This window comes from Girardinichthys multiradiatus, chromosome 17 (assembly GCF_021462225.1).
Source record: "Girardinichthys multiradiatus isolate DD_20200921_A chromosome 17, DD_fGirMul_XY1, whole genome shotgun sequence".
In the NCBI taxonomy this organism is placed as follows: Eukaryota; Metazoa; Chordata; class Actinopteri; order Cyprinodontiformes; family Goodeidae; genus Girardinichthys; species Girardinichthys multiradiatus.
In genome coordinates, this window is record NC_061809.1 from 18,862,838 (window position 1) to 19,130,551 (window position 267,714).

Genomic DNA, 267,714 nt, shown 5'->3' on the forward strand with positions numbered 1-267,714 from the left:
ACCAGAATTGAACACCTGTTTGGCATAAACTAAATCCAGGACTTTAGGAAAATAATCTTTTACCAAGGGTGATGCACAGAGATAGAGGTGTAATGGTTTTGCATATGCATTGCTGCAGCAGAACCTGGACAGTTTACATTCATAGGATCCATGACGGATTCTACCATCCGTAAAAAAAGAGCTGGATCCTGCAACATGACAGTGAGCCAAAACATACTAGTAAATCCACCAAGGGCTGACTGAAATTTAGAAATGGAGGGTCTCAGGATAAGTCAAAACTCAGATCTTTCTCATTTTTAGATTCTAAGCAGTAAGTTGAAAGAAGCTGTACATGCAAGAAACCCCTCAGACATCCCACAACTGAAAGTGAGGAGGAGGGGAAACTTTCCTTGCAGCTATGTATGTATCAGAGACTTGCAGGTGGCTACAAAAAGTATGCCACTGGACTAAGGTAGGTAACACTGCTTGTTGGGGGTGTCCAAACTATTACACAGCACACGCATTTTAGTAGATTTTGTGAGTAAAATAAGTTAATATTTTGTTGTTTACACGCAATTTAATTCACTTTATTTAACGGGATGTCCTAATTTTTTTCACAGAACCATGGATGTACAGCAACTTGCAAATGTACATATTGTACGTTTTCACAATCTTCCCACAGTTCATACAATATGAAAAAGCACTGGAACTCTCTCCCTGTCTTTCTTCTTGGTGTCATTCTGTAACTGGTTTTCATTTATCTCTGTGCGTAAAGCAGATACAATCTACCCATAATAGATGATCAAAAAATGCTTTCAGTGCATGAATGGTTTAAAGTTATAATGATACTTAAAGTTCAGATATGTTGTGTGTTAGGGTTTTTATGACTTTTTATATTGTTTATCACTTTGGGGTATTTTGGAGGAGCGAGTCAGGAAACGTTTTCCTCCACCAGTATCACGTAGTGACCTGACCACTATCCTGCAAGAAGAATGGCTTAAAATCCCTCTGACCACTGTGCAGGACTTGTATATGTCATTCCCAAGATGAATTGACGCTGTATTGGCCGCAAAAGGAGGCCCTACACCATACTAATAAATTATTGTGGTCTAAAACCAGGTGTTTCAGTTTCATTGTCCAACCCCTGTAACTCTGCAAAGATGTGGTCCACTAAACCCTAGCACATTAATTCCAACAGCAGAAGATGGGAAACCACATTCTTGTAAAACAAAGGTTGAGGAAGACACAAAACCTAGGCAAGATATCTCTCAGATTCCTTTGGAAAACTCACAAATAATCTTTGTAGATGGATCAGCATCAAAAGATGAATATGGAAAAAACAGAGTTGGTTATACAGTAACCACTGAAACTAAAATTATAGAGTCACAGGCCCTGCCGCATACATGCTCAGCACAGACTGCAGAGCTGTATGCTGTTATCAGAGCGTGTGAACTATATGAAGGAAAAATCCTAACCATTTATACAGACAGCCAATATGTATTCGGTTCTGTTCACCATTTTGCCAAAATATGGGAAAATAGAGGGTTTAAAACATCAGCTGGAACAGAATTGACACATTTTAATCTGTTAAAACAACTGCTGTTAGCTATCCAGCTACCTGCAAGGATAGCACTTTGTAAATGTAAAGCGCATCAATCTGATGAAGCCATGGAAACGAAGGGGAACACCTTTGCCGATATTTCTGCTAAAATAGCTTCGAGGCTTCCCCTCACTTTGAAAATGTCAGATCTCTTATTTATAGATACAGATGTGCTGAAAGATTCACAACAATCTGCACCAGCTGCAGAAGTAAAATCTTGGCTGAATAGAGGGGCCATAAAGAAAGATGACATTTATCATTTGGGAAATAAGCCAATATTACCAAAGAATTTATACAAGACGGTGGCTCATGTGACACACGGGGTTTCCCATGTGACACACGGGGTTTCCCATGTGACACACGGGGTTTCCCATGTGACACACGGGGTTTCCCATGTGTCGAGAGGGGGAATGATAAACTTAGTAAATCTACATTTCCATACCATACGTTTTTCTGACTACGCAAAAAACTTTTGTAGATCATGTATTATCTGCTGCAAACATAATCCACAGGGGAACATGAGACCCAAAAGAGGCCAGTTCCCAGCAGCAATTCATCCCTTTCACACGATACACATGGATTTCATAGAGTTATCATGGTCAGAGGGAAATAAATATTGTTTAGTGGTCATAGATGCATTTTCAAAGTGGGTTGAGATGTACCCGGCCAAACACTGTGATGCACTCACAGTGGCGAAGAGTTTAGTGACACATTTCTTCCCTACATATGGTATCCCACAAATCATAAGATCAGATAATGGGACTCATTTTGTAAATAATGTAATAGAACTGTGCTCTAAAGCATTAGGGTTTCAATTAAAAAACCATTGTTCTTACGACCCACAATCTGCTGGGCTGGTTGAACGAACAAATGGAACAATAAAAAATAGATTAAGGAAAACAATGGAAGAAACAGGGAGGCCATGGCCTGAATGTCTATCTCTGGTTAAATTATGGATGAGAATAACGCCAAATCAAACTGGTCTCACTCCATTTGAAATAGTACATGGCAAACCTTTTCCATTGCCATCAGAAATGGATGATATAGCAGGAAACATCATTAGCTGAATGGATGAATAAGATGTTCGATTTCACAGAACAACCTGTGGACCTGGGGACCTGGTCCTGATTAAGACACTTCACAGAAAGGACTGGAGCACCCCCTGCTGTAGAGGGCCATACCGTGTTCTCCTGACCACACCGACAGCTCTGAAAATCGCAGAGAGACCATCCTGGATCCACAAGAGCCACTGTAAGCTAATATCACCGTTACAGGAGCCAAACCAACCGACGGGGTAACAGGGGAATGACCAGGTACAAAGGGGTTGGACCCATATGGTCCAACATCTCAAACCGGCGAAGATAACAACTGACCTGTGCCCAATTTAGCATGGCTTTCTGTGACGTGTGGACAGGACTGATAAGCCTGAGCTTAAACCTGATAGCAGGGCTCTTTCTCTGTTTAAGACAGGATCCACAGGATGCAACATCACACAAGAGGAGATGGACAAGATGGACACTGGACCCAAAAAGCAGATGATTATGATGACATGTTGTAAATGAATATATCTTCAATGCCTGAGTGTATTCATAATTGTACTTCATAAAATGACCTTATAACAGAAAATCGAAAGAAGTTGCTGTTTAAGTGAAATGAGAAAAAGTGCAATGATGATATGAACAAGACTTGTTTTAATTCTTTTATTTTTTTATTATTACATTTTGTTTCTTTGTTTTATTATATTGTTTTACTCTGCCATGATTGGTGGTCGCCTGGGCGGAGGGACCGTGTAAGTGTTTCCCACAAAATAATCTGTTTTCCGTCCTGCGGGTTTGTGCTTACACAGAGTGTTTCATTTTACATGTATTTACTCATGACTTATTCGTGATAAAACAGGGGGGAACTGTTAGGGTTTTTATGACTTTTTATATTGTTTATCACTTGTGTCTGTTCTAAGTGCTTTCTTCCCCCACATGCCATAGACAAAGAGATAAGAGAGAAGGGTGAGTTATGTTATCAGCAACATCTAGGGACTGGCACCAATCCTCACTCCTTTCTCTAAAATCAAGACACATGAACCCTAACCTTTCACACACACACACACACACCTTGAATGTTGTTTGAACTGTGTGTGACCAAGCATGTATAAATAAAGAGGGAGGAGTGTTAATACTTCGTAGTTTTGCACTGCAGAGTGTGACCTACCCTTGCCGCAAGTATAACTGACTCTGTGTCGTTCCTTACCTCTGAGTTGACTAAATAATACCTATCATTGTGATAAAAAGTTATGAGGATGATGATTAAATTCAAACTTTTTGTGTCCAGATACATTAGGGATGGGCTTGCTCTAAGCTTCCTTGGTCTTGCTGAGTTGCTATAAAATCAAATAATTTTTGTTGTTAATTTTATTATTTTTAAAGTAGCAAAATAAAAGGCACATTTATACATTGAGATTATTTAATCGCCTGTGAAATTATATTATCAAAGGGCAGTTATTCACTCTGGGATTAATAAATATTTCTCAATTGGTAAACGTTTGTGCCTTTTCTTTTTTCAACTTAGAATGCTGTACACTGATTACTGAATTAAGATGATATGGCTGGACGTACTTTATAGGTAGAGTTTATCATCAGCCTTCTGATTACCAAAGCTCTTATCTTTTACACGAGTGGCAGATAACATTAAAAGCTTACTTAGATTGAATCAATAGAAGATAGAGTTCCATTGGTCAGGAAGGAGCAAGACAGCTCAGTTGGTCCACAAGAGATTTAGCTGCAGCCACTTTACTGTTCCCCTTCTCTGCATTCTACTTCTGTCCCAGAATGACTTTGTTCCCCTTCTCTGCATTCTACTTCTGTCCCAGAATGACTCTGTTCCCCTGCCAAGGACAGTGTCTGCTCATTTTGAACTATGCTGCTACAGGAAAAGATACAGAATGTTGTCAGAAACACATTCAGACAGAAAATGGAAACAAAACTAAAAGTAAAAGTGACAGTGAAATCTTTTTAAAAAAAAAAGGTTTTCTGGAAACTTATGAACAGCAAACATATAGGTACATTGATATTGATCTTGTCAACAGTGGACTCATTTGGTTTATTTAAAATATTATAAAATAATTAAACAGCTTTTTGTTTATCTAAACTTAAATAACGTTGGCCTCGTATCATAATTGCCTAAGTCAAAGTATGACTTAGACAACTATGCTATGAGGCTGACAATATGGGCAAGTGTGTTATCTCCTATTTATCAGCATATATTCAGCATTATAAGTCTGTGAAATTGATGAATTCCTTTGTTTTAACTTGCATTATATTACTCATGTTGAAGTGTGAAAATAATTTTTTACCTTCAATCATTGTCATATTAGAACCACACATTTCAAAGCACTTTATTGGGATTGCATGTTATACACCATCACAATGCAGCATATACAGGTCCTTCTCAAAATATTAGCATATTGTGATAAAGTTAATTATTTTCCATAATGTCATGATGAAAATTTAACATTCATATATTTTAGATTCATTGCACACTAACTGAAATATTTCAGGTCTTTTATTGTCTTAATACGGATGATTGTGGCATACAGCTCATGAAAACCCAAAATTCCTATCTCACAAAATTAGCATATTTCATCCGACCAATAAAAGAAAAGTGTTTTTAATACAAAAAACGTCAACCTTCAAATAATCATGTACAGTTATGCACTCAATACTTGGTCGGGAATCCTTTGGCAGAAATGACTGCTTCAATGCGGCGTGGCATGGAGGCAATCAGCCTGTGGCACTGCTGAGGTCTTATGGAGTCCCAGGATGCTTCGATAGCGGCCTTTAGCTCATCCAGAGTGTTGGGTCTTGAGTCTCTCAACGTTCTCTTCACAATATCCCACAGATTCTCTATGGGGTTCAGGTCAGGAGAGTTGGCAGGCCAATTGAGCACAGTGATACCATGGTCAGTAAACCATTTACCAGTGGTTTTGGCACTGTGAGCAGGTGCCAGGTCGTGCTGAAAAATGAAATCTTCATCTCCATAAAGCTTTTCAGCAGATGGAAGCATGAAGTGCTCCAAAATCTCCTGATAGCTAGCTGCATTGACCCTGACGTTGATAAAACACAGTGGACCAACACCAGCAGCTGACACGGCACCCCAGACCATCACTGACTGTGGGTACTTGACACTGGACTTCTGGCATTTTGGCATTTCCTTCTCCCCAGTCTTTCTCCAGACTCTGGCACCTTGATTTCCGAATGACATGCAGAATTTGCTTTCATCCGAAAAATTACTTTGGACCACTGAGCAACAGTCCAGTGCTGCTTCTTTGTAGCCCAGGTCAGGCGCTTCTCCTGCTGTTTCTGGTTCAAAAGTGGCTTGACCCGGGGAATGCGGCACCTGTAGCCCATTTCCTGCACACGCCTGTGCACGGTGGCTCTGGATGTTTCTACTCCAGACTCAGTCCACTGCTTCCGCAGGTCCCCCAAGGTCTGGAATCGGCCCTTCTCCACAATCTTCCTCAGGGTCCGATCACCTCTTCTCGTTGTGCAGCGATTTCTGCCACACTTTTTCCTTCCCACAGACTTCCCACTGAAGTGCCTTGATACAGCACTCTGGGAACAGCCTATTCGTTCAGAAATTTCTTTCTGTGTCTTACCCTTTTGCTTGAGGGTGTCAATAGTGGCCTTCTGGACAGCAGTCAGGTCGGCAGTCTTACCCATGATTGTGGTTTTGAGTGATGAACCAGGCTGGGAGTTTTAAAGGCCTCAGGAATCTTTTGCAGGTGTTTAGAGTTAACTCGTTGATTCAGATGATTAGGTTCATAGCTCGTTTAGAGACCCTTTTAATGATATGCTAATTTTGTGAGATAGGAATTTTGGGTTTTCATGAGCTGTATGCCAAAATCATCCGTATTAAGACAATAAAAGACCTGAAATATTTTAGTTAGTGTGCAATGAATCTAAAATATATGAATGTTAAAATTTCATCATGACATTATGGAAAATAATGAACTATATCACAATATGCTAATATTTTGAGAAGGACCTGTACATGTAATTGTGAAGTGGAAAAAAATTATAGATGGTTTTCAAAACGTTTTAGAAATAGTAGAAGAAAAATAAGCAACAGCCAAGAGGCCCATGGTAACTTTGGAGAAGCTGCAGAGATCCATAGCTTAGACAGGTTAATCAGTTGACAGGTTAGTTGTGCAGACCTGTGGCTGAACCTGTAGCAAATGGTGGCTATGCAAAGTATTGACCCAGAAGGAATCATTAAAAATGCACACTTTCCAATTTGCAAATATTGATATCTTAGATATGCCATCCTCATAAAATTTCCATTAAATCGTACTCGTACTCGTCGTCTTCCGCTTCATCCAGGACCGGGTCGCGGGGGCAGCAGACTCAGCAGAGACACCCAGACGTCCCTCTCCCCAGACACCTCCTCCAGCTCCTCCGGGGGGAGCCCAAGGCGTTCCCAGGCCAGCCGAGAGACATGGTCCCTCAAGCGTGTCCTGGGCCGTCCCCTGGACATCTTCCTGGTGGGACGTGCCTGGAACACCTCCCAAGGAAGGCGTCCAGGAGGCATACGGTACAGATGCCCAAGCCACCTCAACTGGCTCCTCTCGATGTGGAGGATCAGCGGTTATCTCTAAGGGAGTGCCCGGCCACCCTACAGAGGAAGCTCATTTCAGCCGCTTGTATCCGGGATCTCGTTCTTTCGGTCATGACCCAAAGTTCATGGCCATAGGTGAGGGTAGGAACATAGACTAACCGGTAAATCGAGAGCTTCGCTTTTTGGCTCAGCTCTTTCTTCACCACAACAGACCGGCACAGCGTCCCCATTACTGCAGCAGCCGCACCGATCCGTCTGTCAATCTCCCGCTCCATTCTCCCCTCACTCATGAACAAGACCCCAAGATACTTGAACTCCTCCACTTGAGGCAGGAACTCCCCTCCAACCTGAAGAGGACAAGCCACCCTTTTCCGGTCGAGAACCATGGCCTCGGATTTGGAGGAGCTGCTCTTCATCCCAGCCACTTCACACTTGGCTGCGAACCGCCCCAGCTCATGCTGTAGGTCTTGGCAAGAGAGGGCCAGTAGGACCACGTCCTCTGCAAAAAGAAGAGACGAAATCCACTGGTCCCCAAACCAGATCCCCTCCGGCCCTTGGCTGCGCCTAGAAATCCTGTCCATAAAAGTTATGAACAGGACCGGTGACAAAGGGCAGCCCTGCCAGAGTCCAACATGCACCGGGAAGAGGTCCGACTTAGTGCCGGCATGCGGACCAAACTCCTGCTCCACTTGTACAGAGACTGGATGGCCCCTAATAAAGGGCCCCCACGACTCCGTACTCCTGGAGCACCCCCTACAGGACACCATGAGGGACACAGTCGAATGCCTTCTCCAGGTCCACAAAATCCATATCCATTTAATGGATATCCATACCCATTAAATATTTTCTTTAAATGACTTTTATTTATTTTATGTGTGCACACCTCTGCATATTAAGACCAACTTGGTTTCCTTAGTCAGTGAAGTTCCAAATTGGCTCAAGTTATGCCACAGCCTGTAAATCTCACCTACTTCTGCTCCATTCAGATGCGCCACATGGGCCATCTCCAAATTACCCTTCATCTGTTGGAAAACATCCCTGAGGCTTTTTGTCCTCCCCTTCCCCCTTCCCTCCCCCTTGTTGGCTTGGTTGTGCATTACATTATTGATCGAAGGAGGGTAAAAAATTGCATGCCAGCGGGGAGAAAGCTAGAACACAGGAAAACATAGATGATAGCTCCACTACGTTTTTCTGCTTTTATTTTGTGATTTTATGTAGAGAAAAAATGTAAACCCTTCAGCTGTCTTTAGGGTTAGGTGTATTTCATCACACTCCAAAAAGAACAAGCTTACCCTTGTCCTGATGTGAATCTGTAGTTATGTGGAATAGAAGCATTATTTAACTGGTCCATTTGCTTAATGATCTAACACTGTTATAATACCCATTTTATCCAGTCTCAATCATCGAAGGCAGCTCTATAAAAGACGGGTTTATTATTTAATCAACAGCTGCTGCACCAAACTCTGTCCATTAAGAATTTGATTCCATTAAGAATTGTTGATTACAACATATGAATAGGTTTAAATATATTTTGTTATAAACTCATGTAAAAAAATGTAAACAGATAACAATTTGGATAATTGAAAAGCTCGGACTGGCTTCAATCTCTGAAACTGTTGACAGCTCCCCTCCTTCCACTCATCTTCATCATTTGTGCATAATATCTGCATGGGGAAGTGATGGGCAAATCACTTGTTTTAGGACTGCAGCCCCATGTCCTAATTGGCCATGGGAGCCTGCTGTGGGATAATAATGAGAACTGACATTAGAGGCCCATGGGGAAGTATGTTTTAATTTACATATCCCAAGGCCTCTGTTTGCGGATGCGTCTTCTTCCCTTGAGCTTTTAGAATAAGAACATAGGACCCAGGCAAGGCCGATGTGCCCACGAAGGGCATGAGAACACGGTTCTGCTCTGCTGCTGAAAAGTTTATATACGGGCATGAATATCATATTAATTTTGGTTTTTAAACATGAAGATGGCTCGTGTACAAGGAGCAATGACTGAATGATTTTTTGTAAAACTAAATTAGAGGCATCGGTTTATTGTTTTTAATACTTTCAAAAGGATAAATAAACAGGCTCAGAGAAACCATACACATTTTCAAGCCATCGCAAAGGTCGTTGCATGATTCTGACTGGATATTTGAAAGCTCTTCTTATTCAAATGGGAGAGGTTATAACATTTCTCCTGAAGGCATTCGTCTCGTCAATGTGGGCAGTTGCATGTTTCAATAAGCTTAAAGATGTCAATTTCTTTACTTCATTGTGATATAAAACTAGCTTCCCTGTGGACGGTGACACTGGTGTACCAGAAGTTTCCAGTTTATGGCAGGTTAGAGCCTTGGCTGTTCTTGGGTTGTTCTAACCAATATCTTTTCATTTGGGCAGGGCAACTTTGGTCAGACGGTGGACACAACTTGTAAATTCAAATAGTCAAGACCCAATCTTTCATTTATGTTTAGCAAGCTGAGGAAGGAGAGAAACAGGAAGACATGTAACTTAGTGCTACATGCCAACCTCAAACCCCAGAGATTTTAGCTTCGTACTCCTGGCTTCTACTTAGGAACATAAACTCGTGGGAGAAGTCCTGAGGTTCAATACAAAGCTCTTCTGTATTCCGTGGTCTGCATGAGGGATGGTGCTGGCTGAAAACAGAAATAAAGGAAGATGTGTAGTCGTGTGTGTATGGGAAAGTCCCATAAAAGAACAACATCCTGAAATCCAACAGATTCATAAAGCGGCAATAACCTTTCACTCAGTCACACAGGCGTCCTTTAGATTAGCTTCAGTCAATTGGAGGAGTTAATCACTAACGGTGCCACACCCAGCACTGAAAGACTTCATCAATATTCCCAGATATACTACTTCAGTAATTGGGATTCACAAATAGAACAATTAACTGGACGTTATTTACTATGAGATTAATTAAGACGAACTTTTATATAACATTTCTTTAGGGACATACAGGGACTTAAAAAGTCTATACACCCCTTGACTGTTTTTGTTTTGTCATTGTATAACCACAAATGGTTTTATACAATGAGAGAGAGAGAGAAAGAGAGGGAGAGAGCTTTTTGGCGTAGATGGAAAATGCTCACAAAACTATCACTGCACATCATTCTGAAGACACCATGCCCACTATGGGGGTTGCAGCTTAATGGTGTGGGGATGCTTTTCTTCAGCAGGCTAGGAAACTGGTTGGAGCTGATGGGAATTTGGATAGATTTCAGAGGAAACATTGGGAGAAAACCTGGCTGTACAAGACTTCAAACTGGGGCGGAAATTGACCTTCGAGCAGAATGAGCCTTAACATGGAACCAAAGCTACAATGTAAAGATTTAGATAATTTTGCAAGGCTTCAACTCAAATACCTCAGACACTCTCCATCTGATCTGACAGAGCTTCAACTATTATGCAAAGACGAATGGGCAAAGATTGCAGTCTCTAGATGATTCAGGGGGCTGAATAAAAATCATCACCCCTTTCAGATTTCTGTTTGGACAAACAATTTTAAACCATAAATCTTTTTCCTTCCCATTCACAGTTATGCAATACGTTGTTTTGTCCAATTAGGAATATCCAACTAAAGTATACTGAAGGTCCTGGTTGTTAGGTTCAAGATTAAGTACTACATTAAATACTTCACCACCAACATCCTAACATTAATACCAGTGAAAGGTTTGAGTAGTTCAGGCCTGTTTTTAAGGTTCTGAATTTTGCTTGCATCCAATGGCATCCCAGGCAGAGTAATGTCATTGGACTTTAACTGAATGAAGTTGGGCAAATTTTGTTCCCAATAGAGCAAAAGACTGAGAAGATTATCGGCCTTGGTAAAAATAAACACATAAAATCTAGATTCTTCCAAACTACCACTCAGTACTGTTCAGCCTTTCATTAGAGACTTCAGGGAGGTGATCTGACCATCCAAAATATTGTTTACAGTGAGTTTCTGCTCCCAGCAGGGTATGACTCTGATTCAAAATCAGGGCTGGACGCTGGGAACAGTATTTAGAAATTCAGAGTAACTTAAATCTAGCTTTGAAACATTAATATGGATGCCATAGATTAAATGTTTTCCAACATGCTGAGTGACTTCCGAATAACAATGAAAGTTAAATCTGCGTCTAGAAGCTGCAATTAGAATATCAAATATTTAAACTATATGTAGTTCATAGAACTTTCTTCACAGTGAGGTTTTTGACATTTTTGGTTTAGAGATTATCATAAAAACCTGGTAAAATACCAGGGGTGTGTAAAAACTGTGTTTCGGTGACTTCACACATTCATCATGTAATTAAAGTTTAAGTTCTATGTCATGCTAATATGACTAAGACATATAGTATGACTTTCTAAAGGTGGACGTTTTGCTTTAAAAGTCATGTGAGATCTAAAGTATGCAAACAAGCTAAAGGAAGTTCCAATTCAATTCAGTTTTATTTATTTAGCGCCAATTCACAACACATGTCTCAAGGCACTTTACAAAGTCATTTCAGTCAAATCATTCAGATTCCAAGTACACAATTCCAATTGATCCTATCGTACAGTGTAGTCAAATTCAGTTTATCATTTAAATTGGTTAAATAGTTGTCTATCTAAGGAAACCCAGCAGATTGCATCAAGTCAGTGACTTGCAGCATTCACTCCTCCTGGATGTGCATGTAGCAACAGTGGGCATTGACTTTGCAGCAAACCCTCATACTGAGTATGCATGTAGCGAGAGTGGAAAGAAAAACACCCCTTTAACAGGAAGAAACTTCCAGCAGAACCAGGCTCAGTGTGAGCAGCCATCTGCCACAACCGACTGAGGGTTCAAATTAAAAATCCCTTTTCTTTAATTATCAATACATTCTGTTATCTCACACAGATAGCCAGTTTAGGGTCTTTCATCATAACTGAAGCACATGCAGAGAAAGTTAAGCAGTGAACAGAGGAGGCATAAGCCAAAGCTGTGCAGCTTTTGCTGATATGTCTTTAAAATTTAATGACCCATACAAACTGACCATGCTGACAGGGCTGTGGCATGCAGAGTGGATTTCCCTGATTGCTTTACAATGTCCACAAGCTGAATTGTTCATACCAAAAAAAACAATGTGGGCAGCTGAAAACCTGTGCACCCACACTTAAGAAAGAACATCTCTACAGTAGATGTGGTTTCATTTGACATTTCTCCTTTCAAAATGAGCAGAATTCCAAGAATATCTGAGAAAATAAATATTTGGCACAAAAGAATAAACAGAAACCAAATCTTTTAAAATTTCTTTTAATTGGATTCCAGTGTTGAAATTGTAGTTTCCATTTTTCTTGGATTTGTTTTCAGTCATTTCCTTCTCACAGATAAATAAAGTAGCACATACAGTTGATACAGTCAATTTTTAACAAAACCACTAGTTTTCTTTGTACATGCTCAGGTTGGGGTTTTCACATCAAACTGAACAAAGTGGGTGAAAGTCAAAGTGATAAAAACGTTATTTGAAAAGTTAATTTCCTTCATCATTTTGTATCAAATGCAGCAAGTCAAGTCAAATAAAGAACATTTCCATATTTAAAATTCTAAAAAAAAAAACATATCGCTGAAATATTAGTAATGTGGAGAAGCTGAACCCTGCAAAATGACAGATTATACTTGGGTTTAACTGCATTTAAAAGTGACTAGTCAAGTTTGTTTTAACATAATTTACCATAGCACCATGACTTATAACGTGTTAGTTATTAGTATACCAATCATACAGCAGTTTAGGTTATGTACGTTAATTTACAATAAACCTGGTTATACAATTTATTTCAAGAGTAAGCCACTATTAAGCCACTTTGTGAACTATAAGCTACCGGGTATGCTAACATATGGAGCTAAATTGGAGCACTAAAGTTTGTTCAAAAGAAAAATAATTGAACCTGAAAAATAAAAGTTTGTTCAAAACAAAAAAATGTAACCTGGAAAATTATTTTGAACCTCCCCCCCAAAAAAATTTGAAAACTGGAAAAAAGTGTTGCAACTGCAAGAATAAAAAAGGTGTGAAACTGGAAAAAAAAGTTCAAAACTACTTTTCAGATTAAAAATTTTTTTTTTCGCACTTGCAGATTTTATTTTATTGGCTTCAAACCTCTGGCCCTGTTTTGGCGTGGGGGATGGGGCCTCAGATCACGGAGGTGTGGAATCATGACTGACAGCTCAACACAGCGGCTGTGTTTTGTGTAACAGCCCACTGGTGTAGCTTCAAACACCAAAATGTCATGTCATGACACATATCATTCTATTAAGCAACTATGACCCCATTTGGTATACATGAAATCAACAATTACTTGATTCAAATGCATCTGTAAATATTTCAATGGGCGTTGGACCATCTAAAACATGAAGTTAAATTTAAACGCCCGTCGTTTTTATTCAGAAAATCCAAAGTATCGCAGTGACATGGTCCATGTGATGCTCTTTTTATATATATGATTCCCTGTGGAATAAAACGCCAACCAGCCTTTTTATTGTTACTTGATCACTGCTACCACCCGCAGAGGCCATGAGGCCCTAGAGCTCTGGTCGAATACTACCGCCACTCAGTCTGGCCGTTCTTCTGCTTTACTTTGAGAGCATGAGAAATCTCCAACACGGACTTAAAATGATGTGCAAATCTGTCAAGATCATATTTTTTCCTCTGAGATTTGCATCGTGTATTCACGTAAGCTGCTTCCATCGGTGAAGCATGTTATCTTTCAAAACCAATTACATACATATAGAATATCAATGATGTGTTACAGATAATTCCAGTTCCCACGGTCCCTGAATGCAACAGCTGAGAATATGTTGTTCAGCCGAGGGGTCAGTCATGATTCCACACCCCCGTGATCTGACGCCCCCCACTCCAAAACAGGGCCAGAAGTTTGAAGCCGAAAAAATAAAATCTGAAAGTGCGAAAAAAACAAAAAAAACTTGAATCTGAAAAGTAGTTTTGAACTTTTTTTTTCCAGTTTCACATCAATGTTAGGCTTGTGATATTATGTCATGATCAGCCTCAACACAATGGCATTGAAAACGTTAAATGTACGTAGTTTGCGTCCCTACAAAAATAAACCTGCACTGATGTTAGCTTGAAAATTCTAGTGTTTTCTTACCACAATTTCCCGCCAAAATACCTAAGCAGACATTTTCTGCATTAGTGTCTAAACATTTGAATAGAAATCTGTATTGTTTCTTGTTCTAATTTTACAATTTTATAATAGAGCAGTTTAGAAGGATTGGTTGGATTAAATTACATACACAAAACATCTCTTAAGACTTAATACAAGGCTAGAGCCTTTAGCTAAAAACAGAGCTAGCATGGATCTGTCAAGGCCTATGTAAAAGACTTTTATTTAAAAACCACTGTGTAACTCATGTTCTATAGCAATATGAGTGTTGCTGCTACATAGTCTTATGTAAATTTATATTAATCCATCTTCTGTGTCCTCATAATCCTGTTCAGGGACAGGAGGCAACTGGAGCTGGCGAGAGGCTGGGGTTACAAAATTCTCCTTTGGTGGATGTAAGCCAGTCTCATTATGGTTTGGATGACTTCTAAAAAATATGCTTACTAAAACAAAAACTAAAAATATCACTTGCGGACGATCACAGTGTGATGTAATGTCCAGTTGTCAAACAGGAATAGGTGCCATGATCAACATCAGTTCTTAATTCTTAAATTCTGTTAATTATTGTTTTCTTACAAACTTTACTCTAAAAACAGGCGTCTTTGTGGTTGGGAAACTCCACCTGCTGGTGTTGCAATTAATACAAGAAACTTGTTTTTAAAATACTAACCCTAATCCATGACTTGCCAACTAGCTACATATGAAAATGTTCAAAACAACTCTGTAAAATAGCATTAGTCCTCAAGAACTATATGCTAATATAATGAAGTGGTTATGAGCAAGAGCCATTTTATAATTTAACAGTCAACCACCACAGCAATAAATTCTCTAAAGCGTCAAAGTTTTTTATTTTATGTTTGAGCATTTGTTCTCACCTGGGCAAACGGCAACTAAATGTTGTAAATAATAAAGCGCTGCAACCTTTTTAAATTAGTAAAAGTATGTTGTTCATGTGTTTCTCAGCACATCAGAGCGAGCTAAAAATTATTAGTTTCTTGAGTTTGATTGCTGCTTTAAATACATACTAACAAGCTAAACGTGCTATGTGAGTTACACAGTGCAAATATTAGCAGGAGAAATATACTTGTAACTTATTTTGACTGAAGCTCATTAAATTATGTCATTTCTATGTATTTTGAGCACAGATCTAAAACTAGTTTGTCATTTTTCCACCAGACCAAAATAACATCACATTTTTCACTTCACATTTCACAAAAAGATTTAGCTTGCAGGCTTTTATTTTCTCTTCTTTTGGCTGACTTTCACTGTAGAAAATAAGCTAAATATGTATGGACCAAAAGCACATAGACATTTAAAAGTCATTGTGTTTACTTAGTGATAACACTATCACAGATCATTTGTTTACAATACTTGGCAGAAAACAAACAAATAAAGTTGCAAATAAGAAACATAATCGTCAAAGTTGAATGAACAGCAGTAAAAACTATTTATGATTTTTTATTGTTTAGAAAGTTTACAATTTTACTCAACGTTGTATAATTCACAATAAAGTAAAATTCACATAACACATGGGATTATAAACCTTAGACAAAAGAAAATTAAACACACATGCTCCGCCTTAGATATGGACTATCGTCTATTTAAATAACGGTTTTCAGTTGAAAGAGAATTCAGTTTTACTTGTCATTATTGCAACTATATGTGGTTTATCCGTCGTCAGGACGTAGCATTTCAGGCTAACGAAAAGTTAGAGAAAACAGCACATAAATCTATCAGTGTAATTAGCCTGAGCAACATTCAGTTAAATAATAATAAAAAAAAGATTCTTAGATAAAACCTAGCCCATGGCAGCTATATGGTATCCTGCAGGAAAATGTTTAAATGGTAATTATTAAGATATTTAAGTGACAGAAAACCTGTATATTTATAAAGTTTCCTCCAATGCTTCTGCTTTGGACTAAAAGCAGTTGCGATCACACCAATGCCAATTTCTGTGTTAAATACAATTTTGTGGTGCGGCCAATGACGTAGCATTTGATTGTACACCCCATATAACTAGGGTATTAGTCCTTGATGCAGCTGTTTGGTGTTTTACTCCCGACCATCAAACCTTTGCTCTGCCTGTTTCTCCTGTCATTGCTTTAAATATATATAGCAACAGCACAAAGTGGAAGGACAAGAACACAATGTAGTTCATGGCACCCATACAACAAACAGCTCTATGGGAGTCAGCAGCCAGACCATTAAGCTGACCATGGGTGTTGTTTATAAGGATAAAGGTTTACAGGTGAGAAAATGTGTTGCTTCACTGTGGTTTTTGCTTTTACATGTTCTCAATCAGTACAAAAACGTCTGCTGGTGTCCACGGGTCTTTTTATTAACTTCAGCAGGAAAAATTGTAAGTATGATGATATATGTATTTTATGCAGATAGCAACATTTTTGTTACCAGTAACTAATTTCTCTTCGCAAAGCTACAAGGGGCTCATGCCAGCTGCCTTTATGAATGTGGTCAACATGCTTTTTTCTACAGCGCTGAATACTGAAAAGTAAGCATCACCGACTGAATCACATCAGCCACATAAGTGAATAATTTTCAAGAACTTCTCCTTTAATTCCTCTAAAAAGGCACTGTACCTTATTCAGCCTTACAGTAGAGCAGATAAGAACATAAAGCACTAACGTACAAACATGTTTGGTACCTCCAGTAGAAAGAACGGTGGTCAACATCCTGCTTTACTCATGCAGAGTTCTCCATTATTGCAAAACAACCAGTATGGCACAATAACAAATATGAGAGTGAAGACATCTTCAGATAAATAATGTCTCCCATCTGCAAGACTTTGCAAGTACAAAAAATATGCCGGTTGTGTTGACTTCAAAATGTAATCTTTCTGTTGTTAAAACAAGAAGGCAAAAAAAAACACACAATATCATAAGAGAAGTATAAGACAAAGGCTCAGGTTTGCCTGAGACAAAATGATCAATAAATTAAGAGGTTCACTGTTTACTCATTAAGGTATCTTACATCTAATGGGAAATAGCAACACTGAATAAAAGCCCACTTTCTGTCACCGAGTCCTCCTCATCTGTCAGTGACCCTCTTTATATCAGTGTCTCCTCATTTCAAAGCACAAGTAGCACAAGGACTGAGCAGGAAGCGTAACAAAGAGTCCACTGTTGCCCTGGTTTGGCACTTGACAAGTATAGTCCAGATACTAAGAGATGACTTCCACCAGACTCTGAAGAAGTGAGTTAGACTGTGATCTTAAACTAGACAGCCTGCTTCTGTTTGAGTGTACCAAAAAGTTAAACATTATGAGTCAAGTGAGAGTTGAGGTACCTATGTGTACACATTGGTTTTGGTGGAACAGTATTTTTTTTGCCTTGATAAACCAGGAACAGAATTCACATGAAACCTAAGAAAAATAATATCACATTTGGCAAACAAAAACAAGATATACAACAACAGATTTTCCCTTTTAGATTAAAGGTTTAAAATGCAGCTTGGCTAAATATTCTAGGGGATTTAGTTCATAGGATTCAGTTTTTAATGGCTCCCGCATTGTACTAAAACTCTGCTTGGGACCAAAGACAACGCCAATCATGCGCATGGTTGAAAAAAACTGAGATTCCACCCCGACAAACCTCTTTTTTCCGCTTGCTCAATTACCACTTCTTTTCAAGCTGCTAGCTACAAGACACCATTATTTTTCTATTGTTCCCTGTATTTCAGCGGCCTTTTCAGTGCATTTATTTTTCCTGCTTGGTCTTTCGCTTCCTCTGTCTACTTACAGAGACCCAGATGAGGGTTTGGTCCAGCTGCCACATGTATCCGTCAACAGGAAAATCCATCCCCCATCTCCCTTTCACAGCTGAGGCTTCCCGTGCAAACACACAAACATGCGCACACTGTCCACACACAAGGACAAACGTATGGCAAGTTTTGGGAATGTATACAAACTTTACGTGGATGTATGTGTGTGTGCGTGTATGTGTGTCAGGGAATATACATTCTTATGATGATTGGGGATAAAACAGGAGAAAAGCAGGGAAATAGTGTCAACATGGGTGCAGTGCGAGTAATTCCCTGAAGAAATATTAGCTCATATAATCTTCCTTCTGTGTTATTTTGCAATCTAAATCTCTCTTTTTGCTTACCATAAACCCACTGACATTAGTGAATGCATTAGCTGCTTTAACTCCCTTCATTCTGAGATGGACAGTGTCCCACCCTCATGCGTAGAGTGCCGCTTTTGTGTAGGTGCCAAAGCTGGATGAACTCTTCTGGCATGGCGTGGAACCACTTATAGGGCAGGATGTTGTCATAGTAATGGTGGCTGATGGGCTGCTTATCCAGGTCAACGGAGAATGGCCAGAAGCCATAAGCTGTCACCTCGTCGCACAGCCCCAGGGCCAGGCTGACAAGAAAGAGCCCTGTAGAGAGGCGTTTGGCATGAATGCCACGGGCTTTCCAGAATTTACCCACGCTGCGCAGGAACTCGGGGTTCGCAAAGAGCATCGTGAGATTGGAGGAAGAGTCTGCGAGGGCATAGTACGCCCGGAGTGAGGGGTCGGTACCAGGTTTCATGGAAAACGCTGGCATGTAGATGAAGCTGGAGCCGTATACCTTCATTTTATCTACAAAATCTTTTCTGGACCACAGAAGATTCTGGAATCTGAGGAAGAACAGGAAGATTTGCTCTAAATAAATCAGAGCAATAAGTAAGATGACGCCTTAAAGTACAGCTCTGCATACCAGAAGGAACATTGTGAAGCAGGCTGCCTACATATCTCAGAGATTTTTATTTAATCTAAATGTTTATTGAACATAAATAACGAGATGGTCTGAGGTTGTTTTGCCGCTTCAGGACCTGAATAACTTGCTGTTATTAATGGAACCATGAAGTCGGGTCCCTAGTAAAAAAAATCCTAAAGAAGAATGTCTGGCCATCAGTTTATGACTGTGAGCACAAGCACATGAGGGTTTTGCAGCAGAAAAACGTTCTGAAGCACACCAGCACGTTCTTCTCTGGATCACTCAAAAAATAAACAACAAACTGAAGATTTTGGAGTGGCCTAGTCAAAGTCTAGACTTCAATATAATTAAGATATTGAGGCATAATCTTAAATACCTCCAATGTGGCTGAAATAAAAATAATTACAGTAAGAAGAGTGGGTCTAAGTTCCTTCACAAAGATGTAAAAACTGACTGCAAGTTATTGCAAATAGTTGACTGCAGTTGTTGCCGCTGAAGGTAGAACTCATAGTGGATGGTTAGTTTGGATAGCTTTTTACCTCAGTAAATACGTTTCCTTAAAGTACTCTCTTCTAGGGTGGAATTTTGTTTTTGTGTTTTAATTAGAATTGTTTCATTAAAAAACAAAAGGATTTTTTTCATGGTTGAGTTTTTTTAGCACTTTGACTCTTCATGTTTAGTAGCCCTAGTCTAGCCTTATGCAGCTTTAATTTTCCATCTAGCTCTGAGTAAACCCAGAGACCTAATTTCATAAAAAACAAAAAGCAAAAAAAGAAACAAAATTTTCATCATTTATTTACAAATCAAGGACCCCTAATTAAATTTTGGACCCTTGCACATCTGGACACTTAGAATTTAAGCGAGTTACTGATGAGAATTTTGATTTGACTTATTTGAAATTGTTTTACCTTTTCTCAATGATGCTTGGGTTGGCAGTGACCAGGTGGGTTCTGGTTCCCACGTCCTTCACATATTCCTTTCTGAGTGGTGGAAGGTTGCATCTAGACGGATAAAAAGCCCATAATGAGTATTATATGCATATAATTTAATATGAAGACATAAACTTACAAAACTGATCGCTACAAAATGTAATGGGGACCAGAGTTTGGAAGATGTGTTTGCCTGAGGGCATGAAGTTGTGCCCCAACCACACAAATTTGTTTTAAGCATCGAAATTACAGCCGACTGAAAGGTGCAAATCAGCTTTAAGGTTTGTAGGTCTTGTCCTCATGAAAATAAACATATTTTACACTAACACTCCTTTTTTAAAATTTGTCCTAAAAATGTCCCCTCTGCAAAAATAGCACAATTTCTAGAAATGTCTTCTTCCACACCCACACAAAAATAACCTGAAATGTTACAGCAATTATTCCAGGGTTATATGTGGCAATGTAGCAGTTACCGCGATACGGCTAAAGGAAGAGGTGTGGCACATGCACAAGCACAACATTTTCTTTTGTGCTTGGGGCCGAGGGTGAGGTAAGTGTTAATGCCCTTCTCGTTTTCAGATAGTTGCGGGATGGTTATCAAATCAAAGATCCAGTCAATTAAAACCCTCTTTGAGATAATGGGACTATGATTTTTGGAGGGAAACTTATAGAATATCAGTTCATTCCAAAAATATTAATACATATGATGTGGGGGGGGGGGGGGGGGGGGGGGTGCTAAAGCCACAAGGCCCTTGGCTACTACCCTTGTAAGTCTTGGGTACAGTCTGGCTCAGAATGTAACTAAATAACTAAAGAGACTGGATTACATAATGCAGTGATTGTGGTTTCGCTTTCTGACACTGCTATGGATTCATGCAATACTTGCATGCATCCCCAGTAGCAAACTGGGAATGCAACAACAATCTGTTTAGGTCAGATCAAAAGTTTACCAAGTTGGTCAGAGTTGATATTGAACTCTGACCAACTATTATATTAACCCTTGTTCCATGCTTTAAGCTTGGTATCATTCCTCAAGCAGCACATGATTGAATAGATCTCTTACTGATTTTTCATAATTCCCAAAAATTAAACTCTTCAAAATTTGGGTTGCAAAATTCCAGGAATTTTATGTTGGAAAATTGTCATGGCAATTAGCAAAGATTTTTCTGAATTAACACAAATTTATGAGAATAAACTGGAATTTAAAATACTGAAGGTTGTCTATTAACAGCCATTTTAAATATAGCTGGGGTAAAATATATATATATTAGCATAATCTTTTAAGACAACAAGATTTTATGCAAGTACACTTGAGTATATGCATGTGATTCCTCAATCACATGCATGTAGCACACTGCTTGCTGCATGGGCATTGGGGCCACGCCCCCTACATGCACCGTCCATTCCTCCATTATATAGAAGAATAATTTCCTGGACTATTGCGGCTACGCTTTTGATCCCAGAGTAAAGACTTCTGAAGTTGCACATTTGAAGGCTCTAAATAAAATTAGTATAATGATATTATGAGATAAAATATATGTAAGATAATTTGAATGCACTGTGATGAAACAAAAATGATTATGTTTATGTTTGCATAAAATAGTCTGGTACAAATTCTCTTAGTTTTTAGCTTATTACTGTGAAAAGTTTTCAAATAGAAATATTTAGAAAATGTCCAAGCTTAACTTCTATTCAATGTTTTTGGAAAGGTTTGACAAATTTCCCAGACATCTTATGCCTCTCTGCAACCCTATTCAGAATCCATGAACTACTACTAAAAATGTTTTTTTTTCCAATTGTGTCTTTCTGGTATTTCTGACAATGACTGAGAGGAAATACACTGATCTGCCATAACATTATAACCACTAACATGTAAGTAGCACCTTACAACCCAATGGATTCTTTGGAAAACCATAAACCTGGGAATTAGTTATATTTGGTGCCAGTGTAAATGTTGTTGCAGACACAGAAAATTACAGCATACAAATGTCAACAACCATCTTTGGAAGAAACAGTAGCAAGATAGGAAAGGACAGGATAGGATTCTCGAGAGAAACTACAAATTCTCCAGAAACATAGGTGTTAGGAAATGCTGCAAACTGTGGAAAAACGCTCAATCCACAAAGAATTCACCCAACCATTCAACTTTCAAATGTTTACCAAACTGTTTCCTTAATTAATCTCAAAAGCAGAAACCAGACAGCGACACAGCATTCAGCCTCAAGCAGTTAAAATGCTGAACTGCAGTATGCACTTACCATTACTGCACTTATTTATGATTTGATTAGTTTATTTCTGCTGTTCAAAGTTTTAACTGTGTTAACAATAACTGTTGAAGGTGACAATGAATTGCACTGATTGGATCTGAATGTAATAAATAAAGAATATGCCAATATTGGGGTACTGGTTTTGGCAGGTGCTGGAATTATTAAATGCATGGTTATCATGTGCTTTCTGGCTCACAATGATTTGTTCAAAATAAAACTATTCAGCTTCTTTTTTGTACGCTGTTTTATGTGTGCATGCTTAATGTTCATTTGTCCATTTGGAAACTTGTATCTTATTCAATTAGAATATCATTAAATAGTACATTTATTTCAGTAATTCACTTCAAAAGGTGAATTTCCTACATTGCATAGATTCACTACATACAGAATAACAGGTTTCAAATGTTTGTTTCTGTTAATTATAATCATTACAGCTAAACATAAATTAGTTACTCAGAAGTATGTCCATGTAGTGCACAGTGTATGGAGTCAATCCTTGGTGGGGCTTCTTTTACATGAATTAGTTGCATCAATGAGGTTTTATGATCCTCTCAAGACTGTCATTTCCCCATTGCGTGTGCAAGAATCTACCCATTGTTTTCCTTCCAGTTAAACTTTCCAATCAAATTAGATCCTACTGGAATGCATGTCGTTGCAGTTGAATAACATAAAACGTATGAGAAACCAAACAAATAAAAAAAAAAAAAGAAAAAGAAAAGGTTTAGGCTAAAGCTAAAGCTTACATGAAACCTGCCCCATTAATATTTTAAATCAAATATTTCAGTTGAAAAGATAATAAAATATACAACCCACCCATGTTTAATACGACTTACACATCATGTTATGTTAACATTTACATAGTGGATGTTTTTAATGTTTCCATATATATTTTTAAATATATTACATACACATTAATTATTTCTCAATATAACTTGGCCCTGTCTGTCTTGTAAAGTGTGTTGAGATAATAATGTAAATTGTTGCTTCATAAATAAACAGTGTCAACCTGAATTGAATTTTCATTAGCATTACCCTTAGAGGCTTATGCTTCTTGTGAAGGGCATCAGTGACTGCTGGACAACTATTAGGTTAGCACTCTCCCCATGATTATTTAACCCATTATATGGCCATAACATAAACATAAAACTCTTTTTTTTTATGTTCTTACTGTATGTCATATTCTAATTTCCTGATTAACAAAATTGTGGGTTTTCATTAGTTGCATAGAACAATTATCAAAATCAACAGAAATAAATACTGGAGTAAAATAAATTTATATAATGCATGGATTTCAGTTTTTGAACTGAAAAACTGAAATAAATAAAGTTTTAATGATATTTTAATATATTAAGATGCAAAAAGTTAAGATTACAGAAAATAAATTCATAATGACCTGGAGGTCTGTAATAATTTTGGGTCCAAATGAACCTGTTCTTAGATAGACAAGACAAGTGAGATGTGCCAACCCTGCCCTTACAGGACACCTGGAAATATAAGGAAGCTAAATACTCTCCAGCTATTTTACCATTACATGAAAACAACTGTGAACATTTAGTCATTGCAACTGTGGGTTGGGAGAAAACTCAAGCAAGTGAAAAAATAGCTATGTGAATACCAGCAATTTACAAAGCACGCTATGTAAGACACTTTAAATAGCTTCTATTATCACATCTTGCAGACGATATTTAACTGCTAAGGTCGGTTTGACGAGGCAGTTGGGTTTAACTGATCTTTTTTAGCAAAAGCAAGTGCAGTATTAGTGTTATAATGTGGAGCTGTTAGCTTTAAATTGACCTTGTATGTAATTCAACATTCATACTTTATTCCATACTGACATAGTCTGATTACAACAAAGATACGACTCTACCAAGATCCCAAAATCTCACTCAGTTTTTAACATACTTCTCCTTGAAAATGTATTTGGCCTCTTATAGATTCTAGTTTATTACATCTAAATGTATCAAATCATCATGCAACTTTTAATATCAGATCAAGATAACCTAAATAGAAAATTCAAGGATCAAGAATCAAGTTTTCAAATGATTATTTCATTTATTTGGGAAACTAAAGCTATCCAAGCCAACCCAGCCCTTGTTAAGTCATGAAGTTTCTATGATTAACTCAATTATATAAAAAGTTTACTTTAACTTTATGAGCCTATATTTACTGCCAGACATGTAGAATCAGGAAATCACTTAAGCAGAACCCGAGTAAAATTAAGTGTTATTAATCTCCAACCATACCGGCTTTGTTTATTACAATTCTTTTTCCCTCGTTTGGTGTTTAGCTCACAGTTTTTCTCTGAGCTTGCTTCCGTTGCTGATCTCATTGTGCCCCATTTTGCCGTCTCTCTGTCTCTTGGATACAATCATCACCTGCCCTCATTAGGAAAGTTGCTATAAAACCGCTCTCTTGAGCACAGCCAAATCAAATTTGGGCAAGCAGTGTTGCAGTTCCACTCATGCATGATCCCACTGACCCCAGAAGTCTCTTCATCCCCTGTGGGGAGGTTCTTGTTGGGGTTCACTGGGGGTGGGAGACTCATGGGGTTGGGATCGGGGCTCGGGACTGCTCCGTCCTGGGGCGGCTCCGGTTGGCGGGTTGCTTTGGGCCATGTGGACCCCTCTTTTGTACATAGCCCCCTCACCGGAGGTGGATGGGGGTTGTTGGGGACTGGATTCGGGGCGGGGGGGCGGGAGCCGGGCCGGGCCGGGGTCACCCGGGTCTGGGCAGTACCGGCGCTGTCTGACTGCCTCTGCCCCAGGAGGGAAGGGGACCACCTCCTGGGTCCGGGGCTAGTTGCCCCTAGGGGGTACCGGCGCCTGGACCTGGGAGTATAGAGTATGCATGGGGAATGTGAGTGAGTGTATGACGTCCATTGTTGTTTATTCTTACGTTGGGTGTGAGTGATTTTATGTGTATTCATGAGGGTGGGAGTGGGTGATTGTGACTGTGTGTGCCTGTTTTTTTTTTGTTTTTTTGCGACAGGTTGGGTCTTGGACTGCTCCCTCTCCTGGATCAGCTTCCTCCCAGCCACACCGCCTGCCGGTGGTTGGAGTCTCTGCCCGCTGGTGTACTTGTGGTTCTCGGTGTCCAGAGCCGGGTGCTTTTGTGTGCTGGCTCACTCCCGGTGGCTGCTTGCCGGGGCCTGGCCCCCTGGGCTCTGTCTGGCCTTTGCTTGGGGGGTGGTGTGTCCCGGGGTCTTGGGCCTCTGGGTCCATGGCTGGATCTGCTCGGGCGGGGACGGCTGCCGTCGGGGCCTGTGGGCTCGTCGCTGCGGCTCCCTGGGGCTTCTGCACTGTCGCTGCTGGGTGGTTCCCCTGGGACTCTCCACTGCTCTTCTCTGGGGGGGGTTGTGGTAGTCCCGGCGGTGGTTTTCCTGGGGTTCCTGTGCTGTGGGGGGCCTTTAGATGTCTGTAGCTCGGATCTCCTCAGTGTCCGTCCAGGGACCATGGGGCAGGTCTGTGGGTCCTCACACTCGCTATTGCATATTTTTGTGGAGAAACCTTGTACACAAAAGCGCGTCCACACCCATACTCACAGGTGTTAAGCTTCAGGTGTTGACAGATATTGGGCTGTACCTCTCACTAAGTACATTTTATATTCAGAATTACCGTGTACTATTTTGTAAAAAAAAAAAAAAACAGCTACAGGTGTATAAGCAGTCAGTCAGTCAGTCATTTTCTACCGCTTATTCCATAGTGGGTCGCGGGGGAGCTGGTGCCTATCTCCAGCAGTCTATGGGCGAGAGGCGGGGTACACCCTGGACAGGTCGCCAGTCCATCGCAGGGCAACACACAAACAACCATGCACACACTCATTCATACACCTAAGGGCAATTTAGAGTTACCAATTAACCTAACAGGCATGTCTTTGGACTGTGGGAGGAAGCCGGAGTACCCGGTGAGAACTCACGCATGCACGGGGAGAACATGCAAACTCCATGCAGAAAGACCCCCGGCTGGGAATCGAACCCAGGACCTTCTTGCTGCAAGGCAACAGTGCTACCAACTGCGCCAACGTGCAGCCCCGGTGTATAAGCAAGCAGGGTGTAATCTTGTATTCTCTTCATCCTTCTTTCTCTCCTCCACTTTTTCCTCCTCTTTCCCCCCCCCATCTCTCTCTTTTTTGAGCTTCTTTTTTCCTTTTCATTAAAAAAAGAATAGGATCCTGTGGCGAGCACGAAAAACAGAGTTTAAATACAAAGACAGGGTGAAAATATAGCTAATGAACTGGAAAATATGGCTTGAGGAAATGGAGATGGATACGTTTGGTGGCTTTTCACACAAGGAAACACACACTGTTTCCTTGTGTGAAATAGGAAATCAAATAAAACAGGATATCAGGAAGTGAACTGTGGATCTCCACAGTTTCATCCTTCGATACAATTTCCTGATGACTGATGGTGCCGCATTCATCTGTTGAAACACTGTATGTATAAACACCACGGGAATGTTTTGCCATTCTCTTCAGAAACAAAACCCAGTTTTTTGTCCCAGTGATGAACATGTTTTTGTATGAAATGCGCATATCAACTCTAGAACAAAAAGACTTTGTGAAGATGCCGACTGAAGCTGGTAAGAAGGTGTTATTATCTACAATGAAACGAGTCCTTTACAGATTTAGGCTGAAAGGCCATTCAGTCGGAAAGCAGTCATTACAAAAACAACATAAAAAGCCAGATTTCAGTTTGCAAATTTGCTCATCTACTGTTCCTACAAAACATTTAGGGACTCAGCAGCCGTTACAGCAGTAAAAGCACACATTAGAAACAGCAAATGTAATATGTATAAAAAAGTGGGGGAAGCTTGCAAGCCTGAGAACAGCAATCCAGCTTGGAAGTGAAGGGGTGGGAACATCACGTTGGATGAGTGTTTTGCTGTAGGATGGCCAGATGCCCTTTATAAAACACATGTGAGCAGAACATTATGAGTACATATTGAAGCAACATCTCTAGACATCAGCAAGAAAGTTTAGACACAAATAAGTCTTCAAAATGGACAATGACACTAAGCATACAGTCCATACCAAATCAGTTACAAAGTAGTTTAAGGACAACAGCATATATCCTATGGAGTGTCTTCCAGAAATCCTTGGTCTCGGTTGCAAATTAAATTTACTGTGAATATAAAAATGTGGTGTCAACAGAACAAATGATGTAAACATTGACTTTTTTTATTAGGATATATTTTATCAAATTAAAAGATTATTTACAATGAAATGACCAAATGGCTTTATCCACAAAAACTTTTATTTATGGAGGGCAATCTGTATATTGCGCTAGTTTTTTTTAAATTTTAAACAGAATTTTGGCTATAATTTTAAATAAGAGTATAAACTTAAGTTGAAACCAAAATGAAGTTCCAAATGTTCAAAATCTCATTTTAAATCCAATCTCAGACTGGATGAAACTAATTTTAAATTATGACTTTGTGTTGAAAAAGTTTTGTAAAAAAAAAACAAAAAAAAAAACATAAGTCTCTTCATCTCACCGCATGATAAAGTCAGCCTGGTCAATGTCCCGTCCACATTTGCTGTGCCTGAGGATGCCGCCATTGCCCACCACAGCACACTTTTTCAGGGGCAGCTTCAAAGGGTTGCTCTGGAAAAACAAGAAACCGTTTTGTTAGCAGGCAACTTGTGCAGATCCTGAAACAAGCCTTGTATTTTCTCTTAGAAGTAGACACTAACATAGAGGCCATGATACAGTTTAGCCCCACTGCCTTGTGCTCATTTCCTCCCAAGGCCCTGGGGTGCTGAAAGAGAAATCACGAAGAAAACAAGCCAGGATCATTCAACTTACGAATCTGACTCTGTTTCTGATATACGCTCCCAAAACAAAGTCAGTACTATGTGCATGGATATAGAGAAATCATTTAATTATCAGGCACAAATAGGCGGTACATTTGATGACCTGCCTTTAAATTAATGTACAGTTACAATAGTTAATAAATAAATGTACATTTTAAATATAATGGTCATTTTTGCCTTTCTTAAATTTCTTAAATGTTCCACTACTCTATTTGTCACGGGGGGGTTTAGGGTCGGACCAAAGTGCAGACAAGAGCTTGGCAGAAGCATATTGAATAATCTTCAGATTTGTTCAAAGGTCACTGCAGGAATTAACCAGAGTCAAAGTCCGAAAACTTACATCTGCAAGCTCTGCAGGAACATGGATCACATGGCAGTCAAGGGTAGAGACCCGAGTTGAGAAACGTGGAACCAGCAAAGGACAATGAAACAAAACAAACTAATATACTGAGGGAGAACAAAGGCAGGTAATCGAAGGAACTCAGAACAGGTGAGACAAGGAGACAGGAGGGCAGAGGGAGCAGGTGAACCTAATAAAACTAAAGCATGAGGAAAGGGACTATTGACAAGACAGTGAGCAGGCCTAAAGAGAAACTATAAACCAAGATAAAATAAAACATAGAATCAAGAATAAACATGAACTAAAGGGAACTGATTGGTTGGGGGTAACACAACAACCTAAGAACTACGAACTTAGCAAAAAGAAACCATAAAGAAACCCTGATTACAAAAGTAAACAAACCTAAACCAATACTGATGGAACAAACTGAGAAAGAGGCAGAGGAAGCGAGGACAAGAATAAAAGTAAACAATAACAAAAGCTAACCTATTAAGGAGGGACTGGAGAATAAGGACAAACTAGAGAAAACAAAGCTAAGAGGGACAAGAAATGTAAAGGGGACTAAAACTGAGTAATAAATAACTAAAAGAGGAAAACTAATGACGAGAGGAGTAACAGAAAATAAACTAATAATTAGGAGAGTGCAAAGGAATCAATAAAAAACACGAACATAAAACGAGATTAAAGCTAAGGACCCAGAGGACTATAATAATAATAAATAAACCATACTAAGTACACAAATAGGAAAGAAACACCAAGGGAACTAGGGGCGAGAGGAGAACACACTGGGAGGCTAAAGGAAACCAGAACAGTCAGAAAACAGAAAGCCATAAACATGAATACAAAACCACAAAGTCCAAAATGTCACTTCCTGACACTATTAATATAATCAGAAATCCGTTGGCTCAATATTTTCTGACAGGCTGGTCCTCATTGAATCACAGTGTTTAATAAACACACCCAGAAGCCTGGCATTGTCAAATGCACGCAAAAGGGTGAAATGTCAAGCATCTCTCTTTTATTTTCTTCTAAGAATAATAAAGCACATCCAAAATATCTCAGGAGAAACCCCAAAACTTGTCCATCTCTTCTAAACCACCTTAAAATTACTCAAACATCTATTATAAAAGGCATAAAAATGAACATTGGTGTTTCCAAAAACTTTAGTGGAAAAGCATAGCATGGGTTTAAATCTGGCATTACCTATTTATACCTTATGGTAGATTCCTGACTTTGATCTAAAAGGGAAACTCTGGAGGCAGCTAAACATTATGGTGATGGCAAGAAGCTGCTCACCTGAATATCACCAAAATACCAGTGGAAACATAAAGAAAGCTGATCATCAATTGTGAGAGGGTTTGATTGCTGTAGCGCCAGTAAAGATTTTTCCATTTAATTTGAGAAGGGTACAAATACTTTTTGACAGGCCATTTTTCAATAAGTTAAAGGGGAAATATCATACAAAATCCACTTTTGTAGCCTTCAAACATATTTTGTTGTGTACCCGGAGTCACAACAAACACAACAAAATGTATTGTATCCTGTCAAGGATCTCAAGCATGTGTATTTTAGAAGATGCACCCATCTTATATATGTGTGTATTATATTGAACAGTGTAAAATTCAGACACAGTAAGTTATAGGTTCGCTGCGGTGCCAGCATCCCATTATCTTTCTTCTTTCACAAATAATGGAGATTAGGCATTCAGGTCATTTCTAAAACACTGACGCTGTAGGTTATGGTGTCTTTAAATTGTTTCCAAGTTGTGATTAACATATACAGGGGTTGGACAATGAAACTGAAACACCTGTCATTTTAGTGTGGGAGGTTTCATGGCTAAATTGGACCAGCCTGGTAGCCAGTCTTCATTGATTGCACATTGCACCAGTAAGAGCAGAGTGTGAAGGTTCAATTAGCAGGGTAAGAGCACAGTTTTGCTCAAAATATCGAAATGCACACAACATTATGGGTGACATACCAGAGTTCAAAAGAGGACAAATTGTTGGTGCACGTCTTGCTGGCGCATCTGTGACCAAGACAGCAAGTCTTTGTGATGTATCAAGAGCCACGGTATCCAGGGTAATGTCAGCATACCACCAAGAAGGATGAACCACATCCAACAGGATTATCTGAGGATGCAAGAAGAAGCTGTCTGAAAGGGATGTTCGGGTGCTAACCCGGATTGTATCCAAAAAACATAAAACCACGGCTGCCCAAATCACGGCAGAATTAAATGTGCACCTCAACTCTCCTGTTTCCACCAGAACTGTCCGTCGGGAGCTCCACAGGGTCAATATACATGGCCGGACTGCTATAGCCAAACCTTTGGTCACTCATGCCAATGCCAAACGTCGGTTTCAATGGTGCAAGGAGCGCAGCAAATCTTGGGCTGTGGACAATGGGAAACATGTATTGTTCTCTGATGAGTCCACCTTTACTGTTTTCCCCACATGCAGGAGAGTTACAGTGTGGAGAACCCCCAAAGAAGCGTACCACCCAGACTGTTGCAGGCCCAGAGTGAAGCATGGGGGTGGATCAGTGATGGTTTGGGCTGCTATATCATGGCATTCCCTTGGCCAAATACTTGTGCTAGATGGGCACGTCACTGCAGAGGGCTACCGAACCATTCTTGAGGACCATGTGCATCCAATGGTTCAAACATTGTATCCTGAAGGCGGTGCCGTGTATCAGGATGACAATGCACCAATACACACAGCAAGACTGGTGAAAGATTGGTTTGATGAACATGAAAGTGAAGTTGAACATCTCCCATGGCCTGCACAGTCACCAGATCTAAATATTATTGAGCCACTTTGGGGTGTTTTGGAGGAGCGAGTCAGGAAACGATTTCCTCCACCAGTTTCACGTAGTGACCTGACCACTATCCTGCAAGAAGAATGGCTTAAAATCCCTCTGACCACTGTGCAGGACTTGTATATGTCATTCCCAAGACAAATTGACGATGTATTGGCCGCAAAAGGAGGCCCTTACACCATGCTAATAAATTATTGTGGTCAAAAACCAAGTGTTTCAGTTTCATTGTCCAACCCCTGTAGTTTATTGGTCATCCCTGATTAGTTTTTACTGACTCCTATGTAAAATAGGTTATTTTTCTTTCTTTCTGCTCTCGGTGGAGGAGGACGCTTTTTCTCTGTCTCCCGCACCCCTCCCATATCTGCCCTGCTTCAATTCTGTGTCTTGTCTTCTTTTTGGAGCATCTTTTTGCGTATCTTCCAAACTCTTAGTTATGGATTGGTCAGCTGGTCTCTCAATGCAATTGATCAAATTTTCTCGACGAGAAGACAGGGTGAAGGAGAACCCAACTTGTCCGGACTGGACGTTTTTCTCTGGATTTGGAGTCAGCGGTTATCTGGCATATCGAGAAATTCGGAGAGTGTCAGCAGCTGTTCTGGCCATTGTTAGGCTGCCTGGCATGTGTGATGGGATCGTCAAGGCGATCAGCACTCAGACTGAGATGTTACGTGAGCTGAATCGCAGACTGGATGTGATCCTTAGGATCGCAGGCAGGTTGCGGTTCCTGGACTCAGGGGTGAAATGGGATAAATCTTGGAGAAAGTTGTTCGCTTGGATCTGGCTGTTTGGATTCGCCATTGAGAAGCACCAGTGAGACTCTCAAGGCTGACGGAAAATTAAGAGTCAGCCTAACCCAAATAATTATTGTTTTTCTGAATCTGGCTCCCCTGCACGGCCTTGATGGCTGGCTATCTTCAACTTCTCCTGGAAGTAATGTAAACATGACGCTTCCCTGAGGACATCTGAGGACATCTGTGGACCTGCTCAGAACTTTGTGGCCGGTTGATGAACATTCCAACGTACCATCAAGGACAATGGTCTCTGGGACAGTGCTTCATGGACTTACTTGCACACACTCACTTGCACACACACACATGCTCAAGATAAACATATGCACCCCCTCACACCACCTTCACCGTTCCCGGCATGATGTTGTTTTGTAAACTTGTTGCTTCTTTGTGCTGAGGTTTTTTGCAATCTCAAATTGTATCCTGCTAAGGATAAAGTGTGAAATATGATTTTTTTCCTCTACTTACCTAATGTGGCCTCTTTTCTCATCTAGCAAGGGCAGCGCCTGTGAGTGGGCAGCAAAGCCTCGGTGACCCGTCCCCCCCTTGTCTTGTGTCATGATGTATGTTTGGATGGGTTGTACTGAAATTCTAATTTGCCCTCGGGGATCAATAAAGTATCTTTGAATTGAATTGAATTATTGACATGCTCTTTAGTTTTAACCAGTTTAAAACAGTACATGTTGAGAATTATTGAAAATAATTTTGGTCTAGTTTGCAGAGCCACAGTTTACCTCTCACAAAGTGATTTGTGGGTTCTTTAAATATAATCCATCTTTGAGCATTTATCTATAAACTAGTACAAACAATTATATGTGCATACTACTACTTGCTCAGAGTTTAAAAACTTGACAAACTCTAAGGCTGATTTCATGCCATTTATGGTTTTGTATTTATCTTGAATCTTCCTCCTGTGGTAGATTAATTAAATCTCTGAAGTTCCTCCTAACACTATTTATTGAGTCACTATGAAGAGCCTTGGCTGTAAATTATTACCTTATCATCATGTACTTTACCTAGTTAAGAACAGCAGCAAAGCTGTAGTAGAGGACACTAGAAGCACATGGTACAGGAAAGGCGATGCTTCTGCAGCATTGAAGTTTGATGCAAGGATTACGAGACATGGTGGAAAGAAGTGCTCATTATTCTTCTTAGAGTAAACATGCATGATAACACATACACCCCCCCCACTCACACACAGTTTTGTTAGAGACATTCCAGCAAACCCAACGCATTTGAAGTTGAGCCTTGCAGATAAATGAGGGTCTGAGGTTCACAATCATATCAATTAATACTAAAGAGAAAGATCATAGGAATCTACTTTTCAGTCCACTGAGCCATATGTATACAAGCTCTGTTTGAACCATTCTACTAACCAGTAATTACCTGTCAAAGCCCTATTAGGCAGATTCCCTGGAAGATGCCCATATTAGCTAGCTACTGCCAGCTTGGTGTAGCGTGGCTGGTCGTCTGTGTTAAGACCTGCAATCACACCAGTGGTAGTTTAATGTATTTAGAGGAGTGTGTGACTCAGAGCATCATCTGCCCTATATAACTAACACTTCCTTTCAAGCTGTATTCAGCACATTACGCTAAAATTGGAGTTGCAGTAACCTCGGGTTAACTGCAACTTGGCCATGGTGAGTTGCTTCCTGAGACTTTTTTTAACCTGTTGTCAGAGAAGTGCTATTTTGTCTGATATTAAAATGTGTTTAATGATCTCAAAAGTGCCATAAAAAGAAAATAAAACAGAATATGTGAAGGCGTATATGTGGTGCTCTGCACAAAATGGTAATGCCCGGGTGATGCAGCTGCTTTTCCTGGAGCCATTAAAAAGTTTTTGTAAAAAAATTCTAAAAGATTTTCAAAAATGTACTCCAACATCTCAAAGTCAATAAAGTGATCCACTGTATGACAATTATATGGTTATAGGCACATAATGTAAGTATGAATTGGCAAAGGTATGATCTGAATGGATGTTCTAATGCGCTAGCTTAGCTAAAACAATGATATAGTGCTAGCTAAAGCTAGATGTAGGTAGCTAAACTAAAAAAAAAAAAACAAACGACTAAAACATAACTATGTTGTCACAAGTCATTAACAAAAAAACAACATATTAAAAATATCATTTCTTTGGGCATAGCTACAAGAAAAGAAAAACTGCAGGGGCAGCAACTTGAATTTGCTAAATATTGTGCTTAAAACTAAACTGAACATACAGTGGATGTTAGAAGTTTACACTCCCATGTTAAATTGATGTAAAAATAATGAGAACAAAATACTTTTCAGTTTTTCATTTTTTATGAAACATATAAATACGTATGACTGAGGTGTCCACAAAGATAAAACTGAGGAGGAAAAAAGCAGGCATAATCAACATGAGGGAAATATTTACTGAGGAGAAGTGATCAATGGAACAAGACACAGGTGGGAGAATGATTAACAGAGTGAGAGAAGCTGAGTGCGGAAACTGAAGATAGACAAAGGGCATCTAATGGAAATCATGGATAAACATAAACCAAAACACATAGAGACCTGAAAATAAGAAACAGAAAACAGTGCAACAAAAGAAGGACTAAACTATAGAAAAAAACGGAAACAAAACAACAGAAAACAAGAACCAATTAAGTATAATGAGAAGGACCAGACTACCAAGAATGGGATGTTGCAACTGTTTTGTTTTTTTTTGTCTCAGATTTGTTTGTTTTTCAACTGAACTGCACAGGGTATATGCACCATTACAGATGGGAAAAAAAAGCTCTGAAAGAATTCATCAGGGTTCAGAAACCTGACATTACAACAGTGGTGGTGCGGACACTTTGTATCCATAGTATTCAAACAACATGTTACTCAAAAACACAAGGTCATACAGGAACTGCTTCTAGTCATCGCTACTAAAACATGTTCAGCATATTGAATTGTGGAGTTCACTTATTCTGTACACACTGCTTTTGCATTCAGATTTTTTATCTTTATTAAATTATGACAGTGGTGAATATTATATCTTGTTTGATTTTGTAACAGCCTAATGTCAAAACATTAGTTAGTTTGTCCTTTGACCTTTGTCACCGGTCCTGTTCAAAACTTTTATGGACAGGATTTCTAGACGCAGCCAAGGGCCGGAGGGGGTCTGGTGTGGGGACCAGTGGATTTCGTCTCTTCTTTTTGCAGATGATGTGGTCCTGCTGGCCCCCTCTAGCCAAGACCTACAGCATTCGCAGCCGAGTGTGAAGCGGCTGGGATGAAGACCAGCTCCTCCAAGTTAGAAGTCATGGTACTTGACCGGAAAAGGGTGGCTTGTCCTCTTCAGGTTGGAGGGGAGTTCCTGCCTCAAGTGGAGGAGTTCAAGTATCTTAGGGTCTTGTTCACGAGTGAGGGAAGAATGGAGCGGGAGATTGACAGACGGATCGGTGCCGCTGCTGCAGTAATGGGGGCACTGTGCCGGTCCGTTGTGGTGAAGAGAGAGCTGAGCCGAAAAGCGAAGCTCTCGATTTACCCTCACATATGGGCATGAACTTTGGGTCTTGACCAAAAGTACGAGATCCCGGATTCAAGCGGCTGAAATGAGCTTCCTCCGTAGGGTGGCCGGGCACTCCCTTAGAGATAGGGTGAGGAGCTCAACCATCCGGGAGGGGCTCGGAGTAGAGCCGCTGCTCCTCCACATCGAGAGGAGCCAGTTGAGGTGGCTCGGGCATCTATACCGGATGCCTCCTGGACGCCTTCCTCGGGAGGTGTTCCAGGCACGTCCCACTGGGAGGAGGCCCAGGGGACGGCCCAGGACACGCTGGAGGGACTATGTCTCTGAGCTGGCCTGGGAACGCCTTGGGCTCCCCCGGGTTAGCTGGAGGAGGTGTCTGGGGAGAGGGACGTCTGGGTGTCTCTGCTGAGTCTGCTGCCCCCGCAACCCGGTCCCGGATAATCGGAAGATGACGAGTATGAGTACAAGAAATAAGTCTCATGAGTTAATAATAATTAACTCATGAGACTTAATGAGTTAATTATTAAATACAATGCTGTCTATTGTATTTAATACAATAGACAGCATCTATTGTATTAAATAGATGCTGTCCTAGAAACTACATTGTTAATTTAAAACCATATCATGATAATCATCAAAATCCTGCTATGCAGAAAAACACTTAATTTAGATTTTGTTTTTTTTTGTCCGCATCTCCCAGGTCTAAAGTCATCTAATTAGAAAAAAAGGTCCCCATTGGATGATTACATCTCAGTATAAATCCAGATGTTCTCTGAGGGCATCTGAGCTTCACAAAAAAAAAATAAGAGAACAAACACCATCATGAAGACCAAGAAACACAGCAGGGATACAGTTGGGGAGAGGTTTTAAGTAGCTTTAGGGTATGAAATAATATTCCAAGATCTCACAGAGTACTGTTCAATTCACCTGATAATTGAAATAGATTGGCACAACTAAAATTCTACCAAGACATGGCCATCTTCCTAACCTAAAATGATAGGCAAGCAAGCATTAAACAGAGAAGCAGCCAAGAGGCCCAAGAGGTCCTCCAGAGGTAACTCTGGAGGACCTGCTGAGATCCATAGCTCAGGTGGGAGAATCTTATGCAGGACAAATATTATTTATGCACTCCAGAGATCTGTCCCTTATGAGAGAGTCACAACAACAAAAAAACATCGTATATAAAAATCACAAGTAGTCTCAGGTAACATCTGTCAAAAGCCATGAACAGGGCACAGCAAACGTGAAAGAAAATGTTGAAGTTAGGTAAGACTGACATGTTTTTCGCTACATATGCAAGATGCTAACCAACACTGCACATCACCCAGAGCACATCACTCCCACCAAGATAAATAGCGGTGGCAGCATCATGCATCATCCAAGCATATAAAGGCAGCGGAACTAAATTTTTCACACAAACTTTGAACATCGCTCAGAAAGTCTGGAAGATAATTGCTCAAGCTATTAAACATAAAACAAAAGCAGCAACTAAATAGAATAAAATATAAACTATTCATGGTAAACTTCTTTTTTTTCTTACAAGATCTTTAAATTAACAGAAGTGAAGGTAAAGCCTGTAGAATTACTCATTTTGTCCAAAAATCAAATAAAATGTACAGATGCTTTTAGGATATAACATTAAAATCATAGGTAAAAAGAAAAACGACATTTAAAAAAAATTCCCATAAGCTGCATTGCCACTTCCTCACTGCATTCACATTTTTTTTTTATTCACCCACATCCTCCCTCGCTTGCATGACTGAACATGCATGGCTAACGACTTCAAATTAGGGTCAGATATTCATTGCGGTCCTCAGCCAGGATGTTGGACTGCAGATATGCAGCCTGAAAGACTTAACCATGTCTCACATCTTTACCCAGTTCAGCTTGCTGTGCTCACACATAAAGACAAAACAAAACGTGGTGATCTCAACAATCAGTTTCTCATTTAGTCATATCCTCCCTACAGATCTAAACCTACACCTACACATGTAGCTCTGCACCGACATTTTGGGTGCCAACACAAATGCATGCAAGTGAATTTTCAAGCTCTGCTTTAGTATGTCATAAAAACCCTAATTGTTTAATGCTTAAGTTTTCTCTCTGCAAAAGCAGAGAAGAAATTTAGAATTTCAATAAATTCTTATTTGTTGTTGATTTTCAGTTATGTTAAAGAGTTTTTAGGATGATGCTTTGGCTGCTTGTCTACCTACTCCTCCTCAGCTTTATATCGACTCCCCCTCACACCGAGACAATGTGCGAGTAATCCTCTCCCCCTCAGAGGATGACTGTCTGCTCCACTGACCCCTCCCTTCCTCCATTATGGATCACCAGTATCACTGAGAAAACCCACCCACCTTGTGGCAGGAGCAAGAGGGGGAAGAAATCACTTCGCATGAATCTACTCCCAATTACTTATATGTCAGTAATGAATGCCGTGGCAAAGGATTCCAGCAGGAATAATGGTAGTAACAGACATATTTCCACATGTGATCTAAGCATGTATCCCTGGAAAAACAAAAGGCCCTCATCAACATTCTGATTTACCTGCACAAAAAGTGAGTAGGTCTTGTTGCTGACAGAGTGTGAGTGGTAAAACTCTCCATCGTACCACAGGACCTTGCCAATAGGAGAGTTCTCCTTCGTCACTGCAAACATCCACCTTGGATTGCAGCATTCTGTCAGCAGGTTCCTGTGCAGAAAAGGATGAAGGGTTAGTCTGACCTGTTGTCCCTCCGTCACACATGCTGCTAACATCTAATTGGTTAACAGGCACAGCAAATCTACTTTTAGCGAGTGGCTCCACCCACTGACTATGATGGATAAGGCCAACATTAAAAAGTACATTTAGGATGCCTTGCAGAACAAGAGCAGGAAATAATACAAATTTATATGAATGATAAACGTTTTCTAATCACCCAAAGATTAACTGATGACTTATTGAATTGTGGAGCCTTTGGACCGCCATATAGTCACACTAACACAGAATATCTATTTAAAGCTCCTCAGAAGAGCAAAGAGGCTCAGCTCATGGTGAGCATCCTCCTTCTTGGCCTGGCTGCTGCTCTGGCATTTTCTCAGATCGTCCTAACTGGCTTTGGCTCTGTGAATAACCACAACTGAATGGTTCAAATAAGTTCGCTTAATAGTTTAAATTTAAACTGAGGTTTAAATAAGAAACATGTGTGTGTTTCTTATGAAATTATCTAAAATTATAGTTTGAGCTGGGCCTTCTTTGCTCTTCTGTATAGCTTTAAATAGCTTTTCTGTGTATGTGGAAAATTATGCAGATCTAAAAGGGCAACAATTAAACAAATCATGATTATTTTTGGTAATTGATATATATTTAGTTAAGCCCAAGATTATAAATAAACAACTTATTAATTTAGATTACTGTAATCGTTCAATTTGACCAACTTGTGTTTTCTGACTGGAAGGAATATTAACATTTTGGAGTGCTGACTTGATTCTGATAAATCCAATCCAATCCAGCTTTATTTATAAAGCACTTTACATTACAAGATGGACCAAAGTGCTGTACAGAATGCATAAGAACATTAAAATTACAAATGCCATTACAAAGGCACAAAAACATAGAATACTAAAATCTAAATAAAACTTTAAAAACACACAAACAGTTATACAATAAAAACTAGCCTAACCCACAGACCAAAATCAAGAGCCTTAAAAACAATTAAAGCAACTTTAAAATGAATCCTAAAATGTTTTGGCCAACTGCCTTAAATGATAAAAACATGATTTCATGACTGCCCTACTCTGGCTGTCAAATTTAAGATCAGCATCCATTTTAACTCCAAGGTTTGTATTGGCCAGCTTCTATTACTGGGCCAAATAACCTAACTCAATATGAGGAGTCTCAGCTGTGCCACTAAAAACTATTACTTCAGTTTTACTCTCGTTGAACTTTAAAATGTTTAACCATTCAGGCCTTTAGATCTTCAAGAGATTTTAGGAGTGAATTGACACAGTTTCCATCTTCCTTTTTAAGTGGGATATAAATCTGATTATCATCAGCATAACAGTGGAAGAGCACACCGTGCTTCCTCAATATGGAGCCAAGTGGAGGCAGATACAGGGCAAAAAGAAGGGGTCCTAAAACAACGCCCCGTGGCATTGCACATGATAAAATAGCAGAGGATGATACAAAAGGTTTGATCACAAAGTCTGATCTGAACCAGTCCACTGTTGTATCCCTAATGTCCACCCACTGAGTCAAACGAGAGAGGAAAATTTTGTGTTTCTCCATTTCAAACACAACTTTTAAATCCAAAAGGACAAAAACAACAGTCACAAAAATCTGTAGCTAAAATTATATACTTAAAAAGTTTTAAAAGAGATGATTCTTTGCTGTGTAAAGTTTTAAAGCCAGATTGGAAACCTCTAAAATATCAGGCACCTCCAAAAAGGCCATCAATAAATCACAAACCACCTTCTCAATGATGTTTGAAATGAAGGGTAGCTTAGAAATTGGCCTATAATTAGGAGGATCCGTAGGATCTAGCGCAGGTTTTTTAAGTAATGGTTGAAGAACAGGCTCAAACTGGTTAAACACAACAGAACAGGTAACGAGCTGATGGGTCACAACCAGCATTTGAAATAGAGACCCTAGATGTGATCTTATCAGTTAAGAAATTAAGACAATTTTCACAACCTACTGGAGATGACTCAATAACAACTGTCTAGTGAGTACTCATAAAGGGTCTATAAAGGGAGCTAAAGATTAGGGTAATGGCAAAGAGGCTTTTCAACCTCACATACTTGGTGCACCAAATAGTCAAAACACATTTCTATTGAATATTGAGCACAATATAAAAACATTTTGACATGCATTTATTCTAAAAATTGCAAATACAAACTTTTCTATTTTGAAAATTGAAACCCCTTTTACTTTGTTTTATTATCTTTTAAGAGATACCTGTTTCATCTCCTATCAGAAACAAACTTCTAGGTTAAATCTCCCAGGGGTATGAATAATTTCGGGCTTAAATGTATATATACATTCAGTGGATGCTCGTTATCTTTTAGCTCCACTTCAGTCTTCCTACCCAAATCTCATGTAAGAGCATTTGGATCTAACGAGAGAAATGTGAGCCTGGAGTCGAACCTGTACAAATCGATGCCCGTCTGGTTCTTCTGCCACACTTCCCCCAGCCCCAGCACCTCCTCCACAATCTCTTTGTCGCTGGGGAGTCTGTAGACGGGGAACACGTAGAACCAGCCAAGCACCAGCACGCACAGAGCGGCCCACACCGACAGCTTGCACCGGTAGCATCGCGCCAACATCTTCCCCTCCGTCTTGTGTCAAAGCAGCAGCGGCGCGTCACAAACCTTTAAAACGCAGGATCAGAGCTGCTCCCTGCGTCGCATCCCGAGATGGAGCATGAACTAGAGTACACGGTGCTCGGTTATCCGGTTGTTTGGTCTATGCATCGGTCTGGAAATCCAGTTTTAACTTAAACACGCTCTGATTTATGAGAGAAGCTGAGGCGTCTTCCCCTGGCGCTGTTCACGCTCGGCTGTGGGGCTGTTGTGGAGTGTGTCGGCTTCTGCGGGAATCCGTCGCTCTGCTGGGGATGCATCACCACCATCATTCCAGACCCGCTTGTTATGAGGAATCAGACGGGCCCCCTTCCAAGCCCGGTTTTCTGTTGCATCCCGGTCTGTCCTTGTTACCCCAACTCGACCTCCAGCACTGAAAAGCCACTGTTCTTACGGGGCCCTTCTCGGGGTCCTTGCTAGCCTTAATGAAGGCAGGTTTGCGGCACAGATGGACTGGGCCAGTCCTTCCTCTTTCTCCTATCAACACCCCACTTCCGATGAGACAAAGTACTTCTTGTGTGGATGGAGGTGCGTAAAGGCGGATGAAATTGGGGAGGAGGAGAAAAAAATGTGGCTTTCAAAGTAAAAGCAAGCGCAGAAACCCCTTGTATTTAGCTATCATCTGCTCCCAACAACCAGAACCCAAAAGCAAAGGCGGTGCTTGAATGAGTGGCACACTGGGCAAGCTCCTCCTTCTTCCATATCAGGTACAACCATACACACTTTTCTAACCAAGCCCGTTTAACTGACGCAACTTCTCAGAAGCATTAAGGACTGAAACATATGGATCCAGATAGATAAATATAAACGGATATATTGTTCAGTGAAACAGGTTTTTAAACAGGAACGGCCTGGTTTAGGTCATCGTACAGTCTCACAATTGGGTTTAGGTCCAAAATTTGACCTGGCCGTTCTAAAAGCTTCTTTCAAGATATTTAGATAGGAACTTGCTGTTGTGCCCAAGCTGGTTAGACGTCCCAAAGCATAACACTACCACCACCATGTTTTACTAAAATCTTCACATTCTCTATTGAGAACATCTCCAGTTACTATTAAATAAATCAGTCCAGTTTTAAGCAGTCTATTGTATTTTTCTTGCACTTCCAAATTAAAGGTGGAGCAACACAATAAAGTGTTAAAATTGCTCTTTGTTAAGTTTTTACAAATAGAATAAAGTTTAGTTTAATCAAGTTCTGTTTTTCAAAACCTCTGTTCAGTGTACAGTTGAGGTCTAAACTGTTAAATATTTTGCATTTTGAACAAACTCTTAGAAAAAAAAACACCAAAACAGCCATGGTGCACAGCAGCATTTTCTCACGATACCTGCAATGTGCACATAATAAGGGACACAATTGCCATGACTGTAAAAAGAAAGTTTTGGGTGCAACTAATGGATTACGTTTTCCCCTCACGATGTGCTGCCCTACCAATCAGATGTTAAAATCAATTTCATCGACTATAGTAATGGTTTAAATTATTTTAAAGCACAGGAACTATGAAATAATTGTATTATTATTACCATACAGGTTTAACTGGTGGAGTGTTTTTGCTATGGTTGATATCCTGGAAGGATCTATCTCCGCAGGGGAACGCTGGAGTTCATTTTAGTGATCAGTGGGTTCTTGTTCATCTCTCGGACCAAGTCCCTTCTTCCCAGATTTATTGGGCTGGGTTGCCAGATCAAGGGATAGTTCTAGTGGATCTTCTTTCATTTGCAAATAATGGAGGCCCAAAGTGCTGTTTTTCACGCTGTGTTCAATGTTTCTGACATTTTTGGTATTCTTCCCCAGGTCAGACAGATAATTCCCTTGACTCCATTGCTTTGTTTCTGCTCTAATATGTAGTGTGCAGTTCTGGTGGCACTGTTTATGGTCCATGTTTGATTCTTGTTCTTCTACATTTTACAACAAGGTCCAAGTTTGATGTTGCATTTACATCAAATGTGTAAAAACAGCAAAAAACTCTTTTATCTATTTACAAACATTTAAAATGTCCGAATAACATCTTCCCTCAAATTACTAAAATCGCTGGTCCTGCTCAGAAGGTTCTGGTCTTTCAAGAATAAACAGTGCACTACAAAAAGTAGTGACCACTGCATTTCTTTGGATCATATTTATTTTGTGCCACCTAATCTCTAACAGGTGAATAAAACCAAGGCCATCTAGATGCCTGCAACTTATTAGCATATTTTTATGACATAAGAACAAACATAGAACCATGGCAGACAGTCTTTCAAGAACTAACAAAAAAAAAATGTGCAACTAAAAAGATTATAAATCCAATTCTGTTGTTGGACCATTTGTTTACTGAATATTGGACAATTTGCACGTTACTGGACGCCACTGTGCTGTTCAGCGTCATCAGCCATTGTGTACCCCAGGATAGTCCGCTACTACAAATCCCAGCGGGTACCGCGGTTGATAGGACGGGGGCGTCGCAGCTCTGATGTCACAGTGGACTATGTAAGGGCACCGGAGACGCCCAACATGGCTTTTCACGCTGGAAACCAAGACGCGTTTACCACGCAACTGGAGCATCACTCTGGAGAAGAAATCCCACGTGGACTTTCATTCATTCCCCGTTGGCCAATGAGAGGCTCCGGGAATAGAAAGGCCCGGAGTTTTCAACTTTACCGGTCGAGGACATGGATTTAACACGTAACCAAAAAAAACACGGAGTTTTCAAGGAGATGCAATTTTTCCTCCTTGTTTTTTTTTGTTCTAGTTGACTTGTGACGGTCCGTCATATTTTTCACCTTTCTGCCAAGGAGGCCGAAAAGGACGAAGACAGACCGATCTCCTGAGTTACCCCCGGACGCGTGGAAACTCTTTCCCCGCCTCCTTCTCTCTCCCTCTGCTCAGAGGAGACAACATCAAGTAAAATCCGTTCTTTTATTTTTATTTCTTTATTAGAAATAGCTTGGACAGCATAGAGTAGGATTTTAGGGCGACTTAGAATTGTCACTTGTAGTCTAATGTGTTCGAAGTGTATTTGCATGCCAAGTGTTATTGAACGTTGATTATCACTGGACTTTGAAGCCGCCGAGCTTCTCATGTTGTGCTTTTACTGTGTGACACCTGGCGCAGGTGCGCTGTAACACTGAACTGCTATAATAACCTCATGTTGAAATTTACCATTTTATGATCCTTTGTCCACTGAGTTTACAACTTTGGTGGAGGGTTTATGACCCTGTGTTTGTGTTATATTGAGCTACATTCTGGTGGGCTGCTCCCAAAGCTTCATTCAACACCAGAACTTTGCATGTTTGATTAGGTGAAGATTGTTGAATTGGGAGAGCGAGTTGTATCAGGGCTGTTGATTTAATAAATATTCATGTAGATAAAGAGAAGGCGTTTGTGTTTATTTTGTGCAAGAGTGATTTGTCAGTCAAAATAAGGTTAAAGTTCCCCACGTTTCGGCAGAAACGGTTGATTAAACAGTGATATCTAGTAATAGTTATCAACTATTACTGAGAATTTAATAATTGTAAATGTCGAGGACTTTGAGCCACAATTACAACACCAGACGACATCTCTGATTTCGATTCATAAATGAGGATTTTGGATAACAAATTAATTTTCTCAAATTCTGATTTTTAATTATAATTCTTGATAAATATTAATTAATCAATAATCATAATCCCAACACTGTCTTTTCTTGGTTTAGACCATGCATGCTTTCAAAAGAAGCTAAATGATTTAGTCACTGGATGTGGCTGCGCTTACTTTGGTTTTCCATAACAGAAACAATAATTCTCCTGATAGCTTATAAAGCAGTGTTATAAATATTCAGCGTTGTTTTTCCAGCTGGAGCAGTAAATGACAAGTACAGATCATTTAACAACATCTACATGTTTATAGCTTAAATATTAGGTTGCATGGGGGGGGGGAATCTTTTAAATCCAGTGCATTAGCCTGACGATATTTATGCTTTTTAAAAAAACATAGATAGAACTGAAAATGTTTAGAAATTCAATCCTGCATTTTTAAGCTTTGGGGTTGAAGCTAAACTGACTTCTTCAAAACAAAAAAGTCTTTTTTTTACCTTTACCTGTTTTAAATGTCCGTAACGGCAACAACAGATCTCTTTATGACAGGTAAAGCAGTGTTTAAAATGTTCAGTATTCTACTCCAGCATGGACAGGTTCTTTTCACAAATTCCAGTTTAAACAAAACATTGATTCATTACATCCACATTGTTTGTGTTTTCTTAACTACAATAATTTAACATCTCTTAGTCTTTTCTCACAGATTATTACAAGTATTTGACTGAAGTTTTTAATGATGCCCAAAATTTCAGTTGGGTTCAGGTCACTAACTTTAAGGAAGTAAAGTAAGTAAGTAAAAGTTTATTTATATAGCGCCTTTCACAGATATTAAATGTCACAAGGTGCTTTACAGAAGTGCACAATTATACATTAAGATAAAACAATAAAGGCACAAAAAATTTAATAAAAACCATCACTATGAGGGTAGTGGTAAATATAATAGTCACAAGCCTATAGTAGCATAACTACATCCAACGCACTGGAACTGTTAAAAAGATTTGCAAAAGAGATAGGTTTTAAGTTTGCTCTTAAAAACTTCCACAGAATCAAGAGAACGTAACGAGAGCAGGAGATTGTTCCAAAGCTTTGGCGCAACGGCCTGGAAGGAACGATCTCTAGTCTTAAAACGGGTGTAAGGGACCTCAAGAAGATTCTGATCCAAGCCTTCGAGAAGGGATATACGGACAAAACAGGCCTCTAATGTATCAGGGAGCCTGACCATGGAGAGCTCTAAAAGTCAGAACCAGGATTTTGAAATTAAAGCGAAAAACCACTGGAAGTCAATGGAGAGATTTTAAAATTGGGGTAATATGAGCCCTTCTGTTGGTGCGAGTCAGCTCCCTAGCCGCCGCATTTTGGACCTGCTGCAGACGAGACATCTCCTTTTTGTTAAGACAATAAAAAAGGCTATTACAATAGTCTAAACGAGAAGACACAAAAGCATGAATGATCAGCTCAAGATTATCTTTGGAAACAAATCTTCTTAGTTTCGAAATATTCCTGAGCTGGAAAAAACAGTTTCTAGTGAGCTGCTTTGAATGATGCTCAAGTGACAACTCTCTATCAAAAATCACGCCCAGATTTCTTAGGCTTGGTTTAGCAGACAAGCTCAAGTCATCCAAATACTGGTTGATTCCAGGAACGACATCGTCTGGAGCAATCACCAGCACCTCAGTCTTATCGGAGTTTAACTGCAGAGAGTTATCGCCAAGCCACTGTTTAATTTTCACAAGGCAGTTCTTTAAAGAGTCCAGTTTATGAATCTCAGTGGGCTTAAAGGGGCAATATAGCTGGATATCATCTGCATAAAAATGATAGGAGACATCAGCAAACTCTTGGAAAATATTACCCAGGGGAAGAACATATAACAAAAATAGAATAGGTCCCAACACAGAACCCTGGGGCATTCCACACACCAAATCTGCAGAGTCAGAAATAAACTGATTAGCCGAGACACTAAAGCTCCTACCGGACAAATAAGACGAGAACCATGCTAGTACAGATCCTGTTAGACCAACCAGATCACGCAATCTTCTCAACAGGATTTCATGAACTACAGTGTCAAATGCTGAAGAGAGGTCCAGCAAGACCAAAACAGTGCATTTCCCGGCATCCACAGCCATCATTATATCACTTGAAACTTTGATCAGGGCAGTTTCCGTAGAATGGTGCTTACGGAAACCAGATTGAAAATGGTGAAAAATCTCAAAGTTTTCTAAGAACACAATAAATTGTTCAGAGACCACCTTCTCCAAAAGTTTGGACAAAAACGGAAGTTTTGAAATAGGCCGGAAATTACCTAACACAGTGGGGTCCAAATTGGGTTTTTTAAGAAGAGGTTCCACAAAGGCATGCTTAAAAAAGCTGGGAAATATGCCAGAAGATAATGACAAATTTATTAACTTGGTAACCCAAGGGCCGATAACATCAAATAATTTTAAGAATAGTCCAAAAGGAAGAGCATCTGAAAGACAAGAAGAAGGCTTCATCTTGGCTACCAGGGCTAAGATATCAGCCTGAGATACAGGCTTAAAAGAGGACCATTTATGACAAGCAGGCTCAACAGCAGCAGTGCTAAGCATGGACTGAGTTGGAGGTGAAAATGTAATATCCTGGCTTTTGGAGACAAAAAACCTTAAAAGTCCATTACTGTCTGCTTTGCAAAAAATGGGGGTAACAGGAACAGTAGGACACACAATAGAGCTGATGGTATCAAACAAAACCTGTGGTCTCCTCTTATTCAAAATTATCAGCTGGCGAAAATAATCAGATCTAAGTTTTTAATGGTTTCATTTAAAGAAGACATAAGTTCCTTAAGGTGCAATCTGTGGACCTCAAGTTTATAGGACTTCCACAAACGCTCAGTTCTAAGACATAAACGCTTTAGCTCCCGAATGGTGTCATTGATCCAAGGGCGTATGGTCTTCCTAGTCACCAAATTAGATCTAACAGGAGCAACTTGATCCAAAATGGCCTCACAATGACTGTTAAAGGTAAGAAGGAAACTGTCCACATCATGACATTCCACAAACAATTTTGGATCAAATATAGAAGAAAACCTAGTAGCTGAATTGTCAGAGATAATACGCCTCTGCAACCTAATTAAAGTTTTAAGAATTAAGAATCCATTGCAGGTTAATATCTTTGGTTTTTGAGATACATTCATTCAAATCCAAGACCAGCAGAGCCATATCAGATTTTGTAATTCCATTTGGCTTACACATGGCTGATCTACCCGGTACTCATTTATTTTGTATTTATTTCAAGTATTACCAACTACCATTGCTGGGTTTCAGACCTCTGTGTGACTGATACTCTGCAGACATTGACATATTAGTAAATAATTAAGCTCAGCATTCATCATGATAAAGTCAAAAATCTTACATTGAGTCCAAACTAACAATACAATGGCTTCATCAGAAAAAAAGCTTTTAAATGGAATAACTACCAGAAGTGGACTGAAGACAAAGAATGTCCTCTTTGGCAGTCTGGAATGTATTGCTCTGGCGCCCTCTGCAGGCTTTTATCATCAATGGCAAAAATGATGCTATATGAAACTGCTGCTGCAGTAAACGTTACTAACTCCTCTCTGAAGGCAATTTATCAACTCTCTGTCATCCAGGAATTTTCAACCAGTTGTCTGCATCTAATTATCAATTGGCTTAATGCAATAAAATGTTCTCATTTTCACCATCTGCTCACCAACTCAGAAACTTCAGAGAACATTACATTGTTTTGTAGAATAACATTAAGTCGTCCTTCACTTCCTTTGGACCAGGCCTGTGTTCAGACGTAAATAAATGCTTAATTTCTAGTAATACAAATCAGTGTGGGCGATGAACAACTGTAATCTGAACCTTGTAACAGCCAGCCGTGCTCTCGCTTCAAATGTGTGTCTTTGACATTGATAGATTCTCATACCTTCAGTGTTGTCTTTGGCCTCCATCTCAGGGCAACCCTACAGACAATAAATAAAAATAAAAAAAAACACAGCATTCTCAATCAGGTTAAATGCAACACAGGCTTGTGCAAGTGAGCTGCTGAGAAATGTGGGGCAGTTAGGACTCCTGCTGGGATTAATGGAGGGCCAGAGTCAAGGCTGGGAAGGGGCGGTGAAAGAGATGGCATGGCAGGCCACTTCGCTGAAGTCATGTCTCAGCTGTTCTCTGTGCTCTGCAAACAGAGGTGTTACTTTGGAGGTCTGTGCAAAATCTAAGCTGAAAAATGTTGGTAGTAGCAAACTATATGACAAAAAGAGAAAGTACTGAATTTCTGTCACTGGTTTTACAAATAAATGAATAAAATTGCCACTTAAATTTAAGGTGTGCTAGATCCAAAGGACTCAGCATATAAGGAGCAAGCAAAACTTCAAACAGAAAAAAAGTGACTGAACTGAGCAGGGGAGGCTTGGCAATTTATATTAGGAGTGAGGTGAAGCTAAATCCAAGACAGGTGTACTGATTTACAAACTAAGATAAAGTATGTGGAGAGAGCAGAGGACAAAACAAACTAAATAATTTTACAGGAGGAGAAACTAACATTAAACCCGTAGAGCATGACTAAACCAGTAATCTTCTTTAACACATCTTTTGGTGTTATTTAAATGTAAAATTTAACAATAACCCATAAGCATTATTGATTCTATACTCATTCATTCATACTCATTCATACAGTGGGCTTGCAGGTAGGGAATAACAGTGTTTTCAATATTTCTGCAACATTTCATTTGTTTAATCACATCAGAAGAACTATAATAAGCTGAGAATAAAAATAGAAAAAAGGTAATCTTGAAGCACCTTGTTTAAACAGCTCTAAAACACATGACATTTCCAAGACAATTCAATAGTAACACTTTTGGTCAATAAAGAGCACCATGGAGCAGGTCCAAACAAAATTTCTCAAACAGAACTCTGAAATCAAGGAAGAAAAGACATACAGGTCCTTCTCAAAATATTAGCATATTGTGATAAAGTTCATTATTTTCCATAATGTCATGATGAAAATTTCACATTAATATATTTTAGATTCATTGCACACTAACTGAAATATTTCAGGTCTTTTATTGTCTTAATACGGATGATTTTGGCATACAGCTCATGAAAACGCAAAATTCCTATCTCACCAAATTAGCATATCATTAAAAGGGTCTCTAAACGAGCTATGAACCTAATCATCTGAATCAACGAGTTAACTCTAAACACCTGCAAAAGATTCCTGAGGCCTTTAAAACTCCCAGCCTGGTTCATCACTCAAAACCCCAATCATGGGTAAGACTGCCGACCTGACTGCTGTCCAGAAGGCCACTATTGACACCCTCAAGCAAGAGGGTAAGACACAGAAAGAAATTTCTGAATGAATAGGCTGTTCCCAGAGTGCTGTATCAAGGCACCTCAGTGGGAAGTCTGTGGGAAGGAAAAAGTGTGGCAGAAAAGGCTGCACAACGAGAAGAGGTGACCGGACCCTGAGGAAGATTGTGGAGAAGGGCCGATTCCAGACCTTGGGGGACCTGCGGAAGCAGTGGACTGAGTCTGGAGTAGAAACATCCAGAGCCACCGTGCACAGGCGTGTGCAGGAAATGGGCTACAGGTGCCGCATTCCCCAGGTCAAGCCACTTTTGAACCAGAAACAGCGGCAGAAGCGCCTGACCTGGGCTACAGAGAAGCAGCACTGGACTGTTGCTCAGTGGTCCAAAGTACTTTTTTCGGATGAAAGCAAATTCTGCATGTCATTCGGAAATCAAGGTGCCAGAGTCTGGAGGAAGACTGGGGAGAAGGAAATGCCAAAATGCCAGAAGTCCAGTGTCAAGTACCCACAGTCAGTGATGGTCTGGGGTGCCGTGTCAGCTGCTGGTGTTGGTCCACTGTGTTTTATCAAGGGCAGGGTCAATGCAGCTAGCTATCAGGAGATTTTGGAGCACTTCATGCTTCCATCTGCTGAAAAGCTTTATAGAGATGAAGATTTCTTTTTTCAGCACGACCTGGCACCTGCTCACAGTGCCAAAACCACTGGTAAATGGTTTACTGACCATGGTATCACTGTGCTCAATTGGCCTGCCAACTCTCCTGACCTGAACCCCATAGAGAATCTGTGGGATATTGTGAAGAGAACGTTGAGAGACTCAAGACCCAACACTCTGGATGAGCTAAAGGCCGCTATCGAACCATCCTGGGCCTCCATAAGACCTCAGCAGTGCCACAGGCTGATTGCCTCCATGCCACGCCGCATTGAAGCAGTCATTTCTGCAAAAGGATTCCCGACCAAGTATTGAGTGCATAACTGTACATGATTATTTGAAGGTTGACGTTTTTTGCATTAAAAACACTTTTCTTTTATTGGTCAGATGAAATATGCTAATTTTGTGAGATAGAATTTTGGGTTTTCATGAGCTGTATGCCAAAATCATCTGTATTAAGACAATAAAAGACCTAAAATATTTCAGTTAGTTTGCAATGAATCTAAAATATATGAATGTTAAATTTTCATCATTACATTGTGGAAAATAATGAACTTTATCACAATATGCTAATATTTTGAGAAGGACCTGTAGAGGAAGTGTGAGTGGGATCAATACAAAACCTGACCGAGACAACAATGTACTGTTGAAAACTTTGTGTGTCTGATAAAAGAAGAACTTAAAAGATATGCCAAGCACTAAATGTCACTGGAATAACAAGGTACTGAAAAGGTTTAACTAAAATGGGTAAAGACAGTAAAGAACTGTTTTCAGCAGAAAACAAGACAAGCTAAGAAAACAAACAGGAGAACAGAATAATATTCAGAAAACAGAAGAAGAGAAAAATCACAAATCCTTCATATAAAAACAAAGGCAGAGATGCATAAATTGTACTGATTCATTAGAATAAATGTTACAGGCCACCGCTAAATGTGGTCTGAGACAAAATCCGCAATGCGGACACGACCAGATTGCTCAGGTCGCATGTTAGTGGTACGTAGGAACTGGGCCTTAGCTAGGAAGTATTAGAAGTGATAAAAACCCAATCAATGCACAGGATGAAGATTGGATTCAGTGATTCATGTGACGTAACCTGGCCTATCAGTGGGATTGTTCTGGCTACAAGTTGTACCCTAATACTCCCAAATCATGATTACAACTGAGAAGGGGAAACATCTCCAAGAAACAAGTAAAGAGCTCCTGCTCTTCTGAATTTAAACACTTTGGATTGTTGTTTTCTGGATAACTTAACATCTTCATACAAAATAATTGAAAAACATAATGTTTTTGCAATGCAGAGAAACCTCACTGTTGGACCTGTTGGATCATAAATAGGAAGAAGTATACATGAGTCACCTTTCATATTATATTATGACTGTTCTTTTTTCTTGCTCTTCAAATATTACCCACCAGTTTACAGCAGCAACAGTTGAAAGTGCATTACAAACAAGCTACCAATACTAAAGCCTCCTCACTTTTTATTTTGGGATGTAGCGACAGTAGCAGAGTTAGGTTGCATCAGAAATAGCTCTCCCACCTGCTGAGGTTCACTGAATAACAGAGCATTTGTTGTTCCACACAGCTTTTCTCCTTTTATTGGCCTCAGTTGCATCTCTGGCTCTCATCATATTTGTGATTAAAGAGGCTGACACTATATAACTTAAAAAATCTGTAGCTCCAAAATAAAAGAACTCTAGTGATCTATGCTTAACACTGCTCATCTGTTAGTGTGCCAAGCAAATAAACTTAGGAGAGCCACCTTACCTCAAATACGTTTTAAACAATCCATGATAAAAACGTTATTAATGTGCTTTCTTTCAACAATCATTTGGAAATCATAAATAAAGACAAAAAAAAAAAAAAAAATCTCACCTAATGAACCTGATGAACCATTTCTAATCTCTGAGAAGCCCTAGCAATTCTGTTGACCGAAGGTTTATCACAGCAACTCATGTTCTTCTAACAAAGCTAATGCTCAGTTTACCAAAAACACCTTAGCACTCACATCAGCTTTATTCTAGTGTAAGCTTCTGGAATGATTAGAAACTTGATGCTCCGGGGTTAAGTGATTTATAAGAAGTGTTGCAGCTCGGGTCAAGTTTAGCGCTCGTGTTCTGAAAACTTCACAATGCCCTGCCAAGGAACTGATGAAAGTAGATACAAATAGAAAAACACCTATTATAGACAAAGGTGTTTACTATGTTGAGGAGGTGAACGACAGCATCGTTGTTTTAGCTATGAGAGCACAGCTGACATATCTGGAGACTGACAGTGAATGCTGAAAATATATTCTTATTAACACAAAACCCATCTTAATTATTAACTTAATATTGAGGTTGTAGGTCATCTTGGCCTGTCAGATCAGTTATTAGTACCTCGTTTATTAGTTGATAAAAATTTATTGATCAACAAAGCAACATAAAAAGCAGACCTGCCTATTCACACTGAGAAATTTGCATTGGTGTAAGGAAGTTGAAAATGCATGTGTTAATGAAAGATGTGTTTAGAGAGACAATAAATCAGACTTTCATTCTGCACTTTTAACTTTCTCCTTACATTTTGCAGTTAAAGTCAAGCTTTGGTTGGATCTGGTTTTGAGCACCTTTTATTGCCTTGTGCAATACCAATGGGTCTTTTTGTTGATGCTTGCATGAATCTCTTCTTTGTTAAATGCACTGATGTTTTACAAGAATATGATTAAAACCTCAGCTAAAGTCAAAGTGATGAGGACATTTATAACAGAGACACATTTGTCTCAACCATGGAAGTATTGACCGTAAAACTTTACTTCATGGAGAGAACATTACACATCATGTAAAGCTAAATTCACCTTAATAAAATTACTGTTAGATGTAAAGCTGTGTTTCACATCAGCTTCCATGGTGACTGAATAACCAGCATTCTGTAAGCTGTGAGATAAATGGAGCTGTGCGGTTTCATACATCCTTAATTGTTGTATGTGTCATAAATTTGATTTCATCAGTTTTTTTTTTGTTACTATCAGTTCCACTTGTTGTATTAACTACAAATGTTGCCTCACTCTTTGAAATAAAATGAAAATTAGATTTTACTGCTCCTTCACTCGATCTTATGATATCCTAAAATATGCAAACATTTTGATAACAAAAACAACCAAAGGATTTTAATACCTAGGCTATCCCTTCCAAATAGCACTTCGCCTACTGAAATTAACACTCCAAGTCCAGGAAGCTCCTGCGACACAAATATTGGTTGAAAGCACACTGATCCAATATTGCATATCCTTGCAAGCGAAATTCAAAGTAAATAGTTTAAAGGGTAAATCACAGTCAGATGTTACGAGTGAGCAGGACAAGGATCTCCTCACAGCCTGCAAAACTCTGTTAATGTGAATGCTTTATCATAGCTCAAAGACAAAAATTTCCAAACCTGTCACCATATCTTATTTGGTCGACTCATATATTGGTATAAAATGAATCAATTTATGTTTGGAAATGTTGCTTTCTAATGCAACAAAGAAAATGGGACACTAGTAAAAGAAAATATTTTGAGAAAACCTACAAATATTTGTTATTTTTGATGGAAAGTATAAAAAAATAATAAAAGCAGGTACAACATTTTTTTCTTTCCAAAGAAGGTACACCTGGCCTGTTGAAGGTGTGTTTGGCTGTGTTTTGTTTTCCAGGAAAGGGCAATTAATTGAGTAATTGCTATCATAAACTTTCTATGTTTTTCTTTCATAGAAAGGACTCCTGGTGCAGTGTTTCTGTGTTTAGCTGTATGTCTTTCCTGGATGGAGCCATTGATGGTGCCTTGCTTCCTACTATGTGTACTCTCTTCTTTCTTCCCTGGAAAGACTATATGCTTACTCAGGTCCATTGGTGACAAGATAATGACTCAATGCATTCGTCTGGAGTTGCTTAGATAGATATACTTTTACCAATTGGCATTTAGTGATAAATAAAATCTTACTGTATTGTACTATAAATTCAGTTGAGTTGGACTGTATGTGACTATCTGAATGTGACTTGATTAGTTTGCATTGAAATAAATTTACTTTATACTTCATTTTATTTAGACATAACTGGATTCTAAACAGCTGGGCAAGAATTGGACTTGCTCACCTTAAGATGACATTTGTTGTGAACTGATTCTATATAAATAAGCTGAAATTATTTGGAAAAGAAATGTGCTAATGTGGTTATTCACTTTCAGAGAGAATACTTAAAACATTATACACCACAGGAAAGAGACAGTACCATTACGGTCGTGCTTATGATAGATTATTCACCCCTATGTGGAGTTATTACAGTGTTAGGGAGGTGATATTCTCTTCTTGGTCTTGTGCCAGCACATTCTTCAGAACAGACGTTATATTTACTGTCCACTCGCCACCCCACTTGTATAAAAAGCTTTCCATTGTCTGGAGCAGCTGCTGTTTGACTCAACAGATCAGCAGACATACGTTCAAAGGTAAACTTGCTTTGGAGTTTGTTTAAAGTATTCGGTACTCTCAATGAATCTCTAGTTTTTGGTGTTTTTATTAAGGTAAACTGTCTTTGGACTACTTTGGATAGTAAATCTAGAGCTCTGTATTATTAATTACTTGCCTTGTGAGGTGACAGTTCAGCAGGCTTGCTGTTGTCACACTTTTGTTTGCATACATTTCTCATTTTCAATCTGCTGAGAAGACTGTACATCGAAAATCAATTTTGTTTTAGCTTAGATGGTGTGGGTAATCTGTTATGCTGGATTCAAAACTTTGATGAAGCTAAACAAAGTAGACAACTATTTTTCTTGTTCACTTGCTTCAATCCTTCTGACAATGTAGTGGAAACACACAATCTGCTATTGGTTTAAATAATGTTTTTAATTGATGACATGCTCCAGATTACTCTGAAATTTAATTAATTTGCACATTTTACCCTTGCAGGTGTTTGATTTTGTAATTATAGGTTAACTGAGGTAATACAATCTTTACTTCTGCTCAAATTTTTATCATGCTCATACAAACCAAACTGCTTACCTTTAAATGAGTGGTCTGATATGTTCCTGTTTCAGGATCTTCACAGAGACGCAGCAATGAATCCCAAAGGGGATAAGGTGAGCCAGCTATGTTCCACTGTGTTAATCCTCCCTGCATGGACAGAGGACACATTGTCCTTAGAAACATGGCAAAGATGTGGCAGCGGTTATCTGTCAGAATTGCTATCGACATCCTTGAGAGCTTTCCGCTTGACTTCATCCTAATAATAAAGTGTTATCTTTACACATGTGGCTGCAGGGAGTGGTGCTGAGCTTCCATACGTATTGCTGTACTTGGAGCAGTAGACAAGTTTCTTGGTCACATAAACACAAAGATTAGGAGTGATAAGTGTAGTAAAAATGCAATTAAAATTGTTTTTTATTTGAAAAATGTTGAAAGTTAAAGATTTAGCAGAAACATGAAAATTGTATTTGCTCAATATTTGTTGTACAACTACATTAACAAATTTCATTCCCCACAGCCGAAGTCGAAGATTTCGGCTTCCCGCAAGCTCTCCCTTAAAGTGAGTTTCAATTATGACATGTTTTATAGTTCCCTGAGTCCTACAGCCCATCAGCCCAAACATTTGTTTAGCACATTTAGATATAGCTTTCCTGCTCTTTTGATGAACCAATAACACTATTCAGTACATTGGAAAAGTATTCGATTTAAAAATGTTGTTTGATTTTTCTGTTACAACCACACTGTTCAATGTATTTTATGTACATTTCATTTGATAGATAGTTACTACAAACTCTTAAAGTGGAAGGAAAAACATACAGATTTTGCAGACGTTTTTGCAAATAAAAGCCTGAGCATGTGGTGTATTTTTATTATTCACCCCTCTAAGTCAATACTTTATAGGACCAACTTTCACTGCAATTAGTCTATAGCTGTGCACATCTTTAGACAGCACATTTTATGCCCCATTCTTTTTTGTAAGTCAAAGTCAGTCAAACAGCTATTTTTAAGGCCTGCTGCAGATTTTAGATTTAGATTTGAACTTTGACTGGTCCATATCAACAATGAATATGCTTTAATTAAAATCATTCCATTCTAACCTTTGCTGTATGTTTAATGTCCCATTCCTGCTGGAAGGCGGACCTCTGTCCAAGTCAATGAGTGCTCCAAATGAGCAGTGCTCCAGTTGGAAAGCTTGGGATATGGTTTTACACCCTAACACTGCATTTAATTCCACAAATCCTCATCCCTGAGCTGTCTGCTGTGTGCATTGCTCTATATGATGCTTTGTTCAGTGATGTTCTCTAACAAACCTCTGAGGCCTTCACAGAACAAATGGATTCAGGCTGAGATTAAATTACATATTGCTTGACTCTGTTTACTAATTAGGCCACTTTTGGAGGTTATTATTTGTGCTTTGGGGGGTACCAGAGTGAAGGGGGATGACTGCATATGCCAGACTTTCAGATTCATTTTTTTAAAAAACTGTTGAAAATCATGTACCCTTCCACTTCAAACCTAGACACTACTTTGTGTTTGTCTTTCACATAAAATCCAACGAAATCCCACTGAATTTTATGGTTATAAAAAGACAAAATATAAGAAAAGTTCAAGGGGAAGGAATGTTATTGCAGTCCACTGTATCAGGTGTGGACTTTCCATGACCGGACCTTCTGCTGATTGTCAACTCTTGTTTCCGATCAGATGCTGCTCCTCCAAAGAGCGTGTGAGGATCTGGAGAAGGAGACACAGGATCGGGAAGAAGAGAAAGGACGCTACCTGAAGGAAAAGGTACCTGCTCTGCAGCTGTCTGGTTTGTCACTAGATGAGCTCCAGGTAAGAAGCATTTATGACACATTAACTATATTTTTAAATGCACAAAAATGATTTACTTATTTAACCCTTTATGTTAAATCATCCCTTTTAGAAACTGTGCAAACAGCTTCATGAAAAAATTGACATTGTGGATGAAGAGAGGTATGACTGTGAACATAAAGTCAGCAAACACAACAAAGATGTAAGTTACTTATACTTATACTTATATATACATATACTTGCAAAATCTGAGACTAAACACCATATTTCTATTAGGTTTTCTTTAACTTTCCAGTAATCTAAAACAGGGGTTTGCAACCCTGTGGGTCATTGGGTGCTTTCACACTAGTCCTTAAAACCTTTTGCCAAAAATCCCACAGAATATTTCCCCAACAAAATGACAAAAATAATGCAATATTTTTTATGTAATTTGGCGGGAAATGATATGGAGTTATTTATTTATTTTTTATCTTATTTGTATTAAAAGATTCATTTAAGGTTTTTAATGTTTTCTCCATTTTTCATAAATATGGAAAGGACTTGGCCTTGTTCTACTTAAGAAATAGTGTTTTTTTCCCTTCCGTATTTATTCTAATACTGGAAAATGGTACAAATGATCTTTCTTCCAAGATTCATATAGGTTTTGAGCTCTAGACGTTATATTGTTTTTAGAAATAGAGCGAAAATGTTTCTCTAGATTTTAAAAGAAATAAATCTCTGCAAATACTTTACTAAAGATATTGGTAAAATCCCATCTGGAATTAATATGTGTTAAAATTGCAGAATAGTCACATATTTTGTCACACCTTGCTGTAGATCCACGAACTGAAGCTGAAAGTCCAAGATCTTGGAGGCAAGTTTAAAAAACCTGCCCTTAGGAAGGTGAGGGTCTCAGCAGATGAGATGATGAGAGCACTGCTGGGCTCCAAACATAAGGGCTCAATGGATCTCAGAGCCAATCTTAAATCTGTGAAAAAGGAGGATGTCAAGCAGGACAAGGTACAAAAATGAACTGATTATTTAGTGTTTGCATCTCTATTTCCTTTAGACCAGGAAATTGTGCCTCAATGTTTCTCAAAAAAGTCTCAATATTTCCTCCTTTTTAAAGTGTTTATGCTCTTTCTCAGGTGCTTACCACCGAAGTGGGTGACTGGCGTAAGAATGTGGAAGCCATGTCGGGCATGGAGGGCCGCAAGAAGATGTTCGATACCGGCGGTGGAGTGCAGTGAGATGCTTCAGCCAATCAGGACAGTCACCTAAAAGCAGAAACAATATGTTGTACTTCCCTAAAGACTAACCGGCATTTTCAGTTTTTTTTCAATACAATCCCTCAAAGCATGAGTATTCTAACATGGGTAGAGATCCAGTATTTCTTTTTATTTTTGTTATGATACTTGGCAAGCAATGGGAAACAAAGGAGAGATGATGAAATAAAACAAGAAATAAATAAGGAGGGCTAAAGACAGGTGTTCCTTAGATGCATCAAGCTTAAATAGACTTCAGAGACATGGCATCTATGTTTGTCATAGTTAACTTCGCAAACAAAATAACGTTTAAAAATCCTTTCAGGGTTCATGAATTTTGGTTTGGGAGGGATAAGAGAAATTTTGACTTGATGTGAAAAAAAATGTATCATTGTTACCTTAAGCTTTGCTGGCATTCCTGTGCTTCCTGTGTTATGGGATTAAGTGACATTTATACCCAGGAGTGTCATTTGAAGTATGACAGTAACACCAACAATAGCCTCATGTTCCTGGCAAAGGTAACCTCAAATGTTGTGCTGCATGCTTTTGTGGGTGAGATGTGAAGCAGTCTGTGTTTAAGCAGCTGAAAATGTTTTATCTGGCATAAAGTCACTAGCAAAATTATTAATACTCCTTGAACATTTGCACATTGTGTCACGTAGTAAATACAAACCTTGATATATTTAATTGGGATTTTTTTTTATGATAGACCAACAACAACAAGAGCATAATTGTGAAGTGGAAAAAAAAGTAACATGGTTATCAAAGGTTTTTGCAAATAAAAATCTAAAAAAAAGTGTGGTGTGCATATATTTTCAGTCCCTTTATCGCCCCACATATTCGGCAGTGCAAACAATACCTGTTTGTCTTTAGGTGGCAGTCCTGGTGGATACATATCTCCAATGACTTGCAAGAATATTAAGGTCTACAATTTGACATTGATGTTGTCCAATAATTGTGGGTTGCAGTACAGTAATATTTTTGTAAATACAGTAAGTACAGCAAAGCAAATGTTTTACGATTAGAAATGATACATTTATATTTGAATCAAATATAAACAAGCCATACCCTTCTCAATAATCAACAGGAAATCCTTTACCAAATAATACTGCATAATACATAATTGCTTTTTGCATATCTCCACTGGCATCCTTGACCATTCATCTTTTTTAATGTGCTCAACGTTTTTGAGGATGGAAATCCCTCCACAGATTCAAGTCTGGAATCTGGTCTGGCCTCTCCAAAAATGTTTACAATTTTGTCGGCAAACCAGTTTTTCAGCACTAAATGTAAATGTTTGAACTCATTCTCATGTTAAAATGTCCATCGTTGTCCAACATCCACTTTTTCTGCAGACTGCCTGATGTTGTCATTGGCTGTCTTGATGTAGTCCCCTTTTTTCATGATCCCATTTAGTTTTGTTAGGTTTGCTGTCCCTCTGGCTGAAAAGCAACCTTAAGCATTATGCAGTACAACCATGCTAGACTGTTGGGATAGTGTTCTTGGGGTTGACTGCGTCTCCTTTTTTAAAAATGAAGACTAAATTATTGTGGTCAAACAATGTATTTCTTGTTTTATCTGCCCACTGAAGAGAAAATCAGACGTATTCTTGTTTGATAGAGGAAATTTAGAAACTTGAGTGTGGATGGACAGTTCAGACTTCCAAGAGACAATTATCAATACTTATTTTTGGTTATGAAGCATTAAACAAACTAAAATGAAAGATTATTTCTGGGTAGTTTGTGTCTTTGGGTTCACATTGCCTTTGAATTAGTTTCATGGCTGTTTCATCACCTTTAGCAATGCCTCACAGCAGGTGAGGCTTAATCTTCCCCACCTAACATGTGATATTGATAAGCCTTTAAATAGCCTTGAGTTGTTCAGCATTAGTTGTTTAGAGAAGATAAAAGTTAATTGCTTTTCAAATCAGTATGAGTTTCAATTAGTTTATGGCTTCACATTGAATATATCCCATAGTGTTCATAGTAATTACTTATGTGTTTAGTACTTTAGATCTCATAAAAAATACAATAATTCATAATTTTGTTTTCACCCTACATTGTCCATACTTTTCATCCTGTCACCAGTAATAATTTAAGATTATTCACATGGTTTCCTGTCCTGTCATGTATGCTATTGCATTTAAAAAAGCTTTTATGCAGGTCTGAAAGTGGGTAAAGAAACAGTTTGTTTTAAGTCCCAGTTTTAGCAGTATGTGCATAGTTGAATCAAGAATGTGTTTTTGCATTGTTCACTTGCATCAGGACGAGGTACGTTGCAGTCTTCTGATGTCACCTTTTCAAAGTATATTTAGGTGTACACTGACCATCTGGGAGTTAAATTTTTATGTTCTATGAGTGCCTCCAAGTGGTCAGATAATTTTTTTTCTGAATCAGCCAGAAAGAAGGTTATGCCATCAGTTTCACTTTCAATTTCAAGCATGTCCAAGTTGAGTTGAGTAGATTGAGGGATGTGATTTGGTCAATGCTGGAATATCTGAGCAGCAGCTTTGTAAAAACAGTGGTAGTGGCACTCATCTGTGGTATATATGGTGTATGAGAGCTGCAGTAGTCATGCAGTGGAGTTTTACAACATGTCCAAAATGCTCTGTGTCATCCTGGGTTAACAGATGATCAAATTATTTATGCTATGGTGAAAGCAAACGCAAGGTAGATATGGAATAGTGTGACGGGGGGGTTAATTTAATCTACCATGGTTGTCCATTACATTTTCTCTCCTCATTATTGATCTCCCTCGGGGAAGAAGAGGCTGATGGGTATTGGTTTTGAAACCTGAAGCTGGCCAGGGGTGAACAAGATGCAGCAGTTATAAGAGCCTTCTTTGTTTAGCTCACATACTTTTTGCTTTAGTTTTATTCTATTACATGTGGACTTACTTTGACACCGGTATATCTGGGGAAAGATGCTAATATTTGTGAGTGGAATCATACGCTTTGTGGTTTTTAAAATAAGCTGCTGAACCTTCCACAAACCTCAGTCTATGCCGGCACTGAGAGAAACTGCTGACAAAAGAGAATGTGCAAAATATGAACTTTAAAAACCATCTCCTTTGTCAGTACGAAAGTTAGACTTGTAAAAATGCCTCTGTAACCTATCCTCTTTTATCTTTGTCGTCTCCTAGGCTTTGCGACATTAGTAGAAATTAATGAGGACAAATTTATCTTACCCATAGTTCCTTTGTTGTGCAGTCTATAATACAGTCTGTAGTTATTTCCAACTCACAGTTTGCTTCTGCACAGTGAAAATCTAGGATGTTGATCTGTCTCTTTAAACAAAACTAAAATACTGAATTTAACTAGTCGGAATTTTATAAAGATTGTGCAAATGTCGCGTTCTGAGGTTTAGATTGACCAAAGCGCAGACAAGAGCTTGGCAGCTGCATGTTTAAAGAAGTCTTCTTCTTTATTCAAAGAATAATCCAAAAGATAGCAAAAACAGTGCAGGTACAAACACAAGACGAAAATCCAAACTCTGCAGGAACATAGTAGACACCGTACTTAGGCGAGGGTAGTGAACGGAAGGCACCAGCGAGGAACTAAGAACACAGACCAACTATTATACCGAGGGAGAGAAAGGCAGATAATCAAAGGAACTAAGAACCGGTGTGACAAGGAGGCTGGAGGAACAGGTGGAACTAATACATAGACTAAAACATGGCGAAGGGACTAATGAACAATAAAGAGACACAGACCTAAAAACCTATAGACAAAGATAAATAACCAAATGAAGCATAAGAAAACTAGAATAATCATGAACTAAAGGAAACTGGGAAACCGGAGGGAAACAGAAGAACAACAACCCAAGACCTGGCAACCTACAAAAAAACAAAGGACCCATAAAGAGACCCTGATTACAAAAGTAAACAAACCGAAATCCACACTGACCGAATTAACTCGAAAGTAGACAGAGAACTTGAATAAAAGTAAACTATAACTAAAGCTAACCCATCCGGAGGGAGAACCAGAACTATAGAAACTAAACATATGGAACTATGCTAGAAAGAATAAAGGGAAGTAACCCAGAATAGAATAAACCACGGAAGGGGAACCAAGACGAGGAGGAACAGAGAAAATAAACTAGTAAACTAGAAGAGTGCAAAATACCGAACCATAAATAAACACAGAGATACTAAATGAGAAAACTAAACTAGAGAATACAGGGAAGACAAGGGAACTAGAACAACAACAACTATAATAATAATCATAATCATAAGAAAACTATAACAAGTAATAGGAAAGCAACCACTAAAGGAACTAGACAAAAACCCAAACTAAATGAAAAATCGAAAATACAAGACCACAACAAAGTCCAGAATGTCGTACCACAACAGCAAATGTCTTTGCACATACAGAAAGAATTTCCATATTTCTCAGTTGATTTTTAGGGACTATCTATGACATACAAAAGGTGTTTTGCTACATTGTAACTTTCCATTTTGCATCATAAAGATGTAATGAAATGAATACAAATACAGGTACTGGCTGCATTTTGTTGCATGCACAGAAGTATCTCAAGCAAGAATTGCAAATTACAGTAATCAAACCATGGGTGATGTACTCACTGCATAAAAGGCAGTTATGTTTTGCAAGATCTCTCACAAAATTGTGTGGACAGTGCTTAAGAGTAAATACCATCGAAATTATAGAAAACATAATTTAAAAGGTTTCCTAACAATCTAAAAGTTGCATGTAAAGTGGCTTGTAAATGTGTTGATGCTCACATCCGATACGGTGTTAGAATGATTTCAGAAATGCTAACAAGGAGACACTTGCGGAAAAATAAAAAAAAGCTGCAAACTTTAAAAAAGATACTGTGTAGTTGACAGAATTTTCTGGTGATGCCTATTAGAGGGATTGTGGACCTGCTTTCCTCAGCTTTTTGTCATTGATTGAAGTTACTGAGAGCCATGGTCATTTTCCATTAGTTGCAACACTGCAAGCTAATAGTTAAAAAGCAACCTGGGTCTCAATATACAGTCGCTGCCTGAAAATAGACACAAATGTGGGCACGTTTACCAAGCCCAAGTGTTCCAGATATGATATCCAAAGTGCATTTATGTCGACACCTCATGATGGAGGCTGTGCTGTGTAAAGGTCTTGACACTAAATCCATTAATAGAACATTTAGAAGTTGCAAGCTCATTCATTATTGATTAATTTGCCAAACCTGGCATCAGGCAGAGATCATGTGACGCTACAAACTGATCACAATGAAATTTGGTTAAACTGCCACTTGGTGGGAGCAGACAGCCGCAAGAATACATTAAAGCATGCAACTACAGTTTATCATTGGAATACAGCTGCCTCCGTAGTAAACTTGTCCAAACAGCCTTAAATTAAGTTATTCTTTCAAACCACAGGCTCACATTACAAATTTTTAAGAAAATTTGAATAAACTTATTTTGGTCAGGGTAAAACACTGTTTTTAACACATTCACAGGCGCACAATCATTGATGCTAAGAACAATATCTTTACTATTGCATGAAACTGACAAGTTTTCTTTTTATTTATAGGCTACTTTATTTTTTAAAGCTGATTAGAGTTTCCACAAACTTCTAGTTGGTAATCAATGACTTTCTTTTTTCATGGGGTGTAAATATGACCTGCACAGATTCCCATTTTCTTTAGACATGGTAGCACTTACCCAAACCTGGCCATGTCTACAATCAAGGCAACAAAAATGTTTACCAGAACTTACAAGTCCTCATGTTTATCCTGTTACTACACACAGCAGGAAGGAAAAAAAGAAGGAGGCAAAGGAACTTACATAATCATAAATGTGTTAAGTGTGCTAAATGCTACTCTGATTTATTCAAACCATGTAATCTTATCAGATGAGAATAAGACATAATGTTTTGATTGCCAATACTTGCAGTTGTTTAAAATTCACTTCAATTCAAAAAGACGTTTTTAATATCAAAGTGAAAATGTTGTTGTAGCTCACATTATACAGGTTTCTTCTAAAAGCTTTTGACAGTAAACAAAGAATAAATCCGTGGAAAACAACCTCATGGCCACTGTTAAGTTTTTCCTATGGGGCTATGAGCCCTTTTTCTTATCCAAAAGCCCTGTGACATTTGTGAGAGTACATGGCATTATGAGCTTGGTATTTTAAATAACTTTGTCAAAAAGGGGTTTTCATTAGGTCTTTTAGTATAATGAATCAAATCACATAGTTAAATCGCCATATAAATGATTCCCTGGAAACAACAACAACAATAAAAACAATGCTCCACCAGCATCTCAGCCCTCAGACCTAAATCTTAAAAATCTGTAGAGTAAACTTAAGAAAAGAAAGCATAAAAAAGGACCCTGGACTGTGGACGTTTAAGACAGTGTGAACAGAGAGATGGTCAAACATCTCTCTTTCTTTCTCTCTCTCTGTATGCTCAAACCTAAATAAGGTCAATAGAAACTTTTTTTTGGTCATGTTTCATAACAGGAAAACCTAAACAACTTTCACCAACTTGTCAGGCTTATTATGACCTTACATAGAATAATTACTGCTGTGCCTGTTGGAAGTGCCAGATTAGTTTGCTGTGACCAACCTGATGGAGAAGAAAAATAATATTTTGTCTGCTGAGACAGCATTGAAGAGGATTACAGTATTTACAGCCTGTATGTGTGGGACCTGATGAGGGAGTCTGATTGATGTCATTAATCTTCCAACACGCAGCATGATTGGTGTATTTATTAGCTGAGAGACCTGGTAACACAGAAGGTGGTCCGCTGGTTATATAAACAGCCAACTGACTGTGAGATCCATGTTTTTTTGTGTTTCATTAAGCCTTCACATTCAGTCATGCCAATGAAATTGGGGTCATTTTGTGTCTTTGCAATATCAGTCAGTCAGTCAGTCAGTCAGTCATTTTCCACCGCTTCTTCTACAGTGGGTCGCGGGAAAGCTGTTGCCTATCTCCAGCAGTCTGTGAGTGGGAGGTGGGGTACACCCTGGACAGGTCGCCAGTCCATTGTAGGGTCTTTGCAATGTAATAAACTGTAATTTCTGGTAAGTTCATCCACGTCTAGACTGCTTTGATTTATGGTGATCTGTTGCTAATACGAGCTAAACTACAGCTCAGTTATGTATTGTTAGCTGGTACTAATTAGTCAGTTTCTCATTACTAATTTCAAAACATCAACGTCAATGTGGAGGCTGAATCCAAAAAGCTAGTATAAGCTTGAGTTAAGCATCTAGGCACTGACCTCATCACTCCTTGTCCATGGTGCTAAAATGTTATGGAGTGATGAGCTCATTTCTACGCCGTGAGCATGTCTTCCACTTGTCAGAGGGGAGGAGAGGGTCTCTGAGCCCAAGGTGGGTGGTGGGGCTTGGGAGCAGCAGGATGCTACTCAGCTGAAACAGACCACCTAACAGAAAATCCATCGCAAAGTTGGATATGTACATTTGATATTATATATGACCCATAGACTCCTGCTGCTCCCTCTCACAACACTGCGTTTACATCCTGTAGCTGTTGTGTGACAAGTAAGAAGCTTCTGGCACATCCTATTCCTCTTCTAAGTGATAGTCTACATTTGCGGGTAATGACACAGAAAAGATGCTTTAAAACTTTATTAATAGCATTAGAACATTGGATTTAATGGCTTTAACAGACAAAAAAAAACAAAAAAAAAACACAATCTCTGATACACTCAATGCAAAATTCTCTCCCCAGTCGAGAAGTGTTAATTGGATTTTGCTCCAGGAATAATTTCTGTAAACATAAAAAGGCAGCGGAGAGAAATGATGAAAAATCAGATGAAAAAGATATATATAATTTGTGTGAATCAGTAAAATTTGTTAGTAAATGTGACTAATTTGTAGTAAAGGTGCAGGTTCCCTACTGGGCCAGACACATTTAACTAATTAGACTCTCTCTATAGCTAACTCTTGATCAGACTCTGAAACTAGCATTAATCATTGTCAAATTGCCCTATGATATGTGTAAACTTAGTGCCTCCCCTAAGAGATATGACCTTGGAAGCTAAAGTTACATGCTCTTACATTTGAACTGCATTTCCTGGCAGTATGTACAAACCATACAAAGATTACCCCCTCTTTCAGTTTTTTCCCTGTAAGAATGCTTTGTTTTTGTTCTGCCCAATCATCTAATTGAAACAACATATGGTGCACGAATATTATAAGATAAGTTATATTAGTATTTATCCCTTACTGATTTCTTTTGTTTTTGTTATACCTAAAATTTTCAGGTCATTTAACAAATTCTATCAGTTCTATTTTATATTTACTCAGATAACCCAGATAAATATAAAATTCAGTTTTCAAATGATGATTTCATTCACTGACGAAAAACAAAAGCTACGCCACCAACCTTCCCCTCACTTGCCTGGGTAAATGTTCATGATTCAACAAAACACTGGGCAAAATGGCATCTTTGGGAATGTTTTGAGGCTAAAACCACTGCTGATCAAAAAAATTAATAAAATAAACACAAAGCCCCTCTCATATTTCCCAGACAACATCTTAATGAAGACTTTTGATAAATATATTTAGTAGATTGATAAGGCAAATGTGGGACTTTTTGGAAGATGGGTCACATTACTCCTGGCATAAAACTACACTTCCAATGAACATCATACGGTGAAAGATGATGGATCTGCTTTCTTGCTTTAGGATTTGGTGTAATTGATAAAATAATTTATTATTCTCTCTACCACAAAATCCTAAACGATAATGTCCAGTCATCAGTTTGTGACCTTAGGCACAGGAACATATGAGTTATACAGCAGAACAATGATGCAAAGCAGACCAGCAAGATTCCCACTGGAAAGGTTTTGAAGTAGGTTAGTCATTGTCTGGACTTAAATATAATTGCGATGCTGTGAGATGAGCTTAAACAAGCTGTTCATGCTGGAAAACCCTCCAACGTGGCTGAAATAAAACTATTCTTCAAACAAGAGCAGAACACAATTCCTCCACAGGGAAGAAAAAAATCATTGCCAGTTATTGCAAATTTAAAAGCAGTTCTTGCTGCCAAGGGTGGAATAATTAGTTATTAGGATAAGGGATAATTACTCTTTTTACATAGTGCCAGATTGTGTTTTCCCTTAATAAATGAGTTGTCGTTTAAAAACTGAATTTGTTGTCATGTAGTCATCTTTAAAATTCATGTGGCTTTAAGAAAGTACAACACCTAAAAGTATGTCATAAATGCACATCAACCAAGGTGTAATTAATTCATTGTTTTTTTTTTTTTTAAGAGAGAACTTGAATGTAACTAGAAAACTCAGACTTCAAATGGATAGGTGTCAATGCAACAAATAATTTAGGTAATGTGGCATTATTGCTACATAAAAACTGCAATCATAAACCAATAAACAGACAGAAATCATATTCCTTTAGAGTACTTTGAGCTTGCATCTCCTTTAAAGCTATTTCATTGCTGTTTCATCACGTTCAGCAGTGGTTCACAGCAGGCAAGGCCTCATCTTCCTCACCTGTGATGTGTTTCTGCCTTGTTCTTTCTGAATCATAAAAAGTACTGCAAAAACATTTTTACCTGTAGCATGTGGCATACATAAACATTTAAAAGTTTTTTGTGTTTTTCTGCCTTGCTTTCATAAACAAATATAGGTTCGTTTGTTAATGATGTTAAAGATATTTTATTTAAGAACTTTGGGTATAGTACATTTTATCTCATTGCAAAAATCAATAATTGTATTCATCCCTGCATAGTCCACACTTTTGTTACTGTCTGCCCTAATAAGTTAACTTAATCCACCATAGCGCCCATTGCCTTTCTCTCTTCTCATAATGGATCTCCCTCAGGGAGAAGGAGGTGGATGGCTATTGGTTTTGGATATTGAAGCTGGCCAGGGGTCAACCAGCCAGGAGCCATTATGAGGACCCTCCTTTGTTTACTCAAACAGAAGATTTAATAGGAGAACAAAAATAAATCTAATTTTACTTCAGTTTTATTTTATAAAATGTAGTCTTTTACACAGTCTTAAACCAATGATTTAAGAGGAACGACACTAACATTTGCAAGTGGAATCCTAACCCTGGAGACAAGACAGAGGGGAAATCTATTGTTGCCTCGGGTCTCCCTGGAGCAACTGTGAGCTGTCTGTTTCAAATTATTAATAGTTCTGGTACTATATAGGATGTTTGAAAATTGCCTCCATGGAGGAACAAGTTTGTCTAGCTTTTAGTTGCTTTTGCCTGAACAGAAAAACATCCTGAGAGCTTCTTTTGTACTCCTCAAAGGTTCATCTTGTTTTTTTTATAATAATCCATTCAACATTTCATCGACTTCAGTCTACGCTGACACTGACAGAAACTGCTGATTACAGAATGTGCAAAATATGGACTTTAAAGCCAGCTCCTTTTTTAGTGCTCAAGTCTCTCTGCCTCTGTGACCCATCTTCTTCTCTTTTATCTTCATCTTCTCCTTGGCTTTGAGATATTATAGAGAATCAATAAAGAATAATGAATCTTACCTGAATTGTCTCTGCTGTGCACTTTATAGAAACAGTCCGCAGGACTTTCCAGCTTTATTTAGCCCTTGACCAGTGAAGCTCTGAGATGTGGATCTGTCTCTTTATCCTAAACCCAAATACTGTGATTAGGGCACCTTGCAGAAATATTTGTACCCTTGAACATTTTGTCACATTACAACAAAAGACTACAATCTATTTTATTAGATTGTTATGCGATTGAGCAGGAGAGAGAAGTACATTACTGCAAAGTGGAAAGAAAGAAACAAATAGTTATAACATTTTCTATATTTTATTTTATTTTGTGCACATGGAAATTTGAGATTGTGTATTGTGTATTTGAGTAAAGACTTTATATAACCACTCTTTGTTGCACTCACACTTGCAAGTAAGTCTACCAACTTTGCACATCTAGAAATAGAGGTTTCTGCCAATTCCTCCATACAAGATAGCTCAAACTTTGAACAATTGGATGGTTAGCGTCTTTAAACACCAACTTTGAAATTATGTCACAGGTTCTGGACATAACAGACGATTCTAACACATGAATCCTCAAGTGATTTGGAGCCCCTATTAGGGTTTTCTGTGAGGATTGCCCTTGCCTTTAGCTCTATAAATCAGCTCTGACCAGTTCGCCTGGCCCTCCTAAAAAGAAGGATCCCCACAGCATGATGCCGATGGCACCATGTTTCATGGTGGGAATGGTGTATTTAGGGTGACATGCTTTTCTGCTTCACACAGTTTGTTTTGAATGTGGGAACAGTTACAACAAGTTCAGTTTAGGCCTCATCTGACCAGAACACCTTCTTATTGGTTTGCTCTAAAAAAGATCAGGGGCTTGACAGAACAGATGTCAAACTAGATCAAACTAGACACATGTACTTTGCTATTCACTAAATAAGTGCCTTCTAAAGGTACTGTTTTTGTTTGTAGTGTTATTTAAGGAAATCTGAGTAAAGAAGACTGGAAAGCACAAGTCCAATGACTATTTTAGTAAAATGTTGTGCAGGGACACAAGTGGACTAGAACAAGGCAATCTCCAAAGCAATATTCATGAGGGGCTTTTATTGAATCACTTTTCATGTATAAACACTGTCTGAATACTGCTCTGGGGAGAGTAACAAGTTAAAAATAACTGCAAACAAATAGGTTGTGCGCAAATATTTTAAACTCTAAGTTATCAATGATGTGAGCAAATTTTCCTAACACTTTTGAAAACAGAAACATGAAAGGCATATCAGACAAAGTTAAATATTATAAGGTTATCTATTTGTCAAATTAAAATTCACACCTCAAACAAAAATATAGTAAATATATAAAAACACATTTATTGGCATAAATAGGAATGATGATCTGACCTCACACGGCATCTAAAATATTCAGAAATCAACTAAAAGAATTCCAAAGGTTTTATAAAAGGCGTGAAAGATTCTCTGAAGTGCTCATATTAGGAATGGTCGATAAAAAGATGCTGAAACACAAAAATACTCAAATATTTTCTAAAACATACTTTGAGAAAGAAATTTACTTTTGTGAACAACAACCTGTCACAGAACAACTGAGGAGCATATTTAAGGGTCACTGATTAAGGTAAAAACCCTTTTAAAAATGTATCTAGAAATAAAATGATGCTGTGATCCTGAGGTGGTAGGTTTTTGATATTCTGTTTATCTTTCCTTCTCTTTCCTCCTCCCTTCCAGTGTTGTTCTCCTCTGAAGGCAATTAAAATAAAATAAAGTTAATAGTTTGTTTATTGCAGATAAACTGGCTGCACAAAACCAACTAATAACTTTGAGTTTCAAATGACCAAACTATAACAGTGTGGTACATTTCACTTCCACGTAATGTGTTATAAAATGCAAATCTGCCAAACAGCTATTGCTTTTCTTGCAAAGACACCTTCTAAACACCACCATACAAAGATGTTCCGCCTGTAAGAACTTAAAAGGCCTTTTACACGTTGTACTGAGACAGCTAGCTACTGGTTGCCATGTGAATACTAAATAACCTTGCTCCGGTGTGCCTAAATCATCTAAAGTGTTTTCAAATCATTCCTATAGTATCAATGACTCACTGGCTTACTTCTTTTAAATGCAAATGCTAAAAACTAAACTCTCTTAAATAACAATCAGCATTGCAAATAATTACTCTCTAACTGATGTTAAACATTCTATCAAAATGTTTATTATTCTCTCACATTCTTTAATTTAGGATTTACCTTTTCTCCCCATGTTCTAAGGAGTTTGCAACATTACAGGGCAAAAAATAAAAATGACATACAATATTTTATCTATGTTTGCAGGCAACATGATGATGGATAACAACTATTCACGCTGAATTATCCTAAAACTCATCCTCTGTCATATCTTAACTGAAGTCATGTGTATGTAATAAACTATAGATCAATTTTGATGAGAAATGCTCCAAAAACAGACATGAAATTAACACTGACAGGATTCATATCTCTATTTTTGTCATGTTAACCAAATACCTAGGTGTATTTTATTTCATTTTTTCTGTTTAGGGTCATTCTTCAGCTGGACGCTAAACCTCTCCCACAACCTCTGCTAGGGTTTCTTCCAGAATTGTCTCCAACCATCATTTCATAAACTCTAAGTATCCTCCCTTTTCCTGAAGAAAATCATTCCAAAAGCATTACACCACCACCACCATGCTTCCCAGTGGGGATAGTGTGTTTAGGGTGATGTCCAGTGTTAGTTTTCCAATGCACATAGTGTTTGCATGTGGGACAAAAGGCCACACCTTCATCTCATCTTAGTGTTTTCTTTAAACAATAGCCTTCTACTTAAGGGCCATCCTCCATAAGGGCCAGATTTGAGAAGTGCAAGTGCTATTGACAAGTTCTCCCACCTGAGCTTTGGATCTCTGCAGGTCCTCCAGAGTTACCAGGGGCTCTTAACTGCTACTCATTAATGCTTTTCTTGCTTTTCCTGTTAGTTTAGGTGGAAGGCCATGTATTGGTAGGTTGACGGCTCTGCCATACTATTTCCATTTTTGGATAATAGATTAAACAAAGCTCTGTGAGATATTCAAAGCTTGGGGTATTGTTTATAACTTAACCCTGATTTTTTTCCTTCTCTACAACATTTCCCCTGACCTGTCTGCTCTGTTCCTTTGTCTCCATGATGCTGTTTTAACAATAGTGTTTTGAACTTTGACTGTGGCTTATTGGGTAGAACATTTGTGTTTCAATTCAAGTTGTGGGTTTGATATCAGCTTCTCCCTGCCACATGTCAATGTGCCCCATGGGCAAGGAACTAGACCCCCAGTTGCCTACTAATCTGTGTACCAGTGTAGGAATATGTGCATGTTTGTAGGTGTGTGGGTTATTGTGGCTTCAGTGTAAAGCAATTTGAGTGCTTTCTAAATTCAATCCATTTACCATAACTGTGGCAGGTGGAACAAACACAGGGGTTGTGGGTATTCTGTGTTTTTGCATTCTGTTTCTATGTTTGAAAGATACATTTCTGTTTCTCCAAATTTCATAACACAGTGCAGTCTTTGTTTCTGTTAGACAGTGCATCAGTTGCTTCTGAATAATGAGAAGAGATTCAGCAGGTGTGCTTTCAACCTGAGTAGCAATGGTACCCTGGGGAGTAAGCCTATAACTGTTAAAAGAGGTGTGGATGATGGTGTCAAACTCCAATGTTGCCTGTAAACTTTTCCACTTTTGTTTTTCAGGCAACATTTGTTTTAAACTGGAAGAAAAAAATCAGTTATCCTGTCAAAGAAGGAAATATTTTGCCTATGATAAAAAGTGTTTCGAATAACTTTTTCATCCACCGATGCAGGGATAACTTGATCATTCTTGTCACATGTTGAAACAGTGTCTGCTCCGATGAAGGATGTGCAATCACCTCACGGCCCGCTCACCTCTGGGATAATTGGTGTTAGGGGTGACCTGCACCTTCTCCAGCAGGCTCCATAAAAAGTAAGGTCGTATCTTGCAGATATCAGCCATGCACCAAAGTCACCCTTTGGACTATTTTCATTTCTACAATCCTACTTGAGGAAACTCATTTCTTGGCTCTGAGCAGTGTGCATCCCATTTATCACTTTATGGAGCGTGTAAAGAAGCCATATGGAAGGAGAGACCAGGCTGCACCCACACTGGCACACCCTCACCCTTGTGGTTTTAATATTTCATAATATTTCACAGAGTGTTGGACCTTAAGAATCTCTCCTAGCTGTTTCAAGAAAGTCTGGTAAAACTTTAAGCAATGTCAGGAGAAAATAGAAGTAAAAACCTCTAATCTAAACAGGAACAACTCAAACAGTATAAATCATATTTTGCTAGAGGCAAACCTGGTATGACTGACTTTGTCAGAACTGCAAACAAACATTAGCTCTTAGTAAAAGCATTGCTTTTCCAAGGCATGGTACATTTAAAGATAATCAGGTTCATAAAATATAAAAGCTGATTAGACACTTGTTAGGTTTGAAGGGCAGACATGCAGAGATATCCTAGACCTTTGCTCATCTAATTGTGCTTATAAAAAAGTAGAAAGTTGAATAAGACAACAACGTGGTAGAGTTGCTGTCTGGACTAGTCTGGAAAACTCACAGGTGAGTCTGTGTTTAGTGCTTTATTATACAAAGCGACTTGACAGACATCACTAAAAACAGGTTTCTTCCTTTGTGAAATTTTATCTGTCTTCTACTATGGTCATGCTCAGTTGTTGGCATTTCTTAATCTTTCTGCAAATGTCATAGAATCACGCTATTATTCAGTGAAGGGTACACTAAGTGAAAAGTCGTAAACTGAAAACTCAACATGCAAACTATATCAAGACGAGCCTTGGGAATGGGAACTTTGTCCAACAAGATGGACCATACAAACTTCTAAATTTACTGCAGCACAAACAGCACCAAACAAACAGTTTCACTCATCACAGAAGTTCAGTTGAAACCGAATAAATTTTGTCCATTTGGATGAATCTGATAACAACCTTTCCATATGGCCCCAAAAGTCTCATTGTGATCTTTAGCTTAAGATGGCCTCTTGCATTTTAGTGTTGCCACAACTTTACTAAACAAGTCAGAGGCTCAAAGTGTTTTTATCGCCACACAGCCACCTTGGTCAACATATTTCTTCCAGCACCAGAACCTCCTGAATTTAACTGTACCTAGCCAGGTTTACCCTTTCCAGCTGGCATCCCAAAAATGTTATGAAATTTAGGACTGAAAAACAGCATTTAACTATGTTATGCTTTTTAAACAACACATGTCTTTATTGTTTAATCATCTTGAAAAAGAGAAAAGTAATAATCCACAGAAAAGTAATATTCTCCTGATAGCAATTTCAGAGTTCCAGAACTTCCATCACCAGAGATCTGTGTCTCCAACAATAGTTTTCATTATGCAAACTAGAATACCTTGGATTGGTGAGGAAAACACCCTCTGGCTGCACATCAAAATATTATTGGCTGATCAATCCGTCAATTAGAACTTACAAGCCATTCATACAGCTATGCAGAATACCACTAAATAGACAAACATTTCTGATTTCCGCATTTTTCCCTGACACAAAATCATTATGAGGTGCAGATATCAGACAGAAAACTCAATCTCAAGCTCTTCTTACATTCCAATAGTACAGTAAAGCTTTCCTATGATCGCTTTAATAATGATAATAAAAAGTGGTCATAAAATTGTTATTATTTTATTTATTGTGGTCTGAATACCCTAAACCTCCCGGACACCACCTCACAGAACAGCTGAAATACAAGTACACACAGATGTCCTTTTACAAATTAGGTGACTTCTGAACTCAGGGTCAAAAGAGGTTAAAATACATAGAGGTTTAAAGCTGTATTGTGACGTTTGCAAGCACTGTAGCTGCAAAGATCCTTTTGGATTAATTCACTACTGACAAATCTGCAATCATATGATGAGATCTAATTAGTTTTATCTCATCTAAAAGTGGTAAAGCCATATAAAAAGAAATAGCTCACTTCACGAATGTAATAAATACAAATATATTGCCTATATATTTTTAGAAAATAGATTAGCAAATGTTTAGAACAGTAAAAACATGCAAAACAATTTCTGCTGCTTCCCTGTCGGCGCTGCGTGTTGACATCACCGCTTCACTACGGCCCCGCCTCCGCACTCTGCTGATGCTCATCCTCCACTTGCATCGGCACCATTTCTGGCATCCTCATTAGGCACAGACGCAGAAAGAGACTACCCACCTCTCAGGAGCGGAGAGGCGTGAGACTGCTCGTTATAGCATCCCTCGTTACAGACTGGAACTCACAGTCCAGAGGCCCCACAATCGACGCATCACTACTCCAGAACCAGCTGAAGAGGAAGCCGTCAGAAAGCACAGCTAGCCTACTCTTAGGAATGGAGAGCCTGCTGGATAATCCAATGAAAGCCGTTCTGTACCTAAAGGAACTCACCACCATCGTCCAGAACCAGCAGAGCCTGATCCAGACGCAGCGCCAGCGCATCGACGAACTCGAGCGGAAGGTGGAGGACCTGATCGGAGAGAACCGACAGCTGCGTGACCCCCATCTCTACGTCCAGCAGCCCTCTCAGCATCATCACCACCACCAACACCACCACCATCACCCGGCTCACCGGAGCGCCGGCCCCCAAGCGTCGGCCCACCTCCACCAGCACACGGTGAGCGCCACCAAGGCGGCGGCTCAACTCTGCCAGCAGCTGCCGCTGCCTCTGCAGCTGCCGCCGCCTCAGCAGCAGCAGCAGCCGCTGCCGCCGCCGCCTCCTCAGCAACAGCAAATTGCCCATCAGACAGCCCAGCCTCAGCAGCAGCACCCGACTCCTCCAGCGCCGTCTTCCCACCACCCACAGCAGCTGCAGCTCGTCCCCACCTCGCCGCAGTCACCCAAAGTGAGCAAAGCCGGCTCCGAGTCAGTCGAGGAGGACAACAGGAGCGCCTGCTGCAAGTCTCTGGTTCCACAGACTCCAAGCACTCTCTGCCGCTTGGTTGGATTGGGCAGAAAAGCAGAGTAAGTTTCTCGCATGTTTTCGGCAAAGAACAAATCTAATGAAAATTAGTCAGTTTTCTGCTTTTGCTTTTTAGTAGAAAACCCCCCTAAACTGAGTAAAACAAGTGGCATTACATCAGTGCAGTGCAATAATTAATTTCCTGTTTTAATACAAATGATAGGTTTGATGACCCAGATAAGGTTTACTCTTTTTTGTCCATAAAGGTATCAATTTTGCAAACATGTAAAGAAATCTGCTCATGTGTGGAACATAATGAATAAAATGCATTGCAGCTTTGCCATGAATTTATTTTTACACCTCCTGTCTAACAAAGCCACAATTTCCTCCTATTTCACAAATTTATATTTTTACAACGTTCCTCTGTTAAACAAGCACCATGCCTACAATGTTTGGGCAGACTCGAGCTCAGTATGTTAATACACGTGAAAGTATGCTAGAAATTCAGAAAAAACCTTGGAGAAAAAAGTACTTTGTACCGCTTCAATTAAGCTGCTCCTTAAGTGATTTTGCAAAACGTCCTGCAAGTCAGTACTGTTTCCTTCTGCCATCTTTTGCTCTGAATACTGACACTGAACTAGAAATTATTTTAAAACCAGTTTGGTTCTCAGGCAGCTGCTTTGCAGATGTTCAGAAAAAGAGATGACATTGCAAACAGACATCTCCTTTAGGCATTTTATAAACCTGTACTGTACAGACTATAGAAACATACACCTCATTAGGATACAGACATAGAAATGGTCCAGAGAAAATTAAAGTGCTTGGATGGAATGAAAGCTAAGGCAGAAACACATTAGCAGCTGTTTATGAACCCTGTCCGAACTACTACCAAGATGCAGTGAGTTTTTATTAATAGTCTCTCACCATTATGCATTTTTTTTACACAAAGCAAAATGCCAAACATCCCGTTTCAATTTATTTATTGCAAGGAAGAAATACAAATGAACCAATTAATTATAGAGAAAGTAGAAAAGAAGCACTACTGGAAAAATTAGGAAATGCTTGGATATTATTATATTATGTATTCAGATCCATATACTCTAATAACCCTAAATAAAATCTGGTGGCTACAGATTGCCCATTTAGATTGTATAATAAAATGAAACTACATTGCTTTTGTACAGTGATTTAGATTAAACATGTTTATTGCTGCTTATCAAAATGAAAAGATACGTATACATGCTTTATTATCTGGTCAGATTTGTGTATTTCTAAACATGCTCTTGATTGCTCGTGTGTGTACTTCAGAACTCTCCATGGTGCTGAAGGTTCTTTGCCTCCATCAAGGTCACATAAATCGCCTCAGGCTCAAACACACATTCACTCACATTACGCAGTGCTTCAAGCCACATCTGTTTCACTCAGCTGCATTGCCATTGTTTCCGTTAATCCACATCGATTTATTAAGGTATTGAATCGTAATTCCTACAGAGCAAGGGTGAGAAATAGGGCACATAAGCAGGGACAGCTAGATGGTGAAAAAAATGTGCCACCAAGTGGTACAAAATTATTGTCAGAGAGGGGATTCTCTGGATTCTTTTCTAAAAAATGCAACTTGACAGCTCTGAGGAATGACGAACAATGAGACAGAGAGACGAAGAGTGTGAAAAAGCTCTGAAAGCATACCCTAATGTAAAAGCAGTGATACATGAAACACAGGAGATGCAGTGAAGCTTTATCATTTCCACATAGAGCACTGGTCCCGTTATGACAAGATAGTATGTGGCTGCAGACAAGAAGTGATGCTTTTCTTTTCAAGGTGGGGCGGCGGGGACACTATGTAAACTCACTAATCAGGCACTTGTGTTCATTTGACTTTGCCATGGCAACACAGTTGTTGGATTCTCCCTACACTGGAGAGTCACTGCAGTGACCATCTCATTTAAAATGTATCTGAGCTGGTAAGGATCACACACTTTCTGCATTCTTCCCCGCTTTATGTTTTATTTAACTCGTTTTTTTTTTGCTGAATAAAAAGAGCAAAGAAACAACTCAGTCATCAAGAATGTGGCCAATGGGACTAAAAAGGTGTGGGTAAAAAACACAGCAAGTTTTATTTGTTGATTTAAGTGATTCAGGTATTAACACTGATTTTGTACTTCAAGGTATTTGTATTAAGAACAAAGTTGTTAATAGTAGTATGTTAGTTTACCTTGTCAAAAGTGGATGATTGTTTTACATATGTTTCCCTAAACATGTAGACAGTAAGTTATATGTGAACCTACAAGTTTTTAATACAACTTGCATAATAAACTTATGTTCACAATGTTCAGAATTTTTGCTGCTGACATCTTTTGTCATGATTTTATGAGGTTTTCTACACAATTTGTGATCAGTAGGAACCCTTAAAATGTAACCATCAATGAACTATTTCAACATTTCTACATTTTTGATAATGAATTATACTTAAGCATGTTTCATTACTAAAGACAGTAAATTAAATTATTAATTTACTCACATCCATTAATCCTTTCTTTAATTCTCCTCTCACTGTGTCCAAAAGCTGATCAAAACTTGTTCCTGACCAAAGACTTTTTGTGTCATGAGCAAAATTTCACTACTTTGATATATTGTAAATATCACTGAGGTACAAAATAAACATCTTGGACCCCAGTATGTAACGTTGTGGAACTCCTCAAGTATTTCAACTAGATCTATGATCTACAGGTCCTTCTCAAAATATTAGCATATTGTGATAAAGTTCATTATTTTCCATAATGTAATAATGAAAATTTAACATTCATATATTTTAGATTCATTGCACACTAACTGAAATATTTCAGGTCTTTTATTGTCTTAATACGGATGATTGTGGCATACAGCTCATGAAAACCCAAAATTCCTATCTCACAAAATTAGCATATTTCATCCGACCAATAAAAGAAAAGTGTTTTTAATACAAAAAACGTCAACCTTCAAATAATCATGTACAGTTATGCACTCAATACTTGGTCAGGAATCCTTTGGCAGAAATGACTGCTTCAATGCGGCGTGGCATGGAGGCAATCAGCCTGTGGCACTGCTGAGGTCTTATGGAGGCCCAGGATGCTTCGATAGCGGCCTTTAGCTCATCCAGAGTGTTGGGTCTTGAGTCTCTCAACGTTCTCTTCACAATATCCCACAGATTCTCTATGGGGTTCAGGTCAGGAGAGTTGGCAGGCCAATTGAGCACAGTGATACCATGGTCACTGTGCTCAATTACCAGTGGTTTTGGCACTGTGAGCAGGTGCCAGGTCGTGCTGAAAAATGAAACCTTCATCTCCATAAAGCTTTTCAGCAGATGGAAGCATGAAGTGCTCCAAAATCTCCTGATAGCTAGCTGCATTGACCCTGCCCTTGATAAAACACAGTGGACCAACACCAGCAGCTGACACGGCACCCCAGACCATCACTGACTGTGGGTACTTGACACTGGACTTCTGGCATTTTGGCATTTCCTTCTCCCCAGTCTTCCTCCAGACTCTGGCACCTTGATTTCCGAATGACATGCAGAATTTGCTTTCATCCGAAAAAAGTACTTTGGACCACTGAGCAACAGTCCAGTGCTGCTTCTCTGTAGCCCAGGTCAGGCTCTTCTGCCGCTGTTTCTGGTTCAAAAGTGGCTTGACCTGGGGAAAGCGGCACCTGTAGCCCATTTCCTGCACACGCCTGTGCACGGTGGCTCTGGATGTTTCTACTCCAGACTCAGTCCACTGCTTCCGCAGGTCCCCCAAGGTCTGGAATCGGCCCTTCTCCACAGTCTTCCTCAGGGTCCGGTCACCTCTTCTCGTTGTGCAGCGTTTTCTGCCACACTTTTTCCTTCCCACAGACTTCCCACAGAGGTGACTTGATACAGCACTCTGGGAACAGCCTATTCGTTCAGAAATTTCTTTCTGTGTCTTACCCTCTTGCTTGAGGGTGTCAATAGTGGCCTTCTGGACAGCAGTCAGGTCGGCAGTCGTACCCATGATTGGGGTTTTGAGTGATGAACCAGGCTGGGAGTTTTAAAGGCCTCAGGAATCTTTTGCAGGTGTTTAGAGTTAACTCGTTGATTCAGATGATTAGGTTCATAGCTCGTTTAGAGACCCTTTTAATGATATGCTAATTTTGTGAGATAGGAATTTTGGGTTTTCATGAGCTGTATGCCAAAATCATCCGTATTAAGACAATAAAAGACCTGAAATATTTCAGTTAGTGTGCAATGAATCTAAAATATATGAATGTGAAATTTTCATCATGACATTATGGAAAATAATGAACTTTATCACAATATGCTAATATTTTGAGAAGGACCTGTATTGTGTGAAAAGTCTTTTAAATTTAACATTCTTATTATATCCTCCATACTTTCAATTATGTAGAAATGTATTAAATCAGTTTAATTAATGCCATTGCTGTGGATCTTTTTGTTTTGAAGCCATACTGACCTTAATTCATCGTGCTGTAAAAAGGTATTTGCCCCACTACAGATTTCTTCTGCTTTTGCCTTTTTCGGTGGCAGGATAAGAAATCTATCTTAGCCAACCTTGTATGATGTACAAAAGTAACCGTCCACTTGTTAAATCATGAATTAACTGTGATTTAACACTTTTTTTTTTAAGTGTTCAATTTCTCTAGGCATGCGCAGACCTGACAACTTCCAGACATTTACAAAATCCAGACGTTTACAAAAAAACTTAAATAAAACTTGTGTAACAACATGAAGTAGGCAAAACATCTTAAAGGAGCAACACATCATACTCATATCTAAAGAATAAAAAACGATGACAAATAAATTGACATTTTTTCAGGCAAGAAAGTTTACAATGCTATTTCTTAAACTTTAGGCTCAAGAGAGCTACAGTATCATTATCCACAAATGGGAAAAAATAGAAGTGATAAACCTTCCAAGATCAGCACACCAAAATTACTCAAGAGTGCCTCTACAACTCATGTAGGAGGTCACAATTAAACCTAGAACAACATCTAAAGTGCTGCAGGCATCGGTTGCCTTAGTTAAGCTCAGTGTTCATGATGCAACAATACCAAAAAGACTGAGTAAAAATGGCATCCATGAGAGAGTATAAAGATACAAAGCCATGCTCACCAACAAGAACGCTAAGGCCCAGCTCAAATTTTTCAAAAAAACATTGATAATCCCCAAGATTTCTTGGATAATATTCTGCAGATTGACTAGACAAAAGTGGAACTTTTTAGAAGATCTTTCTCGTGTTACGTCTGGTGTAAAACTAACAGCATTTCAGAAAAAGAACATCATACAAACTGTCAAACATATTGGTGCTAGTACAATGGGCTGTGGCTGCTTCGTTGCTTCTGGGAACTGGATGACTTAAACAAAGAATTCTCCTCTCTTGCAGGAAATCAAAAAGGAGAGTGTTCAGCCATCAGTTTGTGACATATAGCTTTAGTGCTATTGAGTAATGCAATAGGACGATTATCCAAAGCACACCAGCAAGTCCACCTCAGATTGACTAAACCAACCAACAAAAAGCTGAGGAAAACAAAATGAAGGTTTCTAATAGGCAGAGATTCAATTCAATTCAGTCTTATTTATATAGCGCCAATTCACAACACATGTTGTCTCAAGGCACTTCACAACAGTCAGGTACATACATTCCTATTAATCCTAACCATTGAACAGTGCAGTCAAAGTTAGTTATTTATTCAAATTGGATAACGTTTTTCTGTCTGAGGAAACCCAGCAGATTGCATCCAGTCAGTGACTTGCAGCATTCACTCCTCCTGGATGAGCATGTAGAGACAGTGGACAGTCCCTGGTGTTGACTTTGCAGCAATCCCTCATACTGAGCATGCATGTAGCGACAGCGGAGAGGAAAAACTCCCTTTTAACAGGAAGAAACCTCCAGCAGAACCAGGCTCAGTGTGAGCGGCCATCTGCCACGACCGACTGGGGGTTTGAGAGAACAGAGCAGAGACACAAAGAGAACAAAGAAGCACTGATCCAGGAGTAGGTTCTATGGGAAGGAAAAGTAAATGTTAATGGATGTAGCTACTTTAGTCGTTTCACCTAGAAAGAAAGAACAAATAAACTCTGAGCCAGTTTTCAGGGTTAGAGTCTGAAAGAGAGCACATACAGTTAGTTACAGTTAAGCTCAGTCAATCGCCATGTCTAGGAAAGAGAAAGGGTTAAACACTAAAAGACAGGACCATGTGGATCATTGGTAGAGGGTGAGCATTAAGTTGTTGCCAGCAGAAGCTCGGACGATTCCCCTCTCCAGAAAGGTGTAACAGGTAGACACAGAGCCAGGCCAGGTGTAGCTTCTAGGAAGAGAAAAGAGAGAGAACATAAAGTTAAAAACTGAAATAACAGCAAATAATGCAAAATTGGAGAGTAGTGTGAGAATGTAGCGAAGAGGGTGAAAGTGGTCATTATGTCAGTTCAGATTATTTAGTTAAACGGCGCTTATTTACAACAATGTCGTCTCAAGGCACCCCACAAAGGGTCCCACTGATGGTCATTGCTATACTAAAAACCACAAGGATTGGGATACCTCTCTCTGTCAGACTAATTATTATAACCATTGGAAAAGAGAAAGGGTCATACAGGTATAGAAATGGAGGGTGTGTTTGCACCTCAACCATAACTGAGCCGGTTTAGGCTAAACCTGACTCCCCCTTACTCCATCCAACAGGGTGGGAAGAGGACGGAGGTAAAAAATAAGGAAGATAGCTCAGGATAACCTAAGCCACTCTAACTATAAGCTTTATCAAAATATCAAAAAGGAAAGTTTTAAGCCTAGCCTTAAAAGTAGACAGGGTGTCTTCCTCACGGACCAAAACCGGGAGCTGGTTCCACAGGAGAGGAGCCTGATAACTAAAGGATCTGCCTCCCATTCTACTTCTACAGATTCTAGGAACCACCAGTAAACCTGCAGTCTGAGAACGAAGTGCTCTGTAAGGAACGTATGGAACAATCAGATCTCTGATGTATGATGGAGCTAGATCATTAAGGGCTTTATATGTGAGGAGGAGAAATTTAAATTCTATTCTGGATTTAACAGGGAGCCAATGAAGGGACGCTAAAATAGGAGAAATATGATCTCTCTTTTTAATTTTCATCAGAACTCTTGCTGCAGCATTTTGAATCAGCTGAAGGCTTTTAACTGCATTTTGTGGACATCCTGATAGTAGAGAATTACAATAGTACAGCCTTGAAGTAACAAATGCATGGACTAGTTTTTCAGCGTCACTCCCAGAAAGGATATTTCTAATTTTGGCAATGTTCCGGAGGTGAAAGAAGGAAATCCTAGAAACCTGTTTAATATGGGATTTAAATGACATGTCCTGGTCAAAAGTAACACCAAGGTTTTTTACATTATTACCGGAGGTCAATTTATTGCCATCCAGGTTAAGTGATTGACTAAACAGTTTCTTTTTTAAAGACTCCGGTCCAAAGACTACAACGTCTGTCTTGTCTGAATTTTGAAGCAAAAAATTTAAAGTCATCCAAGTTTTTATATCTTCAAGACATGCTTGTAGTCTATCTAACTGGTTGGGTTCATCAGGATTTATGGATAAGTAAAGCTGAGTATCATCAGTGTAACAGTGAAAATTTATCCTATGCTGCCTGATAATTTGACCTATTGGAAGCATATATATAGTAAAGAGAATTGTCCCAAGTACTGAGCCCTGTGGTACTCCACAATGAACCCTGGAGTTTAAAGATGATTTATCATTTACATGAACAAACTGGAATCTGTCAGACAGATAAGAATTAAACCAGCCTAACGCTGTTCCCCTGATCCCTACAGCATATTCCAGCCTTTTTAAGAGAGTATTACGGTCGACTGTATCAAATGCAGCACTGAGATCTAACAGAACCAGTACAGACACAAGTCCATTATCTGAGGCCATAAGAATATCATTAGGGATTTTCAGCAGAGCTGTTTCAGTGCTATGATGAGCTCTGAAGCCTGACTGGAACTCTTCAAACAGGTCATTGCTGTGTAAATGCTCACACATTTGATTAGCAACTATTTTCTCAAGAATTCTAGATAAGAATGGAAGATTGGATATAGGTCTGTAATTTTACAAGTCATCTCGATCAAGCGAAGGTTTCTTAAGTAAAGGTTTGATTACAGGTACCTTAAAAGCCTGTGGTACATATCCATTTACTAAAGATAGATTAATCATATCTAAAATGGGGCTGGTAATCAGCAGGAACACTTCCTTAAATAATTTGGTTGGGATTGGGTCTAACATACAAGTTGAAGGTTCTGATGAAGCTAATATTTCTGATAACTCAGGAAGTTTCACTGGATCAAAACAGTCCAAACACAAATCAGGCTCTGCAGTTATTTCCAATGTTGTCTCACTTGCTGTGGATGAAGTAATCATATTCGGGAGTATGTCAAAGATTTTCCTTTTAATAGAATCAATTTTATTTAAGAAGAATCCCATGAAGTCATGACTGCTAAGAGCTAAGGGAATGGATGGCTCAACAGAGCTATGACAACTGTACTAAAGATAACCCTAGGATTATTCTTGTTCTCTTCTATTAATGATGAGAAATAAGCTGTTCTTGCTTGGCGAAGTGTCTTTTTATACAACAGTAGGCTATTTTTCCAGATTAAGTAGGAATCCTCTAGGTGTGTAGAGCGCCATTTTATCTCCAATTTTCTAACATTGTGCTTTAAAGTATGCAGCTCTGAATTAAACCAAGGAGCCTGCCTCCTATGAATTATCACCTTCTTTTTCAAGGGGGCTGCATTGTCTAATCTATCACACAATGATGAAGAAACACTATGAACAATTTGTGAAGGGGATGAAACAGAATTATTGCCCTCAACTGTGCTTTTCAGTGATAATGAGGAGATTAAAAGTGGAACAGATTCTTTAAAGGTTGTTACAGCATCGTCTGATAATGATCTACTATAATGAAATTTTCTTTCAGGTGTGGAGTACTCGGTTAAATTAAACGCAAAGGTTATTAAGAAATGGTCAGACAGGACGGGGTTATGAGAAAATATTGTTATATCTTTACACTCAATGCCATATGTCAGCACAAGGTCCAGAGAATGAAGACAAAGGTGGGTAGGTTTGTTAATGTTTTGAGCAAAGCCAGTTGAGTCTAAGATAGCATTAAACACTATATTTAGGCTATCACTTTCAGTGTCAACATGAATATTAAAATCCCACACTATAATAACTTTATCTGTATTTAACACTAAATCAGATAAAAGGTCTGAAAACTGATCTAAAAATTGAGAGTAAGGGCCTGGTGGACGGTACAAAACAACCAACAGAAGTGGTTTTTGTGCTTTGCAATTTGGATGAGGAAAACTAAGGATTAAATATTCAAAAGAGTTGTAACTATTGATTGGTCTGGGACTAATCAATAAATTGGACTGAAAGATGGTTGCTACTCCTCCTCGCCCAGTATTTCGAGGAATGTGAAAATTTAAATAATTAGTAGGAGTTGACTCATTTATAGTAACATAATCCTCTTGCTGCAGCCAGGTTTCTGTGAGGCAAAATAAATCAATCTGATTGTCACAAATCAGGTCACTAACTAGCAAATTCTTTGAAGAGAGATCTTATGTTCAGTAAGCCTCGTTTAATTGTTTTCTTTTTATTTTTAGTCTGAGTTGTGTTAATTTTTATGAGATTTTCCTGATTTCCTCCTTTTAGATAATTTTTTTATCTATTCAATTTTGGCCGTGGGCGAGACACTGTCCTAATAGGGTAATGGGTGGGTAGCAGTACAGAAGCTGCAGAGAGGAGTATTAAACTACGACCCTGCTTCCTGGTCTGAACCCTGGGTTGTCAGTTTTGGAGAACTAATAAATTCGGCCAGATTCCTAGAAAGAAGAGCTGCTCCATCCAAAGTGGGTTGAATGCCGTCTCTCCGGATCAGACCAGGTTTTCCCCAAAATGTTCGCCAGTTATCAATGTAACCCACATTGTTTGGCCTGACCTGAAACACAATGTCTCTGCTCAAAAACCTTCCAGCGTGGGTGAATAAAAACTATTCTCTAAAGAAGAAGGCACCTAAACTCCACCACAGTGATGTAAAATACTTAATGCCAGTTATAACATTTGATGGGAGCAAGGGTGCCACAAGCAGTTATTAGGTTTAGGGGCCAATTGCTGTTCTAGATTGTGATAGCCTTACTAAATAAAATATTCATTTTAAAACTGAATTTTATATTTAGTCTGGTTATGGTTGTGTGATTTTAAAGTTTTTTTGATGTTCTGAAGCATTGAAGTGTGACAAGAAAGCAAAAACAAAAGAAATCTGTATGGGGAAAATACTTTTTAACAGTATTTTATGTTTTACTACAAAACTATCAAGCAAGCAAAAACACAATGTGACATTTGAACATTGGAACTGCAGAGCAATTGGCCCATAAATGCCCATCTCCACTTTTGCTAAAATAAAAAACTGTTGCTATTTTCTTTTTATATGCAAAATACTATGGCAATGTCAGATTACACATATAGGTCAAAGTTAGAGAATATAGGTGTAAAACATGAAAAAATCTTGATTTTGAAGATTTAGATTTAGGCACTATTTTTCTGTGTCAACTACAGATTTTTTATTTAATTAAAGACCATAGCATTAATTTGCAAAGCTCTAAATGAAAAATCAATGCTTGCTCATGCCAATCATACATGCATAATCTCCTGCTGTGGTGTAATTTGAAGAATGCAAATCAAGGCTGCCTCCAGCTCTAAGTAATGGATGCATTTGAATGTTGTTTACAGGAATGAGCCAAAACTCACTGCGAAAAAAATAAGGAAAAAGGAGAAACGTCTAATGTGTTGCAATTGCATTATTCAGTCTGATAAGGATTCTTATAAGCTCTGTTTGATCTAAAGGAAGTTGCCACCAATCCTGTCTAGTCTTATTTATTCCTACCTCATTTTATCTATAATTCCATAATTGTCACTTTAATTTTCCCAATTTTGACCTCTGATTGTTTTCCTACACATTACAGCAATAGATGTGTTTTCTTTGTTGCTTCTCTGTCCTTATTTTATTTTTACTGTCCATCTCAGTTTTGTCCTCTCCATCTCCATTTTCTCTTTTTCTTTATCAGCTAACTTTTAGTGCCAGCTCGGCAGTCTGAGTCAGTATTTTTTATCTCTTTTAGCAATTAAACAATCTTCTGAATGGACTGGAGCCCTTAGACCTGTTCTGTGTACAGTTTTGTGCTGCAAAGTGTAAAACTCAGTGTGTAAAAGCCGAGCCATGTGTTTAAAAGAGTGACAGTAATTGTACAAGCGGTGGAGGCACGCGAGCGTCTGATATGCAGCAATCCCGTTGCCTGAGGTGGAAATCCCAGCATTCCTTTACAGCTCCGGGTGTCTCTCTGCTGCTGCCAACTCACACACACTCTCGTTGATATGTTAAGCTGTTTCTCTCACAAAAATGCACACAAACTGTAACATGGTACATGCCACCTGGCAGCCAGGCTGTTTTTACCTGCATTACTTGTTGCTCCCTCTGCACCCTTGTGTCCTCTTTTTTCCCCTTTTTCCTAGTCTTGGAAAGCAGAATGTTTGCCATCTCAGCTGCTATTTCCTGCACCTGTTTTCTTCAAATGATGTGCAGTAGTAGCAGGTAGATGGGGAAGTAAAAAAAAAAAAGGATTTTAACACCTACTGTGGAGAAGCCATGCAAACTGACTTTGAAATGGTGCAGTGGCAATTTGATTTGATTCTCTCAGATCAATGAGACAGTCTCGGTCATGATCTACAATGAAGCATAAAAATAAATTCTCATTTTGTTTTACTACCAGTGGGCATTGAAAGCTATGATCACTTTTAGCAATATGGAGATCAGCAGCAGATAGAATGCCTTGAAAAGTATTTACATCTGCTCAACTTTCGCATTTTGTTTTGTTACAAACACAAAGGTCAATAGATTTTGTTTGAATTTCATGTCATGCATCAATTCAAAGTAGTGTACAATTGTAAAGTGGAAAGAAAGGAGAATGTTTTTAAATGTTTAACACATACAAATTTCGAAAGTCTGGCATGCTTATGTCTTCAAACCCTTTACATTTGATACCCCTAAATAACTGTCCAATCAGTTCCTGTCAGGAGTCACCTAATTAAAGTCCACCTGTTTGTTACTAATAAAATATTAGTTGTGCACTCCTCAAATCAAGTTTTTTTTGCAAGAGTGGCAAGAAGAAAAGACCATAAAAGACAACCACAATAAATGCAAAGGACACAGCAAGCATGTACTGAGCAGATAAGACCGAAACTAACAGCATATAACTCTGACAGTGTCCTCACTGTAAAACATGGTGGTGACAGCACCATGCTGTGAAGATTATATTCTTGACCTAGAACAGGGGAAAAGACTTGAGACAGGGGGCAAGGTTCACCTTCCAGCAGATCTAATCCAACTGAAAATCTGTGGCAAGACTTGTTCAGATACTTTTCATCCAGTCTGACTGAACCTGAGCTGTTTGCGTCTTGTCTCTGAATATGCAAACGTAGTAGAGACCTTCCCCAAAATAGAAATGTACGAGAAAGTGTTGAAACGGGAGCTAAATACAAACAAATAATTTTTCTAGATTTCTATTTGTAAAGATTTTTCTTAAACTATAATTTTTCTTTTGTTGTGACTATGAATCTGAAAATAGTACTTAATATTTAATATTAATAATTTAATATTTTATCAAATAATATTTCAGTATGTTAAGTGTTTTCCTGTGAATACCAGCCCAGTAAGGCGGTGGTATCAGGACAAAATTGAAAGGTTGAGCCAAGCTCTGACATTATTGAACAGCAAAGCTCTGCACACACATGGAATTAATTCACACAATTTCTTAAAATACAAGAATTTATTAACAAAAATAAGTCAACTCAAAGTCAAACATATTTCAATCAACAAACTCTTTACTATGCTAAAACAATCCAACTAACTACCAAGCAGAATTAAAGAATAAGGAAGACTAATGGGCTATGTACAATATAAACAAGTTGATTAAAGATGATTGAAAACCATGACCAAAAGAGTGACGCAACATTACCATGCAATGTTTATGTTTGGGAACCAAGGATTATCTTGAAGAATCTGGAAATGGAGTTAAGTTAGTCTTGGAACCAACTTAGGCAATAATCAGCATACCTTTAGAAAACCATTCACAATACAAGATCAGATAAAATATTATTTTAATAAAATAATGTTTTAAAGAATGATGTGCTGAATAAAACCAACCTTCTGGATGACTAATTCTCAACGGTGTCTCATTAGCTGCCTTTATTTATGAAAATAATATTTAAAGAAATATTATTAAGAGAATATTTTGGAAAAGAGCGAAATCTTTCTGGAGAAATGGGGCTTAATGGTGTTTCATTAGCTGTTAGCAGTTAAAGCTAACAAAAGAAGCTGATAGCTTAGCACCAGAATCCAACAAACACCCTTGAAATACCATTAATAAAAAGGGCTAAAATGCATAAGCGCGGACAGCGCGTTATGATCAATCTTCTGTGTTTAAAATCACCCTTCAAGTAAAGTTTGTCTTAACTTTAAAAACATACAAACACAGAACACAAAACTGAGCACGTGTGCTGCAGATAGCCTGCTAGCACCAAGATAGCTGAGTTCAACACAAACAAAACCAAACTTCATAAAATGAAAAAAACGTTTAGATCATTTCATCCTAAATATCTCTGTTACTCTGCCCAAACCCTAACCTTGTATGAACCGTGCTGAGGAATTGTCCGGGCGACGACAAAGTTTGAAGAAAGCTCTGTGAACAAAAGGTTAACTTCCAGCTAACCTCCGGAGCAGTGGCTGGGCGGCCCGTTCTGTCCGCTGACCACACTGCACGTTAACTGCCGTAACCACGGTGATGTGGTGCCGTTGTCCTCCTTTTAGACTGAAAACCGCTCCACTCGGCGTCGTAGAAACAGCGTCTCTCCAGGGAATTCTCTGGAAACAGTTTGTTGTCAAGCAACGCTTGTACTTAATCACCCCGTTCCTGAATGAATCTACCGGGTACACAGACAGTAATTCAGTCGTACTTAACTTAACTCAGTGCGTATGATCGATGATCGTATGACACCCTTGGATCCAGTTGAAGAGTTATGTCTTTTTGCCAGCAAAGAGACATTAGCGCGCTGTCTCCCCGGTCAGCCTCGCAGCGGAGTCCGGGTGGAAGAGATTGGACCATTGGGAAGGTGGGGGTTTTATACGGGCAGTGGCATAATGGGAAGTCTGTTGTTACCCCCCTTGCCCCTTCTGAAGTTGTGCTGGAACTGCTAGCAATGCAATTTATTTTGAAAATTCCAGAAAAGTCTGTACCGGAGTTTTCATGTTGCTATCCATGGCTGTGGGTCCCAACACTTTTATTGAAATTATGTATTGCTTCATGTTAGTCTTTTAAATAAAATCCCATTTAAATACCTGGCAGTACATAAACACATTATGTTATGAGTTGTCTCATCAGACACCCTCTATTTGGATTATAGATATCTATTCCTATAGCATACTTCCACTTTATCCATCCCCTAGGCAAGACTTTTCAGATTTAAGAAGGACAAACACTTGCACGGGTTAAGGTCTTAGCAAAACCTTCACAGTTCATGGTCTGCATACAAGGACCTGACTCATAAGTAGGTAGTAGACGTTGAAGAGCTTGGTGAGCTTCCACTACTAGCTGCTGGAGGACTGGATAATAAATATTGATAAAAATTGCAGCAGAGGTGTCCAAAAGCATGACATGGGACATTAAATTACCTAGGCAGAATATATATAAGGAGATAAAATGAAAAATAAATGGGAGGAATGACAATCACCAAAGGTGTGACAAAAGCAGTGGGAAAAGCAATGGAAGTGAACAAAAAACTGGCAAAATAGTAACAGTAAGTAACTGGAATACAGAATAAAGAAAAAAAAGTGAATTGAGTTACAGTAACAGTAAAAGTAAGGCTAGATTAATTGAAGCTTTGGAGAATTATCCTTAAAACTTCACAGTGCGAGAGAAGAGTCATGGGTGTGGCAGCATCATTCTGTTGGGATGCTGGGGTTGCATATCTTTCAGGGAAATCTCTGACACAAGAGACCTTTTGTCATGATGGGTGTTGAAGCAGGCCCAAAGTGCAGTCAGGAGCACTCAATAGCAGCATTGTGATAAGGAGGATTCAATGATAAAGAAAAGGAAAACTCACAGGTTTGGCACAAAGAGAACAGAACACGGAACCAGGGTGAGTGCAAAGGAAGAATCCATCAAGGAACAATGGTAACTAGGAAGCTTAAATACTGATGAGTTGAGAGTGTTATTGAAACCAGGTAAATCTAATCAGAGGAATGCTGAACAGCCGAGTGAATGTGCTGAACAGGGAGCAGAGGAATGATGACTAATAAAGACCATAGAGAAAGCTATTTTAAAACAAAATTGGGGGGGGGGGGGCAACAGTAAAATAAGAGTCAAAACCAAAATGCATAGAGAACGGAACATAAGAAATAACTAAGACTTTAAGTATGGTGGTGGATCCATGATGCTGTGGGCCTGTTTTACTTCTAAATTACGTTGGAACAATGTTAGAGATCATGCAATTTGAAGTCTTGGAAATACCAGGTCATTTTAAGTAAAAAATCTAATATTTTGGCATTTCAAAACTAAAACAATCAAAGATGATCCAATAATTAGCTATCTTAATCTATACAAAGGTTTCAAACAAATTATGTTCTCAAATTATTTGAAAAAAAAAATACTTTTAAAAGGAAAAAGATTGACGGTAATATTTGTTTTCCTTGACAATAAGGAGCACAAATTGAATCCAGTTTTTTCCACTTATGATATTAGATCTTTTAGAGACTTGTATCTTAGAAATGGAACCCATAAAAAAAGTATGAAATAAACTCTGTGGTGCAATGTCACTTTTTACAAAGGGAGAAAACATATATTGTATCAGTAGTTTGTGTCTCTGGAGCCTAATAGTAATGCTGCATTCATCCCGACAGCAGTGGCAGGGATTCAGTGAGACATAAATGGGTGGAGACGGATTCATGGAGCCTAAATGGTCTCCTAGACATACTTGTCCTGCAAGGCCATGCTCTTTCCTCAGTTTCCCCTCCCCTCTGTTCGCCTGGGAACCACACGTGCTCAGAGAGGACTGGGCTGCTGCCGCTAGAACCCAAATTATGAATATCACATTTGGTAGATGGTGCTTTTAAATTGCTTCATTTCTCTGAGTAGGTAGCTGCGGGGTGATTCCTAACTCTCTGCTACAATATTACAATATTAGCTGTCTTCGTGCACCGGGAGAGTAGAGATGGGGGGGGGGGGGGGTTGGGGGGGGGTCCCAGGTGTCTGTTATACAACTATGTGTTTTCAAGCGTATTTATTTGTTGCACATCGTGTTTATTTCTGTGTTGGGATGCTAAATAGACAAGGAAATTCCTCTCATTGGAAGATACTGTATATGAAATAGTTGAAGCCGGTTTGGGTGATGGGATGTGTTTTATTTATTGTCAGAGACAATGGTCTGGATCTAATTTAGCTGGGCCTACAATGGCATTGTAAGGGAATAAAACTACTACCAAATAAAAAACAAACAACATAATATCAGAACCAGCATGCTGGATTGTTGCTTTAACAGTGCTTTTATAAGTATAACTATAAGTAATTATAAGTATAAGTAACTATGCACTTTATTAAATTACATTTAAAGCAATGTTATCAGGTTATACTGTACAGTATCTCAGCATTTTACTTACATTTTTTAACATTATTTGCATTTTTTACATTATTATTATTTACATTATTTAATTACATTAAACAGAGTGAGCCTTTTTTTATAGTGTGTTGGAAATAGTTTGCTTTCCATTACGCAACCTCTAGATTATCTTGGTGCTTGGAGTTTGAAGGGATTTATAGCATACAGTAGATTTCGGTGAGAGCTTTGAAAACTCATTAAGATTATTGTTTTTTCAGCAGGTTAATGTTGCACCTACACAGAGAGCAGCATGACAGACAGGCCAAATAATTGGACAGATTACAGAAAGAGTAACAGCACAGCGAAGCCCCACGGGACTGAGGGACCCAAATGTTGCCCTGCTTACCTCACAGCTAAACTGCAAACAGCTTTTTCCCAGAATCTCTTGCCTCTATAACTTTCAGTCAGTCAAAATGCCAAATTAGGTTTTAACATCCACTTTTTTCTAACCAGGCCACCAATACTGTTGTTACAGAACCAGGCAGACGCATATCTTGTTGTAAACACTGCATTTACTGGGTATTTACGTTTCTGTTGCTAGTCATTTTACACTATCTGCACACTGAGGGACTTTCTTCATGGCTGTAGGTTCTTTTATTTCATTCCTTCCCGTATGCCATTTCATCTGCATGCAACTTAGCAGCAGGCCTAACAAGCAATCAGAACAGTGTGTCATTTATATGTAATCTGCATATTTCACGATGGAGGTTGCAAATGAGAATGCCATCGTTGACTCATGTGGCGTGATGCAACTGGATTACATTTTGTGATGCCTGTTGTAAACAGAATGTCATAAAAATAATATTTCCCTCCACATCAGTTTGATTTGAGCTGTGCACATTCATGTGGTTTTCTGTGTGCAGCAAAAGACCTGCAACAGTCCTGGTGAGAGATTTAAATTCAGTCATCATGGATGTCATTAATTATTTGCATTTTGATGATGCATTTGAACCATCAATAAGAACCGGATACACCAGATTACATTTTTTGTGGATTTCTTCGAATCCGCACAGAGCCATGATTATACATAAAGTATACATGTACCCCCACTAAGTTTTGGATCATTTTTCCATAGCAAGTTGCACATGAACCATATGCATTTTTCACTGATATTACAGGGAGTTGACATCAACTGCTCCAAAACTGACTGTGATGCTTGTGCATTGCACAAAGTGGGTGGAATTAAGAAGAACCAGTACTACCTCCAAATGCTTTAGCCTCCCCTCAAACTGCTTAATTGAAGCTTAAACACAGTTTAATGTTCCAAAAGGATAATGATCACAAAACTCAGATCAAATCTGGCTTTTAATAGATAACAGTGTAGTTTTAGGAGTGACTTATCTGAAAACCTATTGAAAATCAATGGACTATTGCTGATATTGATGTCTTGCAAATTTAATATCTCAATATCACTGCATTCATCAACATCCCAAAGAACTGTTTAGACTACAACGAATATTAGCGAATTATACAAGGTAATCCAGGTGCTCTATAAAAGTAATACAATGGTGATGCTGGTGATTTAATGCTTCAGAAAATTATTTAGGACTACAAGTTGTTTCATTGCCATAACAACATAACTTAGGATGGAACTTATTAGGATGCAAATAATGAGTTTGTGTTTTTTTGCAGTAACTGAACAGACTGCTTACTATCTGGGGTAAATGTTTGCAGGAAGCCAACCCAGAAATAAACTAACACTGTTAAGTATTTGCTAATTTAGCTCAAGTCATATCGTCAGTGCAACATCCCGATTTTGACATATCACATCCTTTCCTAATATTGCGCAGTCCTTGATTAAAGTAGATCTGGGACAAATTTCCAACCAGAATTATGGATGAGCTTTTTTTAAAGTACCTAGTGGCAATTCCAGCAACATTTTCTGGTGTTACTGGAAATCTTTGGAAACTAGTAAAAGCATGTATTGTTCTTACTCTTGTCAACAAGCAGGAGGTGCTACAATGAGCCCCTCCCTGACCTCAAATAGCAGTCCTCTTCCATTCAAAGCCAGACCATTACAGTCTAGGCAGGACATATATAAAGTAATCTTTGTGTAAAATAATTTACTGGTTTTTTTTTTATCATCTATTTTGGTCAATTCAGATTGTGAATATTAATTGTATACAAAAAAATATATATTTTATTGTAATTTCTTGAAAATTCCCAAGTGTCCAATAGGAAAAACCAAACTGAGATGTGCACTTGTTGCAGCGATAGAGTGGGAACCCCATATACAGGGACCATTACGCCTCGACGTAGCCATCTACTGTTCAGTTCCCAACATTGAGACCCTTGCTGCATGTCTTTCCCCCTTCTCTCTATGCCTATTTCCTGTGTGGTTATTGTCAATGAATGCCTCCAGCACCAAACTTATGAAAAGTGACCAAAAAACAATCAGGATTATAATTTTTAATAATTGATTTTTCTTTCTAGAATTGAGCTGCCCTGGGCCTCTGTAAATATTTAAGCCTGGATGTGTAATTTTGATCCTGTATGGATTAGAAAAAATTTACAATAAATTAAAACTCTTGCACCAATTATACCGTTACTTTTTAACAATTATACCGATGTTGTGTGTATGTAAACTTCAGACCTGAACTGTATGCCGTAGAGACCTAGTGTCACTACCACCTATATCTTGTTTTGTATTACTTTCTGATGAACCTGATTTGTTTGCTTAAAATATAATTGCCCTTACAAGCAGATGCATGCAGTGCAATGACCACAAATTAAAGGTTAAAAATCTAACAATCAAACTCAAATTTCATGTGTGAGTTTCTCCACTGTTAGCCCTTTTCCTCACAGTGCTGGAATTGTTGGGGGATGAACTATGCTGCTGGGTGCCTGTCAGTAATCAGTAAGCTTCTATACTGAAGGTTCTTGTAAACAGGGAGCAGTGTGCTGTTATGGAAAAACAGCTTCCCATCTGTCACAGGGATTTCACCTCCTGGGGGCTTAGCGGTGAAAATCCCTCAACAGTCATTTGTCTTTGTTTTACAAAATGTGCGCCATTGTGCATCTTTGCATATGTGCATATATGTGCATGAGCATGTCTGTGTGTGTCCAAATAGGGTTAGGCTCTTTGAGTTCAATATGAACTTGTGTATGTGCTGTTTCTAATTTCACTTCTCTCTTTTTGTAAGAATTGAACTTTTATATAGTCCTAAAAAAGATCAATGTGATTCAAGATTACAGCTGATTCAAACCCAACAATGCATTCAATTGATGATTTACAACCTCAAACCTGTGTTTCTGCTGCTCAAGCTTACTGTCGACCTAAACCATCTTTACAGGCCTGAATCTTGGTGATTCCACTGTTTTTAAGATGAAAATATTTAAACTTGATCAGCTTGCAACTTTGAGGAGTCAGGCCTTTATTATTATTAGCATTGTCAGTAAAATTATGTTGACAGCTCCTAATGTTTAAAGCTTGCTTTTGTTTCAACAAACAACCTTTCAGGGTTGATTTTGATCTTTATGTTTGTATGCGTCGCCATAATGTTTTAGAGTTTTTGAGGGAAAGTACTGACACTGTGGCTGCCTGAGGTTCAATTGCAGCCGTTAGCTGTTGTTGTCCGTAATAAAATGTTCCACCCAAATTATAAATCTTTTATGTTGGAACAAACTGCTCCAAGTGGACATGGCTCACTGTTTATATTTATTTATCTTTATTTTATTTTCAATTTTTTGGACTGAGCTCAGCTTTGTTTTAATGAACAGTGTTGCAGCTCTTCGCTCCTGTTCTTTGTAGCCCTCTTTTTGCTCTGTCACCCATCCCAGCAGGTCATGATTATGCACCTATCTGCCCACTTGACTTTTATTTAGAGATAACCTACATTAGCATATTCTGTATGAGTCTTGGTTTCAGATCCTTTGCTTTTTCAATTTGCCAGCCCCTTTTTCTATTAACATGTTTGAAAACTGAACCCTCCTGCCAGCATTTATATCCTTGTTTCAACACTTAATGATAATTTCTTGCTTAATATGTGGCTTAACTGACTGAGCTGATAGTAAATGACCAAAACAGTTAAAACTTAACCATTTTTTTAAGGAAATCATAATGCTTTCCTACAATACATTTTCAAACACAGACAATATTTTTAAATGTTTATCGAGATCAATATTGGAGCATTATTAGGATTGAAATAAAGATAATTAGTATTAGCAAGTCTAAACAAGATCAACTACTAGTGTACAATACTTATAGTTAATAGGTATCTTTTTAGCAGATTCTTCCACCTGAGCTGTGGATCTCTGCAGCTCCTACTGAGTTACAATGGACCTTTTGGCTGCTTCTGTGATTAATATTCCCCTTACCAAGCTGTCTGTTTAGGTGGACAGCCTTGTCATGAAAGGTATGCAGTTGTGCCAAACTCTTCCCAGTCGGATGGGATTTACTAATTAGGTTACTTTTGAAGGTAATTGCTCACACTATAAACGATCTTGAACAATGTGTAATTTCCCTTCCACTTCACAGTTATGTGCTTTGTTTTGATCTATCACATAAAATCCAAATAAAATACATTGAAGTTTGAGGTTGTAATGTGACAAAATGTAAAATTTTGTATGGAGTGTAAGTACTTAGTAAGATACTGTATATACACAAAATATATGAGTTTTCATAATCTCAATACTCAATATAAGGTATCTGTAATGTCATTGTAACCTACTAGACAAGAATACTATGGCATAGTGGGGCGAAAATCTTTTCCCCCAAACACACGCACACACACACACACACACACACACACACTGCAACTGTTATGGACAGGCATGCACTTACCTGAGGAAATGTCAGGTGTGATTAACTTCAAGGTCCTGAGTAATGTTCAAAGACCTGAACCTAAGGCTGGAAGGCTCTGCAGAGCAGATCAGAGCAGGCACTGCATGTCTGATTGGCTTTTCTTGGGGTTCTCAGCAGATCACATGCAGTCTCAGCAAAGCTTCAGTTATGCTTCAGTGCATTTTGGCTTAGAAGAAAAGAACATACTCACACACATGCATAATCTATGAATTTAAATATTCATACATGTGAGCACAGCTTTATTCCTTTTAATTCATCCTTTTTAAATGTTACTTTTTAGGAATTGTTTTTATAGTGTGTTCATTGCAGCATTTGTTGCATTTACTTTCTTGGGCCTTTTGACATTTTATAATGTTTGACATTTTTTTGTATAACTTTGGCTGTTTATGCAAATTGCATTAAATTTGACCTGGTTGTATAGTTTTCTTCTTTATTATTTTGCAAGCCTCTCATTTTCCATTCAAGCTAGGGCAGTCTGTGCCCTTTTGCATTTTTTGTGCCAATGACACCAACTGAAAAAGCATTTTTTGAATACACAACCTTAGGAATGTTATTTCTGTTAATTTATGACTTTACACAAAAAATAAAGATTAATCAAAGTCATTGTTGCTACCAATTTGTATCACTCCCAGACTTGGATAATAACCCCCGTTCCCTACAAAATTACTTTCCTTTGTGCATATGGGATTGGACATAAATCAGCTTTATACTTTTTTTCAAAAGAAGAAAAGAGAAACTTAAATAAAAATAAAAAAAAACTTGCAAATATTTTATGTGTGGTGATGACTGTAGTTGATATTGGAAATACTTTAGTTAATAGATTTTTTTGCATCCAATGGGCAGAGATGGAAAATAAATATTTACAAACTACTTGCACAAAAACGTTAATCATAAACAATATTTTTACCAAATTGTGACAATCCCAGGCTTGGATAAGACACCTTAAGATGTCTAACTTTGAGAACGGGAAAAAATATATATATTTTCTTGTGTTTTTCCTAAAAATAGGGAGCATTTATCATTACAACTTCTATTTAAGAGGTTAAAATCAGAAAATGCATGAATATTTGTAATTTTTAATGTGGACTGAAGTTAATAACAGTCATGAAAAGGATTTCTCTTTTATTCCTACAGCAATCTTTAGAAGAGCATGTTTTTCTATCCAAGGGACACTGGTTGAGCTAGTGCTGGCATTTGAAATGCTTATCAAACTGAGAGTTTCAAACAGTCAGTCAGTCATTTTCTACCGCTTATTCCATAGTGGGTCGCGGGGGAGCTGGTGCCTATCTCCAGCAGTCTATGGGCGAGAGGCAGGGTACACCCTGGACAGGTCGCCAGTCCATCGCAGGGCAACACACAAACAAACATGCACACACTCATTCATACACCTAAGGGCAATTTAGAGTGACCAATTAACCTAACAGGCATGTCTTTGGACTGTGGGAGGAAGCCGGAGTACCCGGTGAGAACCCACGCATGCACGGGGAGAACATGCAAACTCCATGCAGAAAGACCCCAGGCCGGGAATTGAACCCAGGACCTTCTTGCTGCAAGGCAACAGTGCTACCAACTGCGCCACCGTGCAGCCAGAGTTTCAAACATATTATTAAAAACATGCTGTGGTTACATCAATAATTCGTCCCCATGATGCAATGATCATAACTGGGATGCAATGCTATAGGAAGGAGACAGAACAAATAAAAAGAATGAAAGTATGAACAATTTAGACCACATCTTGCAGTAGGAAAATTTAAGACATGAGAATTACTATAAAGCTAAGAAAATATCTGAAAATGGAAGCGTTGTATTCAGAAAATAGGCCTGCAGAAACACAGAGTAGCTTGATGCTTCACATGACCAGCTTAACCTGTTTGTAGGCAAGTCACATAAAAACTCATGTTTCCTTTTCTATGTTGTGTTGTTTTTGACTCATCTACATCATAAATCATTTTCACTCCTCTGTGGGAGATGTCATAATGACAATGTTGGCATCAAGTTTGTGCCCAATGAGTGATGGAGAGTCAGCAAATTAACATATAAATTATGTTTTTTGTTTCAAACATTGCTAGAAACAGAGGACATAATACTTGCGAATAGTTTGAAAGTATTGCATCAAAATCTGTTCAATTGTTCTAAGTTTAGCCAGTATATCAACGTCACTGCATGCCTTACTGTCTTTCTGTGAGTAAAATGGCTCCACAGTTACACTGTACGATTTTAGCAATCTTATAGGACTATTCCAAGACACTATACATCATGGATCTAATAATTCTGGGTACGTCTTGGGCACTGTTGCGGCCTCTGTGTGACTGTATGTGTGTTCTAGCTTGCTCACATGGTAGATGTAGTTCTTTTGCAATTGTTTTCCACAATGCATGTTTTTTCAAACTGTCATGATAGCAACTGGAGGAAACATCAAACAAACAAGGATTCTGCTGCCAAAGCTCCCCCAAAGTCTTTTTTTTCTCTGAATTTCCCAGACTCACTTTTGTTTTCTTTTCCCTATGATAAGTTTTGGGTAGTGAGTTCAGCATTATTGTGACCAACTGACCATTGGGTCATTTCCTGCTGTATTTCTATTGGCTGATGAGTAGATGTAGGTTGTAGCAGATGTCCCACTGAGAGATAGTCATTCTAAATATCTGACACTGTCAGATATTTATCACAGTGCAATGCTTTTACAACCGATTATTTCTGGTGTCTGATGGGATATCTACCCTTTTCACCTTTACCTGCAAAGATAATCTTTCCTGCATATAACTATCATTGGCTTTGGGAAAAGTAAGAGTGCTCACTGGTTTTCTCTGTTGCCATTACACAGCCACATATTGATTATATACATTTCTTCTAGATGGGTGACACTTTCATCTAGAGAACAATCCATTTTTTGTTTACAACATTAGGTAGTCATACTCAGCTGTTACGTTAACAATTATCATAATGAACATTTTGTTTTAGAAAGGCGTGGTCTTTCTAAAATGCTATGTGTGCCAATTTTTATTTTTAAAGCTATTAGCTATGAAAAACAATGAAAAGTCAGGAGTGTGTTTTATTTTGTACTCAAAGCTTTTTTTTTTCCAGGCTCTGAAATATTGCTCTAAATGTATTTCCCTGTCAGGTTCTGTCATGGCACATCTGCCAATATAAATACTCTATTAGTGGACAAAGCTCTGCAAAATAAGTACTCTGTAGGTTTAGGCATAGAAATCAGAGAAGTGGAGAAATATTTCACTGAGTGCTGTTTTTATCCTTAGTTTGTCTTTGGAAAGAGTGAAATCGTGAGACAAACACAAGTGCATTTTTCAGACTCTGCAAGTTAGCAGCAGTAAGGTTTTGGTATTCACAAAGAGCTTTTCAAATACAGAACTTTTTAGGTAAATGCATGAGAATATGTATAGGAATTAAACCTGCAACAAACACTGCAGAAAAAAAAACAACTGTGAAATTTTGTATAACATAAATGTTTTTGAACTAATATAATTTATTTCAACTGTAGTAGTGATTGACCTATAAACAGAAAATTACAAAACCATGCTGTAAGTTCACAGATGTCTTTGTAGGACATGTTATTGTAAAATAATTATGGCAAATTTATTTCAGATTATTTGTTTTAATGTTTAGCTAGCATAATACATTACCGGTTAATTACCGGTATATTAATAGTTTGCAATAAATACTACAGAAATCTACCTGCTCCTTTGCAATTCACTTGTACGCCAAAGTGTTGCATAAGCTGTAGTCTCCCCTTGGACAGTACACTGTGTGGTTAAAACAATTCAGTGTATTGAAACTTCATCTTCATTAACCCCTCTATCTCAAACCACAGTCACAGCTGGCTGACCCAAAGTGTGAGGCTGAAAACACTGATCCGGAGCATTGAACCATCACTGGTTAAGCCCAGTGTTAGACAAAGGGGAAACTAAGATTAACAAAGAGCTTTTTTTTATAAATATAGGTACTAAGAGCTTTTCTGACAGCATATATTTTGGAGATTAAATATAAACATGAAACGTATTATTCTCCTTTGTTGGCCATTCTCTTTGGAAAAACGGGTCTTGCTCTTTGGTTCATTGCCAGCTCTCTGAGTTTCACTTACAGAGGCGAGTTAAGCCTCTTGGTACAGCCCAAGAGTCTGTGCTGACAAGAAGCTTTCAGGGGAATCTTTCTCACTGAGCGAATTAGCAAAAGGAGTTTATACAGCAGGCTTTTATTAAAGAAAAAATATGTATTTTTTAAGGATTGGATATCTGAGAAGAGATTTAGGTCAGGGAAGTGTTTCCATAATATTCCACCATCTTGTTTAAACCACATTGTACTAATGTAACAAGGACAAGAGGCAATTTAGGAAAATGGATATTTTGAGACAACTTTTAAAAATGTTCACAATCAAACTACTGCTACTACTTAGATAGGTTTAATTGTGTCTTTACACAAGTGTTGTGCTGTCTTTTTATTGAACAACTGGCTGCAGTTTTTACCAATATATCTATTATCATCAAAAGTTTCTTTTCTCAGGATTTGTGTTTAATCCATCCTATGGTTCCTGCGTGTGAATATTTTCCTTTTTCCCCCAAGTCAGGCAGCAACCATTCATTATGTAAAAAAATGAAACAAAATGAAAAAAAAAAGAACAGAACTACGAAAATTCATTTAATTAGCAGGCCAAGAGTCTTTTTTTTTTTTTTTGGTGTTTTGGAAAGACAAACTTTTTAACTGATGTTAATATTGCAAACTTTTAAGTACAATGCTTGCCACACTTATTGGAATGCCTAGTATAGATGGGTTTAAAATAAACTTAACTCCATTGCAGTGAAAATCCAACTTTTAATTTGAGTACAATCATTCAGTGGGGGAAAACAATCACACATTAAGAACTAATTATATAAGAAAAAACACTAGTGCCACAGTATTGCCACACCTATAAAATAAATACATGTCGATCTAAATGTTTAAGTAGTAGTCCAAAACCTTCATTGTTCCTTGACTAAACATTTGATGTGACAAAATGGGAATGATATAAGTACATTAAAGGAAAGCGGATTTCCATTAAACAGCAAATGTCCACCAAAAACTGCATACTTGCTTAAACCTACAAAATTCTACCGTCAGAGTAATAATTTAAATCTTTAAACAAGTCAAATTTGTGGCAAACATTACTACCAGGCACTGTGAAGAGGATGGTAAGGGAGTTGTGAAAAAGGTCTCGCAAACGCACTGTTGGAGAACTGCAAAATTTTCAGTGTGAGATTATGCAACTGCAATTAAAGATACATTTTCTTTTAAAACCTACAGATCTTTACCAGGGGTACCATTAAGTGTAAAGGGTTCTGTAAATGTTACACACTCTAAGAGAAGTTAGGCAAGACACTATGAACACATGGTCTAAGTTACGCTCTCCCTCTCTTGGTACCAGATGTGGTGTGTGGAAGAGCTTATAAAAGCTTATAGATTGCTGGTACTAAAGATTTTTTAGCCCTCAAGGGTAAGGATGGTTGAAGATCAGAAAGCAGATCACATGAGTTCAGTTTAATCCCCTTTGAAAGCACTGAATGCTCTATTTAGGGTGTGAGTTCAACTATTTGCATGTAAAACTGAAATCAGGGATTTGTACTTATGTATGTTTTCTAATTTGAATCCACTATGAAAATACTCAAGACTGAGCTGCTGGGGTGAAAGGTTTATGGGGGAAACAACATCCCTTGCACAAAGCAGGTCTTTCCGGATCATTTTCAACATTTTTAACAGGAGCTCCACAAGCCCCAACCATATGCTCCCTTCTATTTTACTCTTTTTATTAACATTGAAAAGAATATGAGAACAAAAAAGTGCACCTTTATGCAGATGACGCCATACTTTACTCAGGTCGCTCTTTTCTGAGGCAGACTATTTGGCTTACAGTTGTTTTTTAATGTGACGGAAACTAAATAAATGTTTATTTTTCTCCAGAAATCACTCCTATTAATATTTCTAACATAAGGAGGAGCTGTTGTAGAGAGAAAACCATCCTACAAATATTTACGTATTTGTCAGAACTTCCAACTGAATCTTTAGTATCAAAATAGGATCTGTCCTAATTTATCAGTTGGAAATAAAGCTTGTTTGTTCAACATTTTTGATAGTTCTTGTCTAAACTGGCAAGCTGTTTCCTCTGCTCTTCGCTGTTTGTCTTTTGCAGTAAATTAATTGTACAGAAAACATCACTACATACATTAAGCCTACGGAGCCAATAACACAGGTATATTTTTATGTTCGACTCTATGATAGGTAATTTCCCCTCTTATTTCAGTACATTCAGTACATCAAAAAACGCACTGATTTGCAGTCATTGCAAGTTTGGCTATGGCATCTTTTTAGAGTACACAGAAACCTTTCTGAAATTGATTGAACTGTAGTCTCTTATTTTGCACCTTGGTCAGGAAATAATCTTTAGAGTAAACTAAACCTTAATGTTTTACTCTTTGGGAACTTTAAAGCTTTAAAGCTAGATTTTGTACATTTATTATGTTGATTTGAACTTTTATGTATTTTGATGTCACTATCAAATATCAAACATTTAGCTTGTAGCAATGTGCCTTCTCAAGGGACTTCCTGATTAAATGAAGATTAAATAATAGAAAATACAGAATCCTGAAAGTAATAATAAATTAATTGTCCACATGGTATCCTTGTGTGATGAGGACAAAATTAGATTAAGACAGCAACGTTTGGTCTTCTTTGTGTTAACCATAACCTGTTTGTAGCACACTCATGACAACTAAGTGTTTTTTTGCTTTGCCTCTGTAACACAACTGCTTCACTGAAGGTCATGCCTGGCCATGAACCAAGACAGTTGTAAATGGTTTGCAAACACTTTGTGCAGAACGATGGAGGTGATAGTGCCTCTGAGCAGAGAAACGGCAATCATGGGGAACGAAAGATCAAAGCAGACAAAGATAGTTACGGTGAATAAAAGGGCTTTAAAAGATCAAAAGTGTTCACTTTGTAATGAAGGCAAAGTTTTTGCCTTCATTACTGCCCTGGAAGGTGAATCCCCCCCCCCCAAATTTGGTAAGGCGAGTCACAAATGTTCCTCAAGTTGACTGAAGTGCAGATAATTGCAAGATTTGTCTGCATCTCAGCATCCTCTATGTGTGAGTTCTCCTCAAAGACTCCTAACACCACTGCACCAACTCTCAAATAGCCTCTAATTAAACACTGTGGTTGATTAAGCAGGTCTAAGAGTCTCTTTACCCATATAGGGTTTAGACAACACACAACACGAAGGGCCAGGAGCTGTTCAAGCTGCAGTGGATAAAATATTATTGCTGAACCAATATTGGAGCTTTGTGGGTGTGATTGTAACAGTTTTGTGGTTGTACTGAGAACAACTAAGGAAACTGGAAGAATAATGTGTATTTAATGAATTTAGTGAAGTTTTTGGAGGGATGAAGAGAGGCTTGGGTGCATACTTGGTTAAATCGCTGCTTTAGATTTCATAAGCACAGGCACAGATGAGCGAAGTCTCTATGTTCTCATTTAAATAACAATTTGAATGCAGAAGTGTAAAGTGTAAAGTGTAAAGCCACGGCTCTTAAGGATTGAGCTGTGTAATTATACCCAGCAATAAAAAAGTTCAAGGTCAAAAACTAGAAATAAAAAAACCAAAGGGTTGGGAAAAGTACTAAAATCAGGCTGTTAAAATTTGTTTGCTTATTCGATATCGGGTTGCAGGAGACACTCTGGCATTTCTCTCTTTTAGTAACACTTTCCAGCTCATCCTAGGGAATCCCAAAGCATTCCCAGACTTGAGTGGAAATATAGTTCCTCCAGCGAGTTCTTGGTCTGCCATGGACTCTCCCACCAGTGAGATGTGTCTGGGAAACCTCCACAGGAAAGCACCCCAATCAGTTGTTCCAACCTGCTCAACTCACCCATTTGGAACAGCTGTTGGAGAGTCGGAACACATCATCTTATTTCTAAGGCTGAGCCCAGCCACCTTACAGAGAAAGCCACTTTTATTCGGGATTTTATGACTTAGGGCATGTTCCACTGGTATATCCAGGGATTTATGACACCACTTTTTCTTCACTACAGTGTATTGGAGCAACACCAACTCCATTACTTCTTCTTTGAGTCCATACTACTCTATCCCAACATCACTCATTAACAAAACACTCCCCCATGCTCAAGGCAGAGACTGAGTCCTGACCAGGAGGGAGCAGTCCACCTTTCTCTGAATGAGAACTTATGCCCTGATTGTGAACTGATTGTTCTCCCCCTTGCTTCACAGTTCCCTGTGAATGGTTTCTGTGCAGATCTAAGGTCCTGGCTTTAAGATAGGGTTCCTACCCATGAATACTGCAAGCATATGAGATAATGGGCAGCCCTGGCAGATTACAGCCTGCAGTGGAATCCAGCTCAACTTGTCAGGATTTGGAGTTCTGCTGCCTGCTGCTTACACCTTTTCAACACTAGGTGCCGCCAGTAGGAGTGTACCTGAGGCGACAGGTGTTGTGCATCTACTCATCAGCTGGGAAGCATATAGAGGAAGGTTGCCAACTCAGGCCTGAGTGTTTTTGCCTCCGTGGTGTGAATCCTACCTGATCTGTTCCAGTCCTCCGTAGTGACTAAGGCTACTTCCTGATCTGGTCTGTGCATGGCAAGCTGAACTCCTTTCCTGACATTTATTCTCTCCCTGGCGGGTTATTCCGGAATCTCCAGTAAGATACGTTTATGTATGTTCATGTTTCTGGGGTTCAGCTATTTATCTTTTCTCTTTGTGTTTTCACAGTAAGGAAGATTAGACTCGTCGCTCCTGTTGTTCCTGATCAATCTTTCAATAAAAACCTATTCCTTTTACAAAGTTCTCTGAGAGTCTCTGCATGTGGGTTAAGTCGGCTGTAAAAATCATGACAGAACACTCAGGCCAGCCTAACCCAGCGGAGAACCTTCAGAGAACTTTAGCTGAACATAGTCAGCACTCTCCAAACCCTCCTAGATAGACAGCTGCAAACAAACCAGCAGCTGGAGCATTTGGCATCACTGTTTCAAGGTGCTTGTGGTTCTGAGTCTGCCGCACCCATTGGGTGTGCTGCTGAGCCAATGGAGGCCCAACATCCACCACCTTTTCGAGATGTTTCTTCTCCTCATCCTGAGAGGTTTTCCGGAGAGATGGGTGGATGTCGTGGTTTTTTACTTCAGTGTAGGTTGGTGTTTAACTGGTCACCTCGAGCTTTTGTATGGAGTGTAAGCATGATGAGGGTAAGATTTCTTATGTTTTGAATTTGTTAACTGGAAGGGCGCTCCAATGGGCGGAGGCAAGGTTTTCCAACTGCACTGGTTTCGGGTTGTCATATGAGGATTTCATTAAGGAGTTTAAACAGACGTTTGATGTAGCTTCAGATCAGTCCTGTATTGCCCGCAAATTGTGGGCGTTGAAACAGCAGAATCGTCCTTTAGTGGACTTTTCTATCGATTTTTGTGCATTAGCTGTATCCTCAGGCTGGAACGCAAGCGCGTTAAAGGCGGCGTTTTTCCAGTCTTTGAACGAGCCCATAAAGAACGTACTAGTCCTTGTAGATTAACCAGAAGAATTAGATAAGTACATTGATTTAGCTATCTGCATTGATTCTTGCCTACGGGAAAGGAGGAGGAATCACTCCGAGAGAGCGTTGGAGCGAACCTCTCCGTTTCCTCCGTCCCCGTTACCAGTGTCATTAGGGCCTCAAATCAGCCACCCCGAGACCGAACCTATGCAGATTGGGAGAGCTAGCTTTCCGCCTGGAGAACAATAACGATGTCGAGAGGCCAACCAGTGCTTCTAATGTGGTGCTTCTGATCATTTCATTCCAGTTGTCCGGTTCGGCCAATAGGGCGGGTCCTTCAGCTGTGATGGGGCAACCAACGGACCGATCCTCCAGTAGTAAGACCCCACGCTTCACGTTACCGGCTACTTTGTGAACCATCACTCTGAGGTTTTATCTGCCCTAGTTGACTCAGGTTGTGATCTGAACTTGATTGATTTTGGTTTTGTTTCAAAGAAAGGGATTTCCACAGAAAGATTGACTCAGCCACGTCGGGTTTTGGCCTTGGATGGTTTATCTCTTTATGAGATCACCCATCAAACACTGCCTCTAGAGCTTGTTTTGTCTGGTAATCACAGAGAAGAGGTATCTTTTTTTGTTTTTCCCATAGCTCAGAGTACGTTAGTACTTGGTTTTCCCTGGCTCCAGCGCCATAATCCCCACATAAATTGGGCAGAATTACGGGTAGAAGCGTGGTCTGAGGGATGTCTCAATTCATGTTTACAGTCAGCTGTCCTACAACCCCTGGTGAGGAAGGTATGGAGGAGGAACTCTCAGACTTAACCAGAGTTCCCCCGAGTATCATGTTCTTAAGATGGTCTTTAGCAAGTCTCGGGCCCTATCTCTACCGCCTCATCGACCATACGACTGTGCCATTAATCTTCTTCCTGGTGCCCCTTTACCCTCCAGCCGACTCTACAGCATCTCCGGGCCGGAAAGAAAAGTAATGGAAAAATATATTGCTGAGTCTTTAGCTGCTGGGGTTATTCGTCCATCTTCGTCTCCTTTAGGGGCAGGTTTCTTCTTTGTGGGGAAAAAAGATGGAGGTTTACACCCTTGTATAGATTACAGGGGTTTGAACGCAATTACTGTTAGAAGCAAATATCCTCTTCCTCTGCTAGCTTCTGCGTTTGAGCCTGTACATGGCGCTGTTGTTTTCTCTAAGCTGGACCTCAGAAATGCCTACCACTTAGTCAGAATCCGCCAGGGAGACGAGTGGAAGACAGCATTTAAGACTCCTCTGGGGCATTTCGAGTACTTGGTGATGCCTTTTGGCCTAAGTAATGCCCCAGCAGTTTTTCAAGCTCTCGTCAACAACCTGTTGAGAGATTTTTTGAATATTTTTGCATTTGTGTACCTGGGCGATATTTTAATTTTTTCCAGGAGTCTAGAGGAACACCGCCACCATGTGAGACAGGTTCTACAGCGTCTCCTTGAAAACAGACTGTTTGTTAAGATGGAAAAGTGCGACTTCCATCAGTCAACCTTCAGTTTCCTGGGTTTTGTTCTGGAGGAGGGACAGGTTCGTGCTGACCCAGGAAAGGTCTGAGCAGTAATGGACTGGCCAGTACCTGATTTGAGGAAGAAGTTGCAGCAGTTCTTGGGGTTCACCAACTTCTACCGAAGATTTATTAGGAATTACAGCCAGGTGGCGGCCCCATTGAATGCGCTAACTTCCACAAAGACGACCTTCAGCTGGGGTTCGGAGGCTGAGACCGCCTTCACCCGGCTGAAAAGACTGTTCTCCCAAGCGCCTTGATCTGATCCATCCAGATTCTACGAAACAGTTTACCCTGGAAGTAGACGTCTCGGATACTGGGGTGGGAGCGGTGCTCTCCCAGCTTTCTGATCAGGATGGAAGGCTTCATCCATGCACCTTTTTCTCCCGTCGATTGACCCCTGCTGAACAAAAATACCAGGTTGGAGACAGAGAGTTGCTGGCCATTAAGTTGGCCCTAGAGGAGTGGAGGCATTGGCTGGAGGGCGCTGAACATCCTGTGTTGGTCTGGACAGACCATAAAAATCTGTCATACATTCAGTCAGCTAAGTGTCTCAATGCACGTCAATCACGTTGGTCTCTTTTCTTTTCTCGATTTAATCTGTCTATTTCTTTTAGACCAGGTTCCAAGAACATTAAACCAGACGCTCTATCCCACCAATTTGAACCCGAAGATCCAGAGAAACACACCGAGTCTTATCCTGCTGCCTAGCTGTACCGTGGGCTCTTTAACCTGGGAGATAGAGGACTTGGTGCGGCAAGCTCTCCCTGATGATCCTGGGCCAGGAACTGGACCTCCTGGAAGGACCTATCTTCCAGCATCAGTGCGATCCTGAGTGATTGGCTGGTTTTATTCGTCCAAGTTCTTCGCTCACCCTGGTGTCAGCAGGACTATTGCAGCAATCACCAGACGCTATTGGTGGCCGTCCCTTCATAAAGACGTCAAGGAGTATGTGACGGCCTGCGCCACATGCGCTAGAAGTAAGTCTTCTAATCGACCCTCTGCAGGCTTACTTCAACCTCTCAGCATCTCTGGTTGACCCTGGTCCCATGTGGCCTTGGACTTCGTCACGGGTCTACCATGTTCTCACGGAATGACTGTTATTATGACCATTATTGACCGATTCTCCAAGGTCTGCCACCTGGTTCCTCTCAGAAAGCTGCCATCGGCCCTCCAAACTGCTAAATTGATGGTCAAACATGTTTTTCACCTGCATGGCATCCCCTGTTGCCTGTTGTCCGACAGGGGCCCTCAGTTTACTTCCCGTGTCTGGAGACATTTCTGTGAAGCCCTAGGGGCGAAGGTGGCGCTAACTTCCGGTCATCATCCCCAAACTAACGGCCAGCTGGAGCGCCTTAACCAGGAGTTGGAGGTGGCCCTGCAGTGCGTGATGTCTACCTGCAACGCTGAATGGAGTGACCACTTGGGGTGGATCGAATACGCCCACAACTCTCATGTCTCCTCAGCCACCGGTTATTCACCTTTTGAAGTTTGGTTGGGATACCAACCTCCGTTGTTCCCGTCGGAGGAGAAGGACATCACAGTTCCTACTGTACAACACCACATACGGAGATGTAATCGGGTTTGGAACGCCGCCAGCTGGGCGCTTCACCAGACAGCTGCCCGAAACAAGCGCTATGCAGACCGTCGAAGACTGTCTGCTCCTAGTTATCTCCCTGATCAGAAGGTTTGTCTTGCCACACGGGACATTCCACTCAAGTCCCTGTCCAGAAAGCTTTCTCCCAGGTTCATCGGACCCTATGTAATTGATTTTCTCGTGGGTCCTGCATCTGTTCGCCTTCGTCTGCCTCCTAGTCTCTGTGTTCACCCTGATTTTCACGTTTCTCAGTTGAAACCTGTTCAGACCAGCACGCTCTGCTCTCCGGCCTTGCCCCCTCCACCCGCCCGGAACTTTCAGGGCCACCCTGTCTACTCTGTTTGCCGCATTGTGGCTTCTCGACGACGGGGACGTGGACATCAGTACCTCGTTGACTGGGAGGGGTATGGTCCAGAGGATCGCTCCTGGGTTCCGGGTTCCTTCATTGTTGATCCCTCTTTGATCCGGGATTTCCGGGCTCACCAAGCTTCTTCTGGGCCGCCAGGAGGCGGCCGTTGAGGGGGAGGTGGTGTCAGGATTTGGAGTCCTGCTGCCTGCTGCTTACACGTTTTCGACACTAGGTGCCGCCAGTAGGAGTGTACCTGAGGCGACAGGTGTTGTGCATCTACTCATCAACTGGGAAGCATATAGAGGAAGGTTGCCAACACCTTGGCGCCTGAGTGTTTTTGCCTCCGTGGTGTGAATCCTACCCGATCTGTTCCAGTCCTCTGTAGTGGCTAAGGCTACTTCCTGATCTAGTCTGTGCATGGCAAGCTGAACTCCTTTCCTGACATTTATTCTCTCCTTGGCGGGTTATTCCGGAATCTCCAGTAAGATACGTTTATGTTGGTTCATGTTTCTGAGGTTCAGCTATTTATCTTTTCTCTTTGTGTTTTCACAGTAAGGAAGATTAGACTCGTCGCTCCTGTTGTTCCTGATCAATCTTTCAATAAAAACTTATTCCTTTTGCAAAGTTCTCTGAGAGTCTCTGCATGTGGGTTAAGTCGGCTGTAAAAATCATGACACAACTTTGTGCCACAAATGAGGTCACAGCTCTTTCTGCCTTGCTGCCAAGAGGGACAAGATCATAAGCCTTCTCCAGATCCCCAAAACACATGTGTATTGGACATCCATTTTCCATTCTAATACAGCGTTATAACATTTTATACTTATTGTGGTGGAGATTATTATTCTTACCTGTGCTGTATTTTAGGTATTTTATCTAGTTCTAAATGATTGTCTGGGACAGTCTTTAGCACTCCCTAAACAGATAAACTGTTTACACATTTACTGTAACATTGTTGTGATAAACATATTTCTATTAAATTTTAGGATTTCTTATGCTTCTTTTTTTTCTTTTATTGCCATCAAAATCCTGGCAGTATTACTGTGATGTAGCTGATTTGTGTGTTTTCTTGCAGATGAGCAGAATAAACAACCTTTGTCATTATAAAAAAAAAAAAAACATCTCCACTGCTCCACCATTCCAACTAATCTGGGTTCCCTCAGAGAGTGTCTTGTGTCCTGGACACCCATTAAAACCAGCTACAGCAGTGTCATGGTTGAACACAATTAAAGGAGGCATTAACAATGAAAATTAATTTCCTGTCATCCCCTCCCTGTACTATCTGCCATTGTTGCTTGAAAACACCCGGCAACATCCTTCTCTGGAAATTTCTCTATCCTTATTTTTTAGTGGGTCTGTTGCTTTTATAGGTGTGGTGATTCCTGGATTAGGTTTCAGAGTGAAGATTCTGCTTGTTGTTCTCTGAGATATTAACTAGAGTACTACTCTTTATTGACCAGATCAGGGTGGTTAGAAAAGGAACCAAAAGCCACTAATTTTCTCTTCCATTTTCATTATTAATGGACAGGACACATTGTTCCTGCTCATTTCTTTTACCTGCTGTGTCCTTCCTCGATGTCCTCGTGAAGACACAGCACAGTACATGGAGGGCTGGCCACATGTTCTGACAGCAAGAGTAATTGAGCATATTCCTCTTTAGCACAACACAGGCTGTTTGTAGAACCCAGCAGCAGAGATGGGGATGTGGATTCGAAGAGAGAGTGATGGAAAATCAGTGTGAGAAAAGAACAGAAAGAAAGGAGGACGGTGGGGGTTGGGCTGATACCAAGTGAAGAGATGGATGAACGTTTGAAATGTGAGGCAGTATCTGGTCTAACAGAGAGAGAGAGTATACTGGGGATAAAAGGAAAGCTTTCTCACACGCACCTGAAAATTTTACATCCATGTTCTTTCCACTTTAGCATCACCTGGGAGTGGACATCTGCAGAGAGCACCCGTTAGAAGGCTGAATCTTTGAACAATGCTTTGAAGTAGTTAAGGTTTGTTTCCAATACATTTTAATATATGACTTAACCAGAAATATAAATATTTGTTTGTAAGGCCAATATTCAGAGGTTTTGTTGCACTTATTCAAACTACTTTAATTGGGGTAGTGGGTATAATATCCCAACGAGAAATGAGACAATCCTTTATCATGCTGAAACATAATCAGCACTGATTACTATTATGTAGTTATATATGGTTTAGTATACATGTGTCATATAAACAAGTCCTGAATTACATGTTAGCATACAATTTATTTATACTTGTTAAAGAGCTAAAATTATATTAAAGGTTGGTTTACTGATGTCACAGTATTACAGAGGACATTTAGCCCTTTGTTTTGACTGGTGTTTACATCCCACCTCAAGCCTGCACATTAAAGGCTGAAAAACATTCAGAGTCTCTCTGTTGTTTGGGAATATAACCACGCAATGAACTTATAAAATACAGACAGCATATTAAATGTCCCACCAGAGACAAAAGCACACAGGACTACTGTTACACAGCATTAAAATATGCATATTGGACTATCACCAGTACGTCACCAGGGCTGTCACAGCTTTAGGACTTTCTGATCAGTGTCTGTTTCATCTCATTCCAACCTGCAGACAGAGATTAAAAAACTCCAAGCCTGAGGTTTGGACTGTTAGGAAGTGGACGGAGAAGTCAAAACATTTTACAGGCCTGCTTTGACTGCACAGATTGGAGTCTTATTAAAGGGTCAGCCATGGACCTAAATGAGCTTGCTTAAACTGTCTCTTCATACATCAGTTTCTGTGAGGACATGTGTGTGCAGACCAGGACCTTGCGCTCAACAACAATAAACCATGGTTCACTTCAAATCTGAGAAAGCTGCATAGAAACAAGAAAGATGTTTACAGTAGTGGGGACTGGGCCCCTCATTAGCAGGCCAAGAAGAAACTGACCTAGGCGATTATGGCAGCTAAGTGAAGCTACAGGAGCACGTCCACCCACACTGAGCAGAAACTTCGTCTGGCAGACAACCTTAACAGCCTCTACTGCAGGTTTGAAGCAGCGATTCACACCTGCCATCAACTGATCCACATCTCACTTTGATTCAAAAGCTTCCCATGCACCAACGGCCCTCCTCTCCTTAGACTCCCTGCTTGGATTTAAGATCTCTGAGGAAATTGTGAATATGCTCTTTCAGCATCAGAACACCAGGAACCTGATCAACTACCTCCACCTTCACTCAGATGTTGAGCAAGTCTATGGAGCTGTGTCAGGTTCCCTTATGCTTCTAACGATCCCCCATCATCCTAGTCCCCAAGAAACTCACCACAAAGGGTTTAAATGACAACAGATCTGACATGCTGATGTCTGTGGTCATAAAACCCTTTAAGCAACTGGTACTGAAGCACCTCAAGGACATCACACACCCCTGCTGGACCTCCTGCAGTTTGCTTACTGGGAAAACAGGTTGGCAGATGATGTAGTCAACTTGGGACTACACTTCATCCTGCACCACCTTGGCCACCCAAGGGCATTTGTGGACTTAGGTTCAGCCTTCAACACCATCAGCCTAGACATTCTCCAACAGAGCTCATCCAGCTCACAGTACCAGCCTCCACCAATCAGGGGTTCAAAAGCTTCCTAACTGATAGGCAGCAGCAGGTGAGACTGGGAAGCATCTTCTCCTGCACAAGATTCATCAGCACCGGCGCCCCCCAGGGTTGTGTTCTCTCCATACTCCTCTTTTAACAAATCACTGCACCTCAGTGGACCCGTCTATGAAAGTCCAGAAGTTTGCAGATGACACCACTGTTATTGGTCTGATTCAGGACAATGACGAGTTTGCATACAGATAGGAGGTGGAATAACCACCAGGAGCTCAATGTGCTCAAGACTGTGGAGATGACGGTGGCCATACGGAGAACACACCCTATACTCCCTCTCATTACCATCTTCAACAATACTGTGTCTGCTGTCTATTACCTCAAGAGTCCTAGGAACTACCCTTTCTCGGGACCTGAGATTGTCCTCACACATAGTCGCTGTTCGGAAATAGGTCCAGCAAAGACTGTATGTCCTGAGGCAACTCAAAAAGTAAAACCTGCCACAAGAACATCTACAGGGGTTTCACAATGAAACTGAAACACCTGGTTTTAGACCACAATAATTTATTAGTATGGTGTAGGGCCTCCTTTTGCGGCCAATACAGCATCAATTCGTCTTGGGAATGACATATACAAGTCCTGCACAGTGGATTTTAAGCCATTCTTCTGGCAGGATAGTGGCCAGGTCACTATGTGATACTGGTGGAGGAAAACGTTTCTCGCCTAGATCTGGTGACTGTGCAGGCCATGGGAGATGTTCAACTTCACTTTCATGTTCATCAAGCCAATCTTTCACCAGTCTTGCTGTGTGTATTGGTGCATTGTCATCCTGATACACGGCACCGCCTTCAGGATACAATGTTTGAACAATTGGATGCACATGGTCCTCAAGAATGGTTCGGTAGTCCTTGGCAGTGACGCGCCCATCTAGCACAAGTATTGGGCCAAGGGAATGCCATGATATGGCACCCCAAACCATCACTGATCCACCCCCATGCTTCACTCTGGGCATGCACCAGTCTGGGTGGTACGCTTCTTTGGGGCTTCTCCACACCGTAACTCTCCCAGATGTGGGGAACATAGTAAAGGTGGACTCATCAGAGAACAATACATGTTTCACATTGTCCACAGCCCAAGATTTGCGCTCCTTGCATCATTGAAACCGACGTTTGGCATTGGCATGAGTGACCAAAGGTTTGGCTATAGCAGCCCGGCCGTGTATATTGACCCTGTGGAGCTCCCGACGGACAGTTCTGGTGGAAACAAGAGAGTTGAGGTGCACATTTAATTCCGCCGTGATTTGGGCAGCCGTGGTTTTATGTTTTTTGGATACAATCCGGGTTAGCACCTGAACATCCCTTTCAGACAGCTTCCTCTTGCGTCCACAGTTAATCCTGTTGGATGTGGTTCGTCCTTCTTGGTGGTATGCTGACATTACCCTGGATACCGTGGCTCTTGATACATCACAAAGACTTGCTGTCTTGGTCACAGATGCGCCAGCAAGACGTGCAACAACAATTTGTCCTCTTTTGAACTCTGGTATGTCACCCATAATGTTGTGTGCATTTCAATATTTTGAGCAAAACTGTGCTCTTACTCTGCTAATTGAACCTTCACACTCTGCTGTTACTGGTGCAATGTGCAATCAATGAAGACTGGCTACCAGGCTGGTCCAATTTAGCCATGAAACCTCCCACACTAAAATTTCAGTTTCATTGTCCAACCCCTGTAGTTATCTTCTACATTGTGATTTTTCAGTTTTGTTATGTATTTGTCCATCACTTTGTGGTTTGGCTTATTGACAAAACAGGACAGGTCCAGACTGCAATGAACAATCAGATCTGCAGAGAGAATCGTCAGGGCTGACCTTCTGTCTATTCAGGTCTTATAGCGATCTAGGGTTAGGAAAAGGACAGCTAACATCTCTACAGACCCCACACATCTTGGATAAAATTGCTAAGCCTTTTACCTTCAAGTCAGCGCAATATTGGCAAAAACCAGCCACCGAAGAAACAGTTTCTTCACCCAGGCGGTCGATCAATTCCATGCATATTTGCACCAATTCAACTATGACCTTCTCTTTTGTAAAAAAAAAATATATATATATATTTTTTAAACATATGTACAAAACACTTTTTTATTTTTATTTCCCTTTTTATGTATTTATATTTTAAATTTATTCCTTAAGAGCAAAATGGAACCAAAGTCAGATTCCTTGTTTGTGTGCACAAACTTGACAAACAAAGCTGATTCTAAATATGCCTAAAGCAAAACTTTTTACAAAAAGAGCATTTAGATTTTTAATGATTTATTGCCAGTATACAGGTAAAAATAGAATACATATAACGGAATATATGTTGTATCATCCACAATTGCTGACTTCAGGTGTCAATAAGCCAGTCAAAATCTTGTGCACTTTTCATGCACAACTGGGGTGGGCCAATATGGTTTACACGTGATAAAAACAGGAGGTAATGAAGAAAAACAATAATGACAAAACAACAAAAACAGAAACTAAAAAAGAATTGAGGAGCAGGCGTAAGCATGGAAAAGATTGTTTTTTTACAGAAATGTTTAGTTGACAAAGTTGATGTTGTTTAAAGGACAGAGGAAATGCAATTGTGTTATTGATTATAGGCACTAAGTAGATGTATTTTTTTCACAAGAAAATAGATTTAAAAAATGTGAAAACTGAAATCACAAATAAAACAGAAAACAAATAAATAAAACAGAAATCTGTTTATAATTCAAATCCCAAATCAGTAGTTACTACAATAATATAAAGTCAACCTAAAGCTAAGCTAAAATGTAAATAAATACATGTACATACAACATATACATCACATTTGTTTCCTGTTTTGTTCTTGTGACATCATGTTTTAAACAGACAAAGTGGAATATTTCCCTATTTACTTGTTGAGAGTAATTAAAACTGATGTCAAACTAGGCAGATTGGTGTGCATCACACTACTTATTGTAGTTAAAATCACAAATAAATTTGTTTTATATTAATGTTGATTAATAGTGATAATTAATATAATTAATTGGAATACTTAACACTATATGCGTAAAAGATGTTAAATGAGAAAACATTTATTTGTCTCGGTCCTTGGTTCTAAACACAAATTTGTCTCTGTTCAAATAAAAAGCAAAGCCACATTTAAAGGTAATCACTTGGTTGACTGTTGTGTTTAATTAAGTTGAAACCAGACTGTACATGTTTAGCTTCTGTCACAAGATATTTTCACATATATCCATGAGTCTACAGCAATGTTATTTTTTATAATAGAATATCGTGATGTGCTTATTTTAAAGTAAAGCTAAAGGGAAACCCCACAGAAACTTCCGCTTAAAATAAATTATCTTTATGGTTATGTGGATTGAAATTTTCAATTTCAGACAAAATCAGGCTTCTCATTTATAGCAGTGACCATTAATTTTTATCTTCTGTAGTATTCTGTCCATTGCAGCGGGCTAACTAACCTACACTTATTTGTTAGTGTTTCAAAAACAATGCAAAATTTGTTTTTAAGGGAGAGCAAAGCCACTGTGTCCTTTGATAAAATAGCATAGCAGCCATGACTATATCAGCTTGTTCAGCATTTGCCAGAAGTTTAGATAAATTATTTTTCCTTGATTAAGTGCTATGCTCCTACAACAAAAAACTGAAGGTAGTTTTAATCAAGAATTAGATGCCCAAGTTGGAATCTGTTGTGTATTTTCTGTTAACCCACACAGGAAAACCTATACATAGAGACCTACATATTTACATGTACTTATCTACATATTCCAATACCTAGTCTTGAGAGTTTGGAAATGTCTTTTACCTTAGCAAGGCAAAGGTCTCTCAACCTCTGGTTAGTGATCATGATTGACTAGTGCTTATATTTTCTCTTTGCCAGCATAAAATGAGTGAAGGTTGGCTGTTCTAACAACAATACATAAAGTCAACTTATGAGATGTGTCATCACATTGCCAAGGCCCACAAGAACACTTAATCTGTTGTCCTTGGAATAAATCAAATTGATTAGAATGTTTGATTTCAACTTTGGGCCTGCCATGAATTTAAACTGCAAAATGATTTTTTGCACCTTATAGTGAAGCCAAGCTTAACATTAACAATGACAAAGAGCATGCAAGTAAGAAGCCCCTGTTTGAAAACTGACACTGAAGAACACTGTCTCAGCTATCAAGCATAGTGGTGGTAGTATTATGCTATGGGATGTTTTACTGTTAGCTCTACAGGTTGTTGGAATTATGATTATCGATTAATTAATATTTATCAATAATTATAATTAACAATCATAATTTGACAAAATTTATTTCTTAACCAAAATCCTCATTTATCAATCGAAGACCAGGGATGTCTTCTGGTGTTGTAACTGTGGTTCAACGCCTTTGATAAATACAACCGTTAAATACTCGGTAATAATTGATAACTATTACCAGAGATGTCATTGTTTAATCAACCGTTTCTACTGAAACGTGGGGAACTTTTAACCTTATTTTGAATGACGAATCACTCTTGCACAAAATAAACACAAAACATCTTCTCTTTATCTACGTGAATATTTATTAAATCACAGCCTGATACAATCCTCTCTTCCGATTTAATAAACTTCACCTACTCAAACATGCAAAGTTCTACACAAAAAGGGGGTAAAATACCTAACTAAACAAAATAAAGCAAAACAGCAGTGAGTGTGTATGGAATCAACCAGCCAAAGTGATAATATGACAAGGGAATATGGTGTTGAACGAAGCTTTGGGAGCGCAGCCCGCCAGAAAGTGTAGCTCAGTGAAATGCACAGTCATAAAACATTCCCCAACTCTGGGGGGGGGGGGGGGTGAGCACACAAAGAGTTATAAAACTTTTGGCGGCAAGCTAGTAAGCAGTAAAGTTGAAGACACAGAAAATGGTGAATTTCCCCATGAGGTTATTATAACAGTTCAGTTTCACAGCGCACCTGCGCACAGGTGTTTGCACGGTAAAGACACACTTGCGAGACACGGCGGTCTCTGAAAGTACCAGCAAGTTTCAAAACAATGGCATGCACATACAATTCAGAACACATTAGACTCTAAATGGCGACTCTAATCGCACTAAAATTTCCTACTCTATCCTGCCCACGCTATCTTTAATAATGAAATAAAGGAAAAATAAAAAAAGATAGGTTTTACTTTGTTGGAGTCTTCCTTCTGAGCAGAGGAAGAGAGGAGGACTGGGAAAGTTGGAAGTTAATGTGCGTCCACAGTTAACTTCAGGAAGAGCGGTCAATCTTCGTCCTTTGTCCTCCTTGGCAAAAAGGAAAAATATGATCTGACCGTCAGCAGTCGACTAGAACCAAGCAAGGAGGGAAAGTTGCGTCTCCTCGAAACTCGGTGGTTTTGGTTACGTGTTAAACTCACGTCTTCGATCGGCAAGTGAAATTTCTGGCCTTCTCATTCCAGAAACCTCGTTCATGAATTTTTCGTTGGTCAACGAAGGAGAATAAATGAAATCCACTTGGGACTCTTCTCCAGAAGTGATGCGCTTCAGTTGCTGGTCCGGTCTCCAGCTGAAAAAGCAAATGGTGGGTCGTCTGATTCTCTGTTATATAGTTAACGGTGGCCTCAGGGCTGCGATGCCCCCGTCTTATCAGCCGCAGGGGGCGCTGGGTTTTGTAGGACAGACTATCCTGGGGTACAAAATGGCCGATGACGTTGGAAATGCATAGTGGCGTCCAACAATGTGCAAATGGTCCAATATTCAGCAAACAAGTGATCCAACAAGGTGCATGGTAAAAAGTGACAAGAATAAATTTGTCATCTTCCCCTTAAAATCAAGGGCTACATAGTTGATACTAGAATTTGATGATCCAGCAAGAGAATGACCCCTACCCCATTTCAGAATGGTTTTAGAATGGAAAGAAGGAATGGCTTTTCCACAGACCTAACCTCAACCATACGGTAGATTTGCTGATTAGGCTTAAAAGCCAAAAAACAAACTGATTTAAATAAATTCCACCAATTCTGTCAAGACGAATGGTCATACATTATTAAGTTCAGTCAGTCAGTCAGTCATTTTCTACCGCTTATTCCATAGTGGGTCGCGGGGGAGCTGGTGCCTATCTCCAGCAGTCTATGGGCGAGAGGCGGGGTACACCCTGGACAGATAGCCAGTCCATCGCAGGGCAACACACAAACAACCAAGCACACACTCATTCATACACCTAAGGTCAATTTAGAGTGACCAATTAACCTAACAGGCATGTCTTTGGACTGTGGGAGGAAGCCGGAGTACCCGGTGAGAACCCACGCATGCACGGGGAGAAACTCCATGCAGAAAGACCCCAGGCTGGGAATCGAACCCAGGACCTTCTTGCTGCAAGGCAACAGTGCTACCAACTGCGCCACCGTGCAGCCCCATTATTAAGTTGACTATTCAAATTATGCCCTCTTTAAAATAATTGTGTCTTCTTCTTCTTTCACTCAGCAACCAAACCGTTCTTCACCAGTTCTGCTGCCCGGCCCCGGAGGCCCCTGAGGCAGAGACTTCCACTGCCTGTGTCCCCAGGTAAGATGATTCTCTCCCAGTAACATCTTCACAAATGTTTTTATTTTCCCTTTTATTTAATTTACTTTTGAGTTATGTTTGCTGTAATTCTCAACTGCTGCCTCTTTTCATGCATCCTGTTAATAGCAATGCTTCAGTAGCCAAACCCTTATCTAGTCAGCTGCCCCAGATGTGGTATCTAAAGTTGAAGTGGTTGTAAAAGCTTCAAGGTCTTGCAGGGAGGAAAAGCTCGAGTTCTTCCTCGAGTCTTCAAAGTCACATGGAGAAAGGATCTTTGCAGAGCTTCAGATTTTCAAGGAGTTTGGGTTCTCTAAATAAACTGTAAATAGTCACATTAAAATAAACTGTATTGACAATTTACTGTGTTCAGTGTTCCACAATAAATTCCCTTTAGGTAATTTTAAAAGTTCTGCATGTAGCTGGACTTAATTGTTTTCACACAATATACCTAGCCTGATATAATATAGAACTAATAATTACCTGCTGCAATGCATTTATGTTTGCATGACTATTAGCTGGCTAGGCCAACTCGGAGGGAGGAGAAAAATGAGCACTTAGCACTAAAATGCAGACTACCATTGTCTTGGCAATTTTAGACAGAACTTGTTTCCTCCTGCCTTTGTTTACACAACTTCCGTCCACCACTCGATTTTTACTGAAAATTATAGCATTCAACCAGCCAAGGGACATCAATAGCAATTAAGCCCGAAAATGGTTTGTTTGTTGCAGGCTTCGCTTTTTCACGGGATTGTTCTGGTGCATTGTTCGAGCTTGGCAGAGGATAGTGGATAAGCAAACACACTTGATAGCAAATCATAGCCCCTGCAATGCTGGACACAATAAGTGGCAAAAGGGCTGCATACCAACAAGCGCTGACGCAGATGCTCTTTAAACAACTTATAGGCCTACATGGTACAAAGCCTGCTGCATGAATTGATTGAAGTACCAACGTCTGAAGAAAAAGAGCAAGATGAACAATGTAGAAAAATGTTTTTTAAACCCTGCTCAGATCAGCCTCAAAATATATTTATCATATATTCATATTTGCCATGATTAAGCAATGTTTAATTACTTTTTAATGTTATACATAAACAGGTTTTTAATTTTTCTTCATCCACAGAATGATGTTGGGCTGATTTTATCCAGATTAACTCATTAAAGTGTTCTGGGACGTTTATCATTTGTGCAAAACAGTGAATATTTCTTCTGTTAGAGCAGATAAAAAAAAGCAAATTAACACAATCTAATAAGACAAAATAGCTCTAGAAATACAAAACAGGAATGTGGATATTTAAAGGGATCATAAATAACTTTATCATATTCCCTAAAGAAGTCAGACTTTCTCACAAACTTTTAAAGTGAAGGTCTGGCAATGTTTTTATTTGGCTAAAAGCCAAATAAAAACCTTTTACATTTTACCAATTTTCTGTCCAGGCCTAGAACTAAATTATGGTAAACTGGGCTCATATGTCTTTAAAATGGCACTATAATTGCATATGTTATGAATATTATAAAATGAATTAATTTATTTGTATCTAAACTCTAACAGTATATTGGGAAGTGTGTGCTTTAAAAATGAGTACAGCAGTAAGCGAGGAGTCGGTCATGAAAAAATCTAGAAGTAGAGGAAATAAAAGAGGACCTAAGAGGCATCAAGCATTATTCAGTTAATCGTCTAATGATTTAGTTTTGTCCCTACTTTTAAAAATGGAGGAGCAGGTGGTCACCTTGCTCAGTTGTTTAGTCTACACTTATGATGCTACCTGCACAGCATAAGAGGTTACTTCGACTAGAGCAAGCATCAGACAAGGAACGTTTCAAGGGACCTAAGAAAAGATCGTGAAGGTGAAAGGTCAAATCTGAGATGTTCCTGTGGACTACTTTAATCAAAGATCTGCTTTATCTCTGTAGCACTAGAATGACACATTTACATGAAAGATGATGTCGACATAGATGAGATGGACAGAGAATGAATGGAAAGTCGAGAATCAATCAGAGTTTGTCTGGTCAAACTTTGCTTGATAAAATGTGTTTCGGACTGTTGTGTTCTCTGACTGTTTTGTGCTTGGAGGCTATTAACATTGGCCACAAACACAATTGCACAGCAGAAGGTCCTTGGTAACTTTCAAGACTTTAAAACATCCCCCTGGCAACCTCTGAAGCAAACCACTTCAAAGCAGGACCCCTGGGGCTGAGACAGAAAGCAGCTTGTGGTTTTTGTCCTTTTTGTTTTGTTCTTGTTGCGTCTTATCTCTAAGCTGTATTCTGTTCAGGTTGATTTCTGTATTTCAGCATTGTTGTCAGTGATTGGTTGATCATCCTTTCACGTGGCATCCCTACATCCCAGCAAAACAACTCCACACAGCACCCCCGACCTCATTGCATCCGTCATCACTCATGCTCACTCCATTTGGGCTTGTCTCACGATGTGGTCACACTGATTCCGAAAATGTGCAAATACTACCATGTTGGTAAAGTCTACTAATATGTGTTAAGACTGTCATAATGCATCAGTGTGTGTAGTTGAGGGTCCTTCCCATGTTGGAAACTTGGTGAGCCTTCTTGTTGACACATGTAATGCATTTGTGTTCATGTGAAAAACAAACAAAAAACCTTATGATGTTGCATGCTTCGGCTTGGCAGTAATCAACATCCTGTAGCTCCCTGTCTATTTGTTTGTGTGAGTGTTAATGTGTGTTTGTGCCGTGTGTCACTGTAGTGCACATGGCATGCAGTAAATAATTTACATACAGTGCCTGCAGATGTGTTGATATTACATTAACTCATTTGCCATTTTGTCGCTTTACAACCACAAATTCTGATGTATTTGGATTTCAAGTGATATACCAACACAAAATAGTGAATAATGGAAAGTGGAAGATATATTTCTATTATGAATAATAATCTGAAAAATGTGAAATGAATTGGTATTTGACCTCCTGAGTCAATATCTCATGGTGCCACCTTTTAATGGAATTGAATCTGCATGTCTTGTGGGGTACGTCTTCACCAGATCTGCACATCTACAGAGACAAAAATCTTTTATCGATCTTCTTTGCAATAAAACTCAAACTCTTTCAGATTGAATAGAGAGCATCGGTAAAGAGTCTTATGACAGATTCTCAAATGGATTCAGGCCAAAACTCTGGCTGGTGCAAACTAACACAAGTTGGCTTTAATCTAAACCATCCCACTGTAGGGCTGGATGTTTAGGGATAGGGTTTGGTAAGATGTTTAGGGTTGTCGTCCTGCTGGAAGATGAACCTGCAACCCAGTCTAAAGTCCTCTGCAGCCTCCAACAGGATTTCTTCTGTATGCCTTATAGTCCATCTTCCCATCAAATTTGGCCTTCCTCCTTGTCTCTGGGAGAGAAAAATATTCTCAAAATATGATGCTGCAATCATTGTTTCACCATGGTAATGGTGATATTTAAAGGAAATTCTGTGCCACAAATAGTGTTTTGCATGTACTTTAGATCAGGAAGTTAAAATCTTATCTGAGCAGACCACCTTCTTCCACATGTTTACTCTATCCACTACATGGCTGGGAGCAAACTTAATGTGAAGTTCTTTTGGTTTAATTACAACAATAACCTTGTTCTTGCCACTTGTCCATAAAGGCCTTTTTTGTAAAAAGTGCAAAGCAAATTGTGCTTTGGCCAGATACTCCTGTTAAGACTGTGCAGCTCCTTATGAATTGCCATAGAGGGCACAATGAACATGAATGATTCATGTTCGGAGGCTACTGTCCTGGACACAGCCGTCATTGAGTCCCAATATAGTGCCCTTTGCTGTAAGTCTTCCATCTTCTCTCTCCTCACCCCATTATCTGTCCGTCAACTAAAAAAAAGGCCACCAGTGCCACAGAATTTGTGCCCATTGGCTGCTTCTCTGGTTAATGGAGACTTGATAGGTTTGAGAATATACTCAGGTAGAATACATTCTACCCATCTATTGACTTCTTAGATCACCTCAGAAGGTTTTTATTGGTGAAATATTTTCAAAATTGTGCAGTTTTTTTCAACTTCACACTTATGCACTGTTTTGTGTTGGTCTGTCACATACATTGACGTTTATGGTTGTAACATGAAAAAAAGGATAAAGTTCTGGAAGTATTAATGCTTTGCCAAGGCACTGTAGTTCAGGAAAAGAACATGCAACACGGCAACAGATCATCATGAAAGACAAAAGGCCAAATTTAACAAAATCGTGAGATTATTCACCGACCTTTTTAACCACATATTGTTTTTTTTAAAGGGCAAATCTCTGAATCAGCAGATTAAAGACATCTTGCTTCTTGCAGAAATATAATACCCGTACTGATAAAATAAAACAAAATCAGCCACAGAAATGTTATAAAATGATATACAATGCGTGATTCTCATAAATGTTTTTGCTGAGTTTGCAAACTAAGCTTCAATAAATATATCACTCCAAAAACTGAGTAATTGTTCGAAGCTGAAATGAAGCCCTGTTTTCATTTGAAAGTCCAATTTGGAATTATTATTTAATGACAGAGGAGGTGAACATATACCATAATGGTGTCAATTACTTACATACTGAACTATATATTTTTAATGTGGGTGTTTAGGCTTGATTTAATTATGAATCTAAGAAAACATGCATTGCAAAGGATGAAGAATTTAAAAAAATGGATTGATATCATTGTCTTGCAAAACTGATGGATATCATGCTGAACAAGACCTCATTGACATAAAAATACAGCTCAACACCTCTTTGTTCGACACTGCCATTTTAGCGTGTAACAACACATGGTTTCTCTCAATGGACCTGTCAGAGATTGCAATCATAATGATGTTTCATTTGCACTGCCACTTCTGCCTAGAATAATTCAAGCCTCTGTGTCAAAGGGGTCAGCTCGGAAAAGGGCACCAGCAGGAGCTCTAACAAGAACGTACTGTACCAGTTTGAGGCTTTGGTTGCTTCGGCAAACACCTGATTTTTTGTGTTGTTTTTTTCTTAATAGTTAGAGACAGAAAGGGAGCTAACTTGAACTATTAAAAAGAAGGTAAGGTTTGAGCTGAAAAGAGAGGAGTCAGGTTTTTTTACTGTCAAATGTAATGAGCACCCGGAGGAGGCCAGAAACTCATCATGGTCACTCTCGCCAGGTTTTAAAGAGGCACCAGAGGGTTTGGAGACTGTGGCGGATTTGTATTCCAGCACAACGTCACGTATATCATCGCAGATGGAGTTGGCTGATTGTATGAGATGGCTACAGCTTTTCAATTAGCTGCGTGAGCCATCTTCTGCTGCGCTCCGTTTCATTTGCACGTGGGAGTTCTGTTGTTACCTTTACAAGACCACTGGCGAGCGCAAGCTTAACTTTCTGCTTTGCAGCAGAAACTAAAGTGCTGCAGTCAACAAACAGGAGCCCAGAAACCTGATAAAAGGAAGTAAAATGTTATTACAAACTATTCAAGTAAAAGAAAAGGAAGACTAAAATGAGTCAGAGGGATTTGTGGGTGATGGATCACATGTAGAAATGCTGCTTTCAAGTTGATTTTGTATTTTTTTATATACAGTTATATTCAATGAATAAGACTGTTATTGAAAATTGTATTTATTTCAGTCACTCAATTCACTTCAGTGGGGTATTATGTAGATTAATTGCACACAGACTGATGTTTTCAAGCATGTATTTCTGTTAATTATGATGATTACAGCAAGTGAAAACATGACATTTAAGATTAGAATATTACATCAGACCAATGAAAAAAAAAAATGTATGCAGAGATGCGGGCTTAATGAACAGTATGTTTAAAACCTGCCCAAAGATTATTTTAAAAGGGTAATTTTAATCTGACAAATCAGCCTCATCAAAACATAATTTTGTTCATTGATTATGACTGTATATATACCTCTTCCATTGTCACAGTGTGTTTTCACTTGAGTGTTCAGGATCAGAAACTTTTTATTGTGTTATAGGGAAAACTTTGCAATGACGCCCGAAAGTGTCCTTATTATGAACATTACAACACAGACATTGGAAACTAGTGTCTTGTTCTTTTTTCAAAAACAGTTTAATGTTTTACTGACATGTAGTTATGACCAGCAGACCAGGGAGAATGTAACTTGTACACCAGTTGATGAAATGGCCAGGTTGGAAAAATACAGGTCAAACAAGTAATTTCCTTACTACCACTACTCCTAATAACCGTAATGATAATATTAATGTTAGTTTAATAAAAAGGATAATAAATAATAAAAATAATGCAAAATTTATCTAAAAACACATAATTCCATTTAATCCATGCACTAAGCTTAGGGATGTAAAGAAAAAACTATTTGAACCTGTCCACATACAAGCACAATCCCCAATCAAGTTCGTGTCACCTTTAATTTACTGACAGATTATGAAAAAGGGACTTAAATTTGAAAGGTTAAATAGTTATGCAAGCCCCTAAAACAGTTTGATTTGACCAGGCTGCCCCATGTATCTGATTTTTTTCTATGAAGTAAATGTCTGCTTGTAATTAAAACCAACAGAATAAATTTTATTTTGTTTGGTGTCCAATAATTAAATAGATCACTAAGTGACGTAGGGGGTATGAGCTTTACCGCCTTGTCATCAGATGCTGAGGGGTATGGGGATGCTAGCGCTGGGGCCGTTCCTAGGCAGACTGAGCATTTCGGTGCTGCCCTGCGGTGGGTATGGCATGGAAGTGTCGGTAGTGGGGTGGGGATGCTGAGGCTGCTGGCACTGAGGCTGGGTCAGGCCGTGCACCGCTGTGCTCTCTTCTCTGGCTTCTGTAGCTCCTTTTCTGCTCTTGGCCGCTGTGTGTTGAAAGCCTTCTACTGTTCTCGGCACTCTAACAATAGTGCACCTCCAGGTGTCAAACTCGCTCACATACACACACTCAACACAAAACACACTTATTTCTACACTTCTGCTCACTTGCTCTCTCTCTCTCACTCACTCACTTGTTCACTCACTCGCTCACTCACTTACTCACTCATTCACTCACCCACACACACGCACCGACACACAAAGTCATAAAAACACAAGTCAATGTTACATCAATGTGGCCTGCCTTTTTTGGTGCTGGATCCAGTCTTGATTTAATGAAGTCAATCATGCAATTAGGATTCCATCTTGAGATATCCTTTTTTGTAAAGCAAAACTTTCCTGGCACCTATATGCAACCTACTTCTCCATATGATGCGCATAAAATTCCACAACGGGACAGGTAAAGAAAAAGACAGTATTCAATTGTTCATAGATAACACACACAAACTGATATTTACAAGCCTCTCTGTTAATTATGGCAATTTTCTGCTTAAAGAAAATAAGATCATGACATTTAACATTAGAATTTTACATCAGACCAATAAAAAAAAGAAACAATTACATGAGTTTGGTGAGGCTATGGAGAAAACTACTGGTGGGCCTCGAAGCGATTCTGGCAAACCGTCTGGCACCTGTGGAGGGGGAAGCGGTGCTTCGCCAACACTGTTTAAAGTGGGGGTGGGGAACTGCTGACCTCAACTGGAGACATTATTGGGTGGTGGAAGGAGTACTTCAAGGATCTCCTCAATCCTGTCGTCACACATTCCCTGGTGGAAGCAGAGACTGGGGACTCGGGGTTGAACTCTTTCATCACCCAGGCTGAAGTCTGAAATGAGCTTCCTCCGTAGGGTGGCCGGGCACTACCTTAGAGATAGTGTGAGGAGCTCGGCCATCCGGGAGGAGCTCGGAGTAGAGCCGCTGATCCTCCACATCGAGAGGAGCCAGTTGAGGTGGCTTGGGTATCTATACCGGATGCCTCCTGGACGCCTCCCTCGGGAGGTCTTCCAGGGACGGCCCAGGGGACGCTGGAGGGACTATGTCTCTCGGCTGGCCCTGGAACACCCTGGCCTCCCCCCAGAGGAGCTGAAGGATGTGTCTGGGGAGAGTCTGGGTGTCTCTACTTAGTGAACTGCCCCCGCGACCCGGTCCCGGATGAAGCGGAAGACGACGAGTATGAGTAAAAAAGCCTAAATTAAATGGTAGTAATAATTTGTTTCTCATATGATTTTGATTCTTTTATTTGTCTTTTACAAAATCACACAGCTGTATGATTTTACCAAATCATACAACTCATCAAAATAGAAACAACTATAGAAAATGCTATTGAGGTATAGCAAAAGTGTATTTATCTTTAGAATTCAGGAAATGGCCCCAAGGTAATGCCTAAATGTAACCAGATCTGTAGTTAGAGCAGTAATTACAAAATGTAAAACAACTGAAACAAACCAAGCTAGAATATGATCCATGTTTATCTTGCCAGCTTACAAAAACTAGTAGTTCTTCAACTGTTCTCCCCCCGGCTTCTTTGACAGTTCAAGCTTTTAAATGGATCCCTGGAGATTGACAGAAATATGCAAAAAGTGGAGAGCTAAGAACTTTAGATGTAACCTTGGTGAGTATTTAGTCTGTTAACTTAAAACTGAACCTTCTGAAAGGTAATGATTAGATTAGCTGCAGTGTAATAATAATGAGCTCATCTAACAGCGTTTCTGTAGCCTTTTAAAAGTAAAGGACACAGTTTTATAGGCTGTTAAAATTAAGAGTTTTTATTAAAAACAAATAGGAGCACATTTTTAGGCTGGAAACGTTGAAGCTAAAACAATGGCATGACTTCAGTCAAGGACAATCATCCTTCAAGTGAGTGGCTGTATATGTTAGATTTCATCAGGATTTGCATACTTGTACTTTTGTCTAGCTTAAATTCTGTTCAGGTAAAAATCGTCCAGGTTTCTGAGTCACTCTAGTCCGCTGAGAAAAATGCCAATTGGATGGCTAATCTTTTTGTTTGCAAATAATTAATTATAAACTGACCGGCAGCCTTTGGCACTTGATGGCTCCCACTCTGGGCATAATGCTTAATCCTGTCATGGATTCACCTGCCAAAATGTTAACTCTTTCCTCCCAGCAGGTCCCCAAAAGACTCATATGTTACTCATCATCTAAAACCTCTTTAAAATTACTTCTCCTGTGGTGCTCCTGATAAATGTCTCACACACACATATACACTAGCATTTTGATTAGCTATCCTATGCAAATAAGCAAACAATTTGCCATTTAGCTTGTCAGAAAGGAAATTAGCTTGCAACATCGCAAAGATTCCTCTTGGTGAATACATAGTACATTTTTTTTTAAGTGATGTCCTTAATTGTTTCTAAGCATCCATCCTGATGCACCTTCTGATTTATGACTTAAGAGAAACATAAAAAGAAGGACAGAACATTTGGGCCTTTGCCAGTTCCAGTTTAAGAAACTGAGGTCCTCACATTCTTGATCATAAATACAAGTTAAAAGGCAACCTACTGAGAGAGCCAAGAGGACATAATTATGCTGTTTGGTTGGATATGAATTCACCCCTGGTGATGCTGTGATGCCTTGCCATGTCATCCTTTTCCATGATTAATCACTGGATTTTATAATAAGCTGCCATAATCATTGGAGTCCTGCAGTTCGTCAAATGGAAAGGTGAAGTGGACTGAATAAGGACACAGCTGGAGGAGCTTATTTTGGTTTATGTGTAAATCCTAAGGCAGGTAAAGGTGCTGTCTGCAGAGAAAAAAAGGAGGACCACATGTGCCATTACTCATAAAGTGTCAGAAGCTCTGTGGAATGATTGATTCTTTTTGTTAGGGACATTACAAAAGTACAGGGCCTGCCAAAAATATACTTTTTAATATTTTGACATGTCAGAACCACAAATTTACAAACTTTAACTTATTTTATTTGGATTGTATGGGACGAACCTACACAAAGTAGTGCATAAATGTATAATAATCTGAAAAGTGCCACATTTCAATTGATTTAACTCTTGACTTTGACTAGACCATTCTAATATGCTTTGATATAAAGCATTTCATTGAAGCTCAGGCTGTATTTTATGGTTATTGTCCTTTTGGAAGGCGAACTTTCACTAGGAATTTCAAATTTTTTACAGCATCATACATATTTTTATTCTGGACTCCACTTTATTTAGCTGTATCAATCTTCCTATTTACTCAAGCAAGCTTCTCTGTCCATGCTGATAACAAGTACCAACACAGCACGGTGCTCCCACCATTCTACTAAGGTAAGGCAAAGCAGACAATTTTATTTGTATCGCACCAGTCATACACAAGGGAATTCAAAGGGCACATGAAAATAGAGATAAGGCTCGTACTCGTCATCTTCCGCTTCATCCGGGACCGGGTCGCGGGGGCATCAGACTCAGCAGAGACACCCAGACATCCCTCTCCCCAGACACCTCCTCCAACTCCTCTGGGGGGAGCCCAAGGCGTTCCCAGGCCAGCCGAGAGACAAAGTCCCTCCAGCGCATCCTGGGCCGTCCCCTGGGCATCCTCCCGGTGGGACGTGCCTGGGACACCTCCCGAGGAAGGCGTCCAGGAGGCATCCGGTATAGATGCCCGAGCCACCTCAACTGCCTCCTCTCAATGTGGAGGAGCAGCGGCTCTACTCCGAGCCCCTCCCGGATGGCTGAGCTCCTCACCCTATCTCTAAGGGAGTGCCCGGCCACCCTACGGAGGAAGCTCATTTCAGCCGTTTGTATCCGGGATTTCGTTCTTTCGGTCATGACCCAAAGTTTATGCCCATAGGTGAGGGTAGGAACGTAGACCGACCGGTAAATTGAGAGCTTCGCTTTTCGGCTCAGCTCTCTCTTCACCACAACGGACCGGCACAGCGCCCTCATTACTGCGGCAGCCGCACCGATCCATCTGTCGATCTCCCGCTCCATTCTTCCCTCACTCGTGAACAAGACCCTGCGGAATATATAAAGATAATATAGAGATAAGATGTAAATATAAAACTTTAATGCCTTAAGAGACCCCAATATGTGAAAACCTAAAATGCACAACATAAAAAACAAACATATGTGTAAAATGGCATTTGAAAACAGATAATTACCTTAAAAAAATTTAAATCACTGTTAATTGATCATTTCGTTCTGTAAGAGCAGTACTGCCCTTATTTAACCTAATGCTTCAATCATTCATCAGTGATCATTCAAAGAGTTCATGATTGAGATTATTTTATCAATAGCTCCAGAAAGAAAGTTTTTCTTTGTCCTGTTTTGATAGGAAACCTTTTATTCTTGCGATGTTTTACAATAGTTAGCTGACTAGGTAATAATACACTTGATTTAGTCGTGCAGCGACAGTGTTGTGTGATCAGTGATGATGTGTCATCAGGATACATTTGATAAATGTAGTACATTTTGTAGTACTCTACAAACCGAGTTCAGGGTGTTAAATAAATGGCCTGATAATGGACCAGCGAATAACCCTACAGTTGATTTTTGTTAACCCAGATTTGTAATTACCAACTGAGCCAAGGTAGTTTGTCTGCCAAAAAAGACCTGGACCACTTTAGTACTGCCCCAAACGGCCACACCCAGTTTTAGTCAGTAAATCGGTATGTTATAATCTCCTATGTTAAACATCACTGAGATTGAGTAATACCAAAAGAGAAGTTCTAGATCTATTGCAGTTTATATGTATATCTTTAAAAACTTTTACCTGTGCAGTCTATCATTACTGTTTTCAGGGCCTCTGGAAAATAACCTGATTAAAGGGAATATTTTATAACATGGCTCGAAAACATTGTAGGCAACATGTAAAGGCAGCAGGTTGGGGATTTTAGGTTATAAACATGTTCTCTTAAAGGTACAGATTTCAAATGGTGAAAATCATTTAAATGATATGTTTGAGAGGCCCATGTTCACTAGGTGGCTAGTTTTAAACTGTGAAGGCATGTTTGCTGTGTCTCCTATTAGCTTGAATACTCAGAAAGACATTGTATGACTGGAGCTTTTTTCATCCCTTTGTTGTGTGCAGCCCCTAGACTTGTCTGACTAGCTTGTTAAAGAACAAAAAAAACTCTGCTCTTCTTCCTCACACCACCAGTCTCACCTGCACATCTGAGAATTGACTTTCACAAGCGATATCCACAACAAACGTTTCCTTGAACTCTACGCAGCATGATTTAATAGTTGTCCCTTGTTTATACCTTTCTCTGCATTAAATATTGTAATGTTGGCCATCATGCTGCCTCAATCGGAGGAAGTGACCTTGGTTGCTTGCGGTTTTTGTTGTCATGACCACAGAAACACAGGAGAAACGAAAGTAACCAGGTGCAGTCTGAATATGGAGAGTTTGTCTGCTTTTTTCCTCCGCTGTAGCCTGAAAAGCTGCAGAACCAAACTAAGGTCTGTGTTCTTATTTTTGTTGTCATCTTCCAAAGGGCTCAACGGGTTAGCATTATTATACTCTGTAGGTCTACCGTTCAGCTGTTGGTTTTTGTTTCTGTTTATTTCCATCATAACACATTATTTGGAACATATGTAGCCTAAATTCACAGGAATGTTGGAAACCACCACAGGGAATGAATCAGAAAGGAGCTTTAAAGAATGTGAGAGCTTGGGCTTATTTCTAATTAAATTGATGCCTTGGACTAATTTATTTTCACTTTAAGTTCTGTTTTATGCAAGACAGTCTAAGCGGAGCAGCAATGGCCAATCTGCCCTTACTTCTCTGGCTTATTTCTTTATACGCATGAGAGAAGAAGCTATATAGGCTATACACAAAGGACTGCTAGGCTATGCTGTATTCCTGCAAGTCAGCTGCAGCTACTGCCGTTTCTGTCTTCAAAAGCTTGTCTCAGTGAAGTAAGAGGTTACAGCTGGGAAAATAATTATTGAACGGGTCAACATTCTTCTCAGTAAATACTATTTATATTTCTATGGAACTATTTACACGAAATATTCACCAATCCAAATAAACTCCCCAACGCAGACACACTAACACACACACAATTCAAAACAAATGTATTAACAAAGTAAGTTATGTGTAATAAAGTGGACTGACTTGGAGTAGGAATTAAACACACTTACTTCATTTAGTAGTTTTGTTGGTAAAGACAGCTTAAAGACGTGCTGTATTGAGAAAGAGGTCTCGTGTATTATTTTGACCTATTCTTCCATACAAACTGTCTTCAACTCTTCTGGGGAGCTTTTTTTTAATATTCAATTATTTCCATATATTTTCAGTTGGCTAAAAGTCAAGTTATTTACTGGGCCATTCTATCTTTATTCCACTCTGAAACAAACTGAGATTCATTGTCTGTGTGTTTAGGATCATTGCCCTCCCCTCAAATCCTACCTCACTAAATTTCAGTTTTTTTTTTTATCTATCATTACTTCCTTAATTTATGATTACTTCAATTATTAGAAGTCCACCAGTACCATATGTTCAAAGACAGCCCCACACCATGATGTTCCCACCTCCATACTTTAATGTTTGGTGTACTGTTTTGGGGTGGATGTGCAATGGCATTCCTCCTCCTCACATATTGTGTGCAGTGACATCCAAAGTGTTACATTTTGATCTTATATGACAAGACTTTGTCCTCCCAGTACATCATTGGCTTGGTCAAATATTTTCAAAAATCTTGTGAGTACCACCTGGCTGTAATTTGTTCAAGATGATATGATGCTCTTTGTACATATTCTTTTCAACAAGGAGATTGCAAAAGCCCTGAGAGAGCTCTTCTCATAATGCTGTCACCCATTATGAGAAACGTCTTGTGTGATATCTTAGTAATAAGAAACCTTTTTGTAGACCACCTATTAGGATTTGAATTAGCTATTATTTTTTGTTTTTAGCATTTATTTATGTTAAATATGTTTTCCACTTACAGTTGATAAAAACACAATATTTAAGATTAAAATATCACATCAGACCATTTAAAAAGAACATTTTAATTAAGAAATGTGGGCTTAATGAAAAGTATGTTTAGAAAATGTCATTTTCAAAAAGGTACTTTTAATCTGACAAACCAGCCTCATTGGAAGGCATATTCTAATATACTTAATATGACTATATCTCAGTGACTACAATCAGCCGTCCTTTTAGTTTTGAATATCAAAAAGTGTTAATTTGGTCTTCTTTAACACACAGTGGATGTGGAAGCAGAAGGTATATTCAAAGACGATTGCACACATAAAAGCTAGTCAGGAGAATGAGTCAGCCAGTCAGAGCTGTTGTATAATGTATTCTGAGGCTCTGAAGGACAATCAAGTTAAGAAAAAATATTCTTAATGCTCCCACTATGATAGTTTATCATTGCTTAAGACTGGCTTTAGATTTAATTTGTCACCTTGCAAGGTGTAACAAAAAAAAAATTGCCAAAGCACCGGTTATGTTCTCCATTATGAATATTCTTAAAAGCTTCCGAAAACGCAATATATTAGAACCTGCCCTTGGATGTATTACATCCCACCCAGTTTTCTACAAAACTGAATTTCTGAACATGTTTTATCAAGTTATTGCGTACAGCAAGGTAAATAATGGTTTTCATCACTTCTGAGAATTACCTTTCTTGTCCTTGCAGACACAGCAACAGCAAGGCCACAATATTTTCTGAAGTATGTTATCCAGTAATAACATTCTCTGCAGCTATTTTGGTGGAAAAACAGAGGAATGAATCTACTTTTTTCCCCTCATGTTTTCAGCCTTCTTAGAGAAAAATAATGAGATTGTGGTGCCCTTTATTCCCCAGCCTTAGTGCAGATATTTTACCTCTGCAAATCAATCCTGTGTTCTGGCTACCAGCAGTTCTTGGGATTTCAGATAAAGATTTAGAATACAGTGGCAAAGCTCTCGGAAAGATGGGATTGCTTTTCTCCTTTTTTTCCTTTCTCCCACCATCTTGAATGGTTTTCCATTTTATTTTTTTTCACTATCTCTGAGGCCCCTGAGTGCCCAAAGCTCCAACCTGCAGCCTGACCAATTGCTCAACTCATGTAGGAATGTGCAGCAATAAAATATCCCCACTGTGTAGGTGAATGTGAGACAGAATCAGCCAAGACAAAAGACGGAGCATAATGGGATAAATATCCAATCTCTTTATATAGCTGAACCTCTATTCAAATTACTGAAAGCTCCAACAATAGACAAAATAACATATCTTCTCTGGACAGCACGGGGTGCTCATGAGAACCGGAATCTCTTAGTAGTCACGGCAACTGTCTGTCCACATGATTGCACATGTTGTCCTGACCTTTTTGCTTGTGGTCGTCTGCCTATGATTTCATCATCTGTCCTCCATCCAGTAATTCAACTTTAATCTCACAGTTAAGCTGTGAAGGAATAAATGATTGCAATTCTAAAACACACCGTCTCCATCCTTATCCAGCATCACTGTGCAAAAAAGGGAGCCATGGTGGCATTAAGAGGTAACAAGAAGGGCAAAGAGACAGCATGAAACCACATATCAGTTGAGACAGAGAATTTGTTTCTTACAGGGCAATGGGTCTTAAGCATCAAATAAGAAGGCTCTCTAAGAGGATAGATTCCTGATCTGTTTGTATTTCTTCATGATGCTTTGGTCTTTTTTTTGTTACTTCACACTGCTTCTTCCTGATTTAAATGCAATAAAACAGTAGTCATGATTTGATGACAAAAGATTTGTTATTTTGTTTCTTTTGGCCCTGCCCTGTCTCAGCATTTTAGGCATACAGCATAGAGAAGGTAGTGCCTAAGGTTGCCCCAGCAGTTTGATCTACAAATCGCATATCTGAAAATGGTATCCTAATTGTGTTTTTCACTTTATTAAATCAAGACTGCATGTGGTATCAAAGTGGGCAGGCCACATTAATGAAGTGAGAAGCTGTCATTTGGATTATGTGTATAGATGTGTGAATATAGATGTGTGGGTGGGGGAGGTGTTTGTGTGTGTGTGGAGTAGGTGTGAATCTGTGAAGTAGGTGTGTATGTGAATTTCTCACCTGGAAGTGCAAAGTTGTTAGACTGGAGGAAAAGGCAGAAGCACAAGAGCAGCAGAGGGCAGGTAATCTCAGCCCCCGAATGCCGCAGCAGCTCCAGGCAGACAGATATCAGGCACCCCCATAAAATAGTCATGTGTCTGACACAGAGGTAGGTCCCACAGGTTAAAGAGGAATGAAAAGAGACACAGGGCACTGAAACCCCTGACTTACCCCCGTGACAACTACCCCTAGTGCAGGCCAAGCCTGGACCAAGGTCACCCTGGCAGCCAGATGACCGTCTAAGTCTCTGGCAGCAAGACAACCCAGCTTTGAGGAGGGAAAACTCCCCCCAGAGCACCATACCTGCTGGGTGAGTCAGTCCATTAGGCTACTGGAACTCAACTGAGCCCAGCCTATAGGCCATCAGCCAAGGACCAACCACACCATGATGTGGCCCATGCCCCTCACAAACAACACCACACCAAGGAAGGCTGCAACCCCCCCACTCCTGGTGGCTGGTGTTTCACAACTTTTAGATATGTCCCTGGTCCAATACACCTGAATCAAATTGGTGACTTGTCAATTAGGTCCTACAGAATCCTGCTGATAACCTAATTATTTGATTCAAGATGTGTTGAAATAGCAACACATCTAAGAGTGTTTTCACACTTGAGGTGTGTGGTCTGTGAAACTCTGATTCGTGTATCCCCTTGGTCTTGTTCATTTCTATATATGAAAAGATGGAAATTGCACTAGGGTGCTGACCAAAAGAAATATACCTAGACCGTTTGGAGGACATGGTCTCGGTATAGTTCCAAACGACTTCTGGAGTGTTTAAACTGATATCCTTGTTTGTCTGCACAACAGATTGTTGCCAAAGACGATGGAAACTGACCTTGAATCATCTGCTAAATCTATTAAAAGTCGCGATATAACTTATTTTACTCTGAATCTTCATTTGACATCTCTGGGTTGCTCTTAGTATCTTAAAAAAAACAACTTTTGGAACCACTGGTTAAAGGTGAGTCATTCAAATTTTATGTAATTTTCAGGTTATAATTAACAGTTCATAAAATGCTCACATACATATTCAAAATTGTTTTTGATGGTCTAAGAAGTTTGGTTGAGATCCATTGTTTTGTTTAGTTTTTAGCACTTCAATCTTTAAAACTCAGCTCCTAAAAGGCCTAACCCTTAGGCTCTGGGACTTGTAGACAATCCACATGTAATGTTTGAAATTCTGAAGTTAAAGCCCCACTTCGTACCTAAACCCCTAGCACATCAATACATCAGTGTTATGTGCATGCCTTCTTTTATATTTCGGTTTTCATGGCATTGTTACAGCAACACATAGAAGCCAGATAAAGTTACTACAGTATTTTTTTTTTTTTAGATGGAAGTGTTTCTTGAAATAATGTACATGAAGAATATTTAACAGACAGATTTATCTTTGATAGAGATTACTTATGTTTTTTTTTCTACAATCTAGAAACATCTAACCCTTTTTATCCACATTCTTATCTATGTTTTGTAATCTTTCATATCCAGCTGGTCCAAAGACTGTAGCAGAGTGAAACATTCACTCACCCAAATAAGGTACTGGAAGTGACAAGATGAAAAAAAGTGTTGCATTTGTGGTGACCTTAAGGGGTACAGTCTTTTCCCACTTCTCTCTGTGAAGGGACAGTAGGTGTCCCATGTGTTAGTGACATTGTCAAGTTCAGAGTGGATCACTGCGTACTGTCCTCGTCCTCCCTCCTTTCTAGCTTGCTGACAGCCTCTTGACGGTCCATCAGCAAGGAAATGGATGGAGAGGAGGAGGTGGAGCAGGAGAGGGATTGGGGGAGAGGACATGCAAAACTGCTGACAAGGCTATCCGCTGCAATGTCACCTCACTCAGCGTAATGAGAGACGTGGATGACAGGGATGAAAGCAAATGGGAGTTAAAGAACAGGTGAGGGGGGTTTAGTGTTGAATTGGGAAAGAATAGAAGGAATAGTGAGGTTTTTGATATATGTGCATGTTTCATTCTCTCAATGAGTCACTTTAATGTAGTGCTGTATTCTGTTTGAACTGAAATTTTGTCCACTTTTTTAATATTAAAATAAATGACTAAAGGAAGTAAAGACAATGAGAGAGGGAAGCTTATTTGCTTACTGTCACGCTTTGGAGAACAGTAAAGCAATATCTTGACTTCAAAAGTGTATGTGTGCGTGCGTGCCTGCGTGTGTGTGTGCCTGCTTTTATTTATTTATTTAGGAAGTCAAATTTTTGAGTCAAACTGTGTCATCTCTTGTTCTGACACTGTTTTAAAATAAAATAAATCTCAATAATTTTACTGCAAAACTAATGTGCAATAATAATTTAAACTTTGTCATGTTATCTGACCTTTATAGAAGAGTGGAAGGACAAAAGCCTTTTGTTAAAAGAAAGAAAGCTAAAAGTAGTCCTGTATGCAGCTTGCCAAAAGCCACAATGTAACGTGGACAATGTAAACATACACAGGAGAGTGCTGGTCAGATAAAACCAAGATTTAACTTTTTTGACCTACATGCAAAATCCTATGTACAAAACTAGCATTACTCAGAGCACACCAACCACATAGTGATGGCAGGATTATGTTGTGAGAATAGTTGATGGAGCTACATACAAGAGTAATCCTGGAAGAAAACCTGATAGAAGCTGCAAAACATTTCAGAGTGGGGCAGAGCTACAACAGTATATTGTACTTTACAGAGTTATTGTACCAGCTACAGTGGTACAATGGAATGATTTTAATCAAAGCATTTTTTTGTTAAGATTTTTTGTGGCACTGGAGGCTTTTATTTTTTGTTATTTGAAAGTAGGCAGACAGGAAGTTTGGTCAAGAGAGGGGGAAACCATGCAGCACAGGTCGCCAGAGTCACTACTTGAACCAGGGACAGCTGCATCGAGGTCTGAAGCCTCCTCACATGGGCTGTGCGCTCCATCACTACACCACGCACTGCGACCTAATCATAGCATTTTTATGTTAAAAAGGCCTAGTCAAAGTCCAGACCTAAATTTAGCAATAATCTAATCCAAGATTTGAAAACTGATATTTACTAGTACTTTAAGAGCAATCAGATTGAGCTGGAGCTCAGTTTCTGTCTCCATATGTGAAAAGCTGGTAGAGTCAAACCCTGGAATATATTAAGCTGTAATCGCAGTGAAAGAAGGATCACAAATTCATGCCAATGTCATGATTTATGTAGTTTGCGCCAAGAACAGACAAGACAGCAGTAGCCTCATATTGGGAGTAATGGAATTTATTTAAAAAAAAATTACTGACTGGAAAATGGGCAATTGGAGCACTGAGAACCACCATGGCAAAACCAAGATGAAAGCAGGCAATTGTGAAATGATGAATTAAAATTTTGCAGGAAGGTGACAGAACGGTGAGGCTTTTAACTACTGGAATAGTTGATTAGTATCATCACAACAAGGTGTGATTAATCAGAGGAATGTAGTGCAGCTGGGGAAGAAGCAGATCAGGTAAAGCTCAGGGAAGTATAAAGACAGGATGAACACAGAGGGAGCTGAACCACAACACAAAGGACCTATTGACCAAAGGAAAAAAGGCTAACTCTGAAATAAGAGTCTAAATGAAATGCAAAAAGAGCAAATCACAAGAAAGAACTCTATACAAATGAATGAACTTCTATGGAAATATACCCAAAATAATCCAAATGAAAAACAAATGAAAACCAGCACAAACACCATGGGTCATGACAGCTGCACTTTTCAAGTTTTTATTTGTACAAACTGTTAACTATCTTTTTCCTGTACTTCAGCACCATACAGAACTCTGTTTCCATATTTTTATTGTTCTATTCAAGAAGTACTCAGGATAATGAAATCTTAATCAACAACAAATGAAAGCCAGCTGAAATTACTTTTATGTAACTCCTTTTGTCAATCTTTCATTTTAACCCTTTATTGTAGAGGATATTGTACTAAAAATCTAACCTGTAATTGAAATGCTGCTGCACTTTTAGCACAACTCTGCAGGAACGTGCCAAGCTCATTTCAAGATAAACCTCCAACATGTTGGCTTTACCAAAAATTCTGCTTACTTTCTAATAGTCTATCACCTTTAAAGAAGATTATTGTCAGAGAAAAAGCTTAAAATTAATCCAGCATACACAGATTCTGGAAGATGTAAGTGAATTTTCCCCCAGTTCTTATGACTCTTGTGATAAAACAGCAGTTCAACACGTTCCATTGTCTTAATGGAAACACTAGCTATCATCAACTTTATTTTTTTGCCAAAGAAAGAACAAAATGAAACCTTTTTCTTTAAAAACAAAATTTTTCCCTCAAAAGCAATTTCACTGATGAGAGGAGACTGATTTGCAGTATATGAGCTTGTCTGTTTGAGAACAGTGACAGATAATAGAGAACGTGCCACAGGGTGAAAAATGGTCCTGGTGTCGGGCCATGCCTTTCCTGCGTCGCCACCATTTGTAGGATAAACATCCTCCTTGCTTCATTTTTTTCTTTTGTGGCTTGAAGCTGTGGTGACAAAATAACTGTATGGGAAAGGAAATAAATAACTTGACTGTGAAGGTCTGCACACAATCTGAAAACTGTCTTCTTTAGAAAAATAGACAGCATTAGGTGTTTGCTGGAAGTGTTTAAAATGATTTATGTCCTTAGTTTGGGCCACGCAATGTAGAGGGGTAGCATCTGTTCAGGGGCGTAGCTAGAATGTTTTTCTTGGTGGGGTTGGGGTGGGGGCTCACAGATTACTGAAGGGTGATATCCTGAAGGGTGAGCTAGTTCATTTTCATTCTACTTTTGTTCTGTTTCCTTTTTTTATTATAAAGGAAAAAAAATTGGTCTGTCCTAAAGCTGCCAAAGTCACATCTCCCACTGAAAAGCTTCAATCCTTTAAAACAAATTTCATTTTGATTATGAAGTTGTTTTTGTTTATTGCATTAAGTTATAATTTTTTCCTGTATACAGTATTTTTTGTTGTGTTATGTTTTTGCTGCTAAGAAAACTTTTAAAAAGATATACCGTCATCAAAATGAACAAAAACATTGCCAGTTCTCCGTGCTGCGAGAATCACACGCAGTGGTGTTGCAAGCTTTTCAAAAGTGTGGGGTTGCATTGAGATTCCTAATGGTCATGCGTTTTATGTTTTTATTTTTACATAACTTCTTCTGCCTCTCTGTCATGATCACTCCTGGTCACATTTTAAAATACATCCTAAAAACATTTAAAACTAAACTGGGAACTTTATAAACACTTACACACATGCACCTGGGATGGAAATAAGAACCACACACTGTCTGTCTGCTTCAATTGACCTCTTTCACAAACTGTAACTAAAACATAAAACAGGTTAAACCTACATTTTTTGAATTAGTGACCTCTGAACCTTCATGTGTTCTCTCTGAAACTGATGCTTCCTGAAACTGCCTATCCTAAACTGGAAGAGTGCAGTGGTAAAGATTGGGCTCAAAATGATTGAAATACTTTATGCCTCAGTTTACACAAAAAAGCTTAATCCAAAAAAAAATATATTGTCATTTTTTTCATTTAAATAGGCTTTTAGCTTTTTACAGTAATACCACTTATAGGATACTAAGTGACAAAAAGACAAAAAGAAAAGCTTGACAGTGTCATGAATCTGACTGACATGACAGCGAGACTGCTTTTTCTGGCTAACATATGCTAGCACGTCCAGAGAAACAATATGTTAGCAATAATCGATTTCTGTGCCGTTACATAATGGTATTTCCTCTGCACGAACTGAATGTAAGACAAACACAAGACAAGACTTAAGGGGAAAGTCCAATCAGCAGCCAATTAGCAGCCAATCAGCAGCCAGTGTCAAGTTTCAAAAGGTAATGGAAGAGAACGGGATGGAGGGGGGAAATATAGCAAGAGCAATACGAAGGAAAGAGACTGGAAGCACTGTGGGAAAAGTAATGATATTCAACCACCTCATAAGGAAAACACCCACATTCCCCACGGTTGCGACACTCTGTAGCCTTTTGTAGCCAGTTGCTGTGCATGGTAACAGATTCAGCTCATTCATAGGGAGACTTTCTTTCACAGAAAGTTGTTGTTAGTTTACCAAAAACATGCTAGATTTGGCGCTAGGCACTTTCTTGAATACAATTTGATTAGGGGCTTTAAAAAGGCGCTAAATCTAGTGACAAAGTCCTACTTTGCCACTACTGCAAACCTCTCTGCAAACGCTATATAAACTGATTGACAGCTCTGGTTGGGGTGACCAGGTGGGGTGGCCAATCAGATTCCAGCGGTAGCCGGTGCCACCTCCAGCCACCCCTGTGGCTACGTCTCTGCATCTGTTGTGGTATCAAAAGGAAAACTTAGGGGGTTGTTGGGGTGATCTACCAGTGCCAACCAAAATTTGCAGTATGTTATCAGCTTTACAGAGTGTATGCAAGTTTGAAAACATATTAACTTTCCAGTTGTCCCCATGAGATATTTAATTATGTGCATACTTTATCTTAGCACAAATTTTAGACTGGAATTAAAACTGCCTGTTCATTTTGATAGTGTTTATGATTTTTTGCCCTGAAAGGCACTACAGACAATTTCATTATACTTGTACAATGAGCACAATGACAATAAAGATTCTATTTAAAATGTCTGATAATTTATACTCTGTATTCTATATTTAATAAATTTCCAAGCAGAGACAAATCAGCCCATTTAACCATCTGATAACATTTGCCACACACATTTGATTTTTTCAGTGGAAAACATTGAGACTTTATTAAAAGGAAAACCCAGAAAGACCGGCGATCATTGATGGGTATGCTAGTCTTAGGCTGCTTGGATTTGTATTTCATTTGTGACCACATCTTCCTAGAAATCTGTTAATGTATGTAAAAGCATGTTATGAGGTGCAGTTTTTGAGCTGGACAAAGATGCAAACTGAAGCTCCGGAGTGGCATAGGGGATCTTAAATAGCAGGCGAAACAAGTGAGTGGCCTGAGCTTGATGAGAAGGCACTGGTGGTGACTTGAGGAGAACAACAAACAGATCTAAGAGAAATAAATGCAATAACACAAAAATACAGGACACAAGAAAAACTAAGAAACTAATCACAAAATGTATAACAACATGAAATCAGAAAAAGCACTGAATAAGAACCAAAGAACATCAAAAAATATAAACAGAAATATGAATCAAATCCCAAACACTTGAGAACCATGAAAAAAATCATAACACATAATTACAAGATCTAGGCGCATAGTGTTTTTGCAATTTATCAGTTTTTGAAATGAGAACCAGAACATCAGGAAAATATAGCTATTTTGGACACATGCAGTGTTTTTATGAACTATTTAGGACATTTTCCAACCTTTCAATTTAACTCTTATAATGATGTAATCTAAGGATGTCCAAATCTAAAAAGAAATAAGATGGCTAAACATCAAAGAATATTAGATAGGAATGTCCCGATACACAGTTTCTGTCCCTGATAACAATCTTACTCATTTAAGAATAAGCAATTAGAAATACTGAACCCAGTCTAAGGCCACGTTAAAGTTATTAAAATCAATGCTATGTATATGCTTCAAAACGTTATACCTTTAAAGTATATTAAATACCAGATTATTTCATTAGTAGCACATAGCCTACCTTAGTAATGTGATTGTGTCCCACTTAACTTCCTCTTCAATGATGTTCTGGGCAATGCAGTAATAATTTTTTTTGACAACCTAATATTTTTTTGGCCCAATTGGAGTTTCTGCAGAACACCCATATGGTCTTCCAACACTGGGTTAAGAAGGTCAATATAATGTTCTGACGCTGCATCACCAACATGCAAAGCTCTGTCATTTGTTTCTAAACATTTCTGAGTCGACAGATCCAGCTACTCTGCTGAATGTTGAGTTAATGTTAAAATGTTTACTTTCTGGTTTGAAATAACTTGATGATAATTCATCTTGTAACATTTTGTTGTGATTCCACTTTGTCGTGTTTGGGATACAATTTATAGAAGTTGTCCTTTGTCTTGAACACCCAAATGTGTAATGACTGTTGTTTCAGCTGTTCTCTCTTCTTCACTTTTGATATTTTTTTGAATGAAAAGGTTTAAACCATAAAAAAAAAAAACCAGCAGTAATAACCGTTTTTAAATCCATGCACATCAAAATGTGCTGTGATTCTTAAAAAATTGGAAGCACCACTTACGAGCTCACACAGCTGTTGCTGCAGCTGGAAATTAAAGGCAGTAAATAAGCCAACAACTGGTATTGCTAGTTGACCTCCATCAGGAGCTCTGTCACAAATCATTTATAGATTCCTTGATCAGGACTCTAACCTTGGAATCAGATATACTGTCTCTATAAAGGTTTATAAAGATGTATCTTTATATAAATCTGCTGATGTGTTGTATTTTTTGGTTAAATTTAATGATGTTGGCTAACAGACTGTAAAAAAAACATATTTGTTTCTTTCATCCATGGGTCAAGGCTGTGTCTGCCAAGGTTGCAGCTGTTGGACCTTTGACCCATTTTATTATTTCTCCATCTGTCTCCTTTTTACATAACATTTTTAAGATGTTATGTATGGTTGTTATTGTCCTGGATGAAATTGCTGATATATCGGCATACCAATCAAAATTTGAACATGTTTTCTAACGTTAGTAAGCATTTCAAACTGGTGTAGTGAGTGTGCCAAAAAATTTAAGTAGTCAAGACACAAACAAAGCCTGATCCTACTCCAGTTTATCAAATGTTACACCAGTTAGTTGTCTAAATGATGTTTGCATCTGGTTGGTTCTATAATATTAAGGCAGTGAACAAGTAGTGCACTTACCTGACATGTGTATTTGTCTCATAGTCTGTTTGTATTTTATAGTTTAACAACCTCAAAGTCCCTGCTGTGTTTGACTCAATTAAGTTTCCAGCTGTGCTTTGCTGAGTGTACCAGTGTGTATTTAGGAGCATTGTGCTCACTTATTCTGCAATGAACGTTCAGTGTGTTTTGATCAGATTAAAGTTTTAAATAATACCATATTGTACTATTTAAATGCCTTTGAACAGAAATTATGAGGAGCAAAGGAAAATAAAAAAGCAAACAGTCTTTCTGCCAAAAGCTCAATAACAAAAATGCTAACTAAGGAAAACACCTTACTGACTGACCCACAAAAGCCTTTGGGAACCAGTAAGCATGAAATTTGATGTCTATAGTCCCCAGAATCATTCTGTCTTTAGTATTAGCTGAAATTAAAGTTTGAACTGACTTAACAAATCCAACCATTTGATTCATTCACTCATTCCCTTGTGACTCCTGAATTTATTAAAAGACCGGATTTAGTTCCACACCAGATTCCCCTGTATGACAAGAGAGGTCTGTCACTGGATTAGTCCAAGGTTATTTCTTTTTAATCAGTCAAGATATCCAGGTCATCTGTCTGTTCTATTCATTGATTCTCTTTTCATCCAATTTTTTCAGCTCTGTGTTCACTCTTTGTTTGCTTAGAATCATTTTCAGAAATAAAGAGATATAAGCTTTTGACCTGAAATTCTATAAATGACCAGAAAGATAGGCTACTGTTCTTCAACTCTAAGACTAAACTTTGCTAAATTCTAAATATTTTCATTATACTTTACAATTTAGGAGACACTAAAGTTTAGGTTTAAGTTAGGGCTGCAATGGTACAGAAATTCATACTGAAAATGTTCAGTACAGCCCTGTCGGTTCGGTACGCATGCATACTGAAAAAATAAGTTTTTTTTAAAACCTGAAGACATGCAGAATGTTTATGTGCTAAATTAAGTATTCATCGCTGCAGTACATCACTTAACTTCAAAACATGACACCATTAAAATCTAAACAGAACAGACTCCCAGCTGCCTCTAGAGTGCTATTTAAAGATTCCAATTTAGCTACAGTGACAATGGAGAAAGAAAGGTGGAGCAAGTTTTATAACAGGGTTTTTCAACAGTGATAAAGTACGTAAAGTAGCTAACTCTACACTAAACATAATTACTCACCTGAAACATCTTCAAGCTGTGTGCAAACATCACAGTCTAAATTTGGCCTGAAGGTAACTTGGAGGTAGGTCCTTCTCTATATTGTCCTACTCTGTGTTATGGTGTAGTTCTATGGCAGCAAAATGACCCCACAGCCTGATGCAACAGCCACCATGCTTGGGAGTTAGTACAGTGTTCTTAGTTTTTGAAAGCCACAACTTGACTTCTCCAATTATTCTTTGTTTTATTGTAGCAAATAGGCTTGGTATTTGTTTCATCTGACCGTTAAAACCTTTCCAGAAGTAATTTTAGTAGCTGCAAAGTACAGTCAGTCTTAAGGGTGTTGATCCTGTATCATGCCTCTGCTGGTATCCCTGGAACACTGGGGTACCAGCAGTTTTTGTTTCATCAGAGGGTTCAGTCTTGGTGGTTGCTGGTTGGTTCTTTAACATCCCAACTTATTTCCTTCTATCTAAGATGCTAGTTTGTTCAACCCCCTGAGTTTCTTGGACTTCCCAATTGTTCCCAGAATTGGTCGGCCCCATTAGCTGTGTCAAACAAATCCCTTTTACGCTACCAACTATAGTCAATGAAGATTACTCACCAATAGTTATTTGGCCTTGGTTTGTATAATTTCGTCCCTGGAACACAAAATCCACAATAAATTCTAACTTTATGCATCTAATTCCTACTTTTAAAAACCATTGCATGTTGTTTGTTGTCCCCTCTTGAAAAATAAAGAACGCTTACATCGTTCTCCAACTTTGCCATTAAGTTGAAATGCTTATACATTACATGATTATACATGTGTGTACTTTTTTAAACTACAGTGCTGCAATGGCTGTTCTTCTGACTCCTCAGAGGGCAGCGTTGATTCACTGTCATTTAACAGCAGAGGCTTTTGCAGGTCCTTTCTTTAACTTTCACATCAGCATGCAGACAGCTTGTAGCTGGATTGTCAAACTGGGGTTGGCAAGCATCACTTTAATCATGACCAAGACGTGAGTATGGTTTCAGCTGAATCATGTATATCCAATTATCTCTTTGCCCCAAGTAAAGGCACACATTGACCAGTAGCATATGAAGCAATTTGTATCATTGGTGTCGATAAACCAGTCATTAGTTGAATGTAAAAATCTCAATCATAATGTACATAAAACATTTGGCCTCACCAATAGAGGTCAAAAAATGAAACTATACCTATGGATTTTTACAGCAAATTGCAGATGGATCTATACACTTGGTAAGAACTGTACTTCGCAAAATTCCTTTTAGGTTCCCTTAATATATTCAAACTATAGTCACATTTTCTCCAGTATTTCAAGGTCCTGTGTTCTGTGTTGTTTGAAACAAGCAGCGTCAGAGACAAATTTGTATATGAGGAAACTGCCTTATGATATTTTCATGTGTGGTAAATAAGAAGAAAGTCAAGTTAGAGGGCACAAAATTCAGCTATTTTCCCCTGAGATGGCTACATGGTAGGCAGTTAGTTTTCAAAAACTATCCAGTGTTGAGGGAACAGCTGAATTGTTTGTTCCTCTCACTAAAGCATCTGAATCTTTTCTCCAGGCATTGTTGCTCTCAAACACACACTTGACTTTTTCCTTCTGAGCCAGGCATCCGTACAAATCTGGCTTTGCTGTATTGTTGAAGAGTAGATTCTGATACTGTAGCTAGACATGAATAAGGAGTCGAAAGACAAACATCAGAATTGACAGTGATAGTTTAAACAGATAAATTAGATTTTTGAAACATGGTGTTTGCAGGGTTTCTATAGAGGAGGTATGACAAGTCAGTATTACACCTGCTGTCAAAACCTCATAAAATTGCTTATGTGGATAAAAAATGGTTTTCTAGTTGTTTAGAAAAACTACTCCAAAAAATGTGGCCAAGACAAAAGCCAATATCTTCCCTCTTAAAACAACTTCAGTTTCAAGTGCTCAGTTTATGTGAATGGTAGCTTTTATGTGCCTCCACTTTGCATTAGATATTTATCAACAATAAAGTTGATGGTTATTGACAAAAAAGACTTTGTGTGGGATCTGTTGTAATAAATGTTCCATATAAAACATGTATTACAAAATGCATAATGGCAAAGTAATACATTCAAACGTAAAGGATTGTTAAGATACTGTTTGAACTGCTTATTAGTTTTTGTTCAAGTAGTTACTTTGGATGAATATAGTTGTCATATTCTGTTTTGCAATGTGCGTTTTACATTCAACAGCAGCACAAAACACAATACTGGCAGATTAACTTGGTCCAGTAATTCTCTTGTTGGCCAAGTTGTTGTTTGTCTTTATGAAATGATTCTTCAAAAATCATTATATTCATTTGTGTTTCCTCTTTTATATCTTGTACCCTGCTAGTCTTAAAACCTTACGTCATTAATACAGCACAATATACAACTCACACATATCATCCAGTACAGTTCTGCACTACCTCACTGGCAGCTGAGAGTTGTAACAGAGGTGTGTTTACTTCAGGGATGTCCAACCCAGGATGTCAAGGGCAGGTGTCCTGCATGTGCTACTTAAGCACAGCTGACTCAAATGTCTTAATTAGCTCTTCAGCATTTAATCAAATTCTGCAGGAACACGATAATGACCAATTCATATGAATCAGGTGGGAGAAACAGGGAAACATCTAAAGCATGCAGGACAGCGGGCCTTGAGGACTGACTTTTGACACCACTGGTTTACTTTAATCCCATGTTCCCTCAAGGTCATTTAAGAAATCTCACAGCCAGAAAGCATCTCAGGTCTGGCTTGAAGTGAAGTTTTGTGAAATGGGCTTCTAGTGTTTAGTCATGCTGTGCCTAAGAGAGACTAAATCTGTGAAACTGTATTAGAACATACTTTTAGATGTAAGATTTGACACCTAACACCAAATTTACAGATTATTTTCTTTGACCTTAAATAGTGTGTCTCATGATGTATCCTTGAGCTCCTTTTTATGACTCGTGAGCCGAGAATTGTGTCTGTTTACTACTGCAGAGTGCTAACAATAGCTCTCCAGTGCAGTCTCAGCTGCTTCTCTCTCGTTTTCCATTTTACCCACAACCTGGGGCAACAGCTTCTGAAGAGATTCTATTTGAGGTCGTGCATTGAATATTTCACCGGCCCAACCTGTTTTCTTAGTCTGTGTTGTGCTACTGATGGCAAGTGGTTTCATTAGCATTGTAAGGTTATGCTAACCTGAGCATATCTTTCATGCTTTACTACTTCTCTGAACCCATTTGGGTTGATTAAATTGAGTCAGTCTTGAAATTAAAACAAACTCAACGTGATTCAGAATGCAAATGGTGTCTTTCTGCTTTTAAGTCACATGAACAGTTTGACATTGATCTGAATCCTCTTCACAATTATCCTGCCGCTCAGAATGTATGGATTTCATATAAAAATAGAGTATTGTGAATGCCTTACCTTTTGTTGCCCATCTTTGTCATGATTTGCCTCTTTCTTGCAAAACAGTTCTATTTGTGAGCCATGCCTTCCCACCCTATAGAGCGTAGTATTGATCAATCTCTCTACAATCCAATCCATCACTTTAAGATTGATCACATGACGCAAGCAGAAAAAAAAAAAAAAAGAAGATGGCACCAACCATGGATCACTAACTCCTGAGGCTTTTACTTTTTTTTACTGTTGGGAAAAGAGAAAAACCTATCTCATGATTTAAACATGTAATAGCTATATGTGTTTCATATCCTGCTTTAGTTTCTATCAACCAGGTAGTAGGTTGTGCAGCTAGTTATCTCAATAGATTACTTCTGAGGTACTCTCTGGATGCTATTGTTTGCTGTAAAACAGGGTGCTTCTTTCAGGGTGCTTTGCTGCAGAGGGATGTATGGATATGGGGCAGATAAATAAGTAGAAAAAAAGTTAAATGTTATTATTTGTGGATAAAGGAAGGCCAGATGAATTTGCTGGCTAAATTTGTCTTTTAAGTTTTTCTTTTTTTTTTTACATTTGACAGACGTTGACCTAATTGATTTTTATCGTTTAACACCTGATCTGAAATAAGTCATTTATCATAAGCACCTCTTTCTTGGAAAATATAAAATAAATCATAACCTATCCTGCAGCATGGCTTAATGGACAGCTTTTCACATGTTTAAGTCCAGTTTGGTCTAGTATGGCAATGTACCAAGAAATCTGCTGGTAAACAGGTTCAGTTTGACTAGCTAGGAACAAAAACAGAAAAACAATCTTTTCCCTATCAATGAATACAACATGCCTTAGTTCTAACACATTGCGTTAACAACATTTTTTGTTCTGGAAGTTGTTTCCGTTACAGGTGGGTGTGTTTTAAAAGTTGGAAGAAGCATGAAAAAAATAAAATAAATACTTAAAGAGAGACTAAACTTAAACTTAAACTTAAACGAAGGCCGACATCATTGAGGCTGCTCATTTGAAACAGAAGGAGAAGCTGCCTTCTGTTTGTCTCAGTCGTTGAATCTCCACTGTGTTAGGATGATGAACTTCAGCAGGTAACACAAATGCTTGTTGTATAAGCTTCCTATGCATCCAATATGCCTGCACCAGACTGGATGATGTCATACAAAAACACTATTAGCAACCGAAGCTGATAACAGTGTAATTATCTAAATTCTTTGCATTTAAACAGTAAATAGACACACTCACAAATAGAGATTAAAGCAGTTCTACAGTATGTGCATTGTTTAATGTGATACAACCCAAAAGATTACCAGCAGCTAAAAAAACATTTTATTCCTGCAACGTTTAAATGTTTTATACGTGCAGCAGCCAAGGCTGGCTAAGGACCTTCAACAACATGATGCGTTCTGTTTATTTTATTGCTAATTTCGACTGGAGCTCAGACATTCTGACTTCCCAAGTCAAATAGAACAAACTATGATATATCTGCTGATAAAGGAAGGCTGTATGTATTACAGCAAAGTTGCTATGTTTTATCCATTTGAGCATAGTCATTTATGCTATTTGTTGGCAACCCGTGGGAAATCTCAGAGTTAATATAAGGGTCTAGGTGGAAATAAGGTGGATATAAATATATACAACCTTAAGACACCGTTTGACAAGTGCTATCTTTGCTAATTGCTAATATAAGGTGTTAAAATGTAAATTATTATTTAAAACAGCTTAGAAGATGCTTTGCTTCTCTCTTAGACACAGTGTGAAGTTGCCTCTATTAAAAAGAAACATCAGTCACTCAAAGCTCTACAATATGACAATTCCTTATTCTCTGAACATGTGTTAAATCAGTTTTACATCACAGAACCTCTGTTTACAAGTATACACAAAAACACACACTTAAGGTTGTTTTTTCATTATAACAGAAAACTCAAGATTGGAAATCAATCTTTAGTCCAGTCTAATTAATAGCTGGGTTATCATGAACATTTTAAACACACTGATTCTTCTTTCAAGTTAACTATCTGATACTTCAAGAAGTTGTCCTAGAACTAATGCTGACACTGACATTTCTGACCTGTCATACGGAGGTGGAACTTAAAATGTGAAGAGTGGAGAACATCTCTATTATTGATAGATGTTCCCGACTTGGTTTGCAAAGGTGTAGGTCAGATTTAGAATAAGTCTAATAAAGATAAAATTATGTTATATAATCTATTGCTGAAGAAGCAAAATGACCAGATTTGATCTAGTGATTGAGTAAGATTGTACTCTTCTTTGCACTTATTTACTGAATGGTGACATTGTTTGTATTGTAGTACCTTTATTGGAGTGAAAAGATTCCAAATTGAAGGAGAATTAAACCGATTTTCAGTCTGCATAGACATAAAGGCAGGGCAAAACTGAAGTTGGTAGTTTCAGAGCAGGTGTCATGCATTTTTCAGGAGGAAAGCTTTGTAACAATAAATACAACCATTTTTTTGTAGTTTCTATACTGCTAAAATTCTCTGCATGGCACCAAGTGCTGTTTTTTTCTGCTTACAGGCATGGTTAATGGGGTAGTGTAAGGTTTTTTTTGTAAACATAACCCTATGCTCAGACCAAAAGGAAAAAGCATCTTATGTATGCTGAGCCTCTGCTCTTCATGCTGCCCTTATGTTCTGCTTGATGAACTGATTAATTCTCTGTGAGCAGTGAGAGAAGCACTTCAGGGAGGCAGAGAGTGAAGGGGAATTTAAGTGACAAGAACTGAATTTTGCTGGGTAATAAGAAGGACTCTGCTAGGCAGACAATAGACAGAGACACTTGTTCCCACAGATATATTTCATATTAATGTTTCAACCATTTTGGGAGAAGATTAAATTGCTGTCCTAGATTGAGCAAGATGGCACCAATATAATGATCAGCTTCTTCAGGGATCTTATTTGCAATGACTTGTGCTGATGTGGTTTTACTCAGGAAATGCCTTCTTCAGCAGCTTCCTGGCTGTTGTACACCAGAGGCTAGACCTTTTCAACCCTTCTGGTCACACAGTCTGATATCTCATCTCCTTCGCTGTGCACCACTATAGTGATGATGCAGCAAAAATGATAAAAGTTAATGAAAGTCAAAGTAGCCTGCAGTGACCTAGATCACCCTGGAAATACAATCAGGAGAGATCCCATATAAAGATCATAAAGTGGTGCTTGGGTTTATTGCTGTCACCTGTAGTCACTGTAAAGCAGATGTCTGGTAGCTATATATGAGCTCAGTGTACTGAATTAAAAATTGTGGGCTTTGTTTGGTGAGTAAACAAAAAATAAAAACCATAGCAGTCCCATCTGCCTATTTATATTTTCATGCTTTTGAACCAGGAATTGCACTTAACTTGCACTGAACCTATTCATTAAATGCAACAAAAGGCTGACAAAGATTCTTTATGGAGTTCGGGTCAGGCCAGTGTGTTGGCCAGCCAAACACAGAAACACAATGGTCATTGAACCAGTTTGAGGTACCTTTGGCAGTATGGGCAAATGCCCAGCCCTGCTGGAAAATAAAATCATTATCTCCATGAAGCTCGTCAACAGGAGCAAAGAGAAGTGCTCTAAAATGTCTTGGAAGACAGCTGGGCTGAGTTTGACTTAATAAATCAGCACATGACACGGGTCCGAAAATTAAAGTGGAAACTTCCTACTGGACTTTAGGCAAGTTAAAATTACTTCTCTCTTCAGAACTTAGGACATCAATTTCGATTGAAATGTAAAACCTTTATCTGAAAAGCTTTGGACCACTGAGCCATAGTCTAGTGCTTTTCTTCTTAGCCCAGGTCAGTCAGATGCATCTGATGTTGTCTCTTGTTCAGGAGTAGACCACACAAAGAACATAACAGTTTTCACCCATTTTGTGGATACATCTGTGTGTGGTTGCTCTTGAAGTACACCTTCAGAATCTCAAATGGGCTTTGTTTCCCAACCCTCTAAGCACTGTGGTTGTCTCTGTGGCTAGTGCAGCTTTTTCTTTTTTTTTTTTACAACAAATTCTCCTTTACAGATTCATTTAAATCTGTGTACAGGCAGGGAAACCCTAACACTGTTGGAATATGCTGCTTAAAATTATTAACATGGAACATTGCCATGTAATAGCAAAAGATAGCCAGGAAATCTGGGTCAGTTGTCCCTAAAAAGATATGAAGATCACATGATTTTAAACATTTTTACTTAATGTAAAACTCTTCTCATAAGAATGTCCATTTTGCAAAAAGTTACAAATATATATATAAATAAAGATATATGGTCAAATATGTCATAAAAAATAAATACAATTACGTTTATTCTCTGATGAAATTTAAAATAGTTACAATCATAAAAACATAAATTACAACCAAAACAAATATGAAACTTACATATGAAAATAATTTGAAAAAATTTGGATAAAGAATACGGCATAAATACTGAAGTTAAAGCAAATGTCAAGCTAAAAAGCTAGTTTCAAGACATCATCACTCTCTGCTTCCCTCAGGTCTTCAGGAAGGCTGTGAACTCACCACCAGTTTTGACTCCAAGTACAAAACATTTTCTCAGAGTTTTAGTTTAGAACACCAGAGTATAAATGACATTTTAATATATGATTTTTTTTTATATCCCTGAGGCAATATGGTTAAAACTATCTGTGCTGCAATGCTAGTTATCTAGCTGGTCTGTCAACTGGAATAACAAACAGTATTTCTTAATTCTGTCTTCCCCTTTAACACTGCTATATCTAACAGTTGTGTTGCCATCTTTTTGTAGAAAAATAAGATTGTGTGAAGTTGCTGTTTCTTTCAATTGCTGTGTCCTTTAGCCACCATCCAACTTTTATTTATTATACAATATCTATCTATCTATCTATCTATCTATCTATCTATCTATCTATCTATCTATCTATCTATCTATCTATCTATCTATCTATCTATCTATCTATCTATCTATCTATCTATCTATCTATCTATCTATCTATCTATCTATCTATCTATCTATCTATCTATCTATCTATCTATCTATCTATCTATCTATCTATCTATCTATCTATCTATCTATCTATCTATCTATCTATCTATCTATCTATCTATCTATCTATACTGTACTAGTTATATATATATTATATAACTAGTACAGTATTATATTATTTATTATATATATTTATTATCATCATTAACACCATTTAATATGTGCTTAGCATTACAGGTATAACTTTGTTCTCCTACTGATAGACAATATAACCATATAGTGATAAATAAATGCTCTTGGTATACCACCTGCCTATTAGCAGCTATAACAGACATAGCAGGAGATTTCGGACTCTGTAATTATTCTGGCTGGAAATGGTGGAGGCCACTGGTCTCATTCATCTTAAACTGTGATGTATGGAAAAATGAGAAGGAGAGAGAGAGAGATGCAGCATCTAGGGCTTTTCTCCACCTCGTCAGTCACATTGACACCTGGAACGGCTCAATCTCCTTACCTGGGGGATGAAGGAATATCAGGAGGAAGGCATGTGTGTGCAGGAGATTAGAAATAGAGAAGGATAGGAAGCTTGACAAAATGGATGAGAAAGATGAGTATGAGTGACAGACTTAGAGTATAGTAAAGCTGCCATAGAAACATTGAGGATGCACACATGCTGTGTGTGTATATATACACATATGCATGAATGCATATACAGCACTATATCAGTCACTGCATTCAATATGTAAATCTATTCGACCATGTTTATTTTTATGGCTTTATCAGGATCTTACTTTAATCCATCTGCATGTACCTTCTAGTTTGTCATTTTATGGCTTGCCAGAGAAGGTTCTTTATAAATGCATATAGGAAAGGCCATAAGTATGCTGGAAGCACAGGGCTGCTGCCTGTGCTTCCAGGGTTTGTAATACCTAGCACTTTCCTCATAAAAGAAGTATTATCTTACACAGACAAATCTATTTTTGCTCAGGAAAAAAAAACTCACCTGGAATTGGATGAGAACAGAGCAGACTTCATTTCTAAGTTTATTATTCATTACTTCCAACGACTCTATTTCTAAAGTAGCAGACAGAGCTATAAGCTCATAAATACCTTCTCCTCATACCTACATGTTGCCAAGTGTGATGAAAAGTACAGTAAGATTTTACTTAGAGATTTTAGATAACATCATAAAAAAAAAAAACAACATCTTCCCCAGAACCGAACATTGTTTTGTACATTTTATGGGCAGAAATGTTGTAATTTTATGTCCAGTGTTAACAGTCTAATCAAGTTCTGGCATATGACCATAAAAATGATCTCCGGCTAATTTTGTATAACGACTATTATAATAATCAATGTCATCCACAATGCACAACACATTTGAGGTTTTTTCTGTCATCTTCCATAACATTTTGTCCTCAAAAAACATAGATAGAAGCCTGTCTGCTGGAGTTTTTGTAAAAACTTCAAAATATCAGCATACTAAAACACTTTACTGACCAAATGGCTCAAGCTCAGTTACTGTGACAGTGTTAGGTTGGCCCTAACATTACCAAGGTACTTTCTATACCAAAGAGTTAGTCTTTAAAAAATAAACATGGTACAAAATATTGCCTCCAAAGACTCACATTATAAGAATGGTTTTAATAGAAAATAATTTTATCCTTATTTGAAGTCATTTAGAACAAAAACCTTAACATTTTCAGATTTCTGTTTGCCAGCTTTGCTACGCAGCTCAACTGACTAGATAATAGCCATGATTATTATTCATTTTTGAGACTCTTATTTTGAAATAAAAAAGGAAGTAATTTTTGAAGTGCCCTGTTTGCTGGTGTTGGCTGATGATGACTGCCTGTCATGATGGTACCTGTCAAGTATCAGTTTTTTTAGAAAGGTCAAGATGCTGGTGCATGCAACTTCAAAGATGGAGTTTCCCTTAAGTATAAAGTGCTTTTCTTAAAAGGTTGCAGAAAGTCAGAAAAATATGTTTTATAAAAAATATGTTTTATAGAAAAGTTGGTGAATATGTGTGCATTAGGTTTGCTGCTTGCACATTTTATGGAATTTCTAGATTTAATATGTAATTCAAATACTGAAACGCATTTATAACTTTATTTAGACTTTAATACAAGGGTGAAAAAAACAATCTGATTAAAAATTGACATTTTTGTCTATTGTAAACAGTTGATATGTAATGTATATATGTAATAATGTAATATCGACATTAGATATTCTCTCAAAAGCATTGAAAAAATTTATAACATGCGCAATTTTCCTGTTGAATGTATCAGACTTTATTGGGATAAAATGTTTCTGTAGTATTTTGTTTACTCAGCAGAAAAACAAAACACTAATTAACAGACAAGATAAGCATGTGAAAATATTGGTTCCATTAGCCAATAGCTGCCTACAACACTAAAAACAAGCAAACACAAAAGGGAGCATTTGAAGTGCTTTTTTGCCATTAGAATCACATAAGAATTAGACATGCATAAAAACTGCAATTTAAAGACTAGACTGAATTGTTCTATTGTGATTATGGATTATGAACCCTTTCTTTTATTAATGAAAACAGAAAATAGGAATTCTTAGTTTTCCCATAAATTGTGCTAAAATCTGGCCTCATTAACGTGGCCTGGATTGTGTATCATCTCTCTCATCAGCTGATGTTGATTTAACTCTTCTTAAAACTAAATTAAAGCGTTATGTCTTGTATAAATGTACATCTAAACCTACTTATTCAATTGTAGATTCTTCTAGTGACATGCACCCCCTTGTCTCCTAAAAATAAAATATTTTTATGAATAAGTGGTGATCTAGAATTGTTCTACAAAATACTCGTTCACCCCATTTCAACACAAATAGCCACTTCTGCTCACACAGCAGCACAGACTGACACAGAAACGAGCACAAAATGCCTAAAAAGCATACAGATATTTGTATAGGCTGCATGACCCCTTTGTCTCAGTGTGTGTGGGCGTGTGTCACTATTGGTTGTCAAATATCTTGTTTTTTCCACATTTTCTTCTCTGAAGTTTATGTTGTAATACATATTGACTTGCTGTTTTTTTAGGGCTATACTCTGTGGTTTTATTAGCTGTTTTGTGCTTTATATTCTAGCTGATTTTCACTGTCTGTCAGTGTCTAGACAGACAAGAAAAACACTTATAACATAGCAGCTATAGACAGATGAACTGGCCCTGCACACAGTTGGTAGCCAAGTGAGAGATCAGACACACAAAAAGGTCATCTTCTTACCTCTAAACCCAGGCAGCCTGGAGAAGAAGTCAGAACACACCACGGATGCAGCAGCAACCTCACTCTGCGTTTTCTCCTCCTTTCTGCAGCGAGGAACTTTCTCCGGACTCATCTGTGGGGCAGAAGGGGAAGGGAGGTGAGGGGGAGCTGCAGAGTGAGGACCAGTCACAACCGGAACCAGAACCACCACGACAACAGCCCCAACAGCAGGAGCAAAAGCCTGAGCCACATACTCTGCCATCACAGCCCCAGCCTGAGCCAGAACCCCAGACTGAACCTCAGCTGCAGCCTGAAGTTGAACCCCAATTTGAACCTGAGCACGAACCATTGCCAGAACCTGATCCTAAGCCCCAAGTTGAGTTCCTGAGTGATGTTGTGCAACAGGATCCTCCTGAACCTCCGTCTCCTTGCAGTGAGGAGAAGATGGTGGTTGAGACAGAGAATCACAAATCAGAAGAGGTTGCTGAGGCAAAGACAGGACATGAAAGAGATGAGGTGCAGGGTGATAGCTGCGAGATCAAGGCAACACAAGGGGAAGAGGACGAGGGAGAGGGAGGACCTAAAGGAGGTGGTGCAGGCAGAAGGGCCAGTCTACACCACACAGCCTCGCCCCTGAGGGTGCAGCGCAACGGGGCCGGTTCGCACTCTGCCTCCTCTGACTATGAGCTCTCGCTTGACCTCAAAAACAAGCAGGTATGGTTGTCCTGGGGACTGGGGGTATGTTGGTGTATTTTGGGGCTTGGGGAGGGGGTGGATAGATTTTGTCGACCTCTGTATTGTACGTTTTCTGGTCAGACATGTCTGTGGTGTGATTCAGTTTCTGAATGACAAAGTGGGCATTTGGATGACAGAGAAGCCATGTGGTTTGTTTTAATGAGATTTGTATTTCTGTTTGTTTGAGTCCTGGTGGTTACTGTGAATAATGAATACAGTTTTTAAGGATTTACACGCATTGTCATAACATTATCACTGCCATGCCATCAATTCATCAGCATCTTTACTTGGTTTTGTGCAGTTAAGCTTGAGTTTTCTTTTTCAAAATTGGCTGTACTCCAGGTGGGATTTTAATTTTAATTTTCCACACTTATATAGTTTTAGAGTAATAATTAAAAATTGTGACTTTCTTTTGTTTTACTGACTTAAGTTAATTATACTGTTTTAAAGCTATTCAATAATTTATGTACAATTGTATTTGTACATTGACTTGAGTGTTCACAGGTCTGTCTTGTAATCATGTTTTTCACCAGGACCACAGAAAGCATCCACATCACATATTCATCCTCATTTCAAGAGCCATTAAACATTTACCATCCATTTCCATCATCATTCTTCAGTCCATGGATTTTCGAACAGGTAAGGCGGCAAAAACTTAGTCCAGCTTGTGGTCCCAAAAATCTAATGGTTAGGTTATTAGGTTGTGTAAATGTTTCCTTTATTGATTTCGCTGACCCAAAATATAGCCTTCAAAATATGTTTCAGTCACTTTCAGGCCTTGTGGAGGGCATTTTAAAATATGCTAACTGGTGGGGCTTTAGGGAGACGTTTTTGAGGACTTTCTAAGCTGCATTCTATCAGCATTATATGGTGTAGATTAGATTTGTTTAGCACTTACATAAGTCGCTCACCAATGAGCTTCAAGATCCTGCAGTCTCCCCTATTTGTTTTTCTTGTCAACAGCATACTGTAGAGCAGTCTCAATATACTGCTCCACATTGGAATGATCTTGGTTAAGTAAGCTACACTTGACAATCTGTCAACTTCATCAGTGTTTTTAAATATATCGGACTCAACACATGAAGCTACAGTCTTCCATTAAACTCAAATTATGGTTTTTGCTGTTATTTTAAAATGGAACAGTTTGCTGTGGTGCAAGGCTAACATTAGCATACTTACCTTCTGTTTTGATGTGACTTCTTGATAATTTAAGCATGTGATATATTTCAGTGCAGTTCAAGTTTGTTGTGTTTGGATAAAACTTTTTTGTAAACAAAAAAAGTTTACAGAAATACATTTACTGAAATACAGAACTTTGAACAGAAGAACATGTAATGTCTAGTGTTTCTCCTGTACTGTTCCTTGCACTGGAGAAGTCTGATTACAACATGCAAAGAAGGTAACATGACACTGACCAGGCTGCGGGAGTACATCCTGTACAGTTTTTCTTTTTTTTTACTAGTCATGTTGTTGTATAGTGAGAAAAATGCTTGGATTCAAAGTGAACAGCCAGATCAATAAAATAACCTGCAGGCCTATGATAGAGTTTTACAAAACATAAAATGAAAATAGGCTGTGATGATTGTTAAAAATTAAAAGCGCCTCAGCAAGACACAATGGGTGCAATTGATGATTCCACCTGCAGTAGAGAACAAGAAATATCAGGAGTTTCCCAACTTTATAAAACTTTAATGCTAAATATACTTTAAGCCTTTTGTAAAGCAGAAATCCTAATTCTTTTTTAGTTGGAACTTGTGAAATACACTTACATATACATATATAGTTTTTTATAAGAAAAGGCTAAATGACGATTTAAGAAAAAAAGTTAGTAATCATTAATTGTAGTCTTGAAGTAAAATTAAACCATACATATTTTATTTAATCAATACTTTAGTTCCCATCATCAGTTTTTGCTTCTTTTTTTTCATAAAAGTTACTAAAACGGGTCACCTAAATCTTCACTATTTTTTGCTGTTGGCCTGATGTGCTGCTAGGGGTCAATCTTAATCAATTGCCCACCATAATCAACAAAAAGTACCTCTTGGGTGACAAATATGCATCATTTATATCATATTTTATATTTAGTGGCTAGCTTTGATCAGTTAAAAATTACAATATTCACATCTGTTTTTGGAGTTATTTGCCACTGAAACTAGTATGTTGCACTTGAAGGAATAGTTTGCCACCTCATCCCTTGTCATCTCCTTTCACTCAGTTTACTGGATTTCCTCCCTCATCACTTCGTTAATCAAGGCTCAAAGTTCTTTTAACCTTAGGTCACCTCCCCCCTTCGATCTTTTAATATCAGATCTGAGAGTCCCTCTTTTCCACTATCTCCCTGTCAAGGAGGCTTGAGATACATGATCGGCTGAATTGATCTTCTGTCCACACAGGTGGGGGTGTTGGGGCTTGATGGATCCTTTAGATCAATGTCAAAGTAATTGGATCTGCTGGGCGATACCTTTATTGCCACCTAGTGATGAATTGTTTAAGTCACTTAAATCGGAGTATTGAACCCTGTGAAACATGGGCCACCTTTCTAAACTGAATGTATATTTATGTAGAGATCTCCATTTAAATACTGGTCAAGCTTTGCCTTTCCTGTTCACTTGCCACATCATACAAGTATCTCTCACTTCAGTTTGAACTCTTCAATGTGGCCTTCGACAGTGCCTTGCAAAAGTATTCATAACCCTTGAGCTTTTTATTACATTTTTCAATGTCACCACCACAGCTTTCAATATTTTGTAGAAATACAAATCTGGAAGGTGTGAAAACAATTTTATTTATTCTTGTAAATAAAATCTAGTGCCACCAACTGCCTTTAGATAGTGAAAAATGGTGGGGGTAGCATAGTGCTGTGGGGAAATCTGGCTTGAGAATTTGCTTTGGTCAGATGAGACAAAAACTGTACTTTTTGAACTGCATGTTAACACTAGGTGGTGTGAAAAACACTGCACATCACCTTAAACACCCAATCCACATGACAACGTCTATGGTAGTGGCAGCATCATGCTTTAATTGAGTGGAGCAGAGAAAACAATTTAGTGCACAATTTCTGAAGGGAATTGGTTATTCAGAGATTAGTTTTTGCTTGACCAAATTGCAAAGCACTTTGGTCAACTTCTGTTGTTTTTCATGTGCTATATAAATAAATTCACATTAACATTGTTTCAAAGTAAAGGGCTTGAATGCCAATGCATACCACTTTTTCTAAATTTGATCCTGTAAACAGTCTTGAAAGCCATGTATCTTCTTCCCTACGTTTCGAAATTATGCACCACTTTCTTGGGTATCAATACTTTGGCAAGCGTAGATGAAAAACAGAAGCTTGTTAATGTTATATTGATAAGTTGCAGCACATAGTTTTAAGCATTGTAATCAAGTATAACCAAATATGAGAAACATGCAGATTTACTTTTTACTCGAACAAAACTGCAAAAACATTTGTATCTCTAAACCATGCTCAGTGCACACCCACAACTGCAGCATTGCAGCATTGGCTGCATACACTTTTTAGATTATTTTTATGAAACAGTTCGGTCTTTGATTATCTCAAAAAAGGTAAAAAAAAAAAGGTTAAAAAAAATAAAATAAATAGTAGTTGTAGAGTGATATCATTGCAATGGCCTTCTCCATTTATTTCCACTGCAAGTAGTAACAGTTCCTGTAAAGTGCAGGAATGATAAGCTATCATTAGTAACTATGTGATTAGAACTCAGTACTACTAACAATGTTATTAAACTGTAGGGATCTACATCAAATTGCTGTTTTAATATGTAACACTGGTGTTGTTTATGGGTGACTCTAAACAGCTTTATTCTACTTTATTTAAATGGAAGAAAATGTAAATAAAAAGCATAACATTACAAATATATTTCAAGATTATCTCCCAATTCATCAGATGTAGTCTTGGTTTCCATTAGTACACCAACATAACATACCTTCCTTCTACTAATAACATCTGACCTTTTCCATTGTCATCCTCGTTTTGCACTATGGTCAGCATTCCTTATGTCCCACTTTTATTGTTATATAACCATCTCATTAATCATGTAAATGTTTCTGGGCTGTAAAACAGCTTGCATGAGCTTGAAAGCTAATAATCAATCTTTTTAATTTAGATTTTTTTTAAGCATGTTTGATGTAATTATCTTTTGTTTTATTTGCATAAGTCTTTCTACCCTAACATTATCGAAGAAAGAAACTTGATGAACTTATTTTCCAGTTTTTAGCATTTTACAGGGCAGTGTATCAAGAGTTATGTTTTGTCTTGTTTAAGTGTAAAATTCTTAAAACCTCACGTTTGAAATAACATACACTATGTGAATGCTGTCATAAAAAGCAAGGGAATTTCAGATTTTGAGGTGGTGTACCAGACATTTGAGACAAGGTTATCTTATGTTTTTTTTTTTACAGTTTGTAAACCATTAAGCGGAATCATTTCTTGCTGTTATAGGTAGTTTACACTAAAATTAGATCTTAGCTATCTCCCTCAGCCATAGATTACTAATTATTCTGAATATCATATAAATATTTGAATCTTGACCCTCTGTTTAATTTGAAAAACAAGGTTAATTTGGTATAATACTAGTTTGTAACAGACACAAAACCTAACATTAGACCACATAGTATCCAAACTAAAACTATAGAAAACCTCAGAGACCTTTATATAATCTGACAAGTGCCATCAGCTGTTGTGTTTTTGTGAAACAAGAGAACAAGAGTTTATGCAAAGTTGATATTCTGCAGTTCCTGAGAGATTTTCCTTGAAATATGCCGTAAATAAAGCTACAGCCAAGAACCCTGTATCTAAGGCAGGGGTGCCCAAGTCTAGTCCTCGAGAGCTATTGTCCTGCCACTTCTAGATGCATCCCTTCTCTGCTATTACTGAATTCCCTCATCAGCATCCGTTCATCCAGACCTGGTAATTAGCCATTCATTTGATACAAGTGTGTTAGAGAAGTAATGCATCTAAAAGATGCAGGACAGTAGCTCTAGTGCTAGAGGACTGGACTGGACTTACACCTCGCCCCCCCTTCTTTCTAAGGCAACCATTAAGAAGAGTACAAATATAATGTACAAATATATACAACAGAGGAGATGAGGTTTAATCAATGAGGTTCCAGAATACTGCATTAACATTTCCCCTTTAGCCAAGGAATAATACCATGGCTATCTACCCAGTAAGAATACTATTGAAAAGTTATTTTTTTCTATTAAATATTATTAAAAGGTTAGGGAACTATGTCCATTTGAGGCGAGCGATTAAAACACCCTTTTTTTGCACAACAGAACGCATTTCTACACGTTTGAACTCAATGTACATAGACTATTTATAATAGGAGCACATTAAAAGCAATGCACATATTTTTAAGACCTGACAAGGCTTGAAGGTCTACATAGTCCCCCACATTTTGTTATTTTTACACCCATGTAACGCAGGTTTTTCAATGTGCCAGTATACATGGCAAGATAGAAAAACAGGGTGACAGCAGCTTTAGAGACTAAAACTAAGTGCAAAATTAGTCAATATTTTAACACTAAGTGCAAGAAAACACAAGTCTCTGCTATGGGTTTTCCTGACTATGCACTAATGAGGTTTGTTTGCTCTTTTCTTGTCATTTGATTTATTTTTTTTGTCATTAAGATGTTTGTGCTGATTGCTTTTATTAAAATTAGATTTTTAAACTTTCTTTCAAAACTTGGAAAAAAAACCAAAAAAAACCCATATTTTATTACTCTGTCTTTTCAGGCTAAAATGCAGTGTTTCGCACAAGGCCTGGGTATTATAATTTCATACAAATAAGAAATAGATGCTTAAACACCAGATCTGCCTGTGCTCTGTACCACTCAAAACCTTTCATACTTCACCATTTAGTTCATCCCATATTAATGCTCCGAAGTCCGTATTTAATGGAAATATAATATGCAATTTTTCCATTTATCTGGATTCAAGCCTTAAACATTAAGAAAAATCTTTAATGTAAACCAAACTTGCATGCTAATATTATTTCCACTGAATTGTTAGGCACCTTTTCATCTCATTCAGAGGGGAACATGAGGTCAGCGTGGTGCTGATCTGCCTGCCAAGATTGATTTAGAGACAGAGGAGGAACAGACCACTGCCTTTGCTGTTGTCTCAAACCACCGCGCCACCAAATAATCTGTCCCCCATCACAGCTTAGTAAAGTAATCACAAGTAGAGCTGACGGGGCTAATAGGGTGAATTTTAACAGTGTCAATCTTGTTGTGGTCATCTGTCTCACAACCCCTGTTTTGTATGTGACCTTCTTTTAGACACTCTTGTTTTCATGCATATTGTGCTCTTTTCATCTTTCCATTTGCTTATATGACCTTTACTTTCTCCAAATTCACTGCCCTCTGCTATGCACAAATAGGACGAGATAAAATACTCTTGCCAGCGACATGCATCAAGAAATTAATTAAAAAGGTTTACTGGAATTTTTGTGGTAATATTTGTAATTCATAAGGAAACTGACATTTTGTGTGCTTGAAATGAAGGGAGGTGAGTTTTTTCAGAGAAATCAAATTTATTGTTCGTAACCAAATAATTTCACGGCATCATTGGGTTGTTTTAAGTGATTGGAATCAGCATGAATGGGTGGACTCACTATTTAACAACCTACTAACAAAATTATGCTTTTAGTTGAAAAAAACTTGGTTATTTATAAAACACAGCATCAAAACCAAAGTGAAGGGAATTTATGTTATTCTAAATCAGGGATGCCCAGGTCCAGTTCTCGAGAGTTACTATACTACAACTTTTTAGATGAATCCCTTCTCCAACTCACCTAAATCAAATTAATGGCTCATTACAAGGCCTTTGCAGAGCCGATATAGGAAATTCACCCATATGATTTAGGTGTGTTAGATGGAGATGGAAGAGATGCATCCAAAAGTTCTTGAGGTCTGGACTTGGGCACCCCTGCTATAAATTGAATCAACATTTCTGTGATAATACTGTTGGAAATAGATAGATCATTACTATGTATTTTTGTAATGGACAGGAATTTAACCCTTTCCTTGATGGACTGCAGAGAAATGTATGTGGTTGATTCATAAAATTAAAAATTATGAAAATACCACTAATATGTTTGTCTTTACCACACAGTGTGTGTTATCACACATAAATTCTAAATTGTTTTATATATTGCATTTTCCCCCAACTTAGCAGTTAATCAAACACTGGCACTAGAATTCTAACAATTGCTAACAGCAAAACTAAAGATTGCATTAAGCGCAATAAAAGTCATAATATGTTTGGCTTTTGTTCTTTGAAATGTTCTGTAAATATTTGGTATTTTGCTACATTTGTCCACATAGTAAAATCAGAAAATGGGTTATAACCAGACCTGCCACTTTTGAAGCAATCTAAGCTTAAAACTGCTACTTTTCTAACTTCCTGTAATGACTAAATGTGCTATATTTTACAAAAACAGAAAGTAGAGACATTGCGGGTTCTATTTATTTTGTACCCTTGGGCTTGATCTTTAAAGATTCCAAAAAAATAGCGCTCAATTGCTTTTGCAAAAAAAAAAAAAGTTGCAATAAGGTGGGTATGTTGCACTCAATCTTTGTAGATTGCGTGCACTATGGATAACAGGTCCAAAAGAGGTGCAGACCGCTGTATTTAAATGATGAAATTTTGTGTTGTACTGGCTGTCATCATGGAGAATGTCGAAGAGCAGGAAGGCGTAAAGGAAAGATGAAGTTCAAAGCCATGGAGTTGGAGGTAATAATAACAATAGTAATAAATTACTTCTATATACTGTAAGTATGTCAAAGTGCTACAAAACAACAGTAAAATCATTTACAAACATAAAAATACTAAAAGTTACAGTTAAACCATGAAGTATCAATTATAAAACAGGTGTATTTACCTTCGCTAACACATTCACAATTCCACAAACAAAAACATATATGTTTTTAGTATTTTCACTTAGAAAGATGCTATGTTCTACATGGCTTTGTGTAAAGCTCAAAACATACAAGGGGATAGCTGCTTAATAACAATTCCCTAATCTACTGATGTTCGCTGTTGCCAGCTTAACAGCTTTCCTATTATATTATGCCAATATTCAGACTGCTTTAGTAGCTGTTACTTCCAACAAATCTAGTGACTTTTTCGGGTGTTACTGGTGACTTTGGGCACAGCCGGCTTCGTCCTCACGCCACAGTTCATCATACCCACAGTTAGGCTTGACCCCTCCTCATTCAGGCTCTTAATGAATCGCACATGTGTGAAGCTGCTGCTGATAGATCCCCTGATTTATCAGGGTGGAAAGTAAATGTTAAATTATTACAATAGACCAATTTGTTGTTTTTGGTCTGTTTTCATTGTTAATGCAAATTGTATACATACATACATACATTTAATAGCATTTTATGTATACAATTTGCATTGTTAATGCAAATTGTATACATAAAATGCTATTAAGTTCCTAATTGTTGAAGGTCCTAATTAGACCATAAAGCCCCTGTCAAACTGTTTCCAATCTTGCCACACATGAGGGGTATTGAAAAACACGTTACATGTGTCTAACCTGAGGGACACAAAGTCCTGTTATTTCTATCAGGTATCTGTTCTGCTTTTAATGCATTTACATTCTTGTGCACATAGTCTGTTCACATTGAGATCAATGGTGTGGAATTAGGTGTTCTGTAACAGTACAGGATACATTACTTTAATAATTTTCTTCACATAAATGGTCAATGCTTCATGCATAGCCCCAAGCGATCAGATCAATATTAGCTAAATGCATCCAAAATAAGTGGAGCAAACAGTTTCACTTCAAACGTCCGGCATGCCGAGATGAGTGAATTGTCCACATAGCATCACATTAGATTATAACATTTTATGGAGACATTGCTAGAAAATTTTAGTTTGCAGTTGCTTTGATTATGTAGTGGTGCACATGAGCAATAAACATAGCATGTGAGAGCTGTGGTGTTTTTGTGGCAACATTTTTTTTAACATGCCAAACAAAATAGGTTTTGTTAAAAACTACTCTAGAACTAAAGAAATGTGAGTCCAAAGGAAGATTATTGGAACTGATACTAAAAGAAAATTATTTGTCAGAAGGAAGATTAATTGTAGTTCCAAACATTTTTAGGGGTTGCTTTAAATTACTTCTAGTCTTTCCCAAAACTTTATTCATCTCTACTTCAATGTTTATTATACTTACGTGCAAATTAGAAAATTATATTTAGGGATTTCTTTTCAAACAGCCAATAGCCTTACTGTGTAGATGGGAACAGTGATAATGTTTTGTTGATATCTGTTGGGGGACTGCAATTCCCCAAGCACACATTCTCAGTTCAAAAAGAATTGTGAACTTTTTACCATTTGTTAAAAACATTCCAAATTGAAATACATAAGATAGAACGGATAGAACGATACATGAAGAGCTCATCGATCAAGAGGTTGACTGGTTTTAGTTCAGGATGCTAAATAATGTTAGCTTAGCAAGTTAGGGAGAATCTAGTATGAGCAGCTGGGTTTTGTTTTAAATTCATGTATTGCTGAATAAACAAGAAAAGCAAACAAGCTTTAAAATCTCAGTCAACAAAGCTACAGGCCTATTTGAGTTGTACCGTCACCCAACTGTCATTCCAATATTGTTCTTGTTAACATAGTATAAGATTTGATCCACTTGTTCTTCTTTCCCTAATGTTTCCTACCTCCAAATGTAATGTCTTTGCTCATCTTAATAACCATGATTCTGTAATAACCAAGATTACCAGTTGTAGCCTTGAGTAAACAAAGCAAAATGAACCAAATGCTTCTTAGTCTGGGCTAAAATGAAAGCTAAGCAAATAAGATTAACTGCTAGATTCAGTCAAACACTGCACAACTGATGGTCCATCTCTGGATTCAATGGCACCTCTACAGTTGATGTTTTGCACAATTTGTTAGGATGATGGATACTTCTCCAAACAATAAGGTCATTAATATTATGACAATGCACATGTTAGAAATTATCTACTGGAGATTGTAGTTAAAGAGATAAATTGCATCTAGTACATAACAGTTTCAGTTAAAAAAGTGATGAATATTCAGACATAGTTCAACCACAGCTGACAGCTACTGCAGATACAGTAGAGCTGTAAGCCTGTGTCCTGTTGAGAAACCACCTTCATATTCTCTATACATTTCCCGTTGTTCACAGAGCCTCTGCAGAGAAATGTAAAAGGGCTAGATAAGATGGATTTTCAGTGTCATTTACTTTTCTAAAAAGCTTTGTGTGAGATTTGTGTTCTTCCAATGACAACGGCAGAAGCCACATCTTGTTGAGCTAGCCACTTATCAGAAATTGCAAACCCAGGGGCCATTATAGTCTATTGGTGCTTTTTAATGGAAGTCTCCACAAGCTGGTTTTTTGACTTTGTCCTGCACCTAAATAAAAGAAGATTAAAGTCACAATTTGATCCTTTTTGGTTACTCAATTTAATTTGAGTTGACAGGAGGATTGTTTTAAGTGCATCGAACTAACCCTCTCATATGCACCTTGTTGCGATACCAAAGGCAAGGTGGAATCCTTACAAGAAGTGAAAGAAAGAACAGCATGGATTTTTCTTTTCTGAAGTTAACTCCCACTTCTCTGTAAATCTAGATTTCCAATTATGAATACTGATAAAGTGTTTTTAGTCAACTTTCATTTCAAATCCTTCAACTCTGAAATGTCCTCTGCACTCATGTCCTTGAAGGAGTTGGGACAAACCCAGAAATTATATTAATTTAAGACTGAATGAAAAGGATCTCAGAGTGACTTGGGAAGATAAAAGCTTATTTCTGTGCACTTCAAAAGATGCCGACACTATAATTGTTCTGGAAAATTTAAAAAGGTTTTATCTAGTGTATGAGCAACTGCCAAATGAAAATGGGAATTTTACATCTTGTTTCATTTCCCACAGTATTTGAATAATTTTTAACGGACTTCATCAGTGGCTTGATCAGTTTCAAAAAAAGTTGTGTGAAAGTAGACATTTGTGTAGAAATAATATAGTTTATGAGCTTTATGCATTATACATAAAGATTTGTTTTAAATGCGGTGAGTAAGCTGTAAAAGTGACCTTAGTCTTAGCCTTTGAATTTTTCAAATTTTTTACATTGCAATCTTTGAATCTTTGGTCTTTTATTAGTTCATTTGCATAATTATCCACCTGAATATAAGTATATTTTGTGCTACAGGCAAACACAATGTCTTATATCATTTTAAGGTTAGAAAGAAAAAAAAGAGGAGTGCATTTGTTTTCAGCCCCTTTGACTCAATACTCTAGACCCACCTTTTGCTGCACTTACAGCTATAAGTTGTTTGAGTATCTCTCCAACAGCTTTGCACATCTACAGACTAAAATATTTGCCAGGTTTTTTAAAGTAAAAATTTGAGTCAGATTGGATGGATAGTAGCTGTAATTATCAATTTTAAAGTTTTGCCACATTTGGATTTAGGTCTGGAATTTGACTGGGTCACACATGAATATACTTTGATCTAAATTATTCCTTTGTAGCTCTGGCTGTATGTTTAAGGTCGTTGTATGGCTAAAAGGTGAACCTCCACTCCAGTCAAATGTTATCCAGCCTGTAATAGGTTTTTATTTCAGTATTCTGTATTTGCCTCCATCTGTGTTCCCATCAACTCTGACCCGCTTCCCTATCCATGACAGGACAGGGAAGCATTACCACATCATGATGCTAAAACCACAATCTGATCTTTATTTGTGAAGAAATTTGGAAAGGTATCAAAAATCTGTGTTACTTTACATTGGTTTATCATATAAAATCCTGATAAAATTTAATATTGTGGTTGTAATATGACAAAATGTGAAAGTTGTGAAATATCAACAATAACTTTTGTAAAGCAAGGCCAGCTTACCAAATAAATCTTTGTTAGAAATAACATTACTTTTATTTGTTTTTTAATGTTTCAAAATTTTGTTGGCATCATTAAAAATTAAATTTGCACCCCTCTTCCTCTTTTTGTTTTTTTTACACAAGATGAGTAAAACTACTCTTTATTTAAATGTCCTGTTGATTATTTCTGCACCACAGTGTAGCTGTTTGCATACTGACTGTTTCAGTTATTCCATGACATTCATAATGCAAGGAAACACAAAACGAAAACATTTTTACTAGATGTTCCTTTTCAAGTAATTGTCATGTTTTAAACATATGTTTGTAATGTGTGGATCTTTGTTCTTAATATTTTTACTATTAAAAAATTATTTGTCAGAAATTCATTGAAACAGCTTGTCTTTAAACAGATTGTTTGTTTTATGAGATGTCAAAAAACATGAGACAATTAAGTATGTCCTCATCTGTGTTTCTGTCTTTATTAGATCGAAATGTTAGAGCACAAATACGGCGGCCACCTCATCTCTCGCCGCGCTGCCTGCAAGATCCAGACTGCCTTCCGCCAGTACCAGCTCAGCAAAAACTTTGAGAAAATCCGAAACTCTCTCCTGGAGAGCCGCTTCCCGCGACGCATCTCCTTGCGCAAAGTCCGCATGCAAAACACGGAGGGTTTCTCTGCTGAACGGGCCCTGGCAGAAGGCTGCAACTTGGCAGGCATTCCATTGGTGCGGTCGCCATCTCTGCCTGCCTCTGTTGGCAGCACCTTGACCGATCTGGAGGACTCATTCACGGAACAGGTCCAGTCACTTGCAAAGTCTATTGACGATGCACTCAGCAACTGGAGCCTGAAGACCATGTGCTCACTACAAGAAGGCAGCGCCTATCAGTTCAGTGCTGACTCCTTTAATGCAGCAGCAGCTGCTGCCGCTTCAGGTGTAGGAGGGGGTGGCGAAAGAGGCGGAATGGGACAAGCAACAGTTCATCAAGCTCCGGTTGATCCAAGTGACCTGTCAAGAAGTGCAAGTAAGCTGATGATGGCCTTTCGGGATGTAACAGTGCAGATTGACAGCCAAAACTTTACAGTTTCATCCTCAGTTATGGAATCATCAACTTCAGTCACTCTGGGCAGCTGCATTCAACAGCAAGGGGCCTCCACCACTGTAACAACAACTTCCCCAACAACAAATTCCACACCAGTTCTTGTCACAGATGGACCATCAGAGCAACCCCCACCCCCAGAGGCTCCCACAGAACAAATAGATGTCCCACCACCACATCAAGAGTGCCCACCTCCCCATACAGAGACAGAAATAGAAGAAAGTGAGCAGGAAGTTGAATTTCCTGCCCCTCCCCCTAGCGAAGAGGAGCTGAGTGAGGATACCCAACCTCCCCTCACCCATCTAGATAAGATATCTGCCATTCAAAGCCTAGAGGAGGTGGCACTACCACCACCACCACCTCCACCAACAGAGCCCACTCATGCCCCTCCACCACAGGACCCTATGCTGCTGAGAAGCTCTCCTGTGGTGGAGCCTCTCGATGTCAAGAGATGTGGCTCAGAGACAGCAGACAACAGCTCAGAGCAGATGAGCAGCAGCAGCACGTCCACCGAGGCGCGGTCGACATCTGAGGCCTCATCCAAAGAGGCACTTCAGGCCATGATCCTCAGCCTTCCACGCTACCACTGTGAGAATCCTGCCAGCTGTAAATCCCCAACACTGTCCACCGACATCATGCGAAAACGCCTGTACCGGATTGGCCTCAACCTCTTCAATCTGTAAGTGATGAGGATTATGAAATTCTTTCATTTTTAAAATCATTCTGATTAGACTTCTAGGACAACTGCACGCTGAAATGGAAAGTACAATTACAGATATGAAAAGGAAATATGTGTTAGAATGATGGAAAAGTGTAAATCATGACTTTTGATCTGATTTAGGAGAACCATATTTCATTGCAGTTATAGTAGCAAGTCTTTAAATTGTCTTTACCAGCTTTGTTTTTTTAAAGACTGAATTTTCTGTCAGTTTTAAGCATAAATATACTTTAAACCATTGTAACTATAACAGGTGAATAAAAAGGAGCAGACCATCCTATTTAAACGAGAAAATTGCGAGCGCTACTGCTTTGCTGCTACTGGCCCCAGCGGAACCTGAAAAGCAAACAAAACCTGTGTTGCTTGAAACATGCAAGGGTTGTTGCGCTGCATCATTATAAATGATCCAGTTGCTGATTTTTTCCTTCTGTTCCGTTCTACTCCTGCTTTCCTGGACTGTTAGTGTTAGTTAACTTTTGTCTCCCCTATGCACAGCAGTAGGTTTGTTATCGCAGCATATGCCTTGACAAAATTAGTTCTCCTATCTGAGTAGGAGTGCACATGCAGAAGGCTGAGTTTGAAGTAGTTCTGCGAGCAGATGATTTTATGTTTGTGGTCCGGACGGACCCAATGAGGCAAAGATTACACCCTGCTTTGCCTTTAATCAAAATATTGGATTACAGGTAATTGCGCAGGAGGGTAGAGCTGTGTCCAAAGTAGCGTGCGTCCTCAGCCATTGGTGCGCACACAGGGCAGCTGGTCTGGGCTGACAACACCATAGGAACGCAAAGCTTGTTGCCTATGTTGCTCGACGTAACTCGCAACAGTTGCAGCTTAAAAATTGGCCAATCAATATTAACAGTATAAAAGACAATCCAATACTTGGTTTTTATAGATTTGATTTTTAACATACAGGACTGTGCAAATGTTTTAGGCAGGTGTGGAAAAAATGCTGTAAACAAAGAATGCTGATGTCAACATCATTGAGTGTGTCTGGGATTACATAAAAAGACAGAAGTATGTGAGAAAGCATACATTAACAGAAGATCTGTGGTTAGTTCTCCAAGATGTTTGGAACAACCTACCAGCCAAGTTCCTTCAAAAACTGTTTCCAAGTGTACCTAGAAGAACTGATGCTGTTTTGAAGGCAAGGGGGGTCACACCAAATATTGATTTGATTTAGATGTATCTTTTGTTCGATCACTGCATTTTGTTGATTGATGAAAAGAAATGATTAACAATTCCATTTTTCAAAGCATTCTTTGTTTACACAATTTTTTCACATCTGCCTAAAACATTTGCACAGTACTGTATATTTACCCCACACCACGGGGGTGTTTTCTGAATAAAGAGTAATATTATATGTGTTTAAGTTCATGGCTAATAAAACTCTGTACAAAAAAAAGAACAGATATCCCTGGAGATTTGTGTAGTTTTGGTCTCAAAGCTTCAACACCACAGGTTCATTCAGCACTAGCCCCATGTTCTTTAGTCACCATAGAAATGTTTTTTTCCTATTTCTCTCTGCCATTCTGTCAACACCTTGCACTCGACTGTGGCATGTTCTGCAAGGTTCTTATCTAGTTTTGAAAAAAAACAACATTTTAATAAAAAAAAGAAATATTATAATAATAATAATAATAATAATATATATATATATATATATATATATATATATATATATATATATATATTATATATATAGAATTTTAGAACAAGCAAAGCAGTGATAGGAATACAAGAGTTATTTTTATCGGTTTTATAAACAGTACCTGAGATCTCTAATTCAGTATATATACACCTGATACAAATGGCAAATGAGGCTTGGGGTAGTTAAAACTAACATGCTGTGCCACAAAAATGATTTGTCTCTTACAGATTTATTCTGGTTTAGATTTGTTTGTCAGTAAACTGTTTTTTGGTTAACTAACAACGCTTAATATCAGAGAAAGATGATTTCTTAATTAAGAGAAAAAAGCTATCCAAGTCACCCTGGACTTATGTGAAAATATAATTGTCTTCCTTGTTGAATCATGATATAGCTGTAATGATCAAGTTTTTTTGGTTCAGTTTCACTAGCCACACCCAAGCCTGATTACTGCCATACTTGTTGAATCATAAGATCACTTAAAAAGCTCCTCACTCAAAATTTAAAAGGAATTCTGTCATAGTGTTACGTATGGCTCTGACACACATGCAGAATCACGCTCAAGGGAAACGGGTACAAGTTTGAAAAAGGTTTATTTAAGGAGAATGGATCGGTATGGTGTGCAGGAACAACTATAAGGAAAAACGACAGGTAAGTGGCACAGTAAACGAAACCGGAACTTAAATGTGAAATGTCTCTTACTAGGAGGGAGTAGGCAATCCGCCAGGAGGAGAGGGATTCGGACCGGAGAAGAAGTGAATATGGAGACAATGGTAAGTCCGATGATTTCTTAGTTACTTGGGTTAGAGCCTGGAGTGCAGGCGAAGCGTCAGCGGAGAGGTGGAGTGTGGACAGGTTAGGTTGAATGGTCTCTGGAGAATCCGGGTCCGGAAGAAGCCAGCAGGGGAAGTTCCAGAGTTTGGCGTCGGGTAGGTGTGTGTGGAAGATCCTTCCAGGGGAGATCCTAGGAGTGAGGCTAGTGCGAAACAAAGCCACCGGGGCCAGCCTGGGTAACCTCCAGGTAGTCACCGGTATAATTCTTGGAAGGTCCTTGAAAATGTAGTTAGTGTTTGAACGAAGCCACCGGGGCCAGCCTGGGTAACCTCCAGGTAGTTGCCGGTTCAGTTCACGAAGAAGAACAAAGAACAAGTTAAACGTTGTCGAAGGCAAAGGACACTTAAACTTAATTAATACGAGGCTGGCTGGGTAGCTACCACAGAGGCTAATACTCGAGCCCCCCCAACAACTGCCACCCGGTCCAGAAAGATGGGAAGCAAAGAAATCAGAAATCAAAGTGGGGTCACAAATAAATGCTCGAGGAACCTAAGAACGATCCTCGGGACCAAAACCTTCCCAATCCACCAGAAACTGCCAGCCCCGTCCACGCCGACGGGAGTCAAGGATGCGACGAACAGTCCAAACCGGGTGTCCCAACCGGTCCAGGGTTGGGCGGAGGGGGTTCGGCCGGAGGGCAAGAACCACAGTCCATTACGGGCTTAACCTGAGATACATGGAAGGTAGGGTGTACTCGTAAAGAGGAACCTGAGGCGAACGGCAGAGGGACCGACTAAGGACTCAATAATGTGGGGCCCAATAAACCTAGGTGACAACTTCTTTGACATGGCCTTGAGAGGGATGTCCCAGGAGGATAACCAAACCCTTTGTCCCGGCTGATAAGCAGGAGCTGGCCGTCTCTTGTGGTCAGCGATACGTTTGTTCTGGGCCGCGGTCCGATTGAGCGCCTGAACTGTTTGTCTCCACATCAGTTCACATCGGCGAACATGATGGCGAACAGAGGGTACAGCCGCGTCGACCTCGTCAGCCGCAAACAGAGGTGGCTAGTACCCTAATGAGGCTTCAAAGGAGGAAACTCCTGTAGCAGACGAGACCTGTGAGTTGATAGCATACTCAACCCAAGGGAGATGCTCGGCCCAATCTACAATAGACAAAATGACCGTCATACCCTTGGAAGTGGGTAGCCCAGTTACAAAATCTAAAGCTAAATGTGACGCTTAGAGATGCTCAAAGGTTGCAGTAGACCAGCTGGGGGTTGGTTACTACTCTTATTTCTTGAGCAAACTGTACAAGCAAGCACCCATTCCCAGACGTCCTGGTGCAAAGAGGGCCACCAGTAAGGTCTGATAATCAGGGAAATGATGCGGCTTACCCCTGGATATGCAGAGAACCTAGCCATGTGGAACCACTGAATAACCCTAGACCTTAACGCAGCAGGGACATACGTACGGTTGGTAGGCCCGTTACGAGGGTCAGGCTCTATCCTTAGCGCTCGGGAGACCAGTTCCTCATTCTCCCAAGACACAGATCCGATGGTCCAGGCAGGGGGCACAATAGGTTTAGGTAGCTTCTCAGAGTCATCTGGTGCGAACTGCTGGGAAAGAGCATCAGGGTTGGAGTTCTTACTCCCAGGTCTGAAAGAGATGGTTAGATTAAACCGAGAAAAATAAAGAGACCAACGGGCTTGTCTTGGGTTAAGTCTTTTAGCAGTCTGTAAATAAGCCAAGTTCTTGCGGTTGGTCCAGACTAAAATAGGCTGAACGGCACTGTCTAACTAGTGTCTCCACTCCTCTAAGGCTAGCTTAATAGCAAGGAGTTCCCTGTCACCCACATCATAATTCCTTTCGGCTTGGCTCAGGCGATGCGAAAAATACCCACAATGGTGCAGTTTGTCGTCGTCAGAGGAACGTTGTGAGAGTACTGCTCTCACCCCAGTTTCGGAGGCGTCGACTTCCAAAATGAACTGTCTGGAGGGATCTGGATGTTTTAAGATGGGTGCCTGTGCGAACTTTTCCTGAAGAACACGAAAGGCTTGATCCGGAGCGGAGTTCCAAAGGAAGTGCACTTTAGTGGAAGTTAGTGCATATAAAGGTGCTGCCGTCTGGCTGTAGTTCTGGATGAAGCGGCGGTAGAAATTGGCGAAGCCGAGAAACCTCTGTAATTGTTTCCGTGAGTCCGGAACCGGCCACTCCAGCACAGCCTTAACCTTCTCTGGGTCTGCACGGAGCTGTCCACCCTCTAGAATAAAACCTAAGAAGGTAACAGAGGTCTGGTGAAATTCACATTTCTCCGCTTTCAAGTAGAGCTTGTTCTCTAAAAGTCTTTGTAACACCAGATGAACGTGATGCTGGTGAGTCTTCAGGTCCTTAGAATAAATCAAAATATTTAGGTAGACAAACACAAAAATGTTCAAAAAATCCCTCAGGACGTCACTAACAAGTGCTTGGAAGACAGAAGGGGCATTGCAGAGGCCGAAGGGCATGACTAAGTATTCAAAATGTCCGAGTGGGGTCTTAAAAGCTGTCTTCCACTCATCCCCCTGGCGGATCCTAACTAGGTGGTAGGCATTCCTAAGGTCAAGTTTAGTGAAAACTGTGTACTCGCGGACAGGTTCAAAAGCTGAAGAAAGTAAAGGAAGGGGATACTATAGGCAAGCCCCCTATAATCAATACAGGGCCTTAAAGAACCATCCTTCTTGTTGACGAAAAAGAAACCTGCGCCTAGGGATGATGAAGAAGGGCGGATAAGGCCGGTAGCCAGGGACTCATTAATATATTTCTCCATAGTCTGCTGCTCGTGTGTAGAAATGGGATACAACCTGCTGGTGGGCAGGGAAACTTCTGGAAGTAAGTCAATGGCGCAATCATAGGGTCGGTGTGGAGGTAACGAAAGCACCTTAGCTTTGTTGAACACTTGTTTAAGATCATGGTATGTCAAAGGTACCCGGGTAAGATCCGGAAAATCACTCTCCTCAACAACTGAGTCAGGGGGAACGGGAGCGACTGCAGACTGAAGGCAGGTAGTGTGGCATCTGGTGGACCAGGACTCAACTCTACTCTTAACCCAATCAAGGTGAGGATTGTGTTTACTAAGCCAAGTGAAACCCAGCACCATAGCGTGCGTAGCTACAGGAAAAACGTAGAAGGAAATTCATTCTTGATGATTGCCAGACAACAATAGGGCTATAGGTTTAGTTTGGTGAGTAATACGAGGCAATTCTTGACCGTTGAGGGCAGTCAAAAGATGTGGTGCTGTTAAAGCCACAGTCTCAATCCCAGCTGCTTTAACTAGATCCAAGTCTATAAGATTCTGTTCACTTCCTGAATCAACCAGTGCAGAGAGATTGTGGACCTGTTGTTTAAGTAGTAACGTGGCTGGCAAACAAAATCTGAGGAATTCGGGTGAAACAGTCTGGTCCGCCGGTATGTCCCTATCTACCGACAGATGTGATCTTTTGGCCGAGGAGGACAAGTAGGACAGTCGGCTACAAGATGCTCTATGGAGCCACAATAAAAACATTGCGTAGCCTGCCAGCGCCTCTGCCTTTCCTTGCTAGTGAGGCGCGCCCTACCCACCTGCATGGGTACAGTTTCTCCTGCCAGTTCTTGGGAAGGGGGCTTGGGGTTAACAGTAGGCAAAAACGTTGGCTGGGTCCTAACATAACTGCGTACATTTCTGGGCCTCCTCCTCTCCCTTAACCGGCTATCTGTTCTAATGGCTTTAGCAATGAAATCCTCCAATAACTCTGGTTCATCCACTAAAACAAGCTCATCCTTTAAAGTCTCATCTAGGGCATGAAAGAAATCCAGATTTAAGGGCCCGGTTGTCCCAGCCAGATTCTGCTGCAAGGATACAAAAATCTATAGCAAATTCTGTTAGCGGTCTACCCCGCTGCTTAATAGTCCATAACTTTCGCCCTGAAGCCACATAATCAATACAGAAAGAAAAATGTATCCTAAACTCCTTCTCAAAATCAGAAAATGTGCAACCAAACTGGACACAACTAGGAAAACGAGACTCAGCCCATCTTAGTGCTTTTCTTGACAAAAGGCCAATAACATAAGAAATCTTAGAGTCATCATGGGGGAAAGAGTGGGGGGAACAATTGAGCACTAAAGAACATTGTCACAAGAAACCCTTACAGTCACTGGTCTCACCTGAATATTTCTCAGGACTGGGGGAAATGACGTCATGGACGAAAGGAAGATGCTGGGTCTCTGAACTGGCTGAGTGGGGGTCTTGTTCAAGGATAGCTGTAACATGGCGGTTATCTGACTGGTGGTTATCTATTGATTCGTCTGACGTTGTTGTTCGGCTAGAGAGCATAAGGTGGAATCGTGAGACTGAATATGGTGAGTATGATTGGAAAGAATTCCCTTGAGCTCCTCTGCTGGGTCGGGTTGGCTCGAGTATTCTGTCATAGTGTTACGCATGGCTCTGACCCACATGCAGAATCACGCTCAAGGGAAACTGGTACAAGTTTGAAAAAGGTTTATTTAAGGAGAATGGATCGGTATGGTGTGCAGGAACAACTGTAAGGAAAAACGACAGGTAAGTGGTACAGTAAACGAAACCGGAACTTAAATGTGAAATGTCTCTTACTAGGAGGGAGTAGGCAATCCGCCAGGAGGAGAGGGATTCGGACTGGAGAAGAAGTGAATATGGAGACAATTGTAAGTCTGATGATTTCTTAGTTACTTGGGTTAGAGCTTGGAGTGCAGGCGAAGCATCAGCGGAGAGGTGGAGTGTGGACAGGTTAGGTTGAATGGTCTCTGGAGAATCCGGGTCCGGAAGAAGCCTGCCGGGGAAGTTCCAGAGTTCGGCGTCGGGTAGTTGTGTGTGGAAGATCCTTCCAGGAGAGATCCTAGGAGCGAGGCTAGTGCAATATGAAGCCACCGGGGCCAGCCTGGGTAACCTCCAGGTAGTCGGCGGTATAATCCTGATGTAAAAAAGTATTTTTGGGCAAATTTGACTCTTTTGAATATTTGGCTCTCCAGGTAAAGAGCCCAGTCTGAACCATGTTCTTGAATATTTCCAGGCCTCCTAAGTCTAAAACAAACTTTTTCAGTGATTTTAATGCGGTTTTATCTGTGATATGTGTTGATTATGACTGTTTAATTATTGTGGGAGACTACAACCTTCACATGAACAATCCTGAAGACAAAAGTGCAATAGATCTATGTGACACTCTTAGAAATCTTGGTTTGACTCAGCATGTTAAAGAGCAAACGCACAAACAGAGACATATTTTGGACTTGATCATCATTAAGGGTCTAAACATTTCCAAGGTGTCTGTAACTGATGTTGCCCTATCTGACCACTTTTCTGTTATTGTTGAAAGCATCATCTCCAACGGCCCAGCTTGCCAAAGAGACATGATAAGAAAACGCATCTTTAAGGACGGTGCTGCTGAAACCTTTAACCAGGTTTACTCTTCTAACTCCACTTTGCCCAGTAACACTGTAGATGAGCTTGTAGACAACTTTCATTCTAAAATTTCGGACATCATTGATGCAATTGCTTCAATTAAAGTGAAAGTTGTTTCTGGGAAGAAAAAGTCTCCGTGGAGAAGTGCTCCACCAGTCAGAAGTGAAAAAAAGGAGTGTCCAAAAGCTGAACACAGGTGGTGAAAGACTGGACTCCAGGTTCACTATATTATCTATAAAGAGAGACTATACAGATATAACCAACAACTGAAAAATGCAAGGGAATCTTTCTTTTCTGAGATCATCAGCAAAAACATTAACAATGCCCGTGCATTATTTGCCACGGTCGACTGGTTAACAAACCCTCCTGTAACTGTAGCATCTGAACTCCACTCTACCAGGGCCTGCAATGAATTTCCTAAATTCTTTATTGAAAAAACCCAAAAGATCAGAAGGGCAGTCAGCACATCCACATCAACTCCAGTACCAATGCTGTCTCCAACTAGAACTGTTTTTGACAAAATTTCCTAATTTCACCAAATAAACTACAAAACCTTAGAAGAAATCGTACACCAACTAAGCTCATCTTCCTGCTGTCCCGATGTTTTACCCACAGCTTTCCTTATGAAAGCTTTACCCATAATAACATCTGATTTAACACAAATAATAAACACGTCCCTTTTGTCAGGTGTTTTCCCCGAGGCCCTGTAAACAGCAATTATCAAACCTCTATTGAAAAAGAGCAACTTGGACAAGCTGCTACTATAGAACTACAGGCCTATATCAAACCTCCCCTTCATCAGCAAGATTATTGAAAAAGCTGTGTTTCAGCAGTTAAACAACTTCCTAACAACAACCAACCGCTTCGATGTCTTCCAGTCAGGCTTGCTGCTCACCACAGTACAGAGACTGCTCTTGTCAAGGTGTTCAATGACATCCGTATAAATGCAGCCTGTGGAAGAACCACAGTGCTGGTATTATTGGACCTTATTGCAGCATTCAACACTGTTGATCACTCCATTTTATTAGAGCGCCTGGAAAACTGGGTCGGCCTTTCTGGTACAGCACTCAATTGGTTTAAATCCTACTTGAAGGACAGGGACCTATTTTTGTCAGTAGGTAACTTTACATCAGAGACAACAAAAATCACATGTGGCGTTCCCCAAGGGTCCATCTTAGGGCCCCTCCTATTCAATATCTACATGCTCCTCCTAACTCAGATTTTAATAAACAACAATGTAAGTTATCATAACTATGCAGACGACACACAGCTATACGTTATGATGTCACTAGGTGACTATGAACCCATAGAAGCGCTGGGTAAATGCTTAGAATAAATCAATGCATGGATGGGCCAAACATTTCTTCAGCTGAATCAAAACAAAACTGAAGTAATAATCTTTGGACCAAAGGAAGAGCATTTAAAAGTTAGCACACAGCTTCAGTTAATACAGCTAGAAACCACCAGTCAGTCTCAAAACCTGGGTGTAGTGATGGACTCAGACCTGAACATTCAGAGGCACATAAAGACAGTAACAAGGTCGGCCTTCTATCACCTAAAGAACATCTCCAGGATTAAAGGACTAATGTCTCAGCAGGACCTTGAAAAACTAATTCATGCGTTCATCTTTAGTAGAATTGATTACTGCAACGGTGTCTTCACATGCCTGCCTAAAAAGTCGATCAGACAGCTGCAGATCCAGAACGCTGCTGCCCGCGTCCTCACTAGAACTAAGAAAGTGGAGCACATCACCCTGGTTCTAAAGTCCCTACACTGGCTCCCTGTAGCTCAGAGAATAGATTTTAAAATACTTCTGTTAGTCTATAAATCACTGAATGGCTTAGCACCAAAGTACATTACAGACTTGTCAGTGTATCAACCACCCAGACCTCTCAGGTCTTCTGGTTCAAATCTACTCGGCATACCCAGAACTAGAACCAAACATGGAGAAGAAGCTTTTAGTTCTTATGCTCCATTAATCTGGAATAAACTCCCAGAAAACTGTAAAAGCACCAAAACTTTAAGTTGCTTTAAATCAAGATTAAAAAATTATTTGTTTAGAGTGGCCTTTGAATGTGTTACCTAAACATTATCAGTTAGGTTTTCAGTCCAATTTTCCTTTAGTTTTCTTATCCATCTTATCCATATTCTCTTTATTTATTTTTTATTACCTCTGTTGTTTGATTTTCTGTATCATTGAAATGTTTTTCTTTATGTACAGCGCCTTGAGTGCCTTGTAGCTGAAAAGCGCTATATAAATAAACCTGACTTGACTTCCATGGCTACAGGTGTATAAAGTTATATAAAGTTGTGGAGAAACGTGTGCTGACCTCAACCTTCTTGAACACGTTTGGGATTAATTAGAGCAGAGGCTGCAACTCTAGTTTTCTCATCTAACTATGAACATACTCCTAAACCTTGTGGAAGATGTTTACATAATAGTTAAAGTTACTATTGCTGTCAGTGGTGGGTCCATCAACAAATTGGACATTATAGATTAAGAATAGGATGTCATCAAAGTTCATGCACAGGTAGAGAGATACTTTTGTCAAGAGTGTATTTTGACATTGTAAATTAAAAATGATGCACTGGTCAAAATTGTGCTGCCCGTTTCCAGTCATTTTGTAAATATTGATTTACTGATATGATTGCAGCCAAGTCCATTTTCTCCTTAAGAACTGTATTAAAATAAATAAAAATTAATTGTTAATCTAAGCTCCCTGTTCTGAACAATTATTAATTCATTATTTTTTTCTGATTACAACATTTTGCATCTTATATTATTAAATGAACAAGCTACCATTGCTACAACAGTAGTGTGTGTCTAAAATTTCCAAACAATTTACATTTACAAACGCTGACAAAAAGTTTGAAGGCTCTCAACGAATGAAACAAGCAACTGTCTCATTCTGTTCATTCTTGCTGTTATCTGCTAAATATCCTGCTCTCTCTAAATCTGTTGCTGCCAAAGAAATATCCCAACTATGTTGTAGAAAACACCTGTCCTCTTCTCTTAGCAGCAGTATCCACACTGAAGAGTTTTAGCACAAACTGTTAGCGCTCAGGTGGTGATGAATTCAGATTGGATTTTTTTTTTTTTCTCCAACATACAGACCACCAAACAGGACCAATGAATAGCTATAATGAGCCAAGTGCAGTAACCCTCAGATTTATTTTGAAAGAGGATATCATGATTTATTAGTTTGAGTTCTTATCTGTAAAACTTAACTTTTGATTTTATCTCCTGTTTGATGTAGTTTTGAGATTTAAAATTAGTACAACTTGATGGAAATTTCAATAAGTGCATTGCACACAGTGCTGTGCTAGATATGAGAAGGGGTTGTGTCTGTTGACTGTAAAACATGAAAAAAAGAGAATTAGAAGCATAAACATAAAGCAGTTCATAGCAGTCCACAATAAAGACCAATAAGTCTGACACTGAAAACAAGCGAAGACAAAAGCTGTTCATACAGTGAAGAAAAAACAGAAGCAATGACACATAGATTTGGTCATTTTTTACTTTATTACTGGACTTTATAGTATCAGAAATTGTATATTTTAATGAACATGTGTTGCGAAGAAGATGCTCAAAGGTTCTGTACAGTATATCCCTTAACCCCAAATAGATGTTATAGTACCTGGGGCTTACCTATAAGCTGCAACTGTATGATCACAAACCCAACATTTGATAGATCCTTTGCTGTAAAACAGCTTAGCAGCCCTGATTTGACATCCTGGCTGAGCATTGTATTAGTGATAGGTGAGTTATAGCAGTATTTGTCCAACTTAATCCCCAGATGCGCAACTGAAATTCAGAATTGTAGCAACAGGAAGTTTTTTTTTTTTTTTTTTTCACCTCAGCAGAGTGTTATGGCCTGGCACAAAGACCATGGCAAATAAAGGGAACCCATTCCTAAAAATAACCTAAAACTTTTGTTTAATTTGTTTACAAAAACAAAAAACCTAAAAAGAACCCATGATAGGCAGAAGCTAATAAACACACACACACACAAAAGCCCAAAGGGAAAGGCCTTGGGCCGTTACAGCTGCATCACACAGGAAGCTGCAGCCGTCAATACTGTTTGTATTTCATAACATCTTTCTAGCTTGTTTCATTAGAGCAATTATGTAATTTGAATTGCCTATAATGCATATTTGTAAGCTGTGCACACATTTTTAAAATCGCTATGGCTGTGGCTGACAAAACATTTAAAAAAACATTTAAAGACACTACACGGACAACAAAATTCAGGAATTAGGTTTAGTCACATTATGGGATCAGCACTTGCAAGGATCCATCGAGAGACCTCCAACCAACCTTTAGATTATCTCAAAAACAGTGAGTAGAGAGCTTCATGGAATGGGTGTGCATGGCCTAAGAGCAGCATTTAAGCCTTATGTCGCTAAGTTCAATGAAAAGCGTGATGTGCTGTGGTGAAGCATTCCAACACTCGCCTGCACACTTTAGTCCTGGCCTAAAGTTGACAAGACACATTTGGGATGGATAGGAGCTGAGAGTGAGAGCCAAGCCTGATGTCCAACATAAGTGTCTGACCTCAAAAATGTGCTTCTTGCAAAATTCTTGTACATATTAACCAGATTAAATACCTTGAAAGTTAACATCACTTGTAATAAACCAACTAGGAGGGTAGAAAGAGATAAAAAAAAAATGTAAGATAGAAAAAATAAAACGTAAAGGAGAGAAATAAAGGCAATCAGGCTTATGGCTTATTAGTCTCACCACTTCATATCCTACTCCTCTTACCTGCACTATGATATTCAGGCACCACTGTGTGCTTTGGGCTAAAACGCAGGTATTGCCTGATCATGCATACAAAAAAGCTCACACAGGCACAAATTGAGGTATGCTGAATCTCAAATCTGTGTGCACAATGTTTGCTAAGTAAACTTATAATTGTTTTAATACAAAGTCACTTAAAGGGAAGGAATTCAGGTGTTTTTATTAAATGTGTATATGCATGTGGTTTTGTGTTCAAGCTTGTCCAAGGATAAAAACATGGACAAGTATGAAGCACAGAAGCAGAACAGAGAAGATGAGGAAGAAAAGGTTGAGAGAAGGACTACCTGATATAGTTTTCTCCTTGAATGTGGTTGGAATAACAATGACTCTGTCATTACAAAGGAAACTGCAGTGCCAAATGTTCAACACAGAATAGGCAAAAGAGATGGGAGGATATGTGAGTTTTATGACAAATGTATTTTTTATATGTATGACTTTTCCATCTAACACCGATCAGACATGTCCCTAATTCCCCTTTCCCTTTCATGCTTGTGTAATAAGCGCAATAATTAGCCATTAGAGCCGCTTGTGGCAGACCTAGATCTTGATGAAATGAGGCACCATAAGAGCTGCATGAATTACAGAAATGTCAATGTGAAGAGTGAGCATGTGAAAGAGATACAGTACAGACCAAAAGTTTGGACACACCTTCTCATTCAAAGATTTTTCTTTATTTTCATGACCATGAATATTGTAGATTCACACTGAAGGCATCAAAACTATGAATTAACACATGTGGAATTATATACTGAACAAAAAAGTGTGAAACAACTGAAAATATGTCTTATATTCTAGGTTCTTCAAAGTAGCCACCTTTTGCTTTGATTACTGCTCCACACACTCTTGGCATTCTGTTGATGAGCTTCAAGAGGTAGTCACCTGAAATGGTTTTCCAACAGTGTTGAAGGAGTTTCCAGAGATGCTTAGCACTTGTTGGCCCTTTTGCCTTCACTCTGCGGTCCAGCTCACCCCAAACCATCTCGATTGGGTTCAGGTCCGGTGACTGTGGAGGCCAGGTCATCTGGCGCAGCACCCCATCGTTCTCCTTCTTGATCAAATAGCCCTTACACAGCCTGGAGGTGTGTTTGGGGTCATTCTCCTGTTGAAAAATAAATGATGGTCCAACTAAACGCAAACCGGATGGAATAGCATGCCGCTGCAAGATGCTGTGGTAGCCATGCTGGTTCAGTATGTCTTCAATTTTGAATAAATCCCCAACAGTGTCACCAGCAAAGCACCCCCACACCATCACACCTCCTCCTCCATGCTTCACGATGGGAACCAGGCATGTAGAGCCCATCCGTTCACCTCTTCTGCACCGCACAAAGACACAGTGGTTGGAACCAACGATCTCAAACATGGGCTCATCAGACCAAAGCACAGATTTCCACTGGTCTAAGGTCCATTACTTGTGTTCTTTAGCCCAAACAAGTCTCTTCTGCTTGTTGCCTGTCCTTAGCAGTGGTTTCCTAGCAGCCATTTTACCATGAAGGCCTGATTCACACAGTCTCCTCTTAACAGTTGTTCTAGAGATGTGTCTGCTGCTAGAACTCTGTGTGGCATTGACCTGTTCTCTTATCTGAGCTGCTGTTAACCTGCGATTTCTGAGGCTGGTGACTTGGAAGAACTTATTGTCCGCAGCAGAGGTGACTCTTGGTCTTCCTTTCCTGGGGCGGTGCTCATGTGAGCCAGTTTCTTTGTAGCACTTGAAGGTTTTTGCGACTGCACCTGGGGACACTTTCAAAGTTTTTCCAATTGTTCAGACTGACTGACCTTCATTTCTTAAAGCAATGATGGCCGCTCGTTTTTCTTTACTTAGCTGCTTTTTTCTTGCCATAATACAAATTCTAACAGTCTATTCAGTAGGACTATCAGCTGTGTACTGTATCCACCTCCTGCACAACACAACTGATGGTCCCAAACCCATTTATAAGGCTTGAAATCCCACTTATTAAACCTGATAGGGCACACCTGTGAAGTGAAAACCATTTCAGGTGACTATCTCTTGAAGCTCATCAACAGAATGCCAAGAGTGTGCGTAGCAGTAATCAAAGCAAAAGGTGGCTACTTTGAAGAACCTAGAATATAAGACATATTTTCAGTTGTTTCACACTTTTTTGTTCAGTATATAATTCCACATGTGTTAATTCATAGTTTTGATGCCTTCAGTGTGAAGCTACAATATTCATAGTCATGAAAATAAAGAAACTCTTTGAATGAGAAGGTGTGTCCAAACTTTTGGTCTGTACTGTATAGAATACATATGTCAAGCGGGGCTAATTAACACAGCAAAGCATGCCAGATTCCACTAGAGAAATCTTGCACATCAGGAGGCAAGTACTTTGCAGAAACTTCACTGTTGTGTGTGTACTTATTGAGAAGTAGTGGGTGTTTGTTTAGGTACGCACAATCCTTTCCTGTATTAACATTCTGCCCCCAGCACTCAATAACCCTGCACATAATTACAAACTCTGAAAACCAGATGGCAAGCAGAGGGAGCAGTTTTAATTCCTAATTCACAGAACTCAGTGCTTTTTTTCTCTTTTGCTCAGGGTATTTAAAAAATAACATATTTGAAATGGTCCTTTACAACATGATGCACCACCTGATCAAACAACAGCTACAGTGTCTTGCCAAAATTTTAATCCAACTTAAAGTTTTTCTCATTTAGTCAAAAACATTCACAAACTCCAGTTTGTTGTTTGGGGATTTTATGAGATGGACCAAAACAAAAGAAAGCATAACTGTGAAATAGAGGGAAAGTTATGCAGGACTTTCTAAATTTATTTTTAAAAAATCCAAAAATATTGGTGCACTTCTGTACAAGCCTACCAAGAGATAGTAATCCACCTAAATTAACAGGCCTACCAAGAAGATCCAAAATTAGAGAAGCAGCCACAAGTCCTGTCGACATGTAGATGAATTACAGAGATCTAGAGGTCAGGTGGGAAAATCTGTTCACTGGACAACTATTAGTCGTGCAATCCAAAAATATGGGACCCCAAACATGAGGTTTCTGACCTACATTCACAACTCAATGTGTGAATTAAAACTAACATTGCACATGTAGTTATGAAATTACTGAACTATCTGCACAGTTTGTTTCTAGAACACATGGGTCACAGTTAATGCTCAGATAGTTACTGTCATGATTGGGTTTTGGTAGGATCAAAGTGCAGAGAAGGTTCCAGGAACACGGAGAACAAAGGTAAGTAGAGTTTTAATTATACTTCTTCACATGACCAGGCACAGAAACAGGAGTATGACATGCTCCAACAAGACCAGAGTACACAATTCCAGTCATCAGGGTATGGTACAGTTATAGAACCAGACACAACTGAAAGACATGGAAGACAACACAAGGAACCAGCGGGGAAAAATGGAAACTAAAGAACTTAGATATGTACAGAACAGCAGGGAAAACCTATGAATGGAGGGACAGAATAATCATGGGGAACAAGGAACAGGTGTGGGTCAGACTACAGAGTGTGAAATCAATTAACAAGACAAAAACACAGAACTAAGGGTAAACTAAGTACCAGACCAGGAGAAATAAACAAAAACACAAACTCAAAACACAGACACTGGCTGGATATGATAGTTACAGCCTCTCCCAGACACCAGCACAATGATCCAGCAACTTTTGCCACGAAGCTGTGGCAACTTTATCCAAACGTATTTTGTGTCTGACTAATTAAGGTCCTCTGAGCTACAACACAACATAGGAAGTATAAAATGTGTAAGTAATGTATAAATAAATCTAGCTGTGCACAAAGGAATGTGTAAATGAATGTTAATTATAATAAACAATAAATATATACAAAAAATTACAAACTACTTAAATTACCTTTAGTGTGATGAAACATGGTTATAGCAGAACTGTGCTGTGGAAAAGGCTTTTTATTCAGTGGGGACAGGGGAGCTGGTCACATGGGAAGATGGGAAAACCTATGTCAAAGTATTTTCATTAGATTGAGTTGCCTGGGGAAAGTCTAAACCTAAATGCAATTGAGAATCCGTGGTAACACCTAAAAGCTGGTGTTCACAGATCTCCTCTATACAATCTGCAATTTTGCAAAGATTAATGGGCAAAAATGTCAGTCTTTAGCTGCAAAGCTGGTTGAGACATAAGGCCCCAAAAATGCTTGCGGCGAAGGGTGGTTATACAAAACATTGACTGAGAGGAAAACCATATATAACTGTCCTCCAACTTCATAATTGTGTACTCCTTTGTGCTGGGATTTGACTAGAAAAGCTATACATTTCTGTTTGGAATTTGACAAAATCTGAAAAGTTCAAGAGGTGTAGATACTTATTCAAGTCACTTTATACATAAATCTAAGAAAAGGAAAAATCAACCATTTCCTTGAATTCTCCTTTTGTCTTCCTTCTTAGAAAAAAGTACAGTTGATGGACACGAGCAATTTTGTGCATTGCATTAGTGCAATAATTTTGGGCCCTGTCATGTTTACAAGCACAACACACAATCATGCTGCCACTCAGAAAATGCAAAGCATGGCTAACCAGCCGTCAGTCTCTCTCTGGCTACTCATAGAACTCTGTGCTTCTGGTGAAACAGACAACATTCAGCTGAGCTCTAGTGTGAGTCATAAAACACAGATATTTTTTGTTGCTGCAGTCCATCTGTTCATGAGCAATTAATAAAAATTGCAATAAAAAGGGATACCAACATGAAGGGGGGAGGGGAGTATTATTTATTCCTGACAGCACACCAGGATGAGACAAAAACCTAAATAGTCTATATTTCTTGTGTACATGAAACTGCTGTTGTCTCACTGCTGACTCACCAGTTTTACTAGGGTCTCACCATGTTGTACTCTTGTTTCCCTTTAACACTTTACAACACTGCAGCACTGATATTTTTGGCACCAGTTGTGCTAGCTTTTATGGCTGGAAAAATTGTCTTTAGGTATACAGCACCAGCCCCAACTATGGTTCCTCTGGTAAAGATGCGTAAAAAGTCTTAAAATAAATTTGTGTTTATTGCAGTGAAAATCCAACCGTTAATTTGATTACACTGATTCAGAGGAACAAAGCTCTATATTTAGAAATCATTAGGTTTTTCCATTCCTCTTTACACAATTGCTCTAGATCATCCAGGCTTCTTGGTCCTTTCTCCCTTCTGCTTAACCTAAAGGTTTTCTCTTGGATTTAGGTCTGAGGAATGTGATGGCCATGAAAGGTTGACTTTGTATCTGTCATTGTATTGATTTGGCCAAATGTTTTAGATCATTATTTTGTTCAAAGACCCACTAAGGACTCATTTTTATTTTATAGGCAGAGGCCACCAAATTTTTATTTAAAATGTACCTGTAGGTCAGAGTCAAGGACGGTACGTGGAGTTTGCGTGGAGAGGCAGGAAGGTGGGTGCCTAGGGTGTGGAGGCTAATGGTCCTTGACGCAGCCATTTGTAGTTTGATTCCTGACCTTGGAATATTTGCTGCATGTCTTCCCCCTTCTGTCTCTGCTGTTTCCTGTCTGATTACTGTGAATAAAGGCCACTAGTGGCACAAAATATTTTACAAAGGCATGTCAACATGATGCTAACAAGGTCCCCAGGGTCTTCAAAAGACAAACAGGCCCAGAGCATGACACATTTTTCACAATACTTTACATTGATCCCGAGTGGATTCTCTATGTTTGTCCTGTGTTTTGCACCAAACCCATGTGGTTTGTTTGTGGCTGAACAAATTACATGGTCCTAGCTAAAGTCTTTTTAGAATTTAGCAAACATTACATGTTTACATTGATGATGTTTGGACAGAAAGGCTTTTTACTGGCATATTTACCAAGCAATTGAATGGTGTAAAGGTTGTGATAGAGAGTTAGTACCCAAGATGCCACTCTTTGCTGCATTTCTTTTAACAATGAGCTCACTTATTTACACCTGTTGTACTTATTGTTTTAGTGAAAATTGGAGGCAAATTATGTATGAAATAATTAAAAAATGTAACGCAACAATAATTATTACCATTTATGTTAACTTAAAATACACAATCTAAATAAGGTTTAAAGAACATTTAATCCTGAGAAATATCAGAAATTTGCTTACATAAATAAAAATTAATCTGTGGATTATAAAATAAAAACAGACACCACACCAGATTTGTGCAATAGGGTAGACTAAATATACCCAACGTGCTGTGTTCCCCTGAAAGTGATTACTTTTGCATTGCAGGAATCAATCAATGCTTGCAATTATCTGATGGAAACAGTTACACTCATCTGAACCTCTCCATTACATATTTCCTTCCAATTTTTCAATCTTCTCCTCTCTGTTCCTTCCTGATTGCGAATAATAATCACCATGTGTGATCCATCTGTTGTTGGGCAAACATCAAGTGAGTGATATCTGCCAAAATCATTTGGCGAGACATCGTCACCTTCAGCTGACGGGGTGAGCTAACAGCTGAGGGAGTGCTGATGAGGCTTTTGTGGCAGATGCTCTGCGGCGGTCAAGCCTGCGTTCATCCTCCCTTTCTCTGCTGTTCCCGCAGATCTGCTTTGTCTGGTTCTCTTCCAGCCTCCTCCTCTGCTGCTTTTTATCCTCCCTGTGCTCTACTAAACCCATTAGCTGTGGCGCATACACATGGTCACATACGCAGTTTTCTTTATGAAACAGCTGTGGTTTAAACATTGCATGAAGACGTGAATGGAAAACATGTGACAATAATGTCATAGCTTTACTGGAGCTAATGCCGTCTACATTCAAAATGATTATTAAAAGCAGAGATATAACTCCTCCATTCAGATGCATATAATGTGTGGCACGGTTGGCTAAAAATCATTTTCCAAATGTACTGTCACAGGCTGGGTGCGGAGATATTATCTGAGTGTATGGTTATGGAAACTTAAGAATGAAACATATTTGATTGTAGGTGATTTTTCAACGAAAGATTATTCTCGCATATACAGGTCCTTCTCAAAATATTAGCATATTGTAATAAAGTTCATTATTTTCCATAATGTCATGATGAAAATTTAACATTCATATATTTTAGATTCATTGCACACTAACTGAAATATTTCAGGTCTTTTATTGTCTTAATACGGATGATTGTGGCATACAGCTCATGAAAACCCAAAATTCCTATCTCACAAAATTAGCATATTTCATCCGACCAATAAAAGAAAAGTGTTTTTAATACAAAAAACGTCAACCTTCAAATAATCATGTACAGTTATGCACTCAATACTTGGTCGGGAATCCTTTGGCAGAAATGACTGCTTCAATGCGGCGTGGCATGGAGGCAATCAGCCTGTGGCACTGCTGAGGTCTTATGGAGGCCCAGGATGCTTCGATAGCGGCCTTTAGCTCATCCAGAGTGTTGGGTCTTGAGTCTCTCAACGTTCTCTTCACAATATCCCACAGATTCTCTATGGGGTTCAGGTCAGGAGAGTTGGCAGGCCAATTGAGCACAGTGATACCATGGTCAGTAAACCATTTACCAGTGGTTTTGGCACTGTGAGCAGGTACCAGGTCGTGCTGAAAAACTGAAATCTTCATCTCCATAAAGCTTTTCAGCAGATGGAAGCATGAAGTGCTCCAAAATCTCCTGATAGCTAGCTGCATTGACCCTGCCCTTGATAAAACACAGTGGACCAACACCAGCAGCTGACACAGCACCCCAGACCATCACTGACTGTGGGTACTTGACACTGGACTTCTGGCATTTTGGCATTTCCTTCTCCCCAGTCTTCCTCCAGACTCTGGCACCTTGATTTCCGAATGACATGCAGAATTTGCTTTCATCCGAAAAAAGTACTTTGGACCACTGAGCAACAGTCCAGTGCTGCTTCTCCGTAGCCCAGGTCAGGCGCTTCTGCCGCTGTTTCTGGATCAAAAGTGGCTTGACCTGGGGAATGCGGCACCTGTAGCCCATTTCCTGCACACGCCTGTGCACGGTGGCTCTGGATGTTTCTACTCCAGACTCAGTCCACTGCTTCCGCAGGTCCCCCAAGGTCTGGAATCGGCCCTTCTCCACAATCTTCCTCAGGGTCCGGTCACCTCTTCTCGTTGTGCAGCGTTTTCTGCCACACTTTTTCCTTCCCACAGACTTCCCACTGAGGTGCCTTGATACAGCACTCTGGGAACAGCCTATTCGTTCAGAAATTTCTTTCTGTGTCTTACCCTCTTGCTTGAGGGTGTCAATAGTGGCCTTCTGGACAGCAGTCAGGTCGGCAGTCTTACCCATGATTGGGGTTTTGAGTGATGAACCAGGCTGGGAGTTTTAAAGGCCTCAGGAATCTTTTGCAGGTGTTTAGAGTTAACTCGTTGATTCAGATGATTAGGTTCATAGCTCGTTTAGAGACCCTTTTAATGATATGCTAATTTTGTGAGATAGGAATTTTGGGTTTTCATGAGCTGTATGCCAAAATCATCTGTATTAAGACAATAAAAGACCTGAAATATTTCAGTTAGTGTGCAATGAATCTAAAATATATGAATGTTAAATTTTCATCATGACATTATGGAAAATAATGAACTTTATCACAATATGCTAATATTTTGAGAAGGACCTGTATTAGGAAAAATAAAAACTGCAAATGACAGAAATGTGACAGAAAATGAACGGATTATTTAAGAATACAGGAAAATTCACTTTGAAAAATAATTATGTTTTTAAACTTTATAAGTAGGTTTCACAAATTAAAAATTAAATCACAATATACAGACAATACTTAAAAACTGAACTACTTGTGGTGGAATACTATTCAAGAGAGAATAATAAGTTAAAACATAAAAGAAACAGCTCCTGTTTATATTATGTGTGCTCTTATAAACTGCATAAACTTGTCTCTAAACTGCTAATCTGAAGTTACTGACCTATTGCCATTAATTGATACTCAGTATGGTACAGATCAAATCACATCTTGGTAGTGATAAGAATTTGTTTTATGGTTTCAAATTTTAATCCAAGAATTCCTTCTAATCAGGCTTTTTCTCCCTCGGTCTTGTCTGTCCCAGAAACCCTGACAAAGGCCTTCAGTTCCTGATCTCCCGTGGTTTCATCCCGGACACGCCCATTGGTGTAGCCCACTTTCTGCTCCAGAGGAAGGGCCTTAGCCGACAAATGATTGGAGAATTCCTGGGAAACAGCAAGAAGCCATTCAACAGAGATGTCTTAGAGTGAGTGGCAAACGAGACATCCTTCATTATTTAAAGATATATATATGTAAATATACATATATCTATATATATATATATAGATTAAGATATATATCTCTATATATACAATGCTCAAAAAAATAAAGGTAACACTTAAACAGCACAATATAACTCCAAGTAAATCAAACTTCTGTGAAATCAAACTGTCCACTTAGGAAGCAACATTGATTGACAATCAATTTCACATGATGTTGTGCAAATGGAATAGACAACAGGGGAAAGGACACTCAATAAAGGAGTGGTTCTGCAGGTGGGGACCACAGACCACTTCTCAGTACCGATGCTTTCTGGCTGATGTTTTGGTCACTTTTGAATGTTGGTGGTGCTTTCACACTCGTGGTAACATGAGACGGACTCTACAACCCACACAAGTGGCTCAGGTAGTGCAGCTCATCCAGGATGACCCATCAATGTGAGCTGTGGAAAGAAGGTTTGCTGTGTCTGTCAGCGTAGTGTCCAGAGCCTGGAGGCGCTACCAGGAGACAGGCCAGTACACCAGGAGACGTGGAGGAGGCCGTAGGAGGGCAACAACCCAGCAGCAGGACCGCTACCTCCGCCTTTGTGCAAGGAGGAACAGGAGGAGCACTGCCAGAGCCCTGCAAAATGATCTCCAGCAGGCCACAAATGTGCATGTGTCTGCACAAACTGTTAGAAACCGAGTCCATGAGGATGGTATGAGGGCCCGACATCCATAAATGGGGGTTGTGCTCCATGCAGGACGCTTGGCATTTGCCAGAGAACACCAGGATTGGCCACTGGCTCCCTGTGCTCTTCACAGATGAAAGCAGGTTCACACTGAGCACATGTGACAGACGTGACAGAGTCTGGAGACACCGTGGAGAGCAATCTGCTGCCTGCAACATCCTTCAGCATGACCGGTTTGGCAGTGGGTCAGTAATGGTGTGGGGTGGCATTTCTATCCGCCAGCCCTCCATGTGCTCACCAGAGGTAGCCTGACTGCCATTAGGTACCGAGATGAGATCCTCAGACCTCTTGTGAGACCATATACTGGTGCGGTTGGCCCTGGGTTCCTCCTAATGCAGGACAATGCAAGACCTCATGTGGCTGGAGTGTGTCAGCATTTCCTCCAAGATGAAGACATTGAAGCTATGGACTGGCCCGCCCATTCCCCAAACCTGAATCCAATTGAGCACATCTGGGACATCATGTCTCGCTCCATCCACCAACATCACGTTGCTCCACAGACTGTCCAGGAGTTGGCAGATGCTTTAGTCCAGGTCTGGGAGGAGATCCCCCAGGAGACCATCCGCCGTCTCATCAGGAGCATGTCCAGGCGTTGTAGGGAGGTCATACAGGCACGTGGAGGACACACACAATACTGAGCCCCATTTTGACATGTTTTAAGGACATTACATCAAAGTTGGATCAGCTTGTAGTGTGTTTTTCCACTTTAATTTTGTCTGTGACTCCAAATCCAGGCCTCCATTGGTTAATAAATTTGATTTCCATTAATGATTTTTGTGTGATTTTGTTGTCAGCACATTCAACGTTGTACAGAACAAAGTATTCAATGAGAATATTTCATTCATTCAGATCTAGGATGTGTTATTTGAGTGTTCACTTTATTTTTTTGAGCAGTGTATATATAGAGAGATATACATATATGTATACATACATATACAAACACATTTAGAGTTGAAGTGTAAAACTCAATATGCCCTTCTGCAATGTTTCTGTGTCATACTTATCCCTCCCCAGAGTTGCCAGTATGCTATCAAAAAGCATCTTGGTTGGACAATAGGTTAATCAACTTGTTGGCATATACAGTGTTTAAGGAATAGTTATGGTTTTTTTTGTAGTGGGGTTTTGTAAAGCTATTGCCATTGCAGAGAGATGTCATTGCAGTGACATTGCAATGGCATCTGCAACTGAAAATACTGAAAATATATAAGTTCGATGCTGTTTAAGTGGATATTAAACAGTGTAAGTTTGCAGCTGTTCTCTAATAAAACATCTAAGGTACTAAGTAAAAATATGTTGCTTAGGGCAGCTGAGTCTGCTGGGGTAATTCAGGAAAAAGATAAAAATTGTTATACTAGACCTTCAAAAGATTATAACATGTTCAGAACATCTACAGACTCACTCCACTCTTGGCAGATGTTGAATGGATTGATGAATCTTAGGTGATGAGATGGATTGAACTTCCTGGCACCCTCAAAATTATTATCTGAGATTATTGAGATCAAAAAACAACAAAAACATTGAGTAAAATAAAAAATGCAACAACCATATCCTGCAAAAGAGAGCTCTGACTGACTAGCTGTTAGCCTCCAACTACTCTGTGGATTCCTTTACTTTCTACAAACTCACTGCCATATATGTTTCTACCATGAATATGGGAACTGCTACTGACTTCAAATAAAAAAAAAATCAAAAGTATCCCTTTAAGGCCACTATGATACATTTGTGTTGAATATTTTAAAAGAACATGTGTACACTCATATTTATACAGTGTGTAAATATGAGTAAAAATGCCACATATTCAGAATTTGGTTGCAGTGTGAAAATCCCTAGTACATATAATAAACAACTAAAAAAGGTAAAAGCAATCTATGTCCCTATTGTTTATTGGAATTCTTATTCTCTATAATAATCAATAAACTATTGTTGGAGTAACTAATTAAACTTCTATAAAGTATTAATGTCAGGGTTTTATTAGTAGAGCAATTGATTTTTCTGTGCCACAACAAAAGACCACAGATTTTTTTGTTTTTTTTGTTTTTACATCTGGAGGACTTAAGTTTAACCGCATAAAGCCTAAGTCTAGGGGCGACTGTGGCTCGGGTGGTAGGGATTTGTTTTGTAACCGCCCGGTTGCTGGTTCAAACCCCCAATCTGTTTATCTCGGTCATTGTGTCTTTGGGCCAGACAGTTCACCCGCCTTGCCTGCTGATGGTGGTCAGAAGGCTCGGTGGCACTGATTGTATGGCAGGCTCACCTTTGTCAGTCTGCCCCAGGGCAGCTGTGGCTACATTGTAGCCTAGCACTGTCAGCGTGTGCATGTGTGCAGGAATGGGTGGATGACTCATTGTAGTGTAAAGCGCTATGGGGTCCTCAGACTTGATAAAGTGCTATTCAAGTACAGGCCATTTACCATTTTACCATTTAATTAGCTGCTCAACAGCTGTTGTGGGTTAAGTAGCATTTATATGTATGCAAATTTAACTTTGCTCTAGTGAGATTTTATTGTGGTCTCCATCAACGTTCATGGCTGACTACCAGCTATCTTCCAATAAGATATAGGTTACTAAGCAAACATGAGTATTTGTTTCTTTGTCCCTGTAGTGTCCCATGTATCTCTGTATCTCATGTCATATTGAGCAAATCTGAGAATACTCTAACTGATCTCCTGGCTTAGCTGGAAAAATGTGTAGTTGACTTCTGCCTACACTGACCATTTTAGCCAGCTTACACTTAAGGCCCCTTTACATAGTGCTTAAGACTGCATCAAGACATTAAAACTCAGCCTTCTCCTGGAACCTTCTCCTGGGATGGATCAAGAATGCAGAATAAATAATAATGTCTATAGGTTCCTAATTTCTATGGTGAGATTGTGGTGGTAGCATATTTGGTGATGTGCGCTGTGCGGAGCAACATTGCAGCAGCATTGGAAGTTTATCAGTGACGTGGGTGTCATCAGAGAATTTGAAGGAAATCTACTGAGATTTGCCTCCTGCCAAGCCTATAACCTCTTGCAATAAGTTATCAGAAAACTTTTCACATTGTGGCTGCTGTGTGCATTGCTTGCTGCCACTGCTTTGGGTATAACAAAAATAATCTCATCAAGCATCTGAAACAACAATCCACGATCTACAAAAAAACCCAGAAAACCTGCGCTATGTTGAGGCCGTTTGGCCATAGACATTGGTATGCCAAGCACTTCCAATTTGTGCATTTATGCTGCTTGCTGAGAACGGGGGTTTTCAGACTGCAGTCTAGTTGCAAAATGTTTTTAACATTGTCAAAGAGACTTCTAACATTATATGAATTATGAGTTTGAGTTTTCTGACTGCAAATGTTGACATGGGTGCATAGCATTCTTCGCTAAAACATCCCCCATTTGCATGATCTCATGCTGCTGATGAGCCTTTAAAGTTATGAATGTGTCTCCACAGCAAGGCTGAAACTGATAGTGGAGGTCTTGAATCCTCCAATATTCATATGGAAATTCTGCAGATTGTGTGCAAGCATCCTAGTGCAGATATTATACTTTGGTAGTAGCATTAACTCCCACCTTTTATTCTTTTCTTACTTTTTGTATCAACTCAAAAACTTTGTTTTTTTTAAAGTTATTTCTATCTATTTTAATCTTTCATTTTGTTACCAACTCAAACAAATGTTTTTCTTTTCAAATGTATCTCTACCAATTTGCCTGTTCATCCTTATCAGCTTGCAAGTATTTTGTCTTCAAAGGTGACATGAGAATATATAAACATATAAAGTACTTTCCTTGTTTTTACATTTTTTACACAGCCCTGACAAGAGCAAATGCATCTGAAGGGAGAAGTGATGTGGAAGAGTAACATGATAGAAGAGTGCAAAGTGTGTGTGAGGGCACTTTCTGTAAAGCGTAGTCAAAGGAAAGCGGGCGAGCAATTGCACCCTAATGTGAAAATCTCTCTTGGTGATTTACTGGTTCTGACTACATGTGTGTGTGCAGCATTGCTTGTGTGTGTGTTTGTGTGTGTATGCATGGAATTTGTAAATGTGTCTATGCGTATTTCTTCAAGGAGAAACAACAAAAGTTAAACAACTCAAGCCAGTTATAGTATTAGTTAGTTAAAAATTTCAAAATTGTTGTACCCTAAAGACACTTAATTGATAAGGAATTTGCCTGAACAATTAAAACCTGTTGTCTGTAACCGTCTTCTCCTCATTGGCTGCTGAAAGTCATATAGATTTCCACTGTTTTTTAAATTTTCATTATTTTTAAGCTTACATTTTCTGTCTAAGCTTGTACAATATCGACACGTGTCAATTTGCGTACCAAGTATTGCACATTAATGAAAGGGATTCTGGCAAATCTATGAATTTAGGTACACATTTGCTCTTTAGTTTCTCTATAATAGAGTGCGCACGCAGAACGGGAGGAGAAAAAGGGCCCATGTACTTAGGCTATATACAGCATTTCATCTGACATTCCATAAACAAGAAGTGACAACTTAGAGAGAAGGCAGAGAAGTAGTGGAGAGAGGAAGTGAGTCATGAAGAGGCTGACCAGGGAGGCTCAACAGATCCAGAGGAGGATCACATCCAGCTCAGTGCTAACTTAACCTTTGAATAAATTAAAATGCCATTCTCCCATTCACCATTTTACTTCACCGTGACACTTTATCCTTGTAGCTTCCATTTGATATAGAGATATTGTTATGTTTTCTGGGTAATAAAGTGCAGAGAGCTGACAGTGGCAAAAAGCAGAGTTTTAAAATACATGTAAACAAGGAGACAGGAAAGATTGCAAGAAGAGCAGGACATGTAGCATGGCAGAGTAACGGGAGCAACCGGTTATGAGCAGTGACAACCAGAGAGCTTATATACAGAGGAGATGGTGCAGAATGATGTTGGATGCAGGTCAGCTAATCAAGAGAATTTGAAACAGCTGTGGAGAGAACAAAACACAGAAACTGAGGAAATGTGAATGAGGGAACTAAAGTAGACACGAAGGAAACTACAAACTAAGGGGGACTATACAACTATCTAGAGGATTTAGTTAAATGCACAGAGAACAGAACACAGTAAGAATCCAGAACTAAAGGTATTAACCCTATATTGCAATGCCTTTCTAGCAAGAATATACACAGAGAAATAAACTGTATTTGGCAAGACCTTTTCAACATAAGTTAACAACACGAAAATGATGAAAACACAAACACTCAAGGATCATAATGTGACTACAAAGTACATTTACTGAATAAAGTTGGCTCATTCTTTTGAATCAATTTCCAACATAGTCAGCAGATAAGACGTTAGAGAGTAATTTGAATATGCTATTTGATTGTAATTAGAAAAAGATACTGAGGCAGCTGGAGACAGATAAAGACTTTATAAACATCCATCTTTGTAGTGAATATCAAAATGGCTGCACTAAGATTTCATTTATAATTTTCTACCAATCACTTTGAGATTTCTACAATTATAATCCAGGAAACAACTCACCCCTAATTTTGTCTACTGTTGCAGCATTTTCAGATTTTCTGAGGTATGGATCATTTACATGGTCAGATTCCTTTGCTGGATTTGTTACATTTGTGTTGTGTCATGGCGTTTTTTTCTGCAAAAACAGCTGAATGAACACCTTCCAAGAATGATGATTCACAGTTCCTATGCTGTGTGTATAGTAGTGCTGTAAAATCAGCGGTTTTACTGTTTTTCTGCTGGAGCAGCATGTGTCACACTCAAGTACTCAGCTCATGAACTCTCTTTGTTCCTTGTGATCCATACTAATGCAGGATATGCGTGTTTGTGCATGTACTGCAGTGTTCTCTGCAGTAGAAAAAACAGTGAGCATCAGAGGCACAAGACAAGGTCTTAACACAGATTGATAGTATATGTTTTATGACTAAGATCAGTGATACCATTTGTTTTGAACATACAGTTCCTACATTCAAAGCAAAATAAAGTGCTGGAGGAAAAGAATGACTTTAAAAAGTGTGAGTAGGTTTAAAATAACCCGCATGAAGCAAAAGTAAAGAATTTATTTCGACCATGCATTGTCCATGACACATAACCAGGAAAAACTAAACAACTGGACGTCACATCATCATCATTCGAAATTCACATTTGCTTCAAAGCCTATTTCACCTTCAAACTACCAATTTTTCACTCCATACTTAAATTTTTTATTTAGGTTATTAAGCTGGGGTTTTTAGGAGATTGAAGGATTTTCTTCTGATCAGAATTTTATATCTGCTTTGGCAACAGACATTCTTATTGTCCAAGTGGCGACAGAAAATCTTCTGAGAGAAGATTTGTCTTCTGCTGAGAGGAACTTCCCCATTTTCCTCCTATTTATACTAGGCCTTCAAAAGTATTCATACCTATAGAACTTTTTTTTCACATTTTGTCATATCATAACCTCAAACATCCATGTAGTTTATTAGCTTTGTATGTGATGACCAACACAGAGTAGTGCATAATTGTGAAGTATGAGGAAACCCATATGTAGCTTTTAATTGAAAAAAAAAAGAAAGGTGTTTACCATTTTGGCTGACATACAAAACCCTGTGAGTGTAGGAAAAGGAACTTGAACACACCATCCCCATCAGGTAACTTGTGACAGGGAAGCTGGTCAGATTTGATGGGAAGATGGAAAGAACTAATTACTGGGCAACCCTAAACAAAAGCTGTTAAAGACTTGCCTGGAGATTCAGCTTCCACCAGGGCAGCCACTCTTAAAATACAGCTCGAGCTACCATAGTATGGTTTAGATCAAAGCATAATGATGTGTTAAAATGGCCCATTTGAGGTCAAGAACAAAATTAAACTGCTATTCAAAGCTAGATTCTAAAATGATTTTCTTATATGGTTTTTACCCAATCCGACACAGCTTAAGCTATTTTGCAATGAAAATGTGTGAAACATTCATTCTATAGATGTGCAAAGCTGGTAGAGACATACTCAAACGTCTCTCAGGTTTAACTGCAGTTAGTGTGGTGCTAAAAAGTATTCACTCCAAGGGGCATATGCATGAGACACTTTGTTTATCACATCGGTCAGAGAAGGAAAAAAAGGAGGAGGCTACAGCAAGGTTCCTCTCTGGTAAACTTTGTTTAAAGGACATTTCTCTTGACAATTACACCTTATTTGACTATCACAGTTTTACTTTTTGCAGTCCTCCTATATTATACTGTACAGTTTACAGACCACCCAGAAACTGTGCTGCTATAATTTCTGACCTTTCCGATTTCCTATTAGCTGTTCGCTAGTGTTCCAAAACCCTTATTTAAGGTCACTTTAATTTGCCCATCAACATTCAGTGAGATCATTTTCTATCTGAATTATTAAACTTATTACATTTTATGAACATTAGTAAACAAATTTGTCAATGTACTTACAACTTACAACTCACAATTTGCAACTCACCACAGAGGACTCATCTTAGATCTAGTTATAACCCATGGTTTATCTGTGAATATCTTTTCAATCTCAGATGTAGGCCAGTCAGATCATTGCTGTATTTCACTACCGATCATTTTAAAGTCCAGGAAATGCCTGAAAGAACAGTTTGGAAATGCAATCTTACCTCTGAAGAGGCTGAAAATGGTATTGCTGCTTAAAAAACATTTCTACTGACATTTTACTTTCTTCATGTCATTCTATTGCAAATAACTTTACCAGTAAAACAAAGTCTGCCAATAACTCTGTAGTCCCCATTAGACTAAAAACAAGAAAAACAAAACCTAAACCCCTTTAATATTATACATTTTACTGCTATTTATGCTTACTATGTACTGTATGGTCTTAACTTTAGTGTCATTATACATTTGTAAAATTATGTTACCTTTCTACCTATACAATTTACATATATCCTTAGTCCAATCTACGCTGCTGTGTTTCCAGAGTCCCTCATTCCCTATAATTCATTAATTTATCTCACTTTAACTCCTCATTGTTTTATCACTAACAATCAACTTCTTTATCTGTCTGTTTACTTGATTTAAAGATTTTGATCATTTCATTAATGTGTGTCCCTAATGGTTAAATGTTAACTTCTTCAAAACACTTTTTGCCCTACTGTTTATATATAAAAATTGCTCTATATTTAAATTTTGATTGATTGACTGATAAAATCCAAGTAAAACCCAACAAGGGTTGGGTTTGTAATTTAACAAAATCTGAAAAAGTTCAAGAAGTATTAGTGCTTTTGCATAGCATTGAAGATCAGCACACAGTAACAACATATCATCAGGTTGATTTGCACTGTGCTATGAACTGTTTATGCACATTTACCTTTTTTGTGCTTTTACCTCATCCTCGCTACCAATGCTCTACAGCTGTGTGGTGGATGAGATGGACTTCTCAGGCATGGAGCTGGATGAAGCACTGAGGAAGTTTCAGGCCCACATTCGGGTCCAGGGAGAAGCTCAGAAAGTGGAACGTCTTATTGAGGCTTTCAGGTAAGAGACACTATAGTTATTTAGAGTTTTCTTTGCATATCATTAAAAAATGTCCATCTAATTCCAGATCTTATGATTTGGTTTGACAGTTTGAATATAGTCTTAGCTGGCAAAGCTTGGGTCATTGGAAAAACATAACTCCCAATGGCAACGCAGCACATTTCTTATTGACCCATAAAAACAGTAAATAGTTAATTGCATTCTGGTATTTCATAAGAATATTTCTTAGAACTGTCTATGCACATCATAAACCTTTAATCATAATCACTGGATATTTTTGAGCCGTGCTTGACATCGGCCTTAAAGTTTTATCTGGACATTTTTGAAAAAGCACCACATGTTTTACTAAAATGGTTATTATTCTTTTTTGTACTCATTTTAACTGGAGGATCAGGCACCTCTACAAGAAAAACAAATGGATTAAAAAAGCTTTTTTCTCTAAAGTTTAATCTATAGCTTGACAAAACTCTCTTAAAAATAACACCACATTCATTGTCATCAGCAATGGCACCCTGAAAAACTGTCTTAAATATTTCTTTACTTTTTACTTTTTTTTGGTCTTAGCAGATATCCTACAGAGAAAATTTGTTCATGTAAAATGCTAATTTCAAGTAATGCTATCATTTATTAACGGAACTAAAGCTAGCAAACTAACTTAGCCCAACCAAGAATGCACATCTTCCAAATAATCTGGGGGACCATCAAAATTATTTTCTCTGGTGATTTTGGCCCTCTATAGCTCCTGTAGATGCCTCTTTACCCTGCCTCTTTCTTATTGTTAAATCATGGACTTAATTAAGGCCAGTGAGGCCTTCAGGTCTTTAGATGTTTTGGGTTCTTTTGTGGCCACTCAATCGAGTCTTTGCTGGGCTCTTGGGGTAATTTTGGGAGCCTGGACCCTACTGGAAATGTTCACCATGTTTGCTGATAATGACTCAGCGTGGTTCTTTGAAGTCCCCACAACACCTTAGAATTGGGTTGTAACCCTTTCTAGACTGCTATATGTCAATGACATATAGCAGTCTAGGGGCATAAGACTGGGGCATAACTTCTTGTATTTTAAAATCTTTTAGCTTACTTCATGTTGTCAAACAGCTTCTGTTTCAGTAAATTCTTGATTCAATAAGTCTAGCAATAGGGGAGTAGGGATTACTTTTTGACACAGAGCCAAGTTAAAGCGAATGTTATTTTTCCCTTTAATATATTAAATTATCTTTGTCTGATATTGAAATTTGTTCGATCTAAAACCTTCAGCAATGGCAAAAAGCAAAAACTGATTAAATCAACAAGATGGAGGGGTGACTAGATTGAGTTTTGCGAACCTCACTTTTTAATATGCCGAAATCTTGACAGAATTTTAGTGCACAGAGAATCTTGAGAAGGTTGAATGGATGTGATAAAAAGGGAATGATAATTTGGGTCCAGGTTAACTGAAGAATATTAAGGAACAGTTTTTTTATTATTTACCAGCAAGTTGCACATCTGAATTTGATGGAGCTTTTTATAGTGTCAAACACTCAGTGATGGAACATGCTAGTATTAAATCGATAATTTGGACAAGATTAATATTCAACACACTTTTTCTTTCGTGTTTCAACCAGTCATCTTGAAATTTCTGGTCACAATTTGCAAAGAGTAACAATCTGCAGTGCAGTCATGGCACTGTGGGTTAGTGCTGTTTGTTGTAACCCCCCTCTAATAACAGCCACCTGCCACAGTTGTCAAGGTGCCGATTGTGGAGAAAGATTGTCATAGTGGGGTGAAAGGTTGGCAGGAGAAATGTTTGGACATCAGGTCGGCCTGCGTGCTATTAGGAACAAGGAGAGGGCGGGGTGAGATACAAACTGGGAGAGGAAGGAAAGAAGGGAAGGAAAAAAAAAGAAAGAGGGAAGATAGTTTATAAATAACTAGCATTGCATAACCGCCACTGCCTCTCTGTGCCTGCCTCCCCTGCTCCTGGGCTTTGAATTGCCTCCATACACATACACACACAGATACAGAAATCTCTAAAGTAAGTGAAGGGGATTTGAAGCAGCAGTGCTAAAGAATGAAGGGGGTTGGAGTACGAGAAAGGCAGCCAGCAGCCTCAGTATCTGCTGCGTCAGTGGACTAATGAATGAGCAAATATGAACCTGCCTCTAATGCTGCAGATTTATTCTGTTCCTTTTTTTCATTTCCAGCATTACAGTAAACAATCCAGACATTCTAGAATCAGTGATTCTCTGTGTTTGAGCATCATTATCATAGATAAAGATCATGCAGCGTGGATAATTTTGCCCTCAAATCCTCCCCAGGAATACATAATGACTTATGCATCTCAGACAGAAATGTAACTGTAGGTTGGAAGGCAGCAACAGGAGCCAACTGTGAGTCCTGACAAATCTATGTGGTGAAAAGCATCATGCAGGTAATTTTTGTTTCTAGTTAATTTTCTTTGCCAAGATACTGACACATGACGTACTCAAAGCAGCAAAAACGATTGTTTATATGTAATTATTGGTTGCACTTAGTAAGATTTTGCAGACTCGCTGAAACGCTGAAATGAGCATAGGTTCCCTAAGATTATCATACTAAAACCCCCCTCTATCTAATACATTATATTGGGGTGTAGCAAATGGGTAAATCAAAGCACAAACATACACTATGCCTCTGTGTTTTGATGATCTAAGGTTTGAGCTGTGCTTAAATGTACATTACAAATTATTCAAAGAAGAATTAATTAAACTATGTTTTTTTATGCATGTCAAAAGCAGCTGCTGAGTTCTGTACCAGGTGGCTCTGTAGACCAGGTAAAACCTCCCACTAATACAAACGCAAAGACTGATTAGGTTATAATTACAGCATAAACTCAACAGCAGATTCCCACATGTTCACTTTTGTATTAATCTTTTACTAATGGTACATTTTCTATAATTGTTTATACACAGTAGATGCTGTGTCATGTACTTTAATATGAATTAAACTGCCTTATCAGGAAGTGTGCACAAACTACCAAACAGGAATACCAGCACCAGAATCCAAGTTGCAGTGTACCAACTGCATCTTTTCAGTCCTGTCACAATTTCTATATTATATGTAGGTCAAATGTGAATAGGCTTTGACTAATGCTTTTAACATCCACCCTTTTCCAAACCTGTTATGTGTGTATATGTTTTGATTGTGTGTTGCCGTTCAACCAGTCTGTGACATCTTACAGACAGTTAAATGGAGGCTGCAGGGGTAAGTATCCATATTAAATGTAAATGTCATCAGCATAAAGACAAAAGAACATTTGTAGGCATACTTGACAAGAGTCTTGACGAGAGAATGTTGTCATTGATTGTGCCAAATGCAGCAGTTAAATCTAAAAAAACTGTTTGTTAGAATTGTTAGAAAATATATAAAAAAAAGAGGTAAAAAAGCAGAAGGAAAATAATTAAAACTTTTATATATATATATATATATATAAAATCACAAAACTACTGAAAATACCCTAAAATAAAATTAATGCAAATATTACAACTAAAAAGTAAATGTATATAAAATATAGAAAGATAAAAAATGACTCATGAGATACTAATTACTAAATGCTACAATACAATGACAAAGTCAAATGTAGAGATGTAGGTTCAGTATGTAGTTGCAAACTCACTCAAAAACTTAACCCAGGATGCAGAGAAGGCTAACAAGTCATCCATAAAAATTATTTTCATAGGCTGTGGGTGGTGTCCAGTCTAGGCATTGTGATCCTGGGAATAGGGGTCTCTTTAATCAGTTCATACTGGGAGTCTTCTGTTCTGTTCTTTTTTCATTTTTCCATGCAAATAATTTCTTACACAGATTAACTCTCCTCTATGCCTGTACTTCTTGGAAATATGTCTTTAATAAAGGAATTCCTTCGAATCATGGAAACCTGTAATAATCCAACAACGACGCCTGCATAAGATGCTAGTGAATTGTTTTCAGGTGGATGAAATACATTATAAGAAAATAGACTTTTTTAATATTGAGCATTTTGTTTTTTCTCTAAGTTTTCTGTGTAATCCTTGGCTGAAGCAAGCATTGAATCCAGTGGGGATAAAAGTGTTCACGCAGAGAAATAGTGTTTTATGCAGAGTGGCCCAACCTCACTTACTGTAAAATTAATTTCTGCTAAGGGGCAGCTGACAGCTTAAGATGAGCCCACTGGCAAAATTAAAGCTATAACTCTCCTTTTAGCATGACACTCTAATGCTCAGTCGGTGTAATCATTTCTTCTGCTAGTGTGGTGTACTGAGAAAGAAGGCTTTAGTTTTAAATATTCTATCAATTTCCTTTACCTATTTTCTGTCCTTCCTGTTTATTAATTCATCCCTGTGCACTTTTCCACCCATATCCTGTAATATAACTGCTCTTATCTGAGTATCGAAGTATTTTAGTTACCCATTTTCTCTATTCACCTACCAACCACTGCCGCTTCTTGTCTAAAAATTCTTCTTTTAATGCCAACAGCCAGCGGTACTGTATGTGCAACCCTGATGTGGTGCAGCAGTTTCACAACCCAGACACCATCTTCATCCTGGCCTTTGCCATCATCCTTCTCAACACTGATATGTACAGCCCCAACATCAAGCCAGACCGCAAGATGCTGTTGGAGGACTTCATACGCAATCTGCGAGGTAAGGGGCCTGGCATTACACATAAGCTGCTTGTAAAGAAGCCCACCAAGGGAGTTAAATGACAGTAATTATTTTACATAATCGGTTAAAGCGGGTAGGTGACTGATGATGTGTATGTGTTTCAGCTAAGACGAAAAAGTGCTTTGGAGCTGGATTATTCATGCTGTGGGAAGGCAAATCATGAAAAAAGGCCTTTTTTCTTGTGGTTTAGGACCTTTTAAATGAGTTATTTCAGAGGAGGAGATGGAAAGCTCAAAAGAAGAGACTGTTTTTTTCACATAGGTTATTGTGAACTCCCCCCTTGAAATGCAGTTTTGTTTCATAACCAACTATATTAGGTACAACATTTTTTTTTTTTTGATTTTGAAATGACCATTTGTTAATGGCTTAGGTAAGTTATTCTGTGCAATCCAACAAATCATGTCAACCAGCAGGAGGCGTCCCCGTCGTGGCTAAACATATTATTTACTGAGTGCTGTCTCCAGTCATAATATTGGAAAGTTGAGGAAAAGTTAAGGTCCAAAGCCCTTTTTTCAGAAGATTTCAGATTATGGAGGAAAAGGCACAGAATCTAAGCCGACTGAGGTCCTGTGAGAACTTTCTAGAGTTGCTGATTATTTGGGAAGCCATGTCGTATACTGGTATTGATTTAATGTGTTTTCACAAGTCTATCAGATACTATTAGAGACAAGTAATATTTCCCAGGTAAAGTCTCACATCTTTGCAGGGCAAGTTCAACTCAGGTCTCATGTGTCTAATGTTCTTCTCAAATGCATGTCATTTACTTTACTCTGCCTACAACACTGCATTACTCTAGATTAGGAAATCAACCCTGTCTTTAGGCCTAATTTAACACATGAACATTTGAAAATTACCTTTTAATCTTGTAATGTTTATTTCTTTATGCAAAACCAGTTGTAGCCTATTGTATACTATATAGAAAATGAATATAGAGTAATATCTCATTAGAAACATAAATATACATTTATGTTCAAAGAAAATAATTTAAAGAGATCAAAACCTGTTAATGTTGAATTTCTGAATAAATCAAGAAAAGTAGTTTTTATTTTGTCTTTGCAATGACTTAATATGAATTTAATATATGTTAGTATCTGTGTTCATGCTGTCCAGTACTTCACTATATACTGCCCTATTGGGGTTTGGAGGCTTTTCTTCTCCACATTCTGAGTCAGAGAATATTTATTAATAATGGCACACCATAGTCTAAATTTATATTTAAAAGTGTTTTTTGGGCACAGCGGTGGAACAGGGATAAAGCGCGCGACCCACATACGGAGATGGGTTTGAGTCCCGGCCCATTGACCTTTGCTGCATGTCTTCCTCTCTCTCCACCCCATTTCCTGCCAGTCAACGTACAAAATAAAGGCCACTAGTGCCACAAAAATAAAAACACAAGTAAAAAAAAAAAAATTTGTTTTCACATTAAAACAGCAAAGGTGTTCATGAATGATGTTGATGATATACAGGTCCTTCTCAAAATATTAGCATATTGTGATAAAGTTCATTATTTTCCATAATGTCATGATGAAAATTTAACATTCATATATTTTAGATTCATTGCACACTAACTGAAATATTTCAGGTCTTTTATTGTCTTAATACGGATGATTTTGGCATACAGCTCATGAAAACCCAAAATTCCTATCTCACAAAATTAGCATATAATTAAAAGGGTCTCTAAACGAGCTATGAACCTAATCATCTGAATCAACGAGTTAACTCTAAACACCTGCAAAAGATTCCTGGGGCCTTTAAAACTCCCAACCTGGTTCATCACTCAAAACCCCAATCATGGGTAAGACTGCCGACCTGACTGCTGTCCAGAAGGCCACTATTGACACCCTCAAGCAAGAGGGTAAGACACAGAAAGAAATTTCTGAACGAATAGGCTGTTCCCAGAGTGCTGTATCAAGGCACCTCAGTGGGAAGTCTGTGGGAAGGAAAAAGTGTGGCAGAAAACGCTGCACAACGAGAAGAGGTGACCGGACCCTGAGGAAGATTGTGGAGAAGGGCCGATTCCAGACCTTGAGGGACCTGCGGAAGCAGTGGACTGAGTCTGGAGTAGAAACATCCAGAGCCACCGTGCACAGGCGTGTGCAGGAAATGGGCTACAGGTGCCACATTCCCCAGGTCAAGCCACTTTTGAACCAGAAACAGCGGCAGAAGCTCCTGACCTGGGCTACAGCACTGGACTGTTGCTCAGTGGTCCAAAGTATTTTTTCGGATGAAAGCAAATTCTGCATGTCATTCGGAAATCAAGGTGCCAGAGTCTGGAGGAAGACTGGGGAGAAGGAAATGCCAAAATGCCAGAAGTCCAGTGTCAAGTACCCACAGTCAGTGATGGTCTGGGGTGCCGTGTCAGCTGCTGGTGTTGGTCCACTGTGTTTTATCAAGGGCAGGGTCAATGCAGCTAGCTATCAGGAGATTTTGGAGCACTTCATGCTTCCATCTGCTGAAAAGCTTTATGGAGATGAAGATTTCATTTTTCAGCACCTGCTCACAGTGCCAAAACCACTGGTAAATGGTTTACTGACCATGGTATCACTGTGCTCAATTGGCCTGCCAACTCTCCTGACCTGAACCCCATAGAGAATCTGTGGGATATTGTGAAGAGAACGTTGAGAGACTCATGCTATCGAAGCATCCTGGGCCTCCATAAGACCTCAGCAGTGCCACAGGCTGATTGCCTCCATGCCACGCCACATTGAAGCAGTCATTTCTGCAAAAGGATTTCGGACCAAGTACTGAGTGCATAACTGTACATGATTATTTGAAGGTTGATGTTTTTTGTATTAAAAACACTTTTCTTTGATTGGTCGGATGAAATATGCTAATTTTGTGAGATAGGAATTTTGGGTTTTCATGAGCTGTATGCCAAAATCATCCGTATTAAGACAATAAAAGACCGGAAATATTTCAGTTAGTGTGCAATGAATCTAAAATATATGAATGTTAAATTTTCATCATGACATTATAGAAAATAATGAACTTTATCACAATATGCTAATATTTTGAGAAGGATCTGTAGATCACAATGAGCCTGGCACAGTGTAAATAAAAGAAAATGTCATTCTTCTGAATGAACAGAACAGGAAGAGTTTTAAATTGGGATTTCCAGTGACCTGCTAATGGTGCAGCATCTTAGCAATGACAGAAAGGCAAAGGTATCTTAAGTTTATTTTGTTCAGAGAACATGTAAAGTCAATTAATACAGCGTTCAGTTGAAAAGATATGTGGTCATAAGTATGAAGCTACAGCTAACATGAACACATTGGTATGAGCCATTATCCGCCCACGGTCTGTAAACATCACTGGCTAATAATCAAGTGCATCCTTTCACTGTAATAAATGCTCAGCTGCTGTCAGAGCAGCATTCTGTAGCGTAAATAGCAGCTTGCTTTTACTGCTAATTACATGAGATGAAGATTGTTTTTAAGACCAAGACCTATGTAAGACCTAAGTCTAAGATCGCAAGTCTAAGTCAAATCCCAAGCCTTTAGGGCACAAGTTGAGTCTAAAGTCTGTTTAATACGTGATGTATGTACAAATCAAGTTTATATAAATCTCTACAGTTTTCTTCATCACAAGCCACCAAGAACATTCAGTGTGTCCAGAACATGTTACAGTCTAAACACATTCAAAAACAATTTAATTATTGTTAATTACTTGGGGTCAAAACACTACAGCAGTAAAAAAGACAAAGATAAAGAACAAAGCAAAATTTAACAGTTTTTATTTGTAGTAAAAATCAGTAGCCTTACATTTTATTAAAATTAATTTGAGAAAGCAGTTTAATTTTCCACAAATTCCTCTATGTTCTACCATATTTCATGCTGGGGACTCTTGTTCTGATGCAAGGCAGTAAATCTGCAAATAACAGCAGAAGTAAATGTGTAACAGTTTTTGGTTTGCATTCAGTTAAACCTGTCTGCATAAATTTTGGAGATAAATATAGGAGTTATGTTTCTCCCCCTTCCTGACGAGCTCTACAAATTAACTTACTGTGACACAGACTAAAGAACACCTGTAAATCTGCTCCAGAATGCAAACTCCTCATTCACTGTGTGTTGAGGAAGAGACATGAGCCTTGTAGTTTAGCTCTTCCTCCGTGTAATCAATCAGTAACTGCAGAGGTCGATGCAGAACAACTTCAGTGCATTCATCCCATCTGTTCCTCACAATTAAATTAGGTTGGAAAATCAATTCCAGCATCTTATGCAAATTAAAATATGCCACTCTTTTGGCCTCTCTATTTGTCTTCTGCTTATGTTTTCTCTCCATCTATCCATGCATCATCGCATCTAACCTATCAGTGTTGTCTGTTTACTCCGTGGTCTTCCCTTGTTTGTATTCTATTTCTCAACAATTTGTCCACACTTGTCCTTCTCACACACTGACAATTCACTCACCCTACCTGGCTGCAGTGAAATGCAATTATGTTTCTGAAATGATCAGTCATGATAAACCATGGAACATTTATTAACTAATTTAAAACAGACTCAAAGTGTAGGTTTCTAACTTTGCAATCATAATCTTAACTAACTTCTGAAATGAATCCAGTGTCCCTTTTGAATCTTTGTTAACAAAGTGGGGAAACGTCTTTTCTGACTGATGTCTGAGAAAAGAACAATGATAAAAAAAACACTTTATTTAACAGTGTCCTTCAGGACACTCAAAGAATCCGTACAGCTAGAAACCAGCATACAATAATATCAAACATTAAGATATAAAATACAATAAAATCAAAGAGTAAGATACAAAATACATCCGAGTAAATTAGGAACAATGGGCTAATCTAAAGAGATGGGTTTTCAGACCAGTTTTAAATAGTGAAAGAGAGTTGATGTTTCAGTGAGGGTGGAGAGTGGGAGTGTAGAGTAAATTTAGGGAAAATGTGACCTAGTGGAAGAAGGTAAATAATGAGGAGGAGGGGACAAAGGACAGAACCTCACGGCAGACCAGTAGAGACAGTGGAGGGCTGAGAATGGAAAGACTGAAGTTGGATGAACTGAGTGAAATTTGATTTGAACCAGTCATAGGGAGTACCAGAAATGTCAATTGTAATTAGTCTGTTGAGAAGGACATGATCTATGGTGTAAAATAAATGGAGACCACTCAGTCACTTAAACTAATCACGCCCAGACACATAACAGACCACTGCAGGCTACACAGATTCCATTAGAACATACACGATAACATAGTTTATCTGTAACATTATTTTTTTCATCTTAAGAAGATGTTGCTGTCAAGAAAGCTTAAGCTTAGAAGGAGAGGAGATTGAGAAATGATGTTGGTATCTCATTTGCCATCAAACCCCTGCAGTATCTGGGTTTTACAGATCTGCTGTGCTATTTAAAAGGCTTAATCTTCAAGTGAGACCAGAGACAGTGTGACAACTAGCACAACAGTGAATGGCAGATGGTTTTACCAATGAGTGCAAAATGCTTTGTGTTTGTGTATTTGAAGTACTTGTTAATATTATTGAAGTACACGTACTTGCTGAAATTCAGTAAATGTAATATAGCAAACACAAATTGGTAAAGTTATACATTTCTTTGCTATTTTGCTCAGAAATTTTGGGTAGCTTTCTGAAAACGAAAAAAAGTTAGCAGTATTTTATGAAATGTGCCATTGCTATTTATCACATTTCTTTTCCACTACATTTTGTAATGGAGTTGGACCAGGTTTCATAGCCTGTTACACTGTTGCATCTACAGGTCCTTCTCAAAATATTAGCATATTGTGATAAAGTTCATTATTTTACATAATGTAATGATGAAAATATAACATTCATATATTTTAGATTCATTGCACACTAACTGAAATATTTCAGGTCTTTTATTGTCTTAATACGGATGATTTTGGCATACAGCTCATGAAAACCCAAAATTCCTATCTCACAAAATTAGCATATCATTAAAAGGGTCACTAAACGAGCTATGAACCTAATCATCTGAATCAACGAGTTAACTCTAAACACCTGCAAAAGATTCCTGAGGCCTTTAAAACTCCCAGCCTGGTTCATCACTCAAAACCACAATCATGGGTAAGACTGCCGACCTGACTGCTGTCCAGAAGGCCACTATTGACACCCTCAAGCAAGAGGGTAAGACACAGAAAGAAATTTCTGAACGAATAGGCTGTTCCCAGAGTGCTGTATCAAGGCACCTCAGTGGGAAGTCTGTGGGAAGGAAAAAGTGTGGCAGAAAACGCTGCACAACGAGAAGAGGTGACCGGACCCTGAGGAAGATTGTGGAGAAGGGCCGATTCCAGACCTTGAGGGACCTGCGGAAGCAGTGGACTGAGTCTGGAGTAGAAACATCCAGAGCCACCGTGCACAGGCGTGTGCAGGAAATGGGCTACAGGTGCCACATTCCCCAGGTCAAGCCACTTTTGAACCAGAAACAGCGGCAGAAGCGCCTGACCTGGGCTACAGCACTGGACTGTTGATCAGTGGTCCAAAGTATTTTTTCGGATGAAAGCAAATTCTGCATGTCATTCGGAAATCAAGGTGCCAGAGTCTGGAGGAAGACTGGGGAGAAGGAAATGCCAAAATGCCAGAAGTCCAGTGTCAAGTACCCACAGTCAGTGATGGTCTGGGGTGCCGTGTCAGCTGCTGGTGTTGGTCCACTGTGTTTTATCAAGGGCAGGGTCAATGCAGCTAGCTATCAGGAGATTTTGGAGCACTTCATGCTTCCATCTGCTGAAAAGCTTTATGGAGATGAAGATTTCATTTTTCAGCACCTGCTCACAGTGCCAAAACCACTGGTAAATGGTTTACTGACCATGGTATCACTGTGCTCAATTGGCCTGCCAACTCTCCTGACCTGAACCCCATAGAGAATCTGTGGGATATTGTGAAGAGAACGTTGAGAGACTCAAGACCCAACACTCTGGATGAGCTAAAGGCCGCTATCGAAGCATCCTGGGCCTCCATAAGACCTCAGCAGTGCCACAGGCTGATTGCCTCCATGCCACGCCGCATTGAAGCAGTCATTTCTGCAAAAGGATTCCCGACCAAGTATTGAGTGCATAACTGTACATGATTATTTGAAGGTTGATGTTTTTTGTATTAAAAACACTTTTCCTTTATTGGTTGGATGAAATATGCTAATTTTGTGAGATAGGAATTTTGGGTTTTCATGAGCTGTATGCCAAAAATCATCTGTATTAAGACAATAAAAGACCTGAAATATTTCAGTTAGTGTGCAATGAATCTAAAATATATGAATGTTAAATTTCCATCATTACATTATGTAAAATAATGAACTTTATCACAATATGCTAATATTTTGAGAAGGACCTGTATTAAAAGGACAACAAAAACCTTTTCTTTCAGAAAAATGTTTTTTGTTAGGCTTTTAGCAGTGGCCATTTTTGTTTTTTTTACCTTGCTATAGTTAGTCCCTATCATAAGATGTAAAATAGTCCAAAACAGCAGCATCTCTATTACACACCCTCTTTACAACTTGATAAGATTAATTTTGCTGTGGTTAAATTACAACACAGTCTTCAAAAGTGTAAAATTTTATTTTATCATTTTCCAAATCAGAATAGAAAAAATAAAAATGACAACGAAAGTGTTTAGGGAGTTTTCAGACTTCATATCTTCTTCTGCCGTGTCAATACGTCATGTGTGGGTTTAAAGCAGGACCAAACTTCAGACTAGAACTAGGTGTCAGCATGATAGATGGGTTAATGATAGAACAACAGAAGACTTACAGAACTTTCATTAGGAGAATGGGATATGGGACACGGGCAGAGTAATTGAAGGAAATAGAGAGCAATGAACACCAGAGAGATTTTATGCAGAGGTAAGGGTGGAGAATGACATTGCATCCAACTGAGTTTAATGGTAAATGGACTGAACTTATATAGCGCTTTTCCAGTCATACAGACCGCTCAAAGCGCTTTACACTAGAGCCATATTCACCCAATCGCAGGGAATCATTATTTGGATGGCATTGCTAGTGGCGTACTTGACATATATATAAGAATAAAGATGAAAATGGTTTACACCTAATGGACAATGACGGTCTGTGCTATGCTTTACTTAAGTTATTCTCTCTGATGGTTAAGGGTCTGTATAGTGTTAACCAATTGATTTTGTCAGGTATGGAGCTCAGCTGCTGTGTCTTAAGGCACAGAAGTGGAAGGACTGGCAAAAAAAGCCATACAAAAATGTATCATTTTGAAGCAAAAATGCTTCTTATTAATTTGACACACATTTCCCTGTGTTCATCTCCTCTTCACCCATGATCTCATAATGAGCAGTGAAGTCTCAGCAGTGTCCCGCCATGACTTACTGACATTTCCATCAGTTGTGGCAGCTTCATTTTCTTCACACGAATCCTGCCTCATTAAACCCCCAACGCATCACAGAGGAACACAGCTGTGCTGATATAATGGGGAGCATTCTGAGGGCACACTTTAAGCCTAATGACATGCAGTTTTACCTCTGTCAAACTGCCCTGGCTTTGAGCAGCACTGTGTTCTAGACATCAAGTCTTCTAGGAGCAAGGTGATATCTGGATGGGTTACTTACCAATTAACCTCTTCACAAATTACCCATAACCAATATTTATTGGATGCATGGAGGGACAGAAAGTCAAAAAAAGAGCATATTGTTGGATTTGAGAAGGAGATGTTTGCACTGCTTCCAGATCATTCAATATGATAATAATGCAGCTTTTATTTGATTTATTTTTGTAAGGCATTGTTTTCTTTTGCACATTCCTATTTCAGGTGTCGATGATGGAGCTGATATTCCCAGAGACATGGTGGTGGGCATCTATGAAAGAATACAACTGAGAGAGCTACGCTCAAATGAAGATCACGTCACTTATGTCTCCAAAGTTGAGCTGTCCATTGTAGGCATGAAAACGGTAAGGATGCAATGGTAAAATAGTGTCATAAAAACGTCTACTCACAGAAATAAGTGTAGTTTTATTGAATAATAGGTTTCCCATGCCAATTAACCAATTGTTATTCATGTCCTTATCACAATCACTTACTACATGTATTACTCATTAAATGTCTCACCTACAGCTCAACAATTAATTAGTAACAATTTATTACTTCATCTAGATACATCATTAACTATTGCTATCATTGGACTCTTAAACAGTTTGAATTAACATTAGGTTGCTATTGCTGAGCAGTTGCAACAGTGTCCATAGGGGGCATGCAGCAGTGCCCATAAGGTGGGATGCAAATGCTCCCAAAGAAGTTCAGCAACATTATGTTACTGAACTCCAAAATAAGTGTTTAAAACAAACCAACTTCATCTTATTTATTCAAATGATGTTATTAGCTTTACAAAATGTAAACAGATTTATCTTGGCTAACTGTGATAGCTGCCAATTTTTATACAGGTCTGTGTTTATCAGTTAGCTTGAAGGGAAATGCATTTGAATTTTAAATATCTTTGACAATCACTTAACCACACTGGCGATCTGGTACACTGGTACACTGGTGTACCCTGTCCAGGGTGTACCCTGGACAGGGTACACCCACAGACTGCTGGAGCTGGCCACCAGCTCCCCCGTGACCCAGTATGGAAGAAGCTGGTATAGAAAATGGAAGGATGGATGGATGGTTGCAATTACTTATCCACATTATTTGGTGTGTGTGGCAGATTTTTTTGTAACTGTGGCATCTTTAGGCTTGGTTACAAGTTTCTCTATAGAAGACCTAAAATGAATGGAGCTCTTAGCAATTATTCTCCGGGACTCATCGGTTACATTTTTGACATACTATACTAAAATACAACAGTGCAAAGCAAGCTGCATCCAAAAATGAGAGCCTCCAATTAGAAACAATTCTAGAAAAGACATGTATCAGGGGTTGAGATGTTCATAGGTGTTTCATGGTCCCATGGATCTGATCAATATAGTAAGTCTGTTACTGTGCCTCAGACATGTCGCATTAGCTGCTTTCCAGGGAAAATTAATGACAGAGCAGTTAAAAACTTGCGGAACTAATGGCATACCATCAGCTTCGTCCACACTTTGTTGTAAGTTTCCTCCCTATTTTTCATATGTTCAGAAATAGATGAATGAAGCCTTGAATTCAAGGTCTCAAAATGTAATCTCAGCTGCTTCCTAACCTTCCAAATGACATTGAAACAGTGACATTAAAGAATTGCGCGCATCTTTCTCGTACCCTCTTGGCTTGAGCCTTTTCAGTCTCTCAGTGATAGATGAGTAGCTATGGGATTACAGAAGGAGTGCTGTCAAACCCAAACATTGATGGATTATTACAGGAAGTTAATGTTCTCACCAATGGGGGCAGTCTTCCATAAAAAGAGGGGGACTTTAATAAAGTTTTTTCCTTCTTTAGCACAATTATAACATCCTATGTTGTCCAATCTATTATAATACCTGTCTTTCATAACTGGTAAAACATTTATGATATTTAACAAGTCTTGGATTTGAATAATGGCCTTAAATTTTGTCAACCATTTGACAAGGATCGTCATGTTATTTGACTTGACGATATACATATGGTGCCTTGCACAGTTATTCACACCCCTTGAATTATTCCACATTTTGACTAATTAGAAACACAAACCTCAAAGTGTTTTATTGTGATTTTGTGATAGAACAACAACAAAGCCCATAATTGTGAAATGAAAGGAACATTTGCAAACCTTTTTACAAATACAAATACTAAAAGTGTGGTGTGCATATATATTTAGACCCGTGTACAATGCTTAATAGATAAATAGGTATGTCTTGTAAGGACTATGATTATTGATAAATTAATACTTATCAAAAAATTATAATTAAAAATCATAATTCAGAAAAATAATTTCTCAACCAAAAATTATTACTTACAAACAGAAATCAGATATGTCCTCTCCTGTTTTGAAAAAATGGATGACCCCAACAGTTTCTACCAGCCTTGTACCTTGTAGAGGTGGACATTTTTGACTATTGTTCATCGTAAAATAGCTTACACTCACTCTGTGTGAATGGAAGGTGTCTGTGGACATCCGTTTTCAAGTGTTTGAGATTCTCATTTGACTTCAGATCTGGACTTTGGCTGGGCCATTCTAGCATTAGAATATGCTTTGATCTAAACCACAGGTGTCAAACTCCAGTCCTCGAGGGCCGATAACCTGGAACTTCTAGATGTTCCTCTCCTTCAACACTCCTAAATCAAATAATTAGGTCATTAGCAGGACTTTGGAGAACTTGACTGTAAACTGAGGAGTAAATGCAGCCATTTGTTTGAGGTGTGTTGGACCAGGGACACATCTACAAGTTGCAGGACACTGACCCTCGAGGACTGGAGTTCGACACCCTTGATCTAAACCATTCTATTTTAGCTCTGTCTGTATGTTTAGGGTTATTGTTCTGTTGGAAAATGAACTTCTGACCCGGTTTCAAGTCTTTTGCAGCCTCTAAAAGGTTTACCTCCAGGATTTGACTGTATTAATCCCTATTTATATTCCCACCATCTCTGACCAACTACCATGTTCCTGCTGAAGAACAATATCCTCATAGAATAAGGCTGCCAACACTATGTTTATCTTGGTGATGGTGTGTTAAGTGTGATGTACAATGTTAGTTCTTTATCCACACATAGCATTTTGTCTTGTCTGCTTTTCTGAGTAAAGCTCTTCTTCCAGGGCCTGTCAACGGCACAGATTTATGGTGTAAGAGTTGGTCTTTATCATGCAGTTTAGACATGTATGTTCTCTAACAAACAAGTATAGCACTATAACCTTAACACTGTTTAATGATATAAATGTCACCTTATTACCTGCATTGTGTCTTTATGCTTTCGAAGCGTCTAGATTAATTAGAGGTTGCTAATTCAAATGAAGCACTTACACTAGATGTAAATGTATGTATTTTGTAAACAAATTTGCAGAATTAGGCATAATTTGGCATAACCCTGACCACTGTAAGATGGCAAAGTGCTTCTAATGTTATCATTGATGTGTGTTGAATATACTTCAATAGGCGTTATTGTTACACATATGGCACTTTGGCTGTATGGTGGTTTAAGGCAAATTTGTGACAATAGTCTACAAAGGCATACATGGAGATTAAATTTACCAACTATGTGACCTCTGAAGGGAATTTGTTAAACCTGATTTTATTTAGGGATATCAGGGTAAAGCAAGCTGAATAAAATCACAGGAGACCCTGGCAGGAATTTTTCTCTTAACCTCATAGCGAGAGACCTTTCAGCCTAATGAGGTTTTTACATGTTTTTGACATTGGTGTAATGAAAGGCACACTGTAGAAGGCCTGTGTACCTTGCAGTGATGAGATCTGAGGGAACAGGTCAAGTCAAGTCAAGTTTATTTATATAACGATTTTCAGCAACAAGGCACTCAAGGCGCTGTTCATAAGGAAAAACATTACAATGATACAGAGAATCAAACAATAGAGGTAATTTAAAAAAAGAGAATAGAATGATGGATAAGAAAATGAAAGGAAAATTGGACTGAAAACTTTAAGAATGTTTAGATAACACATTCAAAAGCCACTCTAAATAAATACGTTTTTAATCTTGATTTAAAGCAACTTAGGGTTTTGGTGCTTTTACAGTTTCCTGGGAGTTTATTCCAAATTAGTGGAGCATAAGAACTAAAAGCTGCTTCTCCATGTTTAGTTCTGGTTCTGGGTGTGCAGAGTAGATTTGAGCCAGAAGACCTGAGAGGTCTGGGTGGTTGATACACTGACAACAATTCTGTAATGTATTTTGGTGCTAAGCCATTCAGTGATTTATAGACTAACAGAAGTACATTTTTTTAAAGTCTATTCTCTGAGCTACAGGGAGCCAGTGTAAGGACTTTAGAACCGGGGTGATATGCTCCACTTTCTTAGTTCTAGTGAGGACGCGGGCAGCAGCATTCTGGATCTGCAGCTGTCTGATCGACATTTTAGGCAGACCTGTGAAGACACCATTGCAGTAATCAATTCCACTAAAGATGAATTAATGAATTAGTTTTTCAAGGTCCTGCTGAGAAATTAGTCCTTTAATCTTGGAGATGTTCTTTAGGTGATAGAAGGCCGACCTTGTTACTGTCTTTATGTGCCTCTGAAGGTTCAGGTCTGAGTCCATCACTACACCCAGGTTTCGAGCCTGACTCGTGATTTAAGGTGATGAAAACAGTGTGAAAACAGTGTGAAAACGCGATTAGATCGCTCTCCAAAAGCACAAACCTTAATCTGGGTAAACCTGGAGAGGGACATAGGGCTTAAAAGAGGAACAGCAACAATTTAGGAAGAAAAAATATATACATCAGACTATACATGTTTACTAATCCGATGTGTTTTGTGCAAGAGTCTGGGACTAAAAATATATACATTTAATTTTAAAAAAAGAATTGGAGTGCATTTTGTTGGTTATTAATTTTGAGTCTAAGTGCAGTTCTCCTTGTCAGGCTAACAGGCTGTCAAGCATCTTCCTATTCAGCCACAGGTAACCCTGAAAGTGGTCACTGCAGGTGCAGCTCCTGGATGAGCCAAAAATGTCCAAACTGCTGTCTTGCCCAGAGGACATTATCTGCCTGCACCCTTTTAGCCAATGCTCATCTGTTTCTCCTCATCAGCAAAAGTTATGCCAAGGTTCCCCCATTTGACAGTTTGACAGACACCATCTGCATCCAAATCTGCAGCTGTACAAACTTTCTGGTTGTTATCCAGTTGGCTAGCAAAAAGTACTAAGTTTGGAGTGTGATTGTCGATCTCCCATGTCCTGTTTCCCCCCATGCCATTGTTTGGGGAAGCACTTATTTCCAGTTTTTGCTGAAATTAATTTTCACTTAGAATCTCTTGGGACTCTTGGAGCTGATGGATATGTGACCCATCTGTTCCCACGTGCTCTGTCTCTTTCTGGGATTACATTTTGTGTCCATCACAACAGATTTTAATTTAAACCAGTTAAAATAGCATATCCAGTTTGGATCCTCTTGAAGAAAGTCCAATTTATAGCTTCTTAATCTGTTTCTTAGAAAAATTTGAAACCCTCTTAAGTTATTTACCTAGACATCTGTTTCATGTCTTCAGGTTCTCTCTGTCCCTCACAGAAGATTAGTGTGCTGTAGTCGACTTTTTGAGGTAACAGACGTCAACAAGGCACAGAAACAGGCAGCACACCAGAGGGAAGTCTTCCTCTTCAACGATCTGATTGTGGTAAGATTACTGTCCCACCAGAAAGTCTCTAAGCCTCTCAGGTTTCACATATGCTGTGTCTCACATCTTAAAGAGACAAGAAGTTGTTGATGTTTTTATATTCCGAACTGACAAGCACAACAGTTTTTTAATAATTCTTGAAGGGGGAATAGCTAAATAGCTGAAAAAGTACCAAGCACATTTATTGGCTTCCCTATTAAAGCTGTGTAAATAACCTTAAGCCTTTTTTTCTTGTAGTAGCATAGTCCTACAATAAAATTGCTGAAAAATACAGCCTCTTACTTTAATTGTATGTATTTCGTGGGGGAAAAATCCCATGTTAGTAAATACTTGCTGATAAAATTGCAACGGTGGAGCCTACAGAGAGAGAGAGAGATCTCTATAAATTCGAATGCACTCTTCTCTAAAAAAAGAAAAACAAATCGCCCTAAAGTTGTTCTATAGGATTTATTTCAGAGTACTGAGATGAGATGTCAATGGAAGAAAATTGATTTTGTGTCTGGTGAATTAACTCTGTTTTGATTAGACCACAAGTTTGTATTTTTTTCTATACGTCACTAGCATGTCCCAGTATTTAAAGTGCATGCTGTGAATAGTTATGCAAATGTGATTTCTTATTTCTCTATTTGTAATAAATTTGCAACAACCTCAAAGTACACAAAACTACACAAATTGACATTTGTGATGGTAGGAGAGAAAATACTCTTTTCTGGCATGCCTCCTAAACAACTAGTTGGCATGCAGATTGCATATGAGGACTGTCAGTGGGACATTTTCTGATTTTCTTCAGGGTAAGATTTTGTTCTTGCAATATAAGATGAATGTATTCTCATTGTTTTGCAGTTGATCAAGAAGATTCACAGATTGTTTGCTCTGTCTGGTCTATCTGTCTCTGTAAAAGTAGTACTTTTATCTGAAACAATCTTTATAAAACCACACAAACAAAAAATCATTAAAATAGTTCATCAATTCCCTACTTAATCAACAAAATACTGTACTTACTTGACATTTTTATTTACAGAAACATTGTTGGATTTTATTTTTTGTCTTTCCTGCTTCAACTGAATTCAAGACAATTTTCTAAATACAAACTGTTTGGAACCAGCACACATTTTCTGATGTTTAGTGGTATAAGATGTTTAGCTCTTTTTTGACCAACTAATAGGCACTTCCTATGTGTTTTAGTTAGGAGAGATTGCATTCTTGCCGACCTACAATAACACCTGGTTAATAAACTGCTTTAGTGAAATTTCTTTCAGTACTCTATCAGGGGGTTGGAGAAAAGGCATAAAGGCGGTAAGGACGGCAGAGGTAGGGATGAGGAATAAATGTATTATGGATGAGCAATAAGGAAGTTTGTTGGTGGACATTATGGATAAGGGAAAAATGAAGTAGTGATGGTAAGATGGAGTTGGGGATGGACAGACAGTTTGGGGCAATATCTGCAGTAATATAGGCATTATTTTTTAGTCTGTCATGTTGAAGAAATCACTGAGCCACAAAATAAAGCTCTTAATTTAGTGGTCTGTCTATGTTCTGTCTATGTTCCAACTCTCACTCAGGAAGATTAGACATGGATGATGGAGTTTGCAGTAGAGCCACTGCTCCTCTGTATCAAAAGGAGTTAGCTCAGGTGACTTATGCATCTGATTTGTGTATATATATCGTGAATTACTTGGCAATGGCTTGGGGTCCCCCAGAATGAATGAATGAATGAATGAATGAATGGATGGATGGATGGATGGATGGATGGATGGATGGATGGATGGATGGATGGATGGATGGAGGCCTTAGGGAAATGGAAGGAATGAATTAGGTGGATAATGGAGGGAGGGATTAAAGACATAAAGGTTAGGAAGGTAAAGATAAGGAATAAAGCTATTAATACTTTAAGGTGAAAAATTATAGTTTTGCTGGGCAATTAGAGATGTGATTGAGGTGTGGTCCTGCTCCTGAAAGTTAACTGCATTAGCTGCAGCAACAATTATTAACCTGAGTCTAAGCAAAAGGCACAAAAACAGTATTTAATAGTATTTTCATGAAAAAAACATGAATAGAGATTTGAAGTCTGTTTGCTTTGTATTCACACATTTATATCTGCACCCAAAAGCTTGTTCATGCTGCAAAGTGTTGAAAGTTTAAAGCTGCTTTCTTTTCTGTGACAGGTGCAATGCACCACCTCCTCTAAAAGCTTCTCATCCGCTTTGTTGTTTTATAACTCAGAACTCTCAAGCTATTTCTTCTAATAATAGACTGTGCCAAATGTAGTGCATCCTCTAAAGAAAAGGTCAGTCCTCTAGAGAGTTGTTTCAGAAGCAGATGATAAAGGTTTGAGCGATTTAAAGTTACCATAGAGCATTGAGTGATCATATTTTTTATGTTGGGTTTAATTAATGTACTCATTACGAGACATCTGAGGATCATTTATCCAAAGTATTTAACTACACTAATAATTATGTCAAGCCCTAGTATCAGTATAGCCCTTTTCTCCTCTTTTTACCAATGAAGCATAAAGGTAAGGGATCTGCAAGAATAGACATCAGCCAATTTAAAATAAGTGTTGAAACAAGTTAGCCACCAACATCAAAGTTGAATTTTGTGCAGCTGAAACTACAGGTTACCAGTGTTGTATTTTTCCCAAAGAAACATTTTTGAGTGAAAGACCAGAAAGCAGAGCAGGAATTGCCTTGAAAAATCCTACCAAACAGGAGGAAAGACTGAAACTATATATCTGATTTGTCTCCTGTTCCACCAGCTTAAACATGTCAAGAGATGTTAAAGTGCCAATGTGATGTATCTGTTTGATACCACTTGCCTGGAAAATTATACCAAACAGTATCATTGTGAAACCGATTTGCCTCATTTTTCTCTATTTGGAGGGCAATTCAGTGAAAATGATCCACAGCATCTCTAATACATCTTGATGTAGGTTTGCCACACAATTATTTTTCATTCAAATGAAAGCATTGGGACTCTGACACACATTGAAGGTTAGAGTGAACATTAATACTGGCTTTGAACAAGGATTAAATGATTAAATAGTTGATATTTCTAAACAGTTTTTCCTGTCTTGCAGATTTTGAAGCTTTGTCCAAAGAAGAAGAGCTCTGCTGCCTATACTTTCTGCAAAGCTTTGGGCCTACTTGGCATGCAGTTCCATCTTTTTGAAAATGAATGTAAGTGACCGTCATGTCCTTGCTACTTAATATTCATTTTACAAATAAATTTGCTTCCCAACCCATCAAATATTGCCATTTAAGGTAAGGGCCATGACATGCAGCCCATTGTAGTATTTAAGCAAAATAGCAGAGGCTCTGAGATCAACCAGGCGTACTTTCCTTGGAAAAAGTATTTGATGGCACTTGAGATTCCATCAGCCTGCATACATGATACCTTCAGGTGCATGGAAGGACAAATGTTTCAGTGAGGCTTGTAGTTACACTTTGTATAAATCTTGCACACAAATACAAACAAAAAATATTATATATCCATATGTCAATAGTTTGGCCATTTGACAATAGCTTTACCAATTTATGAACACTTGCATCATATGACGAATAGACACTGAACCAAAATGTCCCATATTTTTCGCAAAAATTAAAGCAAACTCGGTCAAATATTTGCATTTCAGAGGCTGTGTAACTAGTTGCCACGAGACAAAAATAAATAAGCATACCATAAAAAGTCTGACCAATGATGCTTTCATTCAGAAGCAGTGGTTCTGAATGAATAAAGCACAACTTTGGAAATCCCCTCCTCAGTCTAAAACCAAATTACTTTACAGAATCTGTACACTTTTATGTTCAATTATTGTTTTTTTTTTTTTTAGATTTTGTAATTAACTAGTTAATGTTTTGTAAGCTTTAGGTATTATGCATTAATTTTGTCTTCTAAAAAGTCCTGAAAATAGCAGTAGATACATACATTTGTCATTATTAGAACTCTATGTCTGTGGTTCAGTGATTTGGACACAAAATATGAACTTTAAATTTAAATTTTAATCTTTAGCCAACAAAAGTTTAGAAAAATTTTAAGATTTCAGTTCAGGCCAATATTTATTTGTTATATTTGCAGCAACACCATACCTTGTTTTCTCACTTTTGAGACGGATCCAATCTGTTTTGAACTCCACAGACTACCCTCATGGAATCACTATCCTCTCCCCATATGGTTCAGACAAGAAGCAAGTACTCCACTTTTGTGCCCAAAGTGCTGAGGAGCTGCTCAAGTTTGTCGAAGACCTGAAGGAATCAATTGCAGAGGTGTCAGAGATGGAGCAGATACGCATCGAGTGTGAGTGTGTTTAAGTTATCAAAGCGACAGTTGACAGTTGTTAATTAAAATAAGTTGCTGCTACTAAATTAGGGAGAAGTGATGTTTTTTTTGTTTTTACTTATGCATGCATTTCTATTTTATTTGTTGTTCAATTGAATAATAATAGCCTTATGATCATTTTTCTAATCCTCCCTGCAACATTTTCTCACATTGTAAACAAAGCCACCATTTTTGGTGTGTGAGACTGTTCTCAAATATTGTTAAAACCAAGCAAATCAGAGATAAGACATGAGTTAAGAAATCGTTTGATTTGTATTAAACTCTGCCTTGGTTTGCTGCTCAGGCTACAACATGGCTGTGAACTGAGTTGTACAGGGTAATGTGCTTCTGAAGGTCTCTAGACAATAGCACAGTTCACCGTGCCTGTACTTTGACATGTATGAAAAGCCTTCACATCAAGCAGCTCTGTCCTGGCAGAGAGCATCAAGGAGAGAATTCTTGCAGGGATTCGGAGCAACTGCCTTACCTCTCCCAGCGAGGGAGGGCCTGCAGCCCAGAGAGTAAAAGGGGGAACAAGATGTAAAGAGAAGCAGAAGTTAACAAAGAAAATGTGTTGTTGGTTTGGTCTGAGACCCAGGTCCAGGCAACATTTACGGACTCCAAAGAGTTTGAAAGTTTACTGATACAAGTAAATTAATGAGAGTGTTCTTCTGGGTTCACAGGAGAAATCAAGGATTACACTTAGGATGGCAGGTAAGTTGTTATCATAGATGTCAGATATGTTTGAGATATGATGAAAAGTATGGATGAGACATTTGGCTTACTGTTGGAGAGGTGGTGAACTTCCAAGGGGAAAAGGTGACTTTACTCACAGAGATCAGCAGGAGGTGGTGATTGGTGCTTGTTGGTATTGATTTTCTTATTTGTTCCTCCAGGAGAAGACATGAGTGGCAATTGAACGCCGGGGGGCAGACAGGCAGGTGAGTAATGGTGGACTGTCATTGAGCGATACTGATAGCAAGAACAACAAGGCAGCCAGAAGAGCTGTGAGGAGTCTTGAGGTGTAAAACAGAGCACTGGAATCCAGGAGTGTGAATTGGAAAACTGGTTTCCTGAAAGGAGGACAACAAAGAAGCAAGCACAGGAACACCAAAGAATGCACAAACTAAGAAGTAGTAGGCCTGATCACTGGTCATGTAAGCAAGACAATCCGGCATCTGCCTTTGGGAATCCGCTGCTCTTTAAGTTCCTCCTGATTGGGCTTGACAAGCATCAGCTGTGAGGACGCACCTGCCGGTCACACCCTGCAATCAGAGGAGGTAGACACACACACAAACACATGCCTTGTGGATATGTCAGCAACTCCTCCAATGGATGCCCTCTGGTGGATGACCAGATGTAGAAGGTGCAGTTTTCAAAGTCGGAGATGAGATCAGGATCCAAGATGAAGGAACGGAGAAGTCAAGAGTGATTCCTTAACACCATATCCCTCCCAGTCCACAATGTATTAATAACAAAGGCCACAGCGCCAGACATCAACAAAGCAATGAAGGCAGGATGAGCATCCTGTCGTCATCCTGGCAGGTAGAGGGGACTTGGCCAAAGGGAACAAGGAGTTGGAAAGGACTGGCCTGATTTGAGAAACAGGAAAGGTGTGATGGAAGTTTAAGGCAGACAGTGACCCAAGAATATCGGGGAGAGTTTTTGAGAGCATGATTTTAATGAAAAGTATTTCAGCTGATAACCAAACCTTTTCAACAGCAAATTAGGTCGGAGCAGGAATGTGTTACTTGTCGATGATCTTCTTGTTAAAGGGCTGAAGTTCTCTGTAAGTTTGATTTGGTCTGGTTCCAGATTTTTTGACAGAAAGAGATGGGTTTTGACTCATTGGTGACTGGTGGAATCAAGAAAGGAAGATAGAAGAACAGAAGGCTGGTATCCAAGGGGTCTTCAAAAGGGGACAGACTGGAGGGTGCCGAGATATATAAATTGCGTGCGTATTCCACCCAGGTAAGGTGTTGGCTCCAGGTAGTCTGGATAGCACATGCACCAGAGACTGTTTTTGGTTCATGTGTTCACAGAGATCATTGCTTTGTGGATGGAAACCTGAGGTGAGATGGGATTTGACACCATGTGCGAAGCAAAAATCATTCCAAACTTGAGCTGTGAACTGGGGACCCAAGGCTATGGCAATGTGTGACTGGGAATGGAAAGAGGTCACAGGAGACCTGAAGGAGGGTGATAGGAAATTTTGTGTGTGGCAGTGATGGTACAGGCTGATATGTAGTCCTGCACATCCTTAGATGGGCACCAGAAACAATGATGGAGTAGATCTATATTTTGGCTAACTCAAGGGTGACAGGAGAAACGAGAACAGATGGAAGATAGGACATGGAGGTATCCTTGAGTAATCCCATCCAGGATCTGGTTCGTTCTGGAGTGCACGCTGGATAAGGCTCTCCAGATCCCAGGAGAGAGCCACCATAGTGCAGGACTGAGGGGGAATGGGTTCTGGTTTATCAGGGGTATCATCTAAAGGGGGACCGTAGCGAGAATGCATCAGGTTTAATATTTCTGGATCCAGGATGGTACGTGATAGTGAAATTAAAATGTGAGAAAACAGAAACCAGTGTGATTGTCGGGAGTTCGAGCACTGAAGAGACTGCAGGTGGGAGAGATTCTTATGATCTGTCAACACATTGATAAGCTGCTCAGTGTCTTCGAGCCAATGTCTCAATCCTAAATGTAATAATTCCTTTCTGTGGGTAAAAAGTGTTAAGAGGAGAAAGCACATGGGTGAAGCTTACCATCTGAGGGAGATTTTTGGGATAGGACAAAACCAACACCACAATCTGATGCATCCACTTCCACGATGAGCTTGGAGGCAGGATTGGAATGGAGGAGGATAGGAGCTGTTGAAGATCTTTTCCTCAATTCAGAGAATGGGCTGTCAGCTTCAAGAGACCAAAAAAAGAGCTTTTTAATGGAGTTAAGAGATGTGAGTGGAGTAGCAATCAGACTGAAATCCCTAAGCATCTGTAAAAATGAGCAAACCCTAGAACGCACTGCAGCTGTTTCATTGTGCTTTAAGTCAGCCAATGTTGTTGAACTTTGACCAGCTTTCATATCCCTGTTAAAGAAAGTATTTGCTGTGCATGGTACTGCCACCACCATGCTTTAAGATGAGAATGGGGTGTAGAGTCCAGATTTGTTGAGTGCCTCCTCCAGACTTATAATGGAACTCTTGGCAGCCTTTCTGATTAATGTTCTCTTTGCGAGCCATGTCTTGAAGGATTGGAGTATTTCCGATTTTGGATGATTGAACAGCGCTCCTTTAGATATTTAAGTCTTGGGTCACTGTTTTATAACCCAAGCCAAGTTTAAATCTTTATCCCTTATGTGTCTGGTGTGTCTGATCTTCACAATGCTTTTTGTTCTCTTGTTCTTTAACAAACATTTGTGGCCTTTACAGAAGAGCTGCAGTAGATTTTATTTACAGTATTTAGTATTTTTTCTGTTAGATTAAAAATCAGCTTCTCTACTTTGCTTAAGTTAGATAACAATCTTAGTTGCTAAATGTAAAGAAGTCTAAATAATGATGAAATCTGTTTACAACACAGTTTCATCCATTTTCATTGAAACATAATAAATACACAGCATGTTTACTTCTACTGTCCTCACATTAATGGTCATGATTAGCAGCACCTTTACAAAAGATAGTTTCAAAGTTTGTAAATAGAATCTGTTGGAAAGAAAACATTTAGCCCTAATTTGAATTGAAAGGACAGGCAGTGATCATCAAGTGTGAGGTTTAATTAGAAAGATGAAGAATTGTGTTTTGAATATGGATCTTATTGTGGGAGAGAAAGGCAATTGGAGAGTAAGGGCCTTTGAGTATAAAAACATTTAAATGTGTTGCCTTTTAAAAGAGAGTAGCAAGTTAATGTTTTTGCTCTTTGACATCACCATTCATCAATCTTTTTTTTTAAATCAGCCTCATGTCGATGAAGAGGGTAATTGTTTTGGTTTTCCTTCTTTACAGGGGAGCTGGAAAAGCAACAAGGAGCCAAGACCCAGTCAGTTAAGAGCAATGGGACACAGCTAGAGCTGCGCAGTAAACTGGGCTCCCTATCAGGTGTGTGTGTGTGTGTGTGTGTGTGTGTTAGAGAGAGTGAACTGCTTTTTAAAATGGCACAGGTACTGGTCTGGAAACATACAATGCTGATATTCAAAGAGGGAGGTGGTTATTCATTAGTAGAAATTCTAAAAAAAATATCTATTTCCTCTTCAGCATTTTCCTACAAATATTTCTATTTTGCTGTCTTTTTAGTCTACTTTGTTACATTTTTAGATGCAGACACAGTCCACCATTTTTGTGCTGTGTACTTATGGATTTTTAAAGTTGTCTTGGTTTAATCGATGGTTTAATCAATATCAACTTAATCAGTATCAAGCGATGGTTTAATCAGTATCAACTACTCTTTAAGGGAGGTCCTCAAAAATTGTCCTTTTACATGCCTAAGAAATACAGAGTAATTATGTCACTCTGTTTACTCCTAAAAACTGTGTAAAAATCTGATGTTAGATAGGAATATAACGAAAATGGGAAACATTGTACAGCGCTAACAAAAGTGCTCATACCCATTAAAAGCTTCATGTTTTTCATGGATTTTATGTGATAAAATAATAAAGTGAATGTGGGAGGGAAAAAAGCTTTGCTGGTCAGATGAGATAAAAATGTTATTTTTTGTCTACCTGCAGAACACCACATGTAGCAGAAAACTGACACTGAACACACTATCCTCAAAATTTAACACATCCTACATCCCATCTGAATAAGTTTGAGCTATTTTGCAAAAAAAAAAAAAAAAAAAATCATAATCCTGTAAATAACTACATCATTAGCATCAGCAACTACTTGTCATGTTTAAGGGGTTGTTGGCTGGACCAAAGTGCAGGCAGGAACTCGAGAACATCATGGTGAGTAAACTGATTTAATAAATTAAACAATAAACTTACAAAAGCTGAACTTAAAGCGTGGGCAGGCAAACAGGCAGACAAATGGAGCATTGGCATGGAGCAAAGTAATGGGCATGTACCAGTCAAAGCAATCAGTAGAGAATGAGTCACATCTGAGACCAATGAAGGGTGAGAGAGCTGGTTGAGAAGGGTAAGTAAACAGAAGAAGACAGAGAGAAATGTCAAATGAACAAAGAATGAACTAAGAACAAAAAATGCCACCAAGACAACGTAAACAAAAGAGATAAAAAAGGAGATAAATAAGCAAACTTAAACTCAATCACCTTACACCTGAAGATCATGATACTACTATGGCCATAGACACAGAACCCATAACTCTGCATAACTATGAAGCAGGGAAAAATAAATAAGCCAAAAAAACTTACTTCCATACCTAAAAATCTTTATTCTACTTATGCTGGTCATGTCTGCCATAGGGTGCTAGTTCTTCAGATGTGCTGTAAGCACTGAACACAGCATGTTGAGGGAATTTCGGATTTTAACTACTTTCTAATTGGATGTATTACTAATGACCCATTTTACAGCGTTTCCGAATCTCCCCTACTGAAAAAATGTACAATCACTCATCTTTGCTATGCACAAAATGTGCACTTGAGTTCCAACTTAAGGAACTTATGGAAAAAACTAATATATAACTATCCCTAATATACTTATTAGGACGCTGCAAAATAGCCTGCAGTCTAGTCTTACCACCAACATGTTGTTGACTCCACTGTTTTTTTACCCCCTTTCCTAGGAAACACAGAGATAGATGAAAGAAGTGGACACAATGCAGTTGAGGTAAGTGCTTTGAGATACATTTAAGCTCCCAACAGCAGGTAAGTCAGTAGATTCAGCATCAGGGAAGGATGAGATAGGATAAAATACCAGGTCTTGTCATATGTTTAGGACTAGAGGCGTCAAGCAGGCGTGGGTGAGGAGTGCATGAGTGAGTGAGTGAATGTTACTGGGTAAATTGCAGCGGGCATGTGAGGTCACCCAACCTTATTAGATAAATAAACTCAATGTGAGATGGTGGTTTAGGTGGGTTAATAAAATCATAGCTAATATGCGTTATGTCTTGTCTTTGTCCAAAAGTTTCAATTAGTTTCACATACTCTGAAGATCAGGATAGTAGCAGTGAAAACTTAATTAACATGGGAAAGTACAGGCGGATAAATTTAACAATTATTTGACCTAGAGTCACCACCACCCCGCCCTTTTGCCAGGGCTCCACGGGGAACATCTCAGGTGAAGATTTTGTGCAAGTAAAACAGCAAGCCAACTATTGTACCATCAGTCCTTATTCTCGAGGGTCCAGATGACCTTTTTGAGTCCTTTATGTGGCTGTGGAGTGAAGGGTGGGAGTAAAAAGCCAACTACAAGGGCCACCTTGACATTCTGTGGCTGTTTATTTCTACACAGCTCCTCTGTGATTAGTCAGGCTGTGGAACTTTAGTTCTGTGCGTTACAGAAGTGCCGCTTAATTTTTTATATTTTGTCAAATTGCAACCATAAACTTCAGTGTGTCTTATTTAGATTTTATGTGATAGACAAACGCAATGTTGCACATATTTATTAGAGGAAGTAAAGCATACAAGATTTTCCATTGTTTAGAATAAAAACCTAAAAGTGTTGTTCCCATTTCTATTCAGCCCCCCTGAGTCAATACTCTGTAGAACAACCAAGTTTTTGTGTTAGTCTCAAACAGCTTTGCACACCTAGAGACTGAAATGTTGGCCAATTTTTCTATGCAAAATAGCTAATTTTGAAACATAAATATGCTTTCATCCATACCATTCCTTTATAGCTGTAGCTGTATGTTTTGGGTTGCTGACCACCTGGAGGAAATATAGTCTCAAGCCTTCTGTAGCTTCTTACAGCTTCTCTTTTATATTTGCCCTGAATTCAGCTCTGTCCCATGTTACCATGAAGTCAGACCAGCTACCATCCCTGTTGATGAAAATAACTCCCACAGCATGATACTTCAACCACTATGCTTCACAGTGGGAATGGTGTGTTCATGCGTAGTGTTAGTTTTTCACCACAAAGCATTTTGCATGTAGGCCAAAAAGTTTCATTTTGGTTTCATTAAATAAGAGCACCTTCTTCCACACTTTTACTGTGACCCCTTACATGTATAGTGGTACACTTAAAATGAGACCAGGTTATGTTATAGTTTTTGTGTCAACGGATTCTCCTAGAGAGTACCTTGGGCTTCCTCCCAGCCCATCTAATTAGTGCTTTTCCTGCATCAACCTGTCAGTTTAGGTGAATGGCCATGTCTTGGTAGGTTTGAAGTTGCAAAGTCAGTTGCACAGTATTGTATTTAGAAGTATCGGGGTAAAAAGTGTGAATACAGATGCAATGTATTCATAAAAATATTGAAAACCATGTATTATTTTCCTTTTGCCTTAGAATTATGCTCTAAATTTTTCTTGTTCTACTCAATAAATCATCCAAAAATAAACTGAAGTTTATGGCTGTTGAATATGGCATGCATTTGTTCATACCTTGAACCTACAGGGGTTAGGTTAGCCTAGGCACTATGATCAGCCTAAATCTAAAAGTGCAATACCTCTATTCTGTCCAATAATAGTAGTAGAAGAATTTTAACTTCAATGCTTTCCCCTGTCTTTTATTTTACCTCAGATCTATCTTTAAGATTGTTTGAGCTACCTTCTTACTAACCTGCCATTCACACAACAGTAAATGTCATGGGTTGGTGGGGAGCAACTGAATGTCGAGGCACATTTATCTTAGAAACTAGGATGGTTTGCTCCAAAGAAAAAAAGAAAAAAAATCCCTCATACAGTCATAACTAGCATCTCATGGCAAGCTTTTCATATATTAAACTTGATCAGATTTTAGAGGTAAATGTGACATTATAAATTAATGTTTCCTGTAGACATCTGTGCTTGTGGGCCTGCTTACCTCCTTTCCTCTTTCTTCACTTCTTCTTCTTCATATGACCTTTGTCTATGTTCTGGTTGCCTCGACCCTGAAGTCCCCCTATGTCCACTGTCACCATAGTGCCACACAGTGGTTTGGAAGGGAGACACAGGAGGCCCCTCAGTGTCCTCCTTTGGAACCACGGGGCCACTCCTGTATAATTGCTCTTTCCTTCACTGCTCTTCTCCCTACCCCAGTCACACACTGGTCTTCCCAGCATCCGATCTACTGTTCCTAGCACCTGTGGGGGTGGAGTGACTGGAGTCACAATGATTTTACACCTTCACTGGTCCCTAACACCTAATTCCCTACGCATGCCCTGTGTGATTGTGTGTGTGTGAATGTGCTGCCACCCCCACAAAAAAAAAAACAACGCTTGGCAGATTGTAGAGGAGGAACCAGTTTTATAACATTTGATGCTGTTCTCTTGGCTGTTTTCTAAACTAGGTGTCAATTCACAACAGGCTTCAGACGTACCAGCTCAGCAGCAGCAGTGCGGCTCGGAGTCCTGAGAGCGCGGCCCTTCTTAACAGCCACGGAGAGCTGCTTTTCCAGCAGGGTTTAACACAGGGGCCGGTGCCTCCACCTCAGCACCCGCAGCTGCATTCCACGGCGAGCACCCCCGCCCATCATCTCCCCATTCAGCTGCAGCACCAACCCGCCGTGAGCGTGGCCGATCTACGGCCTGAGGCGCTCATCCAGTGCCAGCAGATTGTCAAAGTCATCATGCTCGACAGCAGTGGCCACGGACGTGTGGAGGCCTTCCTCAGACAGACGCCCACCCACCACCACTACCAGCATCACCACCACCAGCTGAGCCAGTCCGCGATGTCCACCCCCATTCGTTCGCCAGATGGCTTCTACGGCAATGATGGGCACCAGCCCCCGCTGCCTCCCCCACCTCCACCCTACAACCACCCACACCAGTATATACCCCCGGACCCTCGCCTCAGTCTACACCGGACCCCTAGTGGCTCTCGGAGCATGGTGTAAATAAATAGACGTATAATTTCACATAAACCTTCCTTCTGCCTATTTAACATACATATGTACATAATGTAAAGATGCTGTAAACATACAGAGGAAAGCTATAATGATAAAATAAAATTCCACTTATATGCATATATTTAAGGAAAATATTAAAATAATAACGGTTTTAAATCAGACTAGGAGAAATAAAGTGCATATATATATATATATAGTTTTACTCGATTGCTCATGTATTTTGAAATATGTAGTTTTAACAAATTTCTATAACTTTCACATTAGTTTTAACTCCTGCAAAAGGGGGAAAAAAAAGAACTATAGATACTAAATTTAGTTTGAGGGTGAATTCCTTGTCCACCTCCTACCACAAATGAATCCTTAAAACGTTTTGTGAAATTTCCAAGAATGGATGCTCAGCACTCCGACGACCTCCTGCTTCTGTTTTTTTTTTCTTGTCCCAGACCCCATGCCTACTTACTGTGCTGTATGTGCACGTGTGTGTATAGCTGATGCTTAATGGAAAACGTGCCAAAAATACATATGCCTCCACTAAACAATGACTTGTTTGCACTTGACTGAATGCTAGGGCTTAAAGAGAAAAAAAAAGGAATAAAACATTATTTAAGATAGTAGTCATTTCAGGCCTCTTCTAGCCACTTGCGCTTTTGCTGACTTATTTATGTGATGGAGGGCCTTCTTCTCTTCCTCTCAACTCCTTTAGATAAAAAAAAAATGAAATGGCTTTCTGCAAAAAGCTGTTTTTGTTTTCAAATCTTCATTTGTATTGTGTCTGTTTCACCAAAGAATACTTGTGGTTCATAGACCATAGATCTGTGGTTCTCAAACATTTTATAACAAGTACCACTTTAGTAAAGTTTTCTGCTTACCACCACACTGACAGACATAAAAACAGCAATGCATCAGGATTTGGAGTTTTTCAGTTGAGTGATTATGGGATTTATACTGTATAAAGAAAATAAAAATAAAAGATTATTATCAATTTGTACTGCAGGATTGTTGCAGAATACTATTTATGTGTGTGTTCCATATTTAATTTTTATTTTCCAGATTAAAATGAACATGAAGGTCAAACAAAGTTCGAATTTGAATTGGGAAAGTTGTTGGTATCTGACTAACCAAACCTCAAAATCCAATATTGCTCTTTTACATATGGTAGTCATTTTGATTACTTTTTATGATTTTAATTTCATAAAATTTTTCATATACAGTGCTGCACAACCTATTTTAAACATCATTAGGTTGTACAGTAGGGGCAGCGGGTTATTCCGAATAACAACCTAAGCAATCAAAACATACAAATAAATCAGCACAAATATGTCTATAAATTATATTATTTGTAACAAAGTGGAATGACAGAGTTCAAAAGTATTGAACACATTTACTGAAATGGTAGAAATGTCTTAGTTGGAGATGATAGCTTCTAGTCATGGTCCTGTATATAGAAACTAGTCACATACATTATTCAGTGGTGATTTTGGCCCATTCTGACACACCCGACCACAAACTTTACTGTGGGTATGGTATTTTTAGGGTCTTGTGCAGAGCTATTTCTCCTCCACCTGGTGTTTGCAATAACATCAAAGTGTCAAGAAAGTTCCATTTTAGTTTAATCTGACTAGATCTCTTCCAACATTTCAACAATCTGTCCAAACCTTCAAACAGGTTTCAACAAGGTTTTTCTCAAGCAATTGAGTCTTGTGCAGTGAGGGTTCATAGAGGCCATGATAATTGGGTAAATTACTAATTATTTTCTCAACCTCTCAACAACTCTTGGGCAAATCTGATTATTCTTTATTCTGTTCTTTACACTTCCAGACTATTTGCCCAGTGATGCTTGCTGGAGAATTCTGAAGTTTAAAAATATGTCTGTAACCAATACCATTAGTATGTTTTGCAACAATAAAGTTGTGGAGGTCTTACCCATTATTAGGTGCTTCTTGTGCATTATCTTGGCAATGGTAAAGCTTTTTACAGGCCATCAGTTAGGACTAAACCAGCTAACATTAATTTTCACTGATAAGTGGCAGGATTGCTTTCTAAATACCGATAGATTTCAGCTTTTTCTTGGGGTTCTATGCTTTTCTGCTCTACATTTTCAACATGCGTTCAATGCCTTTTTCTTTTGTCATTCTACTCTATTACATGTGACTTATGGACTATTTAGTTTTGATTTCTTTGTAAGTGTTGATTACATCAGCAGCAGTCCTCATTCTCATTCAATGGAATGAGAAAGTGTTTTCAAAATTGTGACTGGTAGTGTATTTACTGTTTTAAGTGAGCAGTAGCCTGGTCACTCAGAATGTTAGGTAGCAATCCCACTAGTTTTTGAACATGGAACAGGAACACAGTTAATAGAAACACTAATAGCTACCATACTAATAGTTACTGTTTTAATTTGTACTTGGAATTCTAAAAAATGTCCCCATTGCACTTCTCTTTTGAGACAATCCTGATGAAGTAGTTCTTAGCATGCTCATCTTCATTACTGTTGGGTTTTTAATGCCCTACATAACCTTGCAAAGAAAGGTTCCACATTTTCTTGAGTACCACTAAAGACATTAGTTGTACTTGTACCACAGTTTGAGAACCATGGCCACAGATCGTATAACATTTAGGATTTATAGAAATCAAAAACAACCATGAGAATTAGTTACTAGTGAACTACATTAAGTTAATCCAAGGAGGTCCATCTTCTTGATGGCATTAAAGAATTCATCTGCTTACAGAAGGGTATTGTTTCTTACTGTATGTAAAACCTTTCACATCTAACATACTGTATGTGTAACACTCTGTGATCAGTTGCAGTCTTGTCAAATGTACCCTTTTCAGGAATTCCCAACTGAATTCTTGCTAAGATGCATCTGATACAATTTTTTCAATGTTAAAATCTGTGTTTTCATTAATATGCCTTTGTGCAACCATTGTCTGTGTTCCCATTGGTGGATTACTGCCTGTTCTTCAGCAAAACTGTCTACGCCTTTAATTCCCACATCCCCAAGCTGTCATCCCGGATTCTTGACCATTTTCTCTTCTGTCATGATCTTTCAGACTTGACATTTTACAGGAAAAAAAGGCAAGAACTACATGCTGGTTATACTGCTTATTTTAAGAATGGACAAAAAAATGCAAATCTGATCTTTTTCTGTTTCACCTCAGCTTAGATTGTAAATACCACGTGCGAGTGGAGTCAGGGAGGACATGCAAGCTACCTTCAGCCCTTTTCAAATTGCCATCACCTGGTGGCGTGTCCTTCCTGCTGATCTAGGTGAGCATCTGCCCTAGCCCGGGAGCGTCCTTCTCTGAAAACTTATGCCCCACCAGGTACCGTGGAATGGATGTTCAGTTAACTCTGCTCCCATCTGACCTCCATGTGTCTGATTTGTTGATTTATAATCACACACCCAGTGTGGGAAGGTCTCTATCTCATCTTTTTGTCATTTTCCCCACTTTCACCTTGTGAAAAGACAACAGAGGCAGGGGGAACAAAAGCAAAAAGTGAGTGTGTGTTCCAGTAGGCATAACTGATGAGTGTTCATTCTAAACAAATCCATCCACCCTGTTGTTTCCATCCCACTGATTGCTTTTATTGTTTTTTTCATAATGCAATGAGAGGAATTAGCACTTTAAAAATGAATGAACAGCTCGGATGATTAGTTTAATACTTTCACTGGCTTGGAACACATTTTCAAAGGTTATACAATGAATTTTAGCAGATTACATTGAGTTATGATGTTCTGGATTATACACTGATTTATGATGATTGCACTCATTTGTTTGTTTGAATCAACTTTCAGACAAAAATAATGGATATTCTTGTTTTTGTTAGTTTTTTTTTTCATGCATGACATCTGTTTTAAAATGTATTGAATCCTGATTCCAAAATGACTTGATATTATCGGGCATGAGTGATATATTATGTTTTTGGTTTTTGATTGCTAACATCGCTGTGAGACTAAAAACAAACAATACGTTTTAGTGCCTCGTGACAAAGCAGTCGCCTGTTACATGGACATTATTCTGTGTCTTTTTTAATTTATCTATCCTGTTTTTTTTTTTCTCAGTTTGAACAATGTGTTTTAGGCATTTCAGAGCACCGATATGATGGGTGGGCAATGAACATGAACACAAGACAGACTAAATGGTTGGATTTGAGTGAAACATTCAATGTAGCAATTCGAAAGTGTAGCAAATGGAACATGTAAGGCAGAAACCTTTAAAAGGGCTTCGTCATACCAGTGTACACCTTCTTGAGTTTATGATAAATGGATCTTGATGGCCTATTTAACACTGTGTCTGTTCAAAATCATATAAATAGATACACATAGACATGTTTGAGGCTACCCAGGTGAAACCATCTTATCCGTCAGTTGAATCATTCCTCTACTTGTCTTTACAGTATATTAACTTGAAATTAAAGATTATTTAAGTAAATTGACCAACATGGTTTCGGCTCAGTTATTGGATTTAATATCAACAATTACAACAGCAAGTTATTCAGACACTTATTCTGGTTTTGAAATAGATTTGTAATGGTCAGGATGATTGATTTCAGACTCTGAGACATGCTGTGTGTAAACATGGTGCAAATGTTTGAGCTATTGACCTAATCCTTCCTATGTGACTCATTTTCTCCCACATTCAGGTCCTTTTTAGGTCCAGAATCACAGTGGTATGCATCAAGTGGCTGTTTAAAATGACCAAGTTGAAAACGAATCAATTGGGGCAGCTGTAATGTAACATTAATTGTAGTAAAAGCAAGCAACAGTTGGCCATATTACGAGAGTATTAAGTAGCAATATTTTCACCAGATAGCACATATGTTTAAGGAGTCAATAAAAGCCAGAGCTCAAAAGACATAGAATGATTGGTCTCTGAAGCAATGCCAGTATTAGTCAATGTTCTGTGAAGGTCTAAGATGTTAGTGAATGTAAAACTGTCAATTTTCTTCCACTTCACAAATGTTTGCTATTTTCTGTAGGTCTGTCACATAAAATCCCAATATAATAAATTAAGGGCTATGGTTTAAACATAACAAAACATCAAAAATGTTAAAAGCAGTATAAGTAATTTTGTAGAATGTCACCAGCCTGCAAATTCTGTAGCACCATATGCATGAAACTTAAAAGCAGGATGTAGAATGAAAGCGACTGTCCATACTGTCAGAAAGCGACAGTCTATGGAATAACCAGCAGAGCAAGCACTCTGTGGTGGCAAGATGGACTAAACCTTTGTTTTTCAGACATGAGGCCAATTAGTTAATAATTTAACTGAATAGTTCAGACCTTTTGAAATAAACTTCTTTTAATATGTAATAAGAAAAAAATTATTTCCTGTAGCAGATAAATCTTTTTGTCTTTATTTAGTATTAACTCAGTTAATCGGTCGTGGAGGCTGAAGCCAATTGCTAGTCAGAAAGGGGCCAAGATGGAAGCTGACTTCTACCTTCTTGAAACATAACCCAATTTAAAAAATGTTGGTTGCTAAACAGTTGGTTTCTTTTTTTAAAACCTTTATGTGGCCGTCCTGTTTGCATTGTATTTAAACAAAATGCAGTGATTATTTGCAAAGTGAAGGTAGGAGGTGGTGCACCACAAATGAGCAACCTGTGAGATACAGTGGCTTGTAAAAGTATTCATAGCCCTTGAACTTTTTCACATATTGTCACATTACAACCACAAATAAATATATTTTATTGTAATTTCATGTGAAAGACCAACACAAAGTGGTATACAATTGTGAAGTGGAACAGAAATACTTGATTTCCTTTTTTTGTTTTTTTACAAATAAAAAACTGAAAGGGACATTGTGCAAAAGTATTTAGGCCCCCTAAGTCAATACTCTGTGGAACCACCTTTTGCTGCAATTACAGCTGCAAGTCTTTCAGCTTTGCACATCCAGTGACTGAAATTTTTGCGCACTCTTTCTTTGCAAATCAGCTCAAGCTCAGTCGGATTAGACGGAGAGCGTTTGTGAACGGTAGTTTTCAGGTCTTGCCACAGATTCTCAATTGGGTTTAGATCTGGACTTTGACTGGACCCTTCTAACACATTGTTTTGTTGTAAACCATTCCATTGTAGCCCTGGCTTTATGTTTACGGTCGTTCTCCTGGTGGAAGGTGAACATCTGCCCCAGTCTCAAAACTTTTGCAGACTCCAACAGGGTTTCTTCCAAGATTGCCCTGTATTTAGCTCTATCTATCTTCCCATCACCTCTGACCACCTTCCCTGTCACTGCTGAAGAGAAGCACCCCAGAGCATGATGCTGCCACCACCATATTTGACAGTGGGGATGGTATGTTCAGAGTGATGTGCAGTGTTAGTTCTCTGCCACATACCATTTGGCGTTTTGGGCAAAAAGTTTAATTTTGGTCTTGTCTGACAAACGCACCCTCTTGCACATGTTTGCTGTGTCCCCAATGTGGCTTCTGGCAAATTGTAAGCAGGACTTCTTATGGTTTTCTGTTAACAATGGGCTTTCTTCTTGCCACTCTTCCATAAAGACCACATTTGTGCATTGCACAACTAATTGTTGTCCTGTGGACAGATTTCCCCACCTGAGCTGTGGATCTCTGCAGTTGGTCCAGTCACCATGGGCCTCTTGGCTGCATCTCTGATCAGTGCTCTCCTTCTTTGGGCTGTAAGTTTAGGTTGACAGCCTTGTCTTGGTAGGTTTACAGTTGTGCCATACTCTTTCCATTTCTGGATGATGGATTGAAAAGTGCTCCGTGAGATGTTCAAAGCTTGGGAAATCTTTTTATAGCCTAACCTTGCTTTAAACTTCTCCACAACTTTATCCCTGACCTGTCTGGTGTGTTCCTTGGACTTCATGATGCTGTTTGCTTCCAAATATTCTCTTAATCAACCTCTGAGGCCATCACAGAGCAGCTATATTTATACTGAGATTAGATTACACACAGGTGGACTCCATTTAGTCATTAGCAATCATCAGGCAACTTCGGAAGGCAATTGGTTGCACTCAGAGTGAAGGCAGCTGAATACATTTGCACACTGCATTTTCAGGTTTTTATTTGTCAAAAGAATAAATAAATAAATAAAAAATCAGGTTTAATTTTCATTCAACTTTACAATTATATACCACTTTGTGTTGGTCTTTTACTTAAAATTCCAATAAAATATATTTATGTTTGTGGTTGTAATGTGACAATATGTGGAAAAGTTTAAGGAGTATGAATACGTTTACCAGCCACTGTAAACTGTTCCCAGTCAGAGTAGCCACATAATAGAAAAGTAAGGCAGTGTAAAAAATTATAAAATAGTTTTACCTAAACTGCTTACATATTTTTGGTTTTTACACTACTTTACTTTTACATCAGACAGGTTCCCTGACCATGAATGCTTTTCATTTGCAGTTCTTTGTATGTTTCAAACAGAAAGATTATAATGTAGCACCACCTCCTCACTCCATTTCCAGTGTAAATAATCCTCAGTTACTGCAAATAACAGAAAATAGTTCTGGCATAAGCCACTATGATGCTTTTGACTGGAGCTGTTTTAAGACCCTCTTAACTAACTAGCAAAGTAGCTAACTTCCGAGTCTGGGACTAAATAACTATATTAATTAGAATTTATTGTAAATGGACGCTTTAAGGACACACTTCAAAAAGCGTGGAGAATGTAAAGATTGCTTCACTCTTGGTTTTTGCAGCATCTACAAGAAATCTATTAAATTAGTTAATAACATTGCTTCGTAATAGATATATTGTTTAACGTCAGTCAGTCAGTCATTTTCTACCACTTATTCCATAGTGGGTCACGGGGGAGCTGGTGCCTATCTCCAGCAGTCTATGGGCAAGAGGCAGGGTACACCCTGGACAGGTCGCCAGTCCATCGCAGGGCAACACACACAACCATGCACACACTCATTCATACACCTGAGGGCAATTCAGAGTGACCAATCAACCTAACAGGCATGTCTTTGGACTGTGGGAGGAAGCCAGAGTACCCAGTGAGAACCCACGCATGCACGGGGAGAACATGCAAACTCCATGCAGAAAGACCCCAGGCCGGGAATCGAACCCAGGACCTTCTTGCTACAAGGCAACAGTGCTACCAACTGCGCCACCTTTTAAATGAACACAGTAGGCTTAGACGATGACACCAGCTTCTGTTTTGAAAGCTAGTCCCTCAAAACAGACAAAGTAAATAGTGACGTGTTGATGAACTGGGGCCTCAGTTCAACACAGATTATGCTTTCAGTAACATGTTTGAATGTTGAGCAAAAGATCAGGAGTCATCAAAAAATATCTAGCCCTCAGGATGTAACTGTTTAGAAAATGTATTATAGAAGAGAACTTAAATGTTTAAATTTAGTAAATTCAATGTATCCTAATAGTAAAACAATGCTGAAGAATGTAGTATTTATGTGAAGTTAACTTTTTAATAGTCTTTAGTTACATAAAAAGTTGAAGTACAGTGAATACATATATACAACAAATCTCTTTGTTTCAAAGTATGCATCTCCAAATTTGTACATTCAATAAAAAAAATATAAATCTTCTGACATTTAGACACACCAATTGTCAAGCGGACAAAAGCTGCTCATATAAAAATAAATCCCTACAAATGTTTGGCTGATCTTTGTTAAAACAAAAAGTAAAACAGAAATCCAATTGAATGGCCTGCTAATCTGCTTGACTTTTTTTCTCTGTATGGCCAGGATGGTGATCTTAAACATTGTGCTTAATGATGGTCCCGCTAAAAAAGTGGTGTTTACATAACTACAGTAGCAACAATACGATTCAGTTTAGTTTGTATCCATCCATACTAGAAGGGCTGATTTGTGTTTTCTTATTGTTTTGACAAGTTTTATGTATATGGTACCTCTGTTCTTTCCATGCTGTTTATTCAATTCCTCTTGTTTATTTCCCGCTCCTCTCTCAGCTGCTTTCACAGTCAGTTGGTCACACCTGGTTTCAATCCCAGTAATCACTTCTTCTAGTAATCTCATCTTCTTGTCTCTAGTTTTCTTATGCAGTCCTTGTTATGCTTTTGGTTTAAAAATGGGTTTTCCCTACACCTGCTATCTCAAATTTCATTAGACTAAACAAACATTTATAAAAATGTTACCTGTAGGTGGTTATAATTTAGCATGCAAGACCTTTAAAAGAAACTGCTTGTAGACTTCTGAGGATCTAAAAAAATTAGTAAAATGTTACTTATAAGGCCTTAAAATTGTACTTTGGAGATGCATGGTTTTAGACTGTTTTGCGTCTTCTTTTAAAAAGAAATTTAATATTTTTACAGTTTTTGAATTTTGGAAATACACTGAAAACAACATTCTTTAATATACATAAATTAAAACCTAAAGATATATTTTCCTTAAAATTAAGTTAGAAATATGGGAAATAAGATTTTTGAACTTTTTTTCATAGTGATTATGGTTTTATTAGCAAAGATACTTTATTGTATTACATACTATATACAATATATGGGCAAATTACATTGAATGCATTGTAGCGAAATCTTGTTTTAATATTCCATCTTTACAGCAACCTTCACTGCCTGTGTTAAAAGCTTGTTCATATCCTCGCAAAACTATTCCTATCCCTTGAACTTTTTTATATTTTGTCATGTTACTACGACAATATTTCAACAGTTTTTACATATTAAAATAGAAAACGTATGGTGTGCATTTGTATTTAGCCCCCCCGTGAGTCAGTACTTTACTGAACCTCCTTTTGCCAAGATTGCAACTGCAACTCTACCTCCACAACTTTACCCCTGAATTGTCTTTACAATACTATTGGATCATTATAGTGTTGTTTAACAAACCTCTGAGGCCATTAAAGAACAGCTGGATTTATGCTAAGATCAAACCACCCACAGGTATACTCTAATTACTTATTATCTGACTTTAAGCCAGTTGGTCTTACAGAATTTTATTTACAAGTATCAGAGTAAAAGATGCTTAATACAAATGCACACCTTCCTAATTTTGATTTGTAAAAATGTTAAACCATGAAGTGTTACTTTGCGGTGGTCTATCCCATAAAATCCTGATGCAATACATTGAGGTTTGTGGTTGTAACATGAAAAATGTGAAAAGGTTCATTAGGTATAAATACTTTTGTGAAGCATTATAACCAATAACAGGGCACATACCGGTTATGTACACAATTTCATCTAAAATTTAATTCTCAATTTTCACAATCCTGTTCAGAATCTTTACTGCTACAGAAAACTTCTGTTACATGTATAAAACGATTTCCAGCACAATTTGGAATAGAGTCAAACAAGTGAAATGTTTTCCTCCAGAGACTTCTTTTACCCATTTTTTTATAACTCAGGAGAAACCACATTAAGTCCTGACAGTCAGAACAGTTTTAACCCGAGCAATCCTGGCTACACCGGAGCTTCACCCATGCTCCCTGTGTGTGTGAATTCTTCCAGCCCTGTTGGCGTCTCATCCTCCTGGATAGTTGTCATCTTCCGCCAACGCTGCCCATGTAAAAGAGAGTTAAATCAGCCTCTGGTAAGAGCATGATGAGTCTGTTGTTAAGCATCATATCACATGAGATTAATGTAGATGGAAATGAAACATGCATGCAAAAGGATGTACTTGTTTGATGGTGCCTTTGGAAGTGCAGAACATGTAGATCACATAGCCTGGGATAAGGATCATTGAAGAAAAAGCCATAAACCATCCAATCACTTGGCTCCACAGTGGATACACATACTTCCCTAGCGTCAGGGGGGTCATTTCAAATGCACTGAAGGTGAAGACCCCCTACAAATGACAAATGTAATCAATTACTATAAACAGTTGCTGTAAATATTGTTTGTTTTTCTGGACATCATATTCCCATCACACTGGCAACTTGTGATTTATAAAAATTGTGTAAGATGTTCCAGGGTCATTACTTTTAAACTTTGGTTAACTTTTAAGGGTCATTTTCACACATGCAGTTCAAAATTTTGTGTTCAGTCTATTTGGTTTGATTTAGGCAAAAATGTGAAAATGTGAAAAAATGAGCTGCATGTTAACTCACTAATTACTAAGTGAATTACAGAAATTTGTTCCATCGTGTTTTTTTTGTTTTGTTTTTTTACTTTCAACCTCTAACTGGCTTGGAGCCTGAAAGACTTACAAATCTCAGCCATCTTAGAAGAACTTGACAAAAACCTGGAATATTAATATTAAGAAGAGTGGCTGTTGTTGTTAGGCAGCACTGCCTGAATATTTCATAATAATATACAAAAAATAATTTATCTGTGTGTTGGCTGTCAAGCAGGTTCTTAATTAGATTGAAATTGTTGATTTGAAAATAGCACATACAATAAATATTAATGTAGGTAATTAGTATGCAAAACAGCTTACTTAGAGACAAATAGGCACAATTAACTGTATGTTACTAACATAATCTCTAATTGTTCACTCAGTCATTGCAGAAACATTTTGGGATTTTTACCTGTGAAAAGTGCTATTTAAATCTACCAAATTTACTAACTTACTATGACTGACCTCTAGATGGCAGCAAAGGTACTTTCAAATGATGATGTGTTGAAAATGCAACAACAGGAACTAACGATAAACATACCCCAACTTGGCTCTGTGCTAATTTTCGGTGAGTTTGCGACAAAAGTCTACAGTGGGTTAAATTGTTTGAAAAAATGTAATCAAATGTTCTGGACTTCTTTTGACCAAAATAGGACACTATTGAACTGAGCTGCTCGGTGGGAATTCTCTCAGTTTCTCATGTACACACTCACATGGCACAGCTCCTCTTCTGAATAAATGATGTCCAAAAAAGCTTTTGTGCAGGGATTTTGTGGATGGATGTGGCAACTTTTCAGACCGTTTTACCAAAATTACCTTAAAAAAGCATAAGATTCGACAGTGGCAGCAGTTTTTAAACTATTTGTATGTACTGCAGTCCGTTGAGCTCTTACCTACTTTGTTTGTCACAGCACTCTGTATAAATTTTGCAGTTCTGTTTCAGAGGTCCGTTTTATGTTGGAATAAAAAAGCAAAGATGTTGAGAAATTACAACAGTTCCAGGAGTGACATCCTTCCTCTTTTTTTATTTTCTATCTAAATAGAAGATTTATCTTGTAAGGAAAAAAAAAATTACACGTTTACTGAGCGTAAGCAAAGGTTATGGTCAATAATTGATCCCTTACCAGGCAGATCAGAGGTGTGAAGAAGCTCCAACAAAGCTTCCACCAGACACATGGCCGATAACCAATCATGTCCTCAATGTTCTTGTAAAATCGTTCAGCTCCTGTCACATAAAAAGCATTGTACAAAGAAAAACTGGGTTGGTAATTATGGCAATGAGAAAGGCATGAACAAAGAGAAGGAAAGACCACCAGATAAAATCCTGTGATGTCTGAAATAAAACTTCATGTTGAAGAGCTGTCCCACGACAACAACTCAGTTTGATACATTCATAGTTTTTCAGCTATATATTTTTTTTCTTTAATCAGCATTTAAATGTTAACATTGTTAACAATAAACATGCAAACAAGATGTATCCCTACCATAAAACCAGGATATGGAAATGGTTTCGAAGAAGACAAGAAAGAGAAGACACATCCCACTGGCAGAGTAGTAATCAAACATCTTGAAGACATACAGACCACCCTGGGACATGAAAGAAAACACACACACAAGGATAAAAGGCTGATTATTATTAAATCTCATTTAAAAAAATTAAATAATGTAAAATAACTGCACACAAGTTTTAGCACAATTGTACAGTAGCACGTCTGCAGCATATCTGTACATTTACAGTAACCTCCACTATTATTGGCACCCCTGGTAAATATGTGTACAAAAGCCTCAAATTAAATTGTTGTATGGGGTCCTGGCAACCCCAAGAAGTCACTGGTTGCTGCAGTTGAGCTTTTGAAGACATTTAAATTATTTCTTACTGTGCCTGTGGGCAGGTTTATATGACTAGTTAAGTTTTATGGTCTAATTTATAAAATACACACCTCCCTTACCTAAATGCTATGTTGTTATGTCTTTCCCATTTTGAAGGGTGCCACATAGAAATGGTTATTTGCCAAGTCAGATTTGTACCCCAGGGAAAAGAGAAATTCTGATTTACTAATGAAAAAAGGCCTTGACACTCTAACCAGCCTAAAATAGTATAAAATGTATATATATACTTTAGTTAAATTTGTTTGTTGTTTTTAATGTTTTGTTAATGACGTAAATTATCGTGGCACCAGTGATTTTTATAAATATATGGGATTTTGCCCGCTGAATAAATGTAGTCAAATTAAACATTTGTTTTTATCTCACTGCGAGAGGTTATTCAACTGCAGCAAAATATTACTTTAAGACTTTTTTTTTTTACAACTTTACCAGGGGTCCCTATATTTTTGAAGGGCACTGCATGTTGTGTAAAGACTTTTTTAGTCATAATATTGTTTTGAAAAATACCTTAAATATCCAAACAACCACCTGAGTGATATTGGAGAAGCCAATGATGAAGGAGATGAAACAAACAAAAAGGATGAAGAGCTTCTTCCTCTTCCTCAACACCAGGGGATACTCATCCATGAGAGCTGTGATAAATCCTTCCACTGTGCAGAACTAACAGATTGAGTTGTGAAATAAATGAGTCACTATGCATCCCAAAAACAAGAGGAATTTTAGGTCCCCCCCATGAACATGTAATTATCACATAAAGGAAGAAAATAATAAAGAAAAACAAAATTCTTTAAAAAGTTTTGTTTACCAACATACATGTACATAGTCTTCATATTGTGTTTCTTTACTGTGGACCTTTTTCCAAGTTGTTTTATGGTGTGGTGTTCAATCATCTTATATACATACTAATCGCTTTGGTGAGAACTATTAATGTTTTATAAAAGAAGTCAATAAAGTCCCCCACTCTTTTCAGTTTAGCATATAATCATGATCAAACAAAATGTAGCATCAGATATTTCTTTTATGTGGAGAAAAAAGCTGTCCAAATTAACTTGGCCCTCTGTGGAAAAAAAAAAAATTGCTGCCCATGATAAATCACAAATTAACTGTAACCAATGTAAGTGCATCTTTTAAATACCTGTTCTATTTCACCTGACATACCCAGGCCTGATTACTGTGATACCGTCAGAATAAGAAAAACCCTTGAATAGAATCTCTGACAACATAAAGTAGGCTAAAAAACACAAAGCCTCACATCATGCCCTAATCTAAAGAAATACGTCAGTGACATCTCATAGCCTGTAAAGTGTTACAAAGCCATTGCAAAGGCTTTGTTTTTTCAATTTTTTTCCATAATTTAAGAAAACATGTAACAGTTGTAAAACTTCCCTGGAGTTCCCATTAAATTTGTGACCCTTAGGACTTTTCTGTTTTGATTCATTTGTGGATTTGTCACTCTTGGTATTCCTTATTCTGTTCATTCCTTAATTTAAAGATAGAGCTTGTGTTCTGTACTTTAAGCATTTTAAATGTATTTATACTTTAACCTGTGCAGCAATTGTAGTCACTGTTGTTCTAGGCAGATCTTGATTGTTTTTTTTTATCTATTTACTGATCTGACCTATTTACTTCCCATTTTCCTGTTGTTCCGGTTTCTGAGTTTCTTTGTCATCTTTGTTAGATATCTTGACTAATTATGTTTTTATTTTCAACCAGTTTCTGGATTCATTGTCTTTGCCTGCCAGGTTGCCAGTGTACTATCAGTTGTTTTCTCATATTTATTCTGTTTAACTTTAGTTTCTTGTCACCCCTCATAATGACATGTGACAATCTAAAGCACTGCAGGCCCCACTTGCCTCTATTAAAGTCCCTGGTTATGTTTCAACACTAAGAGAAAAACAAGGAAAAAAAATATTTATAGCAATTTTCCAAGGCAGAAACCACTGTTTACAAAAAAGAACATAGAATTCTCCTCTCCACCAGAAAATGTTTAAGGAGAATGTCTGGCCACCTTAAGGTAATTTAGCAGGACAATGATCTGAAGGAAACCAGAAACTCTGCCTCGGGAAGGCTAAAAAAAACTAGCAAAAGTGAGGTTTTGGGATGGCCTAGTCAACATTCAGGTTTAAATCCAATTGAGATTTTGTGGCATGATCTTAAACAGGCTGTTCAAGCTTGAAAACCCTCCAGACTCATTGCTACTTACTGCAAACTCTTCATGGCACCTATTTCTGCCAAGGGTTGAACAACTGCCATCAGTTGGCAAGGTTGTTTCGGATAGCTTGTTTTCCTTTTGATAAATTAAATGATCATCTTTTAGCTGCTTTTTTGTGTTTATTCAGGTTATCATTGTCTGATAATAATTGTTTAATTTTTCACAGCTATAAATGTTTTTTTAATGTTCTAGTTATTGCAAAATCAGTAGGGCTGTAAAGCCACAAATCTGGCCCCTAATCATCTTTAGGGATGGATTGATATTGTAATTTGTTTGTAAATCATAATGAATTTACTACTGAATATGATCTATTGTTATCTAATTTAAATTTTAGATTTTAGCAAAATAACTGAGTTCGTTTTTTGATTAAAATGTATTACCCTCATTGTACCACATTGAGTCACGTACAAATAAATATAGAAACAGTGAATTGGCTTTAGAAATGACAGACTTATCATATTTTGCTACCTGGCTGTCCAAGCCAAGCATCATGAGCATCGAGAAAAAGAGGATGGACCACAGGGAAGACATGGGAAGCTGGGTGACTGCCTGAGGATAGGCTAGAAATGCCAAACCTGGACCTGCAATGTAATTTAAGTCACAAACGTTTTACACCATGACAGTTTCTCCATGGAATGATAAATTTACATTTATAAAACCTGAGTAGTGATACTAAGTTTGTGCACATCTCTGACAATCATTTCAAGACTGCCATGTAAGTTTTCAGAAGTTTTTCCTGTAAAGTTAAATGTACCTGATGCTGCCAGTTCCTGCACCGGTTTCTTTGTGATGTAGGACATGAATCCTACAATAGAGAAAATAACAAACCCAGCAAACATGCTTGTGCACGAGTTGATGCAGCATACTATGATAGAGTCTCTGAGGAGAGAGGATGAAAAAAGCAAACAATGAGAAAAAACAACATATCAGTTATCAAAGAAGATATTTAAAGTTTATATCTTCTGTCCTTACCTGTACACATCATTGTTGTAAGTGTTGTAGCTTCCGAGCGCTATAAGCGAGCCTAAGCCCAGTCCGTAGGAAAAGAAGATCTGAGTTGCTGCGTCCAGCCACACCTATGAAGCAAAATACCCATATGTTCTCCTGCAGTGTGCCCTCATATTCAGATAGAAAATGTGATGAGATGTTGATTTCTGAGCCCTATGTACCTCGGATCGAATGAGCTTATTGAAGTCTGGGGTGATGTAGAACAGGATGCCGTCTATGGCTCCAGGAAGTGTGACAGCTCGGAAGAACAGGATGAACAGCATGAAGTAGGGATAGGTGGCAGAAAAATAAACCACCTAAGAGAGAAATAAAGTAGGTTTTTAAATCTGGAAAAATGATCCCAACGTTTAGGTCTGTTTCCTTAACCATAAACAAACTGTTTACTGAATTTGAGATAAATGGAAAAATACAGAAATAGACAGTGTCTAAAATATTTCCAGTTTTTCTTTACCCAAGGACATGTCAAATGTGACTTGCAGTTCTGTAGCATAATCATTATGTCTAATTGGTAATGTCCATCATAACTAGGGCCTTGGGGGAATCCATTTTTTCTCACTTCTCTCAGACTCCTCACATTAAAATCTAATTATCCCTAGCAGCAAATGTGTAAATGTGTTTCTGCTCAGATACTTTGCTTCAACTTGCCATACTTTTAATTTGCAGGCAGAAGGCAGAGATTTTTTTTCCTGGTCTTTTTCTCTTTATATTTAAATCATTAAGTTATGCAAGCTAAACACCTACTAGGGGTTATAAATCAAGTCAGTTTCAAGAAAATCTTTGAGGGTTCAATACTTTTAAATAGAAAAACTGAAAATTTACTATAAATAACATCCTTAGATTAACAGATATATAATAAAAGTCCTATTTTGATAAGGCCTAACCTTTTCAAAGAAAAATCCTGAAAGGAAGTAACAAAAACTGTCAAACTAAGCTTTTGTAACTATTTGACCAAATACATCATATTGTTGAGTTGTTTGATCAATAAAATGTCAAGAAATGGTTTCAAGAAAATATTCTAGACATTTTCCGTGTGCCAAAGATGACAATGTTAGCTAAAACCTAAAAGACCAATCCAATCACACTGCACCCTGCTATAATATATGGGGCATTTCGGCTGTTGAATTAACAGTATTCTGCTTTTGTACATAAATAAACTTGTATGAAAGAAAACCAAACAAAAACGTAAGGTATGCCAGAAAGTATACCATAGACAATTCGGAATATCATTAGAATGTAACAGCACATTTGACAGCTAAATAAAATTCAACCAAAAAAAAGGTTTAATCACAGTTGGTTCATGAATTAATTAGGATGGGCAATTACTTTTTTCAGTAATTGACTTTTATAGTATTATCTCATAATAAATTATATCTCCATTTAAAAACTGTATTTTGTATTTACTCAGGATATCTTTGTATTATATACTAAAGTATTACCTGTGATTACAAAATAAAATCAGACAAACTCTTTAGTGGGACAAGTGTATCTTGACAGCGCTGTAACGGTGTGTGTGTAATTAATCTATATTTAATTTCACTCTTCAAATTCACTTATAATGCTTTTGTTTATTTTTTGGTTTCATTGTGAAAAGAAATGTGGTACACGACCCAGTTTTAATATGAAGGAAGAGTGGAAGCAAGATAAGACATTTTTTTTATAAAAACCAGGATATTTAGGGTAAAAGAAAAAATAAATTTGATATAGAAAGAAAGTTCATGAGGCAGTCTCACCTTTCCCGTCCACTCTACTCCTTTCCAGATTGAGAAGTAGACAAGGACCCAAGCCAGCGCCAGGGTGCCCACTAGAGGCCACCGCAGCTCTCCTGGCTCCTCCAGACCATCAGTCAATTGGTGCATGTTACGCCTGCAGATACAAAGTTACATGCTGGATATAATAATTTTAACTATTTTTATCCATTGGATGACACACAGGTCTGCATCTTCCTGACTTACTCCCAGAACTCTGTGACAGCACTGGTCAGGTTGGTAGTATCCGTCAGGCTGTAATTGCAGAAGCAGTTTTCTGTGTTCCAGGGGTTATCACAGCTCTGCCAAGGAAGCTCCTGTACAAGAAAGTTTAATTAGGTTCTAGTTGGTCAAAACATGATGAAATGCACCGTGAAATGAGTTTTAGGTTAAATAAAGTGTTAGAAGTGTTAGAAAAAAACAGTGAGGCTACACCAGGCTTCTTGCTTTATTCAGTTCTGAAAAAAACTGCATATCTGTGTCCTTGACTCTTCACAGTTTTAAACATTATAAAGACTATTCCTTTGAGTGGAAACTGAAAAATTAAGCTTCACCCATGTTTTCGACCTTAGCGTGAAAGCATTTTTTGTTCTTGTTCTTCAATGTCCCCACCAAAGGAAGTACATGTTCCAAATCTTTCTGTTTTTTGCCATCCAACCTGTTTGCAGTAGACTGTTGTGCAAAAGGAAACAAACGAGACTTAGAAATAAAGTCTGTTTTCTGAGATTAGTGGTGAGCAAACGTACCGAACTGAAGGAGTTGAATAAGTAGTATAGAGCCCAGGCGATTATGATTATGTAGTAGATGTTTAGCCAGAAAGACAAGACAACAGCAGCCAAACCAACACCTAAGAAAAAAAGAACACAAAAGAAACCATCATGCAATATGTTGAAAGTCAACTCAGAATTATTTTTCCTCGAGCATGAAACACAACCACAACCCAACAACCAATGAAAAAACAAAAGAAATTAGTCAAAATTACTGTCAGTCAGTCATTTTCTACCGCTTATTCCATAGTGGGTCGTGGGGAAGCTGGTGCCTATCTCCAGCAGTCTACGGGCGAGAGGCAGGGTACACCCTGGAGAGATCGCCAGTGCATTGCAGGGCAACACACAAACAACCAAGCACAGACTCATTCATACACCTAAGGGCAATTTAGATTGACCAATTAATCTAACAGGCATGTCTTTGGACTGTGGGAGGAAGCCGGAGTACCTGGTGAGAACCCACGCATGCACAGGGAGAACATGCAAACTCCATGCAGAAAGACCCCCAGCCGGGAATCGAACCCAGGACCTTCTTACGGCAACAGTGCTACCAATTGCAGCCCTCAAAATTACTGTGTGTAAAAAAAATATATAAATAACGTACATATCACATCGCCAAAAAAAAGGATTTGCCTCCTTACAGTTTTTTTCTGTTTTTTGATTCACCTAAATGTTTTATATTATCAAACAAATGTTAATTTCTGATGAACAGATAGATATAAATATTTACAATAAAGGTAATCAACCTCTAAACCCAATAACTAGTTGTGCCAACCATGGAGACAGCAACGCCAAATTTACGTCATTTACAATAAATGGCAATGAGTCTTTTACATTGCTGTGATGGAATTTCCACCCACTCTTCTTTGCAGAATAGTTTTAATTTGGTCATATTGGAGATTTTTTAAGCAACAGCTTGTTTGAGGTCATGCCACAACATCTTAATCAGATGAAAGTCCAGACTTTGACTAGGTCACTCCAAAGTTCCAGTTTTGTATCATCGGTGTAGAGAATACTTTCCCAAAGTATTGGGGATCATTACAATGTTGTTTGGGAAATGTGAGCAGACCTTTATTTTGTTTCCGATCAGCTGTGGTTTTGGACTTGGAAATCTCCCATGGATGCCATTGTGCCTAGTCTCTTTCTTCTTTTTGAATCACGTACAAAGATGTTAACTGAGGCAAGTGAGGCCTGTAATGCTCTAATAGATGTTTTTGGTTCTTTTGTGACCTCCTGGAAGGATTGTCAGTGTGGGGTAATTCTACTGCCCACCACTCCTAGGAAAGTTCACCACTGATGTATTTGTTTTCTGTCTCTAATGGCTCTCCCTGTGGTTCTTTGGAGTCCCAAAGCAGTAACATTATTTGGTGCATAAGGCCTCACATTCATAATGACATTTTCTGACATTTGGAGATTATATAACATTTTATGAGCATGATATTATACATTTTTAAGATGTCTGTCTTCTGTCTGTCCTGTGACCTTCTCTTTGTAGCTGTGTTTGACCTCTGTAGAAAGTGTTTGTGATAGTGTGAGCTGGAACTTCTAGGGCTCCTCTTAATGTCCCAAGAGATTTATTTGTAATTGTTGCGACTTCTATAGATGCTAGACCCCTGTGGTGCCTGTAACCTGCTATAGGACAATAGAGGACGCAAAGGCAACTATTCAGTTATCTCCTTTTGTTGCAGACTTGTCCCGGAATGGCTTTTGATTTTTGCCGCCACACTGGATTATTTAAATCAGGTGATAATCAGGTATGGATACTGCTAGTAAAAATTAAACAATGGAGATAATTTATAATTTGCACAATGGGGCAGGTTGATTTGAATAGCTTTTGCCTCTTAATAAATTAAACCATCATTTATAAACTGGTATTTGCATTATTATGAAGTTGCTGTTCTCTGATATAAATCAGCTTCATGATCAGAAAACATTTAAATGTAACAAAGTAAAAACAAAACAAATATATAAAAATAAATACTTTTTCTTTGCACTGTACCTTGCTTATCAATAGTAGAAAAGCATACACTGTAAAAAATGCTCCAGCATGACCTTTCAATGCAACTGATTTTGTAGTATATGCAACTAGATCTCCAGCTCAACCAAGGGGCCTCTAAATTCGTTTTTACTATTAAACGTGCTTGAGTGCTGCAAATTAGAGATGAAATATGCAATAGGTATCAGGTGCATCATAAGTGACACACATACTTTATACTTGTGACAGAACTTGAGGTTTTCAGAAAAAAGCTTCCTCTTTTCACTTTTGGCCCAACATAAAACACATTGTTAGATAAACCAACATAAATGGCTACATAGGATTTCCGCTTACTTTTTAAAAGTTCATTCTTATATTCTTTAAAATCTAAGAATTACCTTTCATCATGGGAATGAGTTTCCACACACCTAGCCCCCCCACTGAGGTGAACTGTCCCAGAGCCGTTTCCAGCAAGAAAAGAGGTATCCCAGCAAACACCAGGGTCATAAAGTATGGGATCAGAAAGGCGCCTGAGGAACAAAAGCAAAACAGGTAACAATATACAGTGTGGTAATAATAATAATAATAACCGAATGGTGTTCTTTTTGGTGAAATTGACTTTCATTTCTCTTTATTTAAAGCCAAGAAGAGTGAAAATTTGCTTTGGTATCCCTAAGGATAGCAGTGTAGGTACGTTTGTTAAACCACTTCTTTGAGGCTTAAGATCTCTTATTTTATTTCCACACCAGAGGATGGGTTTGATTCAATTACTAGATAATTCAAATTCAGCAGACACATCTTGACTTGCTGCGGGGAAGGTTTTAATGTCAAAGTAAGGAGAAATAGCATTTCTAAGCACCTTATTTTGATGAAATGTTATTTACCAGAGCGATTGCAAGTAAATTATCTTTTAAATCAAATTTCAGTCGAAATGAGTAGCAGCTCATTTATGCAGCTTACATTGAAAATGTGTTGGGATGAAATATTCCAGATTCATAAATCAACAAATTTATGTCTTTAGCCATTGTTTTATAGCATATTGGACTTTAAAACTAATAGGCAAATGTCTTCTTCTAAACGTTTTATTCTGTTAGTGTCGTTGTTGCAGTTTGCTCTTACCTCCACCATTTTTGCCACACAAATAAGGAAACCTCCAGACATTTCCTAAGCCAATGGCATATCCTACACAGGACAGCAGGAAGTCGAACTTTCCTTTCCAGGTTCCCCTGTCGGGTGGAACCTCTTTTTCCTTCTTCTGATCTGCAGGGGGCGCTGTGAAGTCTAGGTCCTCAGATGGGACGGCTTGTTTGACCTCTGATGGGGAGTTTAAATCCACGGTACTCTGCCCAGTCTTCCCCATCGTGGGACCACTCTGGTCCAGATAGGTCAGAAAGCCTCTTGTCCTCACAACTAGGGATGAAGCCGTGTGCTGATGTTGGACTCAGGGTCTTACTGTAGGTTTGGATCTGGATTGGGCAACCTCAAAGTGATGTACTGACTTAAGATGTGCTGCAAATAAAGTTTTATTAAGATGTAGTTTACATTTTTTCTGTATATTTTTAGAACAGTATTCAGTATTTTTGAATTTTATGTGGTGAATCAACATAAATTAGTGCATAATTGCAAAGTGGAAGAAAAATGAGGAACGTTTTTCAGTTTGTCTGTTTTTCTTCTTCTTTCTTCTGTTACTGGATTTTCATTCTTCTTTACAAAATAACTCAAGCCTTCTTAAATCAGACAGAAAGCTCATGTGAACCTCAATATTCAACTCTTACTACATCTCAGTTTCTGTGCTGTTCTCCTGGAGGTTGAACCTTCTCTGATGTCTCAAGTGTTTTGCAACCTCTAACAAGTTATTTTAGATAGACCTATATTAAGCTATCTTTCCATCAACTCTGAGCAGCTTTTCTATCCCTGCTGGAGAACAGCAACCCCACAGCACAGTAATGCCACTATTTGTTTCACGATGGGGACTTTTCAGTCAGGATGATTTGTCAAGCTAGCCTATTACACACAGGTCAGAAAGTTTGTCTCGTTAAACCGGGGACCTATTTCATGTTTCCTACCTCCCAGACATGGCTTATGGAAAACCTTAAATAGGACTCCATATGTCTTCCAAAGGCCAGAATTGTGAAACGGATGACTAAAAGTTGTCCTGGACAACTGCTGCTTCTCTGATTATTAACCTGTCTAGTGTGCCCATTGTTCTCTATGATGCAGATTGTTCACTAACAAACATCCAATGCCTTTAAGGAAATTACACACAGGTTAATGTATTTGCCAAGTAGATGACTTCTTGAGATAATTGGTTGCACTGGATTTGATTTGGGGATATCACAGTAAAGGGGGCTCCATGAAAATGAAAGCAGCACATTTTGTCTGTTTGTAAAAGATGTAATAAATCAGGTTTTCTTACACTTCCCAATTACACGTCAATACGTTTCTGGTTGGATTGTGACAAATAGTTTAAAAACATTAAGGCCTATGCATAGTTTTGCTAGACAATGTGTAGTTTAAAAGATGGGAAGAAGAAAGATGAACCTTCTATCCTCAAAACTTTATTTTCCTTTTACTCACCTCAATTATTCTGAATCATAATGCAAAGTGATGCAGGACTGTTCATCATAAACTATCTAGTCTATCTCTTTTCTGTTTTCAGTTTTTAGTTTAATGTAAAAAAAAAAATCTAAAAGATACAGAAGGCATTTTTAATCTTTAAATCTGTTGCCCATTAACACACTGTTGGAAAAACAGCTAGAAACTTTGAAAACAATCAAATATTGAAGGTTCTTGAAAGTACTGGATTTTTTACAATCTTCTAATGAAGAAAATGGGAATCGTGCATTACTGCAAGGATAATGGAAATTGTACAAATTTATTTCAATTTTCATAATGTATAGATCTCTGCTTTCCACACAAGATTTGCAGTCACAGCCTTAACAAACTTTTATAATATTTTAAACTATTCAGACAAGAAACCAAAGAATATAATTATCTTACTTACTCATTCTGTAAGTTTCCCTGCTGTTCAATTTATCCAAGTTAGTATCCGGGCAGGTAGAAACATGCCCATTGATAAAAGCAAAACTAATAACAAAAGGAAAAATAAAAGACAAACTGCCAGTCTCAAACTTGAAAAGCCCTAAGTGATTCTCTTATTTAACCGAGAAATACAAGTCTGGATTATTGGATTATTTGCAGCAGAAGCCTTTTAAATCTTCACAATAGGCATTAGACTTGAAAAACCCATCAATAGTTTCTGCATTTGCATCTTGGTGCCAAACATGGAAACTATTGCAAGATTACAAGGCCATGGGACCAGGATACAAGAGAAATGAAAAGGTTTTCGAAAAGGTAGTGCTAAGGACCACAGTGGCTGGAGTTGGTCAAACCGAGATATAATTTTAAAGCTGAAGGATGAAAGATAAGAAAAATAACATCCTAAACCAGCTGATCACTCAAAATCTGTTCAGATGGACATTCATTTCCCCCAAAACACAAAAAACAATACCACCCTGAAACAGCTTGTTTGGTTTAGAAATGTATTGACGATCCTTAAGTGAACCAGTGTCTGCAGGAGGAGGGAGCAGGCAGAGAGCAGCAGCCTGTAATCAGACTGCCAATATCTGGTCAAACGGGAGGAAACCTCGCTGAATGCGCAGAGAACAAATATCCAATATCCAACCTAAAACTAACTTCACCACCGTCCAAAGTCCACGGTTTTGCGCTTTAATGTCCTTGTCCTTGTTATTGCCATTGCTCAGACAAAAACTTCCTCATAAAGCCCAAAATTGTAATTTCTTCAGTCCTGCCACATCCCCCCTCACATTAAAACCCCGGTGCCTTAATTTATACGTTTTGGCTGGCCGATGTTCCTCTATCATAGTGGATCATTTTATACATAAAAAACATATAAGAAATACTTGCATATACAATACAAACATTATTTGTATTTTGTTTATTTTTGTTTTATTTTCGATTTATTTATTAATGTATTTATTACAATTATCATTTCACGCAGATTATTTTAATGTGACAGTGTCGCACAGTAACGTTACTTGCAGCACAGCGCACTACACTGAAGGCTTGGGGCGGGCTTCAAGACAAAGCTCCAACTTTCAGTGGGTCAGTGGAAACACAACAGGTACCGTGCAGAGTAGAACGAGACCAAGTGGAGTGGAGCCACACAGCCTAAGTAGAGCTAGATGAAAAGGGGCATATGTGGAGCTGCGTCTGAAGTCACAAAATTAGTACAGATCCCTAATAGTCTTTTATTAGCATGCAAATTGCTCACAGCCATCTTTATCACACCATATGCTTTTTTTTCCTGGTTCACTGCAGCTAATGTCAAGAATTGATCTAAAAGAAACAGAGTAGAAATGTGTATTAATAAAATCAGGACCTATAATCTCAAAGTCAACTGCACATTGCACTTGTTGATTTAAATAATCTGCTTAGAAATAGAACAAATCTTTATTTATTTTCTTTTTTTAATAATGCATTCTCAATAATTACTTCTTCCTTTGTTTGCTCTAATATAATCCCGGCTTTTACCTTCAATAGTCAGAACCTTGGGAGGACTGTTCGTTCATGTTTGCAAAATTTCTTTTGAATGACCTAAAATTGTTCAGATTGCTTTATTCAATTGAGGTTAATTATGAATTACTTGCTGAATTGTATATCTGTAGAAGGACATTTTACACTGAATTATAATTTATCTGCAGCATAAAGCACCAGATATTTACAACAACACTATAAAAAGACACATAACCTTTATTTTTCTCGCTGTCTGGCAATATCTCATACCATACTTATTTACTTTTACTAAATTCCAGAATAATCCAGTACCTAAATCCAGCAGTCATTAGGCAGAAGGTGGAGTACATTCTTACAAGTCGCTTGTCTATCACAGGACAACACAGATACACAAAGGGCAGAAAATCATGCAAACAGATGGTGCATCTAACCAGTTAACCCAAAAGTCATGTTTTTGGCAGGTAGGAGGAAGCTGGAGTAGCTTGAACCCACACATCACAAGGAAAACATACAAACTGCATGTTAGAAGTTTACATACAATAAGATTACTATGCCTAAAAGCAATTTGGGAAAGCCAGGATGATGATTTGTGAACAATTTTGAAGTAAATAGAGGCACACCAATGTGTTTTAAGGCACATATTAAACACACTGCTTCCTTATGTGACATCACAGAAAAATCTAAAGAAATCAACCAAGATATGAGAAAGACACTTAAGGACTTTCACAAGTCGAGTTCAACCTTAGGTAGTTTCTACGTGCCCCACAGTGCCAAGTTTCCCTGTTCATAAAGCTTACTGTAAGTATAAACAGCATCAGTGTCCAGCCATCACACCATTCAGGATGGAGACCAGTTCTGTGTCCCAGGGATTGAACATGTTTTGGGGTTAAATATATGTATTAACCCCAGAACAAAAGCAAAAGTTCTTGTGAACATGGTGGCTGAAGTGAGTAAAAGAGTGACATTTAACACACTGAAAATAATTCTGCACTGACATGAACTGAAAGGCAACTTAGCGAGGAATAAGCTATTACTCCAAAAGCAATGTAAAAAGACAGATCACAGTCTGCAAATGCTTTCAGGGACGTTTGGTGTTTGGCCATAATGACCATAGTTAAATTTGGAGGATGAAAGTGGAAGCTTGCAAGCCTGAGAACATAACCATTGTAGTACGCCGGTGGCGTGTGTGGGTGTTTTGCTGCAAGAGGGACACTTCAGTAAATAAATGGCACCATGAGGAAAGAACGTTATTTGTAACTATTAAAGCAACATCTCAAGACATCTGGCAAAAAGCTGGAGCTTGGGTACAAATGGTTCTTCCAAATGAACAGATACAGACTTAAATCACACTGCGAGATTGGTTACAAAGTGACTCAAAGGACAAAAAAGTAAATGTTTTGGACAGGCCATCGCAAAGTTTGTGGAAGTATTCCGAAACTGTTTGACTCAAGTTGTACAGATAATACTAGCAAATACTAAAGATATGCATGTAAGCTTCTGAATTATAGTCTGTTTTTTATACTATCAGTAAGTAACAAAGAAATGTTCTGTTTATTTTGATAGTAAATCAATTGTATTTTAAATATTTTAAGGTAACACGTTATTATGAGAAACTATGACAGTCATTTTAAAGCCTCTGGTTCTTATTATTTTACTTTTAGAAAAATCCATAGATGACATTTTAGCTTTACAAACCTTCAGCATTGTCAATCATCGGCAAATTGTACTGTATATTTTGAGCAGTGAATGGAATAAGTTCATATAATAATTAAAGATCATACAAACTTAAACGTTACAGTGTGTGTGAAAGGTAATCAACTCGGGCTGGGCAAAATACAATAAAATGATCAGATGAGTGATTTGAAACAGAAATTCACTTTGAATTCATCATCCATTCAGATTTAAAGTAATTGAGGCTTTCATTGGAAAAAAGGTTTTTTCCAACAGATATATCAGTTGTTCAAGGGCAACCTATGGACCCAGTGTTAACTCACCTTGGTGCAAAATCTTGTAAATTTGAGCATGCAGGAGGCAGCATAGAGGTCTATCCTACCTGTTAGTTTCCCGGCTCCTTAGTCAACTCGTCCACTTCAGTTCTCCACACCAGCTGCTTCAGTATCACAAATCATAAATTCAAAAATCCAAAGGAAAACATGAAAAACTTCACATCAGTCCAAAGGCCTCGATGATTTAACAGCATATCTGGCCCTCTATTTTGGACTTTGAGACTCTCGTTTGTGTAGTCATTTGGAGGTGGCAGATCCTGCAGCTGCTATCGAACGTTTGGTAATAAAGTTCGACCTATCCATTTTGATTACAGCTCCGGCTTGACTGGTGAAGCCCTGCGGCCCAAGGGGTGTCGGGGGGGAATACAGTACGTCAATTGGTCATCCCTGGTGGGGACTCTTGCTGCCGTGGTGCAGTGTGAGTTTTTGCATTATACATTAGTGTTTGCTGCAGTCAGCTCTTGCCAGCAGTGTTACCATGGTGTTTCTTTGCATAGAAGGATCTGATGAGTGAAAGAACTCATGGAGATTGGAAAAATGAAACTAATGGTGGGAGCTGGCAGAAAAAGTGGATATGTATGAGCTCAAATGAGGTCATGGCAGTATCAGACTTGAATGGCCAGAGACACATGATAAATATGAGTTCAATAAGTATAAAAAAAAATCAAAATTTTTCAAGATCAATTATTGTTTTGACGTTATTGAAAACCTAATAGTAACTTCGTATGTATCACTGTAGCCCCTAATTTCTTGGCAACTTGACCTGGAGATTTTAACTAAACTACATTTTTACCACTACTTGCACATAAACATAGACTAAATACATTTGAATTTCTTATACAGATCTTTGCATTTACATTTTGTCCCTACAACCACAAACAGCAATGTATTTTTGGGGATTTTGTGTGACAGACCAACAGAGAGTAGCGCATAATTGTGAAGTGGAAGGAACTTGTCTTCTGGTTTTTAAAATTGTTCGTCGAAAGATTCTCCCACTTTAGCTACGGATCTCTGCATAACCATAGACAAGGCAATACAAATTAATTTGTATAGCATCATTTATACACGAGGCAATTCAAAGTGCTTTACAGGAATTGAAAGAAATGACATAAAAGCACAATAGAATGCATAGAAATGTAGAGATGTTTCAAAAAATAACATCTCTATATTTCTATGCAATGCAATTTTAACTTAAAGTGCCATTTTGAAACAGATAAATAGCTAAAATCAAAGTAAAAATTACGGTCCAAGGATTATTAGGCTTTGTAAGAGGGGTGCTGGCTAATTTTTCATCTCACCCTATAATCAATCATCAGTGATAAGGCAAATATTCATTAGTGAAATTCTTTGATCAATATCTGCAGTAAGCCAAAATGTTCCAGGCCTGATTTAGAGGATCCAACAGCTGAGCATCTCAGGTTTTCAATTGGTTCCAGAGCTGAGGAGCATGAAAAACTAACTTCTTCTTGTTTAGTTCTGGTCCTTTTCTACAAATATGTAGAAAAGCTGACAGATTAAATGGTAAATGGACTGAACTTATATAGCACTTTTCCAGTTATACAGACCACTCAAAGCACTTTACACTAGAGCCACATTCACGCAATCGCACTCACTAACGCTCACACATTCATACACCGATCGGTAGGCAACTTGAGGTTAAGTGCCTTGCCCATGGGCACATTGACATATGGCAGGAGGAAGCTGGAATCGAACCCGCAACCTTCTGATTGCAAGACAACTACTCTTCTAAAAAGAAGAAAAGCATACAGCAAAGCCACAGGCCTCTTAGCTCCTTTAGGTGGATTGCCATGTATTGGTACTGTATGTTTGCTGTTGTGACATACCTATTCCATGTTCAGAAAACCGATTGAACAGGGATGCATAGATTGTTCATGTTTTTGGAAATTATTTTAAACTTCTCCAAAATTTCCCCAGATCTGTCTGGTAGTTGCTCCACCTGTATAATGCTGTTTATTCATTAATGTTCTCTGGCACAGTTGCCCCAACCTTGATCCTTAGGGACCACTATCCTATGTGCTTTCTGAACCATTTTATGGTACAAGAGTTTACTCTTCTTGTAAAAGGAAAAGGGTTTTGGGTGGAAAGATACTTTATTATAATTAACTATGATAGAAATCATAATTCTAGACCATAGGCCAGAAAGACTTAATATCCTTAATACAATTACTAGATGTACATATGGGACTGTTATTTCTCCTGGCAGGTAACCTTTTGGCTTCATTATTACCGCTTTTAAGTAATCTATTACAGCCAATTAGGAAATAGCTAATGAATATCACCAAATGCCATTGTTATGGTAGAGAATAGGATCATTGGTCAGGTTTTAAAATTCAAAGATTAAAATCATATTAAAGGCATAATTACTCATGTGAAAATACGGCTGTCAAAAAAAGTTTTTTTATTATCTCGGTCAAGGTGGATCCATGTGATGATAACTGGGCAGGACTGGGGTTGTCAAAGCTGATTTTCATCAGCCTGTTTACAGCATCCTGCAATCAATGCAGCCTAATTAGGCTTTCAGAGCACACATTGTCAAGAATAATAGGGAGTAATTATGGGGGCGACAGAGGATAGATGTTGGACAGAATCATAAAATTCATAAAAATAAGATTGAAATAGGTTTAAGTTGCAAAGATACCAAATTTAGTACAAAGATATTTGCATATATTTTCTTTCTCACCTTCTCTGAACAAATCAGACCAAAGATATTAAATTTTACATCAGTTGAGATTATCAAAAGTATTTCTGTTTACTAAACGCCAGAATATTGACAAATGATTTTTAGTTCTTTCAAATTCACATTCACATAATTATTAGACCTGCCTGTCAGATCAAAAGTTCTGGGTATCCTTCCACAAGTTTCTCACAATAGATTTCTGTGTTTGGGCCCATTCATCCTGACATAGCAGGTGTAACTGAGTTAGGACTGTAAAGCTCTTTGCTCGTACATAACTTTTCAGCTCTGTCCACACATTTTCTATGCGACTGAGATCAGGGCTTTTGAACAATGCCAAAGATTGGCTACTTTGTAATTTATTTGGTGGTATGTTTAGGGTCATTTGAAAGGCCAATTTCTGCCCCAGTTTCAGCTTCCTAGTCTTTGTCTTGAGATGTTACCTAAATATGTTCTGATATTGTTGTTTCCTTATGGTAACATCTATTTTATGAAGTGCATGTGTTGCTCTGGCAGCAAAACATCCACATAACATTATGTTGCCACCTCTGTACTTCACAGTTCGAGTGCTGTTCTCACCGTTGCAAGTTACCCTGTTCTTCCTCCAAATGCAAAAATGGTCATTATGACAAAAGACCTAGATTTTAGATTTACCAGATCACTGGATTCATACCTAAATATAAAATCATGTGTTGTAATTTACTGTAATGAAGCTATTTATTTCGCTCTTGGAGTAAATGTCCTTCCCCGATGAGTGGTCTTCCAGCCAATATACAGTATATGTGCAAAGTTGTTGTTTTGTCAGAGGATGCTTGTTTTAATTCAGTTCAGTAATATGAATATGCACCTCCAGCTTCATAAAAAAAAGTGTGGGGGAAAACTGTTGTCTTTGAGGCCTCCTTTAATTTACAGCACGTGTCATGGTCTCCGAATCGATGCAGTGGCCTGTATAAAGCAAATAACACCCAGAAGCAATTGGCATGCATAGATAGGAGGCTAATATTCCTAGCGTTTTCTACTCATATTCCAGTAGAACGACACGTGCCGCATGTATTTTCCACAGGTTAAGGACGTATGAGAGGCAAGGCACACTGGAGAGAGAGAATGATTGTGGTAATGAGAGGTAAGGAGTGAACAATGAGATTTCTCAGCAAAGGCGAGGAAGAAAAGGTATAGATGTTGGTTCAGAGGCAAAATGAAAAGAGATAAAATATGCGAAAGCTGCCAGTGTAGTTAAGCAGAAAAACAGATAAAAAGATAGAGAAATGGGAAAATGCCCGTAGGACACAGAGAAAGCTTTCCTTTTGCTGCAGACAGAAAAGCAAAACTAGAAAAGTACAGGAGATAAAAGAAGTGACAGTCCGTACTGAATTGTCTGTGTGATATCTGAATCCAATAATAATCCACTAGCTTCTTTGAAGATTGGGATATAAGAACTCAGGAGATCTTTTACCAACCTGCTTCTATAATTCATCAACTTTAATTACACTTGAGAGATGTTTTATCATTACAGATGTCTCAAAACCTTTGCTTGTATTGCAAAATGTGATTGTTTTTTTTATATTGCTTTGTTACAGAAACCCCTTTCACTCAAAAGAACACATTCCAAAAATGGAATGAAATACATTTCACATAATATCTAATGGTAAATATATATGGCCATGGTTTTGTAGCCAGGCTTCTCCAAAAATAACTCTGAGAAGACGTCCTGTCTTTGTCCACCAGGGCAGGAACCTCTCATTAGGTTGTCTTAATCTCATAAAATGGATTTACAATCTCTGTTTTGAGATGCTTTTTGGACACAGTCCCAGAAAATGCCATAACCCAGAGGTGGTTTAAATGGGTTTATTACAGTAATGCTAAAATTTACAGGGAAAGACATGTTACTTGTAGGACATTCTGACAAGACCAGCTGTTATAAAATGTTTAGTAGACTTGGGGCCACATTTCATTTTCACTGCCTTGCAAAAGTGTCCACACCTCTTCTTGCCATATTGTCAGATTGTAACCACAGATTTCAATGTATTGTTTTTTTGGGAGAGTGTGTATGTGTGTGTGTGTGTACAGATTTTCTTTTTTTACAAATTATAATCTAAAATGTTTTCCATCCATTTATACTTAGCCCCCTTTACTCTGAGACTCCTATTAAAGGTGACGCTACCAATTACCTTCAGAGGTTTTATAGTTATCTCTTGTAGTTACCTGAGAATTTGGAAATCCAACACTGCCCTGAAAAACTATCCCCAAGACAAGCCATGTTGGTGGCTGCACCATGCTCTTGTGATGGGTTTCTTAAGCATTGACAGGGAAGCAGACCACAATTGATATGAATGAACGGAGCTAGATAAATGGCAGTCTGTGAGACACTGTAAAGAGATTTGAGCTGCACATTAACTCTAAACATATGTGCGATGGTATAGATTAAAGGATATTCATAAATTAGAATGTCACGGTCAACTGGTAACGTGGACGTTGTGCCTCAATGTGGGATAGTGGTTTTCAAAGATGGCAATCTATAGGACTGTGCACAATTAATCAGTTGTTTGAGGAATATGAGATAAAATCATTTGCACAATTA

The 267,714-nt window shown here is 38.6% G+C and overlaps 4 protein-coding genes across 11 annotated transcripts; 2 read left to right on the plus strand and 2 right to left on the minus strand.

Moving 5' to 3' along the window:
* Positions 1-15,753: 15,753 nt before the first annotated feature.
* st8sia1 (ST8 alpha-N-acetyl-neuraminide alpha-2,8-sialyltransferase 1) lies at positions 15,754-44,119 on the minus strand. The gene is made up of 5 exons (XM_047390115.1): positions 40,583-44,119; positions 38,005-38,149; positions 27,719-27,828; positions 19,939-20,031; positions 15,754-18,950 (listed from the first exon to the last, which is right to left on the minus strand). Exons 1-5 carry the CDS (start codon positions 40,759-40,761, stop codon positions 18,470-18,472), a joined length of 1,008 nt encoding a protein of 335 aa, XP_047246071.1. The 5' UTR covers positions 40,762-44,119; the 3' UTR covers positions 15,754-18,469.
* A 10,549-nt stretch (positions 44,120-54,668) lies between these two features.
* Positions 54,669-60,050, plus strand: LOC124882769 (troponin I, slow skeletal muscle-like). Its single transcript, XM_047389308.1, has 8 exons — positions 54,669-54,749; positions 55,210-55,241; positions 55,338-55,379; positions 55,784-55,825; positions 56,968-57,099; positions 57,191-57,280; positions 57,895-58,077; positions 58,206-60,050. Exons 3-8 carry the CDS (start codon positions 55,359-55,361, stop codon positions 58,305-58,307), a joined length of 570 nt encoding a protein of 189 aa, XP_047245264.1. The 5' UTR covers positions 54,669-54,749; positions 55,210-55,241; positions 55,338-55,358; the 3' UTR covers positions 58,308-60,050.
* Positions 60,051-74,838: 14,788 nt separating this feature from the next.
* iqsec3a (IQ motif and Sec7 domain ArfGEF 3a) lies at positions 74,839-239,724 on the plus strand. 5 transcript variants are annotated; one of them, XM_047389796.1, is made up of 15 exons: positions 74,839-75,801; positions 120,348-120,428; positions 157,905-158,508; positions 170,893-172,184; positions 193,884-194,045; positions 203,099-203,221; positions 207,692-207,858; positions 216,625-216,764; positions 221,910-222,035; positions 225,112-225,211; positions 226,170-226,328; positions 230,353-230,445; positions 231,243-231,290; positions 232,087-232,130; positions 234,746-234,927. In XM_047389796.1, the coding sequence occupies exons 1-15, from the start codon at positions 75,173-75,175 to the stop codon at positions 234,791-234,793; spliced, it is 3,816 nt and encodes a 1,271-aa protein (XP_047245752.1). In that variant the 5' UTR covers positions 74,839-75,172; the 3' UTR covers positions 234,794-234,927. The 5 variants fall into 5 exon arrangements, with proteins under 5 accessions (XP_047245752.1, XP_047245751.1, XP_047245753.1 ...); XM_047389794.1 differs by having other exon boundaries at positions 74,845-75,801; positions 234,729-239,724; XM_047389795.1 differs by lacking the exon at positions 231,243-231,290 and having other exon boundaries at positions 234,729-239,724.
* Positions 239,725-243,251: 3,527 nt separating this feature from the next.
* On the minus strand, positions 243,252-262,742 carry LOC124882963 (sodium- and chloride-dependent GABA transporter 1-like). 4 transcript variants are annotated; one of them, XM_047389695.1, is made up of 15 exons: positions 262,489-262,742; positions 257,019-257,408; positions 256,298-256,429; positions 253,904-254,004; positions 253,365-253,474; positions 253,143-253,275; positions 251,574-251,708; positions 251,377-251,480; positions 251,159-251,283; positions 250,873-250,985; positions 248,721-248,852; positions 247,790-247,892; positions 247,430-247,530; positions 245,868-246,035; positions 243,252-245,746 (listed from the first exon to the last, which is right to left on the minus strand). In XM_047389695.1, the coding sequence occupies exons 2-15, from the start codon at positions 257,257-257,259 to the stop codon at positions 245,651-245,653; spliced, it is 1,794 nt and encodes a 597-aa protein (XP_047245651.1). In that variant the 5' UTR covers positions 257,260-257,408; positions 262,489-262,742; the 3' UTR covers positions 243,252-245,650. The 4 variants fall into 4 exon arrangements, with proteins under 4 accessions (XP_047245651.1, XP_047245652.1, XP_047245654.1 ...); XM_047389697.1 differs by having other exon boundaries at positions 245,656-245,746; positions 245,868-245,914; XM_047389696.1 differs by having other exon boundaries at positions 243,252-245,914.
* Positions 262,743-267,714: the final 4,972 nt, after the last annotated feature.

Bases quoted from the DNA above. Each gene is read 5' to 3' on its own strand.
- LOC124882963 (XM_047389695.1), bottom strand. From the start codon at position 257,259: ATGGGGAAGACTGGGCAGAGTACCGTGGATTTAAACTCCCCATCAGAG. The intron at 254,005-256,297 runs GTAATTCTTAGA...TTTTTTTCTTAG, and splicing joins ACTCATTCCCATGATGAAAG to GTGTTGGTTTGGCTGCTGTT. The intron at 246,036-247,429 runs GTAAGGGATCAA...TGTCATTTGTAG, and splicing joins TCACACCTCTGATCTGCCTG to GGGGTCTTCACCTTCAGTGC.
- st8sia1 (XM_047390115.1), bottom strand. From the start codon at position 40,761: ATGTTGGCGCGATGCTACCGGTGCAAGCTGTCGGTGTGGGCCGCTCTG. The intron at 27,829-38,004 runs GTAAATCAGAAT...TTGTTTTTCCAG, and splicing joins CCTACTCACTTTTTGTGCAG to AGCAACCCTTTGAAGCTGCC. The intron at 20,032-27,718 runs GTGAGATGAAGA...TTATCCGTCTAG, and splicing joins CAGGCTGACTTTATCATGCG to ATGCAACCTTCCACCACTCA.
- iqsec3a (XM_047389794.1), top strand. From the start codon at position 75,173: ATGGAGAGCCTGCTGGATAATCCAATGAAAGCCGTTCTGTACCTAAAG. The intron at 226,329-230,352 runs GTGAGTGTGTTT...CCTTCTTTACAG, and splicing joins GGAGCAGATACGCATCGAGT to GGGAGCTGGAAAAGCAACAA. The intron at 230,446-231,242 runs GTGTGTGTGTGT...GTCATGTTTAAG, and splicing joins TAAACTGGGCTCCCTATCAG to GGGTTGTTGGCTGGACCAAA.
- LOC124882769 (XM_047389308.1), top strand. From the start codon at position 55,359: ATGAATCCCAAAGGGGATAAG. The intron at 57,100-57,190 runs GTAAGAAGCATT...CATCCCTTTTAG, and splicing joins TGTCACTAGATGAGCTCCAG to AAACTGTGCAAACAGCTTCA. The intron at 58,078-58,205 runs GTACAAAAATGA...GCTCTTTCTCAG, and splicing joins AGGATGTCAAGCAGGACAAG to GTGCTTACCACCGAAGTGGG.